The sequence below is a fragment of the Numenius arquata genome, chromosome 1 (assembly GCF_964106895.1).
Source record: "Numenius arquata chromosome 1, bNumArq3.hap1.1, whole genome shotgun sequence".
NCBI lineage: Eukaryota > Metazoa > Chordata > Aves > Charadriiformes > Scolopacidae > Numenius > Numenius arquata.
The window spans coordinates 34937338-35225695 of NC_133576.1; the positions used below are offsets into that span (position 1 = coordinate 34937338).

Here is a 288358-nt window from a genome sequence, read left to right on the forward strand (position 1 = left end):
TAACTATGTTAACCAGCAGCCCTCAGATAAATCAGAAGCCTGCTTTTGCCGGGTAATATTCAGCACCTCTAACAATTTTCAGTAGCTAAATTGTGAGGCTTTAAATGAAAGGGGAATTTACATTAACTGTAGATTGGGATGGCAGGCTCTATAATCATTCTTTGAACCTTGTGTCCTACTGTGCTTCAAAAATTTTGATAAACCTAATACAAAAGTGCCTGAAGCACTGCAATTTGCCTAGGTGTGACAAGATGACTCCTTTAGCTGCAGTCTCATATTTGTAAGTGGCCAAATGGTACTGACCTGTCAGAAGTCACCAGTCCATGAAATGTTAAAGATCCTGTGGCTGGTTCCTGAAACTACACTCAGATGTGAGTCTTTACCTTCTGTATACCTTACTCTTCAACTTGGACCTTAATTAATGCTCTGCTGCTATAAACTGTAATCTCTGCGCCAGGACTCTTGCATATCTCCTTTCTGTAAGGAATGCTAAAGCACATAAAGTAATTCTGTTAAAATCTCTGTGACACAAAATGCCAACTTTTACAACTACTTTAAGGTTGTAGTTTGGTACAGTAATGAAAGAATGAAAATATTACATAAAGTTATCTCACAAAAAAGCAGGAGGTTAATTTCAAATTTTATAAAAATGTGCATTAGAGCATTCATATACATCTTATCTCTTCCATGTAATAAATAAAAAATTATGGTTAATGCCTAAACAATCGATTTGGTCTTAAAACTGATGCTTTTTGTTTGTCTTCACATGTTATTCTTATGGTAATTGCTACAAGACCAAGATAGGCCAAATTCTGGCTACTTAAAGTGTTTCCTTATAGGCCATTATCTGAGCTGAAAACAATGTGGATTCATTCTTTTTTATAACAGCAAGAAAAAGAAAACCCTTGAAAAGGATATTGGGAAATTCTTTGGGAAGATTTCACTAATCAGTTTGTGATTAAAAAGGGGGGGGTTCAACTATAAAAAATATCTGAAAAAAATGGCCATGCTGAAGAAAATGTTTGAAATATTCCCTATATTTCAATAGCACAAGAATTATTAAAATAACTGTATTCTCTTATATATAGTACCAAACACAAATGCAAAGTGCTCTGTATTATCTTTGGAGACTGCTGACAAACAGCTGTGGCTTTTAGAGTTAATGTCTAAAGTTCGTGAATGTTACTTATCTTCATGAGTTTGAGTTTTAAAAAGGCACATTTTCAATTCAGTCAAAAATCTTAACTGCTGTTAAATTTCTAGTTACTTGAGCTTTTAACATTATGTGGTGATTTTTAGGTGAACTATAGGTGAACTATAGGAAACTATAGTTCAATATTTTGAGTTACATAATGTAAGGTAAAATGCAGATAGGGTCATTGTAAGGCTTTCTTGAAAGTGAGTGCCATTCCATTTACTAATATAATTCAGTTATTCTAACTTGTAGTGTAAGCATTGGTAGACTTTGACTTCTACAAGCTAATGTAGTGCAAGATGGCAACAACAGATCAACTGAAAACCCACCAAAGAAATATCAAGAGAAATTTCTTATAGTTTTTTAAAATTATTATTATTTGTATTTGTTCTTATTAAAAAAAAAAAAAAGGAAGGAAGAGCCTGATTTGGTCTCTTCTTGGCATACAAGTTTTTAAAGAATTAAATGCATTCATGGGAAAAAATGTCTACTAATCAAAAATATGCAAACAAGATACTACTAAATGTTACTCTAGCATTTTTAATGGTAACATGGAAAGAAAGCAAAGATCTACAGCTCGAGAAATGGAAAATTATTATAATTATTTTTATCCCTTGGGTTTTCTGCAAGAGTTTGAGAGATGAGACATTAAGCTCGAATTTTTAGACTTAATAAACTGATAAATTTTGTTGAGAAGTTATAGTATTATAGCTTTACTATTTTAATGTACTTGATAATTTTGTTATTTTCAAATTATTTCCTTCCTAAAAACTTGATAACTTGAGGCTCAATTTTTCAAAAAAACCTTGGTTTTTCTATGTAATTTAAACTCAGTGTTATTAATAGAGGGTGTACAAGTAGCCAGTTAAGTGTGGAAAACATGGTTAAATAATATTTTCATTTTGTTACTGTCACATCTTATGATATTATTACATAGTGTTGTTATATAATTATATAAAAATGCTATATATTCCCTTCTTCTTTTCCTATGATTTTTTTCTTAAGTCACTTAAATGTATGTAACAGGAGGATGGACTTCATGCCCAATGCAGTTTTGTAAATATATTCCTTTTTTTTATCGCATTGAAAATTGAAGAAAAAATAAGTTAGCAGAAACAATAGAGTAAGAATACAGAAATAGTAGAAAAATAAAAATAATAAAGAAACAATAGAATAATTTTTAAGAGTAAAATTAAACATAAGAAACCTGGACTTACTGATTTCTGATTGCATCAGACTGTCTAAAAAATGATAGCTAAAATTTGGGAGTAACATTCTGTCCAGGAGTCACTGATTCCCTTTTCCATAAGGATAGAATGTATGTGCCAAATTTTTATAGTGTTTTACTGCAGGAACACTGCTAATAAACCTCACCTACAGTATACCAAAGGAACCATCTGAAACAACAAAAACAGACTTTAAAAATTCATATTGCAGGCTCCTAATCAAACTTTAGGTATTTTTAAAATCTAAATCCGGGTACTTTTCTCATCAACTGTCAAAATCCTCATTAAAACTAAGATCGTAAGTTACACATAAAAGATGGATTTCTGCTGTTTGAGAATGAAAAGATGATGTTGGAGTCTGCATGTAAATTATGTTATATGCATTTGCCTTTATCGTAAGGACATTGAAATAATACATGTGCAAAACGTACAGAATCTTTTATTTTGTTGTGGTCTAAAACAAGTATCCTTCTAATGTCCTCCACTTTTAATTCACTCTTCCCAAATAATTTTGTACCATCGCCTGCATGTTTGTTTCTCTCCAGGTCCTTCAGAGAAGCTCTTTCCTCTAGCAGGAAAGAGAAATGGCATTGACAAATGCCTGTTGAATTAAAGTTGAATAAGTAAACGGTTATCCCTTAGGATCAGAGAAGTTCTTATTGCCCAACACGCTGCATTTCCTGCCCTTCCTTTGCCCCATTTTCACACCTTTGAGACTTGTTGTCTCAAATGACATACTGCATGTGATTAAGAAAGGGTTGTGACTCCGGTTGCTATGTATGCAAATAAATTTAAAAGTCTAAGTATGTTTAAAAACATTAAAGTATGAGTAATATATGTTTGGGGGGTGTTTGAAAGACATTTGACTTTGTTAATTAATCATGAAATAGGTACATTTGCTTGCCAGCAGTGGAGTGAATATATTTATAACATATCTGGTATAAGTTACACGACCTTCATCTTTAGAAGGAGTAAAACAAATGAAGTGACTGATCACACATGCAGTTATCTGTGCACAATGTAGGACTGATTTAGATTTGTTTCTAAACAAGTATTGAATAACTGCAAAATTATATGTATATGTTGTATCCAAGTTCTAGTCGGCATTCAGAGTGGGGAGTTTAAATGCTGTATTTAAGAGGTCAATGGTGTCAACCAAAAACTGGCAAATTTTAAACGTCATCTGTTTGAAGTTTCAGCAATAATAACTAAAAAAAATATTATAGACATCTTTGGTCATGAAAATAACACTTAAAAGCTTTATCAAACAGTTATGTTGCAGATATTGATTATGTATGTTAATTCTCTAGACCTCAAATGATTAAGCAAAAAGCTTTAGAAAAACTTTCATAGGTCATTTTAGGTATAGATATTTTAGGTAAGTATCATAGATTCAGGTTTTGAGCAATTGTTTATAAAAAATGGATGGGATTAAAATAATAATTGGTGGGTTTGTCCTTGTAGATTTTGTAGAAGGGTTTGCTTGTCAAGTTCTTAGGGAAAGCAATGTTTAGTTCATCAAAGCTTGATACCACTGACTTTATTTTTAACAGCCTAACTTGCTCTCTGAAAAACATAAAAGAAGTCTGGATATCTAGGTAAGTAGAAGTAATGTCATGACAGTTTCTGTGAGTGGTACAGCTAATTAGGGGAATTGACAAGAAACTTCTTTATGGTTTGTTGTTTCCACCTGTGGTTCCCATTTTAATTATTCATTGTTGAAATTCTTTTAATAGTTTTGGAAATAAGATGTAAAAATTACAAATATATCATTGTTGATGAATGTTCTACATGCAGTAATGAAATGTACACAGGTGTCTTGCTTAAGACTAATTTCTTCCCTGTTCTCTGGTCCTGCAGATACTTTTCTAGTGCTAGACTTTATGCCATTGATCAAACCTTGAGCCCAGCAGCTCAGTTTCCAGTTGACCTCACTGTCTGCTTATTTATCCCATGAGAATGTTACTATTCAGAATGTTCTGAATGGTTAAATGTAATGGATTTATGTGCATAAATCCATGCTGACTACCCACAGTCACTTTCTTGTCCTTCGTATGTTTGGAAATGGGTTCCAGAGTTGTTTGTCCCATCATCTTCCCAGGGATCAAGGTGAGGCTGACTGACCTGTACTTTCCCAGATGTTACTTCTGACACTTCTTTAAGATAAGGGTGACATTTGCTTTCTTCCAGTCCTCGGGCACCTCTCCTGATCACTTCAGTCTTTCCAAGATGATCAAGAATGTCCTTTCAGTGACAATGGCCAGCTCCCTTTGCACTTGTGGGAGCATCCCATCAGGCCGCATGGACCTGTGTATGTCCAGTCTATTTAAATGTTCCTGTAACTGATCTTCTCTCACCAAGGGTAAGTTTTCCTTGATCCATACTTTTCTGGTGTCATGCGCCTTAGATTCCTGAGGGTGAATTTTCTCAGTAAAAACTGGGGTGAATAAGTCACTTAGTACCTCAGACTTTTCCATATCCTTTGTCCCCAGGTCCCCTGTCCCATTCAGTATTGGGCCAACATTTTCCAGGGTGTTCATTTTGCTACTCGTGAACCTGTAAAAGCCCTTTTTGTTCCTCTTCACGTCCCTTGCTAGATTCAACTCCAGGTGGACTTGGCTTTCCTAACTCCATCCCACAAACTCAGACAGTGTCTCTGTTTTTCTGACAGATCATCTGGGGCCTTTCATGAACGCCTCTTCTCTTTAGGACTGTATCTCGTGAAATTCTTCCCCAACTTTGTTTTTCCAAGTATGGGATTATTTCTTTTCCATCCATTTTTCATTTGAAAATTTTTATGCATCTTCTGAAACTGTTACTTTTGCATAAAAAAGATTCTTCAAAACTTACACAGTTACAATACCCTTCCCCTCAATCTTTGCTTCCTCTTACAATCTGCCAATATTTTGATACTTTCAGGGGATTCCTATGCAGTGTTGGTTGGTGTTTTCTTGTGCTGTCTTCTTCTGTACACCATGAATTTTCTTGCTACTTCTTGGACAATAAATTGGAGAAGCAAAAGTACCTTTTGAGTTTATTATGTACCACTAAGATAAAGGGAAAAAGAATAGTTACAAGGACAAGTTTAATGCAATACATTCTTATGTGTACAACAGTAGGTAATCAAAGTACCTGTGTTACAGACAATTCACTTCAGCATGAATTCATGAACCTGCATTCTCTAAAAAGGTAAGGAAAACCTGCATAAACTTAGTAAACTTAGCAATGTTATTGCTTTTCCAGTGAAGCGGTACACTTTTTATCTTAATATACTGTAATTACAAAATATTGAAGGGACGATAATGGAAGATAATGGATAGAAATTAAAATGTTGCTGCTTGTATCTAGTCAGTTACAGTAACTGACCCCGTGCACTAACTTATTTATTTAACTTAGTAGTCCTTCTATGTGTTGGGGTTTTTTTGTTTGGTTTGTTTTGGTTTTTTTTCCTAAAAGTAACTGTTAAGCATTTCCATAAAGTCATTCTGCAATTTTAATTTTTTGTTTATGTGTTTTTAAGGGTTAACCAAAGACATAATTACTCTAACCAATGACAAATTATTTTACATCCGCTTTAGCACTGCTAGCTTTTTTGGGCATGTTTTCACTGATACATGCATGCTGTTTTCTCTTCTGAGTACAGAAATTTCTAATTAGGTTACCTACTGTTTATACGTATTAAATTTTTTGACTTGGTCACATGAATCAATGTACTGATGTACTGGCGATCGCTGGGCTAGCTCCAGGGTGCTGGCACATCTACAGGGTTCAGTGTGGTGCCCTGCAGAGATAGCAACTCCAGTTCCAACATAGTATGATCATGTCTTCAAGAGGCAGAGGTCAAACTAATAAGTCTCTCTGAGGAAAGCTTTTCTGATTCAAGGTCTAGAGGTAGCTCGGAGAATGCTAGGTTGAAGTCCAGAGCAAAAAGTGATGAGTTATTGACCAGACTGGCATATGGTGCTCAGTGGTGGTTTCCTTAACAATTTAGTTAATCCACTTTGTATTTCTTATAAGGAGTTGAAAGCAGCAAAACTATTAATCTTGATATTTAACTTCAATTATGAATGACTGGGCTGCAAACTTACTATGAACATGGAAATATTTGAAATTAAATATAAGACACAGCATTCTTCTGAATTGGCCACAGCTTATTCAGTAGCAAAGAGAAGAAAGTATAAACTCGCCCAGTAAAGGAGTCTGTAGTGTCTATGAAGGGAAAAGATATGATCTAAATTCCAGTAAGTATGCCACAATAGTCAAAGAAAAAAAAGATTTTATTGATACCCAAACAGAACTACATTTTTTTTTTCCAATCTAGAGAATGAAATAGGTGGAAAAAAAGTGTCTTGTTGCCCTGTGGCATTTATTATGGAAGTTAATATTTTTCTGGAGTATTTTGAAATAGAAGATGTTGCATTGTAGGTGGAAGGAGTCAATTTTTAATCATAGAAAGCAGAAGCTATTTGGTTCAGCAGAACGAGTACTAATACATATTATCCTTAAGCTAAGAGACGTTTTGTAGTATAGTATTGTGACATTGCTTAAGAAGAAATTTTGGTTCCTCTCTATTTCTTGAGTTCACAATTAGCTTGGAGGAGGAAGCAGGGAGGAGGGGAAGGATAAACAGGAAAACATAGAGGACACCAGCTGGAAACAATCAAAAGCAGAATCTTTGGGTTTTTTGACAGAAGTTACTGACTTTTTATGTAGTTTGTTATACCTTTAGAAAAAAAATTATCCAAAATATGAAAAATAACCCAAAACCTAACATGAGTATGTTATGCTAATGAAAATGTAGAGGTAAACAAAATTCTGAGGTGAAATTCTTCCAAAACTTGTGAAGGAGTTCCTCTCTTGTCTTTAACCTGAAAAGTCTTGGTTCTGTTTTTTTTGTTAGTTTGTTTTTTTTTTTTGAGGTTTTCCTTAATCATCTTATTTGCAGATGTAATTGAACTACGATATTCATTATGTAAAAGGAAACATTTATGTTCTTTCTAGATTCACATATGCAGACCTCAGTTTTGTTCCAGACTCACCTGCATATATTTCAATATTGAATGCCTTTGACAAAAGTCAAAGGTCTGTGGAAATAAATTGGAATAAAAATGCAAGAGTCATTAAATGCAGTTGTGTTATGAATGGAGAACATACTCACAAAGTAAATCTTGCATCTTTAGAATTGCTTTTGTACTCCCATCACTGTATCTTCCCTGTTTATATTTCCCATATTAATAACCTTCTCAGAACTATCAATTTCAAATATTTTAAGAAAGAGTCTGCACCATTGCATCATAATAATGTAGGAAACTAATTAAAATATTTTAGTCATTTTTCAGTATATCTCTGCAAAACCTGACCTTAAAATAACACTACCCTTAGTTATCGGAAGTCTATTTGTGTTTTTCCCACTCTGTTTATTTCTTGCTCTTTCCATTGTTGTTAGGGCTAGTAAAAGGTCTAACAACTTATTGAAACAAGTATATTTGGATGCAGCTCGTGATTGAAGTGATATCACAATATAATTTCTGTATCATCGTTTTATGAATAAAAGCAAGATGATTATTCTGTAAACTTGCTTCTATTACTTGAAACAGGAAAAGAAGGATGAGTTTTGGAAGAAGGATGAAAGTAGCTAATGTCATTATTGTCTCTGTCTCCTAAGATTTCTTGTTTCCTAAAAATTTTTATACAGCCCTTAAAACAGATTGAGACAGGATCTTCAGTGTGTCAGGCTGTTTACTTACTTTGAATACTCATAACCTATTTTGGAAATGGTATTAAATGTATTAATTTTTATTATTTTTTTTAATCTACTTGGTCTTTCTAATCATCTCTAACCTACCTCTCCACCCCCATTATATCTCTCAGCAGCCCCAAATGAAAAACTTGCTATTAAGAAGGGTTGATTGTAGCTGACTGCTGGAGAAAAACCTGGTAGAGCAATTTGCCTGACTGGAGCTAGTATTAGGAATGACAAGAGAAATATTACTGGTAGTTATCCTGACCATTACCTGGTCGTTGCCCAATGAATGAACTGTGAAAGGAACTAAAAAGTGATTTAAACTCACAGTTTCCATTCTTTTTTTCACAGTAGCAATCTCAACAGCTGGGTGGTTAGGTAGAAAGCTGCATCCCAGAATGGATTCTTAACTTCCTTCAAGATGGTCAGAATTTAACCATTTTTTTTCCAATAGTCAGTGTGTTTCTCAGTATTTTTTCTTGAGTCAGATTTTTGCAAATGTATACAATAGTTCAAGATTTCTGTTCTTTTTGATTATTCAATAGGATTGAGTCTGTTGTTTGAATCGGCCCATATGAACTCAACTTTCAAAAACATCGTAAATTTTATGTAGTGTCTATACTATAGTGAAGATAGATTTTATTCTTAGTGTTTAGCTTTTTCAAGCTTACTAAAATAATAAGACTTTTTTTAAAATAAGCTTCTGGGAGTTTAGGAAAATGTCATATAGGTTGAGACATTCTTGAATTGAAGACTAGGCTGATTTGAAAAAAAAATATCTTCATAGCTGAAAGCTTTCAGCTAGCATAGACCTTCCATGAAGACTTCACACTATTTGAAATGAATGCACCAAGTTTAAGGGTGCACCTGCATTCCAAGGTGTTCCTTGCAGAACTCTTGGAAAACTAGCAGCATTCATTCACCTGGATTTTAGGTAAGTGAAACACCAATGTAGATTCTTACTTAAAGCCAGTCCAATGGCAACTTCACAGAATCATAGAATACCAGGTTAGAAGGGACATCATCTGGTCCAACCTTTCTTGGCAAAAACACAATCTAGACAAGATGGCCCAGCACCCTGTCCAGCTGAATCTTAAAAGGGTCCAATGTTGGGTGGAATCCACCACTTCCCTGAGGATATTATTCCAATGACTGACTGTTCTCATTGTGAAAATTTTTCTCATGTGGCCAACTGGAATCTCCCCAGGAGTATCTTGTACCATCACCCCTTGTCTTTTCCATGTGACTCCTTGTAAAAAGGGAGTTTCCATCTTCTTTATAGCCACCCTTTAAATATTGGAATGTGGTGATAAGGTCTCCCCTAAGCCTTCTTAAGGCAGAGCAAACCCAGTGCTCTCAGTCTTTCCTCATATGGCAGGCTCCCCTGTCCTTTGGTCATCTTGGTGGCCCTTCTCTGGACTCTACACCTATCCACATCTTTTTAGTATAGCGGGAGCCCAAACTGAACACAGTATTCCAGGTGTGGCCTGGCAAGTGTTGAGTAGAGTGGGATAATGACTTTTTTATCTCTGTTTATGATGCCTTTGTTGATGCAGCCCAGCATCCTGTTGGCTTTCTTTGCTGCTGCAGCACAGTGTTCACTCATATTGAGCTTGTTGTTCACCAGAACCCCTAGGTCCCCTTCCACAGAGCTGCTCCCAGCCGGGTAGATGCCAGTTTGTGCTGCACTCCTGGATTATGCTTTCCGAGGTGCAAGACCTTATACTTGTCCTTGTTGAACTTCATAAGGTTATTGTTAGCGCACTATTCCAGCATATCCAGGTCTTCCTGCAGGGTGACTCTCCCTTCCAAAGTGTCTGCTTCCCCATTCACTTTGATACCATGGGCAAACTTCATCAGGGTACACTTGATCCCATCATCCGCATCACTTAAATAATGTTGGACCCAGTATCGATCCCTGGGGGACCCCACTTGTGACAGGTTGCCAGCTTGAAAAAGAGCTCTTTACCACCAGAGCGTGGCTTGCCAGCCAGTTCCTCACCACTGCGCAGACTACTTGTCTAGACCATAATGCATCAGTTGCTCTAGGAGGAGTCTGTAGGGAGCTGTGCTGAAAGCCTTGGAGAAATCCAAGTAGACAATGTCCACCACTCGCCCCACATCAACTGAGCAGGTTACTTTGTTGTAGAAGGCAATCAGGTTTGTCAAGCATGGATTGCTGTTTTTTCCCAATCACGTACATCATTTCACTTGTGATAGCCCCCAGAAGGGTTCGTTCCATAACTTTCCCAGGGACTGCAGTAAGACTGATAGGCCTATAATTTCCTGGATCCTCCTTTAAGCTCTTTTTGTATATAGGGATGACATTAGCCTTCTTCTAGTCTTCTGGGATATCCCCAGATCTCCACAACTTCTCAAAGATTATGGAGAATCTTTAAATCAAAGATTATGGAGGAGCAACCTCACAATGACATCAGCCAGCTCTCTTAACACCCTCAGTGGATAGTGTCAGGGGCTATCGATTTGTAGGGGTCAAGCTCCTGTAATAGTTCACATACCAACTCTTCCTTCACTGACAGCGGGTCTGTGTTTGCATCAACCTGGATTTTTGTTCCTAAGGCCTGGGGCCTAACAGTGCTGGTAAAGACAGAGGTGAAGAAAGTGTTGAGAATCTCTGCCTTTTCAGCATTGTTGGTGACTAACTCATCTCACGTCTTTAACAGTGAGCCAATATTTTCCTTCTGTTTCTGCTTGTTGTTTACATACCTGAAGAACCCTTTCTTGTAGTTTTTGACATCTCTGGCCAATTGCTATTTGAGCTGAGCTTTTGCTTTTCTAACTGCATCTCTGCACACCCTGGCAATGCCCTTGTAGTGCTCAACAGGTATTCATCCACTTTTCCATCTCTGGTATGCTTCTCTTTTTCTTTTGAGCAGACTCAGAAGCATGCGGTTAAGCCAAAAGGGTGTCTTGCTCTGTCTACTTCCCCTTCCTTTAAAGGGGATGAACTATTTTTGTGCTTCCAGGAGAGTGTTCTTGGAAAAACTCCCAGCACTCACTAGCTCCTTTATCCTCCATAGAAGCTTCCCATAGAAACCCTCCCAGGTGAGCTCTGAGCGAACTGAAGTTTGCTCTTCTGAAATCTAAATCCTTTGTTTTAGTACTAACCTTCAGCATGCTCAGCAGGATCCCAAACTCCACAATACTGTGACAACTGCAGCCAAGGCTATCACTAACCAAGATACTACAAAGCAGGTCATTTTGGTTTGAGACTAGGAAGTCCAACAGTGCCTCATTCCTGGTTGGCACATCTAGCATGTGTATGAGAAAGCAATTTTCTACACATTCCAGGAAAACTTGATGGATGACATGCAAGTTGCTATATTGTACCTCCAGCAAATGTCTGGGTAGTTGAAGTCACCCATAAGAACCAGGTTCTGTTGACCTGAAGCTTGCTTAAGTGACTCAAATACTGCTTCGTTGGCCTTTTCATCTTGGTTTGGAGATTGGTAGCAGACACCTACTCTAAGTTCCCCCTTGGAGACAACCCCTCTGATCTTGACCCAGAGACATTCGATAGGGCTTCCACCATCTCCATAGTTGACTTATATACATTCAAGATTCTCCTTCACATAGAGTGCAACTCCTCCTCTTCTTTCTTGCCTGCCTTTATGAAACAGCCTATAGCCATCCATTGTGATCCTCCAGTCATATGACTTGTCTCACCATGTTTCAGTTATTCCTATGGTATCATAGCTTTCTGATAAAACTTGTGTTTAATGACTTCATATAAATCTTTTGCAATGTTATATATGAAAAATGACACAATTCTTCCTGAACAATGTATTTGGATAAAATCTGTTTAGTTATAGGACTATTAGACTATATGGAAGCAAACATCAGTATAACATACTCTTTGTGGCCTACTTCCTCATCTGTAAACTGGAGATGCTAATCCTTCATTCACTCTTATTTGCCTTATTTCTTTAGACTATCTAGGATAGGAACTTGCATACTTTAAAATACAGCATTTTATTAGAAAATATGTGATTAATAAAATTTAGTATGTTTTGTGTATCTTACCTATGTTATCAAAACTACAGTTTTATTAGAGAAATTGCCACAAAAGTAAAAAGACAACTTGAAAATAAGAATGTGTTGACAGGGTAGTGGTGTTGCCATGAAAGTCTCCCAAAAATTAAAATTGCAGAATTCTCATTTAAGAGTAGCAGCCTTAAAATGCCAATTCCTGAGATACTAAAGGAAAATCCTTAACTACTTTTTCTTCAAATTTAAGTTTCTTTTTTTTTTTCCTGGACATGAATTTGAGTTTGATTTTGACTCATGGATCTGTTTGCTAGTGTGGTAAAATAATTAACTTGGAGTGTCAGAAACCACTGGATATGGGAAAATAAAATTAATTTTTTTCCTAGAAAAAAAAACAAAATAAAACAAAACAATGCTTTCAGTGGGAGTTTTGTTGAGTGTTAGTGATCAAACACTGTAACCATTTGAATTTAATTTTTTTTTTTAAATGTGCTGCTAATAATCTGTCCAGGTGGTTGATGCCTTAGTCACTTTTTATTTTCTTTGGAAATGGTGGAATTTCATTTATTGGTAGAATGGCACATTTTCTTTTTTTCCTTTTCTATCTTTTTTTTTTTTTTTCTCTTCCCCTTCTGGCCCTGACACCTTAACTCTTAAAACTAATGGTGTATATGAGCCTTTTTATATAGTTCTTTTTATAAATCTTAAATTAACTTCAGTTCTATAGTATGCTATTTTTTTCCTACTCCCATGCAGGTTCTTACAAGCATTTGTCAAAAAAGTAATTTTATTTCAACACTGTAAGAAAGATGTTAGCTAGTTTGAATGGTAATCATTTTATTGTTTTTTGTTTTACTTTTGAAGAAGGAAAATGCTTTTCCAAATTGCTGACTTCAAAGTACAGCCTGACTTGTACAATGAATTTAACTGTACTATGAAAAAAGGTATGTTTCATCTGAAAGATTAATTTTCACTCACAGAATTGTGGTTTAACCAGGCTTTCAGCCAAACAATTATTTTAGGTTTATACGTTTTATATGTCCTTAGTCTCCAAAGAGATGTCATTAAAGTATGGTAATTATTAGGCTTTTGAAAAGGATATGTAGTTATAAATGAATGCTTTAGCATTAATTTTTGAGGAACAAGCTAGGGACTTATTTGAGTGGATTTTATTAATGGGATTTGCAAAATGAAAAATCCCCGTGCTTTACATTGTAAATAGCTTTTTGTGTGTTTGCTGTTTAATTTGTGGTATTGCTCTGTACTATGAGCTAGGTAATGCAAAACTCTTGGAAGAAGATAACATCATTCCCTATTGTATGTGGTGCATACGTTGCAAATCCAGAGTCATATTGCAGTGTCATAGGTCAAGAAAACATTAATCTGAGAACTGGAGGGGACCAAGCAGAAAGCAAACCAACAAAAATTGTGTTCTTTATTGCCTGAACAGATGGTGCTTCCACAAATTTTGGCCATAATACCAAAGGTCCTACTGAAAGCATGCTCTTGGCTTGTAGCCCTTGATTGTTTTCCCTGGTGGTTGTACCAGGCATTCAAGGTTATATTCAAGAACAGCTGTTTTGCACAGATTGTAGCAAATTTGATGACTGTCTTTCAGTTCCAGGAGAAAGTGGTGTTGAGAAGTTAGGCTGCTCCGGGATTGTTATAAGCAAAACATACTGTGTGGTCCAGGACACATCACCATGAGTTCAGTGTTATTAGTTGATTGTTTAACCATCTTTCACCATTTCTGTCATACATTGGCATACATTAAATATGATTTTTATCCTTTTTTTGCAACTCCTGAATTACTAAGTAGTTTGTTTAGTGCTGGATTTTTATGCAGGATGCTTTAGAAAAGAGGTGAAGCTCTTCAGGATGAAGAATAAAGAATTTCAATGTTTATTGAAGAGGGAGATTCAAGATAATGATTATAACTGATAACTAGCACCTGCTTCCTTTTTTGTTTCTGCTGCTTCTCTGCTGTATCTCTCTGTTGCTTTAATTATCTTAAAGAGCTTGTGAAAATTTCTAGAGTTCATAATTTCTTTTGTTTCTCAGATCTTCATGTTTTGTTGAAGCAGTATGAAGGTAGTTTTTGCTTCCTTTACAATAATCAAATGAATCTACCTAAAGCCAAACTATATTTTTAAAATATTTGATTCAGTATACTGATTGAGTCACCCTCATGATCATCAGAGCAATGTGCTTTTTTTTTTTTTGAATTAAACTTGTTCAAAGGTTTGGATTTTTTCCCAATTTAAAAGAATTTATGAATCTCACAGAAAAAGTATCCATTTGCAGTCTGGTCTTCTCTTATTTCATGCAGTTGTTAGTGAAATAACAGAGCCTCAGAAGACATGGTGAAGATACACAACACTATCATAAAACATGTCAAAAAAAGATGTCCAGCCATAAAAGATGGTGAAAAGGGGACACAGCAAAACATAGACCCACCTAAATTTAAGTCAAACACTGGCTAGTGATACCCTGGCTGCACTGTGGCGGATAGAGAAGTTAGTGTGCAAAAGGACCTTATTGTCTTGTAGCTTAAATGTGTTTTACAATATTTGTTTGAGTATCTCAGTGGGTTCAAGCCTGTATCCTAAGACTCATTTTAGCCATCTTTTAACTACTTAGTGTTCATAGTCAGTAGGTCTTTTGTACTGCTATTTCATTGGAATACTCTAGAAAAATCCTAAAACAAACAAAAAAACAACCCCAAACTAGAAAAGACCTTGAACAAGTGAACCCCAAACAATATTCCTTCCTCACAAGATCACAGCTTTCCTGCTAACACATGTACACCAACACATATGTGTCTAACCTATTCAGAAAGACTTCCAATGGTGGTGGTTCTACAGGCTGCTGAAGAACAAGATGGTGAGGCGTTAGTAATTTTTTCCCAAGTGTCTAACCACATCAATGGATAATTCTCAAATTATCAAAGAAAGAAAGGATATACAGTAAGAAACGTTGCATCTGTTGTTAATTTCCAAGAATGAATGGAATGTATGCTGTAGTCTGAGCCTTAAAAAAGGCATTCCTCCTGAAAACCAGAAGTGGCTGGAAGGTATTATCACCTGCTCAATCTCCTAGTCATTGCTCACACTTTTTTGCCAAGAAGCATTTATGTTGCTTATAACCTCTTTTTTGGTGTTAGTTGCTTCTGTACTTGTGAGAGATTTTGATCATCTTCCGTGTAAAGAAAATCTTTCCATTCTATGGCTAACTTGAAAGATTTTCTGGTTCATCTCTTCCTGGTGGTTCTGTGCTAAGACAGTTTTATGAAATTTAATTAGCAGGGTCGCACTTCCTTAATGTAGTTTAATCTGGATCTGCTTTGGTGACATGGTTTGTCATATGAACTGAAGAAGTCTGTTTCCTAAGCAAAATTAGATGGGTAGGAACTGGCTTAATGGATACATTTCTTAATTTCATGCTGATCATTACTGTCATTTTAAAGACTTGGTATATATAATAGTATGCAGAAGTCTAAAGCAAATCCTAAGTGTAATAATTCGGCATGCTTTCTTCTTAGTTACTTTTTTTTTTTTTTTTGTCTACTGAACAAGTCTAAAGGAATAAACTAATACAAGAACTATTTTCTCTCAGTCTTGGAGGTAATCCATTAAAGTCATAAACAGAACAAAGTTAAGATTTTGTAGTGCAAAGTTTCCAATTTACACTTCAAAAAAAAAAAAAAAAAAGCCAGGTAAGTTTTATAAAGATTATTCCACAATATGTTAAAAATATAAAATCAAATTCGTAACTAGTTTCTGTGCAATTGGATGTATTTGCAATTTGAAAATTGTATTGCACTTCTCCTTGAATTTTCTAGTTGATTTCTTTTATATATTATACTTTATTCTCTTATCCCACCCATGAAGCAGAATTGCTCAATTCCTGTGTGCTTGATCTCTATTTTTTTTCTAGTTTTCTACAAAGTTGTAGGTTTTTTTGGTTCTGACAGGATAGACTGAGTAGCATGTGTTTAAATTTCCCTGTCATATTTTGAAAAATCTGAGGCATGAGCGAATAACATCTAGAAGCTTTGTGTTTAGAAAGACTGAAAAGAATAGGAACGGCTGAGCTTTCAGCAAAATTGGAGACCTTGGGTCCAGCCTGGGATGTGACAAGGGCTCACCTTTGCCACTGTGCAGAGCTCAGCTGGGAGCACTCCTTGACAGCAGTGTCTCCCTAAACTGGCTTCGAGCTCCCTTTAAGCACACAGGATGGGGAGTGTGCTGGGACAGACTAGTTTCCATAGCTTCAATAATCCATACAATTATAGGTATAAATTCCACTCGGATAAAAAACAATTATCACAAGTCCTTTTTTCTCAAATATTGCATTGTAAAGTGTAATTCATGTCTTTACTTTTTATTCAGTCATAAAGCAAAATTCTAATATTGTATATTTTTTGCATTCAGTATTGTATATTTCATTCATCTCAGTGGCCAGTGCAGCCCAAACCCTCTTTTCTGTTTGAGGCTGTCAGTAAAGAAGAAATAGGTACTTTAGAAAGATACTGATACTCGTTTTAAAAAATATGGTATGAGGAACAAAATAACTGAGTGTTCCTTAGGGGGTGGTGTTGCTAGAGAAATGCAGTGTAGCAATTTTTGGTAACTTAAATTCACGTGTTAAAATTCACTGTACTCTTCACTGGGTAAAAAACTGGCTGGATGGCTGTGCCCAGAGAGTTGTGATTAATGGGATGAAATCTTGTTGGCGGCCAGTCACCACTGGTGTCCCTCAGGGCTCAGTATTGGGGCCAGTATTGTTTAATATCTTTATTAATGATCTGGATAAGGGGATTGAGTGCACCCTCAGTAAGTTTTCAGACGACACCAAGCTAGGGGGGAGTGTTGACCTGCTTGAGGGTTGGAAAGCTCTACAGAGGGACCTGGACAGGTTGGATCAATGGGCCAAGGCCAATGGGATGAGGTTTAATAAGGCCAAGTGCCAGGTCCTGCATTTTGGTCACAACAACCCCAAGCAACGCTACAGGCTTGGGGAAGGGTGGCTGGAAAGCTGCCCAGCAGAAAAGGTGCCCAGGTGGCCAAGAAGGCCAACAGTAATCCTGGCTTGTATCAGGAATAGGGTGGCCAGCAGGAGTAGGGAAGTGATCGTGCCTCTGTACTTGGCACTGGTGAGACCTCACCTTGAGTACTGTGTTCATTTCTGGGCCCCTCACTACAAGAGGGACACTGAAGTGCTGGAGCGTGTCCAGAGGAGAGCCACCAAGCTGGTGAGGGGTCTAGAGAACAAGTCATATGAGGAGAGGCTGAGGGAACTGGGCATGTTTAGTTTGGAGAAGAGGACCTCATTGCCCTCTACAACTACCTGAAAGGAGGTTGTAGAGAGGTAGGTGTTGGCCTCTTCTGCCAAGTGAATAATGACAGGACCAGAGGAAATGGTGTGAAGTTGGGACAGGGGAGGTTTAGATTAGATATCAGGAAGAATTACTTTATTGAGAGAGTGGTCAGGCACTGGAACAGCCTGCCCAGGGAGGTGGTGGAGTCACCATCCCTGGAGGTATTTAAGAAGCATGTAGACATGGCACTTCAGGGCATGCTCTAGTGCCCAAGATTGTTGGGTTGGGTGTTTTGTTTTGAGTTTGGTGTTGTGTTGGTGTGTGGTTTTTGTTTGTTTGTTTGTTTTTTGGTTTTGGTGTGGGGTTTTTCTTTTGTTTGTTTGTTTTTGTGTATGGTTGGACTCAATGATCTCAAAGGTCCCTTCCAACCGTGAAGATTCTGTGATTCTGTAAATAGCTCCTCAAATGTGTCTATACTATAGAGAAGCTAATAATACTGGACAATGCCTGAGGAATTGTTTAGTATGTTCAGCAATCAGCTTAATCTGTTAGTAGAGATAATATCTACATAATTAACTCTTCAGTTAGGAAAAAAAATACTTTTTCCTAGTAATAAAATAAAAATATTTTTATTATGTTGCTCTTATGATGTTATAAGACAGAAACAGCTCTTTCTTGTTTGATTAAAAATAGCAGCAATTCTATCATATACAGAAGTCTTAAAATGAAATGCTTCTCTTAAGATTTAATTTGTTTTTGTAGCACTAAAACCACACACAGACTAAGTGATAAGACAGTTTAAAAAAAAAATCATATATAGATTAGAAAAATGTGTGAAAGTGCTTTGGCTAGTGAGGATGGGCAGACTGTCACGGAAGCTATATTCAACTAAAATCGAAAGGCTAGGGAAAAGAAAATGAGAATAGAATATAGAGGAATTTTTTAGGTGGAAAAAGGAAGATGTTTTCAACTTTGCTAAAGATTATTGTTATCTAGTTACAGAGTAACTAGCTGGCACACTTTTTCAACTGGTCACTACTGGAATCAGGAGTACTGTTGGCTGATTATAATTGCAAGCACACACACACAAACAAAAAGTTGTTGTGGCTAGATTTTTTGTTTCTGTTTTATTCTTCCTTCAGTTCATTTGAGAAGAAAAATAAATAAATCCAGGACCAATATTTAATCTGTTTATGGCTGTGATGGATTATTAGCAAAGGCAGTAAAATTCATCTTCATGCAGCAGATCATCACCTGGCTGTGAACGACTTAAGAGATAACTTAGTGCCCTAATCTGTCTGCTGAAGTTAATGCGTAACTGTACGTGCGATTTCTGATAGAGGAGGAGAATAAATCCCCTTTGCTTCTGAAAGAATGTTCATTACTGACAGGAAGGAAGGAAAAAAGGTAGAAGCAGAACAAAACCTAAACGAAGATACTGAAGATCCTTTAATAATCAAAGGATTTGTGGCTTATTTACTCAGTGACAAATTGAAAACAATGGGTTTTGTTCCTAAAAGACATTGCAGTGTTTGGTTTGAGGGAAGAAAGACAAAATAAAGATGAAATTGATTAGTTAGCCTGTCCTTAGCTGTTATGATAATATGAGCAATTACCACACGTCCTTTCCTTCTCTTTCATTTGTGGCACTGAATACTATTACCCATAATAGTTGTATGATATAATGATGGTGAACAAACAAACAAAACATCATTTTTTAATCACCACATTATGTTAAATTCACAGATGTTATAAAATTAGCATCAGTTGAAGTGTAGCTGATTGTTTCATTGACTATGCTTTTCTTTCTTGCTTTTAAGTTAATATATGTAGGCATTTGTGTAGTTTATTTCTCCCTAGGATGATGTTTTTCAAACCTTGCCGTTTACCTAAGTAATTATTCTGTTTTCATTTGCTGGTAAATTCAGCTATATGAAAACAGTCAGGAGAGAGTACTGACCCATAACCAGCTATGCTGCCATTTAAAAACCTTTTGTTTTCCAATTAGGCTATCCTAATCATCCTTGTATTTCTTCTGAAGTTGCTGTGCACAGCTGAAGTCAAGGACAGAATGGTTCAATGGCTGATTGTAGGTTTGATTATGCACTGTACTGTGTTTTTACTATGCCCAAGAAATTCATGAGCTCAGATCTATCTTGCATCCCTGATTACATTTGCAGAGGTAGCCGAGGTACTTTTTAGTGTTCGATGACATCTATTCATCATGCAGGAAAGAATGAGACAAAAGAGAGTTTTAAAAACATGTAACAAATTAATTTACTCCTGCAGTCCTTAGAAGAAAATTTCTTTGGCATGTATCATTGTTTCGCACAAATACAAACATAACAACCTTGATGAACTGAAATAAAGAAACAAATGTGTTTCATTATAGATTATGCATCACATTGTCCTCTCTCCATCTCCTCCAACAGTTGTTTCTTTAACTCACGTAAATCAAACCATGTGTATGTCATCACAAAATCTGAATTTTAAAAATTAAGTTCCCTCAGCATGATGGAAACTGACAATCACAGAATTTTGAACAGTACAGAGGTGTTCATACATAGTTATCATCTTGTCTTTGTAATAAATATGAACAGAGAAAAAAAGATTCAAAGTCTGTTATTTCTAGGTGGTTTTGGAGCAGGGGGTATTGAGAAATTGTAAACAAAGCAAAACTCTTTTAAGTCTGTAGAACTTTGTTCTCAGTAAATGTGAGAAAAATCTGGGCCTTCTTTTAAAACTAGGTAACTGTCTCAGAGAGCTAAAGTTTTAACTGTTATATTTTGAAACTTTCCCTTCTTTATCTTATTTGGAGGTTCATCTTACTCCTTGTTTGTAGACTGCTTGCTTAGATAGCAATTAGTCTACCTCAAAGGAGATGAAGCTCTTGAAAATGAGTTTGTACTTACCTGTCAAAACTACTACAACCAGTCATGCAGGTGCATGCACCTACTAGATATGTTGTAACTTTAAAATTTGCTAAATTATGTGTTTTGTGTGCATCCAGGCTAGTTCAGACTGTTTCCCATCAAAGGCACAATGGGTTCTGGAACTGTTCTTTGCTTAAGTCCCCCAGACAGGCAATCCCCTAGGGGTGCCAGGAGGCTGGGTAAGCCTGGGCACACACGCTTGGGAGTACTCGACCAACAACTAAAGTGCGACAACTTTTCTCTAGGGCACAAATGAAGGTGGAGATTTCAGTACATCACTTGTATAGAACATCTTAGTGATTGGAACTCTTTCCAAGGTGTTGAAGACAGTGGGTTCGAATCAGTCCAAGAAATGCAAATGATATCTTCACTCGCACAGCAGAGTTCAAAGCAGAATTCTGTCTTATCTGTCAGGATCTATGACTCCTTAGAAACATCAAGGATAACCATATATACATTAATGACATATTTATATGTACCTTGTGCATGTTGTAAGACTGGCAACACAGTGTGGACTTTGTTGTACCGCTGTCAGAAGATCTTGATTCGGTGTTGGTAGGTCAAACAAAAAGAATCTTTTCAGTAATAGAGTAGGAAAAAATGCATACTTAATTTCTAAATGTACAAATTCTGAAATAACAATATGCCAAATAAATGCAAAATAGATTCCTGCATAGAAAGTAGATTTTAATGAGACAATATAGCTGATAAAAAGTAATCACTGTTTATTACAATTAAGATAGCCAAAATAAACATGTAGCTTCAAAATATTTGTAGCTCAGAATGTTGTTCTGGTATACATAGATAGTTATATAGAAGTTCTAGTTGGGGTGGTTTTTTTTGTTGTTTTGGTGGGATTTTTTTGTTTATTTGTTTGGTTGGGTTTTTTTGTTTTGTTTTGTGGATTTTTTGTTTGTATTTTTTATTTGAGTTTGGTTTTGGTTTTGTTTTTAATATTAAAGATACCTTATATTCTGAAGGTAAAATATAACTGTTATTTGGCTCAAGACACTTTTTGAAGTGTACCAAGTGGCATGCTTTGTTTATGTGTAGTTCTCTCACTGCCTTTTGGTCTGCATGCATACAGGAAAGCATACCTTTAGACCAGCTTCCTGGTTTTTGCTAATACAATTAATGAGCTGAAGGGTTTTTAAAAACTAGGTTAAGTTTATGCTTAGAATAGCAGGGTATGGAAAATGTTTAGAATAACAGTGTCTAAATACAGTTTTCTGGCAACTACAATTCTGTGCAATTGCTGTGTGTTTTTATACTGGCCCAATTGTATATGATTATTGCTTCTTTTATGTATTTTAACTTTTATGTGCACGTAAAAGACACTGTACTCAGTAAAAGGCAAAGAAAAGACAACAGATTTTTTTTTAGAAGAGAAAGGTACCTTTTTTAATGTACTTTTCTTCTTGCAAAATTACCCTGGAAATTAAACTCATATATATATATACACACACACACACACACACTCTCACTACAAGTTTGTTTTGTTATGTTTGTCAATATTAAGCAAGTTTATCCCTTCCGTCCCTTTTATATGAAGTCCTACTGAAGACGACTGGCTTTTCTTGAGGCTGGAGGGGAGGGCTGGAAGTTCGTTGGTTTTTTGGGGGTTTTTTACAGCTTTAGGATGAGCAAATATTAACTTCCATAGTTTTATGCTTTTTTGGGACCACTATTGAAGAATGTATCCACAGTCACTATCAGGAAATACAGATTGCTAACACTGAGGTGGTTTTGGTTTTGTGCAAATGAAGAGTATTAGAGCTGGCACTACTTTATCAGAATTCAGAAAATAGGATTGTCAGCTTAACCAGGATGTGTGGTCAGAAAGCTGATTACCTGGAATGCATTTAATAGCATTTAAATTCTATTTTATCAAGAGCTGTGAATCCTTGTGTTGGATTAAAGGGACAGCAGTATGCTGACTTGGTGGGGTTATTCAAAATATTCCATTAATACTGTGACCAGAGTTAGACTATCCAGATAAAACTAAAGCTGGACTAGTAGCTTTTGGCACCTTTTTTGTGTGCACTCAGCACAAAGTGGAACCCTTGCAAAGTGGGACATCAAGGGATCTAGCTCACTGAAGTTCTTGCTTACTTAATAAATTGTTGTAAATATTTGATATACCGGATGTCTTTCAGAGGAATCTGTAATTAAAGTAAAACAATTTTGTTCTTAGTCTGTGTGACTTCCAATGGAGAACCTCTTTTGCTGTCTAAGGAATGAGACATCTTCTGAAATGTGAGTGTAACTGGGAGTTCCACATTTCCTACCACCCCACTCTACCTACTTCAGCTAGGATTAACCCTACCCACCATTGTATCTCTAATGCTGAGGCCCAGCAGAGCACCTCTTCTTATTGGCCTGTGATTTGGGTCAGGAAGTTGTCATCAGTTATATGCAGGAGCCCCTTGGATTGCTTAGGCCCTGCTGTGTTGTTCTTCCAGTAGACAATGGGGCGGTTGAAGTCCCCAAGGAGGACCAGGGCCTGTGAATGTGAATAGCTGCCTGTAGGTGGCCTCATCCACTTGTTCTTCCTGGTTAGGTAGTTTATAGCAGAAACCAGCTACGATGTCACCCTTGTCTGTCTTCTCTTTAATCCTCACCCATAAATTCTCAGTTGGCTGATCATCCATTTCCAGGCGGAGCTCCATATATTCTAGCTGTTTTCTCTTAGTACACTAAGCATCCTTTTTTTTTTTTTCACCCCGTGATTATCAAAGAGCTGAGTAAATATTGAGTCTATGAAATAACGTGTCAGGAAGCATTCATATATTGAGAGAAAACTCTTATTGAAAAGACCTGCTACTTCTTTTGACAAGTAAATCACACTACTTGATATATGTTTTAAAAGGTGCTGCTTAATCCAGCATACAAGGAATGAAGCTAGAGTAATTTCTGCGTTTCATAAGCATTTGCAACTGGTTAAGGGTTTGTTGGATTTTTGGGGAATGGAGGTGGGAATTGTACAGGTTTGACTATACAGCTGGCAAGCCACAGGAAATAGCAGCTTGGATTTTATGTATTTCTGAACTTTATACACGTGAGTCCAAAGAAGAACCTTTTAGCTGAATGGCTTTTTGATTTTAGAAAAAAAATGCAATTTTCAGCACCGTGCCTGAACCACTTAGGGAGTTGTTTGGTTTTGGTTGATTTTTTTTTTTTTTTTTTTTTAATCTCTGTGTGTGTGTTTTGCTGGTTTTGTGTTGGTTTGTTTTGTTTTGTTTTTAGTCTGAAGTCTGTAGAGTAGCCATACATACCTTGTGTTTCAAACTCTATTTTGGAATGCTGCAGTTCCCTGTAAATTAAACCAGTGGATTTTAGTGTAAGAAGAGTTGGAAATTGTGGGTTAGAGTCTTTATTTCACCTGGAATAGGGAAATGAAGATTGATTTTCCTGGTGTGCATGAGGCAATAGTTAGTGCTGGGAGCTACTTACACAATTAGAGAAGCAGTTAGTCGTGAAAATCAGGGCTATTTATGTTGGTTTCTAGAGGCACTTCTCTACAGAAGGAAGAGTGCTAGAGGCTTTCTTTGTATCCTTCCCTTCCCCATCTCCAGAACCTAAGGATATGTACTAGGTGAGGAGTGTTAGGCAGAAGAGAGAGGACACGTGTGAGTTTAAAAACAGTATAAAGAGGAGCTGTACTGTACAGAAAAGACAAAAGATGACATATAGTGGGAAGTTGGGATGATACACATCCGCATTCTTACTAAAAGCTATGGCTTCTGCAAACCCCTGCAAGAGCCAATACATTCCTGCAGAAAATGAATTCTGCCTAATTATCTAAGAAGAAATCTTAAATTGGCTCTGAACCAAAACCAAAGCCCGTTAGGAGGAAAGAGCGATGAAGTAAGAACTCAGGATAAATTACTTACAAACTGGTTTTGGTCACTGTGTGTTATGGATACTTAAACTCTATTCCTTGCTCTGTCAAGAAGTTCTTTTGAGCTCTTGGACAAGATACTTTTCTTCTTTTTGCCTTAGTTTACCGAGTAAAATTGGAGATTCTCCATTTTACCTTTCTTAAATCTTGTTCTATTTATAGTATTCACTGCATTCACTGTACAGCTGCCTGTGCAGCTTCTATATATAAGAAGTTCTGAGAGGAGGGGGTCACTCACTATTAAGGGGATGCAAATAATAATATAATACCATTTGAAAATGTTAATGGCTTGATGTTATAAACCTGTGATTCTCTTTTGTAAAATTTTATGATGATAGAATAATAAGAATAGAAAAAGTCAATGGGGCAGAGAGTAGTATAACATTAGGTATCTTTCAGAAAGTATTATCTACTTAAATATTGTTGGTATAGTAAAATTTAAGTTTATGACAGTTTGATGGGAATTAGAAGGTTAATTGGATTTTTTATTAGCTTTGTTAAATGAGAGGGTGTTGTAAAGAACTAGGTAGGCAGTGTTCAGTTTGTCAGAGTCTACCCAAACCCCAGTTCTCCAAAGCTAACCCTAAACTTGACCTCATCCTTGATGTCTAAGAGCAATGCATGTTTTGGAGCAAAGAATGACTAACACTTTTACCTAGTCTTTCCCATTTGTACTCAGAAGCAATCTGATTGCTTGTTCTGTTTCTTTTGTGATTTGGAGACTGAAAAGAAATGCCTAATCTCTGCCTAGCCTCTGTTGAAAGTTTAACACAGAAATGACATTAATTCATTCAGAATACATTGGATTCAATGCAAGACCCACCACTTTCATTTCAGAACTCCAAGTGATTGGGGGGTGGGGAGAAGACCTATTTCAAAATGTGTTGATAATGCGAGTACTTGTTCAACCTGAAGAAATTTCACTTTATGTTTCCTGTTTCTGGGTAACTGCCTTGAGCCCCGACAGCTGGGTACATACTGGCATCAGGATGTTTCAGACAGTTCAAACATGGCAGTGTTGAACCCAAGAGTGAAATAGGTGGCTGAATGGAGTTCAAAGAGAAGGAATCGGCCTTTTTTTCCAGTGGTGGTTGTGCGTTCCCTTTCATTCTTATTAAGTGAAAAAAAAGCTTATATGGTCCTTTGAATAAGACCCTGGACAGTTGTCTTATTTTGGTGATGATGATCTTATTTTGGTGTCTGCTTCTCTGTCTGAAGTAAAAGAAGTATTTTCATAGAATCATTTAGGTTGGAAAAGACAATTAAGATCATCGAGTCCAACCATTAACCCAACACTACCAAGTCCACCATTAAACTATGTCCCAAAGCACCACGATCGTTACACATTACATTAAAGTGTCATTCAGACTAAAAGTCTGGGAACACAGGCAAGACCTTAAAGGGGTGCATATGGAAGTGGGTGGTGTAGGACAGTTGAGTTGCTTCATCTGTTGAATTTGAATCTAATTTTATGGCAAGTTGCACGTCTGTCTACAGTCTCATATATTAATCAGATGCAGATATTAGAGAACAATATTTTAGTCCTAGGAGAATTATCAGTGTGTTGTGTACTATGGTAATAAGAACTGTATTTTTAAGACACTATTCTGTTAATGCCATTAATAAAACTGTTGCTGTCTACCAAAGAAATAAATACTTTTTCTCCTAGTTGGTCCTGATTAGGTCTTGTTTGGAGTGCCATGTTTATTCAGTATAAATTGAAGCTTAAATGACAAGAACGAAGCCTATGAAGAAGCCTACAAGTGCAGAACTGTATACAGCCATCATAAAAGAAAACAAAAGGAAGAAGAAAACTGATAGTATAGAGAAAGGGAAATATTCATAAATTGGGCAAGATCCAGCAGTTGTTTGGTAGTAGGAGCAGAGAAAGTAGGCATTTGTGGAGAGAAAGAGAGAAAATATTGTCAGAGAAATGTATTAAAATGCTTAGTCTCTAGAACGAACCAAGCATATTCTGTAGCTGCATTTGCTAGAGGAAGATGCTCTATTGAGGTAACCACACCAAAGACTGATAAATAAAGAACGGCATTTTTTTTTAATTAATCTTTCATTAATGGATTTATTATCAGTACGATTGTAATGCTGCAACATAAATCTTGACGTATATTTTGTAGTATCCTATCAAATATGTTATATCCCATTCTAAATGGTTTATTGAAGTAAAAATAAGAATTTATATATTTCTTAAGGTACTGTTCTTCTATCAACTATACCAATTGTGAATGTCACTTTAAGGATAGTTAAAAGGTTCGTGTTTACTGCTGCAGTGACATGACTTTAAGTGCCTGTCAGGGAGGACTGCAGATTTCTGGAAATGTCTTTTGCAGTCACTCATTTGTGCATTAGTGATTTTTGAAATATTGTTACATATGTGAAAATGTTGACATCATCTAGTGTCAGGGATAATTTATTGGTGAGTTAGTACCATGCTTTTCAAGTTTCCTGAAATAACGATACATTTGGGGAGTGGCATCTGTTTTCTATGCAATAAACCACCTTCAGTTTGGCAACCTGTTAATCCACTTAAGCGCACATAGAAAAGCATGTCATTCGGTACCTGTCAAGTCAAATGCATCTTTGAATGCTCTGTTTTCATTCATGTTATCATACAGAATAACTCGATTAGGGGACCTTTTTTTATTTTCTTTTAAGACATAATGGATAGGGTGATGAACATTATTTAACATAAGAAATACTTAATCCTCCCCTCTTGGTTGGTATTTTTGCAAGCTAAGGAGGAGTGATTTATGTTAGAAGACTACAGATTAAGCAAATAGAGCATCAAGAGTCACTTCTGAGAATCACGTGCGAGTTCTTTGAGAGTTCTCTAGAGTATGCTGTGCAAGGTCTAAATTGCTACAGGAGCCATGGGTTTGGGGGTTCTTTTGTAAAGTTCTTGTTCCCCCTACCACTATTAAAATGCTGTGGCCTTTTCTGGGAGGTCAGTCTTGGGTCTTTTGTTTGAATAGTTGCAATGTACTTTATATTTGAAATTACTATTGTCATGCTAGATTAATTGTTTACACTTTCCGAATTAAAATCATTTGGTCACCAGGATTAGCTGTCCCCTTAGGGCACTTTGGGGTATAAAAAGATCTGGACAAGTATATAGAGAAGCAAGTGCTTTAATGATGACAAATGTAGGGAAAAACCCCTCAAACCTGTATAAATCCAGAAATTGCAAATCTTTTGTACATTTTAACAAAGATTAAAATGAATTTCTGTATCTCACAGATATTTTTTATAGGTTTGCCTGGCCAGAATGTTGATCAAATCAAAATGCAATTTATGCATAGGTATCTGTACTTCTGCAGCAATACTCTTTCCTATAATGCTTTTCTACATGAAATTCTTTCAAGATCAAGCTGTTACAGAGAGAAGATATTTAGGGAAAGAAATGGCTATGAAAGAAATATAAAGTTTAAGTGAAATTATGCATAAAGTTGAAAAGGTGTTTCTATTAATATTTAAAAAAACTGTAGAGTGGATTCATTCATCAGAAAGTGCAAGCAAAAGTGTAAAGAAATCTTCCTAGCTGTCGTGGTGTAACCCCAGCCAACACATAGGACCATGCAGCTGCTTGCTCATCACCCCACCCTCCCCTGCAGTAGCGTAGGAAGAAGAGGGAGAAAAGAAACAAAAAACTCCTTTGTGCATTGCGATAAAGACAGTTTAATGGGACAGTAACAGAAGAGGAAAAAAAAAATGATAAAAAAAAAAAGTCTGTCTTTTTGTGGCTGCAGCACAAAATTGCTTTAAGAAACCTTGCTGGAGGGGTGTATATATGAATGTATGTATCTGTTTAATTGCTAGATAAGGTAACAAACTTTTTAAAAGTGCAAACAGCATGGTATACGCTCTTCTTGAGCATTCTTTTTTTCCTGCTTGACTGGTCTTGACTTTCTGCTCTTTTTTTCTTATGAATAGAGTGAGGATGGAGCAGTAGTAGACAAAAAGCTTCTGTGAGATAGATTCACAGATAGACTTCTGTGAGCAATTCTGCTGTATGTAGCTAGTGCACCTCTATGAACAAGTACTTTATGAAGAGCTATGTTCTTGAAGCAATACCCGTGACATCTTTATTAATGTATAATCTAGAGAAAAGAGTCATAGACTGATAGTTTGTGTTCGGATGAGCTAGAGATATATATTAAACTACTATACCTATAAAACTACTTTGAGAAAGGTAATTCTATGATGTTTTAAAGATTAGATTGTTACAATTTGAAAATAAAACTAGACATCTTGAAATTTTGTACAAGATGAAATAGATTTATGAATGTGAGACCATGAATTCAGGGTCCCAGGCTATGAAGAAGTCCTGAACTTGAAATGCACTTCTCCTTTGAATTATTAGTGATTATGTTTTTCTACCTTTGAGGTTATTTTAAAGTTGGATGATGAAATGGAAAGATTATTTTAGAAATTAATCTAATTTGACCCATCATCAGAAATATTATTAACAAATTCACAAATTCTAACAAACTGCTTTGGAATGGTTTTGAGGCCTCAGTTCTGGACTATACCATATAATTTTGTATAGACCAAGAACTAAAGACCCAGTAATTGAAAATGTGAGAGTTGGAACTAAATTCATTGAAAATAGCATAAATTCCAGTGGAAATATTATTGTGCCCTGTGATTTCTGTTGGCTTCACTGTCATTTTGCATGTAATGTGCAGTTTCTGTTTTAAAGCTTTTACAATAGTTAATGTTTATATTTTTTGTTTTTAAAAATGTAAATATTCTGAAAATGTTAGAAACATATAGAAATGTCTTAATGGCTTGGTAACTTAAGCTGGAGTTTATTTTATGGAATATTTGGTAAGGAAAAGTTATTAGTCTTGTGTAAAGAGTATGTCACTACTTGACACATTTTTGACTTCTTAATTACAAATTAGAACAAATCAAGATTTTAAAGATCAAGAGGCATTAAAGTAGAAGACATTTCCTTAAGTAAAAAAATATTGGCTATTCATACACAGAGTACAGAGATGACTGAATAATAATTTTAATTTTTATTTTCTCTTTTTTTTTTTTTTTTTTTTTTAAATTTAATTTATATGCACTGGCTTTGTTCGTCTTTCATTGAATTGGAATCTGATTGATAATGTCCTGGCTGTTACTGCAAATAGGTAAGTTAAAATTATTTTGCTCTACTATAATATAGGTATTTAATTGGATGTGAAAATTTAATAATTTTCCATTTCAATGTGATTTTTTTAGTCTGCTCTCTGAACAGTGCATATTTGTTTACTGATTAGAAGTTCAATACGGGTTCATGTATTTTCCTTGCACAGCAGACAGAACAGGATAATCACATTGTTTCTGTTCCTTAGATATGCTGGTTTGGATTGAAAAATGTTACCTTCCTTTTTATTGTCATACAAAATTGCTGCTTGGTTTTAGGTTTTATATTATTATTGTTGTTGTTGGGATCTTATACTTTGTTTTCCCTTGTAATCCATTACGTTACTATGATATTTTTTCCTCCAATTCTCCCTGCACAGCCAAAAAGAAAGAAAAAGAAAAGAAAAATACCCTAGTGGTTAAATTCTACTACAGGAATTCTTTCCTTGCAAAGAAGTTAATATGTGATACCAAAGTAATGTGCTGATTTGTCTTTAGATAATAACTTAGAATTTGTATACAAGAATTGATTTAATAATTTCCTCTACTTTAGTGGCCAAATTTATTTTCAGAGCAGCTTTCTGTTGTTCCTATTTGTAAGTAAGAGGAGCATAGACGTGGACTGCTTTTGGGTTTTGGCACCAATGCATTCACAATATAATTCACAAATATATACTCTCTAGAAACCAAATGCTCTTTTTAAAAGAAATGCAAAAGTTTATAAATGACTTGTTCATTGCTGCAACCTCAAACAAAGAGTTCATTTTTCTTTCCTTATTGTCACAGTTTATCCGTTGATCAACACACTTATGTTGAGTGACTGATTGAAAACAGGTTTCCAGTAAATGAGATGAACTCAAATACTAAACAACGCATCAGAATTCCTGTAATACTAAATAACTTCAGATAACTTAATTTCTGATTAGACATTTTTTCCGCTTTACTGCAACATGAAATGATGCCAAATGCTTATTTAACCTTAGATAATTGCTTCCTCTTTCTTTTTTTTTTTTTTTTTTCCTTAATGACTGAATTACTTCTTGGCAAAATAGATTATGATGGAGTTTATAATATAGTAGGTGTTGGTTGGACTCAATCTCAAAGGTCCCTTCTAACCAAGAGGATTCTGTGAAGATTCTGTGATTCTGTGTCTGTCAAATCACCGTGTTTATCTCTGAAGGGCTGTATTTGAGGAGTTCTGATGACAAAAAGAAGCATTAGCATGTCTCCCACATCTATGGCTTGGTATTCAAGGTCCAATTTTTCCACAGCTTGAAACAGTGCCTCTTTCTCAACTGTTTTTTCTTATGATAGGTATTTCTATCCAAAGTACTTTTTTTTTTTTTTTTTTTAATACAGGGTACAAGGTATTTAAACAAATCTAATCACATATTGTTGGATTAATTCCCTTGGTTTTAGACATCTATATCTCAACTCTTCTTATCAGCAATGAAAGGAAGTATTTTGAGAAACTCGATTTATTTTCCTAAAGTACATGCCTTCCCTAGAATAGAAGGAATTTGTACTGATGAATTTAGTCATTATAAGGACAAGGAATTAAATTCTCACTCTTGGTGCCAAATAAAGTTGCTCTTTTAGTGTTATATTTAGAAACCTCAGATAATCTACATTATGTGCCTTGAATTTTGTACCAGTAACTGATACTATCAACCTCTTCTCTGATCTAACTAGGAGTTTCTGTCTGAGATCCTAGACACCTGAGTTTCTGTAGCCCTTACCTGTATATGTTGCTTTGCCAGCAGTGCCCTATAAAATGCTATTTTCTAGGCATCTGTTTTAAAGTTAGTTCTTCAAGTTCTTCTGTTACTCAGAATGTAACAATTACAAATGTGTCTGTACGAGTTTAAAATAAGAATTCGATTTTAGTTTATTGATGTCCTACTTCTTTCCAAAAGATGCAAAATGATGGGTTGTATTCGAAACTAAATAGTGGCTATCTGTTACATTTCTAATGACCCTTCTGTGGAATGAAGAATTTTAACATTAGGAGACAGTACATGTTAACAAAGTGATTACCCTTTCAATGGTAATACTGTATGTCATAGCCTGTGGCCATTAGTTTTTAATTGTGGTGAACATGATGAAGGCAGTTGTGCTAAGATTTACCAAATTTATGTCTTATTCAAGTTGGACTGTTGGAACAGGTCCAGAGGAGGGCTGCAAAGATGATCAGACGGCTGGAGCACCTCTCCTGTGAAGACAGACTGAGAGAGTTGGGGTTGCTCAGCCTGGAAAAGAGAAGCTCTGGGGAAACCTTATAACAGCCTTCGAGTACCTGAAAGGGGGCCTGCAGGAGAGTATGGGAGAGATTCTTTATCAGGGAGTGGAGTAATAGGACGAGGGGTAATGGTTTTATACTGAAAGAGTGGAGATTGAGATTAGAAATTGAAAGGAATTAATTCTTTACTGTGAGGGTGGTGAGACACTGGAACAGGTTGCCCAGAGAAGTTGTGGATGCCCCATCGCTGGATGGGGCTTTCAGTAACCTGGTCTAGTGGGAGGTGTCCCTACCCATGGCAGGGGCATTGGAACTCAATGATCTTTAAGGTCGCTTCCAACTCTAACCATTCTATGATTCTATCAGGGAGGAATAGTTGTTCCAATTAAAATAATTTGAAATAAAAGATATAATCTATTCAAATTATAGACTCCCACCTATAATTTCCATTTGGAAAAGAATTATATCAACTGAAGTGTTTTGTTTTTTTTTTTTTGTTTGTTTGTTTTAAATATATATTTAGGTACACTTCAGTCTGAGATTTTTAGAGGACTTGCCGAAATAAATTTTTTTCTATCTCAGAAGCCCTCTCGCCTGTTCTTGCTTAATAACAAATCTATTTCTGCAGTCCTGAAATCTAAAATATTCTTAGGATCTGTGTCGCTGGATTTTGAAGTATTCTATTTTCAATCAAAAGGTTCTCTGGAGCACTTGTGAAACCCAGTGAGGCAGACAAAAGTGACATGTCACTTCTGTTTGGCCAAGAATTGCCTATGTGTAAGAAATCAGTTGCTGATACCTGTTACCGCGAGTCATACGTGTTATCTCTGTATGACTGTCCTCCCTCTAATGAGTCTGAATGTTGCAGTCTGAAAACTCCAAGCTCAACCTTCTTTCCTTTTTATGTGCTGTGATTTTTCACGTGTGCATATTTGGGATGTTTATAAGATGCAGGAGATGTAAAATATGGGCAACTTTTACTATTTCTTTATTTAATTTCTGCATGATTCATTAGCCTACAATTTAGTAGGATTTATGTTTACTTAGTTTTTCTGAACATACCGAGTGAGCTTTTATGAAACTGGTTTTAAGAATTTGGACTTGAAATCTTTGGCTTTCTTCTTAAATGCAAAGGACTGTGAAATAACCTAGCACAATGACAACTGCTTAACATTTATTCAGTCTTGCTTTTAAAAGTAACAAATATGTCTTCTAAGTGGGTTTTGTTTCTTTATGATTAAAAAAAATTATTTTTTTAAAAAGAAAAATCCAGTGGTCATTTTACATAGTTGCAATGATTTAAGTTCTTGAACTCACCATGGCATTTTCAGCAATAAGAAAGAAAAGGAAATGCTTCACATTTTAGGTCTGTAGGCCACAGAGGTAGTGAGATGATGGTTTTGCAAAATACAAACTTATTTATATACACAAAACTAAAACAGACTATTAGAGCCTATTCTGGTGTATCTATTTTTAATATGTAATAATTCCATTAGTAACCCAGTGTTTCTTATGTCCTACACTGTATAATGTAAGTGTAACAGAAATGCCTGAGGCTTTCTGCTTCCAGAAATTTAATTTCACATCTAGCCCAAAAAGTTTCATCCATCATTGTGACATTAAATCCAGATCACCTGTTTTTAAAGCTGGAGCCTTGCTGTCTCCTGTCGTAATCTCTTAGGTTGCCTGATACTTGCATACTAGTTGTGAAACTTGGATAAAGGTTGAGGGAGGGAGGGAACAAGGTTCAGCAGAGTAAATGTGAATGAGCAGCTCAGCAGCTGACAGTTTAGGAATAAATTGTTCATCTTTATCTCCTCTCTCTTCTCCTATTGGAGATACTGAGTCAATAATAGCAATACAAGGGTTTATGGTGGCATATTTATGTATGCTTACATACATATGTGCATGGAAATATATATGCATTAATATACAGTGCCTATATTCCCTATTCCCAGAATTAACTTTATTCAATATGCAGCTTTCAAAGAGGAGAAAAAACATAATGTCTGCTAGGAACAGGATATTTTTGGACCTCCCAACAAAAAAATAAATGAAGGAGGATAGCTTTTCTGTCCATGCTGGGATCTCTACCCAGAGAAAAATTATTTATCTTTGGTAGCCAGCTACAAAAAAAAAAAAATAAAAAAAAAATTAATAAAGAAACAGAGCAAAGAAAAAGAAAAAGAAACTTCACTGTAATCTGTTTGCCACTTAGTCCTACTATAAGTTCCCAAAAATTAAATGTGAATAAGTATATACTCCTTTAGTTTTTCTGTATATTTCTGTTCTCCCTCTCTTAAGATAAAGAAGCTTTTCCAAAAGCTCATGCATGTCTTTTTTTGTTGATCTTCTTTCCCAGCCATGCTTTAAGGGTGTATTTGTCAGGGCACAGCACAGGTGAGGGTGGCTGGGGCTAGCAATGGCCATGGGACCATCAGAGCATTGCAGAGCCCTCCCTCCCTGACCAGTCAGGTGAGTTGGGCCAGGCCAGAGACAGTGGCTGAGGTCAGCCACAGCTTGGCCATCCACAGGCGCTGCTGCAGGCCTGGACCCAGCAGAGTCAGGACAGGAGGTGTCCAGGGTGGTTCTTGGCTTAGCGGGGCCCAGGACAAGACCAGAGTTTGCAGCAGCCCCCAAGGAGGTCTCTTCCTACCTGTGACTGTTCCCACCTGGCCCCAGGGGCTGGCTGCCAGGCTGTACCTGTTGCCACAGGACTGACTGCCTTCCTATGGTATAAAGCGTAGCTGTAATTCTCATTTGACTGCTGTGTCAAGTCCTTTGTAACCTACCACAGAAGCTACTATCATGTGGTTAATACTGATGGCCATGTTCCTTGATGAAATCAAGTTGTTCAGACTTGAGAGCTCACCAGGTACAAGGGAAGCTGGAACCACTATGATCTGTCTTCTACCCATCTTTCGTCTGTTGTTAAAGGTTTTTTATGTTCCTTTCCTCTCCCCAAAAGGAGACAATCTCATTTATTCTTGACATTGTTGATCTTATATTTGGGACCACGGCTTGCTCTTGTTCTGCCAGGAATCTTGTTTATTATGTAGGACTATTCTGGTTCCATCAGATGTGTCTCCTGCTGATTTAATGGAATTATTCTGGTGGTACAAGACACCCTTCCCACACTTCCTGCAGCTTATTTAATTTTATAAAACATCTTTTCTACTTTCTCTACATCCTTAGTTCTTATCTTGCAAATTTTACTACTTGTACGGGTTTCGTGTTTCGTGTACCCAGTTTGGAGGAGTGTCTCAGCCTATGTAGATTAAGTCATCAATCCAAATTAAGAAGGCCACAGAGATTGCTGCTCATGCAGGATCTCTGCAGAAAAAAATTAAATAAATTAATGAGTAAACTCTATACATTTACTTTTCAAGCTGGAAAATGTGACCAATAATAATCATGCAGCTTAACTTATTCATTAGGATGTCTACTTTGCTTATACAAATCAAGTAAAGAGATGTTTATTACATAAGATAAGACCATAATTATGGATCATTTACCTATAAAGACAGCAGGCAACAAATACGGTTGTAAGATTAAACATTGCTCCAGGTATGACTTTTCCTTCTTTAGATTAGCAGGTTGGCATTATAATGTTAACATTTCACTTGAAGCCAATGGTGCTTTTTTGTCTCAGAATACTAATATTTTACTACTTCTGCTAGTTCTTTATGTGTCTGAGCTGATACATTCTAAATGGTGAATTTTAAATAAAGGCAGCTCTGATTTTCTCCCCCCTAGGAAAATTAATGTTTAGAATGTGCCTTCCCACTGCTGTACACTGTGTTCTTCTTTTGTATTCACTCCATGCATTCTTCCATATAAACTTCATTTTTTCAGCATTCCAGCTAATTCTAATAATTTTACAATAATAATAATTTGATCTAATTATTGATAATTATAAAATTAGGAAATGTAATTGTTTGATAATAATTTGATTAGATTAATTCTCAATTGAGGTGAGTCCATGTTGAAGGTCTATGCTAAGAGACAGCACTGTCTGTGATAAGAAAAAATGTTTTTCAGAAATTCATGCAGCCTGAAAAACAGTATCAGAATTGCTTGAAAAACTACCAAGTATTTCTTGTGAAATGCGTTTGTAGCCTTTAAGATGATAATGTAGCAAAGTCCCATAATAAATTCAAATGGAATGTGTTTTCTTCTTAGAATATTCAATTCTGTTAATTTTAAACCCATTTATTCTGTCTAGGCTACATTTATAATAGCCAAACCTCTTCTTGTCGTGTAGAATTAGGAATTAAATACTTATGAACGAGTCCATGAGACTCTCAAAGAGAATAAAAATCTTTGAAAGCCAATGACAGTGGGCTTTTTCTACTTATATAAAACTTCATCAAGTGCCTTATATTTAAATTGTGCTCTAGTTGGTCTTGGGTTCTTGAGTACTGTGTTAATATAATGGAAACTATGCAAAATATAATTCTACAGGTGCGTTTTAGGTTTAGTCCTTTGGTAAAACCTTTTCCTCCTAGCTAGACACATAACTCTGGTTTTCAGGCACTGCAGCTTGTGTTTGTGCATGCGTGTGCAAATCTGAACGAATCTATTTAAGTGTGGGCTAAAATAGACTAAATTATGCAGGATTATTCAACTTTTTGGTGTGATGTAATGTTTTGGGCCTTATTTCACACTGTTGTAAAGAGAGATCATATGCATCTGCTGAAAGAGATGAAACTGTAGGAAATTGAATTCAACAGAAGAATTAATGTAATGGAAATTAAATTGGCAGATGCGTAAAAGCAATCCATTGGCATATAGTATGTTTTATTTACACTATGCATATGTTTAAATTCAGAAGAATTGAACAGACGCCTTGAAATATCCTTCAAACAGCACTAAAGACGAGCAAATATTTGCACATATGATCAAATTATGCAGCTATCAAATACAATTTTCTGTAATTAGTGGGTAAGCAGAAGTTGTTGACTTTGTAATTACATGACAATTCTAAAGGAAATTCCCCTTTAATTCGTCTTAGTAAATACCTCCAATGCAGTCAGAATTGAAATGCAACACAGTTGTACTCATTGGCTGTAAGGATAGCTAAGCTACAGGAAGAAAGATATTAGGAGGCAGAATTTTCTGCCTTTGAGATGTTCATATATCACAAAACCTTCTATTTTATAATTATCTGGAATTTTGTCCTACCAGAACTGAAGCAGTGACTCATTGACTGCCTCTGAGATATTCAGCTCTAAGGGGAAAAGCTATTAAAGAAAGGAGAAAGGTATTAATTGCAATGTGGGACTCGAGAGGAATGTAGATACTTGTTGAAGTCTGGAGGGAAATGAGTGATGTGTAAAGTAGAAAAACATGTTGACCAGAAAAAAAATTGAGAATAACAGGAAATAAAAAGTACTTGCTTTACAAGATGTGGCATTTTGAAACAAAACCAACAAGAGAAAAGAAAATAAAAAAAGGATATAAATGAAGTCAGTGAAAAAAAATCCCAGTAAACTCTAAAATGTGGAACAAGCCTACAAGGAATAGACACAGTGACAGGGTAACTGAATTTTTGATAGTTTTTCTACGGGAAATAGAGGAAAGAAAAATAGAAATAATCAAAACTGCAAGCTGTATGTACAAATATCTCAATCTTAAATACCTCAGAAAAGTGAGCTAGAGGTCACAGGGACAATTAGAATGGAATAATTTATCAGCAGAAACTATGGGAAAAATCTTTTGGAGCAAGGCCATTGGAGAGCCTCGAAGATGCTCAGAGGGCTGGAGCACCTCTCCTATCAAGACAGGCTGGGGTTGTTCAGCCTGGAGAAGGAAAACCTACAGGGAAACCTTATAGCAGCCTTTGAGTACTTAAAGGGGGGCTACAGGAGAGATGGGGAGAGACTCTTTATCAGGGAGTGTAGTGATAGGACGAGGGGTAATGGATAAAGAGGGGAGATATAGATTAGATATTAGGAAGCAGTTTTTTACTGTGAGGGTGGTGAGACACTGGAACAGGTTGCCCAGAGAAGTTGTGGAGGCGCCTTCCCCGGAAGCGTTCAAGACCAGGCTGGATGGGGCTTTGAGCAACCTGCTGTAGTGGAGGTGTCCCTGCCCATGGCAGGGGGGCTTGGAACTAGATAATCTTTCAGGTCCCTTCCAATTCTAACCATTCTATGATTCATTACAAAAGAATGAGCAAAATACTAGGAAATATACCGAGACGTATGCAGTGCTGGATATCTGGATATCCTTCCATATTTTTTCCTATGAACTGGAAGACTCTTCTGTCAAGAGTCAAATAGAGGACACAACCATTTTGCCAGTTGTCCAACTGGCAAATGAATTGTCCAGCCCTGAAAAAGTTAAATTAGAAGAACTAGTGAATAATTTCTTGTGCGTAGCATAGCCAAACTGTACTGGCCTAAAGTGTTCTGTATTCATTTGATTAATTTTTGCAAAAATAAGTTGCATAATTTATGCTAGTTTTGAAAGTGCAGTTAATATTTCTTTCCATTTATCAGTGATATATCGTCTTGAGACATTCTTGCATTATACATGGCCATACCTCTGAGATATCGGTAGATATCTTACATTATGTAATTTTAGCCAGAAATAGTGTCTCCATTTGCTAGGAGAGACAAAATGAAAGTTTGAAAGAATATGTAATTTGTAGATTAAGAATATATTAAGTGTAGTTGTATGATACAATCCTACAGGTATAACTTCAAGACTTTTAAAAATTCTTTTCTGTTGAATGGGTGTCCTCCGCTGAGTATGTCACAGAGAATTGTATTATCTGACATTAACTAATCTGAAGATGTCCAAGTGTGAGGCAAGAAAGGTAAGCAAGAAGAATGTATGAATTCATACAGAGAGACATGAAAATTGATAGAATTGCGTGTGTGACCTTGTCATCTTACATACAAAGAGACTGGAAAAGAATCCATGTATGTGTGCGTAACTGAACTCTTTTTGCTTCCATTAACGTGGGAGAGTAATACAATCAAATAGAAAATTACTTTTTTCCCTATGATTTGACTAGCATCAATTTTATTTTGTGTTATTAGTTTAAATGTCCAAGTCCAATTGTCCAGAGTAATGCAGTGGAGTCATTGTATGAATATGGCCCAAGCACATTTGTCTCAGAAACTTCAATTTGTTGTTAATTTCATTAATGTGGTATTGTGTAGGAAAGGTAAGCATTAGAGCTCTTTCATGTCTTATTGTTCTCCTTAAAACTGGTAAGACAGGTGCAGTTGATAAGCAATGTTATAAGAAAGTTCTGGAAGAAATTTGGTACAAGTAAATCCCAGAAGTATGGTCAGAAATATAGACTGAAGTATATGATGAGGGAGGTCTTTAGAGGTGATTTGAATTGTTCACTTTAAGCCACATATGTATGTAAGAAAATGAAACACTGAGACAGTGAGGAGGATAGGGAAGGAAGATGGAAGGATGGAAAGAAAAAACAAAAGTTTGTGAGCTCGAGCTCATGAAGGTGAAAAAGCAGGAAAGGAACACACCCAAGCAACTATAAAAATCACTTAAACAGAGCAAAACAAAATCCCAACCAAAGGACTAGTTGGCATAGTGAAAACATTCACAGCTGGAAAGGATCCAAGCAAGAGAGAATTTTGTGGGTCTGGGCAAAAAGCAAAGTTACTTAGAAGAATGCCCGTGTCGGGAAAAAAGCAGAGACTTGTAATTACAAAAGTTGGTATGATACAGCCTTTCTCTTCCCAGTACTATGAGTGGGGGAAATGAACTAAGGATTAAGCCAGAACCATGGTAAGTTTTACTCAGAGTAGACATAGAAGTGGGAGTAACAGATATCTCTTGAGAAGATCTTAACTGTACCATTGTGCATTATTTCAATATAGGATCAAAGAATTCTCTTAAGAACACACGTGTTTTGGCATCCAAAAGTTAAATTATGAGATCAGGATATATTTTAAGCAATATTTACAACTTCAGTAATTGAAACATCTGTCTAATTTTATGTACTACTAAGATAGAGGTAGGGTCTTTTGGAAAACATTATTTTACTGTTCAGTAGCTGTCTTCCCACTGTCCACAACATCCATGTTGTTATGCCTGTATGACTACTTCTACAACTGTTAATTTAAAATCAGTCAGTAAGCCATGCTGGCATTTTTTGGCATAATTCTTGAGATACTCTCATTCTGTCTTAAAGTGTATTTATTCCGTGATCATTAAGGCTGTTAACAGTATCTTCATGTGATGGCCAGTGTCATTGTTTTCATTTTTATCCTGATGTTATGAGGGGAAATGTATTATTAATTTGTAACCTGGCTTAGCTTCAGTTGCAAAAGGTAAATAAACTGACATTTTTAATGCTGGTCAGAATTCCAGAACAATAATACATTTTGTGTATATTGGTCCCTGGTAATATAGTTGAAACTGTAATTAATCTGTATTTTATTTTAATAAGAAGACTGGTAGGGGCAGCAACTGCCCCAAGGATTTTTTAAATAGCAGGAAATTTGAGAAACAGTCAATTCTCATACCTTCTCACCTGAGTAGCCTTTCTCCCTGCTACTCTATATATAGCTTTTGGCAACAGAAGAGGCAGGCAGATTTCTTCCTGTTCTCAGCTCAGCCATACTACTAATGTGAATTTTTACAGTAGTGAATGTACTAGAGCTATTGAAGATTGCCCCCAAATATCAGAGCTGTTCTCATTGTTCCAGGTTGCTGGATATATGATGGGGTGACAGTTTGTTTGAAGTTATGAGAGCATTTTAAACCTAAACCTTGTTACTACATGTGAAGAAAAGCATTCTTTTTTTTTTTCTTTTTATGTGTTGTGTTTTATCTCTCTGATTCTCAGAGTGCCTCCTGTTACTGTCAATGGTAACAGCTGTAATAGCATCCTAAAAATAGGGCAAATTTATGAACATGTAGGTGTAGGAAATCCAAATTTCTGTCTACTGGTCATGCCAAAAATATGTGGAATACTATAAACATCACCAGCCGCAAGTGACCATGTAGCAAAATACTGCACCCTATATACCTAGACCTAGCCTCAATGATACTGCACTACTTGAGAACATCCAATAGCCTTGCTTTTCTGTCAGCATTATGCGTTTCACGCTTTTCAATTCCTACCAGCAAAATGTCAGTGTAACTGCAGTTTTCATTCCAAACCATTTCTCTGAGTTGTCACATCTGCAGTTTTCCACAAAATTTCCACTATTATTCACGTATGGTTTTTTTTCTGCTAATAAATTCATCCTCACAGTAGAAGTCTGTTTAAGTTCTTAAACTGATATCTGCCATATCTGAGTGCTTTTGTTTTCTGTAAGTCTAAATGCATTGAAACATCTCTTTTGGGATGTGCAGCTTTCTTCGCTGTTGTTTGGTTTTGTTTTTTTTTTTTTTCCCTTTGCATCAGGAAGATCAAAGCAGTGCCTCAAAATGGAGAATAATTAAAATTGGAATTATTTAATGAATTATTTTAAAAAAGAAAAAAGAAAACCTGATATTAATACATTCCTTATGCAAACACTTATCACCAGATAAGCATTCTTTCCTCACCACAAACTGATATTTGCAGTGACACAGGGTTCCTTACAGCTATTCACGACTAACTTAAGTGACAAGACCAGAAAAATATACTGGCATATACTATTTACCAAGGATAGTAAGTTAATGAATTAATTCCTTTCCTACACAGATAATCTTGATATTTTGTAATGGCTAAAGTGAAGATGAGCTGAAACTATGTGGAAAAAAATAACATATTCAGAATAAAGGGAAAAGATTTTTAACTACAGCACCTACTTTATAACCTGCGTACACTGAAGCTTTGCTACAAGTGTCAGCTTTCCAAGGATGTGCTATGACTGATTGGCAGTCATTGCAATGATGATTGATAAGTGACTCCCTTCTTTTTCTATTTTGAGGAGACTGGTTGAGAAGCTGAATTTTGAAATAAAGACTGTCCTTGAAACAAGAACTTTCCTTACTGCTGTAAGCAGGGTAGGATATGTGGCATGCAGCTCTGTGTATATTTCCAACAGTTGTTCTTTCTTTTAGGAGAGCTAATGTCAACATAGGAAAAATTTTTGTCTTTCTGATAAACAAATTTACTTAAAACATTTCTGTAAATGCCATAGGGTTTGTTCCTTTTGTCTTTACATGGCTATCATCCCCAGCAGTGAATGAAAATTTTGTTTGGGAGAAGATCTTTGGTTATGATTATATAATCCCAGAAACATAGGGATTTGGATCACAATTCTGTTTATCTGTATGTGCGGGTAGGGGTTTTTTATTTTGTCAGAGCTAGAACTGCTGACAGATGTTACATGGCAGTAATAGTATATAGTAGTAGTACTCCATATAAAAATAATAAAGTAGTAGTGAATCCATATTAAGATAATAATATGAAAGGGGTAGTAGGGCCCATGAGATTATTTTATGTTTGTGTCAACAATTCATACAACCACTTAAAAGCATTGTTGCTGTTTTTAAACTGTAAGGTTAATCCCACCCATCTTTCCCCATTTACCAAAGCCCATATTCACAAGTTGCCAGGAAATACAAAGTAACTGTTTTTCAATGAATTGAAGCCATAGGTGGAAAGGAAAAAACTTTAACATTTACTTTGTGAGCCGGTGTGTACATATATATGTAGATGAACTGTGAGTACAATTGAATTTTCTGAGCTGAGAACATACCATTCAAAGACACAAAGGCAGAATGCTATGGAAAATATTGGGGGGGGGGGGGGGGGGGCGGGGGAAGGGGGAGACATATTTTTTTGCAATTTTATAGTGGAAATAGTAATAATTAGTGACCAGATAGCATACCCAAGAATCAGATGGGTAAAGTTCTAGTTCGGTCTTATAGATAGAAAGTGGATAAAATAACGCGTACTCATTTCGGTAAAGCTTTAAGAACTCTTCTGCTGAGGAGCATAGCACAAGTGAAGTGTAGCAATTGTGTCAAGATGTTTTCAAGACAAATCAACTTGAAAATGTAGCATAATTGTCTTTCAAAGTATTAGAATATAGTCCTCCTCCCTCTCCTTCACTTCATCCCCACCTAATTTCCTCATCCATTTGCAGAATGTAATTTGAACTTTCATTCAGTTGATGCTATACCATCTTTATTTTTATTAGGAGTAGTATGCAGTAAAATAAATTACAGAAGGTGCAATAATTTTAAGATAACTCAAGCTGAAATGCAGGAATTTTATTGAAAAGATAATTATATTGATTTATGGTGTCTTACTGTGAAGACTGGTTATTGTAAAAGAGTTGCAGAAAAGTTTAAAAATTATTTACTTTATTACAGATATTAATGAAGAAAAATATAAAGCGTATGAAGCTCTCCTGTCTTTAATACCTTCAATAGTAAATCAACAGTGTAGGAAAAAACAGGTAGAATAAATTAGACTGTATTTCTATTAAGACTGTTGATTTCAATACTATTTAACACCCACTGTATAATGACGGAAGTCAAGAAGTCTGTTTTGCACAATTTTTTTGTGAAAAAGAGGAATTATTCTCAGGCTGAAAGTAGTCAGTGTGTGTATATGGAAAACAATTTGTAGAAACCAATATTGGCTAAATTGGGTTTTGATTTCAAAGATTATAACTGGTCGAAAGGAAATGGTTTGGATAGAATGTAGAAATCCATAATTCTTAGATTATAAACCAATTGCAGATCGTTATGAATTTTTTTAATCTGGTACGTCTTTCAGCCAGTAGGTGTCCCTCTAGTGTATTAATGTAAATATTTTGTAGTCTGAGGTAAACAACATACAAGATGCTGGCACCAAAGCCCTGAAAATACTCGTCTGTATATTTGTGTGGTTTAGGATTTTTTTAAAAATAAAAGCCTACTGGATAAGATGCACAGTGAGTTCATGTGCCATGACAAGCTCCAAAAGAATTTGTTTTGAAATTATTGCATGAAAAGACTACTTTCTGGAAACTTCTCTAGCTTAACTGGGGTTTTAAAGCATCATAAAATGGAGCATTTTTAGTGCTAAATTTGGTCTAAGAAATCGTGACACTAAGCAAAAAATACTTGTTACAGTAACTTCTTATTTTAATCTTGGTAAAAATACATCATTTCCAAAAATGGTATATTTCACAGGGAAGAGGAGAAGTTCTGAAGTTCTTTTGTGGTGGATAATGAATGTGTAAAACTGACTACAAAATGCATGGGGATAACACTTCTCAGATTCGTCTACCACTTATCTGAATGGGTCAGGTGAAAATTCTTGGCCTTATTATTCACAAAAAAGGACAGTGAACTGAGGCTGTGAATATGCTCAAAACCAGGCAAAACTGTGATTAGGAATGTGTCTGAATTTTTAACTGTGTAATGGTCGCCCTTAAAGAGCTTTGGGAGAATTTGAGCCTATTCAGAAGAATGGCCATGCTAAGGAAAAGCAAGGCCCATTTTCTCTCTGGCAATAAACAGGAATGAGTCTTTTGTGGAAAAATTTATAACTATAAATAAGCACTGATATTATCTGAGTTTCTGACAAAACATCCTTTATGTCTCCAAATGCCATGTGTTTCCTGTCAATGAATGACTTTCTGTCCTGCATATATGATCAATAATCTTACATTTTCTTTTTTTTTTAAATATTTTGCTAGTTCTAATTATACATTCATACTATGCAATTTGGTGACTTTGCAGTTCCACAATAAGTGTTATCATTATCATCTATCGTTTTTGTTCTCTTGTTCTCTTCCTAGAAAAGTATGATGAAATTTTTTTGTTTCTTTGTTTTCAATTATTTCTTATTTTTATGCACGCCAACACACCGTACACATGTACTCTGGCATATATATTTTTAGAAGAACTGAGGCCAGAGGCATATACCTAGAGCTGAAAACTAAGGAAATGAGGTTTCTGGAGGCTCTTGTTTTCTGGTTTTGATCCAAGATCATGAAGTCTGTTTAGTGTAGAGTCTCATAGGTAATCTTACTATCAAAGCTTTCATTGCCCAGAGGAGCAAAGCTACCAACTATAGACTTCACCCTGGAGCTTTAAGTCTATCTTTTAGTCTGTAAACACCTTGAGGACTGTTTTAAAGTGAGAGAAGTTTTACAGGCTAGTAATAACTGAAGAACATTTTTTAAATTGACAAAACTAGGGGAGTAATGTAATGACAGCTTTCCATATGTTTGGGGCTTTAATGTGTTTGGCTTTGTTTCTTTTCTAGCAAAAGCACTGTATTGAATTAATTACCTATCCTGGTGAGTGGGCCAATCACTATCTGAAACTGGATGAAAAAATGAAACCATTTGTATTCAGCATCTGTGGCAGTGGGAACTTTTGAGAATTTCTATTAGAGTTTAGAATTATGGACTATTGTATGTACTCTGTTATTACCTGTGAAGAGGTAATACTTTGGCATAAAGTTTTGTAGACCTTAACTAGAAACTAAAAAAAGTCAGAATTTTAGTGTGAGAACTGTTTTGTAGAAAGAACATTAAGCAGTAATGCAATCCATGGGTTATAATGCATGGATATGTGAGAGAGTATTTATTCCAGATTGATTATCAAACTTTATACTGTTTGTTGGTTTGTTTTTTTTTAATTTCATCTAATCTAAGTGGCAGACGACCAAATAGTTGAAGACATAATGTGGATGGAATTTCACGGTTCAAAAGAACAGGGGTCCTTTTGTCTTTAAAAAAAAAAAAAGAAAAGAAAAAAGAAAACCACAACAAACCCAAACAACCCATTTTTGTCGGTTTGTTGGCCAGAAAAGTAGTCATCAAAAATCTGAGGGAATGATACCTCATATGTTACTTCCCTGTCCTTGTCACAAGCAGTGGCCTCCTTTTTGGGAAGATGATCAGTGTGTGTGTGGGTTGTGTGTTCCATGATCAGATGGACCAGTGTGTGGGTTCCATTCCATTGAGTTCCAGTTGAAGCTATTCTAGGTTATTTCAACATATATTACTAAAAATTAGCTACAGAGAGTTTCCAGTAATGTGTTTTTTCTCCTCCTGCTCTTCTTCATATTCTTAGCACATTCTACTGATGTTTGATCTTGTTTGCTTTGGCAGTGAAACTTAAAAATCAGTTCATACTTAGCTGGTAATTTTACATGGAACAGTCTCAACAGTAATACAGTCTCAACACTTCCTCCAACCCCTCAGCATTTAAACTGAGAAAAATAAATGGGCAGCATATCTCTTTGAGGCTTTAAAATCATGCAGATTTCTTAGTCTGGACAGGATGTTTATGATTGTGCATGTCATTATCAGAGATTATACAAGCCAGTAAAAAAAAAAAGCAAACCACAAACACAACCTAGATCTCAAGGAGAATATCGTTATAAAAATTAAAAATAGATGAGTTTGATATTAGTTTCCATTTAAAATGAAAAGTGAAGGACGTGGAAGGATGCTGGCTAGGATGAAAATCAATATGGGAACAGATGTGATATCAGCTACATAAAGAAGGAACTAGAAGCTTGGAATGTATATATATTCTGATATATGTACAAATATGGTTTACAGTAAGAAGCTAAGAAATTTAAATTCTTTTTTAGAAAATATTTGCATAACAGATCTGCTGTATAACTCCAATGATCCAATTCCACACCTTCCCTTGAAAAGGAAAAAAAATAATAAAATGTTTAAAACCCATAATGTTTAGTAAGTGTTAGAAAATACATAGAAAAAGTAAAATGTTTTATAATAACAGTGTCTGTGGCTTTAAATAATTCATGAATGCCTTATAAGAGAAAATGGAATAAAACTGAGATCTGATGTGCCTAGTTATCTGTGTGGAAAATCAGAAGAAATCTTCTAATTCGCAGAGTTCAGGTAGAAGGAGCTTGTCATTTTAGGGCAAAGGATCCAAGGACTGGTTTGTGTGACTTGTGTATGAATTTGAGAGAAAATCCTATTCTATTGACTTATGCAACTGAATTTTGAATGTTCCTAACTTTGAAATATGAATAATTTCTGGACTTTTGTAGTTATTTATGCATGCCTGTTAAAAGTTTTGAAGCAGGATTGAACCAATGGCAGTAAACAGCTTTGCCACATATATATTTTAATAGCAGAAGACAGTCTGTCTTTTTTTTTTATGAAAATAAGAAGTTTCACACAGAGTTGGAACAAGTAGTAGACATGTATATCATAGCTACACAAGTCACTATTCTTTCTAACTTTTCAGGGAGTGATAAAAAATATGAGAATTTGTTCAGTTGAAGGAACTTCAACTTTGAAAAAAAAATTGTTCCTTGTTATTCCTTTGTCTGAAATCTGGTTTATCTTTTTAGAACAGCAATGGAATGTTTACTTTCTTATTTGTCAATGGTGTTAATGATGAAAAATTTATGTCATTAGAATGTCATCATGTCATTTTATTATTCTAATAACACCTGATCGTTATGTATCACCAAATCATTGTCGAATTGAGTTAAAGTACGCTGGAGCCTATTTCAAGACAATCAAATCTAGGTATAGTCCCTGTCTTGTCTAAATGCTTCCTTAGCTAACATTTCTCCTTTCTTATTTGTATAAATAATTTTTTTTTCTCTCAAACTGGCCTAGACTGGCCTGTCGTTCATTGGCATTTGTCAGGAAAAAAGGAGAAATGTTAAGGATTGCTGCTTTTGGAAACTACAGCTGAAATTCAGTATAACAGTAGGCAATTAAGGAATTGCATTAAATAGTTTTCTTAAAGTCCTCTTAACCTTCATTTTGTGGATTGCAGGGCTTTTTGTTAGCTCTCACGTTGCATGAATCTAGTAATAAAGCTTTGATTGATTGTAATGATGCAGGGGATGGTGCCTAACTTGGGAACAAGTAAATGTAACTGGAAACTCGCATGCTTTTAAATGATTTTTTTATTCCCTTCAGCTACATCTGAAGGCTTTTTTGATATTAGTACTTTCATCTTCTGTTCGTGTAAATCAAAAGATGTCACATCCCTTTGAGTATTTTATTTCCTACACATATATTACGTATTTACACTGGCATTGTGGGTTAACCCCGGTGGGCAGCTAAGACCTGCATGGCTGCTCACTCCCCTCAGCAGAATGAGGGAGAGAATCAGAAGGACAAAAGTAAGAAAACTCATGGATTAAGATAAAAACAGGGTAAGTGTAGCAAAAGCTGTGGGCACAAGCAAAACAAAGTCATTCATTCATTCAGTACTCCTCATCGACAGGCAAATGTCAAGCAACTTCCAGAAAGCAGGGCCTCAGCAAGCATTATGGTTACTTGGGAAGAAAGATGCCGTAACCACAAACATCCCTTCTTCTCTTCCTTTCCCAGAGCTTTTATTGCTGAGTACGACATCATGGGACATGGAACATCTCTCTGGTCATCTGGGGTCAAATGTCCCTGCAGTGTTCCCTCTCAACCCCTTGCCTGCGCCCAGCCAATTCGCTGGGGGAGAGAAAACCTTGAGGCTGTGCAAGCACTGCTTAGCCACAGCCAAAACATTGCTGCATTATCAATACTGCTTCAGCCACAAGTGCAAAGCACAGCACCGTACAGGCTGCTATGAAGTAAGCTAGCTCCATTCAAACCACACCCGGTTACTAATATTTATCTATAATTCTGTTAATTCTATATTTTATTGAAGTGTCTGTTAATATGGTCAATACATAAGTTAGACTTTATAATTTTATAGTTTCCCAGTGTCCCTGGAACCCATTTTTGAAGTTAGGTATAACATTTGCCACCTTTCAGTCCTTGGGTAGCAAGGTAGTTTTGAGAAAGAGGTTATGTATAGCAGTTATTAGTTGAGCTGTTTCATCCCTGAATTCCTTCTGAACTTGGTTGAGTAGTCCCCCCTTTTAGGTGATTCCTTCCTGCTCACTCTGTTGATTTGTTCCATAACTGCTTCCATCATTGCTTTGATTTGAGACCAGAACCTTTGGTGTGTCCTCTGGAGATAAGGCTTCTGATGTAAACCTTTTCCATGGTACACATAGAAGAAAAAAATCTCTGTCACTTTATCTTCTTAGAATGCTTTCTATGTCCTGTGATCACATAGTGGTCCTGTATGCTCTTTGGCAGGCTTTTGCTTCTGATATGTTTTAGGAAGGATTGATTAATAGTTTTTATTTCTTTTCCAAGCTTTTCCTCAGACCTTTTTTTTTTAATATTTTTTTTTGTTTGACTGTCTCAGTCTATCGTTACATTTGACCTTGCAGAGTTTATGATCCTTTCTATTTTGAGGTAGCTTCAGCTTTTAAAAATAATCTTTATTCTCCCAGTAGCTATGCTGATTCATTTAGTCTTTCTCAAGTCTTTCTTGCAAAGGGAAGAGAGAAGAGAGGAATACAAATTTGCTCTGTCTTTGGTAGAGTTTCACTTAATAGTCTCCATTCAAAAATATCAATCCCTTATCCATAATACTTGGTTATTTTTAATCATTCGTGTTGTATTTCAGGCAATATAGAGTGTACTAGGTATTGTGGCATTTCATGCGATTTCTATATCTTAAGGACACTAGATATGAAAGAATAAGGCATTCATTTTGTTCAAGGGGGAGGGACAAATCATCCATTTGGGAGAGGAGAGGAAGAGGGAAGTAGAGGTGGGATATTTGGAACAAAATTTGTCCAGCAAGGCTCGTTTCATTTTTGTTTAAAAAATAAGACAGCCTTTATGGGTTTCTTCTCTAATGATGCTTTTGGATAACTCATGTAGACCAAATTATTCAAGTGAATTGCTTATTTCTTCCTTGTTTTTGAAGGCAATGTGCTAACTTCTTTTACAAATTCAGCCTAAGGGAAGGGTGTCAGAAAACCTACTAAAATCTTTATGTGCTTACTGCCACTTTCTGTGAAAATGCCTTACTAAGAAAATAATACTACTTAACAATCCATGTGTTCTGTACAAAGAAGTATCTAAATCTTTTTCCTCTATTTCACATCTGGCTAAAGTTCCATATTTAAAATCAGAGTAATATTACACTTCATGAGATTTACACAATACTTTAAAGTTAATATGGAAAACAATTAGAATTCAAGCTTGTACTGTTGTGAAAAAAGTTTTTCCTATCATAACCTAAGTACTAGAAATGTTTATAAGTATTTGAAATAGTTGTGATTTGAGGACTTGCAGCTGTAAGAACTTAGTATGTCTGAACTTTTAGTGAAGACCCAGTGTTCTTACTTGATCAAAATTCCTGTTGATTCTTTTCCGGAGCTGTTTCAGAGTAGGATCTAGAACGCAAGACAACCTTCAGATTAAAACAAGGGAAAAATGAAAAATAGAGCCACTTGTGATTGTATAAATATCAAATATGATTTTACTGAGTCTATACTACACCTTAGTTTTCCACATTCTATTTAAAAAGAGCCTTGCATTAATACATACTTTTTAATGTTAAGAAAGTTGCTCCCAAAGAGAAAAACACTAGTGAATACTATATACTTTTCATGGAAATCTTCACATTTCCAATGCCCTTTTATTATACTGTATTCTGGAAAAGTTTATTTATGGTCATAAGGAGAGGGAAGATTCCAGTAAATGTAATTTACTAGCTTAATACAAAAATGTAATGTGTGACCCACTAAAATTTTCATAGTAAATCATCTGCCTAAATGCCATTTTCTGATTTTCAGCTTTAGGAGAATCCTTAAAGGATGTATTTTTCATCTGTGATGTTTAAAAATAATACTGTAATAATAGTACAATTCTTAAACATAAAAATATTGGAAAATGTCTTTAAAATGAGATAATGAAAATTATTTCAGCACATTATATAATACGACAAGATCACGTATGACATTTGATTTTTATAGAAATTGAATGGCACGTCATCCCTTTGTTTACTGTAGGTTCCAATTGTATTTAGAGAATTACATATTTAAGTAAGTTTACCATCTTGATTCCAAGAATGCTTTATGAGTATAAACCTACCCTGTCTTGTTTATTTCTATGTGCTTACGTATATATTATAAAATAGAGAGGTTTTTTCTGTGTGTACATTGCTTAATTATGAATCACTTCCAGAATGGATATAAAATGAAAATATCACAGCTTTCTGGCAGGCATAGAAATGCACCAAAAGGACAGTATGATATAAACAATCCTGTTCTTGTCCTGAAAGTATGTTTATCTTCCCCTCACACCAATAATCTGACTCTGAAAAGCTGATAAGCTTAATAGCATTTTGGAATGCTTTGTTCAAAATGATGTAAGACAGTTCCTGGTCTTTTTGTTTGTTTTTTGTTTTTTTTTTTTCATATTGGTTGATGCATGACACATTTTACCATTTTTATTTGCTGTAAGCACAGGGGCTGTAAAACTGGATGAATATGTAAAGCTAGTTCTGTTTGAACTGTTGAAGACAAAGCAGAATAAGGCACGGCAACATAATCTTTTTGCTTCCAATGTAGTCTTTCATGTGGTTAATCTGTAAGCTAATTGAGCAGTATACTGCATTGAATTTCTGAAGTTTTCTCTTCTCCATATACAAGAAATGAATTGTAATGAATAGATTAAATAATGAGCCAGGCAGCCGGGAAACCAAAGGGTGTGTTGTTAGTTTTGGTAATGAGGCTGGTTTGGTAGGTCAGTTATTGTGGTGTGTAGCCCGTTTTGTTCAGCAGGACTTTCATTTAAACAGAAGAATGAAAAGATGTAATTATTCTGGTTAGTTTGTGGTCATCATCCATCATAATTTTAGTAAAAAAGCAGCAAAAATGGAAAGAAAAAGTCATTTACAAAATAGAATTTGCTGTCTGACATTCAGAGGTCTGTTTATTTCAAAAAGATTTATAAGCAGAACATATTCTATTGAAGTTATTGTATTACTGAAAATTTACTCATGAACATAGATATATTGTGTGGTCTGAAAACTAATAAAAATGACTAAAACTTATCCTATCATGGATATATACTCAGAGCACAGAAAAGGCTATGTTTTAAAATTATCTATCTTGTGCTTAATCTACTTTGATTTGTACTTCATCGAAAGAGTGCATCTGTAACTAGCAAATACTCAATCTGCGTGCAAGATTAAAAAAAGAAAAGGGGAATTCAATAAGCCATCTTTATTGCAAGGGATAAATAATATAATCAACTGAATATACCATGTCCATTTTAGAGCAATATTAAAATCTGAGACTTGTTGAAGATTAATGTCTGGAAAACCTTATATATGTAAATCGTATATCATCGATTCCCAGCTGCTTCTCCCAAACAGCTTTCCCATCCGGGGTGGGGACTTGTAGACATTGTCTATTCTATGTGTTATATGCCCTTTCTTTCACTTGAGAGAAAATCACTAGAACAATGATTTCCAAAACTTGAAACATTGCTTTGAATTCTTAAACATCACAGGACACCTGCACACACCTTCCACTCCAATTCTCCCTTCTATTTCTGAGTTTGTTTTATAACTTGCTTGTTTCCTGCATGAAGGATTTGGTGAGGACATTCTTGTGGGTAGAGTCGGGGCCACAGTTCTTGACCTACACTGGGGAATCTGTGAAGTAGTGGTTAGAGAGCCTGAAGCTAGTGAAAACTCAGGTTGAGACAGCTCAAGTTTCTGGTGATTGTCTGTGATAAGTCTCTCTGCCTCTTCGACAGGCAGAATGCCTGTTTCAGTTCAGTTCCATGTTTCAGGGGGAAAAAAATAGGTTAGCTGTAGTGGTTGTCCACTACTGTTGAGTAACCAGTGTTGTGTATGTGCGTGAAATGATACATCTTCATTTTCTGAGGGAGCATTTCTCATGTTTTATGTATGATGTCTTATGAGAACTCATTTATCAATTTATGTGAATCACAGTTACATATGTTGTGAAAACATATCTGAAATAGCCCTGAAAGAAGCCATCTTAGTCACAGGAGCAGTGCTGTATCAGTACAGTGTAGCTAACAGCTTGGACCACAGCAGTAGCAATGATCTTTTATTCCGATCACCTTTTCTTCCAGTTTTGTATGTTAAAGACACACAGGTGAGAGTGAAAAGTTGCTTCAAAGTGAAAAGGTGAGCACCGAAACATTGTAATGCAGCGTTCAAAATGGGGGTGAGAGTGACAGAGTGAATTAATGGTAAGCAAATAGCTGTAGAAGGAAATGCACTCAAAAAGATAACAGCCAGGCAGGAGAGATTGCCAGAACACTCAGAATAATACTCAGAATTATATTCAAGTATAATCAAGAAAATAAAGCCAAATTTTCAAGAGATCATTCCAGAACAATGAAGAAGAGAGAGTTTAAGTGCTAAAGAGTAATGCTGATTAATACAACTAATTGTTCTTAAGTCTCTGTTGCCATATTCTAAATCAGACTTTCATATACTGTTTTCAGGTTGAAATTCATAAAGGGACCAAACTTGAGAAAATATTCCTGTTTTAGCAGTGCTCTGAAACCCTGAATGGTGTAGTTTTGACTTCTTTTCTGCAATATTGCTAAGGAATAGCTTCTTCAGTGTAGCAAGCGTTTTGTATATGTTGTTGGCACAGGAAGGTTTTCCATTTGCACCTTTGTAGCTCACAGAATATCTGTCTAATTATAGGTCAAAGAATCTCAGTAGGTACTGTTTGTACAAAATCCTCTACGATAAATAGCTGTGTAAATGTGGTTATTATTACTGTGTCTGGTACACTGTTCCCTGTATGTTCCCTGAGTCACACAAATGGAAAAAAAACAATTGTTGAACAGAGCAAATTTTGTTCCAACCAGAGTACAAAAATTCAGGAAAAAAGGCTGTGGCTTCACTAATGAAACTTAATAAACATAAATGCTTATCAGATTAGTTAATGGTTTTATTTTTTTGTTCTTGCAAAATATTAACATATTTTGTTCTTGGGAAGCTAGGATGTCATCAGTAACAATCTGTTATTCAGGAATGAGTGATCAAAATTTGAAGTTGCATAATATTGTAACTCATTCCTGTGACAAACTATTATTCATCAGCATGGTCATTCCTCTGAGCCTGTTCATAAAGAGCATACCTCACCCAAATTTCAGAGTAATGGCTCTGGCTGCTTTCAAAATAGAAGTAATGAATAGGATTGCAGTGAATCCCAAATTTACCTACGAATGGATTGGCTAAGTTTTCTTAATTGCTGTTAACTTGAGGGAAAAAACCAAATTCCTAAGGGTATCTGAGATCATTATTCTGAAAATAAGATTTTATTTTTTCAGAAGGCAAAATGCTTTTACCAACATGGGAAGTAGTTCTGGGTGTTGCTAAATGCTGAGTGGACTAATGTAGTTTTCCAGTAGAAAACAAATATTCTGCATATCTCTGTGTATGTAAGCACATATTAATATACATGTACACACACATATAAGCATCTGTGCATACACTTAAGCTCTAGATAGAGTTCAGCCAATAAACTGAAACAGCTTTTTTTGAGCTCCTGCTCTCAATAAAGATATCATGTTTTAAAACTTATCTTCATTTAGTTTAGATTCATTGGAGGCTCTGCACAGATTCTGTGCTGTAGAATATCAGTTAGACTGAAAAGCAGAAGCTGTCACCATATCTAGCTTTATGATAAGATTAGTTCTTTGGAAATGCGACTTATTCTTGTCCTGGTATGTGTTACGTGTATTGATTGATAGGTTTATAGATCTGGAGCTGCTCTAATGCTGAACTATTATGTATTGGCACATGCAGCATTTGACTACATGAGAAAATACTGACTGTGAGAGAAGTGATCATGTGCAAGTCTTAAATTTTACTTTATTTTTAAAATCTAAATTTAGCTTTTGTATTTTTGTAATTAATTCCAGGTTAATTTCTGTACAGCGATGCTGAATTCTTTTTTGTTGTAACAGGAAAAGATGGAGGAAGCTAGCTGCTTTTTTAACATGTTACTTGCATGAAGAAAAATTAGAATGGCATTGTAGGAGTCAACCAGTTCTCTTGGAGTTGTTGCTCCTTATATGCTTCACATATCAAAGACCTGATACTGCTGTCCTGAAAACACTTCTAAAACCAGTGGTAGTCCTGTAAAGTAAAGATTGATAAGTTCATGGAGTGAGCAATAAACAAGATTTTCCAATTTCTCAACTTTTGTTGCCCAGTTATGTCTCTGGGAGGTTACAACAAGCTTACGTATCTTGAAGTACTGGGCAAAAAGTAGACAAGTACTTGTCCATGAAGTTGATTTGTTTCTCAGTGGGTGATGTGAGGGTAATGTATACAGTGTCAGGCTGATGAAATAATCTTCTGTACTTAATTAATCTAAAATCTTGAATACTCCTTCAGACATTTGCAGTCTGTCAGGAAGGCACTTGTTCTTAATGAATTCTAGTTGATTAGAATTCTAGTATCAGCTTTTAAAGCTATAAAATTAAACAAAGATATTGTGCTTTAGGAAGGGGAGAACATGCTGCAGTTCTGTATGTGCGGTACAGACCTTCATAAAAAATTCCTAAATGTAAAAGGAGGAAAGTGATTGTGGAAGTCTCCTTACCAGACCTGAATGAGTAATTTACAACATAAAACTTAATTTCACCTGTAACAGGTGGGATGGGGATTACAATTACAAATAGTGAACATCATCCTAACAGTTATTTGCTGCTTCAGTCACTTGTCTTAGAGACAGAACTCTTAAGCTGTTTTAGTGATTTGAGTTTATCATAAGTAAAATGTAAATATTGCTTTATTTTCCAGTTGCTTGCTATTAACTGAACCACTTCATAGGTCTGTAGAATCACAGAATCATAGAATGGTTAGAATTGGAAGGGACCTGAAAGATCATCTAGTTTCAATCCCCCTGCCATGGGCAGGGACACCTCCCACTAGAGCAGGTTGCTCAAAGCCCCATCCAGCCTGGTCTTGAACACTTCCAGGGATGGGGCATCCACAACTTCCCTGGGCAACCTGTTCCAGTGCCTCACCACCCTCACAGTAAAGAATTTCTTCCTAATACCTAATCTAAATCTACCGTCTTTCAGTATAAAACAGTTAGCCCTCGTCCTATCACTACACTCAGTGAAAAAGAATCCCTTTCCATCTTTCCTGTATCTCCTCTTTAAGTACTCTAAGGCTGCTATAGGGTCTTTCTGGAGCTTTCTATGTATTACTGAATTCACTAAGACAAGTTAAATTGCTATGGAGAGGTCTTAAAAATGTCCTTCTTAATGTTCAGTGCTACTGTATGTGTAGTAAAAGAAAGCATTGTACTGCTCAGTAGAGGATCAGGGTTTATGAAGTAGCAAAATGTGCTGCAGAGCAAATTAATAGTACAGTCTCGCTAGGCAAATAGAGATGAATGTTGTATTTGGGTGTCATGCCTAGAAGGTGAATTTTGTTACTCCAAATATTAATACAAAAATACTACTATACAGAATTAACAAATTAGCTTAGTGGTTGGGCTAGTCAAATAAAAAGTCTCTGGATGCAAGTCAGAACTACTACCAAGGGCAGTAAAAACCTCACTATAAACAAATTGTCTTTTGTGCAGTGTCTAAGAAATTTTGAGAGATGCTGTGAATTTCCCTTTTTTATGAGCAGAAGATAACATAAGATAGAGGAAAATTGATATTGCTTACCGTGTCCTAGGCATATACTGAATATGCTGGAACAGAGAAATCATTTTCTTGGTGATTGTGCCAAAAACCATTTCGGGATAGATAAGTACTTAGTCTGGAAACATATAGCATACAGGGTTCAATTAAGTATGTATGTATGTTTATGTTTTTAGTGAGTCTTCATTTCTTACTTAGAAACTTAAGAGCTCTGCTGCATGCTATTTAGAGGAAAACAACATATGGAGAATTATTTTAAGTGACTTTCAAGATTGCCCTGGAATACATAGAATAAATGAGGAAAGTCCTAGGGGAGTTCTTGACATGGATATTTTTTGTACCCTGTCAGAGTATTTTGTAAGCTGTTGCAATTCAGATATTGAAGGAGAAACTGGGGGACTGACAGGATAAATTGCTGTTAAAGTCATTTGTTACTTGTATTGTTCCAAGAGTATTGGTCATGAAAAGGAAGCATATAACAGCTGAAAATTGAACAGGCTACAAAAGAGGAATAAAAATGTTGCCTAAATTTTCAGTGATGCTAATAGGAAAGCCAAAGCTCAATTTTGATTGAGAGTGACAAGTGACATCAATGGCAGCAGGAGCTTCTGCCATTACATTAAAAGGATAAAGATGAGCAAGAACATGCAGTTCTGCTGATGAATAAGCCATTTAACAACAAACATACAACTAACGCTGAGGTAATCATGAGGTAATCAATGCCTTCTTTGCCTTGATTTTCACTGAGGTCTCCTAGCCTTTGTATTTAGTGGCAGGGTTCAAGAAGGAGAACATCTACAAGTAATGGAGGATGATCAAATAAGAAATCTTTTGAGAAATCTTGACCAATACAAATCCACAGGACCAGACAGGATGCACCTGGGGGTGATGACAGAGCTCTCCTACATCATTGCAAGAGTACTCTCTATCAACTTTGAAAAGTCCTGTACACTGGGGGAGAATCCCGGTGACTGGAGAAAGGCAAATGCTACAGCTGTCCTAAGAATGATCTTAGGAATTACAGCCTATTCAGCTCCACTTTAGTCCCAGGAAAATTCTTGGAATGACCTCCTTCAGAAGCCATTTCTGGGTGCATTAAGGGGAATAAGATGATTTGGAATAGCCAGTAGTTATTTAACAAGAATGGATTGTACTTGACCAGTCCAGTTACATTCTGTGATAAAATGATGAAGTCTGTGTATGTTGGGATACCCGTGGATGTTCTCCACTTTGACTTCAGCGAGGTCTTTGACATGGTCCCCCATAGAGTCCTTATATCCAGGTTAGGATGTTACGTCTGAAAGAGTTCATTCAATAAGATGAATGAAAAACTAGCAGGATCATTGGGCTCAAAAGAAAGTGGTTAATGATTTGGATTGTACTCGGAGTCCAGTTCCAAGTAGAGTTCCTTTGGGTTCTGGCCCATCTTGTTTGACATCATCGTCAGTGACCTGGAGGAGGAGATAGTGCACTTTCCAGTTTGATGTTGTAGCTGGAGGGCGGTGTTTTCATTCAGAGAAGCCTGAACAGGCTGAAAACAGAAACCAGCACTCTGCACACACCTGCATGGTATTTTGACAGATAAATCAAACAGCTGATGATAACTTCTTATTTTGTTTCTCCCACTGCTCATATTTCTAAGCAAGAAAGAATCCTGTCTAGTATTAGAAACTGGTATCTTCAGATTAAAGAAAAAAAAAAAAAAACCAGCACAGTGTGATATTAAAGCAAGGATAGCGACTAGTTCACAGTAGTCTTGAAAGACTTAACCAATGATGTTTGTGAAGTTTCTTATCTCTTATTTATTAGTAGCATTTTTCATGTAACAGTAATTTTTGGAAATTATTTGCACAAATTTGTGTCTTCAGATTTCAAGTGCTTTTAATACTGCTACTTTATTTACTGAGATATTAAGGACAAAGGCAGGTTTAATGTTCGTTTTTTTTGTTTTTTGTTTTTTTTTTGCAATGATCTGGCAGATGAATCATTGTTAATAATATAGAGTCTGTTTATTGATTTTCATTAAAAAAAAAAAAAAAGTAAAGTGGAATAAATGCCAGAGGCAGCCTTTGTCTCCTTTCTGTAGGGAGATAGACTTGATTCACTAGCTCAAAGTGTAATAAATTTAACAAAGCTGCTTGTATATAGTGAACATATTGCAAAGCAGTCAATATAACTTGCCTATTAAATCAGAGGAACTTAATAAACAATCCTTAGATGTATTCCTCAATATAATTTTAACTTCTACAGACAAAATTTATAGGCACATTCATCAATCATTTTAACCTTTGTTATTGCACAATATAAGTGTGTTTTCATTTTATTCTAAGAAATGAAATTAAAAATATTTAAATAAGAAGGAAAATCTAATATTTTTGCACTTTGTTATCATCATGAATTCAATAATATGATCTAAATTAAATCTATAAAAATTATAAATGGTGTTGCACTGAGCAGCAGTAATATGAAATTGGAAAGATTAACTTGTTTAATGTGTTTGCTTATCTTTAGCATTTAGATTTAGCTGTTCTTTGTTTCAGAGTTGTTTATTTGCACTTTCAGATTTGTAAGTAAATGTCACATAAGGCTGTAGTCTGCTGAAGATAACCTGTAATATGCACAGATGTGGCTAATCTGTTTGTTATACTGCCCTTTCTTTTCATAAATCTTCTGGAACCTTGCCTTGTTGTGATTATGAAGCAGGTATTGCAGAGCACAATTTAGGATTTAAAGCATGTTAAGACTGTACTTCTGCTTCCAAAGTTAAATCAATGTCGTATAGGAAGATTCCCTTTAGGGTTTTTGTGTTTGCACTGCAAAGTGCAGTAGCAATAAGAGAGTCAGTGGGAAAGAAATAAAGGCAATGCAGATAACAATCATCTGATTCAACCTAGTTTTCTGGAAGCATCCGTGCTTCATCAGAAAGGTCAATGAAGACTTTAGCATTGTCATTCCCAAGGTAATAGAATGTGTCATCAGCAAATCTCAACCTCCTCGTAGCACAGTCTCTTGCTTTCTCTCTCCTGTGCAAAGGCCAATCTTTTAAGGAAGAGCTCTCTAAAAACAAGCTCTAAAACTTTGTCAGCTCATACAATATTTCATTCTTTGCCTGTATTCAGATGTATAATTCTGTATACTTCTGAAATGTGAACTTCTGAATATGTATTCATACATACTTCAGAAATTAGACTTCAAAACCACCCACCAAATTAAAGTCATGTGTATGCTTATGCTGTGAATATACATACCTCTTGTCACTTGAAGCCCACGTTTATTTTTGTTCCTTGTCCCTCCCATTTGGATCATGAGCCTATTAGAATCATGTATCTGTCATCATTTCAGTTTCCTGAGAGAAATGAACTATTTCTGTTATGTTTAATATCTAGCAACGGGACCTGCAATTAAAATAAATGACCTCTTCAGAGTTCTTAGCAGCCGGTTTTCTGGAAGTGGACTTCTGAAGCTGAAGTGATTAACTCCTTTGCAGCTCTTTGCCCTGAGAGTTCAGCACTGAGACAGGCTTCTGTACCTTTCCCTCAAGGTTGATGCTCATAGGCTCTGTGAGAGGTTTCAAAAACAAGCACTCATATCAAAACAGTAGGAGACAGGAGCACCCATATCAAAACTGACAGGAAACCAACAGGGAAAATAACAGATGTCTCAGCGATCTATCCACATCATAGGAACACAAGAAGTTTCATCAGTTGGCTTCCTCCATCTGTCCTCTTCCACTAACACCAAAAAAGATTTTCTGAGATAGATTTCTAAACTAGTTTTCCTCAGTGCTCTAGCTCATGGCCTGAGTGCTGGATTGCTTTCATCACTTTATCTCTTCCCTGCAAGACAGGCCCTGAATAAAAATTTTATGAAACACGCTCACCCAACAAAATGGAATTTATGGAATTTTCTCTTGTCTTAAAAGGGTCTGCTCTTCCTCTAAATCTGCCTCATGATGCGAGACAACATTTTCTGCCTTTCTAGTTCACTTAATGAAGCAAAAGAAGTCTAATTTATCTCTTGGTTCAGTTAAAGAGATATCACTTGCTCTGGTGGGGTATCTCAGTTTTTCTAACCAAAGATTGCCTTCTGTCCTGGTTTGAGATAGAACAAAACCAATTTTCTTTTCAGTAATTTTATTTTTCAGTTAAGTCTCTTCCAACTGAGTACACTCTTTGAAATTAACTGCATGTTTTTCAGACAGCATCTGCTTCTAGAAGCAATAATATCTGATGTCTATAGTTAATACCAAGGAATGGTATGCAGAGAGGCTCCTGCTTATACTAATTGCTGTAACAGCCAAGGTCCTCTTAACTTTGTTATTGGCCCCATTGGAGGGTTGGAAGCTGAAAAGTGGAGAGGGATCACACCTGTGGGGAGGAGCGGACAGGACAGGTGACCCAAAAACTGACCAACAGGGTGTTCTATTCCATCTGCATCATGTTCAGTCTAAAGCCGAAGGATCAAAGGATCAAGTGCTTCTTTTTCAATGGCTGGTGTCCAAGGAGGAAATTTTTCTGCCTTTGATCCCAATCTGTGTGTTCCTGGATCCAGTTCGCTAATCCAGTTCTTATCTGCCACTGAGTTTAGTCCCAGTGATTGCCAATGATGTGATTGTCATCCTGGGAGCTCGGTAATGGTTTTGTATATATTTCTATATATTTCATTACTTTCTTATTAATATTATTATATTTTCTTTTTATTGTTAATATTTCATTAAAGCTGTTTTAGGGGTGGTTTTATTTTTTTTCAACCTATAAGTTTCTCTCCCTTATTCTGTCTCCCTTCTCCTTCTGGGCAGGGAGAGGAGTTAATAAAAAACATCTGTCATTCATTTAGTGGCCACCCCAGCTTAAACCTTGACATCTTCAAATTCTTGAAAGGTCAATCACAGAGCTTCTACCTGTGAAAGAGATACAATCCTGTGGAAGACAGAGTCTGAACTTGATATCCCTGGCAGTCTGACCTCTGCTGATTTACTTACAGTTACAGCCAAGTTACAGTTACTCATGTCAGTTCAAAATGGTCAGCAGAAGGTTGAAAAAAAGTCAAACTTTCTGTTTAATTTCCTATATACCATGTTCTTTCTGGAAAAGGTGTCCTGTAGAAGCTATTTACAGCTCTCTTAAGGTGATTTGAGAATTTTAGCTGAGCTGGGAGATTAATTTACCTGTCTGCTTTTTCTAAACTTGATGCATACAGAGTTTATCCTTCTTACTCTCAGTGTCATTTAGGGGATTGGGTGTGGAGGTGTTTCTCTCATGCCTTCTTGAAATGTTTAAAAATACTTCCAAGGCTGCTTCTTTGAAGGCTAAGAAGTTGCTGTAATCTCTATGCCAAGACTCTAATTGGATAACGCTTGTTGTGAGATTTCCAAAGTCACAGTGGAAGTGAGTGCACTTCTCTAGAGTTCAAACTAAATGGGAGGTACCACTGAGAAATACATGTGACAACTGTCAAGGTGCCACCAGGTGTTCCACAACCAACATATCAAATCCCTTTTTGTTCTCAATCAATTCAGGAATGAAACTGGAGTGTATTCCTTCTCTTTTCATTTTCTTTCAGTGAAAGTTTCTAAGTGTTAGTGTATATCTGGTCTATCACTGGAATGCTGAAGACATTTTTCTGCTAGTAACTTGAATTCTTTGAGATGTGCAGTCATTTCAATTTGTACTCCATCTTTCTCAAAGTCTTTCCAAGACCATCTGCCTCTGGAATTCTGCTGATGAGATGGACACAGGGATTTTTTTAGTTCATGCTGTCATATTTTCATGAGCTGACTGTAAGTAGTTAAAACAACAGAACAACTCTGGTGTTTAGTGATGCACGCAGTGAAGGCACATGTAAACTTAACATGTCATGAGGTTAATAAATGCAGGTACATAGGTTGCTCTTTAGTATGGAAACTTTTTATCTTCTTTCCGTATATCTTCTGGCAGGAAAGACCCAGCACAAGCCATTTGACTACTTCTCCTTACAGTTTTTGTATTTCTGATCTAGATTATCTATAGGTAATCAAGATCCAGAAATACAAGACAATTTATGAGATATCACTGAAGGTATCAGTGGGAAGTCAAAGTATAAGGGGTTGCCAGTTTGAAGGAGGGAGGGATGAAAAAACCCAACCTTTAAATGAGAAATTGTCTGATGTTTCATTTGAAGCTTTCTGTCAAGAAAATTCCTCTAAAAAGTAGAAACTATAAAGACTATCTTGAGCCTCCTTTGGCAACATACTAGATTTCTAGTGTTACTAAAGCATTCTGCAATAAATGATAGTAATATGGACACAGAATTTTATCTTTCAGATTCTAAATAATCTGCTGTATAGTGCTTGCTTTTATGAAAAAAAAAGGCACATTTGGCTTGTTTAATATTATATTTCTCTGGGTTTTTTTCAGGGGGAAAAAATACTTAGAGCAGATTACATTGCATGTATTGCTACAGAAGTCCAAAATGATAATCAGTTTTCAGAATATGATTAGGTTTTTTTCGTTTTCTAGTATTAGTGTTGGCTTGGAAATCTAAACAGCATTAGCAGTTTCAATTCTTTGAACCTCCAATCTCTAAACCGATTTGAGTCTGCATAAATACAGATTAAATATCTTGTTTTATGTTGTAAAAAATGAATTGGCTTAATGTGATGAGTATTCTGGCTTATGCTGCTTTTTTGTAAAGAATTGGTGTTCTAGTAAAATGTCATAATCAATGAAGTACATGTACATAGTGTATTTTCTCCAAGCATGTAGCTTATGGGGAAAGGAAAGCTTTTATTTCTTCATATGGTAAATATATAATGGAAATGGAATAGAAAATGAATAATTCTTCATTCACAACCTTTTCATACGAATAACTGAGAAAGGTCAAACATCTGTTTTTCAGTGGATTCACAGTTAAGATAATATTGCTGCTTAGTCCTTATTTAGGTTTTACTAGTTGATGCTTACCATGTGACTAAGGCAAGTCTGCATAATTAAAGGTGTACACCTGCCATGAGTTCAAGTGGTGATATTTTGTGAAGAAAGACAATTAAGTGTTTGATTTTATTATGCTATTTTTTTTCAGAAGAATAAATGTGAAAGAAAAAAGTACAGTCTTTTTAGTCAAGTATTTTAATATAAATTTAGACTTCAAGGCAATTCATTCACTGTTTGCTATGTTTTATCACAGTAATCTGGACCATATTAACTTGTTTGTTTGATACTGAAGACTGCATATTTTCCTCATGTGATACTTCTAACTAAACTAGCTTAGACTATCTTATGTTTATAGATTTCTGTTTTCATTATGCTTAGTAAAAATAAATATTTTCAAGATGGATTTATAATTGAATACCAAAGGAATGAAAATTAGTTTTATGCATATACTGTAACAATTATATTCTGTTTTCATGGGGTTATTTGTGTGGGCTAGGTTCTTCAAGTTGATTTGATATACTGAAGTGATTTTCCAGTTGTATGACATCTGTAGGATGAGGAAGACTAGAGAAGATACCTTTCATACTTTCATACTACACTTGACATACATTAAGGCACCTACAAGCTGTGTTAATACTGACTAGTTAGTATGGAACTCAAACTCTTTGGAAGGGTTGGTAACGAGTCCCTTAGGAGGAACGGCTTCCATTCAAGGTGTTAAAATGGTATCTCTGTGTCTTCTGAGCTCCAACCCTAAACAACCTCTTTTTCACAAGCAGTATTGTTTTTTGATAAATCTTTTTAGATTACGCAGTTTTACTTATAACCCCCATTTCTATATTTGACATGGAAACATCTTCAGGGTTTTGTTAGTCCCTGTAGCCCCTTCTCTCATAGTTTTTTTTAAATTTGGATTCTTTCTCGTTTAGGACCTGCAACCAAGAATAAGCCATTTCTGAAGCTATTTCCGACATTATTGCAAACTTGAATCAGTTTTCTGTATCAGTCAGCAGTGGAGCTGAAACAAGTCCCAGCCATTGCTATTAGTCAAATTATCCCTTGAAAATAATTTTTTAAAAACAAGTATATATTATTATATATGTGGACAAGTACTTAATTAATTAATGTCAGCAATTACTACACAACATATCCAAACTGTGGAAAGGAACACTTAGTCATTTAGCTCTCCCCGGATTTCTTCAGGCAATGAGCTGGAAAAAATGTTGTGGTTAATCATAATGGATTAGGTCAGTTAAGTAAAACTAGAGATTATTTATTAATCTGTTAGTTCAGTAGGCAACATAAATACTCATAAAAATTGAAAGTATGTTGAAAGATCTATGGCAATTTCTGGGGGAATTCTTTATAATTAGGAAAGTATTTTTATTTTATTTTATTTTATTTTATTTTATTTTATTTTATTTTATTTTATGGTATCTCTAATTTTAACATTTATGTATCATACTGAAAAAGAAGTCCAGTGTTTCTGGCTTTATGCATTTTTCCTTAGAGTGGTTTGAATGGGAGTTTTTAATATTATAACATTGGCCTCTGATGCTAAAGACCTTACCCTTTTCTATAAACCATATGGCTGAGGAGATGTGAGAAACTCAGTACTGAGTCATATATAAGGCTATGATTTAGTATGTAGCAGAATTGTACCAAGTGAATATTGCTTGTCTCTACTCATGAACATGTACAAAAAGCTAATGATTAAGCTTAAGTAATATTTAGTAAAGATGACTGTGTTAATGAAACGGTAAGGAATCTAGCCAGGCAATGCGTAATGCGTGAGAAAGTAAAAAGCCAAAATCAGACATCATGAATATAGATTTGTGTATGGATATAAGAACTATTATTTCATTACTAATATATTCAGTCATGGATAGAGCTTCATTTTCTAATGCAACCAAGGATTTTGCATGTTTCATCAAAACATACAGAAGTACAGTCTCATTTTCAAACATTGGATGTTCAGTACTACTGTAAACTGGAACCTTTTAAGTTATTGCACAAATATATATAAAATATATATCAATTATCAATATGTATTGAGTCAAATACGTATGAAGTGTATATTTCAAGATAGATATGATAAATATATATTAAGTATCTTGATATATTGGTTCTTGGGAGGTGATCGCCTATGCATGTTGGATTTCTAATTCACAGCTAATTACAAAAAAAAAAAAAAAAAGAAAAAAGAAAAAAGAAAAGGCTCTTGGAGGCTGTGTGTCAACTGATACATTTCAGATACCTGTTCTGGGATACGATGAAATGGCTCTAAAAGTGTTTATTTCCTTCTGCTGACTATATGTCCTTTGGGACTTTACCTAAATAGGTAACTTAAATTAGGACAGGTGAATGACACCCCCACAGTGTTTCCAGTGCACTACAGTAATGTAGACAGTAGACCATTGTGGTCTGCAGATTGTGTTTTGGATAACTAATAGTGATCCAAATAGTTTATAAAGTTCAAATTAAGTTTTAATAATTTGTCTATTTTATTATCTAAGCTGATGCACAGAGATTACCTGAAAAGAAGCCGATAAGTCAGGTTTTGTCTCCAAAGACTTATAGTATTTCATTCTATGTCAGAGAATGTCTCTAATTCTGTTTCAATTTTGGGAAACTCTCCTGAGTCATATCGTGCACAGTTCCTACAGCTGGTTTCACTGATTTTGCTAGTAGCAGGTAACAGTGTTCTCCGCCTACTATCTGAGGGATGTGCTTAGGAAAGAGTTGTCCTACAGAAATACACAGCATGGATCTGGGGGCTAATCAGAGAGCAATAAAATGTCTGGCCACTGACCTCATAAAATAAGGGCTCATGAAACAAGTAAGTCAAAATATCAATTATTATAGTGAAATACTTTCCATTTCCTGCAGCATGGAAAGGTTGAACACTTACAGAAGCATATGAGAAATGTATTGCTATCTCCATTTCATAAAGGAATAATTCATTACTCTACAGAGCTTTCTGCCTCACCAGTGTTTTCTTCTGAAAACAAGAGTTATATAAGAGGTATGCTAGATTTGACTGATATAAATGAAGAATTTTGTAAAATCCCTTTGTTATTTTTTTTCCCTTTTATGAACCAAAACACTCAAAGTGAAAAAAATAAAGTGGTGCATTTTTCCTGAAGTTGTAAAAGGCTGTCACATCACATCTGACCCAAATAGCCATATATCTAGAGATAATTGCTATGAATGCTGCTTGCAAATTTCAGCCCTAAAAGTGAGGATGGCTCTGTAGTATGTTAAGATACTCATGTAAAAGAGAGAACACCTGGGTTCCAATTCCTGTTCAGTGTATGTTTAATTATTTATGCAAAGCAAACATCCTCAGGAGAGAGACTGAGAGTACTCCACTGCAAATTACCCTGTAGCTTTGAGGCAGAGATTCTGTCTTTAAAAATGAGCGGTCCAAATTCAAATCCTCTCTTGTGTTGACACTCAAAATCTTGTTATGGGCAAAAGGGAGCATATCATATAAATAACACTAAGAATTTATTATTAGTCCCATTACATTTTTACTGCTTGGTAGTCTCAACTAATAAAAAGTTACCTCAAAATTATTTTATGAAAAATCTTCCTGGTGTTTATCACTTTTTGGTAGTTTACTCTCAGGGTCCTGACAACTTCAGTACTCCAGAAGGGAAGGTGGGGGTGTTTATGACAAGTTATCAGCATCCTGAGGTCTTTTCCAGGAGGAGTTCAATGCCTGTAGAGTGTGAGTTCATCCTCCTATTTCAAAAGGAGCATGAAGTTGATGTTTTCTTTCTACTCAGTCTTGAGTACATCTGGATTTATTTTTGTTTTCCTATCCCTACCTACTGTGCCAGTGGGAGGAAGGGGTGAAAGCTGTCCCACAGCCCTATGGTCCCAGGAGCTGTTTGTCCAGCAGGGACTGCCTGGGGCTGTCAGCCCCTTCCCTGACGGCACTCACAGATCTAGAGCTCAGACAGGCTGGGCTACAGGCACGGGGTCGTGGCCACGGGACGCCTGGTAAACCCAGCTCAGCCCCACTCAGGACAAGGGCAACTCAGCCACCCCTGATACCTGACACAACCTGATGCCTGCCCCCAGCAGTGGCAAATATATTTACCGGGCCACACCAGTGGTTAGAGACTGACTTTAAAAATTATACATTCTGTGAAAGTGCATTCACTGAGCTTAAATACATCTTGAAAATATAGGGAGCTTGCAGAGCAAGACTCAAAACAATCACACATATCACTTAACACATACTAATAGAGACTTTTGATATTTCATAGGAAGTTTGGCAGTATAGTAATTTAACAATAAATACTTATGATTGAATGGATTGGCACAGTAGTTATTTTTGGCCACCATTATATATTTACATTTTATGTGGCTGAGCAAACTGATTAAATACAATTGAACTGCATAAAATTGCACACCTAGAAAATGAGGCTCATGCAATTATTTTTTCTGTTATTTCCCTTAATAAGTATAAAATTCAGTGGCCAATTTCATCCAGATCTGACACAATCATAGAGGCCTTAAAGATACAATTATGCTTCTGAGTTTCTTGGAAATCTGCCGCAGGATATTTGCTTTTCTAAGGAAGGGCTTTTAGTTAAGGGACATGACAAAGCTTTGAGATAATATGTTAGAGGTTTAGGTGCTGGAAGTGAAAATTATTTTTATGTGAGAGATCATATAGAACAAAATGGAGGAAGATGGAAGGGATGTTTGAAATATGTCTTCTGCATACTACTGGTGTGCTATTGATGGATCAATTTAGTTTAATGAATTATAACACTTTTTGTCATTAATTTCTACTGTCTGTAAAAACATTTTTTGTGTTTATATTAATTTTTTTTCTTCAAGAGGTAAATGTATATTCACATGCAAGTATACTGTACAGCATTAGGAGGTGATGGGTTAACCGATTTGCTTTCTGTGAAAAAAAAGAACTAAAGCCTATGATTTGTCACAAACACGACCTTTTAGTTCCTTTACCTTTCCCATCAATGAGCCATTCACATCCATAATTTTTGATACTATAGAAAGTCCTCTGAAATTCTCATGTATTGATTCAGCCTAGTTTTTCTTAGGGAACTATTTATCGTAGAGAAAAATAATTCAGCAGTATCATTGGAAGAAGAAGAGGAACTGACTGTGAAAGAATATGTCATTTAGATGAAGTTCTATTAAGGTTTGAATCAAAGACATCAATTTCTTTTCCTATGGAGGCAACTTGTAATGTGTAACCTGAAACAAGTTGCATAATTAGTTTAATTCAGTATCAGCTATCACAGCCATTGGCAGTGGTCATCAATGATGACCTCTGTCATCATTGGTCATCAATGGTCCTGCTTTGTGGTGCACCTTTTCTTTTACCTAAAGAAGGTAGCATAGACTTCTTTGGGAAAGAGAAGGGACAATGCTACTGAGAGGTGCATTTTGAAATGTTTATATGAGTGGTTGCAGATAGAGGAAACAGTTTAGAAATCAGTGCTGGAAAAAAAAAAAAAAAGATGTGTATATATATAAATATATGTAGCCTACAGTATGTTATCCACATATGCAAATATTACAGTCTATATATCTGTGATCATCATCATGTGATTTTTTTGATCTAATTTGTTTATTTGGTTTTTAATAAGTTGTTTCTCTTAGGAAAACAAAAAACAAAAATGAGTCACGGGTTGTTTTGCATTTTAAAGAACAGAATTTCAGAAGTAACACATTTCCAAGTGGATTTTCTATTTAGAATATTGTAACTGAATATTTTTGCTAGTAACATGGAGAACATTCTAAGAAACTAGCATTGTAGGGGGTGGGAGTAGGAAGACAGGAGATTTCTTCTTGGAGAACTGTAAATCAAAAAAGTCTAGAACTGGAGATTTTTTAAAAATATGTTACATCACAGTATGTGAGAGTGGATATTAGTATTGGCACACAAAACAATTCAGTGATCAACACAGCATTATTTGATACAGATTGTGTTTGGGGATTTGGTAGTGGAAGTAGAAATACAATCTTAATTTATATACGTTTCAGTCTGTAATTAATTATAATGAAATGTGTTTCTTGGTTGTTGTAGCAAATACAAATTCTCTTTATTCCTTGTGTATTCCTAAGTAACATAACATAGGAAAAAAATTTCCAAGTTATTTATAAAGTACCATCTTTAAAAAGTATAGTTGTCAAGCATACCTCAGAATTTCAGTTCAACTTTCTTCTGAAATCCTGTCTGATGGTATGTTATCTGGGAGCCCTGATGAACACAACAACCCCAGGCGATGCTACAGACTTGGAGGAGAGTGGCTGGAAAGCTGCCCAGCAGAAAAGGACCTGGGGGTGTTGGTGGACAGCCGGCTTAACATGAACCAGCAGTGTGCCCAGGTGGCCAAGAAGGCCAACAGCATCCTGGCCTGTATCAGGAATAGGGTGGCCAGCAGGAGTAGGGAAGTGATGGTGCCTCTGTACTCGGCACTGGTGAGGCCTCATCTCGAGTACTGTGTTCAGTTCTGGGCCCCTCACTACAGGAAGGACATTGAAGTGCTGGAGCATGTCCAGAGGAGAGCCACCAAGCTGGTGAGGGGTCTAGAGAACAAGTCCTATGAGGAGAGGCTGAGGGAACTGGGCATGTTTAGTTTGGACCAGAGGAGGCTGAGGGGAGACCTCATTGCCCTCTACAACTACCTGAAAGGAGGTTGTAGAGAGGTGGGTGTTGGCCTCTTCTCCCAAGTGAATAATGACAGGACCAGAGGAAATGGTGTGAAGTTGGGGCAGGGGAGGTTTAGATTAGGAATTAGGAAGAATTCCTTTACTGAGAGAGTGGTCAGGCACTGGAACAGCCTGCCCAGGGAGGTGGTGGAGTCGCCATCCCTGGAGGTATTTAAGAAGCATGTAGACATGGTACTTCAGGGCATGCTCTAGTGCCCGAGATTGTTGGATTGTGTCTATTTGTGGGTGGGCGTGGTGTGTGGTTGTGGGTGTTTGTTTGTGTGTTTGTTTTGTGTGTGTGTTTGTTTGGGTTTTTTTTGTGGTTTTTTTTGTTGGTGGTGGTGGTGGTTTTGTTGTTGTTGTTGGTTGGACTCGATAATCTCAAAGGTCCCTTCCAACCAAGAAGATTCTGTGATTCTGTGAATTGTAATGTTCTGACTGAGCACTGTGCTTCAGTTAGGGAAAAGACTGATTGTAGAATTCTCTAAAATCAGGACACAATGGAGAAAGGGAACAAGAAGTTATTATATGAAGTGTTAAATAGTAGAAGGAAGAGATGCTCAGTGAGAGAATCTGGCACTAACTGAAGTACAGGAATTCCTTTTTTGGAAAAGTATAATTAAATAATTTAATTAATTGTCAGCAGTTGTTGAGGAAGCCAGAAGTTTTAAGTGTTTAGATGGTACTGAAGATGCTGTAACTGGATGGATCTTGCAGGAAATATTAAAATTGAATGTTTTAAATAGATCTTTGGACACCAAATTGCCACTTTGGAGTGGAAAAAAAAAAAAAGACAAAGGTACAAACTTATGCTGATTCCTTGGATTCTCATTTTTGACTGCTCAAAGAACTGCAATATTGGCTAGTTAAACCTCTCACCTGACCTTTTTTATGGGGTTTGGTCTGAAATTCACAGTTTACTTGTGCTTACATACCTAAAATTCTTACAAGCTTTGAATTAGCTATAACTTGACCAGTAAAAGATTTAATCAGAGGAGTTATGACAGCCTTAATAAATATGAATTCAATGTCATGAAAAAAAATTGATTTTTAAAACTTATGATTGTCTGGTACATTAGATTGTTTGCTTATTAATATGTCTGGCTAATTTCTTATTAATTGCAACCCTGTTGATTCTCAATTTGAAAGCTTTCAAAACAATCTTTTAGAGAAAATTAGTTTCCTAAATCAAGATAATTAAAGACGGGAACTTGCTAGTACCCATACAATAGCATTCAAAGATCAAAGAGCTTAAGGGTTAAAAGAAAGAGCTTGAAAAGCAAGTTTGATTTCTTATGATCTCTGGCAGTGTCACTTATTTATAAGCATTTCCTTGAACTTTTAATTTTTTGGAACAGAAAGAATATTTATGCCAGAGACTGCTTTTATAATCTAGACATGGCTCATGATTTTGACATTTCTGCACAAGTCAAAGAGAATATTTTAACTGTATTAACAGCAATAATTTAAGTTTTTTATAATGTCTTAATAGGCAGTCATTCCTTTGAGGTAGATTAACTAAATTTCTAAGTGTTTTTTCTTGGTCAATAATGCTTCCAGTACCTGGTGATAACAATGTCTGTTTTTTACTATTTTTAGTCAAATTTTATTTTTAAGTTTTGAAGTTTCAGGTGATTTTTCACAAAAATATCGTAAAACTTTGCAAACATTTATGTCTTTTAAAGTAAATTGGTTCAGTGAAGGTATTTGAAACAAAAACTATTTAAGATTATGAAAATTATTTTTAAAATCCTAATTTATAATTCTAGATCTATGTAGTTCTCATTATTGTAATTCTGATTCTTAAATTATAGGGTGCTTCTACATTAGCATTGTAGTTTGGATCACCAATGTGCTTCAGAAGCACATTTCCCAGATATCCATTCCTACCATGTTTTGACATGTTACAGAATGATCCCAAAGCAGACAGACTGGTTTATTTTCTGTTGAAACTGAATGGAAACATGTATTCCTGAAATACAACCACGGAACTCTTACCCACTGAAGGCCTTTCAGTTCACAGGACCAACCAAGTGCTAGTCCAAAATAAAATTTCTGAAACTCATACAGCACAGACTTGGGCAGGTCAGCCCCAATGGTTTTCTATTGTGTTGAGCTGCTAGCTAATGCAGACAAAGGCAAGTGACCTGCCCCGCCAACATTTTCCAGTTCATAGGTCAAGGCTGCACATTTGGTTTTATAGATAACCCTCTTATCAAGGGGACTAAGCACTCTGCTCAAGGAGAGCCAGTAAAAACTGTGCATTTGAGTATACAAATGATATATTTCTGGCAACATCTCATAAATACTATCATTTTTATCCAAAACTGAACAGAAAATGTAATTGTTGAGAAACTTGAAATTTACTTCATTCTGCATATTCATCAAAGCTTCTTGTGTCTGTAGTTTGGGTAATTTCTAATACAACTTTTGGATCCTTTTAATGAAAGGTATTGGAAACACAAAAACTATTTTTATTTTAATAATTATAAGTAACATTCTCCCTAACCTTTTTCTACAGGAATGTCACCCATGCAGTATATGTGGGGCCAAGTCAGTCATTTCTTAAAACACACAGATGATTAGCTTTTCTCTTATAGGCATTCTGTTATCTGTGAGCAATTCAATATTTAAAGAAGTATTAGTATTCCTGCCAAAGACAACTGATGCTGTTAAAATCCAAGAGGACTGACTTAATTATGGGACCAGTATCAGAATAATAGTTTCAGAACATATTATAAAGGCTCTTTAACCATATCATAGTTCCCTGTTGTCCTAGTGGTGACTTAGCTGCATGTATCAAAGTAGAAATTTCGCCTAATATATAGGGAGGAAGTCTGCCAAATTTTACTTGGTATTAACAAACAAATTTTCTGTTGAGTACTTTCAGTGATATCTGTTGAATATTCAGTTAAACAGCAAGAAAACTGTTTGCAACCAATAGTTATTCCTCACAACATCTGTTTCCCAGATAACTGTTCTGTTTTCTTAAGTGATGTATTATAGTTGCTGATTTTGAAGGTATTGGTAATATTTGAAGAGTTAAAAGAATTAAATTTATGAAGCCTTTTATTAGACATCTACATTGCTTCCTAAAGTCAATTAAGACCTATCTTCTAGTACATCTAATGAATCTGTAAAACTTCTCTCTATCTTGATTTTTAAACGTACTGAATCTCTGAATATATATTCAAATATGGAGTGTAAAAACATGCATGTATTTCATACCCCAATATAAGTAGTTATCGTGAATATAATTTTTAGATATCTAGAATTTGTTTTCCAGAAGATTGTGAGGAATAATGAATAATAGCTTCTGTAGTGAGATTAAAGTCATTATAAATTAGCTCCCAAACAATTTAATTTTTAGACTTTGAAATACAGGAATGGACGCTTAACAGTAGAAGTTGTATTTTCCCACATGAAGATTCAGTGTCAGATCATACACTTAAATCTGGTATTTCCTTTTTAATTCCATGGGTCTTGAAAGACCATAGCATTTATAGAAGAAAAACTTTGTTATTTCATATGTAAAATAAAACCTTTATTTGCTTTAATGGAGTACTTTATATGTAAAAAATGTTTTTGATCTTTATCCAAAGATCAAAAGGTTTATCATGTGGTTTGCACTTGAGCTGCCTAGTTTTATGACAACAGGAAAACAATATAATGAGTAATCCAGTCTTCATGTCTGCATTTTAAATGTTTATTATGTAATTGTCAACAAGAGTTTTCATTGACATTAAAATACTTATTTGCATCAGCTGAAGATGTGGCCTTTTTTTTTTACAAGTGTTACAGGAAAAGTATCCTTCAATTGGTTCTCCTTATTCTTCTTAGATAGGACTGTGCTGCCTTAAGCAAATTGGTAAGGGTGCTCTCATACGTAGGCTTCCATCCATTATAGTTTTGATAACATGATATTAGGATTGCACATTATGAAAAATGCCTGATACTTGGTTCCTTTTGGTTTTGTTTGCTATACAAAAACTACCTCTATTTATGGTGCTTTACAGATAGGGGTGATAACATTCTGTTACAGGAAGAGGAAAAAGACTAACATCAACATTACATAAAAAAACTTTTAAGATTTTTTCTTTAGGTATAAAATCCATGTATACAACAGTTTCAGCTTAGCATAAGCAGTTTTTTATATTAGCATGTGATAGACTCTTCATATTCTGTCAGAGATAATTAATTCAGATTTGATTAGCTTGTTAAATCAGTTTGTTTCTTGAGAGGTTTTCTCTGAGCTATCATCTGTTCAGATTATCAACTGTATTATCTGTGCCTATTTCTTACTTTGACAGGCAAAATCATTTTAGTTTATATTCCTGTCTCCTAACTTTTATGATACTTCTCTTAGAATCATAAGATTATAGAAATGTTGGTTGGAAGGTATCTTTGGAGGTCATCTTTTCCAATCTCCTCTTTACAGCAGGACTATCACAAGCAGTCAATCAGATCGTGACTTTGTCTAGTCAACTCTGCAAGCATATACACCACAACTTCTCTGGACAACCTTTTCCTATATTACAGTCTTCTTCTAATGATTTTTTTTTTTTTTTCATGAGGTCCAGAGTTTGTGATCTTGCCATCTATGATGTTGTCCAACAACATACATCTGAGAAGAGCTTGGCTCTGACATCCTTGTAAGTCTTTTTCAATAAATTGTAGGCAGTTACTAGCTCAATACGTACCCTTCTATTTGCCAGAACAAACAAGCCAGTTTCCCTCATAATTTCTTTATGAGACATTTGCTCTAGGCCCCTGACCGTAGCCTTTTGCTGGACTCTTCCAGATTCCACATACTCCTCTTGAAGTAGGGGCCCAAAACTGGACACAGTACTCCAGGTGTGACCTCATCACCATTGAGTAGAGGGCTGGAGAAAAATTCACTCAAATTAGCTGCCCAGATGTCATTCAGAAATAATTATTTTGCTTTTTCAGATTATTAAATTATTAAAATAAATCAGAAAGTTATCTTTTTATGTCATTTAATATTTTTTCTAAGATACTTCCTTTTTATGGCATAAATTTACAATAAATTGAATCTTAGTCCAGCACATGAACAAATACTTTCAGCAAGTCCTAACTGAATTGGTTCTAAACTAACCTAGGCATGAAAGAGAGATTTTCTTATTTGATCACGATAACTAATCTAAGTTTGGAAGCAAGCCTTGCTGTGAGCAGGAGGTTGAATAAAATAACCTGTAGAGGTCACTTCCAACCTAAATAATTCTATGATTTTATCTCAGTTTTTCAGAGATAGAAAGAAAAAATCTAATTTCACAACTCAATTAAACCATCCCGGATTTAGCCTGGGAATTCATGTAGATGACCAGTTTTATGCTGAATAGAAATAGTTACCTGTAAGGTAATGAAATTATTTCTGAGCACAGATTATGCTTTCTTTTATTTAATATTTAATACAAATTTCATTTTAATGTATTGATCTGTATACTGAGGCTGAAAGACAAGTTCTTAAATTCAATATACTTTGTGCACTGATAAGCTGTTTGTTAAGTGTATTGGGAGCATTCAGCATTATGGAGGTTTTATGCATAAAAGTGTATTGTCTTTGCAAAGGACTGTGTGTTAACAGCTATAGAGACAAATCTGGTCTGCAGAGAACAGGTTTGATATCTCCAACAGTCATACTTCTGTAACAATGATTTCTAAGAAATTTTTAGATAGCCATTTATTAGATCCAATTTCATGTTTCTTCGGGATTTAACCATTCAAGGAAAGACTTTCTGCTGAAGGAATATTTTTCTAAAATACATTTTTTTGAATGTTGAATATCTTGTGTTGATTACTAAGTAGAGGAATCACCTTAAACACTGTCACCTGGCATCGTTTAACATTGTTCAGGTAATTTATGATTTTTCAGTATCAATGTTTTCAATAGTGAGTATAATAGCATCAAATTCATCACTTATTTATAATTTACAAATAGCATAAGATTAAATTATAGATAAAAATACATGCAACAATGATTCTAGGTTTTGTGTGCCATTGAAATACGGTAGTATTTTAAAAAGGTTTCAATGAAAGATAAAATATATTTATACAAATAATTATATATCAAGATATTTCCGAATAATATTGTCTAAGTACTCTGTAAGTTATGTACTGTAACATTTTTTTAATTACTTTTCTTTTAAATTCCAGAAGCAGAAAGTAAAGGAATATATAGAGAAAACATGTATCAAAATCGCTAATTCTCCATGGTATGCTTCCAGTACCTTTCCTTCTAAGCAGAATTTTCTTAGGGTAAGGCAGCTTAGTGGCTGATGCAGATACTATTTTTGCACGTTCTGATCAATCCCAGTTGATAATATTTTCAAGTCTTGGATACATTAGTAATAATGGAAAACTCGACTGCTGCATTGTGGACTCTTACATTTCAAAATGTGGGTGCAAGTTTTTCAAGGACTTGATGGAAGGAAGAGAAAATAAAAAAGCATTGCTCAAAGTAACCTCTACCGAGTGAAATGATGATTCCATAAATCCAAATTCCAGCTAATTTGGAGTGTCTCAGGAAACACATACCTTTTATAAGGAGCATAAAGGCAAAGTGACTAGTGCCAAGAGAAAGGCTGCAATTCCTTAAATCTGAATTTAGACACTGCCTAGATCTATGTGTCCTGCAGCAGGAAGTCCCTGTAGCCATTTCTCCACGCCCTGATGTCATTTGTCCTTAACAGGACAGCAGATTTCAGATATAGAGTGAATGGAGCAATTCATATTTCTTTGAGCTATTAATTCATTTTCTTGAGATGTCAAGCAGACATCCTTGGGTCACTTTTCCACAATCTCTTTGTCAACACTTACAATTAAAAATGTGGGGGTTTGTGTAGTTGAAGTTGATACACTGATTTCATTATGCAGGTCCAATAAACAGGAATGAACTGCTTAAGCTTGTATTAAAGAATCATCCTGACTTTATCCAATTTTTGAGGCACTAAAAGTTTTTACTTGATCAGTCCTTTTCTCTGAAATGGGTCATTTAGTAATGTGTTGCCTTTCACAGGAAAAAAAAAAAATCCATGGGAAAAGCCAATGCAGTTGGTTGTTTAGAGGTTCTTGGAATTAAGGTTAAAATACTCTCTGTTCAGCTCCAGAGACATTGATTAGTCAGTGTATTTTATGCAAGATGTAATTAACTAAATACTGTTCTTACTGTTGCTGACTTCAGTTTACATATTTTCCTGTTTTGACTTATTTGCTGCCTTCTGGTACATTTTATAGAGAGTACTACTATATTTTTAGCAACAGTTGCCAAAAGAGAAATTGTATGCAATTGCAATGGTTGCTGTATCTGTCCATCTACTTGCTTGTTCATCTCACCTAGTAGCATTTGAACTCAAAGGCTAATTTCAGCATTTTTCTGATGAGAGTTGAGGGGAAGGGATTGATTCTGCCTCTTGTTGCAAAGATTTCTTGTTTTTAAATCAGTCAAGATACATTGGTTCCATAATTATGCGATCTGATTTTTTGTCCTATCTTTATTAGAATACTGTCTTTTAGCACCTATATTTTCTTTTTAGAGAAATCTCTTAATATATACTTCACATTAGAAACAAACATTATATGAGTCTTCTGTAGAATGTGCTTGAAGTAGACATTTTTGTGAGGATGGGTTGTGTATTGCTTAAGAACAAGCAAACTCCTGGCTCCTACTGTGAGACATGGAGGGAACCATTCTTCACAATCTTTTTTACCAGTCATTAGAATCATAAGGAACATTGATTTAAGTGTCCAGGCCATAGGATATAATTTTGAAAGGATCCTGCAGGGTCTGCTGGGCTCAGAAGAACCTTTCTGATGCTGTGCCTGTTGATACAGAAAAATCATTCCAGTGTTTTTTCTTTTTGTTCTTTTTGTTGTACCAGTGATATTGAATTGGTTGTTTGATCATTTGAAGAGTTAACGTATTTGGCATTCAGCAAAAACATTGCATAAAACTTTTGGCCTCAAGTTTGAGAAACATGTTTGGATTTACTGACTGCCAAGCAACAATGGAGAAATGCAGTTTTCAAAAGTTTCTACCTCAGCAAAACCAAAATTAAATATAATGAGGGAATATGAGGCACTCCTAGTGTGAGTGCTTCTTTTCAGCAATGTTCCTCTGGTTTGTGGCTTTAAGGTAAATTTTACGGTTTTGGATTAATGTCACCCTTATGTTTTGGCTTTTTTTCTCTTTATTGTATCTGATTTACTGTTCTATAATGAAAGACGGCCCAGTGGAGCAGGAGGACAGTGAGGTAGATTTTTATGTGAAAAAGATCACACAGACTCACACAGAGCAGGTGAGGCAGGAAGGCACCTCTGGAGATCATCTGGTCCAACCCCCTGCTCAGAGCAGGGTCAGCTAGAACAGGTTTCTTAGGGCCATGTCCAGTCAAGTTTTTAATATCTCCAGGGATTGAGAATCAGTGACTGCTCTGGGCAACTGGTTCCAGTGTTTAACCATGCTTGCAGTATAAAAAAAAGCTTTCTTATGTTTAAACAGAATTTCCTGTATTTGAGTTTGTGCCCATTGCCGTTTGTCCTGTCACTGGAGAAGAGCCACTGAGAAAAGCCTGGCTCCCTCTTCTTTACTCCCCCCATCAGGTGTTTATACACACAGATGAGATACCCCATGAGCCTTCTCTGCTCCAGGCTGAAGAGTCCCAGCTGTCCCAGCCTCTCCCCATAGGTGAGGGGTGTCTTCAAGTTGCAGCACATCTGTGATACCGATACTGTATCCCTGTGATACAGTTTATGTACTGCTTCTTGTGAAGCCCTATACCAACCTTGCATAACAGTAGGTGAGAGGAGGTTATCATAGAATCATAGAATGGTTAGAGTCAGAAGGGACCTTAAAGATCATCGAGTTCCAACCCCCCTGCCATGGGCAGGGACACCTCCACTAGACCAGGTTGCTCAAAGTCCCATCCAGCCTGGCCTTGAACACTTCCAGGGATGGGGCATCCACAACTTCCCTGGGCAACCTGAGTTCCAGTGCCTCACCACCCTCACAGTAAAGAATTTCTTCCTAACATCTAATCTAAATCTCCCCTCTTCCAATTTAAAACCATTACCTCTTGTCCTGTCACTACACCTCCTGACAAAGGGTCCCTCTCCAGCTCTCCTTTAGGCTCCCCTCAGATATTGGAAGGCTGCTATAAGGTCTCCCTGGAGCATTCCCTTCTCCAGGCTGAACAACCCCAGCTCTCTCAGCCTGTCTTCATAGGAGAGGTGCTTCATCCCTCTGATCATCTTCGTGGCCCTCCGCTGGACCCGTTCCAACAGGTCCATGTCTTTCCCGTGTTGAGGACTCCAAAGCTGGACACAGTATTCCAGGTGGGCTCACGAGCGCAGAGTAGTTATATATTAAAACACACTTAAATTAAGTGTGTATTAAGATTCAAAATAGTTCTGTTCAACTAAATACTACCAGCTGTACCATCAATGATTTCTGTTTATTAAGGGTAATGAATTTTTTTCAGGTTTGTAGTCAGCTTGTATAACTCTCTTTTTGTGATTTTTGTTTTCTTTTTTAATTTGGATATCTTTTAATCTTGATTTTCTTTGATAAGTTTCTACTCCATGATTAGAAAATGTGCATATAGATTAAATATTGATTAAAACTTCTTTAAAATATCTAAATAAGGTTGGGATTGTAAATCTACATTTAAATATTTAAGTCATTATCCCATCTCTTAAATTTTGAGAGAGCTGAGCTCCCAATATCAGCCTACCTGGAAATCTCTGTAAAACTCACAATGTTTATACCTTATACCTATATAGTATATAAACTAAAGTTTATTTCTAAACTATAGTTTGCTTCAGTTGGAGGGGAGGGGGGCAGCAGAAGTGAGTAACTTCTGTTTGAGGTAAGTCTTGCGAATAAAGTTGTAACAAGCAGACTTTGTTTAAGCAATGTCCTGTTCTATAGTTGTATACTGTCTCTCCTCAGATATTAATAACTAATCTATTTTACTGTTTCTTCTGCAAGTGTCATAGAAAAGACTATTTAACAGAGGATTTTCTGTCTGTGCTTCTGTATTTGTGCCATTGTTGCACAAAACTGGATTGTATTGATTCTCTTGCATCGTGCATTTCACCCCTGTAACATCTGTTATGCCTCAGAAGGCAGTTTGAACTTCATGCGACTTCTAGCTCTTGTCATCAGGGAAAATGACACTTCAACAGATGTAGGAAATGAATTCATGATGACACAAAGACTGTTTTGTCTACCTATAAATAAACCACTCTGTATTCTATAAGACAGAAATTCAACAAGGAATCCATAATGATTCAAATGAAACCTTGGAACTTTCTATCAGGACTGTGTTTCCTACTGACAAATCCAAATTAATGCTAATGTGACAAAATGAAAAGTTCAGTTATACTAAACTACTTAATTAATCGTGAAACTTGATGTCAAGCAATTAAAAATGTAACTAACATCTCTCAGTACTGTCACATGTTGGAGAAGTGATGCTTTATGATTTAGTAGTAACCTGCCCACTACAAAGTGGAAAAATAAGAGGCCTCCATAGAGTTTAAATTTTTGTTTATTGGCTTTGCAGATGCAGTTTGTCTTTCAGATATTTCTACAAAACAAATTGCAGGCAAGTATTCAAGGCCATTTAATGGAAGAAAGGCTATCATTTGGTCAGTTAATACATGCTTTTTCATAAGAAAAAGGAAGAATATGATGTTATATTGCTTACTGAATAGAATTCAGACCTGAATAGGTCTGAATAGAAAACGATGTAATTTATTAAACTGCTAAAACAAGTTGAGAAAAAAATCTAGAAGTACATTAAAATGATAAAGTGTTGAGTGAGTTATGTTTGAATAGGCTATTTGAATGCAATTATCACTACAGGTTCACACACACAGAGGAAAACAATATATTCTTTGGCATTATTTTTCATCCCAAAGGATTACAAATGTATAAGGTGTTTTTAAACACTTCAAGTCTCACAGACTTCACAAGCTTAACAAAAACATTATCTTCTTTTCTGTGGGTATGCAGAGATAGGATTTCTTCTCAGTAGATAGTTCACTTAGATATAAAAGAGATGTGACAGTATGTGGTAAAATCCTATTTTTTCTAGCATTTTGTTGTGGCTTTGCTATTTAATGATTATGATTTTAGTAATGAAGTTATTACCTTCAGTGGTCATCTTATGTGTAACGGCTGACTGCATGCCATTTGTTTTTCAAAGTTCTACGGTGTTGGAGTCTTCTTCATTGTCTATAGGGGAAAAAATAGTACCTTAGGTGCCTTAAGATATCTCTGAACATTATTTCTGTTTGGTAATTCCATTTCTCGAGTTGCAAACAGCTTAACAGACTTTAATTCAGCTCTGTTTTGTACTGTTACTTTAATCGAATTCTTTAGGGCAGAGGTGTGTGGTTCCTGATTGTTTGATTACTCATGGAAACAAGTCAAATCAGACTTTCTCTTATCAAACTGTAACTTTATGGATTGTGTAATATTTTTGTATTTCTGACTTTGCTGAATTAATTGTTGAGAAAAGTTAACTGATTGAGATTGAGATAATAAACTAATGCATCTCTGTAGTTCTTAAAAAAATTTGGAAGTAATGTAAAACTGTGGATGTGTTGTCTCTTTGCCATATTTTACTTTCAGTAAGTGATGAGTGAGCCTTCTCCTAGTTTAGTACTGGACTATTTGCCTGACTACCTAATAAGCACAGATTGCTAGATTAATCACTTGGGCAGTTATTTTTCATTCTAGTTTGCATAAAGCAATATTTTTTTATTTACATGAGGCAGAGCTAGGAAAATTATGAGGCTGGAAATTGGACAGATGGTCTTATATTTTTCTATTTTGTAAATATTAAAATACCATATGTAGAAAATATGATTTCCTTTTGGTTTCAGAGATGTATCTAGCATGTCTCCACAGAGTTTATAATTGCACTTCTGCTAAGAATTTCAAATGGAGTTTGTCCCTTTGCCAAAACTGTGTTACAGTCTCAAATATCTATTTTATTGATAAAGGAAAAATATTCTCTAACTTTGCTTTTCTCCTCTCATCATGCAGTTCCTTACAGTCTACCTGACATTTATTACTTAATCTACTGCATTTACATAGTTCAACATCACTTATTACAGATATTGGAACTGAGCAATGAAATTGTCCTTGAACAATAATGCTGAAATGCTAATGTATATGTTCCTGAAGCAACGCTACAAGGTTACAAACTCTATAAAAATATAGTACCAGACAAGTAGTGGCATAGGACCTTAAAAGTGAGTCTGTGATTTGAAATAAATGCCCAGATTCTAATCTCTTGAAATTCCTCAACCTCTGAATTTATTAATACCTTGGTTTCCAACCAGCAGTTTTATCTCCCGAGGTAAAAGTGAAGCTTACTGTGACAGGTAAGTAAAGAAATGAGGCTTTGAGTAGCCTCCTGGATGATTTATTACTCCTTGATGCATATTACAACAAAGATAAAACTTTGTCTGAAACTCATTTCCTTTCCTACACTTAAGCTTGTCCTTTGCTTCTGGTACCATGGACATAAAAGCTGTTGATGAGAATGAGGACATTAGTCTCTTTCTCTGTCAGTGCTATGTCTGTGTCCTGAAGGAACTTTCCCTGTCTTCCTTGCTATTGCAATAAGAGTGGTCCTAGTACCTGCTCTGGTACTAGATTTGACATTTTTACAGTCCATTTCAGTTTCTTCCTGACCTCTAGGCAGTCATGTTCTCTTCCTGATGGACCTTATGGACTGACAAGTTTTGATGTTAGCAAACAAAGTACATGCAGATATTTATTTTTGCCTGAAGTAGGATGCGTTCTTGGGGGGCTTTTTGTGGTTTCTTATGGGAGCAGGGTATAAAATATTAATAATAGTTAAAAAAAAAAAAAAGTAAGTCCAATTATGATGATCTCCTCAGGTAAAATATCCACAAGTCAGGACATCTCATAAAAATGTTATTTACTGTACAGGTACTTGATTCTTTTTTTTTTTTTTTTGTAAAAACACACAGTTCCATTAAATTTAGTTTGGTGATCTGATACTGAAGTAATCTTAAGTTTTCTTTGCCTTTTTTTTGATTGACTATTGAACAAAAAATTCAAATCTAGTCTAATTCTTGCTTATCCGGGCTGATTACATGAAGGAACATCAGTTAATAGCAAATCTATTTCATTACACTCTTCCCTTAATTGTAGTAAATGACACATTAATATGTATGTAATGTTCCTTAGACAATGATTTTTTTCTGTGCTCATCTTTTATTTAATTTTTACTGTCAACAGAACCAAATAATTGTGGTTTTTACCAGGTTTTGAAGTTAGTTGGTTAGTTAGTTTGGAGTGTAACACTCCCCACCTCTAGAGATGTTTGTCCTGTTGGACTTTCATGCCAATTAGGAATCTAGTGAGATTGGGATATTCAGTATACACTTAATGTAGTTTGTGTTGTAGTTTTCAAAAAGGTGAAATATTTCTTCATACACAGTGTAGACACCATAGTTATATTTCAAGACTGAAAACTCCATATTCTTGAAACAATAATTTTTAGAAACTTCAGATACACCCCTGTTGTCTATTATGTATAATACTGAATGAAAATTTAGATTATTTTCTTCTCTAAAAAATGAGTCCCTTTTTTGTCTGATTTTTGATATCTTGATTAGAGCTTGAAAATAACGTTACTCTCTTTATCCTTGTTATTGGTTCATGAACACTTATTGTCCAATTTTCTAAGATAATGGATCTTAAAGAGGTACAGCTACTTACGGTGATGATAATGCTGGAGTTGTGATTATTGAAGGATAAATAGTTATTTTGCATAAATAAGCCCTTCACCGATAATACTGGCTGTGTTGGGTAGGTTATTCATAGGGTCACAGGACCATAAGATAGTTCAAAGTGGAAGGGACTTAAGAACGTCTCTGGTCCAACCTCCTGAAATCGGAAAGAACAGAGATTGCTTTATCTTTCTGGGAAATATGCTTTAGTTTCTGACTTTCCACATCATGAAGAAGTTATTCCTTATGCTCAGCCTGAACTTCAACTTGTCTTTCATCTGTCTGCCTGACACCACTGTGAAGAGCCTGCCTCCGTTTTCTTGATGAATTCACTATAGGTATGGGCAGGTGACTGTTAGGTTCCCCTGCAGCACTCTCTTCTGCAGATTGAACAAGGCTGGTTTCTAAGCCTCTCCTCTCCAGTTGTATGACTCCCAACAGGTTATTCCCTGCCAGGTGCAGAACTCAACATTTATCCTTATTGAATATTATGGTGTTCCTGTTGATACATTCTTGCAGTCTCTGTAAGTCAATGACCTTCTTCACGTAATTGATAAAGGTCTTAAATAAGACAGATCCAAGGACAGAACCCCACAGTACCCTACAGTACCCAACTTATTTCTGGTCTTCAGTTAGAGCTGGGAGTGAGGAAACTCATGGGTCAAAGTGAAGACAGGAAAATCACTGGCAAATTACTGGTTTGGGCAAAACAGACTCTAGATGGGGAATTTAACTTTATTTATCAGCCGTTAACATAAGCATTTAATTACTGATTTGAGTATTGGGAAACAAAGAAGACACATACTTAAAAACTGAGGGAAAACACCTTCTCCTTTTCCAGGCTCCAGATACCTTTCCTTCCCCATTCCTAGTCTCCACTGCAGCTGGAGACTGTTGTCACCATCAATGTTATCACCATCAGTGCAGGTTACGCTCAGTCCCTTCAGATGGGTAATGTGGGAGGTTGGGTTGAGGACTTAGTGGTTTCTTTCTGCCATTCCTTCTTTCTCACTCCTTTTTTCCATTGCTGCTGCTTCTGCCTAAATCATTTCCTCTGTTCCTTTGTGGGTTATCCACAGGCCACAGTCTTTTTTCGGGGTGTACTAGCTCTGGCAAGGCCTTATGCATGGGGAACAATCCCTTCAGGGGTGTTACCAATTGTTCCATGGAGCACCTCCTATTGCTCTGGCATTCTTGTCCATTGGTGTTCTAAGAGGTGCCACAAACTCCTTCAGCTGGCTCAGTGGGTCCATTATGGAGTCAGCTAGAGCTGGCTGTGTCTATCACAGCACAAACCCTGATTACCCTCCCACAGAAGTCACCCCTACAACCATCTCCTGCTAGTTGCTATTTATACCCAATACTCTTGAATACAAGAATATTGTGGGAGGCAGCGTCAAAAGTCTTGGTAAAGCCAGTGTAGTTACCACCCACTGTTCTTCCCTCATCCACAAAACAAATCATTTCATCTTAGAAGGCAGTGGGGTTGGTCAGGCATGTTTTACCCTTGGTCAGTCTACGCTGATTGTTCCCAGTCATTTTATTCTCATTGAGTTTTTAGTTTTATGTTCATGTGTATTTCTGTATTTTTTTTTTTCTTTAATTTTGTCCTCAATTTTGGGATTTGAGGCTGTTATCCTTCATGTAACATCTTTTCGTTATTTTTATTGTTTTCTCCACCTCTATATATACTCAAAAGGCAAAATGTTTAGCTGAAACTTTTCAGATTTGTTGAACAGGTTCTATAGTATAGAATGAGAAAACACAAAATCTGAAAGTATAAAATTTAAACCGATAAATGCCAAAATGTATTCACAACCTACTTTATATTTTTCAGCTCTACTTCAAGTTACAATTTCACTTAGCAAAGTTGAGCTCAGTGTGGGTGAATCCAAATTCTTCACATGCACAGGTATGTATTCAAATTACTTGGAGGTATGTATTTTTTGTTAGATTTTCAACGATCTACATAATTTGAAACTGAATTAATTGATTCACACTATTAAGTTAAATTAGCATATTTTTGGATAGTCACATTGATTTTCGAGAATTGTGATAAATAGTAGATCATCACTGGCTTCACATTTCCATTCTATAAACCATTCATTTCACACTCTGAATCGCTCAGTTTGAATTGTCTATATCAGAGTGCAGGTAATTTGATCTGTTAGGATGCTTCTTTAGTTAAAACATTTTCACTTGTCTAAACTAAGGAGTTAAATAAGCTACTAGGCTAAGCTAAAGTATCCTCTCCAATCTAATGAGACACCCAAACAGTCTTTTTTAATGAGGCAGATACGATTCAGGAGGCGAAGGGTTTTCATTAGCAGCTGCCTAATGTGGATGCTTGATGTTGCTGAGTTGCCATCTTCCATTGACGAAGACGCATGGCCCGACTACATTGACAACTCAATTGACTGATGAATTGACCTGTTGATCCAGTGACTGCTCAACAGCCTTCTTCCCTTTAAGACTTAATACCTTTCTGTGTTTCATTTTTTTCCCTCTTGAATCCTTGAGCTACTAGTTATCCTGTCTCAACAATCATATATCTGCCTGCAGTTTTGCCTTGCTTGTATTTCTACAGACTTTCTCACAACTCTTATAATTTAAAAATTCTCTGACATTGCATAGACATTGTCCATTGGGTAGACGTATGTGTTACGTAGTGTTTAGCCGAAGTTCTAATGTTGGATTGTTTTTTGATTTTGTTTGTAGCCATTGGTGAACCTGACAGCATAGATTGGTACAATCCACAAGGAGAGAAGATTGTTTCTAGTCAAAGAGTGGTTGTTCAGAAAGAAGGTGTTCGATCACGTCTAACCATTTATAATGCAAATATAGAAGATGCCGGTATATATCGGTGTCAAGCAACAGATGCTAAAGGACACACTCAAGAAGCTACTGTTGTTTTGGAAATTTATCGTAAGTAAAGTATTGTCAATTAACAAATGAAAGACTATTTTTTTTAAAAGACACTGCTATTGAGAAAGTAAAGCCTATCAAAATGCCTTCTCAGGCTCTGAACCTTATCTTCCAAATAATTGCATCTCCTGCAGTTTAGTTAATAGATATTATAATGAAGACTTAAATGAAATGCATGGTCTCTTTGTAATATTGTAGATCATTTTTCCTTTGTATCTTAGAACACCATCCTACGAGGGTTCACCGTATGTCCCTCATGGAAAAGAGGAAATAAGAGAAGAAAAGTTATGTGAACCTAATTCTTATTGCAAATACATCTACAACCTATTACAAAAATGTGCATAAATAAAAGTGCAGGAAGTACAATATATGTCATTAAAAAAGTGGAGTTTAGACTGAATTAGTTATTTTTATGTCAATCTTTTCCTATTCTTGGACTTATAATGGAATTTTGCCATAAAGCCTTGAAGCTTAATGTGATAAGCAACCAGAATGCATTTAAATTACAAACAGCTAATTAAGGAGTATATTTGAAAAGTAAATACATTCTATTGTGGCAAGAGTTTCTCTGAGAGGTTTTTTGGCCTTTCTTTGTGTTTTTTTTTTCAATTTACTTAAATAACTTTACATTGTACCATATTCTTTAGATCCATCAAAAATGCCTAAAAGCAATATATTGAACAAGTAGACTGTGAAGATATAAGGCAAGGTCTTTATTGGTGAAAGGGTGGAACATGTGCCAGCAACCTTTCAGCTGAGTTATTCTCTAATTTCATTGGAGAATAGTTTTTTTAATATCCATAAAATAATTGTTTGTGAGTGGACTGAGCTCTGAGGAACTACAATGAGGCAGAATATAGAGTAGAATCACAAAGCACTGCTTCTGAAAGGTACAGATAAGTCAGATAACAAAAGACATACAATTAAAAAACAATCTATTGACAAAACAACCATTAAAATGATGATGGCAGTTAGAAGAGATTACATGATGGCTTGAAAGCTGGCAGTTCAAAAGATTTCAAATTTTGTGCAATTGATTTGTATGCTTAAAACTGCCAGGCACTCCTTTAGCAGACTGCTGAGCAAGGTTGAAATCTTTTGAAGTGTTTGTATGTGGTAATTTTAATAATTCTGAGGTTAGATAAACCAAAAGACCTACACAAGAAATGTGAAGGTTTGTTGGAACTGACATATGAAAGTTTCCTTATTTGTATTTGTGAAGTATTATAAGGAAAAAGCAGGATACACTATACTCCTAGCGTCTGGTTCAGTGCTCACTGACGTCTGTGAGAATTTTCCTTTTTGACTTACATATGGTCAAATACTTCAAACATTTCATACAAATACTTTGTAAAATTAGACAAGAGATGTGTATAACAAAAGCATGTTCCCTCTGCTATGGGTACTCCGTGGATTATTTGAGCCTGCACTCATATCGATGCAAAAAGGTGGAGGTGGAGTTGCATCTCTAACTTATGTTCTTCAAAGTGTCCTCTGAAATGTAGTTGACAGTCCTTGATCCTAAGAGAAAATAGGTCAGTTTATTTCTTCTGTGTGTAAGAAAATCTTCCAGAATTTTTAGTCAGGTTTCTGCCATTAGATCTTGTATGAGATGATGCATTAATGCCATCTTGGACTTTTAACACTAAATTCTAATAATACTAACCTTATTCAACCCACAAATAAATTTAATATCAAGTTTGGTTATTTGGGGTTAGAATAATTAAAAGCCTCATCAGGCCTAAAAAAATCTTATTATTTCCTCAAAAAAATGCTACAAATTTTTTATGACTTATGAGTAATATTAAGTTTTTCCATATATTTTCCCACTGGCTTTTAAGTTTTTATGTTTTATTCAGCTGACGGTTTTCACAGTGAGTGAGGCTAAAGTTCGACCTTTTTAATAAGAATTTTCCAAATAATTTTGGTGATTTTAGTGGAAGTTTTGATGGAATAAAAACGTGAGGTTTTAATTCAATAATAAGATCATGAGGAATAAAATACACGATGGAGTGAATAGACTACTAACCTGAATTTGTAGACCTCTAAAAAAACCTAGAGCTTCAAAACTAGACTCTGGAACATTGAAAACCATGAAAAATATATTTATAAAACATGCTTAGTTTATATAAATAGAACAAAGATTTTCATCATGCAATATGATTGTAAAATCCTTTCTACAGACAAAGTGGAAGTTATGTGTCCAGGACTGTTTTAGTCTTATCTGGAAAAAATATATTATGGAAATAATTCTGTATTATCACAATGAGAAGTCTTAATAATCACCTTTATCTGATTTGGTGTAATGGATAATTTTAATGCTAAATGAACTGGAAAATGCTTACTACATTCTGCTTTTTTCCTTTTCAGAAAAGCTCACTTTCCGAGACATAATATCTCCACAAGAGTTCAGGCAGGGAGAAGATGCAGAAGTTGTTTGCCGTGTTACTAGTTCACCTGCTCCCATTGTCAGCTGGTTGTATCGGAATGAGGAAGTCACAACTATTGCTGACAGTTAGTATTTTGGTAACTCTTTAAGTTATATATTCTAATAAATATTAAAATATTATTATAAAAGACATTAATCACATTATAGAGGAGGATGGATTTTGATTAGCCCATCAGCTTAAGTAGAATTTAACCAGGTTCTGTGGTCTACAGAGAATCCATATGCAATGGTTTCCTTCTTGTATCATTTTTTTCCAATTGAGAATTTTGTCTAGATATAACATGAGGGTCCAAATGCCCAAACGATGGCTGAGAGCTCCTTCACAGGAACTCTTCCTGGGTTGCCGTGTATGTAGGAGTTGAACGCGTTTTTTAAACACACACAGATAAAATTCACTGTGTACACACAGCTATGACACTGAGCAAACACTGCATTGACTTTGATATACTTGCACGTTAGCTCAGAGCCTTTCAGGTGGATAGGCTTTTTGCGCTATTGTGAGATTTTACTTGTTATGAGTACAGGCTACCCTTTCAGTTGCAAACAACTGGGGACATTGGTGATCTATTTAGGCTAGATTCCCTAACAGCTAGACTGATAAATTTAGGTGAAGATAAATCTTTTCTTCCCCACATGCAAGTTCTAAGGCTGTAGAGGGAGACAATTAATGAGGGATATAGAATTTGTGTGATTTACCCCCTCAAAAAATGTGAACTGTTTTTTCAGTGCTGTCTCAATGCTCTCCTTTGCTTTATCCATTTTCTTATCAGTCTTTATCTCTACATGTACTAAAACTCAAGGTTGCACTGTATGCACTTAAAATTATTTTTCCTTAGATATTAAATAATATTATTTCAAAATGAAAGTGAAAAGTTGTATTTACTCTCTTATGAAATCACATAAATAAATGTGGAGCAGTTGCTGGGGGAAGAAAAAAAGCTCGTTTGATGTCTCTGGACTCAGTCTTAGACTCCTCTCCGTTATGAAAGAAAGTTTTGATCAAACTTTCTTATTTACTATATCCTATCCCTTCTGGGATCTAAACACAGAAACTAAGAAGAAATTGCAAACTTATACCCTTCGAAAAAAGAGTTTTAATTTTTATATATATAATTAAACAGTGAATGTAGAATGTAGGTGAGACATAGAAGATTTTGAAAAATAAAAACTGTGAAAACAAAAAAAGATTTGGCAATTTAGCAAAAAGTCTTTTTCAAGGATGCAGCTCAGAGCTTGAAAAAGTAAAAGTGCTTCAAAGATCTCTCTCAATTTTTTTTTATTATTGCCATTTTATTTGTTTTTCCAATCAATCTGGCTGCTGTAGGATTAGAAAATGAAATAAAACAACATTTCCTTTCTTTTTCAAAATTATACATTCTGAAGATTCTAAATTTTTAAATTTCAAGGTATAAATTTGACTTTTTAACCCATTTTCTTTCACAATGCTTACAATGTGAAAAGGTAGAACGATAGAAATCAGTTTTAATTTAAATAGCAGAATACTTTCCTTATGTTCTGATCTAGACTAGTGTCCAAATAAGATCCCAGTCATGCTTGGGAGGAAGTGAGGTTTTAAATAATGTAAAAATAGGACAACGTTTCCTTTGTGAGTTTTGCAATGACTATATCAGTTTATAATGCAGGCAGAAAAAGACACAAATCTTACCATTAAGAAATTTTTTTCATGCTTTGTGAAATAAAAAGACCCAGTTTCATATTAAATTTTCAGCTTCAAAATCTTCAGTGAAGGATCCCTACCTGTAACTTATTATTATAATTTTAAATGAAATAATATCAAATTCGTCTGTCATATTCTAAATGATGTCTATTAAAAAAAAAAAAAAAAAGAATTAATTGTTCTTGTTGGGTTTTAGTTCACAGTAAGCTAAAATAGTGAATAATTTCATATCCAAACTGAATTGTATATTGTAGTTTATTTGTGGGGCATGAGAAAACAGTTTTAATGTTAAGCATTCTAGCACTGGCGTAATAGGAAGACATGAGTTCATGTCATTGCTTTAATTTCAGGGCTTTTCTGTTACATTCTTGACCATTCTCCTGTTGTATATGTTACAACTAATAGGATTTTTGGAGCACAGGCTTTTGACTATTTCAGTTTTGCAAATTCTTCTCAATTACTAGTCTCTATATTTGTATATTCCATTTGAACAGAAGACTGATTTCTTCTCCCAGAAGACCCATGCACAAAATCAGAAGTGAAAACAATGACTTCCAAAAGCATTTCTGGTCCTACATTGCATGTTTAAGGTTTAATAGAGCAGTATATAAAGCATAATTTTCTGAGGATGTTCTAAGAATTTCTCTATTGTTATCAAAAGCTGAATTGTCATGACTCATAATTCCATTGTATGGGAGTCAGGGACATTTTATTAGCTATAAAAGTGAATGGGTCTGTTTTCATTGGTCAGCTCTTATCTGGAGTTGTTAGTGACTTGCTCTGTTTTGCACATTTCTGAGGCTTCAAAGGACATTAAATACCACTCATTCTACAGTACTTAAAGCCAATGTAGAAGTTTCATGTACAGATATTTGTATGTTATTTTATGGTTGGAGTTAACCTTAGAAGATGGTTAATGCCACTGTTAATACAAATATGCTACATATAAATTACCCACTATCTGTATAAATAATGCATGTTTTATTCTGTCACTGCTGAAATCATTAAGGTTTTCTATAAACATAGCATAGGTATGGTATGAAGCTATAATGCATGTGGAAAATTGTATCTTGTATAGAACTGGATAGAAAATGTTGGGGACTGGTGCATCCTTCATATTTTCTGTATGCTTTGATATACTTTACTGTTTTACAGTCTCAATTATGTAATTCTATTAGGTTGGGTTTTTTTCCCCCACATAGATATTTTTAGTATGTAAGATGATTCTCAAGACCACAATTTATATATGATAAAAAATTCTGAAAATCTTTTAGAATTTACTTTTTGAAAATGCATCTAGTTATAGTTCTAGGGAACTGCATATTATCTTAGGATTGGTCCATAGAAAAAGGACTCTCTCTCATTCTGAAGGACTAGATAAGACAGACTTCAAATGAGCCAGACTAAAACTCTAGATCATATTGGGAAGTCTGTGGCAAGCTAGTTCTGTTCCTTTCTCCATGTAGCATAGTCTCCAAGAAGTAGGTTTCCCACTTCAAGTCAGTAGTTTGTGCAGCTCTAATTATAGTGGTGGAAAAAAGTGGTGCCATTGCTCTGCAGAGCCAATGTAGACCTGTTAAATACACTTGTGTAAACTGTTGTGCAAAGGTGAGTGATAATGTTAGATGTTTAATGTGCTGTGTTTACATTTGGTCTAGAAGAAGAGATTACTTGGTTGGAAAACTGTCCCTCCTGTAGAGAATGAATGGTTTGGTTGTATGATGGACGTATTTAATAGGAGTCTTGGTCTTCAATTTTTGCTGAAAGTTTTGATTTTTCTTCAACAGGTCATTAGTCTAGGACATGACTTAGAATGAACAGCTGTGCCTAACATTTCGTTAGATGTTGTGAGTCATAGCCTGGTACATACCCTAGAACACAGTAAAATTTGCAAAACTTAAGCCAAAATTTCCTCAAGCTCTGCTTATGAGGTACTGAAAAGGCATGGGCAATCCTTCTTGCTGTCCATACCATTTAACATCTGATTTAACTGAAGGGGAAGGTGGTGTGACAGTTCTTCTAAATTAGGCATTTGAAGTTGAGTGAGTTGAGTCCAGAAAAGAGAGTGGTGAGCTGGGGGAGTGTAGTGCCCAGTCACTGTCCACATCCTGGATAGTGTAATTCATTTAGTACAGGACACATTTTTTATTATGATATCTATGACAGTGAACTCTTATTTGTGTGCACACTATCTCCATGTTTCATATTGTATTACTAGTTTATTCTACTGCTCTGAACCTACTGGGTGTTCCATGGTACATGTGAGTCCATGAAGATCTAATCACTGTCTGCCAAATTTTCAGTACATTTGTTGACCCAGCTGGTCTATGCACAATTGATTCCTGCTGAATCAGAATCGTATCATTGTATACTTGGTGGCATTTTTACTGTAACATGAACTGTTCTTTCACAAGCCTACCAAGGGATAGCATGGAGAGAAACAATTTCTAAAGAAAGTCACACATTCAACTCACATTCCATTTTTTAAGTTTCCTTATAATACGATGTATTAATTTTGTCTGTATGTAGACATTATTACTGGTGGAAAAAGGACCCAAGATATTTTTCTTCTGTTATACCTGGTTTACTCATGAGAATATCTCCTGCTGTATCCATAATATTATTCTTCAATGAAAGTTGAAGATATCCAGCCAACACCAATAGTTTTTGTTTCCAGTTATTAAACTGTTATTATACTACTATTAAATCCTGTTATTAACTCTCATTTTTCATCATTTAAAAAAAATAAAGGGGATCTACAGCCCTCTCATTCATCTCACACATTAAATATTTATGTAAAAAAACCAAAAAAACCCAAAAAAACCCCCCCAAAAAAAAACAAAAACAGAAAAAAGGGTTACCAATTCTTAAAGAGGGGCTAGATCTCACTTTTTCAAAACATTTTGAAGCACGGCTCTCTGGGACAGGAAAAAAAAAGATGATATAATTTGTATGTGGTAGTGTGTGAAATGGCATTAATGTTCAAGCATGACTTTAATAAACCAGACATAATTAGCATAAATTTGTTGAGGCCATTGATGTCCTGTAATCCTCTGTCAGGTGAAGCATAATTAAATTATCTTTTTTACATTTTTCTGATAGAGATCTTGGTAATGAAACAAAACCGACATGGCATAAAAAGCTGGTTTATTTGTAAATATGTATTTATGTATGTTCTCTGAATAGATTCTTAGCTGTATAGCTGCATAAAAGCTTTTCTACCAAGTATTGTTTAACACTGGTTTTGAATATCAGTGTTCTGTTGTGGGAAATCTTTAAAAATCTAGCAGAATCAAAAAGGAAAGCAAAGTGAAAAGTGACACTCAGTTGCTAGTTAGAGACTGAAAGTTAGTAAATTTCATCATCCTCCAATACTGAAAGGATGACACTGGCTCAACTAGAACAAGACAGACAGCTGAATAACAAGTATGCAGGTTCCTCAAAAACCACATACAGTGAACTGCAGGAAGTAATTCTTCTCAACAGAGTCCATTAATATTGACTAGTTGTGGTGGGTTGACCTTGGCCAGCTTCCAGGCACCCACCTCTCACCCTCCTCAAGAGCACAGGGGGAGAACATGAGATGAAAAAGCTCGTGGGTGGAGATAAAGGCAGGGACATCACTCACCAAGTACCAGCACAGGCGAAACAGATTTGAATTAGGTAAAATAGTGTAATATATTGTCAGTTAAATAGAGTTGAATGGTGAAACACAAAGACAAAATTAAAGCAACGCCTCCCATCTCCTTTTTCCCAGGCTCAACTTCACTGTTTCATTGCCAGCTCCTCTACCTGCCACACCCAAAGCAGTGCAAGGGGATGGGGAATTGGGATTGTGGTCAGTCCATAACAGTTCCAGCGTGGGTCCTTCCCGTGGGCTGCTTGTGCAGGGTAAACTTGCTCCAACATGGGGATTTCTACAGACTACAACGTGGATATCTGCTCTCTCCTGGGGCTGCAGGGGGATCTCTGCTTTGGTGCCTAGAACACCTCCTCCCCTTTCTCCTTCTGTCATCTTGTGCTTGCAGGGCTGTTTCTCTTATTTTTCTCATTCCTCTCTCTCACAGTTACTGCACAACATTTTGCTCTTTCTTACACAAGCCTTCACAGAGGTGTCACCACCTTGGCTGTGGGGCTCAGCTGTGCCTTGCGGTAGGTCTGCTGGAGCTCGCTGGAACCAGCTGTGTCTGGCACAGGGCAGCCCTCCTGCTGCCAACATCTTGCCACATAAACCCAATACACTAGCTCAGACAGAAAGGAGAAAAAAATTAAATTCAGATTCAGTTTACTCTTGCAGATTATAATTTTGCTGCTGCATGTGCAGGAAAGCATATGTACACTTGTTCAGAATCTGATTTTTTCAGTGAACTTAAGATACTCATAAGGTCTATTGATCTTCATTATATGCTAGACTATGCAGAAGGTGGAGTGGTTTGTTGGATTATGTCTTCATAGAAGTGTTAGACTGGTGAGATACATCATTGACTGAGTAATAGTGAATGAACAAAGGAACAGGAGGAGGGAAGGAGAGCAAGCAAGCTGAGAAATGATTAAGCATAGTGCTGTAAAATGGGCACAAAGGCAGTTGGTTATTCTAGATAGAGAGGGAAGAAGCATTTGTAACTTATTTTATTATAAATCACTCAATTTATCTTTTTTTTCAATCTCTAATCTTTTTGATAGTCTGTGTAGGTGTTCATGAACGTTCCACTAATTTTGCAATAATTTATATATTTAACTTACATTTGATGACTCCTCAGAGTAAGTAGGAAGTTATGTATAGAAAATCCAGATTGAATTTTAGGAAATGGCAATGGATTTTGTAGTGGGGAAAAACAACAAATTTATTGGCTGACATTTTACTTTTAAATTGACAAATGTTTTGTCAATGAGCATTCTGATTGTACAGAGAAAGTACATAAATATTACTCATTTAAATTAGCATTCCTCATATTGTCTTGATTTACTAACCCCACTTATTTTCTTACTTGCCTTTCTAGATCGATTTGCAGTATTAGCAAATAATAATCTCCAAATTCTTAACATCAATAAAAGTGATGAAGGAGTATACAGATGTGAAGGAAGAGTGGAAGCCAGAGGAGAAATTGACTTTCGGGACATAATTGTTATCGTGAATGGTAAGAAGTAAAAGTTTTTTCATTGACTTCTTGCTTTACTTGATTTTCATAGCCTATTTTAAAATATATCAGTTTGTAAAAAATCCTGATTAAACTGGTTAATATAGTTGTGATGTCTTTAGTTTTGTTTTCCTATAAATGTAATTGCTTAATATTTAAAAAAAATCTACTACACTCTGTAAGTAGAATTCATTGCATTTCATCATATCAGAGTACATAAATATGTAAAAGCTAAATGATTGTTTTTAATCATTCACGGAACATTGACAATTACTGCAAGACTTGAGTCTCATTATAATATATAGTAGTTCAGTTCAGCCTGTATTTTTCAGTGTTTTGTCATTTACTGTTAAAATGCCACACTTGATTTTTTCAGTTATTCGCCTTCAATGCATTGAACATATTTTATTAACTGTTAGAAAAGTCACAGATACAGTTTATTAAGATTAGCAGTGTTCCTTATAGATTTTTAACGTTTTATTTTTATGAGGAGTAAAATATATAACGAGTTATCTGAGAAGTGGTCTTATACATTTTATCAGTTTATAATAAACCTCTAAGAAGGAATATGGATGGATTAAGATGAGATCGAGCATTTAGTTCAAGCTCTCTCTTAAATTCAGGGTTGACCTGTTGAAAAATAAATATCTCTTCATATATTGTCCGGAAAGGACATAGTTCCTAAAGGGCGTTTTTTTATCTATGCATTCTGCTTAATGTCAGTTTTTCAATGAAACTACTTCCATCGTCCCTATTAGATTCTGAGTTTTAAATGCTTTGTCCTTGACTGGTTCTCCTTGGCAAATGCCGGTTTACGGAAATCATTATGTAAGTTGAATTCTCAGTTAATTTCAAGAGAAAAAGCAGCTTCTGGCACAGGTATTGTTTAATCCACGTAGTCAATCTTTGAAGCAAAATTCATTAGATTGTGGTAGATACTACACAGACAATGTCAAGCAAATGGGTGATTATCCTACATATTGTGATAGAATATAACAGTACAGATATTTGTATGCTGTTGAGCTGAGAATGAGCCTGTATTAGACCTAAAATTTCAGGTTGCAAACTATGGTCTGACTTCATGTCTTTTATTGGTGGATTACATCCACAAATTTAGACCTTCATATATTTATTATGACTCTAGATAAGAAAGCTAACACTCAGCTCTGGGCTTCGGTTGATGGTTTTGTGAGGAGAAGGGGTTGTCAACTGAGCGATTTTGACATGGTTGCTCATGTAGAGTGGTATCCATTAAGAGCTATTTTCTGCTTCATTTATATATAAAACTGAGTGTATCAAACTTGGCCTAAAATTTCTTTTAGAATAATATTAAAAGTTAGAAAGAAAAAAAAATTGTAGTGCTCTTCAGTGCTCTTAGATCTATAGATCTAAGATCTATACAAATGCATAGTAAGAATCGTACAAGGTCTCCAAAAGCTGAATAAAGTGCAGCTAAACAACAAAGAAACAGGAATACTTCAGGAGAGCTGGCATACCACGTAACCCATAATTTTATATTTAAAAATATATTTGTGAGAGTCTGTAGGGAGAGGTGAATATAGACAATGATAAGATTAATAATGAAATCAATAATATTAGTCTTTGCTTTCACATATGTATTTAGGGTTTACAGAGAAAATAGATTTTCAGGAGGAACATAGGGGCTGATACTGTAGCTTTGCTGATTTATTTGGAGAGTAGCAGAATTCTCCATGTATGTTTCTCTAGTGCAAACATTGTATGAATGTTACTTTCTAAACATCGTCTTCATTATATAGCAAGAGTTTATATTGTTTCTATTTCTACAAATATGATTTGTTCCAATGCTTGTACACTACTCAAAAATGTAAGCTGTGGTATAACAGTGTGAAATCTCAGATTCCCATTTGCAAGAATAGTGACAAAGATTTAATTAAACCAGAAACCATTAGCTATCCTTTTACTCACTGTCTTCTAGTTAAAGTATTATCTATGGTGCAGGTGACCCATACATCCTCTGATTCAGGGCAAAGATTTGAACTAAGATCACCTCTTCTGTGAACAAGTACTTTAGTAGTGTTTCTCTATCTCTCTGTTCAACTAAAAAAAGAGGACAGAGAGAGTGGAAAAACATTGTAAGAGGCTGAGAACACCCGAGCTTTAAAGCAAGCTGATGAAGACCAGTCTCTCAGGGGTAGATGACGTGATCAAATCCTCTCAAGAAGAGGAGAAAATTAAACCTAGGATGAAACCTATGAATCTCCTATTTAAGAAAAAGAGGTAAGTTCCCTCTTGGGCCATTTGGTCATAACTGAGTCATCTCTGCCCATGTGGACGGTACTTGCCTGTGGAATGGTTTCTTGTGCTACATAGAAGCAAGAAAAATTAGTCACCACTAGAACTATTACTATAAAATGAAGGCTTAGACCTTGCAACCACCAAAATAAAATGGTGAAAAGCCACTTCCTGAATGATTTAAGAACATGTTGCAGATTCATTCTTTCTTTGCCTGAAGTTAGGTGACTGTACCCATATTTAGATACCTAAGTAGAAGAAATTTTCACAGTTGATGAAGCAGCATGTGCAGGTGATGTTGACTAAGCGGAAAGGAATTGAACTTTTTAACTTAAATACCCAAACAGAATGTTATTATTTTCCTTACTAACAATGACTTCCTAAGAAACTGAAATTAGGTGACTTTGAGCATTGATTTTATTTTATTTTTATTTTAGTGAAGTAGTAAGTAGAATTAATTTCTTACAAATTTCTTACATTAAAAAGCAAAGTTCTCATTTTGTAATTGTGATATAACTTTAAAACAGTCTAAGTCTTGGCATTAAATAGTAGGCACTTATAACTACACATAAAGATAACATTATAGAGATGCATCGCGTTTTGAAGAGAAGGAATTAACAAAGACAATTGGGTGTATCTTGAAAATATTTCTTCTGTTCTCCACTCCATCTGGATGCTAAGCTGGTTGACATACCATTGGCTGATTCAGATCTGGGAGAGATGTGAACAACAGGAAGAAGAGATGAAATGGATAGCATTTCCATCAGACAGTAGTAGAGTATGTTCTCCTCTATACCAGCATGCAAACTAGCTGATCATAGCAGCAGTCTCAGGTGACTGAGGTCACATACAATAGTTTTAAAATCTAAAAGCTGTAAAAAAAAATATTTTTAAAGTGATATTCTGAGTTCTGGTTAGTGTTGAAAAACCATGATGAATAGTTTGATGGTGAAGGCTGTGAAATGCAAAACAAATCCTCTCTTTACTAACTTACGTAAAAGAAGAAAACTGAGTAAATTTGCAGAGGAAGTTTTAAAATCTGTTTGCCTAGATTATTGGCCCACAAATGTGGGCCAGGGTTCATTGCCCCAGGGACATGGTATTTCCATATCCAATCTGTAGCCCAGGAAATTTCAGATAGAAAAGAAGTGATCTGTGAAACAGACTTAACATAAAAAAATGAGAAAATAACTAACAGTAAGTAAATATATGTTAGAAAACCTTTATAGTTTTAGCTGACTGTTCATTATATTGGTTATTTTTTTGAATAATGCTTTAAAGATTACATACAAACAGAATGAAACTTTACTCAAAAATAGAGAAAAGTAAATCTTGGAACAAATTTTGATATATAAAATGTAGTTTCTAATGTATGGAAATGTTTGGGGGGTAATAAATTGAAATACCTTTGAGCTAGATTATCTTTTTAAAATCTGTTGTTTAGGTATCTTTTTCTACTTGCAACACTGAAATTTTTATAGCATTTCTTGCTACCCATATTTAGAATGATGTCTAGATGGCAGTTTTTTGTTTAAAAAAAAAAAAAGTTACTATAAAATAGAACAAAAGAATTCAAGATCTCCTGAAAACAAAAACCTATTTTTTGTTCTCTCTCTCAGTAAATGGGCTTATTAGATTTATTTTTTTTAAGTTTTCTTTGCTGTCTGGGAAGTTCCATAAATTTGATAGACTTCCTGACCTCCCTGATATAAATTAAAAAGAATTGTTTTCACTTAAAAGTGACTGGATTTTACCATTTTGCTTTAAGTTTGAAATGTGAGGGACTTGCCAGTATAGCTTCATTTGGCTTTTCCTCTTTTAGGTTCAAATTTTAGTTTGATCCTACGTACATTCAAGAACAGAACCAAAGATGAGCAGATCTCTTCCCAAAAGGAATGATGAGAAAAATAAAATTTGACGTTTGAAAAGAAAAATAATATTTTATTTCATTGTCACTGCAGTATCTCTTGGAAGATTGAAGCGCTTAAGTAATGTGCTTAACCAAGTCTCAGCCCTGTAGTTCCTAGTTGTGAGCAGTGAAGAACTTGCTACTGCTGGCAAAGAATTATTTCATCCCCGCATGTTACTGAGTATATTTTCAGGTCTAGACATTAGAATGCACTGTAAAATGGCTAAAATGTATATAATGTTTTCTAAGTGACGTTTTTTCATGGAAGACTTTGCTCAACAGAAGGGGTTTGTATACTCAGTAATGGCCCATGCAATTTTAGATAGGAAAGAAGTGATCCGTGAAACACTTAGATTTCAGCACATCATTAAAAAGTGTGAAAAGTACAGCATTTACTTACTGATCATTCATAATTCTGGAACAGTATTTTTTAATAATTTGATATATTTAAGGTTCAGAAGCTGGGAAGGCTTCTGAAGGAGAATACTAGAGCTAAAATATTTGGTGCAAAGCAATAGAAGTTGATTCTTAACAGTTTGTGAGAAAAATTTGTGGAAGCACAAGGGGAAGCTACAAGCAAATTCATTGGGGTTGCTTGTTTCTCCTTTTTTTTTGTAGTGAAAGTTAAAGCTAAAAAGGATAACTCAGGGTCACTCTGATGACGGTGTTCTTGCTAGCAGAGACCTGTATTTTGTGAAACTCTAATCTTTTCCTGTTCTTCTCGCTTTCCCTGACCTTCCTTCTTTTCCACGTATCCTCTTCCTTCCAGTCTGCTGGGATAGTTTTTATTTGTTTATTTGCTTCATAGCTAATGGAAACAGGTTTAGGACAGCTGTCTGAAAATTACTCTATGAACAGAGGTATTAAATATGAGCCTGTGAGTTGTTCTGTCTTGAATATTATTTCTATTTTTTCTGTCGGGTAGACATTCTTTTTGAACCGCTACAATTTTAATAATAACTTAATCCCATCAAGAACAGACAAAATTTGTTGCTCTCTGAACACAATTAAAATTTTTGATAATACAGTTTTCGAGAATAAATTGTATCCTTTGTGTTCTATCACCTTTCACCTTTTAAAGCTGGTGATACTCCTGCCCAGAATTAGCAGGAGTTCAGTAAAAAGAATTAAATATGCATAATCAAGACTACTACATACTTTTTTAAAAGCACTGTCTGACATCAATACATGGTTGTATGTCAGCTTTATGATTGAATGAAAGATAAAAAAAGAGTAGAGATACGTTTTCATTTGAGATACTTAAATGCCATATGATACCAGTTATAAATCTGTTGTGTCATATGCATGCTAGGTATAACTTCAGTAACTTTAAAATTTTCTGTAACAAAATTGATGAACTGCTAAAAAAGACCTTTAAAAATTAATTCTAGTGCAAAAAGAAATATTATAAATGTCCTGTTAATACTAAAATTCTTGTGCAAAAATGAAAATAAATGGTAATGAAAGTGTTTAATATTGTAACTTGATCCCTAAGCATAACCATAAATCCCCAAATTAGTAAAGGATCCTATTCTGTGCTTTAAATTTCTCTGAAAACACATAAAATCATTTATTTTTCCACTAACAGGACATGATGTTTTATTTTTCAGTTCCCCCTGCAATTGCTCTGCTACAGAAATCCTTTAATGCCACTGCAGATCGAGGAGAGGCAATAACTTTGTTCTGCAGAGCCACTGGATCGCCTCCACCTGAAATCAGTTGGTATAGGTAAGTTCAGTTGAGGTCTGCACATTCTTTTAATGTGTCACAATTTTCTATCTCAATTCATTAATCTGTGCAACCATGATTTCTGTACTGAATTTTAAGAGCATTTGCTGTCCATTTCTGTTCTAACTATTAAAGCTAGATTCAGTATCAATAAGTGTATGAACTCACATAAATTCAATTGCACTCAGGTTACTAGTAAGTGAGATATATGTAAGAAGCAGCTCAAATACCTGTTTGACGTGGTTCCTTCATATTTGATGGGAAACAAATAAAGCTGAAGCAATGAGTCCATATCTCAAAAACAATAGAAGCAAAAATCTCACAACTTTTGCACATGGATGCATCAGGTAAAAACATATGCAGTTGTGCAATAAATAAATGTCCAATATAGATCAGCAATAGTAATAACAAAGATAATGTTTTCCCCATCTGTAAGAATAGATTGTAACCCTTGCTCTCCATTTCAGTGAGAATTTCAATGAGATTTAGGAGGTATGGCTTTAGACGACCTTAGAATAGGGGAATGTTTAATTGAATACGTTTTTAGTGCATTTTATGTTATTTTTAAAATGTAATGTTTTCAAAGTGGTACTGCTTTTAAAGTTCATGTGTGTTTTTTGATGATATCAATGACATGAAGATTGGGAACACTTACCATATAACATTTGTAAAAATTTATATATCTATACACTGTATATTCTTTCAATTTTAACAAAGATATGTATCAGTCTTGGGATATAAAGTATCTCAGACTCACCATACCAGTGCACATATTTATTTTAGACCTGAATAATTTGCATCTACATATACTATTTCAGGTGAATTAAAAGGTCACTGCATTTTCAAAAAGGACATAGAAGGAATTTCCATAAATTCTTAATCTCCTTTGGAATCTTTGAACAATGTTAGATTAATTTTAAATGTTATCTTCCTTTGACTGACAACCTTACCTTAACATGCCATAAGTCAAATGTGGATTTAAATTTTTCTCTTGTGCAATTTAAAGCTCAGGATATGTAAATAAATAGAATGCAAAGTTAATTCCTTAATGTGGCTTAGAATTAAAAATTTAGTGAAGAAGAGGAAAAAGAAAAACAAAATATGCAGAGCCCAACTTAAAGAACTAATACATATTTCCAACTAAGGTTGAACATTCTCATTATTTAATGTCTTTGAATTAAATTTTTACAATGTATGTCTTATCTGGCTGGAATTCTTAAGAGTTGTCTAAAATCTCGTATTCTAAATGACCTTGTTGTAAGAAAACCAACATGAAGTTTTATATTGTTAAGAAAGAATGTATGAATTTCCACATTTTGTGGATATCTCTCTTTACAGTTGTGGGGTTTTTTCAATATTTTATAAATATTATGATAAGTACATAGGCTAAGTGTATCTCTGCCTGCTGATCGGAGCTTACTGAAAGATTTTCCTTTGGTTTGTCAGCCCCTGAGATGACTGACTTTTTTAAACCATTCATTAAATATATTTTTAAAGATTTTACAAAAGCTTCACAGACTTATGTAATGGATACTGGATCTTAAATGAGGAAGCTTCTGTTCTGTTCCTATTTCAGGAATTATCTCATAGTGAGGAAAATTGGCATATGTGCCTCCCTTCCCTGTTTGTTTCTTTGGGCTTTTTTTTCCTTTCATTGTCTTTCTATTTTGTCTTATTAGGCTATAAATTCTTGGCAGTAAAAAATATTCTTGCTTATTTGCTGACAGTGAGAGGTTGTAAAGTGGTAAGTGGAAAAGGCCCCTGGTCTCTGTGATGAAATATTATTGTTGATATGCAAGCAGGGAAAAAAAGATGAGAGGAGCTAAATTATTTTTCCTGGAGGAAGCAAACTTGATTCTAATTGTATTCCAATACAATTTCTGCAGCAAATTTCTGAAATTTCTATCCTGAACTGTTCAGGTCCCTTTTCACTTATATATTGGTAGCCTGTTAAAAGGATTCAGAATCTGCTGACAGCTTGTACTTGTCATTGGACTTATCTCACAGATATGTCAAGATAAAGAACTATTTCAGATTCTTTTTCTTTAGCGAATTGACTGAGCATAGGAAAACTGGATCAACATAATCCTTCTTAATTTTGAGAAAAATCTAGAAAACATGGTCAGTGATAAGAAAGTCTATCAAAACTGGTGTATCTAGTATTAATATGCATATCATCCTTTGAGAACCTGTTTATCAGAATTAATGGCCAAGGCGTCATATTTCCAGTTTCATCCTATTTAGTGTATTTTTTGATGTTGAATGTAAGTTGATATTACCCTCAGTTTTAGGTATGTATTTCTTTTTTGATAAACAAGTGGAATTACATCTTGAATTTTATGGTAATGCTGATTTTAGAAGGATTATAACCTTTGGTTACAGCAAGTTATGGGAATCATGTGTTCACCTTTATTCCCGGCTGTACCATTTATTTATGTGAGTTCAGTCATTTTATTTAATTTGCGTCAGATTAACCATTTGTAATTCGGGCATGTGTAATGAAGTGACTTAATGGAAATCTGTTTTCTGAATATATAACTATGCTAAGGAAAAGTCCAGAGAGATGCAGACTATTATAACAGAGAATAACGTTTACTTGTAAAACATTCAAAAGTATACTGAGCATTCTGGAGAGCTGAGGAAAAGTTCTGATAAAAAGGGTGGGAATTATTTCTACTCCATTCACAGAATCACAGAATCTTCATGGTTGGAAGGGACCTCTGAGATCATCGAGTCCAACCACGAAAAACAAAACAAAACAACAACAAAAAAACCAAACCAAACAAATCCCACCCACAAACACAAACCAACAATCTTGGGCACTAGAGCATGCCCTGAAGTGCCATGTCTACACATTTCTTAAAAACCTCCAGGGATGGCGGGATACTCCACCACCTCCCTGGGCAGGCTGTTCCAGTGCCTGACCACTCTCTCAGTAAAGGAATTCTTCCTGATATCTAATCTAAACCTCCCCTGCCCCAACTTCACACCATTTTCTCTGGTCCTGTCATTATTCACTTGGGAGAAGAGGCCAACACCCACCTCTCTACAACCTCCTTTCAGGTAGTTGTAGAGGGCAATGAGGTCTCCCCTCAGCCTCCTCTGGTCCAAATTAAACATGCCTAGTTCCCTCAGCCTCTCCTCATATGACTTGTTCTCTAGACCCCTCACCAGCTTGGTAGCTCTCCTGTGGACACATTCTCTGGACATTCTGCTCTCTCCTCCAGACATTCTGTTTGAGGATTTTTGTTGTGTTGTATAGAAAGTACGTCCATACCTGTTGAGATGGTTCATCAACATTAAGGACTTGTTTTATACACAGTTTAGTGTTCTCCTGTCTTTGTTGCCTTCTAAAATGTGCTCTCACACCAGTTATTCTCTCATTATTCACTCTATTAAAGTTTCTTTAGCAAGACCTGCATAATTTGGATCTACTATTGTGTGGTCTTACCTTCCTCACAATCCGCTGATATTTTAGTCAGTTAAAAAAGAAATTTGCTTGATTCTCTTTTCTCTTATTTTATTTTTGGTTTCCAATGGACTGATTTAACAGGTGAACCTCAACTAGGGCATGAAAAATGGCTGTATTTTTAAAATCAATTGACAGTACTATTGAGGTGGCTTATATATCCTTCTATGTCAACTGTAAGAAGCTGGATGAGACAGTAGTTTCAAGTTTTAAACTCTTTAAAATAGTATCCAATGTGGTAAAGCTTTAACTATATATGTCGACCTTTTTCATTTCCTGGTGCTGACAGCATTTAAGATTTTGTCAATTTAAAATGGAGGCATCTGAACTAATGCATCAGTATTTCTCAAAAACGTGTTTGAATTCACATACAAATTTGTCATTTTGAAATACTTAGTTTTAGTTGCTGCTTAATTTAATATACATATATATTTTGTTGATATTTCATGGACCAAGAAAATCTAATTCTTTCACCACTTAACTGATACCTCTATTGAAGCTCATATTACATTAGTGTAAAGTATAACCTTCAGAGAAGCAATACACTAATAGAATTAAATTAGCCAGGACTGGAAGATGAAGATCCAAATGTACAGGTCATGAACTGGTAATCTTTAGTCATGTGAATAGTACTGCTAAAAACACAATAATTGTTTGCATCTGTGGAGATATTGAACACTTGTAAAGTTTAGCTGGATCAATCCCCTTATCTTTACTGACAAGTCTTAGAATTATCTGACGAAAGAAATAATCCTCTTTTAATGTCTTATTCATGTTTTCCTGTTCTCCAATATCAGCATCAACCTGAATCTCTCCTGTTCACCAGAAGGTGCAGGGAAATGTTCATAATCTCATTTCTGTCATAGATATAGGTGATGTTTCAGATAGAGACTTGGAAACTACTTCTGACCTTCAATATTGATCCTAACAGATATCACTAGATTTTTCTGTGGAAAATTAGACCTTCTCCGTTCTGCCAAACAATTTCTATGGTTTGCTTTGGAAAGGAAATGAACGACTATCACAATAATGTCTTGAAATGGACAGCTAAGTGGACTAGAGTTATTTACAAAAATGTTACTAAAATGCAAGCTGTATAGGTGCCAGGGGAATCCTGTTAACAGGTATTAATGTTACCAAGAAAGAAACAGTATTCTCTCTTGTAGGGAAAATATTATTTTAGAAAATTTGAAATAGATGTAGTTATCAGCATTACATGAGCAGAAAGAAAGTGAAAAGCATCATTGCTCAAATCTTGAAATAAAACTAGATGTTCTAAACTAGGCATATTGAATAGAATATTTCAGTTATTCATTTTACAAGTGGCTTGTTTTCAAGAGTTGACATTGTCAGCAGGATTATCAATGCTTATGAAAGTCAGGCAATTTTTATGTAGGTGCTTATGAGAAGGTACCATTGATGATTCAACAGAAACAAGATCAAAAGAAGCCTACAGCAAACAAGGCAGAATGAGAGGAAATAAAAAAAAAATAGTATTGCACTTTTGAAAAAGAAGCTGTTTTGATAACTCTGTGTATGCCAAGTTACTCAAATGGACTGGTCAAGCCTTGATCAGCCCTCAGGATTGTTCACAGATTTTATTATTTCTGTACCATCTGGTCAGAACTCATTCTAACACCTGGAGACATGTCTGCTTACTAAATCGGAGCTGGCCAACAGCAACTGAGAGGAAATAATAGCAGTTCTTTATGGGCCAATAGGCTCTAAAGTAATTTAAAATATTATGTTGGTACTTTGTTACTAATGTGAACTGCAACAGTTACACTTTGAAAACACTTTTAAATGTTTCTCGCATACAGGTATGTACTTGTATAACTGATTTCATTCTATAATGAAATGTTAAATTTATGTTAAATGTAAGCCATATGTTAGAGTGCTATTCACAAGCATTTTTCTAACATTTAGACAATATTGAGCATTTTAGAATAAAGATATAACATTTTAAATACATATATATTTTAGAACCTGACAATAAAATTTTGAAGCTGGGGTCTTGAACATCAAAGTGCAATCGAGAATGCTTTGCTTGTGTCCAGAATGTGTGGATTCTTATGAAGAAAAACACTGTGATGCTGCATAACAGTTTTAGTTGTGCTAAAATCAGCTCTCTTCTATACATACTGCCAATTTATACCATGTGAGTTAATGCATTTTCAAGGCTAGCATAATAACAGTCTCTTCTCTTAAAGATTATTTTCAACATATTAGTGCTTCCATAGCACACTGTTACAGACTTTGGAACCTATTTGTTGATTTATACATCGTTTTAATTTTCTTAGGAATGGCAAACTTATTGAAGAAAATGAAAAATATGTGCTGAGAGGAAGCAATACAGAACTAACAATAAGAGATATTAAAAATATTGATGCAGGTCCTTATATCTGTAATGCTAAAAACAAAGCAGGAAATGATAAAAGACAGACATTCCTTCAAGTTTTTGGTAAGTAATGCATTGTATGTTCCATCTTTCCTTTTTCTATGTAAATAGTAGGGAACTGAGGTTATCATTCACAATTTTCAGTGGAACAGTATATCTGCAAGGTGTCTAGTGAAGCAGCAAACCACTCTCTGCATAATTTTACAGATTTTTTTTCCTCCCTGTTCGCTACTTTAACCTTTACACCTGATTTCAATTTTGAAAAGGCTATCTTTGGCATTTGCTTTTCTACTATTCAGATACGATACAATGGAGTGTTAAATTGTTAATTCACTCCGGTTTTCCTTTAAAAGTTGGCTGCTTGCAAGAAAACCAACAGAAGAAAGGGAAAAATTTTGAAAGGGGAAAACCCAGGTTATTTTGACTTCTAAGCTGAGTGCCTTTTTTTAATAAGAAGACACCATGCAGAGGTGTTCTTGATTTTTTTAATTTATTTTTCTTTCTTGGTTTTAAATGCGTGATTGCAAATGTAGTCACAAAAACATTGTCTGATCTGAGTTTCAAAGGATAAAATTAATAACATGCAAACTTATTTCTCTTTTTATGCCCTAACACCCAATTTGTGTTCACATTTCTCCTTTACACAGAGCTGATAATTCTTTTGAAGTTTTGTATAGCTAAAACCTTGGCAGAGTAGGCATCTGTGAGAACGTAGAAAACCTCTCTCAGAATCATTGTGCAGGATCGAGGCTGTAGCTTATTTATGAAAAACATACAAAAAAGTAATCTGTTGGGTTTTTTTGGCTTGTAGTAGAGAGAAAAAACATTTATATTTGAACAGCTAAAACTGGGATGCTTAGGATGATGGGAAATTTAATTTTAAGTCCCAGTTAAAACTAATAATACAAAGTGAAACAGTTCTAACAGGAGAGGCTAATCTGGTAACTTGCACTGAAAAAGCTAAACTGTTGGGCTGGATAAAGCTGTCATTTGGGATCTGGAAGTCTGAAGCCATGGTGTCAGATGAACAGGTTCCCTGTGTCTATGTGCCTTCCACTCTCTTTCCTATTTGGGAAACTCTTCATAGCCCTTCATGCTGAGATCTCTCCAGTGCTCCATACTGCAGATGGGTTGCCTAACCACTGGGCTACTTTGTTGTTCTGAGGTGCTTGAAAGTTATTCTCAGTTACTTTTTGAAGGAAAGAAGATGAAATACAATTTTAAGTTTCATCCCAGCCTCAAGATGAAGATCATCTTGCGGATTTTTATGGAGAAACCAAAACGTTTTATTCAATTGTATTTCCAGAGTTAAAAATAATACAACAACAAACAACAAAACAAAACAAATTTGAAGGAATAGAAAAGACTTGCTAATTTTGGTATGAGTTTAGGGAAGTTTCAGACAGAAATAATTTTGTATGTTATTCAAGTAATTTTAAGTATGGATGAAATTTGCATAGTTTTTGCCTGAGGCAAGTTAACTTTTTACTGCAAGGAAATGGGAAAAGCAGACACCAGACTAAGAGTGAGTATTTCCTGTATACATTCTTCCATCTTTTAGCAACAACTATTCTGGAGCCTCCCCGGACAGCTAAATCCAAATAATTTAATAGATACCATAAGTTTATTTAATCTGTTTTGAACCTACACATCCTTTTTATTTCCACAACATCCTAAAGTCTAAATCCTTAAATTATTTCTTTCTTGGATGAAAATTATTTCTTATGTTTAAGTTTAGAGCCCATTCATTTCTTTGGCTCATAATTCTCATTTTAAGATAAAAAGTGAAGAATAATTCTATATGTTCTTTATGTCAAATGAGTGAGTTTCCAGTCTATTTGGTTTCTCCTACTGTTGAAACAATTATTAATCTCTGAACCATGCATTCCTGTACCTCTCTGGTTGTGATCCCCTGCTTGTGAAATGGCAAGGCAAGAATGGCACATAGGATTGATGTCATGGGGGGAACCTGGCTGTTCAGCAGCACAGTGCTGCTTCTGCTTTGATCTCTGTGCCTTCTCTCACATTCTGTTTGCCTCTCTGGGTCTCCATAAGTACTGAACTGGTGTTTCCACACAACTGTCTGCAGTGTCTTCCAGGTTTTTTTTCTGAATGGTTATAGCTAATGTAGAACACATCACTGAGTATGTATATTTAGAGTTCTTTTTCCCTGTATGCTTTACTATTGGACATATTTAAATTAGATTATAATAATCTGTATACTGTTAGTTTGACTTTAGGGAATACTATCATAAATTAAGCCTCCTACCTTATTTGTAATCTCTAAACCTACTGTGATTTTAGTCTAATATTGCCTTTACAAAGTTCACCTCTACTTTCCGTCTGAAAATGTCTACCACAGTAGTATTTTCTCCTACGAAGAACTTTACTTTTTCTTTTGTCTCTCTCATGAAGGCTAAACTCCCAGTCATATATACAGCCAATGTCTTATTATACATTTCTTCCCCTTAAATGTATTCAAAAAACTGCAGTCTGAAAATGGCAAGGCAGATGGCTGATTATTATAGCTAAATAGTACACGAACAGCCAGTTTGTGTTAAAATGACCTATTAAATTACATTATTCTTTCCCACTCCATTAGCTTGCTTGTCTCACCTACCAACTATCTTTAATTTTAATTTACAGTGCAAACTCCTTGGGGCAATGACTATTGTTTCTACTGCAACAGGGCTCTGGTAGGGTTGAAACTGGTAATAACAGTAATGTAACCATAATGCAATAAAAATAACAGTAACATTATAGCATTCAGCATTTAAAATTTCTAGTACTCTGCACTTTTGAATGGACATGCCCATCTTAGTTCCATCTAACACCTGCATACTTTTAGTTTCCATGCATGGTTTTTTCATTCAACATTTTTTGTTTCCAGTGTCAGTGTTAAAAATGCTATTTTGTCCTCATATCAAATTCTTACTCTGACATTTTTTTCTGGAACACTAGCATATATATAGAAACGTTTATGCACACACATTGCTCTCCTCAGTTCCTTATCTTTGTTAGTGCTTTTTACCTGTTCTACTGAGTAAGACTTAGAAGAGTAAAGAAGGCCCTGTTTCACTCAAAGGTTTTCTTACTGATCATGATTTAGTAATCTCTGTCTGTCATCCTACTCTCTGCTATAGTTCTCTCTGTGTCGTTATCTATTACTGCCTGAAAGATCTCATCCATATTAATGCTTAGGACTTGTGCTAAGATTTTTGATCCAAATTCATTTATGTTTAGTGATTCTGTATGGCTTGAAACCATAGGTGTTCCTCCTTGAATTTTTTAAAAATATTTTTAATATTTGTCTCTGTTTTGTAGCTAACTTTTTGTATGTCTTTTACCCATACTATTCAGTTTCATTGTTCTCTTTGATTTGCTTTGTGATGTAATTAGGCATATATGTGTGTGTTTATACACATGTAAATAAGCATTTTGAATTATGAAATACCACATTTTTACAGCTATGGGCACCCCAACAAAAATTTCCAAAATAACATAGTAATAAGCAGTCGATTTAAGAGCAGTCAAGAACTTAATTTAATCCCTTAAAACCTTTCTACATCATCTCACTTTCTAAGACCTAAATATGTATTTCTTCATCATTACTTCTCCAGAGCGATGTCAGTACATTCATGTACCTTATAATAAAAAATCTAATCAGGCTAAATGAAACAAAATTAGCTTTAATTAAAGACATATTCATGCCTTATAAGAACAATGCTTGTATTCTGAGGACAGGAAGACAGTTTTGATATCTTCATTTTGTTTGTTCTTTAGTTGATCATTTAGTTGATGTCCTTAATCACTCAAATGCTTGATTCTACCATACCATGATGAGTAAACAATTGAGGTTTTCAACAAGTTTTCCCTCTTTTGTACATATGCCATAGAAAGACATTTCTATGTCTAGAAATTTCTATGTCTAGGAAGGGAAAAATATATTTTCTTTAATCAGAATTTGTAAAAATTGGGAAGGAGTTCTATCGTATGTTAATTTGAAGTTCTCTAGGATACAGGTGTTTTACCTACAAAATCAATGAGAGGGTAGTCTCAGCTTATCCAAAATATTTAATTGGCATTTCAGTAGTTTGTTGCAATTGATTTCATGAAAGTCAAATGAGAGAAAAGTACCTCAAGAAGCATTACCCTTTATAATTATTGTATAGTTTAAGCGCATACTATTTTTATTTTCTAGATGTCTTTTTAAATATACTCTGAATCTTATATAGCAGGAAGGTTTTTGCAGCTGTGTTCAATTTAACTTTTAGTGGTTATTGAGTAAAATACATGCTATTATCTTTTTTTATCTGTCATCAGGCGGATGAGAGGAAATGTAATGGACCTCTCCTGTCTTATCCCTCTCAGATGTGTTCCAAATGTTAAAATTCAAAACATTTAGGTTAATCTGGACCCCTAAAAGCCATGCATCTCGGAACCAAAGAGGCTGCAGTGAGTCTATAATGAGACTGGGGTGAGAGGTTGCCTAATTTTTTTTCCATTATTTTCAGGCTTAATGACTGCATTCCTTTTACATTTATAGTGCCTGGAGCACACCTAGTTAACTTTCCTTTGAATTTAATAATTAGATTAATATGTGGTTTGATTTGGGTTTTCTTTTTTGTCGATTTTGGGTTTTTTTTGTTGGGTGCTTTTTTTTCCCCTAATATACTATTCAATATATATGGAAGCTCTTTATTTAAATTCACTGATATAGATATGTCGTGGTTTCGGCTGAATTTACCAAAACCAGACAGGCAGATGGCCCTTCCCCCTCCTTCTCCCCCCCCCAAAAGAGGAGAGAGGAGGAGAAAGAGATAAGGAGATTCAGAAGTTTAGAATGAACTAAACTACTTTAATGAAAAATTAATATTAAAATAAAAATAAAGAAGAAAATAATGAAATAGATACAATATATACAAAACCGTATCAAGCTCCCAGGATGACAGTCACATCACCGGCAGGCACTGGGGAAGTCCCAGACTGGACTCAGTGACGAATGGGAACTGGATTCCAGCTCTGGAGTCAGGAACACACGGATCGGGATCAAAGGCAGATGAACAGACAGAGTCCTCTCTGGACGTCGGCCATCGCAGGAAGGGGGCTGACCCTTTGATCCCTCAGCCTTTATACTGAGCATGGGGCAGATGGGATGGAATACCCCAGTTGGTCAGGTTTGGGTCACCTGTCCTGTCCACTCCTCCCCACCGATGTGACCCCTCTACGTTTTTTCCGTTTCCGACCCTCTAAGGGGGCAAACAACGAAATTGGCTGACCTTGGTTGTTATAGCAATAAGTATAAGCAAGGGCCTCCTTGCATATCGTTCCTTGGCATGGAGCACAAACATTGGGCTTATCATTCTGAGAACGAGCAGTCTTTTCCACAATATGCCGTTAATTTCAGAGAGTTAGAGGAGGCTTAGCTAGGATGTAAAGTTACAGAACAGAAAATTGGTTCGGTATTACTTCAAACCGGGACAAGATAGCAAAGGAATCCCATGGATCTGCGTATAGAACTATCTGTGCTTGCTCATCCCAGATATTATGAAGTATATCAACTACAGCTTCACAAAATGCAATTCATCAATTAAAGATGTAGTGTCAAAAATACATTTTCTATATTCCTTCTTCCCCCCTCTTACCTCCTTACCTGTTTGGAATACCTCTACTTTCTAAAATTAAAATGGGACAATCTATAAAGGCAGTGATGTCAGAACTCCCAGAAGACAAGCCTTACATCCCTTTGAGTGTGAAGTAGTAATACCATTTTAATATGTACAAAGACTCAGGTTTATCATGCATTAAATCAAGTCAACACTTCATATTGGTTTGTGTGCAAACCCTTATTTTGTCAGGAACCAAGTTTCAGGAATATTTCTTAGATATTTCCTTGTTGGACTTTAGCTTGTTTACTAAATGCAAATTGAACCAGCAGTTTCCAGGAGTTTTGCTACCTGATACACATGTGGCAGTGCAGGAAGATAGCATGAGTATGATTCCTCATGGCTCATATTAATCAAGAGATCCTATCAGGCAGTGATACAGACATATACTAAACCTCTTGCCAGTAAACCCATGTTTCTGTTAATAACAAGCTGTTTGAAGTAGTTCTGTTCATGAGATATAATCAGGACTATCTGAAACTTTATATATGTGCTGCTTCCCAAGTTTGATGAATGTCTGTTGTCAAAGATTTGGGTAGAATGCTGCGAATTCAATAAATTGTGTGCTTTTCCCAAGAAATCCGTTGTACAACCAATAACAAATCTGGAACCTCAGATTGCTATCCATGTTCTTAAGTTTTTTGGGGAGGCTGTAAGGTAAACATCACTGAGCTTAAACTTTCTATTAAAAAGGTACTGCGCTTGTCTGAGACAAATCCAGAAGAGGCCAAGGAAGGAATCTGAAAGGAACATTTTTATTGAGGAAGTATTAGAGAATTTAACACCAACATTCTCTGCTCAGAGAGCAAACTTTACAACCAGTAAATGGGATTTCTTTATTTGGCAGCATCAATCTGTTAATATTTTAAAAATGCATGTCCAGTAATGAATAGTTCCTTTTCCTTCCAAATAAAATAATTTTAATGTCTCTTAAGCATAATTCCTTTTGATAATCAAGCCTTTTTTTCATTTCAGTCAGGTAATTCAGTTTACAATTTTAAAGTGGATTACAATACAGATATTTCAATATTTTTGACTGAAGAAACCAGCAAAGCCCTGTAGGCTTCCTGGATTGACATTCCAAGACCCTGTATTTTCATTTGTTTCATAATTGCTAGGATTGGCAAGCAAATGCCAATTCAGTTCGAAAATGAACTTTTCAATTTGGAAAGAACAGTTAAATAATTGAGGGGGAAAACTCCTCATCTGATTCAGTATTTCTGTGAATACTAGTGTGGTGGGTTGACCTTGGCTAGCGTCCAGGTGCCCACCAAATCTGCTCTATCACTCCTCTCCTCAGCTGGACAGGGGAGAGAAAATATAACCAAAGTCTTATGAGTTGAGATAAGGACAGAGAAATAAAGCAGCAACTACCATCACAGGCAAACCAGATTCAACTCATGGAAATTAATTTAATTTATTACTAATCAAAGCAGAGTAGGGTAATGAGAGATAAAGTCAAGTCTTAAAACACTTCCCCCTGCCCCTCCCTTCTTCCTGGGCTCAACTTCACTCCCAAATTCTCTATCTCCTCCCCTCAAGTGGTGCAGGTGGATGGGGAATGGAGATTGCAGTCAGTTCATTACACATTGTCTCTGCTGCTCCTACCTGCTCAGGGGGAGGACCCCTCACACTCTCTCCCTGCTCCAGTGTGAGGTCCCTCTCATGGGAGAGAATTCTTTACAAACTTCTCCAACGTGAATCCTTCCCACAGGCTTTAGTTCTTCACAAACTGCTCCAGCATGGATCCCTTCCACAGGGTGCAGTCCTTCAGGAACAGACTGTTCCAGCCTGAGTCCCCCACAGGGTCACAAGTCATAGATTCATAGATTGGTCCAGGCTGGAAGGGACCTCCAAAGGTCATCTAGTCCAACCTTCCCGCAGTCAGCAGGGACACCCCCAACTAGACGAGGTTGCCCAGGGCCTCATCGAGCTTCACCTTGAATATCTCAAGGGAAGGGGCCTCAACCACCTCCCTGGGCAACCTGTTCCAGTGTTCCACCACCCTCATAGTAAAGAACTTTTTCCTAATATCCAATCTAAATCTCCCCTTCTCCAGCTTAAAACCATTGCCTTTCGTCCTGTCACTGCAGGCCTTTGTAAACAGACCCTCCCCAGCCTTTCTGCAGGCCCCCTCAGGTACTGGAAAGCCGCTATTAGGTCTCCCTGGAGCCTCCTCTTCTCCAGGCTGAACAGCTCCCTCAGCCTGTCCTCATAGCAGAGGTGCTCCACCCCTTGATCATTTTAGTGGCCCTCCTCTGGACCTGCTCCATCAGGTCCATGTCCTTCCTATATTGAGGGCTCCAGACCTGCACATAGTACTCCAGGTGAGGTCTCACCAGAGCAGAGTAAAGTGGCAGAATCACCTCTCTGGATCTGCTGGCAATACTTCTTTTGATGCAGCCCAGGATGTCCATGCTTCCGTGGACATGTCCACGTCCAGCTTCTCGTCCATCAGCACCCCCCAAGTCCTGACAGTATACCTCCTCCAGCATGGGCTCGTCTCTCCATGGGTCCACAGGTCCTGCCAGGAGCCTGCTCCAGCATGGGCTGTCCACAGGGTCACAGCCTCCTTCGGGTGCATCCATCTGCTCTGGTGTGGGGTCCTCTATAGGCTGCAGGTGGATATCTGCTCCACCATTAACCTCCATAGGCTGCAGGGCGACAGCCTGCCTTACCATGGTCTTCAGCACAGGCTGCAGGGGAATCTCTGCTCTGGCGCCTGGAGCACCTCCTCCCCCTCCTTCTTCACTGACCTTGGTGTCTGCAGAGTTGTTGCTCTCACGTATTTTCACTCCTCTCTTCTGGCTGCTGTTTAGCAGCAGTTTTTTCTCCTTCTTAAATATATTATGCCAGGGATGCTACCACTGTTGCTTATGGGCTCAGCCTTGGCCACCGGCAAGTCTATGTTGGAGCTAGCTGGCTTTGGCTCTATCAGACACGGTGGAAGCTTCTAGCAGCTTCTCACAGAAGCCACTCCTGTGGCCCCCCTGCTACCACAACCTTGCCACACAAACCCAATACAACTAGTCTTGGCATTTTCAAATAAATACTGTTATTTACATGTACACAAAATTACTTTAATATTTTCTAATGTCCAAAATGTCATTAAAAAGAAGTCAAACAATATAAAAACTTCTGGTCAATAGCAAGTTATGACTTGTGACCTACAAAAATGAAGCAATTAAATAATATCCCCCATTTGAGCTCTCTTCTTCTTCCTAGTAATAACTGTCAGTATATTTCATGATTAATCAGTGCTTATTCCTTTAAATGTCAGCTGCTCATGTCTAAAATGTCAAGCTAAAACTTTTTGTCTTGTGATCTATTTGAAGAACTTAAAGAAATTTAAAATATGTTCTAAGATTAAAAATTAAAGACTACTAGCTACATGTTTTAGAACATGCATTGACTTGAGAAGACCATATTGTTTGTCATGTCCAGATGGGGAAATCCTCTTGTTCTGATGGAAATAATGTAATTCTAAATTTTGCAAATGTCTTACCTAATATATATGATGCTTTTTTTTTTTTTAATAAATTATATATTGCCATAGCTCTTTTCTTTTTTTGAGGGATGATGATATCTCAAAGGAAAGAAAAGAAAGAACAGATTATATTGTAGCCAGGAGACATGGCTATAGAAATAGAGCATCTGAATTACCCAAGGTAGAATATTTCATAGGCATTTAAATGAACCTGAAAGCAAGAGTAATAACTGAATTTATTTTGAAGTTTAACATGGTTATCTTTTATCTCAAATTCTTTCTTGTAGTACTTTCAAATGACAGCTCTTGCTATACTATACTGAGGAGAGTTTCAGCTTTTCTCAGCCAAATTGATGTCCTGCCATAGTGCTTTTGCTTTACTACCTACTAGTGTATCCAATAAAGCTGAACCCAGCTGACATTTCAAGAGCCCCTGATCTCTATTTTCTTTCTGCACGCAATGTCATTTGCCATTGATTATATCTTAATGAAGCAGGATATTAGTGAAGTGCTTTGTTAGGTAAAATATTACCTGTTTTTCATCTCTATGCAGTAAATACACAATAGATTATTTGTAATAGCCAAAGGTGAATAGACAGTAGACAAGCAACAGAAGGAGTGTGGAGATAAGGAGTGAGAAATGAGACCAATAATGGTGTGGTAGAAATGGATAAAAGAGAGGTAGATGTTGTGTTTGGCTATAGGAAGTTTGAACCTGGTTTTATGGTTTTTCTTGGTACTGCTGAATGCAGCATCTGTGAGGCAATGCTTGTAAATGAAATAGTGGTCATAAAATGAAAAAGGAGACTAGACATAAGGAAAACATTCTTCACTATGGCAACAGGCTGGTGAGAAAGGCCACATAGTCTCTCTTCTTGGTGTTTTTCAAGATAGTGCTCAACAAATCCCTGACCAATCTGATCTGAACAGGGTCTGTTGACCCTCTGTTGATGAGGAGTTTGGTCAAGATGACCTTCTGCAGTCCTTTCCAACCTGTATTATTATCTTTCCCTTTTGAGCCACTAACGCAAGACAATATTACTTTTCTGTGTGGCATATACTTTTGTAACCTCATTAGAAAGTAGGTTATCCCTCTGCTTATTTTCTGCTTCATAGAATATACTATAGTGGGGTTTCCTCAACAGAAAACTTGGGAAACTACATAGAAAATGCATGATTTTCAACAAATGTCCTTAATGTTTACAAAGTCAATGTTAAGCGCTGCCAAAATTAAATTTACTCATGTAAACTTAATTCACAGGTTTTGTGTGTAAACATATTGAATCATATTCTTATTACATGATTATGTGCTAGGTTTTCCAGTGGGATGAGTGTCTTAATATGTAAAGTGGATAGGTTCAGAGAAACTTATTAATGGTTATATATGAGTGAATATATTGCACCAAAATATTTTTTATGAAAAAACTTGAATGCCATGGAAGAGAATAATATTATATACATGGTTTTACAAAAGAGTTCTTGTATAATATTGTACAGATAAGTCCTCTAATAAAAGTATTCATATGTGACCAGAAATTGTATTGCATATGTAAATAACCTGACAAGGTACAGTATAGATTGAGAGCTGTACTTGCTGTGTACTTGTGGCTATAAAGTGGAATGATCTGAAGAATGCAAACAATATCTGGAATTTTTTTTAGACATATCTTACCACCAATTCATTCTGTAAGTAAGGATGAATAGCCTTATATCAGAGGACTCTTCAGTTCTTAATAGTGTTAATTCCAGTGCAATATGTTTGTTATCAGGGGATTTTGTTAAGTTCAGTAATTTGTGTAAGGCAGTTAGGTATCCCTAAAGATCAAAGCCCAAGAATATTAATAATTTTTTCTTTTTTTTTTTCTGAATAATTTGTATTTGAAGGCAAACACAGATTGTCATAGAATCAAAGAATGTCTGAGACAGGAAGGTATCTCTGGAGACTATCTAGTCCAACCCCCTGGTCAGAGCAGGGTCAGGCACAGCCGGTGTCTCGGGACCATGTCTAGTTAGGGTTTGAATATCTTCAAGGATGGAGACTCCGCAGTCTCCTGGGCTACTTGTTCTGCTGTTTAGTCACCCTCTCAGTAAAAAAGGCTTTTCCTCTTCCTATATTTCCATTTGTGCCCATTGCCTCTTGCCCTGTCATTGGGCACCACTGAGAAGATTCTGGCTCTACCTGTACTCACCTCTATCGGGTATTTATACACACGGCTAGGATTCCCTGCCCATGGCAGGGGGGTTGGAACTAGATGATCTTTAAGGTCCTTTCCAACTCTAGCCATTCTATGATTCTATGATTCTATGATTCCCGGAGCCTTCTCTACTCAAGGGTGAACTGCTGTCTCATTGTCAACTTCTTGTTCACCAAGACCCCTGGGCCCTGTCTGCAGAGCTGCTTTACAGCCAGCCAGCACCCATCCTGCACTGGTGCATGGAGTTATTCCTGCCCACGTCCTGGATCATCATGGAATCATTGAATCTTTGCTTCATTCCTGAAGTGCCAGACAGTAGTGAGAGCTGGATGGTCCCTAAGAGACAGCAAGCCAGGAGCAAAGTACATGAAGACAGCCACCAGGGCAGGGGCTTCGTCAGCCAGGACCCATCCCACACTACCCCACAGAGGGAGCAGGCAGCCCTGGGGGTGTCAGCCATGCTGAGCCAGGGGTCCAGATCATCAGACATACAGAAATGGCTGTTGTGCAACTTGAAGTCAGAAAAGTTAATTGTTTTTATAGATGGTAACATTGATTAACCTTTTCTTAATCCTAAGTTAAAATAAAACCAAACATGAATGTACTTTAACGAAAGAAAAAAAAAAAAAAAAGTGGTTTCAAAGAGACATTTTGACATGACATTATTTATGCAGGATGAGTAATGTAATTTGTATTTTTAACAGTACAGCCTCAAATAATACAACTTAAAAATGAAACCACATTTGAGAATGGGAAAGCCACCCTCATCTGTGAAGCAGAAGGAGAACCTGTTCCAGAGATCACTTGGAAAAGGGCCACTGATGGAGTAACTTTCTCTGAAGGTGACAAGGTAAACCAGCCTTTAATGTCTAAAATATCTAAATATGTATTGTCTGGCTAATCTTTTTGTAAGCAAAAAATTAATTTAGATATAGATTAATTCTAGATTCCTCTGAAGTTGGAAGGAATTGCTATTTTCCAAGGTAATGAGAGAGATGTGGAGATCCAATTTTTAAATTAAAACAAAGAAAGAAACAAATAAAAAAACAATTGAAGGGCTGAAGGGTAAGATGAAAGGTAGTTAATCTCATCAGGCCTAAATTTTTACACATAATCCGTATGGGTTGGAATTTCATCTTGATCACAATAACTATGCATATCCCTTCTTGACTATATTTGGACTCTGTTCAGTATTTCTCAAAATGCAGTGAAGCTTATAGAAATCTGAAATAAAAAATTCTGGATAATTTGGAGTTCTTTATTTCCCATTTCTGGAGTGGTTTTTTTCTATTTTTATCTTTTTTTATATATTTTTCCTCACACAGAGCAAGTAACTACAAACTGAGCCTATTTCCCCATTTTGTTTTCCCATTTTAATGTTTTATTTCAAAAGTAAGTTGAGTAGAGAAAGATTACAGTTTGACAATGAAGAAAGTCAGTTACTATGGGAACAAGAGCTGTAAAGAGATGAAATGGTGAAAGCAAAAGAGAACAGTGTAATGTTATTCCTAACCATGCAGATAACAAGTTGTTTCTACAGACCTCTTTTTCTTTTTCCTTTTTAAAAATAATTTTCTTTCAGTATTTGAATAAGTATTTTCTTCTTGATTTCCTTACATAAACTACAGAATTCCTCTGTGCTGGTTAAAGTATCAGCTACCATCTTTCTGGCTAGCTGATTCAGAATTTTTACTCCAGATAATCAAATAGCAAAATAAAGTCTTCTTGCAGATGTTTGCATTAAGCTGTTGCTTAATAAAGCAATTGACAAACCTATATAGCAGTCATGCCACTGAGAGAATTTGATAGATACTAAGTCACTCAGTTTATAGGGAATTACTATATATTAAGGAATTATGTACTTCCATTATTTGTGTTCTGAAGGAGAATGTCTAGTCTCGTCTAGTCTCTGACTTGATCTTTCTTGGAATTCAGGCAGGTTATGTGAGGCTCTCTCTACCGTTTTCCTGCTCTGTGATTTCCATTTGGGAGCAATATAACAATATCAATTTTTTTTTTTTTTTTCCTAATAGTTTTGCATTAAAACAAAGCAGTTCTCTTCTCCTTTAATATTTCAAGTCATAGGTCATCTTTCTGACCCACAAAGACTATACTTGGTTCAAATGTTACAAATGTAGCCTTTTGCTTATGTTTTGAATGTTCCTGAAATAACTTTGTTGGTGCAACTGAAACCTGAAATTTATCCAGTCATGTTACTGTAGCATTCTATGAACTGTGGTTTAACTGAATAATACTGACAACCAACCTAAAACCTATATTCACTTTCTACCAGTGTGCTGACATGCCATATGTGGAAGATAAAAAGAATGAGAATAAATGCAGTTATATGTTTTCCTTTTGTTGAAAGAAATCTATGTGTTTTGCTCACGGGAGAGTTTTTGCTGAATATTTAATAAATGCTCTGAAATACTGTATATGTTCTTGAGCTATAAAATATGCTGCTGTGTTTGCCCTATAGTCCTTCAGCTCTAGGGTGCCAATGCCTTGGCTTGTGCTTTTCTACCAAATGAGGTGAATAGGGAATAAAACTGGCAGTGATAAAATTACTGAATAATTGTTGAATAATACAGCAATGTTTTGCACACAGAAAGAGAAGGAGAAGGTGAATTGAAGAAAATGGTGGAGGGGGAGGGGGGCTGCAACATAGTCTTAAATTGAAAATATTACTTATATGTGATAACTTTTGAAGTAATATCCAATCACCAGACATGTTTGCATAAACATAAAAAATATCATTTACATTCAGTGAATTCATCTTTTGAATTTTTTACCAGTTTTAAAACTTTATTTGGTATAGACTGCACTTTATTCAACATTTTTGTTGAATTAAGAATATCTTTTGAGGATTAATTTTTTCTGTAGAAGATGGAAGAACTGCTCTAACTATAATATTAACATGATGATGATGATTAAAAAACACAGTGTTGTTCTTATTTTTAATTCTAATTTTACTACTTTTAGCATGTAGATTCTCAATCACGTTATTCTTGTTTTGCTAAAATGCAAGCATACCTCATGTGGATAAGGAAGAAGGCTGAATGTGAGATTGTTCTTAGCCTGCATGGATTCAAAATGTTTTCTTTCAAGTGATAGATAGATCTTATAACCAGGACATAGGCTGTTCTGAGTTTTGAAATCATTATGTCCAAAAGAATGGAAAATATGCACCAAAGTCATAGATCAAAGAAATAACCCTGCTGGGCTTAAGGAGGATAATATTAATGAGTAAGAGGTCTATAATTATCTCTTAGAAAAATATAGCTTTGATAGAGGATTTTCAGTACATCAGAAGTGTGTATTTGAAAGTTGAAGCCAAGTGAGTTCAAACCAGAAGCAAAGAAGCCTTTTCCTCTCTCCTTTTATCACTTAGCCTTTGGAATAGTCTACCACACAGAGTGTGGTCCCTCTTTCATTAAGAGTTTGAAATAAAGGGGTCTTTCCCCTTCTTCTGACCTTTCTTGAAAGTTTAAATTGAAAGTTTTCCAGGAGATCGTATTAAAAGACCTTTGTAATCCTTTTATGGCTTTATAACCCATAAATACATGAGAGTGGGTAAGCCTGAGTAAATGAATAATTACGCATGACAGAAGGTGTTTGGCTCACCCTTAAAGAGTTTAAAATGGAAATGGAGGTTTATTCAAAGACCAGAGCTTCATCTGCTGTTGCAGTGTCAAGCCAAAACTCTCTGCTTGGTGCATGTCCTCTGCCTCTGTGCTTCTACTCCCCAGCATTGCACGTCCTTTCACTAACATGCCAACCTGGCCATGCTCCTTTCAGCTGTGATTCAAAATGGCATATTCCTACAGGCCTCTGTTCATCCAGCAGGCCTGGCCTTTTTCCCAGTAAAAAGAGGAGGAGGGGGAAGAGTTGCTTTTTGTAGAACAGAAGGAAGGATACTGATTTGATTTGATTTGTTGTAACACTTATAAAATGGATTGTGGGCATGCACATACATCTCTACACACATCCTTGAAGGAGAGTATATCCTGATTCTCTGATACAAAAATGTCATAGATTCCTGTGCAGATTGCAGAAGCGTGAAGGCAGATTTTCATGCTCTACTGTCCTAGTATCTAATTCTAGCAGAAATATGAAAGCTGACCAATGTAGTTTATAATTATCATTTCAAGCCCTGTTTTGGAATACAAATGACAATAACAGATGGGGCTTGATATGAGATAGTGGCTTCACTGTATGCAGCATGTGTCCAAAGGGACAATCTTTACCCTGAAGAATTTATGATCTAAACATGTAAAATGAATGAAAGAAGTCAGTGCAGAGACATCACAGTCCAGTATCTGATATTCAGTTTTCCTCCATGTGTGGAGTAACTAGTTACAAAAAACCAAACCAAAACACAAAACCCCAACTTAATAAAAAGAAAGAGAATTTGCTACTTGGGTGTTGGATTTAAGATATATGAAATGATACTGTATTTTGTATATATTTGATACAGATTAACCAAATGTCTTTGAAATACCTTACACTATTCTTCTTGTATCCACAAGTAAAAAAATCTCTGATTTTTGACTTTATAATGAAGACTACAGAGATAGCTTGAGTTCTGCTTCCTTCCATCTACCTACCATTGCAATAATAATCTGGGTGTCCCTGTGAAATTTCCTATGACATTGTTTATAAATATTGCAGAACTCAGACCAATAATTAAATTGTTTTCCAAATTTGAATTCACTTTATATTGGCATGCAAATCCTAACAATTTGTAGAGTTTTTCATAGTTTTCATGATCAGGCAATAGCCAAAGGTAAAGGATTTGGAGTTTGTTTTGTCTTTTTCTTTAGAAGGTCAACTCTGCTTTTCCCCCAAACCTCTTAACTCCACTTCAGCTATTAAAAATGTTAATAAAAAGAATCTGAAAATTTTTTTACTCCACTTATATGCTATTGTCACTGCACAAAAAGAAGCAGTGTTAGTGTCAGCGAATTGTATTGCCTTTGGAGATAGTAATGAGAGCTCTGTTACATTCTTGCTTATCAAGGGTCAGCTCTTTATTTGAAATTAATCACCCCAAAAGAGGAAACATAGATATATCTAGGGTATTTTAATTGATTCCAGGGGATTTCTTTCTTTTTCTGAGCTGTTCAAATCCCAGTCTTTGTAAATTAATCTCAGGAACTTTTTTCCTTTGAATAGTTGGGAAAATATAAGGGACAAGTCTCCTTACCTTATTGAAGAAAATTGTTATAACCTGTTTCACCTACAAATTGTGTGAACAGCTTCTGCGTACAATATCATAGAATATTTTTGCTGTTGAGCACAGGTCTGCAGACCAGAAGAGTTTATGCAGCCAGCTGCAATGGTGTTTGATTATGCAATTGAGACACTCTGCAAACAATTCAATCAGGCATCAAAGATTTTTTTTTTTATTTTGTTTTTAACCCTAAAATGAATCATGATGGACTTCACATGTTAAGACTATGAACTAGAAGAGTAAAAATATTGTGACTGGAAGGAGGAGGTAAATAAATGGACTTGAGAGTAAGCAGAAAGCAGGAGGGTGGCCTTAAATGTTAGGTAATTAGTGGTGTTGAAAATATACAGATTTATACCCTGTGACATATGCAAAACATGGAACAAATATGGGCACTGAATAGTGTAGTATAATCTCATCGGTCATTTGATCCATAGAAATCTGCATATTTTGGGGGGCTCCTTCATCTTCTCTATGTCATGTTCAGCTACACTAATACAGAGTTGGAACAAAATCTCCAGGTAATTAGAAGGAGCAAATAGTAGAGCGTACTGTTTTGGGAGGTGACAATATGTTAGTAGGAAGATTGATTTTGGAGGGGTAAGATCATATGCAGTTAGAAATAAATAGCAGCTTTCCTGGGTGAGCTGAGGAAGCATTATAGTAGGAAAGCTGCAAGCCAATGTAGGTATTTCAAAGTCCTTAACTAGCCCAATCACTCATCTGAGTTGCATACACTCCTTTAGTAACAGTATCTGCAGTGATATGTAAATAAAGCCAAAACTTTAGCCAGAAATTATTTTGAAGTACCATAGCCTCTTCCCCAATTCAGGCTTGGTTGGTGGTTATATTGACCACTAAATCTCAGGCACATGGCCAGAAGGCCCTTAAGATTTGTTCCTCTTTTAAGAGAGAAATTAATGCTTTGTTACCCAGAGTAGACCCAAATGGCTTTCCATATACACATCCATATACGTATTCATGTTGTTTGGATGAGTGTATTAGTATTACCTTAGCTCAGAATTCTTCCATTTCTTCAATTTTTTCCTTTCAGTAAAACTTTAAGGTCAGTTTCCACTGGGACAGAATTATGTAAGCAGAGACAAAGTTGTTGGTTCTCTAAAGATGACAAAAAGCCAAAAAAATGTAAAATCAATACCTCTTCTGTATTAAAAGCTTAAGCAACCTAGGGAAAGAAGGATGTTTATTTAGGAACATGACTAATTTAATCAGTTGTTTAACATAATACCTAAACTTAAATTAAGTACAAAGTTTTTATCCATTCTGTAAATGCATAATCCTATTTCTACCTAATTTATATTTCATACTTAAATATTGCCTTCTTTAATCCATTTGCATGTGCACTACCTATGCACCAAGTAGATATTTTTGAATGCTTTCTGTGGCTCGTGGTGCTGCATTTACTGGCTGAAATAAAGCCATACAAGCTTGGAAATGGAATTTGTTTCCCTTCCAACATTAGCTTTTTCCATTTAGTCATCAGTGATGATATTCCGTCTGTTACACTAATGAAGACTGAAATTATCAGGGAACTTTTTATGGACCTACATTTCCTACAATACCAGTGCTGCTTGGGCTAGAATATTTATTCATTCCTTTCACTACACAAAAGATCATTTCACAAGCTCTGACTAAGTATCAGTTGTATTATCTGCTGACGGTTTAATAACTTTCAAATAGCTGTTACTTCTCTGATGAAATAGAGATCCTGCATTTGATGATACATTAAGCAATACAGCTACACTTTGTAGACTGTAGTCATTTGGTAGTTTTCGCTGAAGTACTATAGGACATTCTCCAGAGACTTCGGAAATGTTACGTTCTCTAGATACCATGGAAATTCATAGGAAATAAGTACAATCAATGGCACAACCAGCAGTGGAATGCTGGAAAAATTTACACTAATTTACACTATTGAAACCTGTCAGTAGTTTTTCTGACCTGAAAGGTAGATTTAATTCCCTTATATATTAGGAGAAAATAAGTATCTAGACTTTCAGGAAAATCGGGATGAAGGTAAGGGGCCTGGACTCTATTTTTCTTTTTTTTGTTTGTTTGGGTTTTTGTTGTTGTTGTTTTTTAACAAATTATCTACAATCTGTATAATAATTAATTCTTAATAATTTATTAATGTCCTTAGCATGCTGTTAAAAACCCACATTTTCCCATCACATTTTCACTGAACCATTTCCCTGTGTGCATCTGCTCATACACTATCTTCCTATTAATACCAGTTCTCAGATTTCAAATACAGTCAAGCTATGGCAGTTTAACATGACAATGCTGATGGACCAGTGTATGTCCATCATTCATGATAATTAGGAGGCTGTGCAACTAAACCTAAAGCATAATACAAGAGTCTTGTTTCTTTGCATTGGGAAAAGTGAAGACTGTTTGCAACATCCCTTACTGACAGCTTCTGAAATTCAGCAAACAATATTTCTTAGGTTTGCTTAACCGGACCATAGATCTGAGCTCTGATTCATAGTCAAAAGAACTCCCATCTATGCATGGAGTCAACCTGCATTATTAAAATTTCTAAATGTTGCAATAGCATAAATAATGGAAATTTCTAGAAATTTCTGCTTGTAGAAATCAAGTAGTAATCTTTACCTTACTGTAAGGTGATCATCTAACATCCTTTGATATATCTTATAGGTAGCTGATAATAATGTTACAGCCCTCAGGGCTATATTACTTAGTAAAAAATTCTTAAATTAACATAGTACTCTATAAACATTCTTCTTCTTAAAAAAGTATACAAAAGTGGATATTTTATATAGAAATTTGTATTAAGAATACAGTTTTGTGAATATTTAGAATTCCAAACTGAATAAATACCATTTTACCAGCACATTTCAGAAGTCCCTTTGTAGTTATGGTCTGTTGATCAATATATATTTTCTGGTTTAATTTAGAAGACACGACAATAAGCACAGAATCTCATCAGAAACTACAGTGGCTTCCTTTAGAGCTTTTAAATGTGTGTGTGTGTGGCTGGGGGGTGGAATAAGCATGTATACCGATTGGAAAAACATAATATTTACAGTATGGAACATGCAATGTTATATAGACCACAGTTATCAGTGCTTCCTTATCACAGATTCAAAGTGATTTCATTAATAGCAAAACTATAATAATCACTTTTGAGATAAAAATATCACTATTGTACCCAAAAACAATATCATAGGCATTTAAAATTAAGACCTCTGAGAACTTAGGATTCATGTATATTCTTTAAGGAATCCTGAATTCACAGGTCATTGTGTTTAGCAAATATGTCCTAATTATGTTAAAAAAATCTTTACAAATTCTGTATGAAAATGTTCAGATTTATATAAACAGATTAGGCCTTTTGTCTTTATTACCTTTATCATATTTGTTAAAATGAAATTTTGCAGTCATAAAAAATTATACATACATCATCCACCTTGTAGCAAATGTCAAAATATTAAATAACATGTTTGGGTTTTTTCCTCATGAAATATTCTCAGCAAGATGTATTTTTTGGCAATTTTATTGGTAACTTTGTTGGATAAGATGTTGGAAGACAGTAGCTGTACAAAAGAGAAAGAAAACTCTCACCCCTACCAGCAGCCTACCAAGAGGCCATTTGCTACCCACAGGCTCCTCTACTCCAACATGGGTCCTTCCCACAGGCTGCAGTTCTTTCAGAACTGCTCCAGCATGCATCTTTTCCATAAGGAAAAGACTGCTCCAGCGTGCGTCCCCTGTGGCCCATGGGTCCTGCCAGGAGCTTGCTTCGGAGTGCGCTCTCCACGGGCTGCAGCTTTCTTCAAGGCATGTCCACCTGCTGTGGCATGGGGTCTTATGTGGGCTGCAGTGTTGATACCCACTCCACCGTGGACCTCCATGGGCTGCAGGGGGGACAACCTGCTTCACCTTGATCTTCTCCATGGCCTGAAGGATAATCTCCACTCGGGTGCCTGGAGCACCTCCTGCCTCTCCTCCTTCTCCCACCTTGGTATTTGCAGGGCTGTTTCTCACACTTTTTTCGTCACTCCTCTTTTTCCTCTCCCTCCTTCCTCACCCAGCAACTGATTATCTTCCTCCAGGTGTCACTCTCCCCTCCCTATTTTCCTGCATACCTGAGAATCCTAGAGCTGGGACTAATTTGTTAGCTGTGATTAATTTATTGACATGGTCTTTTCAGTTTATGTGTTGTTACAAATCTGTTGCTTCAGCAATGTGCTACGCATAGCTTCTGGTAATTTAATAATATATATACTCCTTGAGTTTCTGACTTGTGCAGTTGAGTAGGAAATGCTGTAAGCCAACTGAAAATAAGCCATAGAATGATTCTAGGGTTTTCTTTTTTGGTGATGCTTTCCCTAGCAGAATGACGTATGTTTTTTAGTGCCTGCCATGTTGCGATGTCTGCTTTCCAACTTGTTTCAAACTCTAGGAGCAGCACATTTTTCCGTAATAGTTTCCACCCAATTTGACTGATATGTTCAGCATAATCTTTTATTTATATCCATGCATATAAATAAATTCAGAAATGTAAACAGAGAAACTCTATTGGATTATATTGTTTAAAGAAAATAACTTGAAAACAAATATTTCTATGCCCCCTTTCAGATATGTTCACTTTAGCGCATTTTCTCAATTTTCCTTGCTACTGCAATAATTTCGTGTTGTTTATTCAGTTGCAAGAAGCCCTACAGAATTATCTGCTTTTGTGAGCAAAGACTTTTTGATCTGTGAGATCTGAATCTGTGTCCTCCTGCAGACAATTCCCCTGTTCCTCATGACTCAAGTTATGCATTTCTGGCTTTCTGTCCCTTTCCTTCTCCTAAGGAAGACTTGTTGCTTATATATCCCCCTGTAGGGCTCCACCTCCTGCCAGTTTCCAGTCAGACTTCCTATCTGCTGTCTAGCCATAGTCATTTTAATAAAATACATATCATTTTTTACAGAAAACTGGAAAGAATCCCAAGCTGCATACAACTACTGAACAAACCAGTAAGAGAAACTTACTGGTGAACCTTACATGATCCTTTTTTTTTGTTTTATTTTTTTTCCTTCCCCAAAGAAAGCACATGTGCTGCTCTGTATGGCCTGTTCTGTGGTATATAACTGCCTACCTTCACCATATCAGTTATTCCTGCAACTAAATAAAGCTAAATTGTGTCATGGTTTGAACCTAAATTCTATGAAAATGAAATTAATGTATATACAAATGCATTAAGCTTAGTTTAAGATTTTGGGAGTAGTTGTCATTTTAAAGGTTATATTATATTCTTACAGAAGAGTTTTGTGAACAAGAGGTATATAAACTGCATTTATGTAAGAATTTGTTATTGGTCCAAGTAATTTTTCATCAGTTTAAGCAAAATAAAACAAACAATGATTCTTAGTCCAGTTACAATGATGCAAACCCTTTAATCCAAGTTAACTAATTTATACAGGGAAAAAAATAATATTGCAGTTAAAATTGTTATATAAAAGCTTCCTAGTTTTCTTTTCATTGTTATAGCCACCCTTCCAGTAGTCCCATGAGTCCTGAGGATGGCAGTGCTTATTTTTCTTGAAAATAGTTTTCCTCTGTCCATTTTGTACTGCAGTCTGCTTACATGCTTTGTCTTCTTGGCTTTCCAGCTACAGGTTGTTTTGGTTTGGGTTTTTTTTTACTGTTTTCACCTGTTAGTTATTAAAGTTACAGAACTGCCTCCTCCAGTCCCAATTAAGATAAAGAGCTAATGTTTGTTTGTTAGATTTTTGCCATACACTGTCCTTAGCACAGAGCTAAGCAGAACCAAATTTGGGTAGTTACCTGATGACAAGGTACTTGCCATCTTAAAGCAAACTGAAATCACCTCAGACCAAGGCAACCCCTTGCAAATTCCAACCCCTGCTGGAACAGTGCAGAGCCTTTAGTAGCAATAGGAGAAGCATAATTACTGGGCTACAACTCCTGCCTGAAGGAAAGCTGAGATCCTAGTGCTTGATGTTTCCTTGTTCTTTCACAGTTTCCTAAATCATTCTGTATGGGCAGTTTGGTTTGATGTAGTGCAGTGCTATAATTTCACTGTACTAAATAGTTATTTCTACAGCTGAAGTAGTATTGACTTCAGATTTGAATTGAGCCAAACAGAAACAGGACCAGGTTGAAGTTCCTAGCCAGAATAACCATATTTGTTGCTAGTGATGCTGTATATATTTAACAGTGATTATTCTTGTTCAGATACACAGAGATTGAGTAGTCACTGAGGAATAAAGTATGGCAAATCACTGTTAGTGTGAGCAATCCTAGATCCCATATGGTACGTGTTTGGAGACCTCTTTTGCCTTACTCACGCTTTGCAGGAAGACCTTGAGACTCAAATTCAAACTGGTTACAAATGCTTTGCAAGCATTTTAAAGATTTACAAAGCTGGGGTATAATCACCTGTGTCTCATTCTCATTTTTCCAAAGAATCAAGTTACAATAAGATTTGATTGTCTAAAGTAGGATGTAACTGTATAGTAAAATCATTATTTTTAATGGTTGTTTTACATGAGGTCTGTACTGAATAAGAATGTTGTACTCAGTCTTATTCCTGAGAATTTTCCTGGTCTGAATCCATCTGAGTCACCCATGTTAATGACATCAGAGCAGTGTTGGAGTAGATTCAGATCAGCAAAATTCTTAGGATTAGAACCATTAAATACAGTATTTGTGAGTGAATCAGAATTTCTGCAATGTAATGTAATTATTACAGCTGTAATATTTCTGTTATAAACACCCGTTTGTGGTTACTATTGTTATTTTTTATGGCCAATGCTAATGCTTGTCTTCCTCTACAGGCTTTTTTCATATGATGCTAATACTTTTGCCATTAATAACCATCAACCATTTCTTTCTTGTGATTTGCATCTTTAGCAGAAGTAATCTTGAATGGCTGATCATCATATTTTCTCTCTTTATTATTTTTCTTTCATTCTCTTTTGTGAGTAAAAACCAATCAAGGAAAGAAGTTCAGGTTTCTGTTTCATGTCTTAGTAAGTGGTTTCGGTGTATTGGATATCCCATATCATCTCATTACATTACAAGTTTGAAAGAAATGCCAGCATGAATGAATCAAATATCAGATCTTAATTTCTAAAAGTTATATGAAGCTTTCAAGAATACATTTTTCCTGAGACTGTACATGCTGTTTACAACCTGCATAGAACCCACTACTGTTTCCAATCTGAATTCTTTAAAAGTAACTGCTATGTCTGCAGATGAACAGAAAATCAAAACAACAATATTTTTTTCTTCAAGATAGTTTTTTGTGACTTCCCTGGTGTTACATTATAGATCTACAAACAATAGGTTCTTCAATAATTTCTTCCTTGTGGAAAAAAAAATCCTAACAAATTCAGGAATTTGCAGCATGCTGACATATATATTTAATGAGCTGCAGTTCTAAAAGGATCACAAGGTCTGCTATAAAAGTCACTGAAGTTCAAGACACTGCTATAGCATTATTCTGATTCACTGGACATTAAGGCATATGCACGTAGCAATACTCTGGAATTTTCTGCTGTCTCCAACAGGTGCATGGATAGAATACATTTACCTGAAGAGAATGGGAAATATTGTGAATATACCATCCATAATCCAGAAGGGAGCTTCCATCAGCTTCTACACGATGATGGCTGTTGTGACTAACAGCCCTTTCTCATCATCAAAGGTAGACTTTCAGACTAGGAATTGCTGGTCACTTACATTTAATAGACTTCCGGAATTTTCTCATCATTTAGTATCAGTATGTCAGGTTGCAGAAGTTCTTATCTTTTATGCTGCTTCAAGGAACAGTTTCATGAGCAATTATGATCTGCTTAAATCTCACATATAAGAAACACCAGCCTGAAGTATGTGATCTGAAGTTTTCCTCTCGTGTGGGTATCAACACAACCCAAAATCAGAAAGCTTCCTAAAAAGGTTGTTATTCATGAAATTCCAAAGATGATTCTGTTAATCATTATTTGTTTTTTCCTTGAAAATTCAGTGATGCGTACTCACAACATGACCAAGACAACATAATGAGTTGGCTGTTTTTGACAATTTGATCTGAAGAAGGAAAAGCTAGTAAAATTGAAGCAGGTTCTTTTTTGGTATTTTTTTTTTTTTTCCCCTCCTTCCTCCCCCATTCCCCTAATGTGAGGATCTTCTACCGTGTACCTCTGCAGCAGCTCCGTTGGAGGAACTTGTAAAAGTCCTGCAGATTTTACTCAAGTCATATATTCTCAAAAGGATTGTTCTTGAGTACATTGCACCGTGTTTTACGGTGCACAAAACAATGCTCTTAATTCTAAGACACTGTTTCTTCATCTTTTCTGTTGTCAACGCATTCAATGCACATCCAAAAGAGCACTAAAGTACACAAGGTGTCAGAAGACGTATTTGTTAAATATCTGACAGGCAAAACTGACCTGCAGTGTTGTACCTGTGGACAGTAATGGCACTTTGATCACAAATAAGTGTTATATGTTAGAATAAAAACAAATAAAGGTATTTCAACCTCACTAGATTTTAAATATAGGGATTTTTTGCTTGCAGTCTTGCACTTGGACTTCAAGGGATGAAGGAGTACTTTTTCAGCTAAACGGTAAACTCTGTAGGAGGGAAGATAATCAACACAAAGTCACAGCTGCTCTAACCACTCAAGAAATATTATCAAAATCCAGCTACAAAGAAGTTACCAATTTCTGCATCTGTTCTCACCTTCCACTCTTGCTTTCAGCCAACTCAAAATGCATATTTTGGCAGCCATACAGCTTCGTCTCATTTGGTGCTACAGTTCCTCAGAGGGAGTCTGATAAATGGTTGATAAATCAAACTCAACCACTGATCACACTATCCACCTCTCCTCAAGTACAGCTTTCTACAATTGAAAAAGGATGACAATTTCTAAGCATCATAATCAGCTAATTCTCCCCTTCTGAGAAATTACACTTTTTGAACGACAATGGCAATGGAATTGTGCAGATTGAACATGGTGCCTGAATAAGTTATTCTGTCCCAGAAGCTGTTCTTTCTCTTTGTGGATTTTGTACTCTTATCACATCCCTGTTCTCCCTAGCAATCATACCCTGAAAACTGCATACCTCCTCTGCATGTGAAACCCTTGAAATGCAGTTATCATTATTATGGTACTGCATTGGGACATCTGGAATATGGTTTTGGAGCTGTGCATCAATCAGTCAGGTCAACATCAGCCAGGCAGGACCTCGGGAATATTCATGCGTAGAACTACAAATCATGTGAGAAGTTTGGGAAACAAAAGCATGACAGGAAAAGTCAGGTAGTAGAACAGTATATATAGAACAACAAGAATTTTACCAAAATAAAAAAAAATATATATTTAATTTTATGGAATCTGTAGAATTAATCTCAAATGATGAGATACCTCCTGGTGTATGATTACTGTAGAATTCATTTGGGTTAAACTAAATATTCTGAATAAGAATATTGCAATTGCAGAAAGTTCTCACTCTGTGGTGTTTGGGGTGTAAGCACTTGTTAACATGCTTGCTCACTAATATTTCTAAAGAAATATCTGTATAGAACTGTGTTGACCATTATTTTTGCAGACCTCACCGATTATTCATGTTCCACAGTGATACAGAGTAATTCTGTGAATGAATAGAATTCATAAGCATTGAACCACAGAGACTCTCCCGGTTGTTGAAGTTTTCGTTTTATCTATCTTTTATACTCTTTATTAATACTAAGAAATAAAAATGTGTGCACTTATTCAATCTAGCAGAAAACACCATAGTACGTATTTTCCATCTTTCCCACTATAACATTTGAAAGGGAAAAAAAGAATATTCCAATTAAGTAGGTGTCCATTGTTATTTCAGACAGACTTGAGAGTTACTGACATTATAAATTCATACAGATTATATCTATGTTTTGATTTGTCACCAGCAGCAGCTCCAATGCTTTTTTTTCCTGCTGGGGATTTCTACTCAGGACCGCTGGGCAGGTGCAGTGTACTTCATGTTCCCATGTGTGGTGCCTCTTCCTCTTCCTCTTCCTGTTTTGGTGTGTTACAGTGCCAGACATGGTGCTAACATGTGCTCTCCATACTTAGTGCAGGAAGGAAATAAGACTCTGAAAGTTTTTACCAAGGATTATAAAGTTCTGGTGGTTGCGGACTCCAAGGTTAGGGCTGTCCCTGTTTGACACTGTGTTTACTGTTCAAAGTTAAATAAGACTGACCTCACGCATCAGTATGAATGCAGATTTCTGCTTTGTTGATATATTCTGATTTTGATAATGCCTTTTACAAGAATGGGAAAATATAACTAGCATGGTTTCAGTTTTTGCTTCAGGCTAACACAGCATATTAAATTTTTGTCCCAGCTTCTTCATTGCTCTTTGCCATAGTCAACTTCTGTGTCTCTGCTGTGATCCTAATGTTAGTTCGTAGCTGTGCTTCAGCATGACTGCACCATTATTGTAATTTTTGTGTCATAGTATATTCTTGACTTAGTTACCCAGATCTCTATTAACAGATTTATACCATAGAACAATATATTGCAGACACACTAGCATTTTTTAAGTCCTTGTGAAAATTCGTCATACTATCTAGCATTTTTCATTTCACATGTTAATCTCCAGCATATTCTGGGAATCCTTTCTAGATATAGGCAACTGCTTCAAAATGTTTTCTTTTATTTAGTTAGTTAGCTAGTTAGTTAGTGTTTTTTGGTATTCTTTCTCTTGTATTCTTTCACATATTTCTGTGTTCAGAAATGTCAGCCAAACAGAAAATTTTTAATCAGCAGAAAAATTAATGACATTGTACACTAATCCATCTGCAGAATAGGACCAGGGAACAGGACTTCTTAAACTTTTCATGAAGAACCCACAGGACAAAAGTCATTCTAAGCAATGTGGCAGAAAGGATCTTATTATATATTTTACATTACTTTATAAGCAATTTCAAAGAGACTATTGTAATAATTTTAAGACAATTTTGAAAAAGTAGAAATTACCTTTAGTAAATATGTATTTTTATGATTATTTGGGACAAATTTTCTTGCCCACAATTGTTAGTGTTTCATTTAGTTTTGTGGACGTTGCTTAGTCTAGTAGATCCCTCTCTTCTTACTATATATATTTGATTATGAGAATAGGCACTGGGGTCATGCAAAAATCTCATATCATTCAGAGCATTTATTAGGTTGCTTTTTGCTCTAACTATAAATCCAAGATATATTACGTCATCCACATTTGAATAAAATACTTTCTCTCATACATGAGAACATAGGAAAGTTATTTTGAGTACAGACCAAATGTCTACATATCAAAGTCATTTTTCCCAACAGGATCAGAATGTAATTAGATAAACTAAAAAAGAAGATTGAGAAGTTACTGTAAAAGCTATTTCATTTTAAGGATCTTTGTGCTTATTTTCCTTACTTTTTTTTTTTTTTTTTTTTTAAACATCAAATAGCACTGTGCTTTGGAATGGAATTAATTATAGTGAAATATATAGTGAGTTATACAGTGAATTATAATATGTGGGATGCGTATTGAACTGATAAAAATTTCCTTTTTTATAAAATTCAGAATAGCACTGCAAACTTTATACTTCTTTAAAAATATCTTTAGTGATTTCAGTGAGGATTATAAATAATTTAACTTTTTTACAGGAATCCTGTTGACTATACTGCCCAGAAAGTACAACTAGTACATGCTTGTTTTTCAGAGAGTGAAGAATTACCATTTGGAATATATATTTTTAACTCAATTTTTTTTTTCTCTTTTTCAAATATGCTTCTAATAACCTATTACTGGAAACAGAAAATCGAGCTATCTGAATAATCTCAGATCTAATTCAGAAAATCAAGGTGAAGAACTTCAGTGAACATGTTGTTACAGCTACAGGTCAATATAATTTCACAGAAAGACACTCTCCATTGTGCAAGTAGAAGGTACCAAGAAAAAAAATTTGGCGGCTCATTATAGGTTGCAATACGGAAGGACAAAGCGAATATTTTTCTCAAAATACCTGTTCTCTACTACTACTCTCTATTATATAAAGCTACCTTAGTGCTTTAGGAGGGCATCTCTCAATGAATCACTAATACAGGATTTATACTCTATCTGTGATTGATAGTCACAGGTTGTTTCAGCATGTCTTCTCATAATTTCAAATGTGACTTTTTTGGGAAATATTTGTAGTCAAGGTAAAGTCAGAAATAAAATTGTTGAAGTGTATGTCCATTTTAGGTAGGAATAATGAAGATTTACCATTGCATTACATACTTGATGTTTTAAAAAAGAAGTAAATAACCTATAGGTAAATAATACTATTAATAACTATGTCATACAAAGTACTTGTAATATTTATACATCAGAAATTAAAACACTATTTTATGTTTTGTTTAAAAGAAATTGCATTTTAATTATCCCAAGAAATTCCTCCAAAAAACATGACATTCAGTACTGTACCGTGTTTACTAGTAACTTCATAACTTTTCTCTTTCTTTTATTAAATGTATAATGAAAATAGAATTTTTAGTGTTAGAAATGATATAAAAGATAACTAAGTGGTCCTGGCTACTAATTTTTACCAATCCAGAGGGGTTTAGGTTCAGTTTTGCATTAGAATTCCATAACTTTAATTTATGTACCTATGCTGTGAGGTTTTCACAGCAAAAAATATTTAGTGTTCTTGGATTCTCATATGGGATCAGAATATGTTTTTTTGAATAGTAATTATGATATACAGAATGCTTTATATGACTGTTTTATGTCAAATATTTTAAGATCTAAATTGTGTGTATTTTTCATGTATTTAGTGAAGAAACAGTTGTACACAGCTAAAAGCTCAATGACTTAAATATCAGCTGCCAATTGGTGAGTATTTAATGTAAAAAGCAGTAAACTTGAGCGTATGTATTTATAGGATTGGACATTAAAGTAAGTTTCAAGTTTAAATGTGACAGAGTGAAGTAGTTACTGGTTTTCCCTCCCTTTTCCACCTTCCTCAATAATGAAAGTAGTGAAATCAGTATTTTTAATCAGCTTCTTTTTTTTTTTTTTTTCCCTCAAATGAAAAAAGTGAAACAATGAGTAAGGCAAGTTTCCCAAAGCTACAATACACATGAAGAGCAGAACCATATTTAAAATAACTTCTTTTTCCTCAGGTGTACTACTCCATGAAGGCTGAAGTGTCAAGCAGTGGAATTTTTGTTAATTGTTTTATTTATTTTTCCCTAATATTTTATATACTTGAAATTCAAATAGTTTTTGGGGAGTGGGAAGGGAGGTGTTATGGATAAAGGTTTTTATGAAGTTGCTAAAAATAAAATTTATGTTCTAGAAAATCAGAAGCCAGCATTGATTTTTCTGCCTTGCCTTTTCCATGCAATGATGTGGAAATTAAATCCTGAAATTGCAGTTGTAGTTATGGATCATGTTTTTTAACAATTATGAGGTTCTGAAAGAAAATGTGAATAGTGAAAATAAAGCTATGACTGGATTTGTGTTTTTGTTATTGTTTGGGGGGATATTTCTGTTCAGTTTCACAATTACGTTTTTAAGGACAAGAAAGATAATGCTAACTATAATCTATGATACCATGATTTTACATATAAGTGTCTTCATTAACTGCAGCATGAAAGGAGTGGGATCATAAACAGGTTTTGAATACGCAGTTCATTATTCCAGTCATAAGTGGATACATTTTGTGGTTTACCTTGACAATGTTCCTTTAAGCATGTACTTATTCCCTTGATTATAGTGATTATAGTAAAAATATCTTTTTCTATATTATTTTTAATTTATTAGACAAATTTAGAAATTGCTTAGCTTAGTTATTACTTGTCAGTAATAACTTCACCATAGGTGAAGAGATGCTTTCAGTCATACTTATCAACGGTGTTTAATATATACAACATAGATAAATATACATACATACATATATATATATAAAACCTTTCTTTTTCCTGAATCAATGTAAACAGAGCCCAGATGGCCGTATAGAAGTCAAAGGGCAGCATGGAAAATCGTCACTGCATATTAAAGATGTGAAGTTGTCAGATTCAGGGAGATATGACTGTGAAGCTGCAAGTAGAATTGGTGGGCACCAAAAGAGCATGTACCTTGATATTGAATGTAAGTTCTAATATTTTGTTTTCTCTTTTAAATTTGTTTTAAAGGAAAAAAAAAAAAAAAGTACATTCTTAATGGAAGGTCATTTTTTCCTGGTAATTCATGTTTAAACTTTAATAATTTATAAGTATGTCCTTCTGTAGTTAGTGATACTGAATTCTGTGGAGGAATCCTGTTGTTTCTGAAATTGACAAGACCCTTGTCAGTGATTTAAGCAGGGCAGGATTTCATCTGAGATCATATTCCAGTGGTATTCCAGTGGCCACTTACTTAAGGCTAAGCTTAATAACTTCAAATCTTCAGGGTACTGGAGACTGCTGTGGGTGGAAAGTATTCAGTGCAATAAGGTAAGGATTGATTTGAGCAAAAGCTCAGTCTTGAGCTTAAGCTTCCAAGATTCAGCAGTCTTCTGTTTTTCTCCTAGTTCTCTGTTTTACTAATCCCTAGCAAGTCTCTAGTCTTTATAACCCCTCCTGGAGTTCACAAGTTTGTCGCAATCTCTTTTAGATAGGCTGCTTTATGGACAGGCTGCTTATTCAAAGCTCTGGAATTTTATCCAGGAGAAAAGGAGATTATTTTTGCTTAGAGAAGTGTCTGATGCTATAGAAGTCAGTCAGAAGAATAGAAATTTGAAATATATAAAAATTCATTGGAAAATTCTCTCTTCAAACTGTTCTTCAAATTCATGAAGCAAAGGTCTTCAAAAAATGAAAACAAACAAAAAAATCCTGCTTTAATATTTCATCATTGTTCTATTTTGCTAGAGATTTTCTAGATAAATTTTTCTACATTTGCAATATAGCTTGAGTGAGCCTGTTTGAGATTAAGACTCTGAACAGGAAAAGTCTTTCCAGTGCGAAAATAGATGTTGGAATAGGATCTGTGGCACAGAAAGATAAGTAGCAGTTACAAACTATCAGCTGAGTGATTTCCTGAGGAGTTCTGAAGTGTCTTCAGTGTACAGGTGGGTGTTCCATCTTTTTTGGCAGGCAAGCGATGCATTATGATGTAGGAAATAAATCTGAAAGGAAAATGAGAAATGGTCAAAGTTATAATTGGATGTTAGGAATGGAGAGATTTGCCAGCCCAGAAGACCTAAGAAATAAATACAGTATTTATTAATAGCTTTAACATAGCTATTCTCCAACAAATGGACATACAAGGGGACATATTTTAATTTTCACTTCATTTGTTTTGGTTTTCTTCTCTTCAAAATTGGTTTTGAGAAGAATTTTTTCAGGCTGGCTCTTTCAATAATCATTAGTGAGCCATTTTAGAAGAATTTTTATTATTTTTAATAATATTACAGTATAGTATAAACCTCAATAACTATTTTTAAATTAAAATATAAATAAATAAGTTTATATATAAATAAGTTTAATTGTTTATATTGTTCCACAGTTCCTTGATAGGACTGATCAATGCACCTATGCCATTCTGTCAGTTAATAACAAAACCACAGCACTTTTCTTTATATGTTTTAATATATTTGACAGTTTGTGTAGTCAGGAGAGGAGCATGCTCCCGTCACATCCTTAAATGTCAGTGCAGTTAAACAGGCATAATGGAGACACAGAGTGTCCTGGTGTCACTGTCTCATCCTTTTACTTACTGACCCCTATCAGAGACTTAAACTGACAGTAGGATTGCACAGAGTTTCTGTACTTTATCCTTATTCTCTGTTGGGGTTGCTTTTGATGATAAGAGCAGTTCTCGGGACAGGAAGAGATTATCAGGTTTGATACCAAATGGGCATAGTTAACCCTGCCTTTTTTCTGAAGTAAATGCTAGACAGACATGAATTGTAGGGAGCCCAGAGACAATTATTAGGATTTCTTCCTACAAAGTCATCTTTGAATTTACTTACGTTTAGTTTTCCTTATATTAAGTATGAAAAATAAATCAAAATTACATGAAAAAGAAAGATACCATTATAAATATTATTTACTAACAGATTTCATTACTTTGCAAAATTTGATTGCACATATGAAGCCTAGTGTGTATTGGATGATAATTAGAATGATGATAATGATAATAATAACAAAGTAACTGATTGAAAGTTCCTGTGTGATGGCATAAATGATGTGTACTAGGTATTGGGTATTAAGATGTGTCTATAGTGATTATATATTTATCATAAAGAAATAGCTATTTCTTTTTAAATAAAAACCTTGATAGAAATAGACAAAAAATAGATGAAACAGGAGATACTCTAAGATGAAGTTTTCAGAAATGCCTGAGGAAGTTAAATGTACAAATGCCAGTGAATGACAACTTGATTTTCATATATCAGGTGCCTTTCAATGTTAATTTTCCTATGCAGATGTTTACACTACTGTATGGTATATTTTGTCTTTTTAGCTGAGATATAATTATTCTGAAAAATACATGCTAGGGATATAAAGGAATCTTAAAAAGCACAATGCAGGCCTGGCTAAAAGAAGAAAAATTGTGATGAGAGAATACATTATTTCTTGGGTTCCACAAATCATTCATAGAATCATAGAATAGAATCATAGAATTGCCTAGGTTGGAAGGGACCTTTAAGATCATCTAGTCCAACCATCGACCTAACGCTGACAAAAACCATCACTAAACCATGTCTCAAAGCACTACATCTACCCGTATTTTACGTACCTCCAGGGATGTTGACTCAACCACTTCCTTGGGCAGCCTGTTCCAATGCTTAATAACCCTTTTGGTGTAAAAATTTTTCCTAATATCCAATCTAAACCTCCCCGGTGCAACTTGAGCCGATTTCGTTTTATCCTATTGCCTGTTACTTGGGAGAAGAGACTGACCTCTGCCTCTCTACAACCTCCTTTCAGGTAGTTGTAGAGAGCCATAAGGTCTCCCCTCAGCCTCCTTTTCTCCAGGATAAACAATCCCAGCTCCCTCAGCCTCTCCTCATAAGACTTATTCTCCAGATCCCTCACCGGCTTCATTGTCCTTCTCTGGACATGCTCCAGCACCTCAATGTCTTTTTTGTAGACCAAACCTGGACACAGTGCTGAGTACAGGGGGACAATCACTTCCCTAGTCCTACTTATCACACTGTTCCTGACAGGGCACCTTGCTGTTGGCCTTCTTGGCCACCTGGGCACACTACTGGCTCATATTCAGGTGGCTGTTGACCAACTGCTGGGCTGCTGGGCAGCTTTCCAGCCACTCATCCCCAAGTCTGTAGCATTGCATGAGGTTGTTGTGACCCAAGTGCAGGATCCGCACTTGGACTTGTTGAACCTCATACCATTGGCCTCAGCCCATTGATCCAGCCTGTCCAGATCTTTCTGCAAAGCCTTTCTACCACCCTCAAGCAGGTTGACACTCCCACCTAACTTGATGTCATCTGCAAACTTACTGAGGGTGCACTCAATCCCCGCATCCTGATCATTGATAAATATATTAAAGAGCAGTGGCCCCATTACCAAGCACTGGGGAACACCATTTGTGACCAGCCGCCAAGTAGATTTAACTCCATTCATCACCACTCTCTGGGCCCAGCTCTCCAGCCAGTTTTTTACCCAGCAAAGAATACTCCTGTCCAAGCCATGGCCATCCAGTTTCTCCAGTATAATACTGTGGGAAACTGTATCAAAGGCCTTACTAAAGTCCAGGTAAACTACAATGATTAGCATTAGAGAATGAAAAATCATAATTTTGACATGTTCGATATGCTGGACTGGATCATCTTTCTTCATAGTATTATTCTTATTTAGGATGCACTGATGGCATTACTTAAGTTAGGATTCAAACAAGCCAGTAATAATCAAGAATCTATGATTCTTAAAACTGGCCTCTACTTGCCCTTAAAGTTTTCCTTGCGTTGTGTTCAAACTGTCATTATCAGAGTCAGAAGTATTCACAACACATAATTGAGTACTTCTAGGTGCACACACTATGTAAGAGGCTGGTCCCTGATTGCTCTGTATCACCAAGTGCGAATTCCTCGGAGAATACTCCTGTTACTGGAAAGAAATGTATTAAGTCATGTTCTTTGGAAGTCTCTGTTTTTCCATATACTGCCTGGGAAACATCCTAACTTACAGTCTTTTGTAACTGCAATTACCAGTTTTCACTCTATTTCAGTTAAAACTCCCGAGTTTCAATATTGATATAGCAGTTATTAGATATGTTGGGTGCCTACTTTCTCACTGTACACAAAGACTAGTGTTTTGGGATATAATCAGCTATCGCAATCATATTGCATTCAGTAATGTATGAGATCAGCTACGAGTGGCTGACATTTTCAAAAAAAAATAAAAAAATGCACATTTAAATAATTTAAAATGTCTTCCAAAAGGAGAAGTTTTTCTTACTACTGGTTTTCATCTGAACCTGAATTTTGCGGTTATATTCCTTACTAGTTAAGTACCAACATTTAGTGGTATCAAAAGAAAATTTGGTAACGTGCTATTTAATTTTATATCTTTGAAAACATATACAGCATTACTTAAAAGCAGGTTGAACAAGTTGAGCTACAAATTCTATTTATCTTCAAGGAAGCAAGGCTTTGAATCAGTGAAAATAATTCTACTGTGTGCAGGATATCAGAGGTGTTGTGACTAATGTCACAAATGTTTCATCTACCCACTGCTGTCATAAATTATAATAAATACAGACAGTTCGTACTTTGGATTTGGTTTCTGTTAATCAGTGTACCAGCATCCCACCACTACTCACAGAATTGCAGAATGGTTGAGGTTAGAAGGGATTGCCTTTTGTCCTATTATGGGACACCACTGAAAAGACCCTGGCTCCATCTTATTTATAACCTCCCTTTAATTAAGATATTAATAATGGGGACCCAGCCCTATCTTGTTATCACAGCCAGGAATCAAAACTAATACACACAATGTCAGGTCATATGACCTAAGAAAGAGACAGGAAAAACAATCAAGAGAAACAAAGTGTTGAAATATAATTTTGCATCTTTTCTATTAAAGTACTATTGGTTTTAGTTACATTTCTTCCTGCCAAATTTATAGCTTAAAATGAGAAAGTAAAGATGGAAAAGGTCAATCTTTAGTATCATGAAATACATGTATAATTTTGACATGACTTTGGAGCTCATGAGTGTCAATTGTAAAATTTAGAATTTTCCTTCTTTGACTTGTGCACTTGCATAGAAGCAAATTTGGATGCCATTGCAGTGACTTAAAGGGGATAAGAACGTTGAATTCTGAGCAAAAGATGAGGTTTATTGCATAGAGTCACTTTGCAATAACCATTTCACCAAAACTACTCCCAGTAATGAAGCAGAGATGAATGCGTCTTTGTTGTATTTTCTTGATATTGCAACAATAAATGTGGCAAAGTAGCTAAAATTATACTTTATTCATCTGTATAGTAAATCTACCTATTGTTTAGACCAAAATGCTGTCATCATACTTCAGAACAGAAATTCCATCTTAAAAGCTTTTGGCCTATATATGTTAATGACTTGTTAAAATGTGATATTCATGTTGGGAATTTCTATAAATATTTACCAAGCAGAGCTCTTTACTGCATGCTTTTTTTTTGACCTTGCAATGAGCTTGATGGAATTTTAAGTAGATTTTTATTGACATGTTGGCTTTTTTTTTAATCAAAAAATACAATTTTGAATTAATATTTGAATAAAACATTAATAAAATATTTTAGGTTTAATTCTGTTTCTCTTCTAATAATTTGTTTTATTAATAGGTATATATATGCCTCCACATCTTTTCTTACTGACATAATTTTTTCACATATGAAATTGTGAAAAGTAAAGGTTAAAAAAAAGCAAGAAAGAGCTTTCTAATGTTTCCTTGAAGATGGTTCTACTTCATGAGTTGGTCTTACAGGCTAAAAATATTAATGTTTACATTGATAATGAATGCATAATTTTTAAACTGGTTTTCATACTTGCAAATTTCAATAGAGTTTGCAAGTCATTTCATACTACGTAAGTGTAATTTATATTATACAGTGATGACCTGTGAATGAAAAAAAATGCAACATGGCCATCGTCATGCTCTATACCTCCAAGATAGGTCCAGTAGAGCAGAAGCAATGCATCTGTGAATTATGAAGAAAATAATTAGGTGGTATGATAAGTGTGATGTTAAAACTTTGTGTTGCCATACACACTGGGAGCAGCATAGGGCAAAAGAGGGAAACACTATGTGAGTTTGAGCACACTGTACTTGAGGTATGAGGGATATAAGGTATGGGCTTAGGGGGACCACTGTTGGAAATGGAGTTGGATATACAGGGTAATTTCAGCGATGCTGTTTGGATTTTTAGTGTGTTCCTTAAAATCTCTTAAGAGATTTTGTTGTTGTTGTTGTTGTTTTTTGGACAGCACTGTGTGCAAACATTAAGCAAAGAGATCATGAGGCTGAGTATTCTGTCCTGGAATACATGTAATAAATGAAATTTTGATACAAACTGGTGCCATCCTGGCACCTGCCAGTAACTGGCAACACCTGATCATTTTATTACTAAAATAAAAATTACTGCTAGTGTGAGAGATGTATAGGGGAAGTCTTCTTGTTCCAGTTCTGATGGCCAGTGTTCTTAGTGATTTACTACACATAAAAAATGACTGATGGATACATGCTGACAGTTTCTTTTAAACATCCCTTTTGACATTTTTTAGCTTATTTTACCTAGCTGTAATTTCTTTATAATTTCTTCTCCTATTTTAGACAGCTTTTGATAATTTTAGACAGGTTGATCCATTCACAACAGATATTTCTATGAAACTAATATTTCTTGGGGTTTTTGTTTGGTTTTCTGGGCTCGGATTTTTTTTTTTCTTTTGTTTGGGGTTGGGTTTTGGTTTTGTTTTTTTTCTTTTGAAAGTGATCAACCAAATACAATTCCTTAATGTCAAGTAGAATTCAAAGAAAAGTAGATGCAGTGAATTTCTATGACTCTGGAAGCACCAAGCACCAAAATTATGCATGCATTCTTGCCCAGCATAAGGTTGAAGGCGCCATTATCAACAACATACTTTGCATCTAGCAGAAAGATACCTTATCTTCATGATAGCTAATCTTTTGTCAATGTTTATGGAAATGGAGAAATTAGTGTGGTGTCTGGATATTAAAAATAATATCATAGTCAAGATTATGAGGGACTAGTAATCCTTGCCAGTAAGAAGCAACTCTCACTCTAAGATGAATTGTATAATTAGTAGATACTCTGTCATACTACTGAATATCAGTGGTTTATTGTAGTGCATTTTGAAAGGGAGCAAGAGAATGGGGTGGGGGAAAGGAAACATTAGTGAGAGTGGTATTTCCTGTCACTTGCTGTGAAACAAACACGTACCTCTGCAAAACTGCTGATCTCAAACTTTCGAAATGATGAGCTGGATTCTGAAACACCCCCTCTGGTTTTAGCTAATAATCATGGCAACTTAAAACCTAGATTATGTTTCATTTGCTTTTCTATTTGGAAACTTCACATGCATATCTTGCACCCTTTTTCCTTGCAGCCCCATGATCGTGATAGTAGTAGTAAAACTGTGTAAGTTAGTAAACCTGAAGCTCCGTAGTTCCTGTCTTCCTTTTAAGGATGGTTATATAATAAAATACAATCACCTGGCCTCATTTGTTAAGTCTTCCTAATATTATTTTTTGTTACAAGGAATATGTGACAGTTATTGTACCTGTCTGGGGAGGTTCTTCTACTTTATCTCCAAGGAAAAGCTGTTAATTCCAAAATATTAACTATTGCAAAACAGTTATGCAGGAGAAAATACAAGAGAAAGATAGAAGGCTGTTAACCAAATTGTTGCAGAGTTACAAATATTTAAGGTACTTTTACACGATGGATGGCAAGGAAGTACTAGATTTGCTAGAGAATGCAGTTTACTGAAGTCCTTGGTGATGGGAAATTTATGCCAGTACTAACCATTTAAGAGAGAGACTTCCAATGATATACTACACAAAATCTCCCAGCATCTTAGACCTGACAGTCTGTCCCGTATTTTCATTGTATCTTCCAGGAAAAACAAATTATTTGAGGAAAAAATAGCCAAAAGTTTGAAAACCTATGTTCTTAAATTAAGAAGTGCAAATCTGATTCTGTACACTATTTTGCTATTATAGCTGTCTGGACACATGTGCTGAACCAGATAATTTGCCATATCCAATTTTGTGTATAATGCCAAACATAAACCAGAGCTCAACCTTTGAAGTCGTTAATTGAATTGCCTTCTGGATGAGCCAGATGATGTATTAATCTCTTCTTGAATCACTGTTCTTGGACATTATACCTAATAGGGATATCTAGAGAAAACTAGATATCGGAAAACTGCTAGAGACAGTTTTCAGGTCAGTTTACTTCTCTTACATAGGCTTCCTATACAGGTTATCCAGAACCACTTCTCCTAATTGGACTGCTGACCTATTAGTTTCTTTCTTGTTTGGGAAAATGAACAGCTTGAGTTTACCTGGTGCTGGTGCCATAATATTCAATATTCTAAAATGCCATTTTAAAGTTATAGTTGCTTGTAGAATCCTATGTGTTATAGTCTTTGTTCCTTCTAGTTATCTTTTTCATTTGGATTGCCTCATTTCTCAAAAATAATAATCCATCTTTCAACATTCACGCTTATAACTACTTATGAACCTCATCATATCCCGGGCTGCATCAAAAGAAATACAGCCAGCAGGTCAAGGGAGGTGATTCTGCCCCTCTATTCTGCTCTTGTGAGACTCTACCTGGAGTACTGTGTCCAGCTCTGGGGTCCCCAGCACAAGATAGACATGGACCTGTTAGAGCGGGTCTGGAGGAAGGCCAAAAAAATGATCAGAGGGATGGAACACCTCTCCAATGAAAACAGGCTGAGAGAGTTGGGGTTGTTCAGCCTGGAGAAGAGAAGGCTCCAGGTAAACCTTATTGCAGACTTTCAGTACTTAAAGGGGCATTACAAGAAAGATGAGGACAAACTTTTTAGCAGTGCTTGCTGTGATAGGACAAGGGGCAATGGTTTTAAACTAAAAGAGGATTGTTTCAGATTAGATATAAGGAAGAATTTTTTTGCAATGAGGGAGGTGAGACACTGGAACAGGTTGCCCAGAGAAGTTGTGGCTGCCCCATCCCTGGAAGCGTTCAAGGTTGGTTTGGATGGGACTTTTAGCAACCTGATGTAGTGATATAGTAGAAGATGCCCTGCCTATTGCAGGAGGGCTGGACTAGATGATCTTTAAAGGTTCCTTCCAACCCAAACCATTTTATGATTCTACGATTTATTGTGTGCTTATACTAATATGAACAGTAGCTTTTGTACTTTTCTGCAGGTTTTGGGGTTTTCTCAGTCAAAGAGCCATAATGTTCAGACGTTTCATCAGAGTTGCTTTTTTAAAAAATTGAGTACATTCAAGCTCCTAGTTATGTATTCAGCTGTTTAGAAGTCCAGTATGTTGTCTTAACTGGTAGTACTTTATGTACAAAAGCTTAAAAAGAACAGTTCATTTACACCCTGAATTGTTTTTTTGTCAGGTGTAAATTAATCCTGAGTTACACAGAAATTAATCAGAGCATATTTTTATTTTTCAGTAGTTTTAAATTTCTCACTGATCTGCATGGAAGCTTTTATCTTTTTATACAGTACATATATTGCATTTAAGTATCCTTAACATATGCTAACATATGAGAATGTCCACCTTCTCATTTCTACTTGGTTATATTTCATTTTCAATTGTTAGAATTTCTTGATAAATGTTCTGTTTATTAACTTAATTTGTTCCTTAGTTATTCTAGAAAACAGGTTTTGTAGACATAAAATAGTCAACCGTACGTTTTCAAAGCCTTAGCTTTAATGTTTGTTATCTTTTCGTGCTCTGTTTTATATTAAATATATTGTGTGTTTCTGTTTGATCAATACTGATTCTGTAACCATCTAAGTATAATATACCACAGTTAGTGATGAAGAGCGTATTAGAATAACCCAAAATCTCTTTATAAACCAGTTATTCCCTTCCAACTCAGTTTTTAATTTTACAAGAAATGTAAAATAACTTTTATTTGTACTGTAAATATTTTTTTTCCAGATTTATTTTCTTTGTGTGAAACATCACTCCAGGTATCTTAATCTGTTCCTGATGAGGAAATAAAAAATCATCTAACTTAAGATGATCTCTCTGAATCAAGCCATTAGCACAGTCATCATGTGTCCTCTTTTTTTTTTTGCTATATTGGAGCAATATTGGACTGCTGGGAAAATGGCTGCAAAGCCTTTTTACCCAGACCTTTTCAGAGGGAAAATGTGAAGCTCTTTTTGTTTAGGAAAGTTTTACATTTGGGAGTTGTTACATATCTTTATTTGATGGATATTTAGTCCTATTTGTGTTTTATGATGTTAAAACTGTTAGTATCTGTGTTCATGTGTAGATGGAAATCCATAACTCAACTATTCTTATATAAATAAACAAATACTATAGGCATCCAAAATGTACCTTTAGAAGAGAGAGCAGTCTGAACTGAAAGTCCGTATTCTTCTAAATGCTTGTACCTGCGGTGTAGAAGTGTACGCTACTTTTTCACTTGTAAGACTTTTAAAATAGGATATGGGCTTGGCGCATGTGTATCTAAATCAACAGAGAGCATCAAACCACATGGTGTCACCTGGGAAGGAAAGTTAGGTTCAGACAGAATGTCTTTTTATCTTCCATGTTCATGCCACTGTTCATTAACGGAATTAACTTATTCTGAGAAATTTTGCATTGGAAGACAGTGCTTATCTAAAATTTGTGAAATAACCGCATTTTGTGCCTCATGAACAGTCTGATGAGATTTCTGATCCATATGTTGAAAACATTAGGTGCCAAAAACTGTCAGCCAGGCAAAAGGCAGTTTGTACAGTTTTCCTTCAAGTGATTCCCACCATTAACTTCATTTCCAGTGTAAAAGCCAAAGCTCTGACTTGATATTCTGAGATTCCTGACCATACTTAACCATAAAACAGGCATATGCAGTTTGTTTTTTTCTTCATAGAGCTCCACTAGTGTGAGGTGTCACATCCTGAAGACTCTTTGATAGTCCATTTTTGCAGTAGGAAGTTTAGATGATGAAATATGTCTTTTTTAAAGGTCTACAAACATCAAGGAGCACTAGAATTACTTACCAAAACATTTCCAAAAGAAAAATGAGCTCCTGTATCAGGTAATAAATTCATAGGAAGACATACTTTACTTATTTGTATGAAACAACTTGCTTTCCTACAAAAATAAGGGCTGAATTTCAGCTGAAACAGTTTCAGGAAAGGAGAAAGCTACCAAAATAAAGGCTCAAGAAACTCAAGGTTGAATGCTGATATTTTCATGGTCCATAATAAAGTGATGCAGCAATCAATTGAAATTTCTATGTGAACATGAATGCTTGGATAGGGGTATACAGCTTGTTTTACTAAAACACTTATTATATTTGTGTATTACTTCCTTTTTCCAGACGCTCCAACATTTGTGTCAAATCAGACTATATATTACTCTTGGGAAGGCAATCCCATCAATATAAGTTGTGAAGTGCTAGCAAATCCATCTGCCTCAGTTCAGTGGAGAAGAGGAAAATTAGTTTTACCAGTAAAAAATACAACGCATCTGAAGACCTACAGCACAGGAAGAAAGCTGATTTTAGAGGTAAGGCTTAAAATTGAAATCAATGTGGTGACATTAATTCATTTCTTCCTCAGTTTAGCACCGTTCAAGTACTGTAGAGATCATTTAAGGAAAAGACATATTTTAATAAGTAAAGCTCTTTTTTTTTAAAAAAAAAATCAACTATTTATGAACTTATCTCCACATTTCTTGTGAGCAGTTAGAAAATAAACATCATTTGCACAACTTGTGCTCAGTGAAAAACTGTAAATGCTGCAAAGAATGCATCTTAATTATCTGTTTACCGTATTAACTTGACTAAACAGTTAACTACTCGGCAATAGCATATAGCAAATCATGGTCCTTAATTAATCATTTCACAAAAAAAAGCGTAACCAGTGTTTTCAGCCCTGGTTTCACCTGCTACAAGGACAACATACTTTATTCCTCCACAGGAATACAGAGGAAGTAGTTAGTTTTTTTCATTTCTGTCTTGTATCAGGCTGATGTCTGACCATAAGCTTCTCAGTTGTCATAGGAACAAGGGTTGAGAAGCTCTAGGACTAATCAGTGCGGGGAACATACTTCAGATCCCAAGAAAGAGGTGTACAGTACACTGAAAAAAAAAAATATTTTTTTTCCTAAAGTCCAAAGGAGTAACCTCGTTTCTTGTAGTAGAGGATATATATTCAAAGAGTCACAGTCTTACTGTTGTTTGAAGGTCATCTTTAGGGTTTTTTTTTATTTTAAGTAAAGCTTAACAACACAAAATATGCTTTATAGTGTGTGGTTCTTTGAGTGCTCTTCCATTCTGTCACCTGAAAAGTTGGTCAGGCAAGATGGATTCCAGTAACGCGTCAGTTCCCTGCAGTATCTAGTATCTGTTTTGTCTTACATCCTTGTTCAACTGAGTTTACAGTTGAGCCACATCCCTTACATCTTCTTTCCCCCCAGAATGTCTGATGTATTGTGAATCCTGCAGACAATGAAAAGTAAAATATTATTCTTGTAACATCTGTAGGAATCAGTGACTTTCTGACCTTTCATTGCTTATTTCAGTCAAACTATCAGTTTGTGCAAATAGTGTCCGTGAAAAAAATGTAAAATTTCTTAGATTTTTTTCCTTGTTTGAAAGTGGAATTGTAAAGATGAACAATGTCACCATTTTCCATTATTTGATTTCCTCATTTGAATTTGAGAAGGTGTTTAACATGAAAAAGAGTGTATTTAGATCTGTATTTGGAGAATATATGATATAGGCAGAAGTAGGAATGCATCTGCATATTGGTTAAGGATAACATATTTACATTTTAAATTTCATTAAACAACTTTAGTATTTCATTAGAAATTAATATTTTAAAACTCTATTTATTTTAAAGATTGCTCCCACATCTGACAGTGATTTTGGAAGGTATAATTGTACAGCCACAAACAGGATAGGAACAAGATATCAGGAGTATACACTTGGTCAAGCTGGTAAGTTAAAAAGTAGTTTCCTTTTCTTCAAATTTTTTTCTGTTTTAATCAAAATTAAGTTCAGACACACTTTTCTCTGTTTATTTCATTCCAATGGAATGTTTGCAGTTAATTTTAATTATTTAAATTAAGTTGCAATATAAAGTAAAATAAACCAGTTCCTTTAGAATATGAATCTTATTTGGTTTTAAATTTAAGGCCTTCTGAAATTTGAAAAAATTGAGTTAGTTTAACTTTTTTCTTTGTCCTTATTGCATCCTACATTTATAACTGTATTTTCATTACTTCAGTGGAGAGACACATGGTTTGCAGGCAGGAAAAATAAGAAGGAATTAGGAAATTCTTTTTTCCTTTTTTCCCCTGGTATTTTCCTGATAAACCAAGGATGACAAAAGATTGAAATACTTCAGCAAAGAATTTCTATCTTCATTTGCAGTTTTAGTTATTTCAAAGCAGAATTTGGCCCAGAGTGCTAGATTGAATTAATTTAAGCTCTAAGATGACAACCAATTGTTACAGAATTTCTGAATATCTTTAGGTCCATCTATTGTTGTTTAGGGAAATACAAATATATATGACTGCATGTTTGTTCTTTGGCAGTAATAATTATTAACTGAGAGTAAATGAGAGTTTCTTAGCATTTCTTTCAATTACATTTTCTTGTGGAATGGAGTAATGCTTGTTCAGCAAGTTTTGAGGTCTCCCAACATTTGGATCTTCATACTTAGATGATGCAAATTGTCTCAGCTTTACTGACATCTATGGATTTATAATGCAGTTCACAGTAACAAAGGTACAGCCCTACTGAAAGCTATACACCCCTTGTGATGCATTTTTCTGGACCATTTTCATGATGTAACTTTCAGGTCATATCATACTGCCAGACTGGCTGACATGTTTTAGGGGACAAGTAGAAATAAGTTCTTGTATAATTTTTTTTTTAAACGTAGGACTTGTATGTTTTTTATGATCTTGAATGTTTCAGCTGTAACTTTTCGTTACACTTTTTTTTTAAATAAGAAAATTAATTCTTTGGAGCTCTACTAGGAGGACCTTTGGAGATGCATTGCTGAAATGTACACATCCAGTCATAGGGAGGATCTCTTACCTGTCCTGGTGTTTTAATTTTTATAGTTTTGCTTAATAAGGTAATTATTTTCTTTTGGTGTATCAGGAGTTATAAAAAAATTTTGTTCATTAAGAAATTTCTTAGAAGTTGTACACAGCATTGAAAATTTTTCCTGTTAGCTCTAAATGATGGATTACCAGCACATACTTATACCATGAATACTATACTATTTTTTTGTCTTTAAACAGTGGTCAAAAGAGCTGATCTTCCTAAAATAGAAATATGTGGGGTTTATTGAGAAAACAGCAGATTTCTGTGTGGCACAATTTTACATCATCCAGAAGGTCCATTCCCCTTCATTTTACAACTTTTTTGGGGTATTGGCTGTGTTGCAAATCTAATCTTCCTTTAATACCTACATGTGATCAATGAGAAATATATTACTCTTCCTTTTGCATGTAACCATCCTTAGTCCCAGCTAAATCCTAATTTCATACAATACGTTTTTTTACTTTCCACCTTACAAAATTGTCTCCAATATAAGGATTCACATAATCTAATTCATACCTATAATAATTTTATTCTTTTTAAAAAAGAAATTCCAGAAGAGAATAGTTTGTAGAATCTTCAGGCATGTTCGTGGTCATCTACCTGGTTGATCCCATTTATTTCAATGGAATTACTTGAACAATTGAGTTTCTGTAATAGGGCTAAAATTATGACTGTAGCAGCTCATCAGTACTACATGTGGCATTAAATATGAAAAATGAATACTCCCTGTGACGTTCAAAATTGAGGTAGTAATAGAAAATCTCTAAGCTTTGAGGAAAAACACAATCAATATCTATACCAACTACTCTGGCCCTTATCTCAAGACTTGTAGGAAGTTAGCATTGATTTGAGTAGGTAAACTATATCTATTATGCGTATATTACTTTTCCATCATTTAATTTAGGAAGTAGATTTAGCCCTCTAAACATCTCAGGACTTGATTTTCTAAATATCTCTAAATAGGATTTGCAGAGTTACATTAAATTCATCAAACAAAAGGACTGCAGTATTTCTCTTCAGTAGAATGCTTTATCTTTGGGGTAACGCGTGCGTCTGTTGATTTGACAGCAGCACGGGTTCTGCCTGTCATGCAGAGTTAGGTGCTACACTTGTCTCTGGAGTATCATCTCTAAGATTTGTTACATGTGAGGCTTCACTGGAAGGGAAAAGCAGGAGAAGTACAATATGAAAGGTACTAGAATAATTTCTGAATTCCTCTCAAATCAGAAGACTTGGCACTAGAAGTCTGTCTTAAATCCATGGACATGAATGACAGCAAAAAGGAAGGAAAGATCCCACTTTGGTCCCTCTGGTGTCATACCTCTGACTCTTACCTCAGAACAGAAAGAGATGAGATAGTAGAACAATTATGCCAATGAAAACAGAGGAACTCGGGTTGTGGTTATTGCTGTGCAGTGTTTTTTCATAAAGATGTACATACATATGAGAGCATCTCAGAAGATACCCTATATCTGCTGATTTTTCTCTTAGATTTGCAAAACAGTATCCTATCACAATGCATGATGCTGCATAGTGATTATTTTTTCCTATGTATTTATCTCCCCCTTATATAGATAATTAATCTTTATGCAAAGTAATTCTCATTATTAATGGAAAAAGAATATCTTATTTTGATTATGCATTGTATTTCAGCAAATTCTCGCATGAGAGCCCCTGGAAATGCAAGTGAGAGCAAATAACTCCATACAAGATATAATCCTGTTTTGGCTTTTTAATATAACTGGATCAGAGATGCAACTGATGCCAGTTTTTCAAACAGCTTAGTATTCTCTACTTTTACATCAGTTAGCTTAACGTTTTTCAGTCAATTCATCAGAAAAGTTGATGAACATTAAAAAAAAAATATAAAAAATATTGGTGTTATAAACATTAAAAGATAAATGAGGGTATATTTAGTGAATATGTAATGAATAAAGAATTATGGGAAGTTATTATGTAAATCATGAGCTACATATGGACATTCTATATAATAATATGGAATGCAGAAAATAGAACAAACTCAAATTTTGTAGTAATAATAATGAACAGGTATCCTTAACATAAGCCATTGGTAGTGTAGTATATATGTGGGGCTGGAAACACTGGGTTTTGGGGATGTCAGAGTTCCATTGTGCTAGGCACAGTTTACAGTAGTGTAATGCATAATATACAGTATCCTGAAAGTTTGACATTTTTATCATTTTCTTCTAAATAGACTTTTTTTGGGGGAAAAAAACCAGCAAATAACAAATGTAGTTCACTGTTAAAAGTTTTGTACTTAACCTAGCATCAGCTGGAAATAAAAAATAACCAGGGAGATGGAGGATAAAACCATCATAATAATTACAGGTATAAAATGTCAAATGCAGCTTTCTTCCTAGTTTTACTACCTCTGTTGCTTTATGTTGGTAGATTAGAAAGCCCTAATGATTGATATTTTGCATATTAAAGCCTATAAATTTTTTCATGCGTTTCAATACAACCTGGATTTCCTTCTGGCTTTGATTGTAAATACTAATGCTGGGGCGTAACATACTTTCACAATGGCTCTGTCAGGGAAAAATAAATACTGTTTCTAGTTGGGAGATGATATTAAGCAAAGTATGCTGCTAGGGTAAATTTTATAAATATTGATCATTTTACTTAGTAGTTTTCTCTTAAAATTTTGCAGAAATGACTTGTTGCTTCGTATTTTGTTCCATTTTTCTGCTTTCTTGGTTTTCAACAGAATCAAACTAGACTTTTCTTTTTTTTTTTTTTAAATTTATTTCTAGTTAAAAAGTGATCAGGAAATCAGGCTGAATATTGAAAGCTTAATCCGATGTGCTCACTACCTGGCTTGTGGTGATCAACTCTTAGAAATACCACATGGTGGTATTCTCCTTTGTCATTACTTAACCATTTAAATTGCCGTGTGAGTAACATGTAGAATGGGAAAAGAACCACAGTCTTTTTCATTTCTTGCCACTGCAAATTACTTACTTCACATCACAACCACAACTTTTATTTTAAAAGCCTACTATACTCTGTTTTTTCTCTATGACAGGCTTAGGCTTTGGCAAGCTGAGGAAGCCTGGCAGATTGTCCCAATGGCTTTCAGAGCATGAAGTGAGCACATATATTCCTAGGTTTTCCCAGATCTAGTTTAGTCATAGTTTATGTGAAATATCAGTATGCAGGGAGATGGTATTAACTAGCAAAACATTAATCCTTCTGTTTGAGATCTCAGTATCATTATTTCAAATATTTTTGTATAGCTAAATATAAAATCGTATGGCCATCAGTAGACTAGGACTATGGTGATGCAATAGATAGTTTATTGTCTTAAAAAGGTAAATGTTAAGGTTGTGACACAGAGAGCTAAACTGGATTTTTTCATGTAATTTTTTTCTTTAAATATTAATGTGTATTTTGCACATAACAGTGTACAGCTGGACTGAATCCAGAGCCCCTAAAAAGTAAAATATGATTTACCTCTAAGACTCTCATGGTCTTACTCATCCTAGACTTCCCTTTCTCCTTTCTTCCATTCTGGAATGGTAAAGGTGTTAAAAGTTCAGATAAATAGCCCGATTCATCTTTTTGTTTTAGTCTTTCTTTTGCACTTTCTTTGCAGTCTTTGCACCTAGAAGGATACTTTCTTTTTTGATGAAAGTTGAGATTCTGATCTCACCACACCATGCCTGGAACTGCAGCTCAGCAAAGAGACTTACAGTAACTGTTAACAAGATCGGCTGCTGGCAGAAACCATACTATAGGCAGTGAACATAGTTTACAAATTAGCTACGTCATACAGCTCTGATGATGAATTTCAAAGTTATCTTGCCAAATCATACCTGTTACATGTTTTGCCCAGTATGCTATAGAACATCAAGACTTTTACAGCATTTAGAGGTGGTGACATACAAGAATACTTAAAGGAATGAGACATGCTATATCTTTTTCCTTTTGACAGCAATATTACAGGGAATTAAAAAGCAAAATTAAAATGTATTCTATGATGTCATTAGATATTGAGAATTCCTATGCCACTTTATTTAATTAAGTGTATTTTAAGCATCCTGTATACACAGAAAGTCAGTGAAGATGGGGAATAATGACATCAAGAGCAAATGAAGACATGGGAAAGACTATAATTGAGCTTTACAGAAGTTACATCCTGTAACATATTTCACAGAATCAAGTCATGCTGAGAATATGTTAAGGTTGATCGATAACTGGCAAGGATTACAACATCAAATTTAACAGTTTACTAATCTGATTTTTGGGGGCTGGCACTTTGGCACTGCTTAAGGGATATTGTTCCTTTTTTTTCTAAACATTTGTGTTTGCACACAGAATAAAATCAAAAAAGTAGGACTTAATTTTCCCCAAAGAATAATGAAGTAAAAAAGATAATCATGTTCTGTTCCAAGACAGTGTTATGGAGTTTTATTGATTTGTTTTTTGTTTTTTTTTTTTCCAGAATTTTTGTGTTGCTGTTTCTGTATAACTTTTCCCTTGCTGCTGCCAAAATCCCATTTACCCCCACAAAAATATGGGCAGATCTAAAATCTAGGTCTCTGTCATAAATCTTGCAATTCACATCTTTAGCAGCATTGGCTAAAGTGTTTTTACTAAAAACCCCAAACATTAACATATTTTCAATAAGCATGTGTGAAAATATCAACATAACAGTGTTTTGCTTTGTGTGCATGTATCTTGTTTTCATTTATTATTTACATATTTCTTTGCTAGCTGTGGTCCTGTTTCCTGATTCACTCTTTATTTTTCCAGAACTCCCAGTGATTTGGTAAAAGAAATCTATTGCAGTTTTCCCCAAGCAATGACAGCAAGGCAAGACTGAGCCTAAACTCAGTTTTAACATTGAAATTTTTCCACATTCTAAGGATCTACAAGCATGAAGTATTTCATGGCGGTCTATGACTCCAAAGGTCTACTCCTCAGACCCATCTCTTTCCCTGCTGTGGTCCTGATACTGCTTATGTTCATGAACATAGTTAGTTTCAATAAATATTTATGCCAGATATATAGAGAGGAAAAGCTGCAGAACTGCCCTAGGAACATATTGACAAGAGATAGAAGACAAGAGCTAACTGGAAGATAAATCTCTGACCTCACTACCTGCTCTCACATCATCACTTTGTTTTTGCCATTTATACCAGGACTGCCAAACTCTCAGAAGGAAATTTCCTTCCATAAAACTATCCAAAAAAGATCTTGAAAAGAAAATCCTCAGTGATAAATGGTGGTCATTTATTGAACATGTTGGGTAAAACATAATAGACTTGAAAGAGTATTTACATATCAGTGAAGATAAATATATACTCATAATTCTATGTGTACTTCTCTATCAGCTGCAATAATGTTTTTGGAACTAAACCAATTCTGCTTAATTTAGACGAAGGTATCACAAATCAAGATTTAGACCAAGATATCATTTATGGTAACCAGCTTGATGTGCTGAGTACAAAATACATCAAGGGCAATTTTACACTTAATATTTGGGATTTATTTTTCTTTTATTTTTAAGGAATTCTTTAACATTGTGAATGCAGTCACATACTGAACAGAGGAATAGACCCTGTGGAAAGAAGATGAAGTTGACTAAATGTCTGACGCTTGTTGAGGTTTTTTAATTACTTATTTTAATTCAAAGGCTGAAATTTTGGTAAATTATCCCTTATTTTGACTGCAGTTTATCAAAAAAAAAAGATATCAGTAGTAGTCTGAGAAAGAGGTAGACTAGTGGAATCACTCTCTGTCCTCCCTGAGACAGAAACAGGAACAGCCACCAGAAAAATACATAAGATCAAGGGGAACATGTAACCTCCCTGCACCAGGTGGAAGCCAGTAGCTTAAAGGAAAGGAGTGAATACAGGCAAGTCCACGCTTGGGTGGCAGGCGTACCCCCTCCTTGCCTACCTCACCTTCCCAGGTGTCTCTGCCCAATGGGTATGAGTCTCTGGATGTGAAAGGTCAGTCAATGGATGATGTGGATGATGGTCCACATTGGGACCAGTAGTGTTCAATATCTTCATCAATGACACAGACAGTGGAATCGACCGCACCCTCGGCAAGTTTGCAGAAGACACCAAATTGAGTGCTGTGGTTGACATACCTGGGGGATTGGCTGCCATCCAGAGAGACGTGGACAATCTCAAGAAGTGGGCCCATGTGAACCTCATGAGGTTCAACAAGGCCAAGTGCAAGGTCCTGGACCTGGATTGGGGCAACCTGCGATACCAATACAGGCAGGAAGATGAAAGGATTGAGAGTAGCCCTTCCAAGAAGGATTTGGGGGTACTGGTGAATGGAAAGCTGGACATGAGCCAGCAATGTGTGCTCACAGCCCAGAAACACAACTGTGTCCTGGGCTGTATCTAAAGAAGCATGGGCAGCAGGGAGGTTGAGGGAGGTGATTCTGCCCCTCTACTCTACTCTACTCTACTCTACTCTACTCTACTCTACTCTGCTCTACTCTGGTGAGACCCCACCTAGAGTACATCCAGCTCTGTAGCCCTCAGTTCAGGAAAGACATGGACTTGTTGGAGCGTGTCCAGAGGAGGCCCATGAAAATGATCAGAGGGCTCGAACACCTCTCCTGTGAAGAAGGGCTGAGAGAGTTGGAGTTGTTCAGCCTGGAGAAGAGAAGGCTGTGGGGAGACCTTATTGCAGCCTTCCAGTACTTAAAGGGGGCTTGTAAGAAAGATGGGACAGACTTTTAGTAGGGCCTGTAATGATAGGAAAAGGGGCAATGGTTTTTAAACTAAAAGAGGGTAGATTCAGTCTAGATACAAGGAAGAAATTTTTTTTATGATGAGTGTGGTGAAACACTGGAAGAGGTTGCCCTGAGAGGTGGTAGATGCCTCATCCCTGGAAACATTCAACATCAGGTTGGACAGGGCTCTGAGCAACCTGATCTAGTTGAAGATGTCCCTGCTTATTGCAGGAAGGCTGGACTAAATGACCTTTAAAGGTCCCTTCCAACTGAAACTATTGTATGATAACTTCTAAGAAAGTAGACCAAAATCTATGCTATCACTAAGTGATCTTTAGATCATAGAAAAAAAAATCCCATACTTTTTCTACTATATGGTCCTTCAACTTGTATCTTTAACAGTATATGAAAGAGAAATCACTGTCCATAGCTAACTCCTCTAAGATTCATTTGGTTGCCTGGTTTTAGATGTAAAAAGAACAAGAAGGATCCAGAATTTTATCCTTCTGGATGCAGACTTCAGTGTACACAACTGAAAATTATCCTTCACTCTTGCTAAACTCTTAAGCCAAAATTCTGATGTGCATCCACATCACTCATACAGTGCCATGCTGCTTTACTTTAAATATCCTGGATTGCTTTGGTGGCATTCTTATGTTGTACTTTTCCCACCCCTCTCAGAACAGTCATTTGAGCAAGGTAAAGAAAGAATCTGTACACAGAATGGTGCTTTAGGTACTGTCGCTAGTGGGGAAAAAAATATGCCCTCAGTTGTAATGAGAACCTGGAGGAGAGGGGTCACAAGCTGGTTCTAGTCCTTATCCTGCTCTGATTTCGGTATCAATGCTTCATAAGCAAGTAAGTCATATAATTAATTCTTCTTCCGTGTGATCACAAAAAAAAAGATCTGTCTGGTTTTTTTAACATAGTTTCTTTTTTCTAAAGAAAACCAACTTTTTGATCAATTTAAAAAAACATTCAAAATGCAAGTTTGTGTCCTGCTGGATGCATAGCGTACTGTTTGCATTTGGTCGTGGTCTGTCTAACCATGAAACTTGAATTTCTTTCTGCAGAGTAATACAGCTTCAGTAAGTAGGGTGAAAATTTCTTGCAACATCCCATAGGAATGAATGTTTCCTGGAATAAGAAAAGAGTTGAGGGTTTGAATCCCTCAAACTGAGATTTGCATTCTACTGAAATCTTTAGCTTCATGGATTCATTTAGTTGTGTCTTCAAGGAAACTATACGAAAATTGTAATAAATGTAAATAAATCTGTGTTCCTTTTAACCAAATGAGAACCAAACATTGAAGGTTTCAGGGGACCTAAATTCAGATATATTAACTGTAAGAATTCACAGAAGTATGATATTAGCACTAAGACAACTGATAGGAATTTTTTCTGGGACAATTTAGGTGCCTGATTATTTAAAGGTTATACAAATCAGCCCCTTCAGAGCAGCTTTGGCAGGTGTCCTTTTCCTGAGAATTTGTGACTTAATGTGTCCTTAAACCCATTCTTTATTATTTTATAGCAATTTTTGACTCATTTTCATTCAAGTATCATACTGGGTGAAGCTCAGATTGATTCTCTTTTTCTTCCCAACTGTCTGACAGCTCTTGAATAATGACTACATTTTAGGTACATGGTTCAGTACCCACTAAGCAAATGACAGGCTTTGGCTCCAATTTTTATGTGTCCTTATAAGAATATCTTCCATACCATGAAGACAAAAACAATCTGCATATCTGTAAGCAGATATGCAAATAATTGTCACGTATCGGAAGAGAAATTTTTAATGGTATTTCAAATCCTTGGTCTTCTATCCACAGAACTAAAATTCTTCTCAGTATTTTCGATACAATTTTTGTAATTATAACACTTTTAGTCTTCTGTGTGTTAGTTTGGTCATATATTGTAAAAGTAACATAATATTTCTATTTTTAAAAAGGTACTGACCCCAACGTTAATTTTTTGCTTTTGTTTCACATCTCCATACCTCAATACTGACAGGCACCTGCTTTATTTTCATGGTTCTTTTCTACTTTGAAAGATATGCATTTGCTTTTGATTTCAGAGAAAATGTTTCTTTCAACCTATTCTGCAAATTGGTTTATAAACTGAAAATAGAAACCTTCCATTAATATTCCTTGCTAGTAGCTTGGAATTCAGTCTTTCAAAAAAAAAAAAGAAATGATTCATGTTTTCAGCTGTATTTCAGTTTCATAAAAACAGCTAAATTATTTCTGCAGTTTTTTTCATAATCTCATTTAGAAGAATTCAGACTCTGAATGGTCTATTTAGCCATAACTGTTCCTCTTGTTAAATTTGATTTAAAGTTTTTTATTCTCCTTTACATAATTATATAGTAAACAAACTAATCTCTTACATTTGCCTATGATGAAATTAGCTATTAAAAAATATCATATTATAAAAAAAACGCAGAAATGGAAAATGCTTTTGCATAACTTTACCATACAAGAAAAAGAATGTGGTTTTCTTATAGCTCTATAGTAGAAAGCTTAAGTTGTTTATCTAACGCAAACATTATCACATCACATTAAATGTTTATTTTTTCTCCCTTCAAGATACTAAGGAGACTTTTTGGGATGGATTATCAACTGTTAGTTGCTACTGATTATTAAATTGGTGTTTGTATTTTTCTAGATGTGCCATCAAGTCCTTATGGAGTACGAGTTTTAGAGTTGTCACAAACCAGTGCTAAAGTTTCATTCAATAAGCCAGATTCACATGGAGGTGTGCCCATTCATCATTACCAAGTGGATGTAAAAGAGGTAGCCTCAGAAACCTGGAAAATAGTTCGCTCCCATGGAGTTCAAAGTAAGTATGTGAAAAATAAAAGGAAGTATTTTAACTGAAAAGAATGTCAAAGGAAAAGAATGCAATGTTAACTCATTCTTTGTTTCTCCATTAGTCTTAGTCCAGTAGCTCTTTCTTCAGTTAATATTAATGAAGTCAGACAACTTTACACCAATTAGAAATCTTACTCTAATCTTATAAAAGCCAGTTGTGACTTTTTAGTTTTAAAAAAGTTTGGTGAACAAATTTACAATCATTTGCATTTTTCACTGTCCAGTCAAATAGATATGAAGAATATTTTTGAAGCTAAAAATTTCAAAGAAAGCAGAAGTCATAGAGGGGTTACTTTGAGAATGTGCATTACATATACAGTTAAAAATTTTAAGTAAGGTATTATGTGATATTTGATCCTGGGCATTAATTACTGATTTTGAGCTAGTTAATAAACTTTCTACATTATGTTAATATTCATGATGTCTGTTTTAACAGCATATCTGTAAATTACTGTTCAACAAACTTTAAATGCATTTGCTAGATATTATATCTATTATCTATCTACTATATTATGAGGATGCTATAAATGGGGCTAGTTCCTTGACAGATCTGTGCCTTCTTTGCACTTCTCTAAAGGCAAAAAAAAAGTGTAAGCCTCCAAAGACAGACAGGAGGTCTTTAAGTACATGCTGAGGTGAGCTGTTTCTACAGAGTAATATTAATATCATATGTTACAGATCAGTAATCCCTTGCATCCATGTTTACCCCGTGGTATTTTTTAACATAGTGCAAGTTAAAGCAGCCCAGTCTTTTGATTTATACAGTGGGAGCTGAATTGTTTTGCAGTGATGGGAGAAAAAAAATGTAGCAAATGATCTAATGTGTGCTATCTCTTTCACCTCCCATAATACACACAAAAAAATTCTGCACTAAGCAGAGTAGGTTCCAAATTACAGAATTATTTCAAAGAAACTTACAACAAACATATAATTAACATATATTCAATGAAACATATAATGACTTTTTATCTTTTGTTTTTCTTAACCATACACAGTAGCTGTGTGTATAAATGTAATACTGTAAGTCATAGTAGTATTTATTTTGGCACAGCATAGCTTGTATTTCTTTCAGTACAAGATCTTAAGAAGACAATGTATTTCCTCTAGTTGTAGAACATACACATTAATGGACATTAGTGTACCTCTTCCCTTCTTTTCATGTTATGTTTAACACCAACTTTGAGAATTTTTTTCACATAGCTACTTTCTTCCCTGAATTGGCAATAAATTTCTCTGATGAGAACGACAGTATAACAAATACTGAAACCTGAGGTGACCAGTCTGTGTAGTAGGGTGCAATGTACTCAAATGAGAACAAACCCAGTGACTATAGAGTGCAGTCACAGAGATGCTTAATTGAAATGTAATGCCAGAATAAGAAAATGTCCTTAGTAGAGCCTATTTGCCTTAGTCTCCATAAAACCTTTTTTCGTATTATTTCTGTTAACGTGAAGTTTATGAAAAGATTCATTGATTACATCAGGAAAGATGTGTAACTTGACAGACTCTTGTTATTAGAGTTGACTGGAGTTGCCTTCTTCAAAAGTTCACACTGATTTTGAAACTTTTCTTCAGTATTACATGTTTTTAAGTTGTTGTATATAGTTCATTTTGGTGATAACTTGAATTGGTCTTCTTGGAATTATTTTAGTCCAGTACCTGTTTGAATTGAATGGTAATTTATTCTAAAAACAGAGAGTAGAGTGACAGGTACAAATACCTGCAGTCCATATGGAGACCATACTGCTGTGGAGTAGGTCATGAGTATTTGGGATCTCTGCTGCCATCCCTACTAAAATTGAATCTACAGCTTCTTTGAGGAAGGGGTCTTATTAGTTCCTACATGCTGTCATGTTGTCTCCCCATGCCTTCCTGTTGTGCAATTTGCCTTAACTTTTTTCAGTTTATACTCCTTTCTCACTTGGAAGTTTTCAGGGGATTTACCTTCTTTCAAGCATGTATTTTCCTCTTCATTTCATTGTCCCCCAGCTGTAACACTGAGAAGTTTTGTTGAAAAAACAAAGGTACCTCTTAATAGCATGTATTATCAGAGACTACTCCGAGTAGTGGCAGCAAACTAGTAAATATGAAAATAACCTGAAAAGTCATCTTGGTCTACAAATAGATATACTTAGTAAATAGATAAACATTGGGAAGGTAAACTTTACTGAGAGGACAGTGGACAATATTAAAAATTAATTCTAGATCCATAATTAATTAATGCTGGTTTCTGAAATCTGTATTTGTATACCCCTGCACAGAAAGATTGAGACTGTATGTCCTATATTTCTCTGAATTTCTCTCTGAACTACTTTAGAAATCAAAAACTACTTCAGAATTTCAAATATTCACTAAGAAGGAGGCATCTTGTTTTTGTAAATCTTGTTGGTGCTGCACTATGTAATTTGAGAGGGAAAAGGGACCTGGTTGCATTTATTGTAAGTTCTTGCAGATATTCTTTAATGAGTTAAAAACTACTTCTTTTTTGTGTGGTACTGTAGGCCCAAACCAGAAAAATAAGATGTGTTACCAAAACACAGGCTGGGCAGCCCAGAGAAGAAAAAGTCTTCCCACATGGTGATGTCAAAAAAACATATTAGTGTCCTTTTTTAATGAAAATATTGCTAAATGTAACTGGAATCTTTTTGAAAAATTCAGCCTTTGCTTGTGTCTTGAGCATTCAGAGGGCTTCAGCAAGTGTTCTAAAACATCTGTTTAAACCTCTCTCCATTTATGTTTTAGACTACTTACAGTGTTGTAGTAGGATAATATTGAGACATTCTCTTTCACTTTGTCGTGGTTTCGGCTGAATTTACCAAAACCGGACTGACAGATGGCCCTTCCCCCCCCTAAAAGAGGAGAGAGGAGGAGAAAGAGATAAGGAGATTCAGAAGTTTAGAATGAACTAAACTACTTTAATGAAGAATTAATATTAAAATAAAAATAAAGAAGAAAATAATGAAATAGATACAATATATACAAAACCGTATCAAGCTCCCAGGATGACAGTCACATCACCGGCAGGCACTGGGGAAGTCCCAGACTGGACTCGGTGACGAATGGGAACTGGATTCCAGCTCTGGAGTCAGGAACACACGGATCGGGATCAAAGGCAGATGGACAGACAGAGTCCTCTCTGGACGTCGGCCATCGCAGGAAGGAGACTGACCCTTTGATCCCTCAGCCTTTATACTGAGCATGGGGCAGATGGGATGGAATACCCCAGTTGGTCAGGTTTGGGTCACCTGTCCTGTCCACTCCTCCCCACTGATGTGACCCCTCTACGTTTTTTCCGTTTCCGACCCTCTAAGGGGGCAAATAACGAAATGGGCTGACCTTGGTTGTTATAGCAATAAGTATAAGCAAGGGCCTCTCTGCATATCATTCCTTGGCATGGAGCACAAACATTGGTCTTATCATTCTGAGAACGAGCAGTCTTCTCCACAATATGCCGTTAATTTCAGAGAGTTAGAGGAGGCCTAGCTAGGATGTAAAGTTACAGAACAGAAAATTGGTTCTGTTTTACTTCAAACCGGGACACACTTCCTGAAATAAATTTTATAGAAGCTTTTCTTAGTGTGAAGGCTTTTCTTTTTTTTTTTTTTTTTTAATACATTTTGAGACTTTTAGTTTAATTTTAAGTCTTTTTGAGTGATTAAAAATACTGCATGTTTTTGAGACAGTTTCTCATTTTACTGAAGTAACTAAGGACCACTTTCCTACCATGCCTCAACATCTTCTCAGCTGACTAAAGACAATATTTAGACTGCATGCAGTCAGTATTCTGTATTAGGATTTATAGTCGGGTCATCACAATTTCCAAACTTGGTCAATATTCTTTAATGGAAACAAAATCACTTTTTTTATCTCTTCCCATTTTGGGGACAGGTTTATGACTAAGGCTCAGATATAAATGCTTTTTACACAGGAACAGTTAACTGCTTGCACATCTCAAGTAATGATGCATACATAATGCATGAGTCATGATTTTTTCCCAGCAGCCAGTGATAAACTATGCTGAAATTTTACAGGATGTTTTTTTTATCAGACTGATTTAGCTCAGGAGTGATAAAACAGTACTGCAGACCTTTTGTGCTGCAGTGTAGGTAATGTGTAAATTCCAAGACTATCTTTACAAGGAAAGAGGCAGAAAAACCTACACGAAGGAAATAGTTGCGCCTGGAAGACTGGTAGCCTTCCAATACAGAGACTGTCAATGCTAAACCGGATCTTCTGGTCCCTCTCTACTATGACCAGAAGGAATAGCGTGGTTGCCTTCATCCAGTTACAAAGAATAGCCATAAAGTCATAAAATGAATGAAAACTGTATCTTTAAATGAAACAAACATCATGGAAATGTGCCACAGAACTTAGTTTATAAATAAAGTGTGGAACATCTATTAATAAATGATTAATAGGTGTTCCAAAAGTTGTTGAAAGAATTGCTGCTAACACTAGCAAGTAATTAATTTTCTTATAATTATGACCCAATAACTATGTATAAAACCTAGAAGTAGGAATATAATTCTGTTTCTATTTATATGAAAAATACAATAGATGCTTGCCAAAGTTGTCAGGCATTCTTATGTAGTCAATCATCCAGAAAATACAAATCAGTTTAGTCAGAAAAATTAAGCAGTGTGGAGTGGATTCTATGCAAATCTGTTCAAACAGCCTGCAATTCTCTTCATCTAGGAAGAACATTGCCAGTTTCTTCAAAGACTCCCTCAGAAGGTGGCTTTTGTCTCAAACTGTACTAGTTTGAGCTGTTTTCAGATCAAATTAAGGAGAAAATTCAAGAGTCTTGGAGCTGGAGTCAAGAATATCTGTTTCTCTATTCCCTCTCCTTTGTCTTTTATAATGAAGAAGATTTCATTTGAAAGCCTGTCCTGATTGCAGCTATTGAAAGAGCGGGGAAAGCGAAGCAATCATTCTGGTACACCAACTTCAGGCTATTTAGGGATTTAAAAGTCATAATCAACACTACCGTAGTTCACCAAGAGATCAGTGAGCAAACGGCAGCCAGATTTTTCTGCACTTGTTAGATGCTCTTGTGAGTATGAAAACTGTTTTGTTACAAGTTAGCTGCAAACTTCTGTATTGATTCACTTTAGAGTCATGGGATGGGCAGGGGCTCTCTGTGGGCTGGAAGCCTGGCACAGGTGGGTGGGGAGGGACAGTTAGGGCTAAGAGTGCCCTCAGGGCCCAGATATTTATGACCGTGTCAGTAATGCAGAGAAGCAACTCAACATGAAACCCCTGCATTCTTCTTAACTTTGGATCTTCAAAAACAGTGTCTTGTGTTGTATATTTTTTCTGAAAAAAAAAAAAGGAAAACAAGAAAACAAAACATCTGGGCTTTACTGTTGTCTCTAAGTCATGTTTTTTTCAGTAGATATTCTATTGAGTTTCAAGTCTTTTAACCAAATTATGCCTGGACTTACAATTCAGCTTTTGTGAGATATTAACATAAAATATTTTCTACAATGGCTTTCTACAAATTATTTAAGCTAAAGTTATATATATACATTTCCAAAAATGTGGGGTAGAAGAAAAAAATATTGCTTTTTTGAATCTATTTATGTGTTTTGAATTTTAGTGATCAAGGATGTTTTGTCTTTTGACATTTGAGATTCTTCTTTAGATGACAGAAATCAGAAGCTTTATAAAATAATGCACCAAATATAATATGATTCAATAATGAATGAATTGGTTGTAACTCTATGTCATGCTGCAGTAATGTCAAAACACACCAGAGATGCTTTACTAACCTATTGTTTTACTTTTTTATTGAATATTTTATTGAAGGAGACAATAATTTTCAAAATCTTGTGGTAGCATAATTAAGCTATGTACAAAAAGCAGTTAAATATTAAATGTGTTTTTACAACTTTCAATTATAATGCAAAATGAAAGGATGAAAAATATTACAACGTAAGAAATGCTGAAATCTTTATTCTTTGTACGAGAGAAGGAAATCTGTTGACAGGTGGACTACATGTGCTATTACGTTACATATCTACAAAATAAGCATAGCTTATAGAAATCTGAGTCAAAGGCATTTTTTGAAAAAAATACTAAGAAAATTTGTACAGTGTCTTAATCTTATACAATAAATCGAAGATTTCAGTTAATTTAATATTTTTGGTTTAGTGATTGAAGAACTCGAACTTCAAGCACTACTGCTACTATTTGCTCTCAACAAAATTGTTTTCTGTCTGGTTCTTGACAAATTGGAGATCAAATCTGAAAGAAGTAATTCTTTGTAATTTCACATTCAAATCTCAGCAGGTTCAGTTCATTTTTTTTTCACCTAAGTTCATTACATTTCATGTACTTCATGAAATCATACAATAATTTAGAAAGGTAGGGACCTTGGGATCGTTAGCTCCAAACTCCCCAGGTTGCAGCAGGGACAGCTTCAAAGTTTTGTTAGGGTACCCAGGGCTTTGTCCTGAGTTTTGCATCTCACTGTCAATGGAAATTCCCTATTTAGTGCTTTGTTTGTGAAATTAGGAGGTTTTTAAACAAGGTCCTGTCTGTACTATTTTTACACGTGCATTTAACTTCTTTTTTTTAGGCACATTATAGTAGAGAAAGGATTTTCTGTTACCCAAGATATGTCTTTAAACTGCTGTGCTGTGTGATATGCCTGGCACGTATGGCCATTTTACTGCATGTGTCCTTAACGTTAGAGGAACTTACATACATGCCAGTGTTGACGGGGTAATTAAAACTTGAAGTGTTATATCTCTGTGTTACGCTTTTTACTTTTGAATTGGGTATACCAGTGAGATAGCATGCAGGCAAATCTTATTATAATCCTTCTAGTAAAAAAAGTATTTGGTGCCTTTAAAATAAGGTCATTCCATTTTCTCCTTTACTTTTTATAATATAGATTATATTCCAAGCAATGAAATGGTGATTTTTTGGGTCTGTGCAGTTCAGGTTTTTGCGTAAAACTACTGAACTCCATTTTCTGTCTTAAAACAAGACTTTTTGATAGACATTACGTGAACAGATATTCTTTCAGAAGACTTTAGAAGTTTATAGTGCATGGTTTTCCACTGAGATTTCAGAAACACCATTATGCAAAAAGGTATTCTTTCTTATGCTAAAATGTAGCAATTACTGTATCTTGTTATTGTCATGGGGAGGAAATCTAATAGATAGATCAGTTAGAATTCTCATGTACTACATCTTAGGTTGTCAGTTTTGTACTTCCTGCTTCTTTTGTACTGAAGCATGAAAGTATGCACCCCATTGATTACTAAAACACTTTCCCAGTGTAACCATACTTCACCATTGAACTGGGAAGATGTTGGATTCTGGAGAGATATGAGCTCCATATAATTCAATAATTTATTTAATGAGTTTAATGATTAAGTAGAGTGTATCTTTATTATTTGTAGATCAAACAGAAATAAATTGCAAATATTTTGGTAGGCTAAGTCAGCATTCAAATTTATTTTAATAGTTGAAAATCTTCTAGACAGAATTCATTAATGCCTGGTGCAAACTGCTAAAACAGAAAGAAAAACATGTTCATTAGCCTGTTCCAGTGGGAAAATACATTTTTAGTAAGTATTTGAGACATTGAATTTGTTGGCATATCTGTCGGATTTGGCTCCCTATGACATGAGTTGTGATCACATTCAGTTCTAAAATGACACTTGCTATTTCTGAGGAGTGTTTCTGCATATATGGAATATCATGTATGTACTTCTTGAATTTAGAAGTACCTGAAGTCCCAGTGAGTCCCAGAAGATTTCTGTATATGTTAAATGATGCCATAAATAATTTGTAAAACATTTCTGGGTTGTGAATTCAGCTTTAGAATCTGGTTCTCCATTTAGCAGACTGTTAGGTGGGCAGTTTAAGACCAGTGAAAACATAGATGAAAAAAAAAAAAAAACCTCACCCAAAATTTGTTGTTACTTTATGGTAACATGTGGTAGACGATGCACAATATAAAGAATCTTAAAATGTCACATTGATTGTCACATTGTCAAATTGACTTAAATTAATGGTTTAATTTAAGAAATTGTCTGTTGTCAATGATTGTCTGTTGTCTGTGGGCAATAATTGGTAATATTGTTTAAAAACCTGCATAGGTCATTCCTGATATCAGTTAGTATATTTATGATACTATTGCTAAGCCTAAACTCATGGGATTTCTTTTTCAAATGAAACTGGGTATTTAGCTGGATTCAAAAATTGTTTTCTCAACTGAAACCATCTTTGAAATCATAAGAATGCAGGAGTTGCACATATATATGTTATTAAGCTGTAATGATGTTAGATGTAACAATACCAATAAAACTAAGAAAAAGTCCTTAATTTTAATAAATTAAATTCTTGGGATAAATTGGCATGACACAATTTGGAACATGTCATACAATTAAAAAAAAAGTAATGAAAGAATGGATGCAATTTAAAACCAATACAGATTACTGTTAAATGGTAGGAAAAAGACCACTTCTTATCCAAATTATTTTGTGTGTGTACCTGCATGTAAGTTATTCAGCCCTCTCATTCTGTCTCTCTACTATTCTTGGCCTCCATCCAGCTTAATCTTTGCTGTAAACGTCTCATGTGAATGGAAAGGATGGATTGTAAATAAATGTCTTAAACTAAATTACATGGATGGATTAGAGAGACTGGAAAGTGAGGAGACGTGTAAAGGGAAAGCTAGGTTTAAATATTTCAGGTTTTTATACAGACCGGAATTATCAGGAGAATGAAATGAACTTTTCACATTCAAAGGTGAATAAAATGTCATGATAAGTGAAAAAAAAAACAATTTACTTCACAGCATGAGTTCATAACTAAAAGCAACTGAGTGTTATGCAGATACAACCACTGCCAATATCTGAGGTTACTCTTCTCTTCAGTAGCTTGTAATTCTGTTTGCAATTGCATTTAGTCAAACAGTCAAAGCTCATTGCAAAATGCAATTTATGTTTCTGTGTTGTTTTGGATTTTTTTTTAAAGACACAGACCTGAAAATCTTTAAAAACAAATGCAAGCTACTTTGATTGCAAGTAGTATGTAGCATATATTTTAATAAGCAGTTAAATGGAGAATCAATGATTCCAAATATATTTCACATGGTGTTCTTCTGTTGTGATAACTCTTGGCTACTTCCTATTTAGACATTTTCAGGCTTTTTATGATGGCACACTGTCAAGTAAATTTGCAGCGAGCATGCTGATCTGACGTAAAGGTCTTTCTGATCTGGCTCTTAAGTGTAAATCTCCTTAAGTAGAGTGATGCAATGCAATATTGGATATGAATAAGTGATAAATGAGATTCATGGTGCAGCTACAGATTTTGCCTTTCAAATCTGTGTTGTATTCATCTGTATTTATTTTACATTGTCAATCTGCTTTACAAAGATGTAAAGTACACTTATGGAATATTTATGCATATATAAAATTCTGTGGCATTTCCTAATACAAAACAGAAAAGTGTTCCTGAAAGATAGAGTGTTCTTTAAGTATTTTCAAGGTCATTGAACAACAGAGTAGTTATGAATGGAGTTTTCCTTCTGCCACATAGAACAATAAGCAACAGAGAGCTAGCATTGCCCTATCTGTATTACATTTCATGGTATCATTAAATGCACCTTCTTTTTATCACTTTTTTTTCTCTCAAGTCTCCTTTCTCCATTGGCAAGAAATAAAGTATAGTATGCAGGAGTAAAATGGGGATGAGGAAGAAAAAGTTATGAATGAAAATTATCTTTGCATTTAAGAAGCAAAAGAACCATTGTTGAAATCATCATTCATGTCAGCATTGAGGTCTTTACTTTTTCACAGTAGTGAATGTCATAAAACACACATTTGAGATCACGTTTTAGTCCCTTTGCTTGTCACTGTGAGGATGGCCTCTGATGATAGCAGTCACCAGGAGCTGGTTTATTCTTACCTTAAATGGTGGTTTTTACCAACTTCTGCATTTGATAATAGAGTAAGTAGTCTCTTTTTCTCGTACTTTGCATGCTCCAGAGTTGAAAATTGCATGGTTTAAAGGAATGAAAGGCAGACCTGCTTACTAGGTAGCTCCTAAAACTACAGCAACATACCTTGGTCATGGCACAATTAGTATTAATGAGAGCTTCCAGTTTAAAAAATCTGGTCAGTGATAATTAATACAGCATTCAAGAGAAGCACATAGGGTACCACTTTTGTTGGCAGACTAAGTGACTTGTTTGGAATATAAAATTGAACAATTAAAATAACTAGCTTAAAAAAGAGAAATAATGCATTCAATTTCTAATCGTGAATTCAGTGGTATGTTAGAATATTGTTATTGATAATTGATAATTATTTTATCATTATTTTATAATATTCATAATTATGATTATAATTAATAATATTATATTATTATTATTATATTGTTATAATGTTCTCTGCACGTAGGTAAAACTGAAAAAAGATGTGTAGATTTTATATACGCTGTTCTGCTAATTACTATTACTGTGCACCTGGGCAGAGTTCTGCCCTCAGATTGGCATGCCTCATCTGCCAGTGACTATGGTGACGCAGAAGTGTGGAGTCAGCCTTGACTCAAATGCGATGGTTCACAGACCCAACAAATGTCAATGTATTTGCAAGAATGTATACCACAGTCTCCCATACCTGCCTTCCTCAAACAGTAATATGGTCCCCAAAACTATGTGACTTGCTACACCATTAGCCAGAATATACACATTCAACCTAGCATATTCCAGGTGCACCATGGAAACTACTGTGGATTTCATGCTTGGAAGGTACCAGGTTTGTCTGCTATGAACTTGTGAGGACTAGCTCACATTTTTTTCTAAAGATCTCTCAGTAATGAAGAACTCACAGATGGAGTTTTCCATGTGGGAGACCCTTTTCAACCCCAGCTTTGTGTTACAAATTTCAAATAGGATAGTAGCTCACATCAGGATCTCTATTATAGGAAGAGCAGAAAAATGGACAGGAAAAACCGAAATAAATGTAATTCTTTCTGCCCTTCAAGGGAGTGTAAGAGATTCTAGATTCTGGCATATATGAGATAGACTGGAATAGGATACAGTTTGATTTATACAACTGAAGAATGAGAGGAAGTGATGTAACTGTAGCAGGCATAGAAGAAAGGAAGGCGTGCACTTGTAGCTAACCTCCAGCCTCCCCTCTCAAAATACACTCCCTCCTTCAATATTCCAGGGTGGGTTCCAGACCTTGATATAGGACAGGGAATACATAGTGGCATTAGCTAAAATGTAACAACCAGCATGTTCTTTGTAGTCTCCTAATAAATGGAATCGCTGCTACCCTTAGAAGACCTGTTCTAGTGTCTGGGTCATCTCCCAGTAGCCTTTCTTTTTTGCATTGATGGGTGATCAAAAAAAAAAAAAAAAAAAAAAGGGATAAGTGAAACAGCATAAATAAGGGCCTTAATTGCCCTTCTGCAATGAGCTTAACACAGTTATTCCTTTACTACATACTGTAGTATTGTATATTCACTCAATAAAGTATTATGTACTTAGAAGATTTAATTCTATTTTCTTTATGTGTTCATATTGCCAAGGGAAGTTCAGGTGTATTCAGTAGCCTAGAAATTTTTGTTATAGGAGAATTTTAAAATTCAGGTCTACTAATCTAAATTTGATTTAGGAAAGGTTTAACTTCATGAGATTTTATATTTAGTGGTGTGATTTGTACCATTAAAATCGCAACAATTATAGTCACATAAATATTTAACAATGAACCCTCATGCTGCTATGCTAAGAACATTAGTATATGTTAGCATTTTGAACAATACCTTCTTTTTCCGTGATTAGGGGAGTATCTGGTAGCAATCCAAATCCCCATTGATTTTAATGTATTGTTTTATTGTTTCATAAAAAGTTTTAAGTGTAGCCCTTTTCAAGTGGCTGGCTGTTTCTTCAAGCAGTAGACTTTAAAATTCTTGCATTAAGAAATGTACAGTTGTTTTACAGCAGGGCAGAAAATGCATTCCAAGAACGAAGGTAATATTCCCCTTTAATTTATAGAATCATAGAAAGATTGGTTGGAAGGAACATCTGGAGTTTATCTCATTCAGCCTCCTGCTTGAAGCAGGACGTGCCAGTCCTATACCAGGTCAGGAGTGGCTTTGCCTAACTCAGTCTCAACCCCTAAGAAAGGAGATTCCTCAGCCTCTTATTTTTGTGTAACCTGTTTCAGTGCTTCATTTAACTCCCAGTGAATAAGTTTTTGTAATATATGGTTTGAACATGCCTAGTTGCAGCTTGTTACTGTTGCCCTTGTTATTCTGTTTGTCCCTGTTGAGAAGCCTCACACCATTGTTTCTATTTCCCCTACAAAGGGATGGTAGGTGTCTGTTCAATCACCCCTTGGCATCCTCTTCATCAGACTAAGCCTCAGCATCTACTTATTGTTCATGTGCCCTAGGCTTCTCTTGGTAGCTCTCTGCTGGACCCTATCTGGTCTGTTTGTGTTTCTGGACACACAATCCCAGGTTTGGCCCTACAAGCACTAACTAGAGGGGTACAATAAACTTCCCTCAATCTGCCAGCTCCAAATGTAGCCCAAGCAAGCAGTCTGCCACGCTGGTGAGAATAAGTTATGCAGCTTGGTTTGGATGTGTTGGCCTGCTGCATGCATCTGCTCCTTCATGAGCCTTTCAGCCTGACGTGAAGGACCCTTTCAGCCTTTCCCCAAAGGTGTACAGTTATCTTTGAACTAGGCAAGGTTTCTATTTTGCATCTTCTTGAAGCCTGCATGGGTGAACATCAATGAGTAGGATTAACCAGATGGAACTCCGAAGTCTCTGCTTCTGGAACTATTTTCCCTTCGGTTGAATTAGAGAACTGGGATTTCAGCTTGTGTATTTTGAACTACAAGAGTGTCATCAGTTCTTCTAAGGACCAAGCCAAATTTCATCAGTCTCCAGGAGATTAATTTCCATAATTTTGATTGACTTGAGTTAATGCTTCTAAATTTTAAGATAACAAAAGGTTAGCCATCAATGAAAGTTCTTTAATTTATCATCAAATAAATTTCAACACTTCAGAACACCCGCAATACTATACACACACACAAAAAAAAAAAAAAAAAAAATTGGAAAAGGTATCTTTAGAAGCTGTTTCTAAAAAAATTATATATTTAATGATAGAATAAAGGGCTAATGAGGACTTGGAGACCTGACATTTAAAAGGTTACGTTATTCAAAGAGCATTTGTTTTTGAAATACATTTGAATTGTTTAGTTTTAAAACTCAATATGTTTTTCCATTTTAACCTATTGAATTGTGTAAAGAAATGGTTTATTAAATATGCATTTGTTTTGCTTAACAAGATCTTATTACAGGGAATAGCAACCGTTTCAAGCGCTCTCTCTCCCAAACTTTAAATGTAGTGATACCTAGTAAGTTTTTAATTGTTCATTCTTTCTTTCTCCTCTTCTTTTCCCCTTCCCTTCTCTTCTCTCTCTTCCCTTTGTTATTGCTTTCCCTCCATTTCCCTTCCCTTTAAGTACCATTTATGGAAGTTAACTCCATTTTTAAAGATTTGGTATTAAGCGATGGGTTTTGGTTATCATAAAAGTAGTATAGACAATTTTAAAACTAAAAATTCAGAGAAAGATATAAGAAAGGGAGGGTTTCTTTCCAAAATAGATATCATCTCAATACTCAATAAAGCTTTGAGTATCTGTATATTTTAATGTTTGTTGTTACAGTTGAGGAATAGAAGGAAATCTTGTTAGCATGATAAAAAACATATGTTGGCTTTGTTCTTTCCTACAATAAATATAATTTTGTAAGTAACATACTTCTTACTGAAAACTAAACTAAAATCGAATGTATTTGTTTACAGAAATAGAACGTAATCAAAATAGCAAAGTAGGTTATAAAAGAACATTACAGAAGCAATTGAATACACGCAGTGCTTTGTCAAACAATAAGAAAGGGAAGCAGTGGTGAACCAAAGTGCTGGGTTATATATATATGAATATAACAAAATTAAAGGAATTAAAGAGGAAGGAAAAGTACCTATATGAGTTTTAATCAGGAGAGTTAGAACAAAAAAAAATATGATTTTATGAGTAGTCAGTATATCCATTACATGATCTTATATATTCTCATTATGTATTAATATATTGTCATTTTATTTTTTAGAAGGTTTCTGTACGGAGAACAAGAAGAGCAAGTTGGAATTAATAGTGATAGCTCAGGTGTTCTAGAAATTTTGGCAGTTTATAATTATGGAGTTTTTTCTTTTGCTAGAGTGCACTAAAAGCATTAGCATAAAAAAAAATACAATTTTTAATAAGAATCTCTTCTCTTGATCTGTCCCACCTTGCACACACATCAGACTAAGGATGTGGAAATATCTTCAAACCTCTCCCAAGGGAAAAACGGCCAGATATAAGAAGAATAGGACTTGATTACGGTAGTCAGATTTAACTAAATAACTAAATAACAGAAGCAGCTTTACTATAAAGGAAGCTGAAAATGCAAGGGATATATAGCAAGAGGAAAACTGTACTGGAGTACTGTAGGCCCGGTGAATTGGCTGTATACCTTCCTGTCCTTTGGGTTAGTGTATGACACAGTATTAATGAAGTCATCTGAGTCTTCAGTGAACTAGAGAAAACAGCAGCTAAGCAAACTTTAGTTAACAAACAACTTAACTACAAATACTTGAAGGAACTGCTTCAAATTTGCAAGAAATGTTCTGTTAGTTATCAGAAAAGATTTTACCATTCACTGAAAGCAATGGAGAAGTAAAAAGCGGTTTAGACAGTGACAGGATATAGGATAACAGTAAAATGAGCATGGTTTTGTTTCATTTTAAGTAAGATTGTGTGTTTGAAAAATAAATTCCATTTTATTGATGGTAAGAACTAAAATCATCTAAAGCTAGATCCTAGTTGCACACAGTTGTTGATAGGGTAAGAGACTAATCAGTACACGTGGCAGTTCATAAAATATTCTATATAATTGCCAATTAGGTATAGCACAAAAAATTAAAGAAGATATCATGATAATATGGGCTCTTTTATCAGTGGGGGTATAAATATATTTTCTAAGCTTATAGCCTAAAAATACTACATACAATTAATATTTTTTCATTTTTCTTAACACTAGTTTGTGTAGATAAATTATTTGGTTTGCAGTTCTTGCAAGTATGTTTCTGTTCTGAATAAGGTTGTGGAGGCAGTTTACTGATCCAATGAACTATCTCAGTAAATTGCTTGTGCTCCAGGAATGTTTCACATAGGATTTTTTTCTTTTTCTAAACAGTGTGCTATGCTGTGGTTTAGAATAAATACAGGTTGAATGAAGGTTGATTTTTAAATAAATAAACTAGAATATGAACTTCTAAAAAAAAACCTACTCGTTGTTACATCCAAAGTATGTTAAATTGCAAAACCGATCTTCTGGATTCATGCTGATTCAATATCTTGTAAACTATGTTATCAGTCCATAAATTTGCTCTTTTCTAGGGGCTTTGGGTTACACACTTGCTTGATTGATTTTCATTAATTTATAGCACTACATATTTTATAACTATAATTGCCCCATAGATTACTTAATCTTTTTTTATTAGTTTTATTTCAACAAAAATAGGTATCAAAGATAATCCTCTGAATGACTGTAGGGTACTGATGTTAATTCTGGTTTAATTTGTACACCTGACATCTCACAATCCTGCCCAATAAAAATAAAATTCAAATATATGGAGAAAAGGAACTTAACAGGGTAATTGTGTTTTGGGGGCTGTACACAAAATATTACATCATTTTTGACAAGTGCATTTTTTTATATGAGCTACTGAAAAGTATTTTATAAGGAAGTTAGTGAACACTGTATTGTCTTAATTATACCTGATTTACCACACTATATATCTGTATTCACAGCTAATTGTTTATATTCACAGTTAATTGTCGCTACAACTTTTATTCCAAAATAATGCAATAATTATACATTATAATGCAAAGAATTATGGAAATTCCTGACAGAGCCTTTCTCTCTTGTTTTTAAAAATGGTTACATTTGTTTCTGAGTGTATATTTTTGGGAATGACTTAAGGCTTTATCCTGTCTCTGTATATATTAACGGAAGTCATGCTTATGATTTCACTGGCAGTAGGATTTGCTACCGTTATTTTTTTTCATATAATGTGCAACTTGAAATATTTTCATGATTAAGTTCATTTATTTGTGTTAGTTGAATTCTGACATTATAGCCAGATGCTGGAATGAGTATTTATGAAATTCATTGTTACTTGGACAAGGCAGACAGATGGAACTGAGACAATGTGACTGGTTTTGCATATGAATAAACATTTTGCATATTGTGTAGCAAAATTATTTTTCCTTTTTTGTTTTTTTTTTTTTTTTTCCTCTATTTCTCCCCTGTGGCAATTTCTAACTTCATTTTGTCAACCCTTCTGTGAGCTCAGCTAGAGAAAGAGTTTTTATAGTCTTCCTCCTGTCGTGGACAAAACTGCGTTGCTCCTCCCAGGCAGACAGAGGTGGGGAGAAGTTCCTCAGATTGTGTAGCATCTACAAAAGTCTGAGACATTCATACAAGAACTTAATGCTATACTACCATAGGTTCCTCACCACTCTCCTTGCATGTCCTACTGCCATATAGGTTCCTCACTGCTCTCTTGCTGTGTCTTCTTCTGTACTTAAAAGAACATGAGTCATCATCATAAAGAGAAACCTGTTTAAGCTTCATAAAAATTCTGTTAATTTTTTCCTCTGTGATTCAAGTATTTCCTGGGGACTCAGTTTTTCTTTGAGGGCAGTAAAAAAATGAGTTAGAGGTGCAGCAAAGTTCTAGTAAATCAAAACACTCCACTTATTAACCTGCACTGTATTCGATCTGCATTCAGTCTGCAAAATAGTAGAGATTCAGACTAGAGGGAAAGAAATAAAAGCCCATCCTAAAATTTGTAATACTTCTTTGACAGAAGTTTCACAGTGCTACCACTATCTGAAATATATAGGAGTGAATATGATATTTCAGCAATTACATCTCAGCTACTTTGTTTCAAAATAAATTTATATCTTACTGTAGTTAGATCTGACATCCTCAAGGGATTAAATTTGGAACTCTAAGAACTTGCTCTACACAACAGGTAGCTCTCCAATAAGAACAATGTATAGATATAATATTTCTCTAAATTAACCTCACATAAGTTTTACTTTGGGACTAATGTGGTGTAACTGTACTATTAATTCCCCTAACCTTCCTTGCTTTGGTGATGGTGTATGTAATATATCACAGTCCTTAGAAATTTCTGAGGCAGATATCCTTTGGTGAAAAGACAATTTAATATGCCAGACATTTCCCCTCTTATTCTACTGTAATAAGGTAATATAAACAACCTGCCCCTGGACCAGAAAATCAGCTGGGGATTTTTGGTTTGTTTTTACTGACTCAGATTTATGGTATAATTTATTTCACAGCAAATCTTGTGTCAGATGTTGTTTTACTGTGTTTCATCTTAAAAGCAGTTAAAATTCTGCAATGATAAATTAAACTTTTCTAGCTGAAATGCTTACACTCCGTATTTTAAATAGTATGGAATTCTGCATTGTTGTCTATCTATCTATAATTTTTTTGTGGCTTTTTTTTCTGCACTGTGTTTGTCCTTTAATGTTTTGGATTTGCTTGCAAATTAGAAGAATCTAATATGGATGGATGGATGAATGGATGGATAGATAGATAGATAGATAATCTTTCTGTATAATGAAAAATAAGGACTTTATTTTATTTATTTATCTTGCCACAGAATAGGTTAACCTGAATTTTGCTATTTGGTAAGGCTTAATTCTTCCTGGTTGTTCTGTTTCTTTTAAAATTCTGGTCTACAAAGTTTAAAAAAAAGTGTTTCTTGCATACCCTGGCAAAAAGTTTTGGTTTTGGTTTGTTTTTTTTTTTTTAACTCTCTATACAGTATACTAAACCTAAACCAAAATAACCAGTAGTCTCTTACGTCATGATCTCCTTTAACGGTTCCATGTGATTTGCATCCTCCCTGTCTATCTTCTTATAAGTGGAAAACACTAAGGTCTGAGCTGTTGTGCACCATGTTGACTGAGCCCAGCAACACCTGCAAAGTTCACAAGAGAATCTTCTGTTTCTTCCTCTTTGGAGTAGTTCTTCAAAGTCTGCTCCTCAATGTAAACAATCACTATGTGAATAATGCCAGCAAAATCAATCTGCAGAATTGGGTTCTTCAGATAAAGCATGCAGGTACTGTGATTAGGAAGAAAACATAAAACCAGAAGCAGATAGATAGGACAGGTAGAAAAAGACTGAAAAATTTCAAATCATATTCTGAAAGAAATAAAGGAATTTCACTTTCATTATATTTGGGACTTGATATATGCAAATGAATATGTTAATGGTGTAATTCAGACATACACTATGCAGTGGACTGATTTTTTCACATCCATATACTGAAAGTCCTATATTTCTATCAGAATATTATTTGAAATTGTACAGCTAATTTCTTCAGTGATCACTGAAAATTGTAATCAAAATATCTGTTGTGGCCAGGGCTGTGAGCTATGGACTCCTGTAAGAGTTTCATTCGTATATGGAAAGATAAATAAGCTGATTTTATAGTTAAATGACAGATATGTACCTTAAATACAAACAAACAAAAACCCAGGCCTAGTTTATTAAGTATTTTCTTCCATTCTCAACTTATTTCAAAAATGTACAACACTTAGCAAGCAGGGAAACTTTTCACTAGTCTTAGATTACTTTTAAGCCTTGCATTTTTGATACATACTGTGGAACAGTTTCTTAATCTTAATTATTCTAAATATTCTTTTACAACTGGAGTATTTAAAGTATTCTGATAAAAAATGTTTCTTTTCTTCGTTTCCCATAATTTCTTTCCTATGTGTAAAACATACCCACATCATGTCATCACTGATACCAGCTGGTTTCAGTTTTTGAGGACTTATTATGGTATCAGATTTACTTGGGTTAATTCCATAAATGTATTTGTAAGAGTCATTTTATCTAGACATATAGTGCTGTGCAGGGTATTCTAAAGTAGACACTGATTCTTTAAATACTGCATATATAAGTAATTTTATTCATTTAGATAGGCCCCAGGAGTCACTCAAGTGCTTATAGAATCAGATCCTTAGGTTTACATAGTTAACACATTTGTGTTTTATTAAGTGTATACTCATAATGATGCCTTTATGTTGTTTAAATTTTAAAAACATTTACAGTAACACTAATTTTTAGTATACCCTAAGGTTTATTTTCAGTGAAATTATTCAGCCTTGGAAAGTAATCATGGCTGAAAAGCAACTCAAATACTGCTACTGCTTGGTTTAGGCTTTAAATTTCATCTTACCATAACGGAATGTTATATATCATAATCCTTCTCTTCTCCAAATTCTATTCTTATTCTCATCATGGTACTTTATTTTTTCATGACATGGTTATATTTTATAGTTCTATATTTTTAAATCTCATGAAAATGATAAAGCTAAAATGTGCTGGAAGACACACAGTTCTACTGTTTGTTTACAAGAAAGCAGTTATCATGTTTCAATGGCAAATTTATGCAAAGTGCTTATAATAGTGTGTGAAATGTAAAAGTTACTGTTTTTCCAAATTTCGTTAAATCACTTTAGCTCCACGTGTAATGGGACCTCTATCTGTCTGCTGCAGAAACTAAAGAAATAGAAATTCTAATAAATCTGGACTCAAAAGAATAACAAAGAGTACTGACAGAAATAATTATACTTTCATTAAATATACAACTTGAGAAGCAAGCCTAAAGGAACTATTAAAATACTCCTCCATAATGAAAAAAGCTAAGAACTCTGGAGACTGAGAAAGAGACTACTGGCTCTTTCTCAAGACACTACAATTCTGTATCCTTTTGTAAGATAATACAGGCCCTGCTTTTCTGGGCAAGACAAATACTGTTGTGCTTCAAGTAAAGTCCATCCAATTAATGTCCATTCCCCAGTATGAATCTGACATCTGCAGAGCTCATCACAGAGCTAGCAAACAGCAAAAGGCAATTGCTGTAGAGACAGCAAGGATGCTTTCTTGTAAAGGCAGGGTAACGATCCAAGAATTCCATGTGGATTGACGTTTCCAAGTGCATATTCAATATTAGTATTATTAATACACAGAACTATGCTAATATATAATACTGCATTCCCATAAAGGATCCTGGAATCCAACATCCTTTTCTTGGATTTTGTCTCTAGATTTGCTTCTGTATATAACACCAACAATATTCTTAGTGCTGTACAATCTTCTTTTTGGCAAGATTTTCCCCCTGTTTTCTGCTTCTGATGGCGTCTCCAGGTAGAATCACAGAGATAGATTCAAGCTGTGTGAAATATTGCTGCCAGGGATTCAGTCTTGATTTCTGAAAGCATGTTCTAAGTTCAAACTCGTTTGCTTCCCAAATCACTTTTTTGGTTATAGTTTAATATGCATTTCCATATACCTCTTCTTAAATATGTACAAACATGCCTAAATCAATTTCAGGTCCTTAGTAGGACTCTTCCTTTGATCATCATAACTACCTGTCATTTTAGGTCTTGAATACATTGTTGAACTGGCAGACCATAGCACCAGTAATTCACCACTAGCTGCACCCAGATTGATACCCCTCTTCATAAGGGAAAAATGGCAAGTTATGAACTGTATGAAGGTCGCTTAAACATGCATCAGATGCCCATTGCCAGCTAGGAGAAAGGAAACTTCCATAATTTTTTGCCAGATTCTTGTTTCCTGTGCTCACATTCTGAACATGAAATATCAGTTGCCATCAAAGCCCTTAATTATCGCCTATGGCTTCTGTTACACTGACATTAAATTCCTTCATAAGCATAACTTGCTCAGTCACAACGTTTTTAGGCAGATGAAAAAAAAGGGACTACTAGCACTCAAGAAGAAACCAAAGTTTGGAGCCATTAGACTATTAGAAAATGGGACTCTAAGTTGCAAGTGAAGCAAACAAATTATGAAATTGCCTGACTTCTTTTTTAAAATTTATTGCATCATCAAATTTTGTTCCTATATTTTTTCTTTCCTTTCTTTTAGCAATGGTTGTTCTCAGCAATTTGGAACCAAATACAACCTATGAAATCAAAGTAGCTGCTGTAAATGGAAAAGGCCAAGGAGAGTATAGCAAAATCGAGATTTTTCAGACTTTACCTGTCCGTGAGTAATACTTGTGCTATTAAATGAAAATATAAATGCTTATTAGAGTATTTTTATCTGCAGATCAGCTAATAATTTCAATAATATGTTTTATATTTATACACTACTTCCCAGTGTATAACATCAGTCTTTGCATTGTTTCTCAGAAGTCATGTTTTGTTCCTTGTTTCCCTTCTACCAAGTAGCATGAATGAGCTTCATTTGGAGAATGTATCCCATTACCTATATTTCTGAGACTTAGACAAACTTTTGTTTTATATTCAAGAGCACAATCCATGAAAGGTATTAGATTAAGGACATTTTGTCATTTACACTTAGGGTATTATAGGTATCTATGAGAAATGAATTGGCCCTTTTGGGAGACATTTCTTCAGCAAACTATGCTGCCACAAATTTTGCAATTATCAAGCCTCAAACAGAAATCTTAAACTATGGAAAAATTATGAGAATAAAGTGTTTTAACTATGAGTACATGCAAATGATAAATGCTACGAAGCTGTTCTATATTTGTAATAACCTTTATAGACAAGAAATTCAGATTTAAATATTAAGGGCTAATGAAAAATATTTTTCTCAAGTTACTTTTAAATAGAAACAATAAGTGTATTAAACACAGAGAAGAAAAATAAAGGAACTATCAGATGGCACTGTATAGTACTTAAACATATGTACCAAAATATATCAGCAAGTATTACTAGACTAGTGTCTCATAAATCTGTTGCAGCTGAACTGTTTTTTCAGTATCACAGAATCACAGATATTTTTGGTTGGATGGGACCTTTGAGATCATCGAGTCCAACCAAAAAAAAACCAGAAAAACCCACCCAAAAAATCCCAGAACACCAACACCAAAACCAAACCAAAACAAACGCCCACAACCACACCCCACCCCCAACACAAACCAACAATCTCGGGCACTAGAGCATGCCCTGAAGTACCATGTCTACACATTTCTTAAATACCTTCAGGGATGGCGACGACACCACCGCCCTGGGCAGGCTGTTCCAGTGCCTGACCACTCTCTCAGTAAAGTAATTCTTCCGAATATCTAATCTAAACCTCCCCTGCCCCAACTTCAGACCATTTCCTCTGGTCCTGTCATTATTCACTTGGGAGAAGAGGCCAACACCCACCTCTCTACAACCTCCTTTCAGGTAGTTGTAGAGGGCAATGAGGTCCTCTTCTCCAAACTGAACATGCCCAGTTCCCTCAGCCTCTCCTCATATGACTTGTTCTCTAGACCCCTCACCAGCTTGGTGGCTCTCCTCTGGACATGCTCCAGCAGCTCAATGTCCTTCCTGTAGTGAGGGGCCCAGAACTGAACACAGTACTCGAGGTGAGGCCTCACCAGTGCCGAGTACAGAGGCACCATCACTTCCCTACTCCTGCTGGCCACGCTATTCCTGATACAGGCCAGGATGCCGTTGGCCTTCTTGGCCACCTGGGCAAACTGCTGGCTCATGTTAAGCCGGCTGTCCACCAACACCCCCAGGTCCTTTTCTGCTGGGCAGCTTTCCAGCCACTCTTCCCCAAGCCTGTAGCGTTGCTTGGGGTTGTTGTGACTGAAATGCAGGACCCAGCACTTGGCCTTAGCACTAGGGCGTTACTCAGTATAGTTAAGATTATTGGCCCTAATAGAATGAACCATAAAAGTCACGCAACTACAAAGAACACAAAATATTTCCATGTTATTATATAATGTTTTTATTGATATATTTCTTCTGTCCAAAACCAGTAATTTGGCAGCTTTCAAATTCCTTTTTATTAAAGTATATGCATATTCTAAATATATTGAAGGACAAATAAAATAATGTGTTATTATTCATATGAAACATCATAGCTCATAAAAAGTGATAGAAACTGATAGAAAATATATATATTTTTTATCTGATAGAAAGCTATGCAAATTCTATGTTGAGATGCAAGTCAATTTATCTTTACCATGATAAGGGATAAACATAAAAATATTTCTAAAGGAACTGGATCTCTCTGAGTGAACGCAAATTTACAGATATTTTGAAGATAAGACACTTCAGTATGACAACACATGTTCATTTAGGATCTGACTTAAAAAAATTATAATTATTCTGTGAATTTCCATTAGCAAAGTGGCTTAAGCTGTTTATTAACCCTTGAATTGTACATTTAAGATTATTTTTATCCTTTCATTACAGAGAAAATTGGTTTTGCTTTTGGAAATCTTATTCTTCATATTTATTATTAATATAGACTTCTCTAGAAGTATCTAATTTTGCCTTAGCCCATTTATTGAGGAGTTAATTTACCTAATATCTGTATTACAATTTAGATCTCACACAGGGGACTAAAGCTCATGCTTAATGTTAAGGTTACTCTTAAACACCAGTGCGACAAGCAGTTCACCAGTCTTGCTGAACTGATGGCTAAATAATTCTGAAGTAAATTACATTTTAAAGTGTCGAAAGTCAGAAAGTCTCAAAGAAACAAATACTTTCATACTTGACAATTTTGTTTCCTTGTGTGGGATAATTAATCTACATTAAAACATACATTAAGTGAAATATTTAACACACTTACTAAGGATGTTCTGCAGTGCTTGGAAGAATCATTCATTTTAAAGATTTTGATCAATAATCTTGTGGACAAGCTCCCATCTGTAATTTAAGATTTATGTTATTGCTGAATTATTATTAACTACTGTTTTTCCCTTGTTTAGGGGAGCCAAGCCCCCCTTCGATTCACGGGCAACCAGGAAGTGGCAAGAGTTTTAAACTTAGCATAACTAAACAAGATGATGGAGGTGCCCCCATTTTGGAATATATTGTCAAATACAGAAGTGTAAGTATTTCAGTTAATCAAAATAGGCGGGTTTTGCTTAGTAATATCTGCTTTTTATGTGAAGAAGAATGTTGATATGATTTGAAAGGTAACAAAATGGTGTGCATTTTTTGCAAGAAAAAATATATATATAACTGAAAGTTCATTCTAAAAAGAAAGCTAGGTTCTCTGGTTTGTTAGAGGGTAAATGAGGAACATTCATGTTCAGCTCTCAAAAGTGCAGTAAATTAGCAGACATTAAAGTTACGTGATTAAGGGTTGTTTGAACAGCAAATTATTAACCTGTTACAAATGTGTCTGTATTGATATATAGCATTCTAGAGCTAGAAAGCTATATTCCAGTGCTCCATATTAATTTTAAATGAGATTAATTGTCTGATCATGTTTCATTTTTTCTATCTTTCTACATTCCAAGGGTCAGCTTAAGAAAGCCAAATAATCAGCAAATTGTTAGGACTTTCATGAGTTTTAGTGTACATATCAGTTTTTTAACAGCCATCATGGAGAGTTTATTTGTCTTCTGTCACCTAGAGTCTGATTAGGTGTTCTCACTGGCAGGTTTAGAAAACAGGCTTTTTTGCAATGTGTACTTTCTTTTTCTATGAAAAAAAAAAAAGTGTGTTTTTTTAAAATTATTATTATTAAAGTAGCTAAAATATCCTTCCTTTCCTGATATGCTATGTTTAGAAATGACTGGGTTGAAAAAGTAACTATACAGCTAGCAAAAGCAATGAATTTACTTAAAAAGTGTGCATTTTCTAATAACTTTGTGTTCTTTGAGGAAGATTATAGTACTTTTATCTGACTTTACCAAGTAAAAAGGCATTTTACCAGAGTTCAATAGCATATTTACATGGCTGTTTTGAGAGTCTAAAAGAGATTGGGAATGTAACACAAGATGTTTGGACATGTTGAACAGAAGGTAGTGAGGACTGTATTTAACAGAAATAAGAGATCTTTGATAAATTAAATACAGAACCTGTTTATTGTTCCCAAAAAGGAAAAGCCGGTTCCTTATTTTGTAATAGTTTTTGTCCCATTTTCTGGTGTTTCCGATAATGTAACTGTAGGGTAATATTTCTGGGATTATCCAAGTGCTAAACCTGGCATGTAAAGTTATTTTTCTAAGCTAAGTATAACCAAAGAAAATTGGTAGCTCCAAAGCAATTGAGAAAAATTTGTTGGAGCTTTTAAGAGTAGCCTAAGGGAATAACCAGCAGTTATTCCGATATCACTGTTCCTTAAATCTTAATTGACCTTCTTAAATGACTTTCAGTCCAGTGAGTACAGTTGGCATAAAAGAAAAGTAATGGCAAAGAACAGAGAAGGTAGTAAAATATGCAATACAAGATACAATGCAGTTTTGTGGGATTGAGCTTTCTAGTTAGATTACAATGCCTCTAAGTATTTACAATTCAGAAGATAAGAAAATAAACTGTTTGGATATCATGTATGCATGCAGTATAAGGAATTTAATCTGTTTCTGTGATTTAAACAAGCTAAATGATTTGGATCTATCCTGTATATTTTTGGAAACCTGATTTTGATCTCGTGTTTTGACTGTTACAATATTGTAGTATAAAAGATCACTTTTCATGTGTATAGTTGAAAGATAAATGTACAGTTTAAGCAGTAAGTGGAAACTTAATAGGTTACTGAAGAAGATAGCTTTTACTTGGACCTCAAATCCATATCTCCTTAAGCTTCCAATTGAAAAAGCAATTTGACTAAATTAAAGGCCTTCCTACAACAAAAAGCACAATAATTTTTGGTGTTTTAATCAGAATGAATGGATGCTATTTAAAGTTCTTAATTATCTGTTGACTGCTTCTCCTCTATCTTCCACATTGGTCGTATGTAATTAGCTTTCCTATAACTCTTGCCAGCCTCATTATTAGCACCTGGACCAATGTATTTGCTTGCATGTTTAAAGAGCATATAGGATAACAAGCTAGTTATCAGTGGCTTTTTCTTTGTGTTTCATAACAGCTTATGTCTTATTAAGAGTCAGTTCCCTCATATTTAAGTTTTCTACAGATTTATTTATTTCTTTCTTTATTTATTTTAAACTGGGAGAAGGTCAGCCTTTAAGATTATAGTGATATTATAGGCTGGTTTAGGGAAATTGTAACTTTTCTTTTTCTGGAAATCATGTGTTTCATTCTGTCAAATATAGCTTTCCTAACATCAGTTAATTCATATTATGGACAGAACTTACTAACTATAATCAGATAATAAGAACCTTCACATTTTATTGTGTATTCCAAAGATGTAGGTACTATGAAATTTTTATGAGTATCAGCCTCAAATTGATTCATGCTGTTGCACAATGGAAGTCAAGAGAGTGTTAGAAAGCTTCACTGATGGAGCCTGAAGCTAATGTCATACATTGACTTCAAAGTTACCTTAGGAAAGAATAGGAGGAGAGAGAGAGAAAGAGAAAGCAAAACTGCTCCCCAGTAGCCAGCCAGGAAGATTCCCTAGACAAGCATCCTGTCCAATGCAGGAGGTGACCTCCTAACAACGTTTCTCATAGTAACTGTGTAATTTTAATGGGGACTGACTCAAGCTCCCCTCTGGTTGTTCCTGCTTATGGCATTATGAACATTGGTTGGGGTACATGTGATTACTTGCTGGCGTTGCACAATGGATGTTAAGCTTCATGCATGCAAAGTTCTGGGGAAATGTGTACTGAATTTGTAAATGGCTATTATGTGATGTGTTATTTACTAAGTACTATAGTGATAAACTAAAAGCTAGAGAAGGTTGAAGAACTTATACAAACTAAGGGGAAGGTGAGCAGGTAAGGAAAACCAGGAGGAAGGGGCACTTGATGGAGAGGAGAGACTGCCACAGCAGTTCAGGGCGTGTGGGTGACCAGGCACAGGCCTGGAAGAGAATGGCAGGCTACAAATCATCCTTTGGAAGGTGTTACATAGGTTAAGATTTGCACCAGTAAGAACATAGAAACCAAGCGTGATCACGACACAGGTATAATCACTTACACATGACTCGCGTAGTCACAAGCAAAAGTTTGTGCTTACTGCTTAAGTGCATTTTGACCGTGGTTGATATTCTGTAGCTGCACAATTGTGAATTTGTGGTTGGTGCACAGTGTTGCCCACTGGTCCCTAAAAATATGTGTCCATGTATTATCTTGAAGAGATTTGTTCCCAGCCTTCAGTTATGGTTTTGTTACCTGTGTGGTTCAAACCCAGCCGGCAGCTAGGGCCACGCAGCTGCTTGCATAGTTCTACCCTCTCCCCCAAAAAGTGCAGGGGCAACAGGGAGAAAAGGAGAGGAAAGGGAAATAAAAAAAGTCACAGGTTGAGATAGTTAGTTTAACAGAACAATAACAGGAAAATAAATAAACAATAATAATAATGACACAAGTCACTCTCACCACCTGGTGAACTGGTATCTTTCAGAGCAGTGATTATGGATTCCCACCCCCCAGCCAACCCCCATTTATATACTGAGCTTGGTGTCTATGGTAGGGAATGTTCCATTAGCCGTTCCATTGTTCTGTTTATGCTCCTTCGGCTTTTATGGGAAGCTGAAAAGAGCCCTTGAAAAGTATAAACATCATTTAGCAACAACTAAAACAATATACGTTGTTGACATTCCTTTCACAGTAAGCACTAGAAAGAAAATGAACTCTTTCCCAGCTGAAACGAGGAGAGTACCATATTCTGAATTACTTCATAATGCTTAAGAAACATTATTGCAATCAGCTTCTTGGTGATTGGAAAAGGGAATTCTGTTTCTGTACTTACAGGTCATAGAATGGAACAGTAAGCTAAAAAAAAAAAAAGGGGGGGGGGGGGGGGGGGTAGGGGATTGTCTTTGTTTTTCCCTGGCATGTCATGTTAAGTTTCAGTAAAAATTTGGAATTAGAATGAAATAATAAAAATATCCATCTTTTATAAACTTTTCAGTAGAAGCAAGAAAAATTGATCAAAATCCTATTTTGAGAAACAATAGCAGCATTTAATTTATTTTTTGCTTTTATGTCCATAATGATGTTTGGAGGAAACAGTAGAGAAGCAAATAGTTTTTGCAGGCCTAAAAGTTGTTCACCGTGTTGACCTGTAACAGTGTTACTAATAATGCTCTGAATTTTGGTAGTGACAAGTGTTTGATTGGTAGGTTATGTGCGTCACTTCTGTTTGACTATGTTGATGGAGGACTGTGTTCATTTTGTTGCTTTATGGTAGATTCTAGAACAAAATTTTGTAAATACAAATAATCTAAAAACAGATTAATTTCTCAGTCACTCCCCCTCTCAGATACCTACCAGAAATGGTTAAATGTTTTTGCATCAAATCATAGAATGGTTTGGGTTGGAAGGGACCTTAAAGATCATCGAGTTTCAACCCACCTGCCGTGGGCAGGGGCACCTCCCACTACACCAGGTTACTCAAAGCCCCATCCAACCCGGGCTTGAACACCTTCAGGGATGAGGCATCCACAACTTCTCTAGGCAGCCTGTTCTCACCACCCTCAGAGTAAAGAATTTCTTCCCGATATCTAATCTTAATCTCCCCTCTTTCAGTTTAAAACCATTACCCTTCATCCTGTCACTCCACTTCCTGGCAAAGAGTCCCTCCCCATCTCTCCTGTAGGCCCTCTTTGGGTACTGGAAGCCTGCTGTGAGGTCTCCCCAGAGCCTTCTCTTCTCTAGGCAGAACAACCTCAAGTCTCTGAGGCTGTCCTCCCAGGAGAGGTGCTTCAGCCCTCTGATCATCTTTGTGGCCTTCCACTGGACCCATTCCAACAGGTCCATGTCCTTCCTGTGCTGAGGACTCCAGAGCTGGAACCAGTACTCCAGGTGGGGTCTCACCAGAGTGGAGCAGAGGGGCATAATCACCACACTTCTTTTGATGCAGCCCAGGATGCGGTTGGATTTCGGGGCTGCCAGTGCACATTGTCAGCTCATGTTGAGCTTCTCGTCCACCAACACCCCTAGGTCCTTCTCCTCAGGGCTGCTCTCAATCCATTCTCTGCCCAACCTGTATTTGTGCCTGGGATTGCCCTGTCCCAGGTGCAGGACCTTGCACTTGGCTTGGTTGAACTTCATAAGGTTGCATGAACTTCACGGTCAGTGCAGCTAAGGCTGCTCTTGAGCTTCCCATTCCCCACCAGCCCCTCCTTGACAGTGAGAACAAGGTCCAGCATAGCACCTCTCCTCGTTGGCGTCTCTAAGTTCCACTTTACCTGCCAGATCCTTGGACTTCCTGTGCATTTTAACACTATACATGTTATCAGCTACTGTGCTTTGTTCAGTATTTGTCCTGTATTACCCAGACCTACAAAGCACAACTAATACAATGAATTATTGGGAAGTCAGTGATTTAAACTATCACATTGTCTTCTTTGAGGATTTCTTGATATTTTTTCCTGTCAGCTTTCAAGACAGTGTGGCACGTCCTCAAACAAGTCTGTTTGAGCTGAACTTTCAGTGAAACAATTTAGGGAGGATGGAGAATAAGGGAAAGGGTTGAAGGAGGTTAATCACTTTTCCTCGCTTTTTATGAGTTCCCAGATAATGTGATCTTGGGTAAAATGTAAAATGACCATTAAAGAAATGTTATTTTCTAGACTAGTAAAAAGTTAGGTGCCTAAACAGTGGATTGGCTTTACTCCCACTGTTGTCAGATGTGCCCTCGGTTTTGAGAAGTCGCGAAGTCATGGTAAATTGGAGTTTTGCACTGCTTTATTTACTCTTTTTTGTCAGAGTATTTAGGTGCTTAGGTTACTTAGACCTGTCTTAGAAATCTAGCTCTTAGGCACTCGTGAGGTAAATTTGGCTGATTCTTATATGTAAAGCCAATATACATGCAATTAAGAATAACAATTATTTTTTTTTTATTTTTTCTTTTTTTAGTATCATTAGTCTGTGGCATTGTGGCAGGTTTGTTTCACCCAAAGACTTATACTGGGAAGAGGACAGTGTGAATCTAAGGCTTAAGACTAATGGAAATGGGCAGTAAGATCCCCAGAAATCGCCAATTGGTTAGTCTCACAGCATCAGTGACCTTCTGTAAAGGAGTATTTCCACACTATATGAAAAAGAAATGCACTGCAAATAAAGGAACAGTTTAATCTCTGAGGCTGTAGATCTGATTGAAGTCCCTAAAAATGTGCATTTGTTGGTGGATATTAATGATAGAACTGCTAATAATAAATGATTATTGAAGACATTTATATGAGCTCACCTCTCAAATTAGACTGCAGTTTTTAATTTAGATGTTTCTTTCATTTGTTGTAGAACACTGTGCATATGTAGGGCTTTCTATAAATGTTAAGCAATACTAAAAATAGAACAGCCCAATAAGGTATGAAGTTTTCTTTCGTAGTTCTGTTTTCTGCTCCTTAAGCTACTAGTTAGAGGATGCTAGCATAAACGGGGAGGTTTGTAGGAAGATTTAACTGACACACTCTTGTTTTTTGTTCTTGTCCGTCTCTTTCCATTTCTACACTAATAGTAAAATAAATCTGGACACAATACTGAGGTCTATTTAGTAAAAAGTGCTTGAAAATACCTGTGAAATAACAGCTATAATGAAGGACATTGCAGTTCTTTTATTCTTTAAGATGCCAAAAGCAGACTGTGTTCTGGAAGACATCTGTTTATCTTTAGAAGAAGACAACAAGTTTTCTAGGTTCTTTCTTTCTTCTTCTTCCTCCTAACTTGTGTTTGTCACTCTTCATAAAACATTTTGTTGTCTTTGAGCTCAGGGGTTGGACTTTGTTTCAGTTATCTCAATCCACCTGGTTGGCTTCACTTTCAACTAAATTTAGGGTGTCACTTCTCTGGCATAGCATGCAGGTATCCTGTTACATTTCAGCTCTTACATCATTCTTCACCTGACCAAACTGTGGAACAACACCTTTTCACTTAATTTTATGTCTGCATAAGAGCAGTCTCATACAGAAATCTGTATAGTTTTCCTTCCAAATCTTAAGATTATTCTATTCATCATGTATAATTCTACAGTTTGGTTTTAAAATATGGTCATATATCTGTTCGCAGTGCTGTCTTTTCCACCCACAGGAACCATATTAGCCTGAATTTTTATTTTCAAATATTTTTTCTCCTTCGGTGATTCTGAACCTCTTTGGTACTCCCCAGTATATTCATACAGTTGTATGTACACACCCCAAGATCATGTATGGATCTTCTGATTTCTCTCATGTTGTTATTCTTTGGAATCTAGTTATTTTTTTTTCCCTAACTCATCCCAAAGTTCACCAATTTAAACAGCCATTAAAATATGGTGCTACGTAATGTTGCTATTCCTAATATTACTAAGGAGTATTTGTATATGCATATTGCAATTGTTATTAATATCTATTATTTTAGCAGTGCTATACGAAAAGATATTTTTAAGAGTAGTTTCATATAGTGATAAGTGGATTCACTCAATGGAATGTAAATGTAGGTGTATTCATTCAGTGGCATGCTAGATGATTGCAAGATAAATTATCCACGAGGATATGGGAAAATATCCTTGACAGAAAATACCAGTTTCACTGTACGATGACTAAGCTATTGTTACTCCAGTGTATTTAGGTTTTTTCGTGATTTGTAATGTGACTACCATTCTGATGTTTTTCATTGGTCTACTGCTGCACCAAGTGGGCACTTTCACCTTGCAGCAAATGTTCCTGAAAAGATGTTTCACTGTATTTTAACCGTTCCCAGGACTATCATGTCAGTAAATGCCAGTGCAGAAGAAGGAAGAAAGAGTTTAAGAAAAGGTGAAGTCAGTATGGGAAACCCATCAGACTCAGCACTGATAGCAAATAAGTTATTGCAGCAGTGCACATAAGGGAGTTTAGTGTGTCACTATTTTCTGAAGACTGGGGACAAAATACCCCACAGGCATAAGTACCATGGTTGGGTCCTAAACTGTCTAATTTAGATGCTATTTTCTTTCACACTTGTATCACTTTGACACTTTTCTTGACTTGTATCAGTCAAGAGCAGGATGCTTCAGTGAAGAGTGTAAATATAAGCTGCTGAGAAGCATAGTAGTCTGCAGCAAAAAGTTATAGTTCCCAGTATTTTTTTTACCCAGAGAATTTATATCCACTGACTGGGTCTGTGTTGCTGTATGGGTTGGATGGCCAGGATTTGGCTCTGCCACTGTATTGTACCTCAGTGTTCAGTAACAATAGGACTGCATGGATTCCTACTGACTGTTATTGATACTCCTTTGAACAAAATTGCTTTTGTGTTTGACATCATATGTTGTTTTATCCTTTATACCTATTAGTTATTTGGTAATTCTCATTTGTATAAAGATTAATTAAATATATTTTGCAATAAAACGAGCAATTGCAAATGTAAGCACTCCAAATTTATGAAATGCCAGAACTAAGATTGCAAATGAAGTCCTCATTTGTTCTCTTCATATAGGCGTCTCAGATAATTATCTGAATTATGAGAACCTTTTTTTCTCTAGGACACCATCTTAATGGTTTGCACGTCCTCTACAGTGTAGGATTGCATACTTTCTCAATGTTTTTATATTGTTGCATACAAAGTGGTTAGCAAAATGTTAGTGTATGTTTTCATTATATAACTAATGTATGATATAAGCACAGCTTGCATTCATGAACAACTCAAGTTTGGGTTTAATGGCAAGTTTCTTTTAAAGAACATTGATCAAAATATAATTGAAACATCTACATTAAATAAACCTTTTACAGAATTTATTCTTAGCAGCATTTGTAAATAATTATCTTGCTATTCCCCAAGATAAACTTCAGTATTTGAGCAAAGTATAAATTGAAGCCAAGAGGTTAAAAGTGATTGCCTACAAAATCCCTAAAGCCACATTGTGGAAACATGATTAGGAGTGCTTAAAATTACAAAAAGTTTGAGTACTCAGAACTCTAAAATTAGATTATTTGAATATTCATAACCTCTGTAAATGAAACTCCTTATTTTTTATGCATCATGTAGACACATAGTTTAGAAAAATAATGCAAGAGGTTTTGAGAATTTAAACTAACATATTTGCATCTTTACAGAAAGATAAGGAAGACCAGTGGCTAGAGAAAAAAGTGCAGGGTAGTAGAGACCACATCATCTTAGAGCATCTTCAATGGACCATGGGTTATGAAGTACAAATCACAGCTGCCAACAGACTGGGTTACTCTGAACCAACATTGTATGAATTCAGCATGCCACCAAAGCCCAACATTATTACAGGTAAGTTAATTTTGGAGTGTTTTCTCTCTATGAATTATTTGCTACGCATATTACACTAAGGCATGCAGTTGAACATAAGGTAACTGAAGACTTACTTTAACTGACAAAGCCCAAGACCTGATCCTGTATTATCAGCAAAGGGTCTATTCAAAATCCATAAATGGAGCCTAATTTCCTACTTTTCTCTTAGTAATAAAGCAATTTGGAAGTACAGAAGAAACATTGAGCCTTCAACCCAGGTGATGACAGTTAACTAGAAATATAGTATTTAAGATAGACCTGCTATACATTTTTAAGTCGCCTTGTACTGCCTATTTGTCTGTTGGAAGCAACTTAATTGTTAGAATTCTTGATTTCAGTCCAACTCAAAATATCTCTACATGTGCTTCAAGATACACATGTAATAAAGGTATTTATTTTTGTGTCTGATGAAGTTAAAAGTTCAAATATTCTTATTTAAACACCATCTTACTGATTCACCCTAACATGGTGAACATACAGCCTTCTATTAGGCCTATTTACAAGCTTTAAAATCTGTTGAAATGTTCATATTTTTAAGTGTGTAAATAGAAAGGTTTGGAATTTTTTTAAAGAAAACTGCATAGTATTTAAGAGTGAGTATGTTTCAGTAACTGATTTATCAAATGTTAATGCTTCACAACATAAAAGTTAAATTTTGGTGCAGCAATGCAAAATTATTTCATTCAGAATAGACCTAAAATATGATGGTAATTTCTGATATATTATGCGTAATTTTAATTTTTTATAAAGCAAATATTATTAGGAAGAGACTTCAAACTTTTAATCTAAATTATGAGCTGATAGCTTTAATAATAAATTCTAGGTTACATCAGTGTCATCATTACCTTTTTAAAATCAGGTGTTAAATCCTCTAACAGAATATTTCCTGTATGCCATATATTAAACTATTAGAGTATTAGAATCAAATTAAAATCTTGCCAAATAAATATAATGGACAATATATTAAAAGGTAAACCATATTGATACCTGAGCATCTGACTAGCACTGATCTTAGTAAAATGGCAATGAGTTTGAATGAGTCATAGACTAGTGTGTCATTAGAAAAGTTTGAAATAACTAACAAATTTTGTTTTCTGTCTGTTGCAATTTTTCTTCAAATATATTTTCAGAGAAGTTATCTCAAGATCTCTGCATATTTTTTTTTTAATATTCCATAGCAATTTGTTGATATTGGAAGCACTGTTACTTGTATTTATAGAAAGGAATAGGCATTTGTAATTCATTAATAGGTTCAGATCAGTTCTAGTACAAATATTTGGTTGATGCACTTGAATTGCAGTAGTGAGAGTTGATTTGCATCTTGATTGAAATTTGTGTTCTTAAACTGATACTGCCTTGTGATTGCCGACATTCAGAAATAAAATTTCATTACATGATTGAAAAATAAAAGGGGAAAAATGTAGGAAAGCTTATTGTCCCAATGAAATAAAAGTATCTATCAAGTAGAAAAAGAAATAAAACCTTATGTAGGTAAATGGAAGGGATGAGCCATTCTGAAATTTTGTATATTTGAAACACATATGTCCTGGTTTTGCAAATGTTACTTGTTTTCCAATGCAATCTAACTTTAACCTGCTATAATTACTTAAAGTATAACATATTATTGCCACAGCTGTTGTAACTGAGAGAAACATGACATGCCGGCGTAAATGATAACCTAGATGGTCTCTAGACATTCAAGTAAAAAGCAGTTTAGTTAATTTTGTTTCAGAAGACAGATAGAACGTTTTTCTCTGAACACAGTTTTATAGCTATTTAGAGACTTTCTCCTTTCAGTGCTCTCCCATACCCTCGAAGTAGTTTTAAGAAGTCTGTTACACTATTTAACATCAGGTCTTCTTTATATGAATCATTATTGCAATTATGACTGTGGAACTAATTAGTTTCCTTGACAACTGTTTTTGCAAGCCTGAAAAGAGTATGAAATTCCCATCATAAAAATATTCTGTAGGTGATTTTTAAAAGTGTGTCAAAAGACACTTAGAATCAATGGAACATTAATGTTCATATCCATGAGTCAATATGAGTATCTTGTTTTGAAATGGCATAATATTATTATTGCAATATAATATATATAAAAACATTGTTGCAAAAGTGCCAACTGACTCTTAAAACTTAATAGATAATGTATATAAAATACTTAACTTTGAGCAGAATATTTCTTTCTGGTATCAGTTAGTCAACTCAGATGATGCACTATTTGTCTGCTTTGAGGCTTAGGTATTTGCAGCTAGGCATCTACAGCTAGTTCTAAAGGATATAGGCAACAAGAATGAAATTAGGTAGACTTTTGAATGAAATCTGCATCACCTATCCTGTGCTCACTTAGCTGCTTCTGATGACTGAGAATCCCTTCCTGACTATTCATGTAATTATTAGAAAAGTTTCTAAGACTCCTGAAGGTTTTCATCTCTATGTGCCCAGACCTATGGCACTTCAGCTGAAGCGAGTATTTCTGACTTGTTCTAAATTAAATTAAAAAACAAGATATCTCTAGGTCCTATGTATGCAATCACATGGATATAACTTATTCCAATTATGGGATTCCCTAAGTATCATGATAGTTAACTATACCTAACATATTATTATGGTGAAAATGTGTGTGAACTAATGCAATTAATCAGAGAACTGGAGAGAGGTGGAGGCAAGGATACATTTGTTGTCCTTGGATGGATGCTTACCAGGAAAATGGGAGTTGTCACAAGAAATAAAACTTCCATTCTGATTCCTGCAGAAGGAGCTTGCTTATGTTTTCAAGAGCAATTGGATATAAGGCAGAAGTGCTAATCCCTGAGGGCTGGGACTGGAAGCCAGAACCCTACTTACGTGCATACACAACTCCTGTGGGCACTGAGTCCACAACATCTGCAACTGTGAGCAAGTACGAGCTCCTGGCTGGCAGTCAGATTCTATAATAACACAATATGATGATCTTCCATTACCAGTCTTAGGTCTAGGAAGGAACCTGAGGCTGCAAATTGCTGTCTGGCATCAGTGAGGTGTATGTGACAGACATTCCTTTAAATTTTCACATGGTTGGCCTCAGCAATAGATCTACTATATATAGCCTCAACTATAGATCTACTTGATTTTGTAATGTCTGTTCCTAAGCCTATAGCACAGTCCCCATTCACTGAATGACTCACATTTGTGATTAGTTCATCAGAAATTGTAATCCTTTTAATAAAAGTTTCCTGGTTTTCTGAAGGGTTGCACTGACTGAGAAATACTCAGCAAACCAACTTCTTAAAACACTTCCCCTTAAACAAATGTATGTACAAACACATTCATGTATGTGCATATGTTTATTCATATGTATATTATACATGTATATTATATCTATGTATATATCATTTTACTCCCTACTTTTTTGAATTATTTTTTGTAGTCAGCAATTCCATCTTTGTATGTCACTTTTTACTTAGGCTTATGAGCATGTATTTAAGAATCATGCTTTGAAGAAAAAGTGGCATAGTCTTAAAGGTAGTATTTTATGTATTTCAATATCTCATTAGGGATGTTAGTTGGCAGTACTTGCAGGCAGGTGCAACTCTTAACATCGCTGTGCTTGCCTCTAAGTGCTGATTTGTGATATTTTAGAAAATTTTGTTCTGGCGTCTCTATAGTGTTAAGTTTCTTCTAGTCCTGTGAGAAAAAAGGAAATTCTCAAAGGAGCTGTGTGCCTTAGCTCTTAGCTCTTTATCAGTATTAGGACAGGATAGACTAGCCTCTGCAGCCATAACAAACACTCTGACTAGGTGTCACTGGGAACAGCTGAACTCCATCAGCTCCCAGAGCCAGCGAAACAGCACACTTGTATGCATCCATTTACTCTTTCTCAGCAAGGCAGAGACAGAGATCCTGTCTTTGTACCATGCAGCTGGTACAAAAGTGTTTAAATCGGCTGTCATTCTGAACCATTACTATTGCAACCTAAAAAGACATCTACAATTCTATATTAAATCAATCTGAAAAGAAAATTAAATGCAAGGTGTTAAAAGAGGATACTTTCTGCAAGTGTTTGGTATATTTTCAGAAATTAGTGGCAGAAGATTTATGCAGGTGCTATCTTCCAAATGCTTTTATCCAGTCAGTGCTGTTTCTCTGGAAGGCCACTAGTTATATTAAAAATGGCTGCAAGTTGTGTTTTATCATAAGTTTTTTCTTCTTCATTATAAATTAATAACTTGGCACAACAGTGGGAAAATGAGAAAAGCATTTGGGGATAATAAGAAGCTCTTAGATCTATTTTTCTCACTTTGTGATACTGGTTGTTTTGGGGTTTTTTAACTGCCAATACTGCATGAACTGTTGGAATATTTTTTTTTATCAACATCCCTGGATAATTTTTAATCCATTGTGCATCTCATTTGCTTTTTTTCAATGCAGTCTGTCACCATTGCTTAAAATAGTCTAGTGATAGGCAAAGAGGGACAATCTAATATGTGATATTTTCTCTCATCATCGCTAGTAGCAACGATGATACTGTTCATGCAAACATGATTTTTATCAGTAGTTTTTACAAAAATGGAGGATCTCCAGTGGTGTCAAAGTGAATGAAAAATAAAAATAGCTCCTATCAATGCTAAAGGTATCTGTGTTTATATATGTATATTTGAATTTGTGTATGTACATTTTATGATGTATTACATAGACAAAATAGGGCTTTTGAATTGTACAGACAGTGTTTTATTAGAATAGAAGCTAGGATAATAAACTTTTTAATCTAGAGACTGAAAATTATTAAGTACAGAAAAATAGAAATATCTCCCTGATGCCCACAATTTTCTCTCAGGGCAAGTAATGTTCTTTAATTTTTTTCTCAGTCAAGCAATCCATTTAGGTTTTTTGCGTGGATATAATTTCTATACGATCCTGTCTTTATCTCTGGGATAGGTTTTTGCTTCTGTCACATCTTGCTGCCAAACAGCAAATTCTCTTGCTGCAGGTGCTCTCTTTGCCTCTCACATGCCTTCAACCCTGACCCATGGGCTGCAAGAGACTCCCTGGGGAACAGTCTCCCTTGCTCTGAAGGGAAGCATAGCCTCCTTTTTCTTCAGAAGGGTTGGCTTGACCCTGACCATGCATCAGCTAAGAGAAGCCAAAAAGCAGCCTTCATTCTTGTTCTGGACCCCACCACAAAAGTACATAACATTTGTTGACTTACCATAACTATGAATAAACTTCCAATCTGAATAGTTCTTGTGTCCTTTGAAGCATTTTCCTTAGATTTCAAATAATTTCAGACCTGTCTGAAATTAGGTTTTACCTGATTGCTACCAAGCCTCAAGGTCAGGATATCACGTAAAAGTGTGCTTGCACCACCAAGGCCTCTGCTCTCATTACCATTTACCCTTCCTTGCTACAAGAGCACATTGCTGACTCACATTCAACTTGGTGTCCACCAGGATCCCCAGTGCATTTTCAGCAAAGCTTGGTGGCCCCCAGCCATATACTGGTGACTAGGATTGTTCCTCCCCAGGGGCAGGACATTTCTCCTTGTTGAACTTCATGGAGTTCCTGTCTGCCCATTTCTCCAGCCTGTCACGGTCCCTCTGGATGGAAGCACAATCATCTAGTGTATCAGCCTCTCCTCTGAGATTTGTGTCATCAGGAAAGTTGCTGAAGGTATGGTCTGCACCATCATCCAAATCATTGATAATGTTGAACAGGTTTGGACACAGGGTACACTGCTAGTCTATGGCCTTCAACTAGACTTCATGCACCCTCTGGGCCCAGGTATTCAGCCAGTTTTCAATTCGACCTCACTGTCTGCTTATCCAGCCTATATATCAACAACTTCTCTATGAGGATCTTATGGGAAGCAGTGTTAAAAGCCTTATTGAAGTCAATGTAGACAATATCCACAATTCTCCCCTCATCTATCAAGCCAGTCATTTCATCATAGTAAGTCACAAGGTTGGTCAAGCGTTGCTTTGCCTTTGTGAAACCATGCTGACTGCTTCTGATGGAATAGTTCTTTATGTGCCTGGAAACAGTTTTCAGGATTAGTTGCTCCATTATCGTCCCAGGGATTGAGGTGAAGCTGACTGCCCTGTAGATCCCCGAGCCCTTCTTCTTGCCCTTTCTAATGATAGAAGTGACATTTGCTTCCCCTCTTCCTCAGACACCTCTCCCTATCTCCATAATAATTCAAAGATTATTGAGAACGGCCTTGCAATGACAGCTCCCTCAGTGCTTGTGGACGCATCCCATCAGCGCCAATAGATTTATGTATGTCCAGTTTTCTTAAGTATTCCCTGACCTGATCCTTACTTCAGAATTTCCTCACGTCTCTGGGTCCTTAGATTTCCAAAAGATATCTCTGTTATGTTTATTTTCTAGGTTTTTATTTACAGCTCTTCTGTAAAAGAGCCAATAAAACCAATCCAATTTTCTTCCTTCTTCACTTTCATTTCAGTAGCAACAACAGCATTCTTCAGGCAGGCTGGCTTTCAGTTATATTTGTGGTATTTTTTCTCTCAGTACACAATCAGTAATCCATGTGCTTTTGCAGATATAAACTGCTGGTTTTTTAGCTTTAGTCAGCAATTCTGTAGGTAATGAACAAGGGATAGACTGTCGATATTCCCTCTTGAGCGTTTTTGCAGAACTTCTGGTAACTAAAATTAGTCATTAGTGATCATATGTAGCTCATTTGAAGAGAAGCCTTTTCCAAGTACAATGTGTTATTTCGGAACAGGGCCACATTCTGAGGCAGAGTTAGCTTTGGGGTAATGTCAGCAGTTGGCTTCTGGTACTTATTCTTAGTTCTAGGAAAAATTACGTTGCATCATTAAAAGTTAAATTAGGAGAATTTTAGGTACTTGTAGTCGTCATCATCTTTTGTAGTCTCTTTCCATAGAAAAAACTAGAAAGGCTGCCAGTATCTACTTGAACCACAGCTAAAAGTCATTACCTGTGGCTTTAAAACTGCCTGTTTAAATCTCTAGAAACAGACTGTAGAATTATACTATGTACTGATTCTTCAGGAATAACATTTTGGCCTCATTTCCAACCTATGGCTTGTGACCACTGCCTGTCCATGTATGTCTGTATGTATACCTGCACAAACATCCATCAATTTGTGTCTTGTGATAACTTTTGAATGCAGTTGACAATTTCACTAAATTTGGCAGCAAACAGTTGTTCAAAAATAATACATTCCTATAACCTTTTTTTAAAAGAGGCATGTGAGGACAGAAGTAAAATTCTTTGTAGCTCAGTAAGGAAAATACTATATTACAAATTTACACACTTTTAACAATCAGAATTATTTGGGAAAGGATAGTTGTAACTTTCTGACCCTTGATCCTTACACCAGCTTAGATAGCAATAAGAAGTTTAAACCAATAAAGAAAAGGAAAAGCACAGAAGGAGTTTGAAGGTATTTCCACAGGTAAAATCCATTCTAAGGATCAGAAATTTTAAGACCATAATGGGTACCTCTTTTGTATAACTGTGCATTACAGGATTCCTCAGTCTATCTCTACAGCTTTGACTAGTTAGGTTTTTAGTTAAATCTAAAATGAAGAACAAAATGTAGTGCTCAAAAAGGAAGGCTTGGGGATGTTAGTCTCCTTGTAGCTCTGATCATATTCCCAAGGCAAGGAAGAGCTGCAGTGTTACCCTTTTGAAGTTCCCTGCATCATTTTCTCATAGGCTGAAGGATACTATTATTCCAAAATCAGAACCTGAAAATGAAGACTTTTGTCTGACTTATGTTCAGATCATAATTCTGAGCTAAAAGAAAAGCAAAGTCTTCAGTATGTATTGTTGTCTTGGAAGAAGAAAATTTTTTTTAAAAATTATTTTTCTGAAATTCTGAAGAGGATAGAGAGAAGAGATTAAATGTGTCTTTAAAATCTCATGTTTTGAGAATAGAGGTTGGTAGGAATCACACCAATCAGAAAAATTAATATCCAAAGTTCAGAAAGTCTATAGCCCCCACAAAACTTGTTTCCTTTTGTTTTGCAAGCTAGTACTAGAATTTGCTGAGTAAAAGCCATTTCTTATCAAATTCTGGAGCTGAACATTGTTGTTAGTTATAGGGCATATTCCTACGGTAGGCTAGAAACAGCTGTGTTTGCTCCATTCCCTGCAAAGACTAATAGTTTTTTTACGAGAAAAGGGATAGAAATCACTTTTTTAAATGGATAGAACTTATTTGATATGAATCAAAGAAACAAAAAGCCTCACACTAGCAGTACCATCAGAGATGTTTATAGGAAAAGACTATTTTTTTTATAAAATGTAATTCTTACAGAACAGCTATCACAGAAATTAACTACTGTATACTAGAAAAGCAGCAGAATGCTAGAAAAAATAAATAATAGTGAAGTACTCTGTATTGAAAGAACTTCTGCTGCAAAATGAATTGATTTTTTTTTTTTTTTTTACTTCATGAATTTAAGTTTGGTTATCTTTTTGAGTGCTATGAGAACAAAAAAGAAAATCATCACAGATGTTGAATGTTGAAATGCTAGGCCACACTTTTCAAGCATGATACTTTTATTCGCCTAGAATATTTATTATAAGAAATTGCTAGCATTATGTTTCTTTATAATTAGAAAACCCTAAGTGCCAATTAAAAGATTAAATTGTTAGATCTAGTCTCTAAAAATATTTAAAAGCTGTGTTATTAAAATAACTGTGAAAGGTTAATGTGTCAAAGATTATTTTTTTGCTATGAATGTAAGGGTCAAACTATTTAAGTCTTAATAAAATGAACTGGTTGAGAATTTTGAACAGCAGTTATAATTTCTTTAAAATTGTGTATCATTGAAAACACCACCAAAGTTAGACTAAAGAGTTTACCACTTTGGCTGCTATGGAGAACCACATGTTGCTGCTATATACCTTTTCTATGGTTTAAGTGCTTTATTATCTAGATTTCTCCAGAGCACCTCAATGGTTACAATTTTATCTACACTTTAATCATAATTTGTTGTTTCTTTTAGAGTAATGTCTTTCAAGCGATTCTTTGGCACAATATAAATATTAAATTAATTTTTTTTTCTCTTTTCCCTTTCCCACTGTCACTTTTTTCCTTTTGATACTTTATTTTTCATCTTTTATCAACTTTTTAACTTTTTTCTCAAATTTACTTCTTTTTCACAGTCTTGATTTTCTGTAATGATTCTTATCCACACAGATAGATGCTGTGAAGCTACTAGACGTGACAATGGAGGCCAGTCCCTGCAGCTGAATGCTGCTGGTTTCTCTTTCATTGTAGTCATAAGTTTCTGGTGCATGTTTTGATGCTATTGATAAGGCAAGCAACATGTTTTCTTCCTTTCCCTCTTAGTTTTACATTTACAGGAAAATAAACACAGACCTGTATAAAAAAAAATTGTACTTTTCTATAGCTCTTCTAAAGTTTCCTTTCCTAGTTAAGATCCTAAATAGTGTAATTAAATCAGTCTGTGCATGCAAAATTCTTCATCTGGCATTTTGGAAAGCTTGTAAGTTCTGTGACAAATTCAACAGATGATGCTTGCCTCTTTTGTCTGCCAGAAATTGGAGAATGTGACTTACTGAATTTGATCAATGTGATTTGATTCTGTTTTCTCAACTATATTTTGATTATAAGAAATCTATGCATAGACCTTACCATTGTGAGTCACATGGCTTTCCAAGTGCACCATAAATTGGTCTTTCATGAGAGCATTTTGATTCTGTATTAATCCTTTTCACAGAGTTGTGCTTATACTAGCTCCTTCCATGATGTACTTAATACTTTATGGTTAATATAAACATGTTTTGTACTTTCTAGTGGATTTTAACAAATATTTCTTTCCTAATTTATAAGCTGTGAATTGCTTTAGTTCATAGTACTTAGTTTCATATATTTTTTCTATGCGTCTCTGCAGCCACGCCTCAGCACATAGAATAGGTTCCTGCCCACCAAACTCACTTCTTGTGCCTGTAATGGTGCCACATTCCATTTCAAGGCATTTGTTGGACTTGAAGAGCTAGGGGGCTCAATTTTGACCTTTGATAAAGACTGGGAAAAGTAGTTTTCCCTATTTTACAAGTTAAAAGAATGGCTTACAAACTGTGCAACTAGACCAGTGTATAAAAAGTGACAGAAAAAAAGTTGATTTAGTAAGAGGCCGCATGGACATTTTACTGCATATATTTGATTTTAGAATTTATGTAGTTGACAAAGTTTATAGTTCATTCCTCTCTTGCATACAGAATAACCGAAGAAAGCAATGCACTTTTACATTGGGTTCCCAGTCAGAATCAGTTGGGTGAAAGTCTGTTTTTCTATGCACAAACAACATGAATATATGCACTTTGTTATTTAGTTTTATAAGTGTTATTCTTATAAAAAAACCATGATATTTATTTGTTTAATGCTTAAGTGCTTATTGAACCTCCAGATAATAGTTAATGCATGATAGGCATCTTAACATTAAGCTATCTTTTTTTAATGAAACTTTTCACTTTAATTGTGATATAGAGGATTTGGAACTGCTAGCTACACGTAACAGCTATCAAAAACTTTCAAGTGTGAGAACACATTTTCAATTGAGTATAACCCTGACAAGTGCTATTGCTTATGCTAATTTTTTTTAGGGGAGGAATCATCCTGGGCAGGAACTTTTACAGGAGGCTTTTTTTTTTTTTTTTTAATGTTTCTAAAATTTACATAGTGAAAATGTTTGTCTTTACTGTTTTTACGGTAAAAAGTGTCTTTACTGTCACTTTTTGCCAGTGGTAACATAACAGAAAACCTGCAAGTACATTTCTAGTTACGATCAGAGAACTGACATTTTGCAAATATGTAGTAAATAGATGCTGCTTGTATTCCCAAGCAGAAAAAAAAAAAAAAATAACCTGTCCAAGTCTGGCCTCATTAGAAGCCTCTGAAAATCTCAATTCACAACTGGTCAACAGTAAATTTTTTGATCTCCAGAGTGTGCTTCAGTACAAGCACACCATGATCTGCTCCCAGGAGATCTTTCTCAGGTTGCAGGAGCACAGTTGTGCACAAACACTGGGTCTCCTTCTTGGACCAGGTGAGTAGGAAATTCTTTCAAGAGGCTGTTGTCTGCAGTCAAGTCCATTTTGCATTCTGATTCCATTGTAAGATATGGACTGGATGCATATAAGGAAACAAAGTTTTCTCTTGTAAACATAATGGAGATAGAGTGCTGTTTTGAATAATAAAGAAACCCAAATTTCAGATACAATCACAACTAGTGAGCACCTGACACTGGGCTTAAAGGTCTTCAGTAAAACTTAGATCATCTTATAGAATGAAACATAAAATAGGGTCTTATTTAGGTTGCACAGACAGTCTGATTCTGGTATTTCCTTATTTTGCAGCGTTTTCCTAATTTCCTAAAATTTGAAACCTTGAAGCCGTTCTACTAAATATTTTATTACATATTTTACCTGTCATATACTTCTCTCTATTCTTACTTTTTTAATAAAGCAAGACAGGATACTACTACAGGTGTGTATAAATGTAGAAAAAACGAAAATTTCTAAATAATTTTCCTACTCTGGTTAAATATTTGAAGTACTCTTTACCAGTTATAAATTTATTATCTTAGCAAGTCATTCTAACATCACAGATAGGTATATAAGAAGACAAGATAGGAATTAGGGCACAGAGTGACTGTGAACTCTCCAAACATATTGTGAAAGAGCTAATGAAAAGCCTTGAGAAATTTTAGAAGCTAAGTATACATTATAAATGACAAGTTGGCTTTTATCCTCAGTGTCACAATGCCAGTGGGATAAAGAGACAGATTTGGATCACTTATATTTTTTCCAACAGATAGTAGCTTTGGCTGGAAAAATAAATTTCCCTTGTTAAATGAGAGAAATTTTAGGTCTTCTCCAATTTGTATTGTTTTGTGTTATACATTTTGAGGTTATCAGGTACTTTGAATATGATTGTTTTCTTTTGGCCATACCCTTCCCATCAAAGTCCAAAGAGGATGAGTTAAGACAATGTTACAGGGATTCTGTGACAGCAGAGCCAAGCAGTTCTGGACAGTGTCCCAAAACCTCTGTAATGAGGAAGAAAAAGAGGAAGAAAATAATGTCATTGGGTGGTTGTGTATCTCCTGAGATGAAAAACTAATACAGTTTTGTTTGGTTTTCTCTTTAAGAATGTTTCATAAATCTGTCTTTAAAAACAATGAGAATAAGATTATTTTACAATATTTTGTACAATATGTAGGAAGATACAGAAGATTTTAAAATCTTGTCTTCCTACAGATGAGAATGAGGAAAACCTGAAAAGAGACATTTGCAAATTAAATTACACTTGACTATAGACTATAGTCTGAGTGTCTAGACTATAGACTCTAGTCTGTTCAGTCTGCTATAGACTGAACAGCATTAAAATTGTCATTTAAACTGTAGTAAAATGATAAATGTCTTCACAAATTGAATTTAATATTCTGCTGTCATTAGTACTTAAATGTTAGATAAGTAAATTTGTTCCTTTAAATGTAGTAATTGTGTAAGGCATTTTAGGTCTTATGATTCACAGTGTAAAATGTTACCATTTTTTCAACATTGTCACATATTTTGAAATCCTAATATTCAACTGTCTGTAAGACTGAAGTCCTAAAATATTCTACGTTGAACTTATGCCTTAAATCCAAATTGATGGCACAGAAACTTAAAAAGGGTAATGATTATTCTGTGATATAGCAGTATATCTCTAAGGAACAGTGCTTTTAAAATGTTTTGATTTACAACCTTTTGAGTCTAAAGCTGGTTTCTTTTCTAATCAGATTTTACTTGTCTTTCTTTTTTCCAGAGTTTTGACAAGTTCCTAACATTTACAAATTATTCTTGAATCAGAGTATTTACATAATACAACTTCAAATGTGATTCTTCATTTATTACAGTCAGGTTATTAGAATATAAATTGCTGTCTAGCTAACTAGGAAAAATGTTGCTTAGAAAAAGTCACATATGCTACATACACTGGAAATAAAATATATCTGTCTGTGTGATTTTATGAGGTGTGCAAAACATTACCAAGCAACAAAATAACTTTCCATTTAATTTTGTGGTGGAAAGATAAGGCCAAGCACTGATGTAAAAAAATATAATGTGCTTATGAAAAATAGATATTTAAAAGATAAACAGTGTTTTAATTAAGTAAGTAACCATACGACCAATACTTACTTAGATTCCTGGTCCTTACCACTTTCCAGCATGCAAACCTCATGCACTAAACTTAATAGCTCCACTCACATATGTACTAAATGTAAAGTTAACTAATTAAGCCAAACAAAACAATTTTATTTTTTTTAAAAAAGGTAATGGAGAGTTGTATACAATTTGTGGTTGTGCTGTTAGTCTCCAATTTTCTACCCATTGTCCAGTATGTTGATGATTTCTAATTGCTCATTTTTTCAGGATTTTTAGGAGAAAAGGAAAAAAAATCCTCTTACTTTTAGGAAGTAGTTTGAACAGTGTCAAGAAAAACGTAGCTTCTGAGGTCTATAAGGACATCACTGAAATCTTTGCTACATCCAGAACTCATTTGAGCTTATCACATTGTACTTCATCCATGCCATTTCTCCAGGCATATAAGAAATCTTCAGTTTTCCTCCAGTATACATTTATCAGGCGTAATGTATAAGTGAGGGAAGCTCACAGGGAAAATACTATTCCTTGTAACGACAATGACAACATACTAATATAGCGAATGGTGACAAATATCAAGTGCAGAGAATCTACCAACTTTGCCTATTTAGAAACAGTAGCCGTATGGAAGCTGTCCGCTTGAGAGCTATGTTAAGTTTAGATGTTTTAAAAGAACTAGATTAAGCAAATGAGGTAGGAATATCCATTTTTATTCATTTTAATATGGTCCAAATTCCTGAGAAACTGTAGTAGTAATTCTTGCACCATAGTCCCATTACATTGTATGATATTCTTATTAATAGTTCTGAATATTTATTTTACATTTAACATTTTTGTAGAGTCAATTTCTAGTGAATATGTTAATTTCATATCTTTTTAACTATAATACATGTATAAGTCAACTGTACTTGAACTGTACACTGTTCTGTACAGTAATACTGTAATATTACTGAACTGTAATACAAGCAAAGTGCAAAGTTAATCTTACTAAGTGCATATAACCAACAGAATTACATTTGAAAATATATACAATGTACTAAAAGATACTTCTATGAAAAATATTGCAAGCACTGCAATTTCTGTAAGTTTCTGTTTCCAAAAACAGTACGAAAAGCAAGAAAAGAAATCTGGATTTAAAGTAGTTTATTTTAATTTGTGAAATAATGGCTTTTTTTTCATCCTGTGCATCTTTCACTACCATTTTTCTCCACTGATTTCTTTCATGCATGCAGTACTTGCTGTCATCTCTCTGCTTTCTCCCTGAAGAATGTGTGCATAGTGTAAATGTAATGTCCCTCAGCATCTTTCCACACTGTCAAGAAATGTATGTAACTTTGTGCCTTTCATCTGTTGTTCAAAGTTCATTTTTGTTTTTGCAACTTCTGTCTTCATTTTTGTAATAAAGAAAACTAACTTAAAGCATTTCTATCTGTATTTTCTTTATTACTGATAAATGCTCTTTTCCTTGTACTATCTCCATTATGTATTTTGTAACTGAAGAGGGTTTTTAATGTTGTATAAACATTTTTTGTTTCAACAGTAAACCTCAGTGTTTTATCCAATAGTGAATATTTTAAAAGAGAAACAAACAAAAATTATTACAATTAGAATTCCCCAGCTTTTAGTTTGGTTCATATCAAGTGGTTGCCACGCTACTCCACTAATGGAGAAAGTATGTGAAATGTCTGTAAATATGCAGCCTGAGCACTTCATCCATACCGACTTAATCTGCCTACTTGAAATAGTTGTATCCCAAAAGGCAGGTGTTTTATCCTGGGAGAAACTGTTTTGGTACACTACACTTTCACACCTAGTACAACCCTGCTGATACTTGCAATTGTACCAGTGTTAACTATTTCAAGTAAAAATATGCACCATATACTGGCAGCACTGATAATAAAACTTCTCTTCTTGCAGCTAATGCTATAAAATAAGTCTACACTTAAAATATTATTCCAAGTAATACTTCTCAAAACTATTGTGTTTACGTTTATCTATGTTTTAAAGAGCTAAAAGAAAGTGCTGTCAAGCTTGAAATATTTTATCAATTCAAATACAGTCCCAACATAGTTGGACTTTTTTTCAGGTCTCCTGACTACAGTCCTCTGGTTACAGCTGTCATCCGGTATAAAGATGCAAAAATCTCTCGGGTCTCTGTGGTACATCCACAGTGTGATTTTGAATTCTCACAAATAAAACAATTAAAATAATTTGATCTTTTATGTGATAGCAATACTGAAACTACACATAAGTGTATGTTTTCAATACCCATGTCAATCTTAATTAATCTGCACAGGTTCTTAGAAATTCCTCCGAGAGACATGTTCAGTAAATCTGCTGTCAGTTTGAATGGAGGATCCTGGGACACAGAAACTTACTCATTTTCCCATGGCCGTCTAAAACCTGGGTGCTGAGCTGATGCCACAAAGTCCACAAAGCTGTCATCATTGCACAGCCTCGATGCTGGACTCTCTCTGCCCTCCCCATTAGCTGGTCCTTGTTGAAGGACCAGGCCTTACCTGGACTTTGGTAAGGCCTTTGACACCGTCCCTCACGGCATTCTCCTGGAGAAACTGGAGAATCATGGCATAGACAAGTGTACCCTCCGCTGGATAAAAAACTGGCTGGATGGCCGTGCTCAGCGAGTTGTGATTAATGGAGCAAAATCTGGTTGGCGGCCGGTCATCAGTGGTGTCCCTCAGGGCTCAGTTTTGGGGCCAGTCTTGTTCAATATCTTCATTGATGATCTAGATAAGGGGATTGAGTGCACCCTCAGTAAGTTTGCGGATGACACCAAACTAGGTGGGAGTGTTGATCTGCTTGAGGGTCGGCAGGCTCTACAGAGGGACCTGGACAGGTTGGACCAATGGGCCAAGGCCAATGGGATGAGGTTTAATAAGGCCAAGTGCCGGGTTCTGCATTTCGGCCACAACAACCCCAGGCAATGCTACAGGCTTGGGGAAGAGTGGCTGGAAAGCTGCCTGGCAGAAAAGGACCTGGGAGTGTTAGTGGACAGCCGGCTTAACATGAGCCAGCAGTGTGCCCAGGCAGCCAAGAAGGCCAACGGCATCCTGGCCTGTATCAGGAATAGCGTGGCCAGCAGGAGCAGGGAAGTCATCGTGCCTCTGTACTCGGCACTGGTGAGGCCTCACCTCGAGTACTGTGTTCAGTTTTGGGCCCCTCGCTACAGGAAAGACATTGAAGTGCTGGAGCGTGTCCAGAGGAGAGCCACCAAGCTGGTGAGGGGTCTGGAGAACAAGTCCTATGAGGAGAGGCTGAGGGAACTGGGCATGTTTAGTTTGGAGAAGAGGAGGCTGAGGGGAGACCTCATTGCCCTCTACAACTACCTGAAAGGAGGTTGTAGAGAGGTGGGTGTTGGCCTCTTCTCCCAAGGGAATAACGACAGGACCAGAGGAAATGGTCTGAAGTTGCGGCAGGGGAGGTTTAGATTAGATATTAGGAAGAATTACTTTACTGAGAGAGTGGTCAAGCACTGGAACAGCCTGCCCAGGGAGGTGGTGGAGTCACCATCCCTGGAGGTATTTAAGAAACGTGTAGACGTGGCTCTTCAGGGCATGCTCTAGTGCCCGGGATTGTTGGTTTGTGGTGGGGTGTTGTGTGTGGGGTTTAGTTGATGGATGCTGCTTGCTTTTTTTTTTTTTTTTTTTTTTTTTTTTTTTTTTAATGTGGTTGGACTCGATGATCTCAAAGGTCCCTTCCAACCACTAAGATTCTGTGATTCTGTGATTCTGTGAAAGCAAAAAGCATTGCTTTCCAGTATATGGAAAGTGGGGTGTGTGTGTGTGTGTGTGTCCCACTTTCTGCATTGCAAATACAGGGAAAAGGGTGTTGATCAGCTGCCTGAAGTGTGAAGCAGCTTTTCCTGGAAGTGTATGTCCTCTTTTGGCCTTGTGTGGCTGCAGCTCCCACAGAAAGAATGAGGACTTGTGCCCAGCTTTCTCGGGTATTCCCACAGAAGTAGGCAATGGTAAAAAATTACTATGGTGACTGAGTAACTACATGAAAGAAGAGGCTTTAGCTACCTGATAACTCTTTAGGCACAGGCACATTAGATATGCTTCTGAGGCTGCTTGGGATAGTTTGATGATGCCAGGAATAATTTTTAAAACTTTGCTTAAAAAATGATACACCACAACATCAAAGAATATTTTCACAACGCAGGACGCTTTTTCTACTTAACATAGCCTTTTTTCTTTTCTTTCTTGTCCCTTAGCAGACACAGGCAAGACATCATTGACTCCTGACTTGCTATTTACATTACAACATTTGTTTTATTTAACTATTTAATTTATGCCTTCTTTAAGACACCTTCATATGAAAAATGGTGTAAGGAACCATTAGAGTAAATGAGAACTCAAGTCCTACTTACTCAGTACCCAGAAAGACTCATAATAAAAGAAGTTTTCCTGTAAAATTTAGAGGAAAAAATTTCAGAAAATTTGTTGGCAAGAGGATCTCTGCCATAATAAAGAAAAGCTCCCTCACTCGGATAAATATCAGAAAAGCATAAAATTTCTGATAGATACCATTTTAGAGATGCTCATTTCAGTATCTCACATCTCTTAAAATTAATAATCCTGGTGGCACCATGGACTGTGAATGCCCATCCTTGCTGAGCGTTGCTGTCTATGGTTTACAGCCTCCTCTTTGTGACCATTGAAACTTCACTGTAATCAGGCTCAGAATTTAGAGATGGTAGACATTATTTATAAGTAGAAGAAAGTTAGAGGAAGCCTTTTCTTTAGTTAGTTACATCAGGATCAATAATACTGTCAGCTTATTTTTCAAAGCTGTGTGTCAAGCGTATCTGTCAGAACATATTACTTAGTTGTGCAGTGCAGAGCACATATCCTTGTGTGATTGTACACTGCCCTTCAGCAGTATCTGTCCTAGCAGAAAGTTATAGGAAAAATCACTGAGGAAGAAAAAGCATTTGAATTTATGTAGATTATATCCTTGTTAGCATCTTTTGTATTAAGAACAGGATAGAAAAGAATATTACCTACTGTCATGGTCTCTTTTGCATCATACATTTCCCCAGTAAATGTTTGCATGGAATCTTAATATTTTTTAAAATGTTGATGCCCACAACTGTATTGATTTTTTTATTTCATTTGAGGGTAGACGTGTAGCTGCTGGGCACTTACCTGGCTCAAAAGCCAAGTTTTATTGTTTTAAATTGCTAAAAGCAGCTAATGCAGCTCTGGCTGTGGCAGCCAAATTATTGGAGCTTGTTTGGGTAAGATGGAGGGATCATTGGTTGTTTGCTCTTTTTTGCCTCTCATGATTTTTATCTCAGTAAGGCACAGGAGTGCATAGTAATGGGAAGCTCTTGTACAAAGCTAAGAAATGGTTCCTTTTCTAATTAATATAGCCTTCCAGCATCATACCATCCTCACTATAAAAGCTGAGTACATGCTACCCTCATGTGCTACCCAGGATGGAGTTCATTCTGGGTACCTGTAACTTGTGAGGTTTGCTGGGTGCCACACAGTCCTTGCATCCTGATCACCCACATCAAAGCAGTTGAAACACACAACAGCTCTGTTTAAACCCATCTTGGACATTTCATGTTGGAAAAAAAGGAGGAATATGTTTTGACAGGCAATGAGCAAAGTTATGCAAGTCCCAAAGATGAGATATATCCATTTTCAATACAAGAAAATGCAAAGCATTAAAAGACAGTGAAATATATATATCACACATAATTAATTTGAAAGAGGAATGACTCTTTTTTAGCTGCTATCAATTGAGAAATTATTTCTGCTTATTATGTACAAGTTTGAATGTACTTATATCCCCAAAGAGGAAAAAAAAGTTAACATTTCAAAACATCTGGAAACAAATGAGTAATTGCAACGATTGAAATGAAGAACCATCCTTCAGGTATCTGCAATATGCTGCCTCCAGTACACATCTCATAATATTTGTATACATTTTTATATCTGGGATGGACCTGTATTATAGATGCATGTTACCTGTCCAGAATTCTGTAACTTTTCTAGTAAATCCTTTTCTTGTTGCTGCTGTTTTTTTTTCTCATGATATGCTTGTTGTTTGGATGTATATCCTTCTTCTTTTCCCTTTTCCAGATCTTTAGCTTCACAGTGCTTGTTCTGGCAATGGTCTTGGCCTTCCACCCTTATAAAAACCTTGTAAAGCTGTTTAATTTTTTGATACTACATTGTGATTGCTAGGATGGTCTTCGATGGATACTAATTTTTAAGATCTATGTTTTGTATCTTTTTAGAGGTTTTGAATAAGTATATAAATCTTGGAAGCCTTTGTTTCTAAGAAAAGTTCCAGATCAGATATGAAATCAAAGACAACGTTCATAGGCAGTGCAGAAATATCTGTCATGACTGGACAGCCTTTGTAAGAGTCAATACAACAGGACAGTTTAAAAAGGTCACAAACAAAAGCATGCCTTTTTTCTGCCACTATGTAGTGCAATATTTTCAAATTCATCCTTTAGCTCATAATTTTCAACTACTTTGGCTCAAGAGCAGTTCCCACTCTGGCTTTAGACTGACCTGAAAGAAAGAACAAACATGCATTATGTCCCTGCTCACTCATTCACACCCATTCAAAGGTAGCTGCCAGGTGCTGCCCCAATAGCTTAGGGAAGTGTTTAATAACATTGCCTTTTTTCTTTAAAAATGTAAATGACTGTAAAAGGCTAAAGGCAATGTAGAATCATCTATCTTTCCTTTAACTGCTAAGGAGGAGGGAAGAAAGGCACAAAAAGCTGCTAACTTGTTGGGTTTTTTTTTCAACAAAACTTAGAATCACTGAAAGGTTGAGGTTGGAAGGGACTTCTGGAGGTCCAACCTCCCCTGCTCAAGTGGAGTAGTTATTATAACACTTGCAATTATAATTCTATTGTACCAGCAACTGGATATATACAGATTCTGTAAGAGTACAAAGAAATTCTGTCACATCAAAGAATATACCTTCATTTAAGATGAGTCTGAATATATGAATGTTGCATATTAAGGTCCTGTGTCCTTGTACAGAAGCCGTATCTGTAATTTTCTGTGTACACAGTGTACCTGTACACTCTGTGTACATATGTAGATGGTGGCTCTCTCTTTAAACCTGTTTCCCTTTAGAGTATCTGATACAGACTCCTTCAGGGAATTTACTCTAAATTTGCATTTGAGGGTACATAAAATTTATCTTCCCACTTATTTCTCTTTACTGGGAAATTGTGTTTTACTTGCCAAACTTCTTCATTGCATGATTTGTACAAAAATGTTCAATTATTTTACTAGAAGTTGGAAATACAAATTATTGAATGAGCAAGAACTTGAAAATTGTCAATACTTTCCATGACATTTATAGAAATTTGCTTCTTTTTTTTTTATTTTTATTGCATTTTGAAAGTTCTGTAATCTTATTTCCATAAGTATTCATTGTTAAGCACTTATTTGAAGTGGATAAATGAAGTGACTTTGTTTAAAGTTGGCAGTTTCCTTCGTTATCATGACAAGGTGCATTATATTATTTATGCCACATTCTATATAACAAAAAGCATATTATTTTAAATTTAGCATATTTCTGACAAATTATAATTAAAACTCATTCAGAACTGTGGAACTTACGTATTTTTTTCCCAAGCAGTGTTTTAAAAGGCTCCACTATGGTTAGATTACTAAGACAGGCAGACAATAAACCTTTTCTCAAAATTGTTAAGAACCAATTCTCTCACGTTAACACTGAACTTTTATGATTTAAAATAAGTGTGTTTTCATCTAGAAAAAGAAGGTATATAATGTAGAAATACTTTATTGTTGTAGAGCACAAAGTGGAACTAGTATTTTGAGTCCATTTAGTTCATACTGAACACTAGAAAAAAATTTTGAAATCATTGCTGCTTATAATGTTTTTTTGGTATTGTTTAAGAATTGTCGCAGTAAAGCAAATCCAAATTTAATTGAGGGCAAAACTTTTTGATAACAAAGGTGGTTTTTGAAGTTTGAAAGGCTACCTGTAGAATGACGTTAACATTTCATCCAGTCACAGAATTAGTACTTCTGTTGATGTCATAAGATATTAAGACAAAATTTCATATTATTGTGATACCAAAGATATATTAAGATATGATTTTTTTAAGCAGTCAGGACAAGCCAAAGTCTTCTTTTGTAGTAATTGCCAGTAGTTTTACAACGGACTTCTGCAGCAGCAGATAGATCAGTACGAAGTCCCAATAATCTAAGCAAGAGCAGAATTAAGCCAAAGATGAACTTTTAGAAAATTAATTTTATATATTTTCATTAATATAAAAATTATACCACAACACTTTCAAAAAACAAAACAGTCCAATTTCTGCCTATCTTCAGAAGAAAAAAGGACATAAAAAGCCTAAGAGCAGCAAGAAGGCTGATGAAAGCCATGCACAGGCCCCACCACAGGATGCAGGCATGTTCCTGTCACTCTTTGGGGTGTGAGAGGCAAAGGAGAGAAATGTAGATGTAACGTTTGAAACGTATTGACAGTCATAAGAAATCAGACTTTCAAATGTTGTGAAACAGAAACCTGACATTTGCAAGTAGGGTTGCAAGTAGGAAAACCAGGACTTGGGACAAGTAGGGCAATAATAAAGATGGGGAATGCTGAATAAAAAGGATATTATCAATCATAAAGAGACACAATAATATGTAACAGTCAAAAATGTAGGTCTCAGATGTCTCACCAATATCAAGAAGATTAAAAATGAAAAACAAAGTCTTACGCACAATTACAGTAAATGGATATCATTGTACAAAGGAGCAATATTGTTGCTATAATAATTTCCTTCACTTGCCTGTGAAAATACTGTGTAGACTTTTCTGTCTGGGAAGCTTGCCACATCACAATGCTCCAGTGACACTGGAAATGCTGTTTACATCAGTGAAAAATGTATCTCCCTATGGTAAAGTCTTCTTAACACTGCATTAAAGAAAAAAAAAAGAAAAAAAAATCCTAAAAATACAACTGCAACAAAACAACCTTGAATCCCTTTAAAAATGTGGATTAAAAAACTATAATTATTCTCCACAGTTCTATTTAGTGGTGAAGAATGTATAGAAAGGAAAGCTTTGCTGTATAAGGTCTCTAGAACTGGACTTCATAGAATTTACTAGTATTATATCTGTTGAAATGTATGAGCTTTTCAATAAACTGGAATTAAATATCAATTTATATCTTCCTGACAATTGAGATTAGTAAACACAAATGACTGAAATTTAGAAAGGAAGTCATCAAATAGATGGGTGGATGTATGGATAAAGCAAGTTTTGGAAGATGTATCAAAATTATAATAAATAAAGAAAATTAATTCATGTGAAATATCAACTTCCAACATTGCTGACAGGGCAATGCATAAATGATACATCATTTCATTGCTGTGCCATCTTTGTTATTTATATAGAGTTTTTTAAGTCTTTCTGAAGAAAGGAAAATAATGTTGAAGTAATATCTGTCTATTTATCTGCCTATCCAACCATGTAAATATATACATTGAATTCTGGCTTATTGCATAATAACATTCTAAAGAACAGTTCTGTAATAAAACAACCCATACAATAGGCAATGAAATCAATGGCATAAGAAGCAAAATGTTCCCCTTCTTTTTAAAAAAGTTTTTACTTTTCCATCTAAGATAGATAGACTAACAAAGCATATATTTCTGTTAGCATGTATTGATTTAGAAATCCTCAAGAAAATTATTTTCAAATTATATTTTAAAGGGTAAATAGATATTTTCTTAAAAATTAATTAAGCAGGAATATGAAAGCTCAAATGATATTCTTAATCTGAAAATGGTCCACAATGTATCAAGGAGGTGGAAGAGAAAGAAGAGAAAGATGATAGTTGTAGCCCCATTAAAACATTTATATTATATTACATTATATTATGTTTTGGTGTCTGTTACAACAGCATTCAAGTAATGACAGAAAAATCTTGCTCTTATTTTGACAACAAGCATAGATACACCTGCAAATGGAAATGCACCACTGCACTGCTGACTCATGTGCCACTCTAAGGCATGGTAACACTAAGTAAGCAATGCTGAAGTGCAACACCAAGGTGCACAAAACCATAGCATCACACTGGGCAATTGTCACTAGCCAATTACTGAGCTAGACTGACACTTTTTTGAAGTAGCATGAACCATTACTAAGGTGGCGCAGTTTTTCCCCCTTGTTTATTGATCTGATACAAGTCCTCTCTTTTATAAGGGTCATCTGAGTTAACAAACACAATAGTTGTTGTTCTCCTGAGAATCACACTATTCAAAACAATCCATAGTATTATTGTCAGTATGGAAATGTCGAGTCAAAACATTAAAATATATTTTCTGAGATTTGTAATGAAGTAAAATCAGTTAAGCACCAGCTTTCATAATATGAATACAGAAAGCAAGATCAGGTGTGAAATATGTTTATTTTGAAGTGTATTAATGTATTTTCAAGGTACATTGAGGTCCTAACCCTATAATCATTTAATGATTTCCTTAGTTTTCCTCATACTAATTTATTTAAGACTAATGCATGTAACTGCAGAATAAATAGCTTGAATTAACTTCTTTGAAGACTTTTTCATTTTACTTTAATTCAGAAAATGACCTTTACAAGAATACATACTGTTTTAGCACTCTCTTAAACCTTTCAGTAATTCTGCTTAGCACCACTGCTAATCATTATATTTGAAATGTGGAAAATCTTATATCTGCTATTATTATCCTGAATATTTAAAATGTTTTTCTTAGACTGCATACTGATAGTCTCAGTTTTGGAATGTTAAGATGTGATGTTATTTGTTATTAAATGATGTCATTTATGCTCTGTGACCATATTGGAATTTTGGCAATAGGAAAATATTATGTATGATAGATAATTTTTGTGATTTCTTAATTCAGGTTGTATATGTTCTTAATCTTCTAAACATCCTTTAGCCTCCTGGCCTACAGATTAAAAGCTTTAGAAAACGCTATTTTATGCTATTATTCTTTAATAAAATAAATTTTATTAATAAATTTGAATTTTCTTTCCTTCAAGACACTATTTTTAATGGTCTTGGACTTGGTGCTGTCATTGGCCTGGGAGTGGCAGCCCTTTTGTTAATCCTGGTTGTGACTGATGTTAGCTGCTTCTTTGTACGACAATGTGGACTGCTAATGTGCATCACCAGGAGGATCTGTGGGAAAAAGAGTGGTTCAAGTGGAAAAAGTAAAGAACTGGAAGAAGGAAAGGCAGCTTACTTGTGAGTATTAATCATGTATTTTGAAAACTTCATTAAAAGAAAAAGTTGGCTATCCAACTTGCATTAACTTTAAGGCCATTTGGTGCTATGGCAAAGGGAATTCATAAAATGTTTCTATTACTTGTAAAAGTGTTCCTTTGAACTGTACAGAATTGTTTGTGGTCAAATATTGCCTTAAAAGAAAAATGGACTAAAAAAAAAAGGCATTTACCATACCTCACTTTAAGATGGCTTCTTTGTGCAGCTTGACACAAAGGAAATTGATCATAATTCAGTAATAATTATAGACACATCTTTGGTCCATGAGGAACAGGTAACTCAGATATAGCGCTTGATGGAAATTTGGTTTCTTACACATAGACCTTAGGAATAAAAAGTATTGTTTTTTAAAAATAGAAGTGCTGAGTTGGGTAAAAATGTGGGTGAAATGATGGTGAGCATGATTGTTCTTCATAGCAACAATTAATGATTGCTGAACCTAAATGGGGAAAAAACAGTCCTGGTTGTCACAAATACCCTTGTATAGTGGCTACTTCCTCAAACAAATATGAATGAACTAATAATTTATGTGCAAATATGTTTCCTTAAATTATGAGAGTGGACAGTGAGATCTCTGGCAAAACAGTTCAAATACTGATTGCATAAAAGAATAGTGCTTTAAAGACCCAACATTTACAGGGTTTTCAAGAGGTAAACTGCAGAGAGAATTACTTATGGCCCTTCATTTTAGGCAGTTCCTTTTTTTTTTAACTAAAAAATGCGTCACTTCCTCATTATGTTAGACTTATGCATACACTGTAATATCTGTGAGAACGCTGTCTTTGTGTGGTTTAAATAATTGACTGATGCTATTCCTGTGTGCTCTAGCTCTCCCAGTAGTCAGACCTTGCAGTTCATTCTCCTACAGCTTCCCATATCCCAGCAGATCAGATTTCACAGCTCTCATTATTCATAGCTGTACTCGGCTCCTTCGTTGCTGGTAGTGGAGGCGTAAGTGTCATTTTTGGTTTTAGTTCTGGCTGTTGGGATTCAGAGACTGTGTCTTCCTTAGGTAACCTGATTACATTTCTCAGCTGGGTTCTCAACCCTTTTGGAAACAGCTCTGTAGAACAAAATCAATCATAAGCAGGCACACAATATTTATATCAAATAATTATTCTGAAAAAAGTTATGCCATAAAATATCTATTTTTTAATTCTCCGCAGCTTACAGTAAGAGAAGGAATAACACTATTTTTGCTATTGTGTGAAGCCAGCATGTCTGGGTCAATAGAATCAAGATGTGAAGCTTCTGGCTCTGTCTCAGCTGTCCTTTCTTATTGAGCACAGCACTTCAGCTTATGATTCAATTTCACATTCAAGAAGTGACCAAATATGAATTGGTGTACAGACCCTTTCTGAATGGGAAGACCTTAGGGAGCTAAAGTTGCAAATGTCACTTGACAGCAGTTTATACCTTGCTATCAACATCTTATACCCAAATGCCAATCCACGCTGTCCCAGAAAAGCATAAAGCTGGTCACTTAATATTAATTCCTCAATGACACATATTTTGCAAGAACAACTATCTTATTTAATTATATTTCTTTCCTTGTTGGGGTGATCTTCAGTCAGTCAGACCTTAAAATATTTGGGACCGTGCTCGGCATAAATAAACTCTGTGGCTGAAATTTCAAGACTGGCTTGAAGACTCAAAATTTGAATTTATTTCATGCCAACTGCCATTCCCTAAAAGACACTGACATTTTCCTCTTTTAAATATGTCACTTTGCATTCTGGATTTTTGAGTATGTTTTTGGTACGGTTCTTTGTTACATCTTGATTGTAGGTTATATCTAGCCATTAATTATGCTCCATTTGTAATAAATGTAGATGATATAATTCATGTAACATAAAAGCAGCCACCTGGAACAGAAATGACATAATGTGTTTCCTACAAATCACTTTCCTGTCTGTGGAATTTTTAGTTGTTACACAGTTTGTACAGATCAATTTCTTCATCCTGTGTGAATGCTGTTCACTGATAACACCTTTTTTAGGCTTTTGGTTTTGCAATAATGTATGTTTGTCCGTAAGACTGTAGATGTACAGACAAACCAAGTAGAATTTACCATTCCCTCCACCAGTTCTACTATGATCCATAATCTTTTCTTAGATTTGAGGTAGCCATGACAGATAAGTGCATCATCTACAGAAATGAGCATTGTATCCATTTGTGTATCTTAAAGTAGAATTTCACTTGCAGAGGTGAATAAGCACAAATCATGCCATTTTAAGAAAAAAATAACAAGAATCTTTTAGACTTCTATCCATTAATCCTTCCCTAGTCAACTTTTTGGCTACAAACTTATCTGTGCTACATTCTTAATACCCCACAAAGATTTTCCTTGAGGATACCTACCAAACAATGGTAGAGTTTTCCAAGTACTTCCTGAATAGATGGATTATTGTAGTTGCAATAGCCTCTTTAGCTATTATCTTCTCAGGAAAGATAAAAAAATGTGAGATATGAATTAGAAAAGGGTTTAACTGGATCTTTGCTATGGAGCATAGCGTTCTAACTGCTTTCTAGAACATGACAGGTCCAGAAAACAGTCAGTTAAATATAAAAGTGATTGTTCATCTATAACTCAGCCTGTGTTTCCAGACTGCAGTAGATAAAGTTCCAGGATTCCTGATGGCAGGAATAGGGATGAAATATTTATGTAGAAAGAGCTTTTATTTTTGAAATATTAGATATATCTTGGGTATCCTTTGATCTTTCTTTCAAGAGTAAAATTATATGCATTTAATTGGTAGAAATATTGTTAATACTTCTGTAGCAGCGAACAGTGCTCTCCATATCATGGCCAAATCATCAACAAAAGCGTAGTGATAGTACTCACTGCTCCAGTGAGTAAGAAGTACTCACTACTTACAATCATTGTCCAATTGGCACAAAGGTTGTTCATTTACTTACATGTGAGAAACTAACATTTGTTCCTAAAATGGGGGGAACTGACATAGAAACAGAGAGTTTCTTCTAGCAGTGCAAACAGAAGGGGCTAGGTTCTTATCACACAAGGGCTTTTTACCATGTTCCAGCAGCTGGTATTGTCACAATCTCAGGAGATTAAAGTACAATTCTATGGTATGTATACTAACATGAAGGCTCTTTACACTGCCAGAAAAGTTCAAGCACAGCTGGGCATCAAGATCTATATTTATTATACTAGGTGAGGAAAGTTTTCATTTATTCCCATGAAGAGGCCATCATTTTATTATTTACTCATAAACAAAATGCTCTTTTGAGATGATAATCCATGATGTTTGCAGAGTTAGGTAAGTAACCATGGATACAGGATGCTTTGAAGACTTCAAGGAATTGGGAACACGCTGTTAAAATGTGTCTTGGTGTTGTTAGTCACTGATAATTAGTTCTGCCTTTTCTTTGCCAGCTGAGAGAAAGGTTCTTGGTAATTAGTTATGTGCAGTTTATGTGGTTCATATGATGATATGAGACTAAGACTCTTCATAATTTTTAGGAAAGATGGATCAAAAGAGCCAATAGTGGAAATGAGAACAGAGGATGAAAGAATTACCAATCATGAAGACGGGAGCCCAGTAAATGAGCCAAATGAGACAACTCCCCTCACAGAACCAGAGTAAGTAGCCTGACATTTGCAATGTTTCACACAAGTTCCTCCTGGCTGCAAGGACAAACTGGGCTTCCCACACTTTGGGAGGGAGATTGGTGTGAATGGTGTGCTGTGGCAACACAGTTTACCAGTGTGATTTTTTAAAATAATTGATCTAAATCATGGTACCCCACTGTTGTGTTTCACCCTCAGCAGGCAGCTAGGACCACACAGCAACTCATGCCGTTCTCCCCTCTCACCCAGAAGGGCAGGCAGAAGAGGGAGAAAAGGAGGAGAAAGGGAGAGGAAAAAAACTCATGGGTTAAGATAAAGGCAGTTTAATAGAAACAATAACAGAAAAGGAAAATAACAATAATAGTAAAAATAATAATAATAATGACGACACAAGTCACTCTCACCAGCCAGTGAATTGCCACCATCCAGCGCAGTGATTGCAGAGTGCCTGCTGCCCTGGCCAACCCCCTATTTATATACAGAGCATGACATCTAGGGTACAGAATATTCCATTGGCCATTATGTTGTTCTGTCTAGGCTCCTTCTCAGCTTCTATGGGAAGCTGAAAAGAGTCCTTGATAAACATCACTTAGCAACAACTAAAACAATATACATTATTGACATTCCTTTCACAGCACTCACTAGAAAGGAAATTAACTCTTCCCCAGCTGAAACCAAGACACTCACATACAACGGCTGAGGTTATCACTAGATATTTTTCTTTCTGTGACCCAGAGTACAACCACATCTGGGTGTTATCCAGACCTTGGATGGCAACATACAGTGGTGGTAATCATGAGATGTATCTTTACACTACCACCTGTTTGGAGCTTAGCAAGTATCCAGGGAAATTTTCTGGCCCTCCCTGCTGCCCTGACTGCTGAGTAGCTCCTCTTATGCTCTTGGTGAAAACAGACCTCGTGTCAGGGCTGGGGGGGCACAGGCAGCCCTGCCCTGCACTCCCCAGCCCACCCGTCCCCTCTGACCAGGGTCCAGGAGCCCACATCAGCTCCAGCCTTATCAGCAGCCCATACCTAGCCCTGGGCCCAGAGAGACATGGGCCCACATCCTGCTGTCACCCCAGCTCTGCCTGCTGCATTCAGGGGCTGGAACATGAGGTCACTCTGTGTGCACTTTGGCTCTCAGGCAGCTCCGAAGCTTGCCCCAGTGCTCCCCCGCCGCTCCCAGTTAACCTCCAAACCTTGTGGGCGACCATGGCCAGCAGAGGCAGGTCACAGCCCTGCCCACTTCTCTCTCAGCCCTGGCACCCGCAGTCGCTTCACCTCCCCAGCCCTCCTGACCCTGCAGTAGTGGCTGAGCAGGACAAGGAATTTTTTAGTCATGTGCAACTGATATTTACCACATACCCAGGCCCCCCCAGGAGTTATTAACCACTCTTCGTGAATAATCTGACTCACAGGAGTGGCCTTAGATTGGGTCACACACATATCCTCACACATAACCTATGAGTAGGGCACAATGATCCTGTGCTCCAGAAACCCAGCTCCCAGGTCCCTTCCTGCTTTCACTCATGTAACTGAGAGCGTAGCTCGGTATTTAACTCTATGTGGTAATTGGATTAACAGCGCTGAAGAACAGCCACTTTGCTCAGTTCCTACATTCCTCCTTCCCATCCCTGCAAGCTGTTCTCAGCACAAAAACTGCAGCGGTTTTCCCCTTAGGCTTGCAGGCTCTGGCTGTCTCCTGAATCAGAGGGACCAGCCTTGGGCTCGGGGATCCCAGGTGTTGGCAGTCAGATCCTCTCCTTTGTTTTGCCACTGCAGCCCTTGGGAAAGAGTAAACTGGGTGGATTGGCAACAAAATTGCCTTCCTTACTATTACCTAGAACTGCCAATGCCAGAACCTTTAATAAGAAAATAGCCTGTTATTGGCTCTAATTGGCATCTGTAGTAAATGGGGGAAGGCATTAAGTATCTGCATATTAAGCTGCATAATTCTTTAAAGAACCTGTATGTGAAGACTTCAACCTTATGTTTATGAAATAATTATAGAATTTGTTGAATGACTAGCGATATGCTTGCTCTTCATAATAGGATTTATACTGAGGAGCACTGTAGAGAACCCACAGTTATCTAAGGAGTCAGGGTAGTTGTACAAGTAGTTGTAAACATTGTACAAGTCCAGTGGGCCTTGGATATGTTAGTGGTAAGGCACCGGGCCACATGTTTTCATGCTTCAAGGCTATTTATAGCACCAGATCTTGCAAATACAAATGAGATGCATCTAGCAAGGGAAACGATACAAGGAAAGATTAAGTTCAGTTCTTCCTGCTTGTCTCAGTCATTAGAACGGCTGACAGGAGTGAAGTATGAGAAAGTTAAGAACAAAAATGTTTTATTATCTTTGGGGAGGGGGAACGAATCAGTCACTGGTGGCATGAAAACATAACTAAATCATAGGAACAACTGATAAGGAGTTTGATGGGTATTATGTCCTTGGGAGAATAGGACTGCTAAGAGTTATTAATAACGATGACAGTTTCCTTTTTGGTAATTTTTTCTCCCACAAGGAATGGCAAAATGCAGCAGTCCAAGATATAGCTGGATGGAGATCAGCTAAAGATTCTGGACAGTGTCACTTAGGAAACTATGCAATCAGGACATCTGAAGACACACTGGTACTAGGGGAACATGGAAAGACCTGCTGCTCAGGCAGAAGTCATAACAGATGAAACAGAAGCAATATAAAGTATGGGTGAGAAGCCACTAAAGGAAAGGAGAATGCAATAGGGTAGAAGTCTCTCAGTAGGAATAACACAAAAACACATTGTCAACAGCAGGTGTTATCAGCCAGAAAGGCACACGCTGGGCAGGGCAAGGATGACCAGTGGGGATCTTGGAGGGAAGAACTCAGCTTGCAGGAAGGAAGAGTTTCAAGGGCATTGCAGGTATACAAGCACAGTGGGATACATTCTAACATACAAGGTGGGATTCATTCTAACTAATTATGGCTGACTTGAAGGTATGCAAGATAAGCCTTCAATTTAAATGATAGTAAATATTTTGAATAATTAGTTGAATTATTTTGAATATTACCAAATTATACTCAGAACTTTAAATGCAATTTAAGCATTAGTGGAAAATAATTAATAAAGATATTATTTCCTCTTACAATAATGGAGTCTTTTCATTCTATTGCTCAGCATATTATTCAGTAATCTACATTTTACCTTAACTCAGATGATTCTTGTCAAAGCCAGGTTTGTGATTCATGTGTGCTAGATGAACACAAAGCACTCTTACCTAGAAGTCAAAAAGTTTTAATAATACTGGCAGGAAATCTATTTAAGATGTGTATTTCAAATTATATTTCTGTAATATGATTAAAATATCATATGCAGTGTGGTACTATAATTACATTCCTAGTCTGACATTACTGTGTTTCCAGTATTGGTTGAGTTTTTCTTAGTATTAATGAAGCTGGGTGAATTCATGTATCAAAATGGCTGGGAGCCATTTTCCTATAAAATAAAAAAGTAAATATTCTAGTTAAATTTTTGCATGGGTAATATCAGCAGACTATTGCAGTTAGGCGACATGCAGTGCTGGAGGAAGTCAATATTATTAATGATTGATAACAGCCAGTATCTGATTAAAGCAAAAGAGCCTTTTAAAGTTCTCCAGTCCTTTTTTTTTATTTTTCCAAAAAGCTTTTATTATAAAATGCTTCAAGGTTTGAAAAGATTTTTCTGAACAGCTCAAAAATTTAAAATTATTTCAAATAGGTGTAGCTAAAGAAAAAAGAGGTGTAGAAAAATTGGTGTAATTATAATATTTAAACTTGATCTAGTTAACTAAAAGAGCAAAAGTATTGAATGCTAATAGAGATTGAATATGAATTAATATTTGAAACAAATGGAGAGGAAAATTCCAAAATAACAAAAATGTCATAGTCAAAAGGACAATGTCTAATGATAACTGAACTGATAACTTCACATCATATCCAAAAAAAACCCAAAAGATTTTAAAGACAGTAAGGTCAAAGAATGGTGGATGAACTTTTTGATGAGCAAAATTTGTAAAACGTTTCATTTGTGTTTTTTTTTTTCTTTTTTCCTTGCTTGCATTGTAAACAAGGCTAATTTTATCACACTGTTTGCATGAAGATGGATTTCAATGATATCTAGTATCCTTCAACAGGTTTCTAGCAAATCTTCCTATTTCAAGTAATTTGAAATTATTTGTAACATGCTCTTAATCCACTTCTCCAAAAACAAATTATTTCAATTTCCACACAGTATATTCTGTCAATTGCACGGTTATTATTTTGACTAAATATTTCCTCCCTTTCAACCCCATATTTTGAGAAATTACTCTGCCTTTATATAAAACTAGATTAAATAAGGTCTTTTTTTAATACTAGTTTAAATGCTTTGCATGATCAGGCCTTTAGCACAGGTGCCTGCTTACCTAAAATGAATTTCATGAGTTGTGCTTCCTCTGCCCCAGTGCTTTATCCTCTTTTAAAAATAGATTTGCGTTGATTCTGCTGTTTCCATTCTTTCAGGTGTCGTGTTGTGGGCTGAAATGTTTCCTTTGGGTGTTTCATGTGAAACAGACAATTACTAGAGACCTCCCTCTGTGCTCAAAGCCAGACAGCTGATATATATCCCATATATTTTACTGAAATAGAGCAAGTTAGTCTACTCTTCTGATTTCTCTTAGATTGTGCTGGTTGTTTAACCTCCAGATAAACAGCATCTTTCTTAGTTTGTTTCAGACAGCCTAAATATCATAAGACTGGGAATTTGGGTATTGCTTTGGTTTATTTGTCGTTATTAAACACTGTTATTACAAGACATTCCTAAGGGATTCCTCAGACAGGTTTTGAACAGTATATTGTTCTTTGGGACATCAAAGCAATCACAGCGGAAATTTACTGAAACATTTAACAGTTGTTATGAATAAAAAAGGCATATGCATACTATTCCCTAGTTAAAAAACAAAAAACAAACCCAAACTGGAATCATGATTACCATCTATTATGCCCATGAGACATTATTACAGGAACATCTGAGTAAACTATACATATTTTTGACAGCTATATTTATTGACAGCTAACTACTGGCAGTAGGGAATCAATGATTTTCAAGACCTTTTTGAATCAAATCAGTGTTTTGTTTTTCCTGTAAAGTAAGGGTGGGGACTCTTTTGCCATTGGAATTGAGGATTAAAAAACCCAAAGAAATCTTTAGACTGTGTCTGAAATTAAAATACCCTTTGAAGTTTTTCTTGCATTCAAATAAGAGCAGCTTCTATCACAGGGTTGAATGTAAGTAGCCAACTTCTTATTGTGCCATTTATTCAGAGTTTTCATTAAGTTTATCCTAAAAGAGCTGTAAGTTATTAACACAGCTAGACTGTGTGCTCTAGCGACAAGAAATTGTAGACGTTTCTAAATAATAACATAACTTCCATTACCTCCTTGTGCTATAAGAAGTTATTTCCTTTATCTACATCTTGGCATAACCTCCAATGATAGATGTCTTCTTTCTTATGCAAATGAATTTACATTTAGAAATAGACATTAAAAAAAAAAAAAAAGGAGTATAATCTAGATTCAGCAAATGGCTTTACTGTAATGTTTCATGGTATCCTCAGGAACACATACCTCTGCACTGTCTTGAGTCAGGTTATTTAGCATTCTGTTGCTTCTTTTGTCTTATTGAAGAAACTGTGTATTGGACAGCAGCATGTTCTTATTGTGTGCCATTTAGCTTTTTCTGGCTTTGTAGAAATGGAGTTAATACGACTTTCTTTAAAAGCAAAGAACCTCAGTAATTATGCTTTATTTTCAATAAATTATGTTTTTAGAAACTCTGTGGACTGTGTAAACAATACATACCTTGTAGGGTTAAATTCCAGAATATGTGTTATTTATGTGCTACCATGATTCCTCTTTTCTTCTGATAGGAAGCTGCCACTAAAGGAGGAAAATGGGAAAGAAGCTTTGAATCCAGAAACCATAGAAATCAAAGTTGCTAATGACATCATCCAGTCAAAAGAAGATGATAGCAAAGCATAATAAGAGAAACTACAGCTGTCTGGATAATGCATTTGGATTGAAGTAACCCCGTGACCAAAACTTTACAGCTGACCTTAATTTGGGAAACTTAAGCTTGGAATAGTCAGTACATGTGTACATATGATGAAACAGTTTCTGTCTACAGTTCCTTTGTATTTTTTTGTTAATGGTTTTAGTATGTAGTTTTGCTGACACCAAGTCCCATGGTATAAATTTGAAAAATCTGCAGAATAAGAACTGTAATTTATTATATGACAAGTATGTCTATTTAGAAGAATACTTTACAAAGCACCCCTAACCACAAGCAACACATCAGGTCTCTCTCCTACAGTGCAAGCTACATACATAGTGCCATACAATACTCTATTTTTTTCCATTTATAATAAAGCAAAAGTTTAGGTTGCCTTTAAAACAAAAAGAAAACCAATCTCAGTATAACATTTAAGACCTTAGCACTAGCAGATATTCAGTAGTCATTTCAGCTGTGCTTATCACTTGGGACAAACAAACAAAAAAGACACTCTTCAACACTTGAGCCAGTTCCACCTGCAGTTCCACCTGGGTTCTCCGGTATAATAAAAAGTTGATAAACACTATGTCCAGATTTAAATAAAATTAGCTAAATATTTTATAGCAGTACATTTGCCTCATCCTAACTACATGACTGTGATTCTGAAAGGCCCCAGGATTTTCAGTGCTTCAGGTTTTCTGTATTAATGTTTGGGAGGTTGCATGTAAACTAAAATGCAGAAAGGTGTGAAAAGAAAACTTTTTTGATCATAATCTTGGCTTTAAGTGAAACCTTACAATAAACACAAGCTCAAAATATTTGTCCCAACATTTATATAAATATACAGTATTTGTTCTTTTAGTTCTAAACTTTTTGTCAGGGGATAAAACTGCATTTTAGTGTAATGGATATATTTTCTCCCCAAATTAGTACATGAAATTTTAAAAGTTGGCCTTATTAAAGTAGCACTTGTTCCTTTATGATTTCATACCCTTTGTCTTAACAAAAAAAAACCCGTAAGAACAGATGGAAATGAGGACTTTGATTAAACAGTCAGGAACAGTTTTAAATTATTAGTTAATAGCATCTTTTATTAGCTTAAATACATTTTTTCCTGTTGAGCATTCCTTAAGATACTACTTTTTATTATTCTGGCTAACATGCAGCACTGTGAAATTTGACTGATTTATTTGATTAAAAATTAATTCTTATTTATTATTATTGATTTAATGGTGCCACTAATTGGAGCAATATATTTTGTTTCCATTCCATCATAGTGTATCCACTTGTCAGCAGTAAATTGTAGAGTACCTTGTGGATTTTCTACAACTAAGTTATACCTGAGGTTTAAGTGTAGCTTCACTCAGCAAATTGTATTCTCTCCATCCTATATTTGCATTTTGCTCATATTTGAAGTCCTTACACTTCCTGATTTCCCACAGAATGTCATCAACACTTAGCCGATATTTTGTAGTCATGGCAAAGTGGTGCAGAAAAGCTGAAAGTGAAACGTGAAAGAGTGTTCTTAAATTTGGGGAAAATGGCAGGTTAACCTTCTTGTTGTCCCAAGCTTTAGTGCATTTGAAAGAGCTGAGGAGGATATATTTAGTTCATAGATCTTTCTTACTTTTCAAAACCAAGTCATTTTATGAGGTTTTTTACAACTTCTACAACTTTTCCCGGAAATACCCACAATGAACCAAGTAGTTGAGGATAGAGACATACCACTGGTGTGGCTAGGATAAGAGGCCAAATTCCCACAAAACAAGAACCAAAGTGAAAGCAATGAATAAGAGGAGATAGCAATGTACGATGAAAGTCATGAAAGAGAATAATTTAAAACTGCTACAAATATGTCTCTTTAAATGCTAAGGCACTACATCTGGGCGAAGCAAAAATGAAGACATTCCTGTATGACTTCTCACTGTTGTCCCCACGTACTGAGCAGGCAGTACTACCAAATAGCTGCTTGTCTATTAAATTTCTGTCCTGTTTCTTTCCGAGTAAGTACACAGTGAGCAGGACTGCCCCCTAACCTATGATTAAGAGAACCAGCTGCCTCATTTATATATATGAATATATTTTCTTTCTACAAGGTATGTAGTTGCAGCTGGGCTTTCTCTCTCTATCAAAATGCAAGGAAGGGACCTGGTAAATTCAAGCAGTTGAGAATAATGCAGTTGGTGTGGCTTGAACATCTGCACCCCACATCATCTCATGCAGTATTTTTACCCAGATGAGGATGAAGGTAGGAAACGTCCTCTCCTCTTCTACCTACTATCACAAAGTTATGTGGTGCCATACATATTGGCATAAGTCAAGCTTTGCTAGGGAAATGGTGCTTTTTCTGGTGCCAGCATGATCATTTGCACAACAAGGTTCCTATACAATGTGGGCAGAGCTAACAGTGTCTAGGGCTCACCTGTACACACATTTCAAATTTTAGTACTTCTTATTGAGACTTACACAAAAAAATCTTCATGGCCTAACAGCTATATATTGAGGTTTTGGTTTGGTTTAGTTTTTTTTTCCTAATATGGCCTCTAATTACAATGTGAAGGGATTAGAGGATTTAAGAGGTTTTGTCAGCGCATGTATTATTGATATGCCTGCGATACTCTTTACAAGTAAAATATACTGCAAAATTATTTCGATACTGGAAGCAAAAGCATTTCCCACTATATTGGATTACAAATCAAAAGCTATTTCCAGAAGTATTTCTTTTCTTCCTGCTGTTAAGTCTCTTGCCGGTTGGGCTATGTGAGAGCTGAGAATTAAACAGTTCTAAATTACTGATGGACTGTTCCAAGCATACTCTTTGGTCTGTGGATTAATAGGTTATCTCATGTGCTTTGACTTTATGCTGTGCAGGAGAAAGCCAAACAATAACTATGAAAGATTGCAAATATCAGTGGTTTTGAGCAAATATTTCCAAATGAGGGACAGCACGTAGTAATTTGTAAGATATGTGTAGAACTGGGATAACATAATTTCTTTATTTTCTTTTCCTATTCTAGACTAAAAAGAAGAGAACAGGTATCTGTATAAATGTCACTTTTACTGTCTAAAAGTAATTTTAAGTGTTAGTATGAAATGTCAGAAGAGTTGACAGAATATAACTATTTGTAAAAGTAATCTGAATTGTTACACTAACATACTCCAGGGACAAGGGTGGGAGGGAGCCATTGAAATTATTGACAATATGGAATGTGGCAGTGACAATCTCTCTTCAACAAAAAATAAGGAGTAGAAGTACGTAAAATGACTTAGACCTTCTTGTTATTATTTTTTTAGTAGACATGCATTCTGATTTACCACAATAACAACAAAAGTTTTAAATAATGTTTGTTTTACAATTTAGTATACAAATGTACTCTGGAGAGTTTTTTACGGTTTTGTTCATTTATTTGTTTTTTCAACTTCTGAGATTTTTTTTGTGGTTGCAGAAATATTTACTATCCTGGTGATGCTAATGCCTAATGTGAAAAAGATTAATTTATTTAGGCCTCGATCTTGCAAGAAATTTTGTGTGGCTGAACCCACTCCTCATATGGTACCCTACTGACGTCAGTGGGGTCAATGTGAGCAGGAGGATGGATTTAATTTCGTAGGAGAGCTTGCAGGACTGGGCCTACTTTCTATCTCTTCATAGATATATACAATGTAGTTACACAGTGACAGTCATCTACAAAGGCTGTTTGACAGCAGTCCATGGTATAGTAAATTCCATCTGCTGTCTTCAGTCTCTGCATTGATATTCATCCAAAAAAGTGGCTTTCTTTTTATGATGGTAATTACTTTGATTATTTATTTAAGTGCCAATCATCAAACTGTAGTATAATAATCATGCCATTTTTCTGTTTCCTAGACTGGATAATGGAAATGTATTTGTGCCTTTTGATAGCATGCCACTCTGCTTTATTAAAGAAAAATCTTCAATAATTTGTCTACAAAGCCTGTTAAAAATCTTTGAAAGCTTTATCATGACATACTTTTCTGCTCAAAAATGCTCAAATATGCTCAAATACTCATCTAAAGTAAGCTGGAGATTCTGGTATTCTCAAGTCACATTTTAAACACAAAATTTGCAAAAATCTATTGAGATCACAATTCTAGTGAGGGTCATAGTAGGTGTACTACTGCTGAAAAGATTCAAGTAGATGGAGCACATGGTGAGTGTGTAGGGGTGTTTTGACCAATTTATCAAGTTGAAGAGTCAGATAGAAAGTCTCTTTAGTTCTAATGAGGTATTTAGACCTAAAACATTAAAATCTTCTCATAAATGTGAAAGATGATGTGGAGCATCTTCCCACCATTTTACCTCTGGAGTAAAACTGCAGTGAATATTAACAGTCATTCGTGGTCTCACCATCTCTGTGTAAGCTATCATAGGAAGTAATATCTTTGTAGAGTAAGTGTTGTGTCTGTTGGGTGACATTCACTCCTGATTAAAAGGCCTCCAAAAAGACCATTTACTTAAAAAGCTCAAGACTCCTATTACGAGTTGATCAAGAGGGGTGCTGAGATGCTGAGAGTGCTGCAAGAAGGGCCACAGTGGAATCCAGGACTCACTGGGGTTTAAGACATAAACTGGCTTCAGTGGGGCCTGAATTTCACCCATCCACCTCAGGGAGGCTCTGCGTGTCCTTGGCTGATTGAGTCACTTTTGTGAATTGGACTTCTGAGTTAAGTGAAATTTAAATGTCCTGCCAGGCTCCTGCCTACAATTTGCGCAGGGGAGATTCTCTTGTCAGGAGCTTGTACTGATCAGGAAATGTTGATGAACATATCTGATCACTGTTTTATCCCATACATTCCTATACGCCCAGAAATAAAAGAAATGAAACATCCCTCTAAATAATGTATTCTGATTGCAATACTTCTTTAGGCAAAGATGAAAACATTCTAAGTAATATTTTTTATTAAATCCCTTTGTTTAACTTCAGATACTTGTGCTGATCAAGGGAAAGCTGCCATGGTTAAATAAATCTTTTTTTAAAAAAAGAATCTACCCCCTTTTTCAGATTTTTTTCATATCATTTCCTGGAGTACCCAATCAACTTGACAGCAGTTCTGTAGTGGTAGGGGAAAACCACTCACTAAGTTTTAAGTGATCTTCAGTATTTCCACTGCACATGTAAATGTGTTCTTATATCATTTTATTTGAACCTGAGCCAAAAAGAAACCTTTCTATAACAAATTTGGCTTTGGAACAGGTTCTGAGAAATCACAGTTTACCAGTCTATCTTTCCTCTTAACAGGCATTGTGAGCCTCATGATGTTTGACTTTCAAACTTGAATATTGGCCATTTTTAGCCCAGAGAAATGAAATAAATATTTATTGCCAAATTTGTATTGGCAGCTTTTACATCACAGGTGAGATTGGGAGAGGGCAAAATGACCAGATGCTGTGCTGAAAGAATTCAGGAAAGCCACTACCGAGAGAACGGATGCCAAAGAATGAGCCGAGAGAGAGGGCTCAGAAAGTGGGAGCTTCTCTCGTTAGGAGTAACAAGGGAAACGGGGAGCTAATGAAACGAGAGGCTGCTGGAGGGCATTGCCAAAAGGCAGGGTACTACCAGCTCTGAAAACTGGAGGAGGGGGAACTTCAGCCCTGCTGTATCCTTTAACATTGCAGTGTAAGTAGGCTACATTTTTAAACCTGAAATGCAGGGTTGGGAGAAGGGAAAACAAACCCTCAGTGTCTCTATAGATCAGTGACAAATATATAAAGCAGTCAGACCCCGCAAGAAGATAATTTTATTGCTCATGGTGTAGAGTTCTCATTAAGAATTTTGAACTACTTAGACATAGTTGGTTTGTTTGTTTTCTTTACAAAAAAAAAAAAAAAGCTTTCCTGCTACAATGAGCACTTGGTATGTATTTGTATGCTGTGTACAGTATAAGCTAAAGCATACCATATATTGTTTTTGTTATTCCACATGTTGTCAACAGCCCACTTGCGATATATACCACCTGAATTATATATTGATAAGTTAGCTACCACTGGAGCTAGTTTGTTTATTGTTTCAAAATCTTATGTCCCTATGAATTGCTGTGTATATATATCTCTCTCTATACTGTAAAAAGAAGTAATATTGCAGATGCTGGTTTTGTATTTATGAAAGACATTGAAAGTATGGCTTAAAGTATATCAATTATTTGTCACTCTTCACCATTTGTATATTAATAGTAAAGATACTTTTACTTTAAGGAAGTGTTGTAGTTACATTTATTTTTATTAAGTGTTTTTCTGTCAAGAATGTCTGATCATTATGAGTCAAAAAGAAACATATCAATTATTTTTCCCCCCATTATAGAAGTGCTGAATAATGCTCAAGCAGCACAGCAATTTATTATTCTCTTTTCTGTAAAAATACATCACTGCTGTTAAAAACTACTATTGTAGCATCCTAGGCCTCCAGCTGAGCTTGAGTCCCATCATGATCAGCCCCCTAAATGCTAGTGTTGAAAGATAATCTTTTTTTCCAGAGAATATGAGTGCAACATTTTAAAAATATTTAGCGTATGCCAGCCAGTGATGAAATGGTCTTTTGATTCAATGCTGGATTGTATTCCACTAAGGTGGAGGATGGGCGGAGCACATCCCAGACAAAAGACCTCAGCCACATCCCTGAAATGGCAGAGGAACATCTATGACCTCTGTTTTACCACCAATAAAATGAAGTCTCCTAAGAAGCTGAATTCCCATGGAAACTTGCTGGATTGTGAATTCGTGCCTTCAGAAAGCATCAGCTTTCTGAGTGCCACCTAAACTCTAACAAACCACACCAGCCAAAGAATGGAGGGGGCATACATAGGAAAATAATGTTTTGCCCAACAAAGTCTTCTTAGCTGTACCTTCTTCTTTCCACAGACTTTTAATCTCCGACCCTGCAGGTGTCTTAGGCATGTGCTTCTTTTAGGCATGTGCAGCACCAACAATTATCAAAAAGGTTTCCTTGTACTGAAAAACTGAGCCTGAGGGAACTGGTTCAGTGTCCTGTTTATATCAGCACGCCACTGAAAGTTTTTCATATAGTCATGTGTCTTGCTCAGAAAAAGCCAAACTTCATCAAACGATGCATAAATTTAGTTCAGATATTTTGAGATTCAATCAGTTCAGTTCACTGATCACAAGATAGATGCCCCTTTAATTTACAGGTGAGTAGTAAGTACAACTATTGCGAGTTGCTGATAATGCAAAGATGATTTGTGACATTTTTAGAAAAAGACTTAACTTTTAAAATTCAGCCTTGCCACTATATTTCATACTCTGATGTATTTCAGACATGTTACTCAAAACACAAGATAAATTATTTAAAAGTATATACAGATACCTTCATAGGGACAATTTATTTACCCATGTCATTGCTAAATTAGACACAGATAGCACTGCACCAAAAAAATAAACAAAATGGAAAAAATGTGTCACACTGCATTCTCGGCAAAAGATAACCAACTTTCTCATTTGGACTGAACAGATCCTGATAAACAAACTATATTAGTAAGCTCATTCCTGTTTGAAAAATGTTTATGCTTGGGGTTGTGGTTTAAACTTCACTGGTGATTTATTAAAAATTTACCAAAAAATTCCAAAATGACCTTAGCATCGTACTTAAATTTCTGTAAAAATCTTTTATGTAGCAAAAAGATGAAACTATCTTTCAGTCAGATTTAAAAAAGCAGTGCAATAGTCCAGAGCTGTTATCGATATAAAGCATTGTCCAGCATTTCTGCTGGAAAAGCAGAATGAATGACACCTGGCAGCAGGTTCATCAGGTCAGGCAACAAATTTCTAGAATTCATTCTGGCACTCTGATGATAAGATGAGTAAAAAAGCTTTGAATTAAAAAAAAAAAAAAAAAAGAAGTTTTTTTTCTGCTAAGCAAATACCAGCATTTAGGGCTAAACTGGTGAGGGACAAATTATATCTCACTATTTTCAAATATTAAAAGGAGTTTTATTGCCTTAGTCCATGACATGATGAATGAATTTTACTTCAGAACTTTTTTTTTTTTTTTTTTTTTTAATCACAGAGCAGGGAAAAAAGTAATCATTTGCTTTTATCTGAATGACTAAATCATCTTTAATGACAAAAAATAGCAAGGTGCTGTGTACTACTATGACACTTTCCAAAACAATTAAAAAAAACCCCATGATTTTTTAAAGAATTGCTTTTGAATGGATTTGGGACGATATCTTTAAAAATAAAAGAATTTGGAGAATGTAATGAGTCCTTGCACATAGTGTACTGCAAGTTTAATTGAAAGGGCACTTGCGATGAAATTAAAACTACTGCGTGATAAGTAGGGCAGAATGAAAGTGGTGAAGTATATTAGAGGTTTCCTATGCAAAGCTTTTCGTTATAGACAAGGCCATTCCCTAATGGCATGCAAGTGTTAATTGTTGCACTGGAGTAAAGATTCTACCCTTCTTGGTATTCAGGACATGCCTGGCTGCAGCATTTTGTTCTACCTTTCTGTGTATAAAGTATATATTCAGTAGAATATAGTATCTTTTGAAAAATTAAAGACATTTAGTCTGTAGAATATGATTTTTGCTTCTGTGAGTGAAAAAAAAAACAAAAAAACACCACTTGCACAATCTGGTGATATAATAGACAGCTATGGTATCACTTCCCTGTACACGGTCACTTACATTCTTCACCAAGGCAACACAAACTCCTTAAGCTGAAACATCCTATGGCAATCTGAAGGATCTATGTTCTTATGCTGAAGGATGTGGACTGGAACATGCTGCATGTGTGACCAAGAAAAGTGTTTGATTATTTTCTGTGAGTTTGATTCCAACATCAGTCCAGGATTTCTGAAGATACCATTCTATATCTGCTGAATAAGGGCAGGGGAGGCAAGCAGTAATGAAGAAGCGTAAGAGTAACTGAAGCCACTCTATCAATTACTGATGAATTTACTGCTAACACCACTAAGTAAAAAAAAAAAAGTCCAAACCCAAACAACAAAAAAAAAACAAACACAAAAAAAACCCAAAGCAACTAAAAGCTAATATTGGGTTTCTCTGATGCTATTGAAAGACAGCCAGTGTCAATGTGCCATGAGCACTGGCACCTACCTCCCTGGGGCCAGGGTGCTGGCGGACCCATGTGCAGTCTGGCAGGGCTTGGCAGCCAGGGTCCATCCCATCAACCCCAGCCCAGGAGCAGGGCAGCCAGGAGGGCATCGGGGGCAGTCCCAGCCCCAGTGAGCCCATGATGGTAATACAGGGACAAAGTCAAGCTGGGAAGTCAGGATCAGCCTGGTTTGTGGGGGCAGCTGAGACGGAAACAGGCCCACCCAAGGTTCTGCTGGGGCAGGGGCTGACATGGGGTCTTGGCTCTGGACGGAGGTGGGGAGCTCCAGGGCGTGGGCAAGGATAGTCAGGGTTGCCAGTGTCCGGACAGTCAGAGTGAAAATTCACAGAGAAAAAAGAAGTTTATATATTCTTAGACTTGGGTTAAAGGTTTAGAAGGGAAAAAAAAAAGAAAAAAAAAAAAAGGTTTTGGAAATGGGAATTGGATAAGTGCCGATTGACAACATATTAAAGCAGTAAGATGTTGATCACTCAGGCAATTCAGGTTAAGCATGTATCACAGCTGAGAAAAGTATAATGCTACAAGTAGAGTAATCATACTCTTTGCAGACTGATTTTGTTGTATTTTGTATGAGATCCTTGGGAGATAAGCTCCTTGTAGTCCATAATCTGTTTTAAGTGGGAGAGCAGAGACTAATGGAGAGAAAGGCTGAAGCACTGGATTAGGGATCAGAGGATCCAATTTCAGTTTTGGGTGCTGCTTTCTGGGATTGAGCAAATCAATTGCCAGGAGAGAGTAATGCTTCTTTTCCTCTGCTTGTCTATTTTGTGCTAAAGATTTATGGACCCATTTATCTAACTGATTTCATGGAGACCACTCGCAATAAATATAAGAACAAGCATAAACTGTTCGCAAAATTTAAACCTTAGATTAAAAGGGGGGGTTGTTTGGTCTTGTGACAGAGAGATCTTTTTTGCTGCCATTAGTATGCTTGTGTTTTAATGTATTAGAAGATTTGGTTCTTGCAATACAAATATTACTGATCACTCATTGTTACCACTATTGTTACTCGAGTAGTTACCACTATTTGAGCATGAAGGCAATAGCCTGGGTAGAGGATGTATTGTCCATATGATGTTCTTCTGGCAAGCTAGACAAAGCAGCCCAATTATCAATAATTGTGATATTATTAACTTTACCCCAAAGAATTCTGAAATCTTTATCAAATTATGAAAAACTGAATATCTGTGCTTAACTTCAAAATAATATGATGTCTTGACAGATTATGTCTTGATATAATCTTGACAGATTATGCAGTCTGTGAGACATATTGCTCTGAGATGCAGCCAGTTACTTCTATGTGAAAGGGCAAGCATGAATTAACATATTGTTCAGAAAATAGAGACAATTTCTTCCTTATATCAGACCACCCAAATTTTCCTAGAAATACTTAAGTAATGTAACAGACAACAAAGGAAACACTAACTTAGTAGCAGTATTTCCCAAAACATCTTTCTTGAGAACATCCCTAACTATCAGCAACTGCAGAATTAATCTTTTCTAGGATATTTTGTTCCTTAGCAGGCCTTTTGGAGGGCAGCACTGTAACTTCAAAGGGGTTAAACAAATGCAGGTGAGGTGTGGTCATTTTGCAAATGGCTGGTGCTTGCAACTTCTCTCTTTCCTGGAGGTAAGTATGCTTATATGTTATAGCCTTCTCTTGTTTCTAAGAAAACGAGTTATTGGTAAAGGGACTGTAACAGGCAAGCTTCTTTCTTGTTAAACAACAGGCTTTGTTTTTTCGATACTGCAGCTTGCCATTGCTGCACTATCTAAAAGCTTGGAGCAGACAGAGGTGGTGTGGAAACAGAATTACAGTCACAAAAAAGTCAAGAGTCAAAAGAGTGGGAAAGCTTACAGAATAAATCATTAGGAAATCTGTACTGGGGGCAAGAAATATGGGTTTAATAATTTTTTTATTGCATTTTATACTGAAGAGGAGTGGAAAGAGTGAGGTGATTAGCAGGAAGACTTTAGTAAAATACTATAGTGTTAGGCAAAAGGTGTATTGGATAGGGAGAGAAATAAGAATAAAAGAGAGTTGGAGAAGTTTAAGCGAAACCAAAAAAAGTAATTTGCTGGCAGAAAACAGGTTGGTTTTTTTTAATCAATGAAAAACAAGTGATAGAGAGAGATATCTATCATGCTGGTCTGGAGAAAAATGAAATGTCAGATGGACACCATAGGAAACCTTAACTTGTGCTACTGTGTTGGGGGGGTGGTGAGATGTCTCTGTAAATGATTGATTTTGAAGGATGTGTAGACTTCCTGATCTGATACTTTTCACTGATAATGATAGTTAGTGATTAGAATCATAGAATAGTTTGGATTGGAAGGGACCTTTAACGGTCATTTAGTCCAGCTCCCCTGCAATGAGTAGGGATGTCTTCAACTAGATCAGGTTGCTCAGAGCCCCATCCAACCTGACCTTGAACATTTCCAGGGATGCGGCATCTACCACCTCTCTGGGAAACCTCTTCCAGTGTTTCACCACCCTCAGTGTAAAAAATTTCTTCCTTGTATCTAGTCTGCATCCGCCCTCTTTTACTTTAAAGACACTACCCTTTGTCCTATTGCAACAGGCCCTGCTAAAAAGTTTGTCCCCATCTTTCTTATAAGCCCCCTTTAAGTATTGAAAGGCCACAATAAGGTCTCCCCAGAGCCTTCCCTTCTGCGGGCTGAATAACCCCAACTCTCTAAGCCTTTCTGAATAGGAGAGGTGTTCCGTCCCTCTGATCATTTTTGTGGCCCTCGTCTGGACATGCTCCAACAAGTCCATGTCTTTCCTGTGCTGAGGGCTCCAGAGCTGGACACAGTACTCCAGGTGGGATCTTACCAGAGTAGAGTAGAGTAGAGTAGAGTAGAGTAGAGTAGAGTAGAGTAGAGTAGAGGGGCAGAATCACCTCCCTCAACCTGCTGGCCATGCTTCTTTAGATACAGCCCAGGATACAGTTGTGTTTCTGGGCTGTGAGCACACATTGCTGGCTCATGTCCAGCTTTTAATTCACCAGTACCCCCAAATCCTTCTTGGCAGGACTGCTCTCAATCCCTTCATCTTCCTGCCTGTATTGGTATTGCAGGTTGCCCCAACCCAGGTCTAGGACCTTGCATTTGGCCTTGTTGAACCTCATGAGGTTCACGAGCCCACTTCTTGAAATTGTTCAGATCCATCTGAATGGCATCTCATTCCTCAGGCATGTCAACCACACCACTCAGCTTGATGTCATCTGTGATTAGGAAAGGTTTATGCTAATTCTTCATAACTCTGAATATGTTTTGTCACTCTATTCCTAATCTTGAGTGAGAGCAGGAGGCTTTCAGACAGCCACCGTATTTCTTGCTTAGCTTTTATGGTCTTCCTAAGTGTGCACAGTGATAGTAGCTGTCTCAAATTATCAGTAAAATCGTGGTTCTGCCTTACCTTGGTGTGCTGGTGACTGACAGGCCTGCAGTGTGATTTATTAAAAAATTTCAGAAAATAAGAAGATGAGGTAAACCCTGTGTTCTCACCTTTTCCATTCTTCAGCCTTTATTAACCTGAAGCCACTGAAAGGTATAATTGACAAACTGTACTAAACCAAGCTGTTCTTTGTGCAGTTCTTTGGTTTTGGTGTTTTTTTGTTGGTTTGGGGTTTCATTTGTTTTGAGTTTTTCCAAATATTCCTTCAGGATTCTGACCTGCACAAGATGAGCCTATGCCTAGATTACTAAACATGGAACTATCGCTGACACTTTTTTTTTTTTCTGCAAGGAATTTGTTTCCTTCCTCTCAGGATCTATTTCTCTAATTGTACTGACAACCACGTAGCATTGAGGTGTGCTGCAAAGCCCTGCCTCAGGTGGAATTTTTGCAGAGTTCAGATAAATTATATTCCCTGCATCTTGCCTTTTTATGAAGGTTTTTAAAGTAGCCTTAGAGATGGATTAAACTCAATTTTTGTAGTTGGATATTTATACCACTGTGTAAGCTATTCTCTGTCAAAATTGACTTGTAAAAAAGACAAACATGAGAAGCATACTGCTGCTTCTTTCTTCCTCTCTCTGTGCACAAGCGTTTTTTTGGGGCCCTGGACCATCCATAGACCTATTAATTCATGACCCTATTGCATGACTTCCAGTTCTTACCGTCCTATCAGCTCCATGGTTTCAACTTTGAATTTGTATATTTTACTTGAGTAATTTAACTGAGCAGTTAGGCAGATCATAGAAGTTTGCTGAACAACAGAGTGTATGCATCATTAGAAGATTTGTGTGGTACTTATTTTTTTCTGAGAAATTGCTGCATGAGCCAAATGTGCCCTCTTATTCAGGTGGAGTGGGAGAGGACATGATGGTTGGCTGCTAGGCTTTGTAAATGTTTACTGAGTTTTAATTTTTATGGAAGCTGTTTAAGACTACAATAAGTATATATACAGGTTGTCTAAGGGTACAGACACAGAGCCTCACTGTGATAAGGTAGGTGAAGAGTCTCATACTCCCTCTATAGGCAATTCATTTTGGCTGGGTGAAACTGTGCTGTATTGCAGTTAGTCAGCACTGACCATGCAAGCTACCTGAGTGCATTTTGAGTTTCTCTAATAATATGGATTAGGCCTCTAGTAAACAGTGGGCTATTACTGTAATTGAAGGAAGCCATAATAAAGGGGTTAAATGATTTAATTTGACGTACCATTTCTATTGGAGCAAACTTATCTGTTCAAATAGCATTGGTTTATTTTTAAATTTATTTCCGTTTACTTGGCTCTTGCTAGACCTGCTTACAGAATGAGATGTAATATGCATGTCTTAAAAAGCTCTTTCCTACAGTAAAATAACAGCTCTCTATTTTAAAAATGGCTAATGTGTGGACCTTTGATTATTCACACATTTTTTTTTTTTTAACTTTCATTCGTATCACTTCAAGTGAGTTCAAATCAGGCTGTGATTTTCTAGAAGCAAAATGGACTGTGAATGTCTCCCAATACCCTGAAAACATTGCAGTGGGTAATACTGTTAAGATAGTAATGGAAGTTGCTGTTTCCTTGTAGTCAAGAGTGTTTATAAAAAAATCCAGTGTATTTAGTAATACAAAATACTCTCTAAAAATTAGTTCCAACTCACATTAAAATTAATTTCTGTTCTGTGTCTTCTTTATAGACAAATTGATCACTGTTTATTTGCCTCTTACTGGGAGTCTATTAACAAGAGGTTGTCAGTCTCATAGGTGAGCGTTACCGTGTGCTAATCAGGAATACATTAGAATACAGCAGAAACTTGCAGTAACAGTTATGTCTCTTCTTCTTACTACCTTTGTGCCACTGCACTAGTACACAAGCTGCCATCACATCATGCTGCCTTTAAAACTGCAAGGAATGGTAATTGCCTTTAAAAGAAATTTCAGCTTATAAATGAAGATATACCATATACCTGGATCTCATAGGTTATTTTGGTTAAGCTTAAAATATAATAGCATTATAATTTAAATTTTTATTAGATCTGAGTTGGGATGGATGCAGAGTACTTACACATAGTCTCTAGGTGCAGCTTCTCTTTTGTATTTTTATGTTCCACTACATGTTACTGTGTCATGAAGAGACAGCACTATGCCAAAGCAAAGGTTTTCAGCTGGTTAGATTCAGACAGATAGATATTTATTGTTTTGTGTTTTTTTTCTTAACAGTTTAATTTCTTCAGTGAGAAAAATCTGTACTTGCACATGAATTAAGATAGATTCATCGCTTCCTACAAAATATTTCAGAAATAAACATCATAATTGCTTCCTTTTCATCACAATATTGTACCAGCTTGACTCTTTTTGTCAGCCAACCTCCTCAGACCATCCAGAACTGCCAAAACATCTCAGATAATACACATTCAATCACAGTATTATAAGGATGAACCATCTGTGCTGAGGTTTCTGGTGTTGCATGAGAACAAATATAGTAATATGCAAAATCCCAGATAGGTTGACATAAGTCCCAACATGACATAAGTGAATTAGTTAAGTCAGTCCCTAGCATTGTTAAATATCCTCCATAGATTTTACCACCTACAATTAAAACCAAATAGAAAGACTATGTTGGATATGGTGTGGAATCCACAGACAGTGAAGGGAAGTAAATTTCTTCAGTGAATTCAACAACTGCTAGTAATTATATCAAAGCTTCACTTTTCTAATGTAACCAAATTCAATCCACATTCAAGGAGGCTGGAAGTAGGCTTTCTTTCTTTCCTTACTCTACAGGCATGGAAGGGATAATGGACACTGTTCACTATTAATACTTATTCACCATACTTGTTTCCTCTCATGTCTTGAGCTTAACCTCAGTAGATCTGTCTTTATGCAGGTATAACCTGTTCCTTATGCTACAGTCTCCCTGACGTTCCTCTCACATTGATAGGAAAAAAGCTGTGTGCAGGAGATGAAGTACTGTATGTCCCACAGCTGGTACTTTATACTCGTTGATGGCTTATAAATAGGTCTGCCTCTCAGTGCAGCTCTTGCCTAAGATTTTTATGTACATATATTTTGAACTAAGTATGCTATATTTATTAAGCTAAAATAAATTTACTAGTATGCAAGACTTAACATAGAAAGTATGCCGATTTAAACCCATTTAGTTTTTTTAATATTCACTAGAAGGTTTTTGTATCCTTTGTTAAAGATAATTAGCATCCTCCAGTTGTGCAGCGGTGCAGGGGGCTGAATAGAGGCAGAAGAAAAATTTTCACTGCCTAATTAGTTATCATCCTAATGACATTCCCAATGACTTAAATAGAAATGCAGTTTATACAAAATGTTAGCTAAAAAAATAATTTCTGTCACGTGAATACTGTGTTATGTAAAAAATGGAACAGGAAAAAAATGAAGCAGGAAGGCAGAAGGAAAAGCTGGACAGTGGGCCAGTGGAAAGAGAGTGGTTCCACAAGAAGCAATTTTTAGGTTGTTTTTTTTTATTATTATTATTTTTTCCAGTCAGAAAATAACCTCTTCTTCTGTGATCCAACATTAGATCAGGATCTGTTCACTTCGTGTGTGATTTGATATGTTAGTAAAGAGAGGATGATGATGTGCCACAGTTGTTAGACCCATCCTTCTTTGTATGGATAAAAGGACTCAGAGATACAGAGTGAGGGTGCCCCAGCCGCTCTCAATGAGCCTTGGCTTTAGTTGGGAACACAACTTACCACCTCCAGCTCTGTCTGAACCCCTTGGCTACAAGGTAATCAACAGGAACTCCCTCTCTTCTCACCCATTTCTTCAGGGCAGCAGTGAACTCTGTCCAACGTGTTTGTTCTCAGTCTGCCTTAAGGAACAAGACCTTCCTCCATCCTTGCTAGTGATTTTAACCCCTGGAAAGACAGAGAGATGTCTGGTTTGTGCCCTAATCAGATGATCAAGTTGTTGGTGTGTGTTGGTACAGTCCCACCCAAATCAACCTATATCCCGCTGACTCCCTTGAACGGGTCACATCTTTGCAAGTCTTAATAGAGGCCTTCTGCTCCTCTATCACAAAATTTCATAGTTAACTTTGTCTCTTCTGTTTCCCTATTGGGGAGAACATAATTTCATTTTTTTCAGAGCTGACAAGCTGTCATTCATGAAAAGCTAATTATGATGATGAAGCATAAACTTAAACTAGTCTTATATTTGAAAATGCCAGTTAATACTATCTTACATTCAATAAGAATTGAAAGATAAGAGATAGAGAAAGATAAGAGAAAGTGTCAAACTAGTTTCTCAGTAAGTCATATGTTAGAGCACAAGGATTCTGAATCATTTTATAATTCCTCACTGCTGTGAGACTGGAGGTCTCAACACAGGCATAGCTCTGGATGAGGATTTAGAACCTTTAGTTCTACTTTATTACATACCATTTTTTTTTGTTTTGCTATAAGGTAGTTTATTTTTTTTTCTCAGTTCACTAAATACAACACAGTTGTTTGTTTTCTTAATGTCTTATCTTGTCCCTTGCCTATCATATCAAAGAAGATTGCAACTTCGGACTTCCATCTCTTCTACATCTACGCGCAGAACCTAACACATCAGGACATGCAGTTCATTTGAGCTATTGCACTATAGTTCAATATAATAAACCAAGATGTACATAATTACAAGTTATTGTTATGGACAAGAAAGAATACACCATATGGAAGAGAGGAAGAACGACAAATTTATTGTTAACTTAACAAAAAATCAGACCTAATCACAATATGACAGTTGTTACTAGTCCAGCAATACAAACACAGTCCAAATTAGTCTGAAGCCAAATCCAAATCTTATCCAAAAAGCCTAATTTATAATAATGTCATTAAAATTTTTAGATAAGGTAATTTTTTTGGTGTTATGCTTGCCCATCCAATACCTCTCTGGGTCTGATGGTCAAGTGTTTGAGCCTTTCCCAAGCAAAGAGGTGGGGGCTGTCACAGACACTCATCAGTGTCTTCATCAGGATGAACATAATCTTTGTGGTCTCTTCCTCCTCAGCACTGGGGTACACTTGGATTTCTTTTTATGTGTCTTCACATCCCCAGCTGCTCCCTTCCCCCTGCTCTCAGGGAATGGGTGAAAGGTGCCCCACAGCCCCTCAATATCCCAGGGGTCGTTTGTCTGGCAGGGACTGCCTGGGGCTGTCAGCCCGTTCCCTGGCAGCACTCAGAGCTGGAGCTCATACAGGCTGGGCAATGGGCACTTGGCCATGAGGTGCCAGGTAAACTCAGCTCAGCACCGCTCAGGAAAAGGGTGGTCCATCCACCCCCTGAGATGCTGTCTATGACCAAGTGAACACAAAGCCTGTGGAATTTCACAACTAATGAGAAAATTATAATTATTGGGCTTAGATGTGAAGAAGAATGCTCCTGCCAGTTTATGAGGAGGGTATAACCACTATTACTGCTATTTTTAAATTGAATTGACTGACCCTTCTCTCCCACTAACTAAAATATATTTGTAACAGGCACACCCACACACTACTGCTGATTTAGGAAGCTTTTAGAATGAGGCAGTGAACCTGAATATAAAGATTTTTTTAAAAGGTGATTGAATCAGCAGTATGACCCTGAGATTTTCAGAGGCATACATTAACATGCAATGGTTAATACTAGTCTCTGAATCTCCATGCAAATCAAACATTGACTGATAATCATCTATATTTATTACATTTAGATGCATATTCTTTGCAGAAACGAGCTGAACCAAAGCTTCAGCATTGTAAAATTCACACATATTATGGTGTTATGGTAAATGCTGAGCTGAGCTGGTTAGAAAGTTTACCATTATTTTAATTGAGAGTTTAGGGAGGTAGAAGATGATACCTTTGTTTTAACTACTGGATTTCTTATTAGGTTGCTGAATTGCTACAAATACTTATTATATGGGGTTTTTTTCTTAATTTCCAAAATGCTTGTTTTGATGAAACAGCTGCTGCTAACTATACCAAATCCCTCAATAGGCATTAACATATAACAGTTCTCCTGTAAACTAATTCCTGAATCCAGTTACAGATTTTCACACGTATGTCACAGAGATACGGTACTTCTCCAAATGTGGATGCTGTTGTTCTTCAATAAAATAGTGATAATCCGAATTTATTTGCAAACCTTTAACATGTAAAATTCAAACCTCATCTTTTATTCCCAGGTACTTGCAGTTTTTTTCAGTGCTCCAAGCTGATAGTAGATGCAGTAGACTTTATCAATAACCTCGTACCTATTATGCAAGGGCACCTGGTAAGGTGGGGTAGTCACAGAGCAGAGGTGCCTGCTGTGCTGGGCAGGAACTTGTTGCCATTGCCCCCTATCCCTTAAGCCGCTGTGTTCAGCAAGGAGGAGAGAGGATAGGGAATCCTTTGTGTCATGTGTCCTGTCTGCCTGTTGGGCCTGTCCCAGGGATGGTAGGGTATGATTCCCGTAGTCTATCTCTCTCTCGACTCCCTGATACTCCTCAACCTACTCACCTCCTCCTGGAGCTCTGTCACTAAGCGGAGGGGTTCCTCTACCTGGGCGCACCTCCCACAGGAGTGCTCATTGCTGCCATCTGGTACTGGCGTAAGAGCAGGGCCCACCCTGCAGCCTGGCACCTGGGTGACAGCCTGTTCCCCTTGGACCTCTGTCTGGGGAGCTGCCTCAGGTGTCAGTTTAGTCTGATGACTGGAAAAAAACCCAGTGTCCCTACTGTTGGCAGTTGCCAAGTGCCATGCCATGCCATTGCTGATGTGCCACGTGCTCCCTAAGGGCTTCTTTTATACACGTGGAGGGGTCTTGGCCTCTGTTGCTCCTGGCCCTGCCCAGGTCTCACCAGCCACTGTCCCACGAGCTGTGGGTTTCTAGTGGCTCTCTCAGCTCCCTCTGAGGTTCCCACAGTTTGGGACTCCCCTCTGTGCACCATGCCAGAGCGCTCTGTTTCGTGTTTGTACTGGCACGAAAGCTGCTCACCTCGGTGACTTATTCCAAGTCTGCCATGCAAACAACCGTTGACAAATTCCAGCTGGAGCCTCTGCTGTTATTGTGTAATTAAAAGCACTATAGTACTGAAATTTCTACTGTTTACTAGTATCATTCTCATGTCTTCAGACTAAAACGTGGGAACAGTGTTATTTTGCCCTTGGCACTCAGTATCCCTTTTCTATATTTTTAATTCGTGTCTTTCATTTATTTTTAATAGCACTGGAGTAGGTATACATTTTGAGGTCATGCCTATGTGGCATAACATATAATCATGTTAGCTTTGAATGAAGCATGATATTTCTTAATCTTTGAATTTACTCTGTCCACAGGTAGAAATGATATAGGTGATGGAAATGTGATACTTTGGTGTTTAGTTTTCAAAACACCCAGTTTGAAAGCTGTCTGGAATCTATCTTTAAAAGCAGTCAAGGAAGGGGCTCTGAAAAACTGTCTTCTCCATGTCAATTTGCAGTTCTACACTAGCTGAAGTGTGTTGACACAGTAACCTTGAGTCATTTATAAGATTTTATTGACAACTCCAGCCCTTTACCAAATCTCTTTTTATTTTTACACAACTTCTGGCTGTCCTTGTTAAGATACATTAGTGTCAAACTGAGGAATGCTGATTAGGGAAGACAAGTCATGTACTATACACAGGCATGCTACCACAGTCCCATTTAAATGAGGGTATAATGTCTTCCGGCTCTGTGGAGCAGATACAATTTTAGATTCCTTCTCCCTTCCTTCCCTCCCTGCCCCCATCCTCCTCTTTGTAAGCAATAGTTTGTTCAACAAAAGGTAATGGTGAAAATTAAGTACCTGCCAAGGTTAAAAATAAGTGAGTTGGTACAACCAGGCTTGGACTAAAAGCAGGACAGCAGAGAGGAACAGACATCTTTTGGAAATGTGCAGTGACTGAGACTCAAACCTCTGTAAATCATTCTTAAAGGAGATGAACTAAAAGCTCATACCTGAGCAAACGCCTAAGTCTGTAGGTCAGGAGAGTTGTACCTGAAACACTTTCTCCATGGAACAGTCTGCTAGTTTTCTGACTTCAGATTTTTCTCAGGACTTGGTAATTACTCTCTAGTTTAGCACATTACTAAGACTGTTCTACAAAGCAAGTCTGTTGGAGTGTGCGTGTTTGAGTGTTCATATATGTATATGTACATTCATATACATATATACATTTGATTGCACCGTGCCTCTAATTCTAGGATAGCAATGCGTTAGGGCTGAAAAAAAATATTGATGAACAAGCCCTAGAATAACAGAACAATTACATTCTTAAGGTGTCTGTCACACAGTTTTATTATATTTTGCTCCTAGATAACACAAATTATAATGTAGTTAAAGATGAATGTTCATATTCTTGTTTCTGTAATGTATAACATCTCAAGGTGAAGGACCAATAGTGAAAACATTTAGAAATTTGTGTAGCTGAAGCTTGCTTTATGGGTATCTTGTACTCTGAAAGTTGTAGGAAAGCATAGCTTGTCATGCAAACTATCTTAGATGAAACCTATATAAGGACAATTTCCTAAGTGAAAGGGGAACTAAAAGAAAAAAAATAATTGCAATATATGGAAACAATAATTTCCACCACATTTATTAAGGAGGAGGTGTAGAGCTAGTGATACTAAGCTAAATAGGTGGAATAGGCAGAAAAGGTGAGAGGCATCACATTAATCATAATTTTGTTATAATCATGGACTATAAGAAGGAATTGTAGGAATGTTAATTCCTTCCCTTTTGCTCCATGGAGACTTACATTGAGGGTGTCCTGGTTTGAGATAGAAAAACATCAATTTTGTTTTCAGTAATTTTCCTTCTCGGTTAAGTCTTTTCCAAGTAACTGCACTCTCTGAAATTAACTCCATCTTTTTCAGACAGTGTTTGCTTCTAGCAGTGATAATGTCTGATGTTTCAGTTAGTCCCAAAGAATGGTATGCTGCAAGGCTCCTACTTACACTAATTGCTGTAAGAACCAAGGTCAGCTAACTTTCTTATTTACCAAGTTGGAGGGTCAGAAGCAGAAAAGTGTGAAGGGGTTACACCTGCAGGGAGGAGCAGACAGGACAGGCGACCCAAAACTGACCAATAGGGTATTCCGTCCCACCAGCATTATACTTAGCATAAAAGCTGAGGGATCAAAGGAGTCAGCTTCTTTCCTCAATGGCTGGTCTGAGGTGGACTCTGTCTGCCTTTGATCCTAGTCTGTGTGTTTCTGAACCTAGTTCCTGTCTGCCACTGAGCTCGCTAGTGACATGATTGTTATTCTAGGAGGTCAATATCGGTTTTGTATGTATTTGTATATGTTTCATTATTTTCTTGTTAATACTATTTTATTTTCTTTTTATTGTTAATATTTTATGAAAGCTGCTTTAGGATTTGGGTTTTTTTTCAACCCAGAAGTCTCTTCCTTATTCTCTCTTTCTTCCCTTCTGGGAAAGGAGAGGGGTTAAAAGAAAACATATTTGGTTCATTTAGTGGCCAGCCCAGCCTAAACTTTGACAGAGGGCTGTATGAATGCTGGCAGAAGTGAGCATGCATAACCATAGTATTGGATGTGGACTTGTCACTGCAGTGCTGCTGAAAAGTCAGTAAGTGATTCTCCAGAACTCAATGGTAGTTTGAGGATAGGTTGTAAAAGGATGTTGCCAGAAGATTATCAGGAAAAAAAGTGAAAGTATTAATGCAAAAAGTATGAAGAAAAACTTGTAGTGACAAAGATCCAGAATTCTAGTATAATAATATTCTAAAGTTTAAAAAGTTTTGTAGGCTAACAGCAATTCAAATTTGTGGATGTCATCAAAGTAATACTAGTATATGCAACTTCTTCTTCCTGTCCTGCAAAAGCTTATGATGGTAAATTTTCTTGGGCTGAAAATTTCAAAAAGTGGATTTTGCAGTTCATTGTATTTTGTGAAGGGTTTCCACTTAGTTCCTTTCACAATCACATTTTCTTTTTCTTTTTATAAATGCACCCATTGGAGCGATCTCTCCTGTGTGTTTGGTTGATATTAGTAATAAGTTAAGCACTACACATCAAGTCATCAGCTCCTTCTAACATTCATGGAATTCTGAATTTCGGAGGCAGCAGTTTATAGTTTTGTGTTGTTTTGCTGTATAAAATAGCTTAGCACAGAAACCATGCTTTTGAACAACCTATCTGCAGGTATTGATGTAGATTTTTAACTTTTCATCTTTTTAAAAAAAAAAATGTCTAAGAGGATACAGGATGCCATTGAAAAATCATACACCTGTAAATGATTGAGCATTAACTATAAAATAGTAAAGAGCCCATTTACAGAATCACAGAATAGTTGGTGTTGAAAAGCACCTCTAGAGGTCATGTGGTCCAATCCCACTGCTCAAGCAGGGCCACCTAGACCCCCAAGCCCAGGACCACATCTAAACAGCTTTGGAATACCTTCAAGGAGGGAGATTCTAAAATCTCTCCAGGCAACCTGTGTTAGAGCTCGGTCACCCTCACAATATAAAAAGTGTTTCCCTATGTTTAGACAGAGCCCCCCGTGAATCAGTTTGTGCCTACTGCCTCTTATCCTGTCACTGGGCACCACTAAGAAGGGCCTGGCTCCATCCTCTTTGCACCGTCCCTTCAGGTATTTATGTACACTGATAAGATTCGCCCCTTGAGCCCTCTAGGCTGAACAGACCCAGATCTCTCAGCCTTTCTTCTTAGGAGAGATGGCTCTAGTTCTTTAGTCATTTTTGTGGCCCTTTATTGGACTCTTTCAAGTATGTCGATGTGGGGAGTGGACACAGTACTCCAGTTGTGGCCTCACCAGTGCTAAGTAGAGGGAAAGGCCCACCTCCCTTGGCTTGCTGGCAACACTCCTCTTAATGAAGCCCAGGATATCATTAGCCTTCTTTGCTGCAAAGGCACATTTATGGATCATGTAAATGCCTTCCATGCCTTCTTGGTAGCTGTATTTCCCACTTATTTCATTTTTCTGTCTACACAATTGGAAAAAATCTGCTGATTTTCTTACTTCTGAAGAATCAAGAGATATCTGAAAATTATGAAGCTTAAACCCTTATCCAGACAAGACAGAAATCAAAGATAAAATTTTGAGGAGATTTGTTTCATTGTCTTTTCCATGAATAGAATGTTTATTATTACAAATGCAATTATAAGAAGCCAATGCAAAATGTTCAAATTACATGAAATTTTTATGTGTTTTTAGAACAGAAGTAGAGATGACATAACCAGACCTCAAAAATATTCTGATAAATTGTTTCAGAAAAGCATCTGGTTTTGTAGCTCTGCTCTTGAAAATTCAGAAATTTAATGTTAATGGAGCTATTGTAAGATTTGCCAGAAAAGTAAAAGGGCGAACAGGAAAATAAGAGAAAATTGCACTAGCTTAATGGCAAAGTGAACAGTAATCACTGCCCGAATCAGTCTGTGCTGATGACATCATGGTGCTGAACTTACCAGAAGGATTCAGACATAGCTTTTCAGGAGCATCTAAGTTGTAGATGAGATGATTTATTGCAACAATGCTTCTGCAGATGATATAGGAAAACTGCGGAGACAGTACTTCAGTGATTGCGGCTTTGATCCTGCTACTGTCTACTTTGGTTTTGAGAGAGTCCAGGTAAGTTGCAAATGTGTTTGTTACTCAAGCAATTTATTAGTTAAGTGTCAAAACATAAAAGCATATGCATATACTTGAAAACATATAGAAGACTTCCTTCTTTGCCAACTTAATATTTAGAATTCTAAACTGGCATCTGTCTACAGGTTGAGGCATAAATTACAAACTAAGTAAGAATCATATCTGACAGTATTTGTTGGCATAAATAAGCCATGGGCTTTTCCTGGCAGGATTCAGCTTTTCTTTTCAACAAAAACCAGTATGTATCTCAGTTTAGAAAGTTCTTGTCTTCCTTCTTGTGCTTATGGTGCTTGTTTCAAACTCATTGCTGCTTCTTGAATTCAGTATTTAGAACCTGTCTTTAAAGGTGAAAGATTTTGATACCACAGTTAAAAATGAATAACTTTTACTATTGTCATAGGTTGGTGCTCTGTTAGTATGTGGAGGCTAGAGAAGCTATATTACAGGGCCTCATTGTATTAGATACTTTTTACGCATGCCTCAAAAAAAAAGTTCACTTGTTGAGAGCTTGGTCCAGTTTTGACAAGGTGTAGTTGAGCATTTTATTGCTATGTCTTCATCCACGCATTAGTCTACATTGGGATTCAAATTCAAAAATATGTACACTGGCTCAATTTCAAATTGTAAACTGTACATGGTTTTACATGAAAAGGAATTCATGTCCTTTTTTGTCCCTGAGGATATTCTTGATACAAATCCTTATACTAGTGAGGTATGGCATCCCAGCAGGAATTTTATTAGAAATTATGTTAATTCCACAGTGCAATGTAACAAGTATTATTGCTGTCATGTTGTATCCTGATAAATAGACATAGTTGTGTTGCTACAGTAAATACACTTTATCAGACCTGGCATGGAGAGAGATTATCTTTTGTTGTTTCTCTTCTGATAGTTTGCATCTTAAAAATCTCATTTGTGTAAATTTCTGTTTAAGTAACTTTAAAAATAGTTCTCATTTTCAAATTGCATCTTCGGTCATTTTTTTTTGTTAAGGCACAAATGAAAAAAGAAATCTTTGCTCCTGCAGATCATATGCTGCTCAGTAGTAGGTAAGTAGGTATAAAAGGAGACTTTGCAGAACAAAGAAGTACTCCCGAATTCATGTGTCCCAGAGACGCTTCTAGCCTTGTGTCTTGTTTACTTTGAAACCGGCTAGTTTGTATTCCTTGATCTCAAATGTGTCCGTATCTCTGAAAAAGGTAAAAGAACACTCAGGTTATTGGATTCCAAATCTTTAGATTATTACTTCCAGTGACTGCTAGCTTATATTTACTGAAGCAAGTCCTTTGTGCCTTGTGTCCAATTTGAGAGATTGTCTCCACTTAAGAAGGTGTTCAAGCCACTAATCAGAAAGGTACCTAAAATATGACTAGGAATACTATTGTACCCTTTCCTATGTTGGAATGTTTCTATGTTACCTAATAAACAGATAATTAATAGAATATCATATATAAACCTATTGGAAACTTAAGCTTACAAGTAATGACATCAGGGATGTGTCTTGATCTATGTCCAGTAGGAGTTGAGCATTCATATTAGCAAACAAAGCAGGAGGATGTATGGATGCCCAGAAGCCTATTGATCTGTCCTTGTCCCCGTATAGTGACTCTAGAATGAAGGCATTTCAAATGAGCAAGCATTTTAAAAATTTGATCATCAGGGACATGATAAATACTGAGTGAATTGCATTTTTCTCCCCCTTTTTCACCACTTTTAATGAAATATAGATATTTGTGTAGTGCTGCAGTTCTTCAAATTTTTGATAACTTTGAGCTGACTTTCATTTCTGTTCAAGTAAGTTCATCTTGGTAATAACATTTTATAGTCTTTCCAAGTTTTCACTTTCACCTATTTTATGAACACTTTAATAACAATGTAAAGGGCTCTTCTTCTATGCCAAAATGCTAATCAAATCACTCTAATAAAAAATGTAGGATTTTTTCCTCCTTAACTGAAGCTTCTGTGTATATGTATGTATATATAACACATTTCCTGATGAGACTATCATGAAAAGGGATAAAAGAGTTCACAAATCCTTCTACTAGCTTGTTAATTTAATATTTCAAAGAATATGAAATCCATGCAGCAAAGCGCGTATCATGTAAGTTTAAGCATGCGCCTATGTTCCTTTCTATTCAGCACAGTAATAAAATAATGAATTTAAAATTAAATATATATTTAAGAGTTTAAATAAGTGCTTAATCACTGTTCTCATTAGGGATACTATTTTGACAGGCAGGCACTAATAATTAAACACCTTGCTGAATTAGTGTCTTAAGCATCTGCCTAATTTAAGCAGTAAATCCTATTGAAACCAATGGGACTTATCCTGATTAAATCTCTTACTGAACTAGAGTGAAAGTGAGAGAGATAATCCTGAGCAACATTAAAGTCTGGCAAGCTGGCCTTGAAACTAGTTCAGACATTGAAATATGAATTACAGCTCCCCAGCTAGTCATGTCTAAAAGCACAAATTTCAAATGGTGCCAATGTCTTTATTTAGCAAATGAATCAGACTACAGAACAGGTTTAGAATAAATCTGTTAAAGCAGGTAGCTACGTGTAATCTAGAAGAACAAAAACATGCTAAATTTATTTCATTCAGTACCTCTGCTCCATGCTTTCTTCTCCTGTGCTCTGGAGTTTGTCATGATTCTTAAGGTTAAGGTACTTGAATATGTCCAGGGCGGGGTAACAAAGCTGGTGAAGAGGCTGGAAGGCACATACTATGAGGAGTGGCTAAGGACTTTGGGCTTGTCTAGTTTAGAGAAAAAGAGGCTGAGGGGCAACCTAATTGCTCTCTGCAGCTTCCTGAGGAGGGGAAGGGGAAAGGCAGGTGTTGAGCTCTTCTCCCTGATAGCTGGTGATAGGACACATGAGAATGGTTTAAAGCTGCACCAGGGGAGGTTCAGACTTGATATTAGGAAGCATTTCTTTACTGAGAGGGTGATCAGACACTGGAACAGGCTTCCTGGAGAGGTGGTCAATGCCATTTGGACAATGCCCTTAATAACATGCTTTAACTTTTGGTCAGCTCTGAATTGGTCAGGCAGTTGGACTAGATGATTGTTGCAGGTCCCTTCCAACTGAATAAGAACAGAAGGTTAGTGGCCTTATATGGAAAGGTAAAGGCCATATGACCAAAATGACTCTATCCTAACACAGCTGGAGCTTCAGGAGGCTCATGTTTTACAATTCATTAATATGATATTGATGCTCCTTGGGACAAACAGGTTGTGGCAGGTCCTGGGGGTTTCTGGGCTGCCCTTGTCCTGAATGGTGGGTTTACCAGGCGCCCTGTGGCCAAGTGGCTATTGCCCAGCTTGTCTGAGCTTTGGCTCTGTGAGTGCTGCTGGGGAAGAAGCTGACAGTCCCGGGCAGTTCCTCCAGCACAAACAGTCCCTGGGATACTGGGGGAGCGCAGGGCAGCTTTCACCCCTTCCCTGAGAGCAGGGGGAAGGGAGCAAGCCATAGTATGCAAATGTATGCAAATAAATCCAAGTGGACCCTGACACTGAAAAGGAAGGGACCCCATCACCAGCATCACAATCCTCCCAGTGAGAACTAAGGGCACTGATGAGTGTCTGTGACACTCCACCTCTCTGCTTGGGGAACACTGAAACTGTTGACTGTTGGACCCAGACAGTTTTCAGAAGCATGGGTATAACATAGAAAGGAAGGACTAGGGAGGCCTTTTTAATATAGGCATGCCTAAATATATGTATAACAATTTTAATTATTGCAACTTTTCTGTATTAGATAATTTGGACAAATAGAATGCCAAAACATTAACAAGACTGATAATAAATTCTCAGCTCCACATAAAAGTGTGCTCACTTTTACCCATAATGGTATTTTGAATGTAACATTCTCTCCCAGCTGGTGTTGGAAATGTACGTTTAATTTTTTGCTATCATGTATGAAAAGCAAATTATTCCCAATTCACAGGAAAAGTGGGGAGAAACCTTGTAAATTCAGTCTAGAGAAGTTAAAACTGAGAAGGTTGTCCCATTGCCTGATTTTGGATTTTTTTGGCATTTACGCTTCTTTGTTATTTGGTAAAGAGGAGTACATTTCAGCTGAAAGTTGTCAGGAGTCTAACTACCATCTGGAATAACACTTTCTATAGATGTTTTGTTGTCTATTTCCAGTTCCTAGGGAACTTAAGATGTAATTACAAGATACGTGTTTTTGGCAGCTATTGCTTTTGTTCTTCTGTTCTGTTCTTAGAGTGACGTTGATTACTGTGGTGGGGGTTTTTTATTTGTTTTGTTGGGTGGGGGTGGGTTGTTTTGTTGTTTTTTTCTAAAAAAAACCAAACTGTTTTTGAGGGTGGATATGGTGGTGCTTGTATTTGTAAAGTATCTGTGGGTGCTGTTCAGAGACCACTCTCACTTAAATGATTTGTTTTGAGTGTTTTCAACACTTTTATACCTCCCCTTGCCTCCCCCCAAGACAGGAAGTAGTGTCTGTTCGTCATGGAACCTAGTTTAACCTAGAACTTTTTAATGATCTACTTGATATTTCAGCCCCAGAAAGAGATGGGGTTTTAGGAGCTTTCTATATAACAATAAAGAAAGAGCTGTGGTCTTTTTTGGACTGCGCATTTTTTTTTGCTGCTGTACTCTACAGTATATGGAAATTCCTAAAAACTTTTAAAACTGTCTGTTAGGATTTCTTTTGTTCCATCAAGAGAAGCAAAGTTCCCTCATCATCTGGACTCAGTTGCTTTGAGAAAGATCACCCTCTGTCCCATTTTCCTACCTTGATGTCTGTTGCTTAATTGAACACCTGGAGGGACAGAATTTCTGTTCTTTCAGGTTGAGAACTCTTAGCTTGTGCCCAACAAAAAACTTGAGTTTCAAGTGTGTATGTATGTGCATGACTTCTTCCACTTCCCCTGATGATTGTTCCTGTGGTTTAGTTTTAATTAATTCCATGTTTCCTATCTGGCAAATTTAAAAGGGTAAACCTGTTTCTATTTAAAGTTCTGTATGGATATTAAGAGATGGGAGAAAAACATACAAACAAACAAAAAGCACAGAAAAAAATCATTACATCTTTTGAGAAACAGTGAGGGAAGAATATCCTGGTAAAAGCTTATTTGTGCGTGCTCCCAACAGTACTGTTGGAGTAACAGAAATATCATCCAAACCATTCATGCCTGCAAAAGTTTCTTATATAATCTTGGTTTTGGATTTTATCAGGGCCTAATACTTTACCTTTTCATTTTATATATTGGATAAAACTGTGGAGATGGCTTAGTATCTGTTTCATTTTTTGCATGACAGAGTACAGCTGGAAGGTGGGATGAAAACATTGGTTCCAAATTACAGAATTTGGTTTTTTTTCTGTCATAATTGCATATTGCAAGAGGCTTGAGGCTAACTGAATTTAGGAAAAATAAGACCAAAAATACCACCAACTTCTTAGTTCAATGTAAACATATCAATTCCATAGTTAGCTGTTGATTTGCCTTTCTTCACAAGCTGAAATTCAGACATGTTGATATGCTTGCTTCCCACCTTGTAACCTGTTATTTGGGGGAAAACGAAAACAAAACTTCCTGAACTCAGCTCTTATTGGAGGCTTGCATTTTGATGTCTCACACTGCCCTTGTTTCCTTCGTGTCCTATGAAGTCAAATACTATTTCCCAATTATGACAGAAAAAGAACAGCTGAGCTACTGCAGGCATTTCCTCTTGTTGAATTTAGTAAACAAGGTATTCAATGATTGTAGCAGATGTCTCTGATTTGAGCCTTTTACCTCTTTCCATGGAGCAAATGCTAGTGATGATCAAAACCTGGAGATAATCCCACAGATACCAGGAACAATGCATTAGCATGGTCAGCAGCCCTAGGAATTTAACCATTATTCCCAGAAGCTTAATTTTCTGATCAACCATGACGATTGCATGGGGTTTTTTTTTGTTTTTAATAGTGTATTCTGCCATTCTCCATCCTGTCTCAGTGCTCTCTTCTCCACAGAAATGTATTTATTTATATTTTAATGCATCTTTCCCTAGTCCCCGGGGGACTTGCAGTACCCTCATGATCTTTGTCAGGGACATGGACAGTGAGATTGAGTGCACCCTCAGCAAGTTTGCACATGACATCAAGCTGAGTGCTGTGGTTGATGCTCTAGAGGGAAGGGATGCCATCCAGAGAGACCTTGACAGGCTAGAGAGACGGGCCTGTGTGAACCTCATGAAGTTCAACAATATCCTGCACCTGGGTCATGGCAATCCCAAGCACAAATACAGGCTGGCGATGAGTGGATTGAGAGCAGCCTTGAAGAGAAGAACTTGGGAGTACTGGTTGATGAAAAGCAGAATGTGAGTCAACAATGTGTGCTCATAGCCCAGAAAGCGAAATGTGTCCTGTGCTGCATCAAAAGAAGCATGGTCAAGGGAGGTGATTCTGCCCCTCTATGTGGTGCTTGTGAGACCCTGCCTGGAGTACTGCATCCAGCTCTGGTGCCCCCAACATAAGAGGGTCATGGACCTGTTGGAATGAGTCCAGATGAGGGCCATGAAGATGATCAGAGGGCTGGAGCATCTCTCCTATGAGGACAGACTCAGAGAATTGAGGTTGTTCAGCCTGGAGAAGAGAAGGCTCCGGGAGACCTTAGAGCAGCCTTCCAGTACCTAAAGAGGTCCTAAAACGGGAGAAGAGGAGGAACTCTTCATCAGGGAGTGTAGTGATAGTATGAGGGATAATGGTTTTAAGCTGAAAGAGGGGAGATTGTGATTAGGGAGAAATTTTTTACTGGAGCGTGGTGAGATACTGGAACAGGTTGCCCAGAGATCTTGTGGATGCCCCATCCCTGGAAGTGTTCAAGGCCAGGTTGGATGACGCTTTAGCAACCTGATCTGCTAGAAGGTGTCCCTGCCCATGGCAGGGGAGTTGGAACTATATGATTTTTAAGGTCCCTTCTAATGTAAACCATTCTGTGATTCTGCAACCCTGGTGCCTCTCTCACTAACTCCACACCACAGATGCCCACTCCTTGCATGACAAACTGTGACAGAATGCCCTGTTGCGGCCGCTTGAATAAGTTGCCCCTTATCATGCCTCAGGATCAGTTTTGGGGACGAGGGGAGGTGAGGCTTTGGGCCACCCAGCGCTGTTCTAGCCATGGGTGTGTTCGTGGTGTTCATGGGTGCCTGTCTCTTCCGCCACTGGCATGGTGAAAGGAAATGTGTCTTGGACATGATGCCTCCTTGCCCTGGGAGGGAGGTGGCAGTGGGGGAAGTGAGCACCAGGATGCTTGACTGTGGATTGTATGTTTGTTCTTGGTTCTGTGTCTTGTGCAAAAAGAAAAAAAAAAAAAAAAAAAAAAGAGGTGAAAGGTTACACTTGCTACTAGTGAGATTTGCTGCAACCTTGTTTATGCCCCACCCTCCTTCCCCCTCTGTCCCAAAATCCACTGATTTAGCAGCTCTTTCTGGAACCAGGTGTCTCTGTTCTGAGTGACAGCTGTGAGATGGTAGGGCTTAAGTAGTGTGGTGTTTGTGATGTGGGGATGGTGTGGTTTGGAATTTTTTTTTTTTTTTCTTTTTGTAATGTAGGGCTTGGCCTAAGCTTGGGCCTATTGCTGTGCTGATGGGGTGGTGAGCTGAGTATGGGGAATCCCCAGATGTTGTAGCTGCTCCGTATTTGCTTGTGAGGCATGGACTTTTGTTTAGGTAAAGATATTGGTGGAGGGGAGGGAACATGGGCCTGGGTAGGTAGGGAAGAGGACAAGAAAGTGCAAGTGTGTGTGTGTGAGACTATATGAAAGGGAGAGGAAAAAAGCATGATATGCAGTCAGCAAGTAGTCATGACAGGAACCGAGGTGGAAGAAGGGCCAGACTTGCTGACTGAATTCAGTTTGTACAGAATTTTCATTTTATGATGAAAACTGGAAAGCATAAGTGAAAATACAGAATTTATATAAAGTGGCTAGGGGTGAAAGAAGCTGGTCGTCAGAGGAGAGACACCAGTTTACATTCTCTGAACCTTTCTTGCTGAGCCATGGAAATCTAACTAATCTATATCTGCTGTCTTTTATTGATGTTTCAGTAGTAACTGTTCCAGGAGGATGAAAGCAGAGCATATCAACTCTTAATAAATTTGTTACTGCTTTGAAAATATTTTCCCCCACGTTATGGTTCAAGCATGGAATCGTGAGCACTTATGTACTCAGCCTTACCTAAAGCTCCTAGCAATTTTGCCCATTGAGCTAAATGAAAACGGCTTTTGATTTGTTAACATCCACCTGGTGAATTTTAGTCTTCCTTTCAAAGGAGGAAAACAAACTTCTGTTTTTATGGCTTATAATCGAGGTTGGCATAAAGTTGACTCTGGCTTCTGGTTAGGCTGCTGGCTTTTGTAAATGAAATACTGCCTTCCCTGCAAAAGAAAGCTGAAGAGGTATAGCAGAGGGTTTAGCAACTAAGTTAGCTAACATAACCCCAGAAGTGTGTGGTGCTGGCAGGGGTGGGGATGACCAACGGACTGGAATGATTAAGGCTGCCATTGTGTAGTTGTACAGAGTCATCTTCAGCAGAGACACTAAAGGCTTTTTTTCTTTCACACCCTGAAAGCAGAGCCTTCAGGAAATGTGACGATGTCTATGTCTTAGTATCCACTGTTTACAAATTAATATACCATGTAAACATACTAAGTTCTGGCAAGGCAACTTTTGCATGTCAAGTAGCGCAATGAGTTAGCGGCAGGGTTTTGGCTTTGTTGTGAGCTTTGCTGGCTGCAGGCAGTTCACTGCTGATCTTCTGCTGGACTTGGCAAGCTGGGATAGATGGAATATGAGACTCAGCTATGTAAAGTGCTAATTACTGTTTTGCAGTAAACATTTTTTACAGATCTCCATTTGTTTATTAATGACATTTGACTGGATGAAATTAAAAATCTTGTTCTGGGTTATTTTTCTTAAGAGTATAACAGCCGTTCCCCAAATTGGTGTGCCTCTAGAGGAATTATAGATGTACCACAGAAAGCTCATGAGGGGCATACTTTTATATTTACAATAATATATAATGGCACGTATGCTCATTTAAAGATTTCTTTCAATTTGGAACTTTCTGGCTTCTCTGTATGATCTAAGCAATGTATTCTTGATCATCAGACTTTTGAAGCATCAGATTTCCCCGTTTGTAGTTATTAGTTGCCTTGAAGGATTTTGAAAGGCATAATTTCTGTCATGTTCATAAACTTCTGTGGCTCCTTGGAGGATATGTATTGGGCAAAAATAATCTAAGTGTACTAATCCTTCAAGGAGCAAAGGTAATGAAAACATACCATTCTCTTTTCTTCATGAAAAAAAACTTCATTTGGTTTTCTGCTCTTCCAGTTTATGTGGTCCTTTTTGACCTGTTAGTATTACTGTAGATCGCTTTCCGACGGATAAGTGGGGGATAAAACAGACAAAGAGGAACTAATACTAGTTATAAAAATAAAGCAGAGAATTGAATTGTAGCTCCTTTAAAGGGAATATTCTTTTTAAAGTTGTTAGAAATAGGATCATGTGTGCCACTAAGTATGACTAAAATAGGGCAATGAAATATCCCAGTGTTTACTACCCAAACTCTTTTCCTATTTTTTTCTTTTTCCTATTTTTCCTTTTTTTTTTTTCTGTTTTAGGATTCATGTTTACTGAGAAAATCACACATGCTTGATGAAGTCCATAATGTAATCCTAGAGCCTTGTATCTTTTCCATTTCCTAAGTTTTGCATTGTGTTTGTTCTTATATGTATACTGGGAAACAGTGGTGTTTGTACTGAATATCTTAGTTCAGTGAACATTCTGAAGTTTACTCTTAGTAGCACACGTATTCATAAGAAAGCTTTTGCTTTCTTAGCTTGCTTTTATGGTTTATGTTGTGCAAGAACTAACAGCATATTGGAATGGAAATTGCAAATGATATTGATCTTTAGCTGGAGAGAACGTTCTACTGAACACAGCTAGAAGGTTTCAGGGATTAGATTAAATAGCTGCCTGGTCTAGCATGCAATTATGGCACATTTTTAAGTCATGTGGCCCCTATACTATTGCTACTTATTTCCCCTCCAACCAGCAGTTAATCTGGAGATGCATTAGCTACTTTGCATAGAGGGTTTTTTTAGGTAAAAAGGGAGGTGTTCCTAACAAGCTGAGGTTTGATGTGGAAATATTTTTTTTTTCCACTGGTATTATTAGAGTGTTGAGGATAATTGCTCAGCTATTTAGTGCTGTGAGGTTTCCCAGGTCTTTCTTTACAGAAAGGGTCAGGTAGTGCCAACCTGTTAGGCATTGAGTGGATGGAATGTGGCACATTGTCTGGAATGCTTTCCTCTTTCCTCTTGAATCAGTTTGAGTCTGCCCACAGACAGGATAGGCTGAATTAATTCAGTAATTACTGCAGTCTGGAAAATAATGAGGAATATGGTTGGAAAGCATCATATCATTGACAGTAAAGAATGTACTGTCATTACTTCCCGCATTGGTCTCTGTGATGCTGAAGGTAAAGGGGAAGTAAAATATGTATTTGAGTGACTCTTTGAAACGTTAATCTGGAGAAAAATGGGAGGTTATAAATAGCAACTCACAGGGCTGCTTAGGTGAAGGAACACTGCAGTTGTTTGCTTTTCTTTTCCATGCTCATGAGCTATGCATTTGTGCAAATGCTATCTTGTCTCACCTGGGTGATGTTTGAAAATTGTGTCCATAGATGCAGCTTCCAGGAACAAAAAATTGTCATCTTTAGTGCTCTTTCAACTATCTCCTCTGTGCTTTTTGAGGTTTTATGTAGTTATCACCAACTTGTAAAGGTATCTTTCAGAAAACAAAAACATTAATATTTTATTCCCTTTTTTTGTGAATGGATAGTTACCATGTTCTTGGATATTTTGCCTATGTGAAGCATTGCATGGAGACAGTTAGAGACACTTACATCTGAATGGATGTGTGGTTTTTGATTATGCGACTTAAGGATAATATTATCCAGAGATAGTGGCAAGTTCATTTGTCCAAACCTGGTTTTAATGGATCCTCTTTGGTGAATTTTTTGTCCTACTTCCATACGCTGAGAGAGGAGACATATATACACATAGGACTGTGTGTTCTGCTCATCAACTGTTCTTGAAATGAGAGTTCAGTTTGAACCCAATTTAATGGAAGGCTTGAGGACACTAAGTTAAGAAACTCTTGGAGGGAAACCAAAACTGAGGATTTAACTGGTGGAAGGTCAATTACTGGTTGGGTCCTATCCAGGAGTGAAAGCTGGCTAATGACAGCACGTCTTGATCATCCAGTCAGCATACGCAGAGCTTGGTATTGTGCTTGTCTGCAATTATTCAAACTTGTCCCAGCATCCCAGCTGAGTTGACAATACTGTGAAGGATTGAGGCAAGCACTAGTTGATATGAGTCCATAAGAACAGTCTTGATTAATTTCACATCATACAAATGCCTTGCTGTGTTGTTGTTTGTTAGTGTAGAGATAGCTGGATCTATTGCGTAGATAATGACTTGAATATTTCTTATGGTTTCTGAGCTTCTGTGATCGTTTTGCCTAAAGAGGTGATGAGAGGAGGTCTAGAAACATTATTTTTTAAATCTTGAACATTTCTGCTGGACCTCTTAAAAAAAGCTTAATTTTGCCATTCCAACATCATGACTTCCATTGGTTATGGGTGCAATGATGAGTAAGTTGAAATATGAATTAATTTCATAAATCCATGGCATGTAATGAAAGAAACTTCTTTTGCTGTAAGAGTAACAAAAATTGATGTTGGAAATATAATTCTATGGAAATGAATCATTCAGGGTATGTTGAGAAGGATGAAGATATTTCTACAACTTTCAGACGTAATGTTGAAGCCCCCAAAGAGTTGATAGATGGTGAAAAATTACCATTTTTAAGAGAAAATGAAGTAGGCTTTCTCTAACTCTGGCATGTTTGAAAAGGACAACGTAGAAACTACAGATAAAATACTAATGGTTGACATAAAAATGACTGATAGTAAAACTTTACTTGATAGTAAAACTTTTTCCTTCTGAAATGACAAGTTAACATCATTTGTAATAAAATGCATGTCTGCTCAGAAATGTTAGAGATTTTTTGCTTCAAAGCCAAAATAGAGAATAGAATTTTTTCCCTCTGTGAGGAAAAATTGTATTCTTGAAGATGTCTTTGCAACTGTGTGGTGCAATATGAGATGTTGGGCTACCATATATTAATACAGTGAAAATTTAACACAATTGTGATGCTTCTCTTGTTTCCTCAGACTTTGATTGGAAAACAGAACTATATTATGGAGAAAAAAAGTATTTGTTGACAAGGAGCTTTGTGAGGAAGACGAACAGATTATAAGCAATGAAAATCAAAGAATAGAACTCTCTGTAATACTTTGAGGGGAAATTGTGTGTGTTTGTGTATGTATTCATATCTCTGTGTGAAAGAATGAAAGGTACAGTGATAAAAGCAGGGGAGGGGCGAAGAAGTTGACAAGTGAAAAGGAAAGCAAGCATTAAGTTTCATGACTCCCTCACTTATTGTCTGTTAGAAATACTTCAAGCAGAGTGTGAAAATCCCTTTGAAGGGATTTTTAGCTCTCGTTGGCAGTGAATTTTTGTAAAGAGGCTTCTTATTTTCCCTGTGGAAACATATCTGATTTTAATCACTGTAGTAAGCAATTGATTTCTTTTATGGGCTTTAATTCAGTATGTTTTATGAGTCCAAACCTTTCTTCCTCATGTGAGTTTTGGCTGGGTGAGGTGAGAGGAATTAGGCCCTAAAATACCATGATACTTAGTCTAAGGGGGTTCTAAATCATACAATAAAAGCATTTAGAGGTTCATGCTCTCCATGGCATGCATATGTAATTCCTGTAGACATTAATGGGAAGTCTTATTATTACTTTCAAGGTCGGGGTTGTATTAAATGCTGAATTGGGGAACTTAGAGTGTTTTTGCTCTTCAGTGGTATCTCTGTGACCTAAGTCAAAGGCAGTTACTGGTAGCTTTGTACCTGTGAAGGACAGAAAGTGTAAATTACAAGGGTCAGTTTGAGTGCTGTTGAATTGGATTGTGTGTAGATTTTCCTCTTATGCAGAGATCCTTCTGTTTCTACTGTCTATAGGAAAGTGAGTAGAGCTTTTGACCATTTCCACAGATATTCCTTTATTTGTGGGGTTGTTGGAACTTCTAGGGAGCCTGTCTTAATGTAGGATAAACTGCTCTTGTAGACCTTCCTGTTACCAGGTGAATCTGCCTCTTAAATTCTGGGAATCAATTCAGTCCTCAGCTAGATTAAGGGTGAAAATTTGAAAATTTCTCTTCACAAGTATTATGCTTGTGAAGAGAAAAAAAAATCTAGGAGCTGATGCAGTGAAAGCATGTATTTGGGAGTTCCGTCTTGTGTGTTTTAGAAGAGAAACATGCAGTACTGTCAAGACCGGTGCTCTTCACCAGAACCAGAAAACATCTATCCCAGATTTCTGGGATAACAAAGTAGTGTGGAATATCTGCAGTTTTTGATGTTCAGGCTAAATTTATTTATGTTACCTAAATACATTTTCAAAATGTATTGCTTACAGTTGACTGGTATTACTGATTATACCCATACTGCTGAAGATGGCTGTTATTATGTAACAAAAAATATTGTATATTGTGTTGTTTCCTTTAGGCTCCTGAGACTAATACCACAATTCATAGTGTAATGCAGAGAATGTACATACGCAGTCAAAGCACTCTGGTTAGAGGCACAGAATGAAAAACAGTGCCATTTTTCTGACTGCTTCAATTTAACACTGGTGTTTCTGGAAAAACGCGTGTGTGTCCCCATCCCCCCCAACCTTGCAGCAAAAATAAATCCGAAGAAAATCAAAATTGCTTTTCCATGTTTTTATTGCACTCCAGAAGTTTGAGTAAAGGAGAAATAAGCTTATTTCGGCAATAAACTGAGTACCTCCCAGTAGTTAGTTAGGAAACGTAGGCACAGCACTATGATTAGTTGTATGTATAATTCATCATAACAAAATGTCAGGCGGAAAGGTAAACATGTAGAACTAAAAATAATTTTTCATTATCTAATATACTTAAGAAGGAATTAAGACAGTTCATATCCCATTGACAAAAATGAGCACAATTTATAACTATTAAAAAATACTGTTTAAAAAAAATGAAATACATAAACCCCATCTCTTTGTCTCCTTGCATTATAGCATCTTCACAGAAATTGGCAAAAGGATTCTAAAGAAAAGTTCAGGCATGAGGTGGGATGAAGGAATAAATGTTTGAGTTTTCAGGAAGTATCTGTATATATATGCTCGTGGTGAAGAGCTTGATGCTGAAGACTGTACAGACAGTATCACCACTGAAGTTATCAGGAGTTTTGTCTGTGTAAGAACAGAAAATCTATATCTTGATTTTTAAATCCTGTCTGTTGGAGTTAAGCCACTGCCATCAATGACAGCGTGAAAGTTGCACTATATGTTTAGGAAGATGCAATGTTCTTAATTCAATCTAGTCACTGGAAGTTGATGATATTTCACACTTCAGCTCAGATCTATAATCAAGTACAGGAGTATGAAATATGGCTTGTAGTACTATGTTACCCACCGGAGAGACTAAATGTTTTTCAGATTTTGTGCAGGGCAGGGGGGATTATTTCTGGTAACAGTTTCAAATGGCAGTAAGCAAGCCTAACCTTTTCTCTTAGAGAATAGTTAGGCATGTTTTGACATATCCCATCTTAGTGATTCACGTTCGGTATAGATGATATAGACAAGATTAGTTAGTACTGGATAACGTCCTGAAACGTGACATATTCTGTGTGAATGTGTGCAATGTGCTTTTACATTTTTAAACGTTTACTCTGTATGCCAGATTCAGCTGCTTGTATTGCTTTTGTACTGGGCATGTGTTTTAAAGGCTTGATTATATACAAGAAACCCAGCAAATAAAATGTTCTGTGGTTAAGCTATAGCAGAAGCAGCAGTACACTGCCTCTGTACCAGGGCTGTTGACTCCTGGCAACGCTTTTAAGAGCCAAGGCACCAAAATGTTCTTCTGAGCAGGGTAAGTGCAGATCGGGCAGTGCTTTACAGTGCTTTAAATGTCAGTTGAAGAAAGCATTGCATATACGTTTTGGTTTTTGATGTTATTGTGACAATCCGGGAGAAGCTTTTATTTAGAGTATATGAATTTTTCTTGGCATTAGGGATTCTGTCTATTGGTGTCAGACTGAAAACTCTACTCTGAGTATGCATTTTGTTTTCTGCCACATCAGTCTTCTGTTTTCACATTGAGCTAAACTCACAAGAGGTGCCAGAACAAAATCTTGTAGCTGGCATGGAGCTAACAGTAGGGGATAGTCTAATTTTAACTGTCTATTCAAATGAAATATGCTTTGGAGAAAAAGATGGATATTGCCCTTCCTACTTCCTGCATAGGGTAAAATTTCAGGTCTGAACTTAAAAATCAAGGTAAGCAAACAGTGTATCACCTGGCAGGAAGCTGTGGTCTCTCTTGTCTAGAGAATTTCTAATCAACTTTGACAGATCAGGTGGAAAGTTTTCACAGCCATGTTTTTACAGGAAGATTAAGATGTGGTTAGATATATATGCATTTTATCTTTAGCTTGGTTTGATTAGTGTAGGTAACAGTTACACTGGACACTACTGACAAACTCCAGTTTATGCCTAGTGGTCAGAATTCATTGTATAATCACCAGAGAGCTGCTGCTGTGTACTGGTGAATGACAAGAGATGTTGTAACACTTCCCGTTTGATATTGGCAATGCTGTTGTGCGCTAGTCTATTCTTTGGGTAGTTTTTTATTTCTTCGTTGTTGTGGCTACAGAGAATACCTGAATTTGCCATATAGGAGACAGATCCAGTGCTTTGTATAGTGAACTTTGCACAGGGTCAAGGGCTCTGACTTGAAGGACTAGCACTCAGAGGATGATCAGAAGTAGTATCTTAATTGAGGCAAGGAAATGCATTTGTATTTTTGCAAAACTTCTGCCCTGAAGTTGTTTTGGAATTTGTTGCAGACTTCTGTGCTTATTTGCTTTCATTGATGCATGCCTCCAAAATGTTTGTAAGTGACAACTTTGGACAGTTAAGTGCCTAAGCAGTGAAGGCAGTTGGATCTTGGCGTTCTTGTGGATCATTGACAGGTGGAAAGCCTATGTCTAGGAAGGCAGCGGGGAATCAAAGACAGCAGTGAGGTTGCAGCCTGTTGAGATTGATGGAAACTAATCACACACAAGGCTCGATGGAATTGCAGTAACACTGGTAATGCTCACCACAAATACATTTGCAAGCATCCTGGCGTGGTCTTGGGAGGAGAAAAATCATTGTGCTCTGACAGATTTTTGCTCGTCTTATTCAAATAAAGGTCAAACAGTCTGAAAATGCTTGCTTCCTCAATATTGAGATAAGTGCAATAGCATGTTAGACTGAAACTGTAGGAAAGAATTTTAAAAAGAAAGCACTGAATGCCCTGAGTTTTCTGGTTACAGAAATCCCTGGGGGCCTGGAGGGTGGATGGGAGTGGCGGGGGGAAGAGAACATCAAATGGACTAAATTATCCAGTCCTTTGATATACATGGAATAAAACTAAAATATTGTGGTTGGTTTAGATTCCTGTCATTGTTCCTTTTTAAGGTATTGATTAGATGAAAACATCTGTGGTTGTTATGTAAGAGACCCGGGGAAGCTGTCTGTCAGGGGACATGCTGATAAACATAAGTAGTCTGACTAATGAATAATTTAAATGCATAATCCTGACTGTTGTAGAATGACCTTTGATTGGATGTCTGACAAAAAATCTAAATGACAAAACTAGATACGTTCTTAGAAAATAGTATAGTTCTTATGTCATCTGGCTTGCCTGGGACTGTTGTTGCGATGTTTATTTTAAGATGTGCTCATAGTGATGTGACTGGGCTCTCGGTTTTCCTTTTCAATTTTATCCCCTTCGGTTTTTATGCTGACCACTGATACATAAGCAGCCTCTGTTTGAGCTTCCTGGCTCTTCTAATGAGGAAAGTCAGGCAGACTGGCATCACTGAGATCACTAATAAGAATTGGAAGGATCCAGAGAGACTGTTTTTTCTCACTCCTGGTCCCATACCACCACACTTGCCACCCAAAGAGGGATGTCTCCTCCTTTTTGTTTTCTATTTGAAAAAGCTATTTGTTTATTTAGGTAAGCAGTCATCTGATTTTTTGTGCAACTAATTCATCTTAAGGTGTTCAGAGAGGAGATATGCGTAGCAGGGAGAATAATGCTTCTATCATCTGATTAGGGCATGTGCAACTGTACTGCTGACTGGTTTTAACATAATAGGCAAATGGTGTAAATTTTGAAATGGGGGAAAAAACCCACAGAAAAGTGTTTACACCTCAGGTTGTGGCTGGACTTTTAGGGCAACATCCCAAACCTACCTTTGTGTAAGAACCTTCAGATCTATTCTAAATTTGTCCAAGACCTGAGTGTTGTATGCTGCTGGGGTTGTATCGCAGGGTTCCTTCTAAGTCCAGTGAGCCTTGGGAATGAGAGTAATCTTTTGCATGGTGGGATTCCAGAGCCTATCCTCAACATCTGCAGGGATTAGGGAAAGCTTAAACACGAAATGCACAACCTTCCTAAAAGCATTAGACACATCATCTGTTGGATCAGAAACATTGTCCAGTGAGTTATCCATATGAGTAACTCATATTAGTTGGGGAAGAGGGGAAGCTGAGGAGACTGTTTCAAACATCCTGCTGATTTCTGGTACTCGAAAGGTCATAGGAGGACTGTTTTCCAGAATAACATCTTTCAATGAACAGAACCTTATATTCATGGAGTCTTCCGGTCCCCCACCTTCTTCCAGGCTGGGACATCCTGGGAAAAGTGGGCTCCCTTGCAGTCAATAGGAGTGTTCTGTGCTCTGACTAGATGGCAGAAATAGTCAGATACAATGGCAGGAATTTCTGCTTGGCAATTAGGATTACTAAACAACTAAACTAAACATGTTATTAAACAACATTCATCAGCACAATCGAGCAGTAATTTTCTAAGATAATGTGATAACATTTGGTATCCTTTACATTTTTTTTTCGTATTAGGTCCATCTGTTGCCTCATTCTTCTTCTACTTAACTATTTCTTGATCATGAGTAATTCTTTAAAGACACACCAGCCTACCTACATTTTCATAGCGGAATTTGTCTTTTAATGTATTCTGAATCTTTTGTCTGAGCAACAATGGTATTCAGTGGTCATGTAAGAAGTATGCATTTACCTTGAGTGGATAAAATCCAACAACCTTTCTTTAGTAAAACAGTGCATTTCAAGTATCGGCTACTGTGTTCAATGTGATCAGTGCTGTGATCAGTGTGTCTTGAGGACATACATAAAATTAAGTAGTCTCATGCATCAGAGTGAAACAAGCTCTACATGTTCCAGGATTTTCAAAAAGCATATTGTTTCTGTGGCAAGAAAGTGTTTTTTTAATAGCACAAGTATATTTACTGAGGGAAGTGGGGACAAGAACTGTCTAGAGGGAGAACATGATTTTTTTTTTTTTTATTTGAGGTAAACTGTTTTCACTTCCTTTGTATTTCCTATAGCAGCCGAAGAATGACAGCATATATTTTATGTATACAAAATGTAGGCACATCCCTGTGCACTTATCCATGTATTTTGAAAGACCGACTAAAAATTAGGAAGAATAAGCACATGAAAAAGTGGGGGTAGCAAGGTTTGTTTGTTTTTTTTTTTTCATTTATGTTGCAGTAAAATTGTCACTGTCCTCTGTAAGTTGTGAGTGTTCAAAGTATGTATTTCAGAGCTGCTGTCCGGAAAGAGAAATGCATATGATGCATTTCAGTTACCTGACATATTTCCAAATGTATGTTTCCAGATAAGCTAATCATATAGGCTCTGCATGATCAGTGGAGAGTAAGAGAAATGTCTGATTGAAGGTGATTCGTTCTTGGTTTTGATAGTTAAAGATAGGTAAGTTAGGTGAGATGAATTCTGCCCAAATAGTAGAACAAGATATATGGGTGGTAATACTTGTTTAGTCCTTTTAAAGACTGTTTTTCACTCTTACACCTGTAGTGTGTCACTGGAGTTAGAAGCTTGCAGGAAAATAGAAATGGTGCCTTTGTATTTGAAATAAAATAATGCTATATGTTAGCCATGAGCTGGTATTTTAAGTAAACCAGGATGCTGAGTAAATTTCAGATCTATTGTGTTATGCTGTTTAAGACTTGCAGTAAAAATATTTAAGTATTGCACTGGCACAGACACTGAGATAATTAGAGACCTTTTTCTGTAGAAATGTGCCTATTTTTAAATGTCAAAATGGTTACCCCATTTTCTTTTAAGACTTGATCTTTACCTGTCTTTTTGCATGTATTTGGGAAATGTTTTAATGGTGTGATTTAGTAAAATACTTGAGATCATCCTGTGTGATATATATGCGGTCACGCAGATAATACTGGCTATAAATTTTACACTTCCCTTTTAAGTAGAAATGACTACCTCTGTAAGTCTACAAATGTCTGTAATACTACAAAATGGAGCAATTACTCTGCATTCAAGCACTTCTTGCATTGAGGTAGAGATACTATTCAGACTTTCCTATCAGAAAGGGACAGATGAAAATTCTCTTACCATCTTTGGTAGGCTCGCTCCAAGAGCACTCTGCATTGCCATTTTCGTCTATTTGTCTGCAATGTTGGAGGATAATGGAGGTTGAAGGAAACAAGTCCAGTGCATACTATCCTCCAGTTTTCTTGGGCTGTCCCACTGGCTCCTGGGGGAAATAAGTTGGTTTTTCTTACAGCAAAAGAAGGGCTACTTTGAATTGCATTAGCATCACAGTTTTTCTGATGGTGCAAACTTGCATTATAGACACTGTTTAGGTAAGCTGGAGTTCTGGGAGATGTAGTCCTATCTTTAAATACTTGGAATAAAAAGATAACTGTTTTGTCACCAGTAAGATTGACATAGTCATGGCTGACCTAACAAAGACTGATGGAGGGCTGTAGGAGCGACTTTATTTTCTGTGTTCTCAAAGGGTGTTTGTTCTCACTCCATAGTTAAAGGTGAGGGTCTTTTTATATGAATATAGGACAGGGAGGCTTAGATGCAGGGCATTTACAGCATGTTTAGAAGTGAATTGTCAAATATCAAACAGTTTCAAATGTTATTTTCTGGTAGAGTTGTTTTTACTGGTGAGTAGTTTCCGGACTATATTTAAATTCTTAAATCAGTTGTTTACATTACACCTTTAGCTATTTTAACTTACTAAAAGTCTTACCTGGTAAGGTAAGAGGCTCTGTTTCTTTCAGATAACCTGGCCTCACTACCATTTGGGAGAGCTAGACATTAGGGACAACTCTTCCATGAAATTCATCTTACTGATGTAGTGACCTTCATTTCACTGCTAAACTATTAATTGATGAACTCTTTGGAAGCTTGGACTTCTTGAACCTTTTCATAAGTAGCACAGATATGCATTGTGCTTTCACATACATATTGTTGCGCAAACAATGACACCCCCTCCTCTCCTCTTACAAGCCCTGAATGCATCTCAATTCACTGAAGATAGGATGGAAAGTAGTGGAGTATGTATAGTCTTGTATTATGCTCTTGAGAGTTTAGAAGAAATTAATGAAGCAACGTGTGATAAAATGCAGGAGACCACAGCAAATCAGGCAGTATTTGTTCCTGGGGGGGAGATGGGAGGGAAAAAATGGACTGTATGCATCAAATTTGCAAGGTCCTGAAAATGAGGAGCAACTTCAAACCAGTTTGACAAGCTAGCATTCTTGAAGTACTTCAGAATAGTATAAAACAGCCGAAGTGTTGATATAACCTTAAAGAAAAGGTCAAATGAATAAAGAATAATATGTTTTACTATCTTTGCTTTCATCACTGGCTGTAATAGTTGCCTGCTGCAGCTCCTCAAGAGTTGATGCCAGTGTGGCTGCATTCAACTTGCCGCAGCACAGCTAAAACAGAGGATTGTTTTGTACATAAGAACGAACAAGCAAGCATGGTCCTGAGCACTCACAGAAGTCCCCCATGTGAAATACAGTGTGGCCTCAAGGGCCACACACTGCTGGGGCACCCAAGCAGATTGCTTGCATGCCACCTGTTGGATGAGGGAGCATGCTGTGTTTGTAACTACTCCGGAGGCTGCTCTGAGGAGATAAGAAAGGATCCTTTTTTAAGTGTTTCTCCCCCTCTCCTTTTCTATTGTAGTCATGGTATACAGTTCACATGGCAGGCTAATGTATGTGTTTTGGTAGGGTAGCATACATATTTTGACATATCTGACACAATGCTTAACTTACATATTAGTTATCAGTATTTATTTCTAGCTTCTTTCTTGTTAAATTTATTACAATGGTACATATTAAAAGCAATAACGAAGCTGCCAGTGAATAGCGCTGCATAAAAAAAATGACTCAAAGCTGAGGTAAAACTTAATGATCCTTTGTTGGCTCTTTATGTTTGGATTGCAGTTTCTTATACCTGCAAAGACCTGTTCTAATAGTGTAAAGGCTGCCAACATGAATTTTGTCAATTATTTGATATTAAACGTTATTTCAAGGTCCTCCAGAGAACAAATTCTGACAGGATTTTAGCAAACTTTGTTTTTCTATCAGTACTTTTTATGATTAATGAAAAAGAAGTTTAAATTTTTCTTGTTAGCCACAAATGACCATCAGTGTGAAGGGTTGGTTTCTGAGATGCATCTTAAGTGATAGACAAATCGTTGATTATCTTCTGTTATATGATGACATATGTTCAAATATCTTATATCAACTACATAAGTTAATGAAACCTAGCAGTATACTTAGTAGGGATGCTTTTCTCACAGTAGTCAGTGTTTGAGCCTTTGATCAATAAAAGAACTGCCCTTCTGCCCATTTCTGGAAAATGGAGTGAGAAGAGAGCAAAAAATTAAGATCAAAATCAGAAATGTTATGTGGAAAACAGAAGCTTTAAGAAAATATTCATTCAAAACCAAAGCCAACAACCAATTTGACCAGTGATCTGTGCAATTGTGGTGGGTTGACACTGGCTGGACATGAAGTGCCCACCAAAGCCGTTCTATCACTCCCCTCCTCAGTTGAACAGGAGAGAGAAAATATGACCAAAAGCTCATGGGTCAAGATAAGGACAGGGAGAGATCACTGAGCAATTACTATCCCAGGCAAAACAGACTAAACTCGAGGAAATTTTTAAAATTTTATTAACAATCAAAATCAGAGTAGGATAATGAGAAATAAAACCTAAATCTTAAAAGGCCTTACCCCCATGCCTCCCTTCTTCCCCGGCCCAATTTCACTCCCAAATTCTCTATCTCCTCCCCCTTCCACTGACACAGGGGGATGGGAGTTGTAGTCAGTTCATCACATGTTGTTTCTGCTGTTCCTTCCTCCTCGGGGGGAGGACTCCTTACACTCTTCCCCTGCTCCAGCATGGGGTCCCTCCCACAGGAGACAGTCCTCCACAAACTTCTTCAGCATGAGTCTTCCCACAGGCTGCAGTTTTTTATGAACTGTTCCAGAGTGGGGTCCTCCACGGGCTGCACGTGGATATCTGCTCCACCATTAACCTCCATGGGCGTCAGCCTGCTTCGCCAAGGTCTTCACCATGGGCTGCAGGGGAATCTCTGCTCCAGTGCCTGGAACACCTCCTCCCCCTCCTTCTTCACTGACCTTGGTGTCTGCAGAGTTGTTTCTTTCCCATATTCTCACCCATCTCTTTAGCTGCAGTTTCACCGTTGGTTTTTTGTCCTCCTTAAATATGTTATCAGAGAGGTGCTACCACTGTTGCTGATGGGCTCAGCCTTGGCCAGCAGTGGTCCATCTTGGAGCTGGCTGGCATTGCCTCTGTTGGACATGGGGGAAGCTTCTAGCAACTTCTCACACAAGTTTCTTACCCCTGGACCCACCCTGCTACCAAAACTTTGCCACACACACCCAATACAGCAATACAGTTATCTAGCAATCAAAACATGTGCATACTTTTAACTACTTGCAAAAGTCAGGATTACATGAAAGAGGCCTTATTTTGGTGCTCTGTTTAACATCATGGTGGATCAATGTAAGTGCAAACAAAAGCGTTCACTGGTGTGAAATTGGGCATGAGGTTTTCATGAAGATTTGCGGCCCAGTGAAACTCACTGAGGGAGCCCAAATAGCATTTGGGTGGGATTGTAACAGCTGTAAAGATTTTATCATAATAATTAAAGCAAGGTATAGGCACAGTAGAACTCTGTTCAAGCGTGTACAGAAACTGTTGTTCCTGTTGCTGAGATAAAATGTGCAATTTGACTTGGGTAATTGTTTACATGACTCAGAATGAAGAAAGCAGAAGGCTGCAGTAATACCTGCATTGATTATTTTTTCGTGAATCTTAATCTGGATAAGCTCGTACTTCTTTTGTGCCCCATGTGTGAGACTTCCTTAAGATGAAGTGGCTATAAAAATAACACATACTGTGCTGTTTATCAGTTGTATTAAAAAAAAAAAAAAGGCAGGAGGACCTGTTTCATCTGGGTGATGAAGTACCTATATATGAATAAAAATAAAGTAAGCACTCATCACTCTTGCAGAAGTTGTTCTATACCTTTGTGCTGCAGTACCATGTATCAGGTTTTATATGTTTTGCTTTTCACATGCTATTTTTCCTCTGCTACATGCAGTATCTTAGCTTTGCTGTTGTGAGTGGTTGTAAAAGGGTGTGCTGAGATCTTCCTTCTTGCCTTTATGTTTTCCTGGTTATTGAGTTTTTGCTTGTTACCTTTGTTCAATAAAACATTTTTCATCAGTCAGATCAAGAGGTGAATCCATAAAGGGTACATCTGACAGTTGGTAGCTGCATAACAGAACCTGAAACCCAGACAACAATCTCACATTTATTCAAGAGCAGCTTTTTTACTAAAAAAAAAGACAACTTGCAATGGTTTAGTCAGATCGGGGTGGTTTTCCTGGTAACACTTAAGTTTTTGGGAAGAAGTCTTGTAGAAAATTGTCTTCTTTCTGTGTCAGAGTAGTGTTTGTATTGTTTACATACTACTGCTTGTGCAGTAATGTTGTAATTATGTGGTAATGTCAGATATTGGAAAACTGTGCTGTGTGCTACTGTCTGCAGTGAACTGTACTTCTTTCTAATTCTTCACTTCTGAAGATAATTTCTCATTTGTATGTGCAGCCTTGATGTTCTTGAATATTTTCATTAGATTCCAGTGGCATTCTTGTACTGTGGAATATCTTTTCAAACTGTCAATAAATATTAATAGATATAAACAAAGCTTGACACTTATTATATCTATTTCAAGGCTTTATGAAAAATACCTGTTTCGTTCTACTGTGTCCTGGATGTTATTTTGGACAGCTCACTTCCTTCTACTTGGAAACATTTACACCTGAATGCCAGAAGCACCTGTATCTGAATCCCAAATCTTTGCATGAGCTGTTCTTTCTATCCTATGTGGTATAAAATTGTAGTCAAGAAGGATTTTTCTTTGTTTATTCATTTCTAACTTTATTACACTGTGCATTGCATGAAGCCTTATGTGACAAGTAACTTCCCTAGGCGTGTGTTTGGATATTCATTGAGACGCAGCCTGCAAAGCAGGAACGTGGCCGAGTCCTGTCATTTAGAGTTCACAGAATGGTTGAGGTTGGAAGAGACCTCTGGAGGTTGTCTGATCGGCTCAAGCAGGGCCACCTAGAGCCACCGTGCTCAGGACCACATCTAGATGGCTTTTGAGTATCTCCAAGGTGGGAGAATCCACAACCTCTCTGGGCAACCTGTGCCAGTGCTCAGTCATCCTCAGTGAAAAAGTGTTTCCTGGTGTTCAGATGGAACCTCCTGTGTTTCAGCTTGTGCTCATTGCTTCTTGACCTGTGACTGGGGACAACTGAGAAGAGCCTTCATCTTTATTACCCTCCCTACAGGTATTTTTATCCATTGAGATCCCCCTTAAGCCTTTACTTCTCCAGGCTGAACAGTCCCAGCTCTCAGCCTTTCCTCATAGGAGAGATGCTCCAGTCCTTTAATCTTCTTAATTGCCCTTCACTGGACTCTCTCCAGTACGTCCATATCTCTCTTGCAATGGGGAGCCCAGAACTGGACCCAGCACTCCAGACATGGCCTTGCCACCAGTGCCAAGTTGAGGGGAAGGACTATGTCCCTTAACCTGCTCGCATCACTCCTCCTGATGCAGCCCAGGATATCATTGACTTCCTTTGCCGCAAGGGCACGTTCCTGGCTCTTGTTTAACTTGGTGTCCACTAGGACAGGGCAAAGTTGCTTTCCGGCTTGGTGACAGCCAGCCATATGCTGATGCTTGAGGTTGCTTGTTTCCAGGGGCAGGACTTTGCACTTGCCCTTGTTGAACTTCACAAGGTTCCTGTCAGCCCATTTTTCCAGCCTGTTGAGGTCCCTCTGGACGGCAGCACAACCGTCTGGTGTACCAGTCACTCAAAGTGGAAACTGAGGAGACTCAAATCATTTTAGAAGCTGAAGTGAAAACACGAAATGCCTTGCCCGGAAATCTGTTAACTATCACAGCAGCTTGTCAGAGTGTATTGAGTAGACGGCTCAGAAAGAAATGGGTCCACTCTTTCCAGTATAGGTGTCCAAATTCTTGGCTCCCAAATTAATCACTTATTTTCAAACATTGAGGAATGCAGCCCCAATAATTGCTGACATTTGCTGGTTTAAAGCCACAGGAAAATAAGTCCTTTGATGTATGTATTTGGGAGCAGTTTTAGTTGTGTCAGGAAGCTAGGAAGTTTTGAAGTCCTGTCTACAGAATGGAAGCAAAAAAAATACCTGTCTGCTCATACTCAGTGTCATAATTCTGTTTGTGGGCAATTGTTACAGATTATCAATGCAGTTTTTGCTCTAATTTTATTTTTTGGATTATGCTGATCATTATTTACATAGCATTGTAATATGTATGACTTTAAAATAATTAGAGTAGGAGACAGAAACAAAAGAAGCAGGAAGTGCTTCAAGCAACTAACAGGTAACACCAAAGCTCAAAAGAGTAAGTTCAATAAGGAACGGATGCACAATGACTGTTAACGCCATATTCTTTGTTATAACAGATGGATTTTGAAGAGAACAGGGAGCGTGAAGCTGCTGGCACATTTTCTTTGGCAGGAGGTTTGGAATTAAGGCTTAGATGATGTCTGGCCAGTATGAGATTGTCAAGGGACATTCACATGAATAAAAACCTTGTTTTCTTTTTTGGTTTATCCTGGTTGGTCAAGGGAGAAAAATGATCATAATCCCTATGATTTGAAGTGTGGGAACATAAATTACTTATAGAAGAGACAAGAAAAGAAAGCAAAATAGCCTGGCCATGATTTTTTACTCTTCAAGAAAACAATTGCAGCATCATAGATTCATAGATTCATAGATTGGTCCAGGCCGGAAGGGACCTCCAAAGGTCACCTAGTCTGACCTCCCCGCAGTCAGCAGGGACACCCCCAACTAGACCAGGTTGCCCAGGGCCTCGTCGAGCTTCACCTTGAATATCTCAAGGGAAGGGGCCTCAACCACCTCCCTGGGCAACCTGTTCCAGTGTTCCACCACCCTCACGGTAAAGAACTTTTTCCTAATATCCAATCTAAATCTCCCCTTCTCCAACTTAAAACCATTGCCCCTCGTCCTGTCACTGCAGGCCTTTGTAAACAGACCCTCCCCAGCCTTCCTGTAGGCCCCCCTCAGGTACTAGAAGGCCGCTATGAGGTCTCCCCGGAGCCTCCTTTTCTCCAAGCTAAACAACCCCAGCTCCCTCAGTCTGTCCTCATAGGAGAGGTGCTTCAGCCCCCTGATCATTTTGGTGGCCCTCCTCTGGACCCGCTCCATCAGGTCCATGTCCTTTCTATATTGAGGGCTCCAGACCTGCACACAGTACTCCAGGTGAGGTCTCACCAGAGCAGAGCAAAGTGGCAGAATCACCTCTGTGATCAGTGAGGGACCTCTTGCTGATTATAAGAAACACTGGATTGAGGCAAGTAACTGATGTGATGCACTGTCTACCTGAATGTAAAATATTCCAGCAGGGATTTGTGCCCTGGCCTGTTCAGATGCAAAATTCAAGATAGAAAGAATAGGTAGAAACATCTGCATACTGAAATTTAAAACTAAAGTTCTTTAAGTTCCATGTAAAGATAACATGGGTTACAGATTTGATTCTAACAATAAAGGGTTTAATTCACTTAAATCTACAAATAGGCAACAGTAAAAAAGATCCATTTTTTGTCTTGGATCCGTTAGTCTACTGGAAATTTAATTAACAAGACACTACTGAGAGCAAGGTTTGATATACTTTGGAAAAAATGTTGACAGTGGAGTTTCATAAAATCAGATGTTAATTCTGTTATTAAAGATATTAACTCCTGTCTAAAGCTTTTAAAAAATTAATGGAGACCAATTTAGATATTTAATTTAATGACATGAACCCAACCATTATAAAAGTACACAAGGCTATTTAGTTCTTGCATATAAGGAACTTTTTCACAGGTAAGACTCTGAAGCTCACTGTCTCTCAGGAAAGAGAGATTGAATATGATGTAAGGGTTTGAATGAAGTAAATAAAATTGAAATTACTGAACTTGTTGATCTAAATGCAGTAAGCACTAAGTCTCTTAATGAATCATATTTTGTTATAGTTTTGCCTCACTTTAGACAACCTTAACTTTGTCGTTAGAGACATGTCATGCACACTTTATTTTTTTTAGCATGACTATGACTCTCTTAATCACACTATCTGGCAATCTACTACTGGGGTTGCTTCCTGCCACTTGCAAAAATGGGCTTTGTGTCTATAACAGTGACCCAAACTGATTCTCCTCCTTTTTTTGAGAGAGTGAACATGTAGTTAGAAATGGGAAAGATAGTACCTCTGGCAGTAGTACCCTTTGAAATTTGTCTTTTTCAGGGAAAAGTGCTTTCTTCCTCAGGCCCTTCTTGGAGGTGTTTTCAGTTGTTCTGAAGCTTTCCGCTAATTGTATGCCTGGTCAGAATGGAGAGAAAGAGCTTGGTTCTCGTTGCTCTTATTACTGATGCCTAATCAGCTTCCTGTGAGGATTTTTTTTCGTTATCTGTTAGGGCTGCTGCTGTTTGCTATAGGCAGTTCCAGGCTCCATGTGGGAATCTAGTGGCAGGTTTTCTATTAGCTCTTTGTGGCTACAGAATATTGTCAAAAAGAGCTGTAGCTAGCAAGACATCTATGTTATGTACTCTCCTTAATGCACAGAGGGACAGTGATGCATTTGAGTTGAGTCCTTGCAGCTGGACTTCACCTTGTTTCTTTCTCCTGCCTAATGTGAGGAATCCTAGAGAGTGATGATTTCTGTTTTCACTCAGTTGAACCTCAGAAATCTTTCTCTCCTGAGACTGCAGGTATCCAGCCAGGGTGGCATTCAGTTGTTACCATGTCCTAGGCAAGACAAAACATGACTAATTTTCTTTTTCATTGGCTACCTGCAGATGAACAGGTGTTTTCTTGGATTACCTGTGCTTTGGGAGCTCAGAATCAATATATTCTGGGGGAAAAAAAAAAAACCAAACAAACGTATATTGATTTTTCTCATCAAGAAAGCTGAATGCAGGGCCAGAAAATCTGTATTATGTCTAAAATTCTGCACACTTTAAATTGCAATATTGATGTAAATGGTTTATGGCAATAGATTTTCTGGGCAGATATGGCAGTGGTCATGGGCAAGCCCTGTAGATGACATTACATGTGTAAAAGCATTACATAATGAACATAAATTACTGTATTCACTGAAGAAATCCAATTAAAAACCATTGTGTAATAACAATCAGGTGTAATAGCTCAAATTATGTATTGCCTTGAGAAAAACTTGCAATTTTGGTACCATGTTACACATAAGTCTTACCTCTGTGTATTAACAGAAACTTTCTGTCATCTGAAAGGAAGATACATGATACTTGCATTAGTTGTGGGTGTGGTGATATCAGAGTCTCTGAGTAAGTGTTCATTTTTTCTATTGGAAGATCAGCTTCCCAAGAGACGTACAGTTTATTGGGAAAAAATATTTCCAACTGAAACTTCATATGTAACCTATTAGCCTAGGAGCATGTGCAATAAACTATGCTTCCGTAAAAAAAAAAAAAAAAAAAAAGAAAAAAGTAGACTATTTCTACTTTATGTTAATCTTTGCCTTCAAGTAAATCCCATACAACATCAATTTACAAATAGCTTTTTCTAATAGCTTTTGACAGTTTTGTTGCATTGGGATGAGTTTTTTGAAATGCAGTAGATAATATTTAACTGAGAAAATGCATAGTGGCTTTTTTGGTGATAGTTCTCTGCAATTTGTAAGTGCATGGTTTCCTGAGAGAGTGTGTAATTACATTCTAATAGGTAATCAAGTAGCTCTTGTTAATCATGTATACACACAAATATATGTTTTATATCTATTATATATGCTTTTATATCGTTTATATACATACTATAGAGAGTTGAACTGCTAAACTAGCTGAAAGATTTCTGCATGTATATATAAAAGTATGTGTACATAACATGCAACATAAATATGTGCACGCTTAAGGCAAAGTATGGAAAAAATACCAGCAAAATTATGTGTTTTTAAAATGGATTTTGGTGTAAATTGTCTTAAAACAGTTGCATAGAAATTACTCAGACACACAGTGCTCATCTGAGGATGTAAATATTCAAGCACCCATTTTTTAAATGCTTGAACTTTGTGTTTCCGTATCGTTATTATTCTCATAGGAAGAGTATTCTAAGTTGCTATTCATAAACCATATTGACAGTCTTGACTCATCCAGTGTGCTGTATTTTTTGCTAGGCAGTAGGTTGAATATAGTTTATTTAACCCTGAATCGATTCTCTTTGGCTACTACATTAAAAACGTTTTTTCCCAGCATTTTTCATCATTTATTGCTTTCTCCTTTTATATAGTTTTGTACATTGAGTGAAAAAATCCTCAAACACTCATACGTATTTGTCCTAACTACATGAATTAATGACCAAAGTTATGGTGTGGGTTGGTTTGGGGTTTTTTTGGTAATATTTAACGGTCTATGTAATTACTAGGCTACAATGTGGTAAGGAACTGAACTACTAACTCTGAAAGGGCTGATGGTCTTTGTTTTGTTTTCTGTTGGCAAAGGTGTGACACGGTGAGGGTGACAGAGCCCTGGAACAGGCTGCCCAGGGAGGTTGTGGAGTCCCCTTCTTTGGAGATTTTCAAGACCCGCCTGGATGCAGTCCTGAGTAGCATTCTCTAAGCAATCCTGCTTCAGCAGGGAAGTTGGACTAGATGATCTATATGGTCCCTTCCAACTCTAAAAAAATTCAGTGAAATTCAGTGTGTTTTGAACCACCCTGATACCTGTTGGAGGGGGCAGCAGAGTGGGGCACAAGCTATGAAAGGGCTTTCTGAAATGCATTGATGATAACTTCCTGACACAGGTGATGGAGAAGCCAACGGGGGAAGATGCACTGCTAGAGCTGGTGCTAGATGCACTTAAAAACAAGGAAGGACTCACTGGGGATGTGGAGGTTGAGAGCAGTCTTGCTGCAGTGACCATGCGATGGTGGAGTTCAGGATCTTGAAGAACAGTAGCAAGGGAAATCATGCCTGATTAATTTGATGATGGGTTTATATGATGAGGTGACTGACTTGGTGGATGAGGGTAGAGCTGTGGATGTTGCTGGTTTCAATAATGGTTTCGGTACTGTCTGCCATCACATCATAATTGACAAACTGATGGACTGTGGACTTAAGTAAAAGGGCAGTGAAGTGGAACTGAAAGATGACTAAACTGCAGGACTGAGAGGATTGTGATCAGTGGCAAAGTCTAGTCCCTAGCAGTGTCCTCCAGGGATTTATACTGGGTGTAACACTGCTTAATATCTTCATTACTGAGCTGGATGATGGGACAGAATGCATCCTCAGCAAGCTTTGTAGATAATCCCAAACCGGGATGATAGACCAACCAGATGGTTGTGCAGCCTTCTAGAGGAGCCTTGATGAGCTGGAGAAATGGGCTGAGGGAAATGTTACGAGTTTTAACAACAGGAGACCTGGGGTCCTGTGCATAGGGAGGAATAACCTGGTGCCAGAACAGGCTGTAGGTGAATAGGTTGGAAAGCAGTTTGGACAAGAAGCTATGTAAGGGGCACAGGGTGATGGTGGTGATATCCTGGTGGACTCCAAGTTGCCATGAGCAACGAACGCACCCATGTGGCAAAGAAGGGTATTATCATCCTTGGAGATGCTCACTATCTAATTGGTCATTGTCCTGTGCACCCTGCCTTGTGTGCTAGCCCTTTGAGGCAGAAATTGGACTGGGCAACCTTCAGAGATGCCTCCTAACTTCAACTGTTCTGTGAAGATCCTTAAGTCTGCAGGCTACCAGCTCTATTTTGGTGATAAGCAGGTTCCTAAATGCTTTCTGATAACTAGAGCTTTTGTTGCTGTGCTTTCTGTGTCAAACATTGGAATAATAATTTTTCTTTTTTGGAAGTTTCTTCTAAGGACAGATACATTCACATCTTTAAGTATTCAGATGCAGTATTAATGGTATCCATGGAAGTACTTTAAAAACAATGGTGCTTTGTGCTCTATTTGATTACAAGTTCTGTCTTACTGCATCAAATGTCAACATAGATTTCAAGTACTTGAAGAAAGAATATGTTACGAATTATTAGCATATGTAAAAATTTGAATATGTCCATGTAATTACATAATTGCCATACTATATTATTCTTTTTGTCTTTGAATATTTCAAGATAATGCAATGAATAACATAAATTATAAAAGCTATTTTTGCTGTTGTGCAATTGTGCTTAATATCAGTGTTATGTATTACATCACTTTGTTTCCATGATTATTTTAGTGTAACCAGGGGTAAACCATATATTGCGTCTTTGTCTGAGTTATTTTTTTTTTCCATTGCATTTACTGGAAGGGAGAGAGAGCACTGATTTTTTTTGTTTTGTGTATCAGATGGAGAGATTAGTGATTCTGTGTTTGTTAGTTTAGCTCTGTAACATAGCAAAACTCCATGCGTAGATCATTGAGGATCAATGTACAAAATCACTGGGAGATGAAGTATCAAACATGAATTTAGAGACTAAATGGCTAATACATCTGTGTAAGTACAGAGTAGTGACATTTCAACTGTTGAAGCTACTAAGCTGCTCAGTATATGGCTAAATGTTTTTGAAGGGATAAGTCATCCTGTACACAGAACTGAGCTCATGCATAGTGTGATAGCATTCTGTATTTCTATCCATTGTCTGTCACAAAGAAGTAAGGGACAATAGTCACAAAATGCAGGGGCAGTCTCTGAAAGGGGTAGTAAGAGCTGTATGTTTTTTGAGGCTTTGTGGAAGGAGGAGAGATTTGAAGAGAAAATTCTCAGCTGTTCTTTCCAGCTTTACATTATTTTTAATGTTTTAACATGTAGACATTAGATGGAGGAGGAATGGAAAGATTCTCAGTGCCAAAACAGACAGCTGTAAGGCCTGTATCCTCTAAAAAGCCATGGTTTATAATTAGTACTCATCATTGTGAGAAACAGTAATTAGTTACTGTGTATAGAAGCACAAAGGAAAAGTATGTGATATTTTTGATATTTTAAAGTGAGAAAAGCTTCTAGCATAATCTAAACTGTCCTTTGTTTGATGATAAAAATCATAGCCTGGAAGATATTTATACTTTTATTTTAGGGATCAGTGAGGCAAAAAGTCTAATAGCAAATATTTCCTAGGTGTTTCACTAACATCATAACTTTGTTGAGTTTGTTTTCACTAAATTCCAGATAGCATCAGCAGAATTTATTACTTTAACTCTAGTAAATTTTCAAACAGGGTTTTGTTTTTCTAATTGAGAATAATAGGTAGGTATATCTATCTTCTCTGATATGTTCTGTTTGTCAAGTGTGGAGGTCTTTATCCATGTATATAAATATTGCATGCATAAGTGAACATTTTCAGTAGGTGTTCAGTAATAAGCATTTTGACTGTAAATTGAAATAAAATACAGTTCTTCCCAAATTAATTTTAAATGGCCTTTTAAAAAATAAACTGAGTGATGATCTTGCTAATTAGTTGCCAATAAAAACAAATGAGCGACTGTCTGCCTGTCACTATTCCCCACAGTAATTAGTCTCCTTTGATATATTGCATCTGAAACAAATACACATTTCCAGGGACTATAAAATACCTTTTTTAGAAATATTTTATGTTGTAATCTCCTGTTTGTAAGTAATGCCCGAGTCATACATTTTGAAGATGGATTGTTTGAGTTGTGTATGGACACATGAGAATTTTGGAATCTTACATGCAGTATTGTATATGATAATGTAAAACTTCTGTTCCCCGTGGGTGCTGTGTTCAGGTTAGGTTTGAGATGGAGCAGCTATAGTGACTGTAATCAAAGGTCTAGTAAATCTGTTATCTTTGGAGTTGATCAGAAATGGCAGTCTTGAGGAGAATTGATAGAGCATTGCCACAAGAGAATCCAGAGGTGAGTCAGCAGGACACAACCGTGGCACTCAGTGACGGAGAATCCAAGATCTTCTTACCAAGTGGGATGAGCAAACCAGATGGATAGCAATTTTTATTCTAGCACATTTCTCTCTTCCACAGTAAAGGCTTCTGTTTCAGTCATAACCAGCACCATGGACTCAGGAAGAAGATACCTACTTGATCTCAGTAAGGTGTCCAAATCCTGTCTGGTAGCCTGACTTGATGTTGCCCCCAGACATTCCCCCTGCCCCGCTGAAATCAGCTCTTTTCATGCTTTGTGGCTTCTAACTCAAATGGTTGACAAAAGCTGCCAATGGCCTTGTTGTCATTGAATTCAACTTTGCACTCACTTGACTTTGTTAATTTGGTTTACCATCACCTTCAGGCTTCTGCCCAGAGTATGTCATGAGGTTGTAAGTTATAAAGAGTTCATCTTTGCTGCTTTATTTCCTTTCAATACCTACCCAATACCTAAAGCAGAGCACCTAACGTCCCAATTCTACTGGAATTCCCTCCTTACTTTAATGTATACATAGGACCACCTGAAAACATTGATAAGCAAACTTGAAATATTATTGTACTTTATCATGTTTGCTGACATAGCAACACATAATATTGCTAGCTCTATATTAAGTATACTTAACTCTGACTTCTGCAGCTACTGTAGGATGAAAACCCCTTAAAGAACAATGAAACCTCCCCATAAGAGTCATCTGTGCTCTGTGTATTTTCCTATAGTGTACCAGAATCATCTACTGTGACAAAGCTATGATGGTGTATTGTCAAGTCCTCACTTAACTAACAATATTTATGGGTAGCTATATAATAGTACTTTCCTTAGAATATTCCTTCTGACTTCCAGAATGCTGTTGAAGGACTTTGAACTGTATTTTGAACTTGACAAAGTTTCAACACTGAAGTGAGGATGTAATTCATGTTCATATTTGCTTGTTCCTGAAATCTCAGGAATTGTTGTCATTTCTAAAAAAGATGAGGGATTTGGGTTTTGCATTTGATGTGGAACCCTAATTTAGGGATATGCTGTGCATTTACAGATTTACAGTACTACTAGAAATAAATACAGGTATGGTGTTTATTTTATCTTAGATGTTTGTCAGGGACCCTGTTGGGTTTTTTTATCATGTCAAAATTATGTAATTAATACACAATAGGCAAGGATTTATTAACTTGAAGGCTGCCTTTAAAACAATTCAATTTAA

General features: G+C 36.1%; 1 protein-coding gene across 1 annotated transcript; it reads left to right on the plus strand.

Moving 5' to 3' along the window:
* The first annotated feature begins 85375 nt into the window (after positions 1 to 85375).
* On the plus strand, positions 85376 to 231293 carry NCAM2 (neural cell adhesion molecule 2). Its single transcript, XM_074167448.1, has 17 exons — positions 85376 to 85481; positions 86288 to 86494; positions 88865 to 89008; positions 95622 to 95759; positions 101553 to 101670; positions 107440 to 107600; positions 119590 to 119735; positions 138117 to 138267; positions 149692 to 149879; positions 151217 to 151313; positions 161821 to 161994; positions 183117 to 183236; positions 185932 to 186053; positions 195096 to 195276; positions 219510 to 219714; positions 223238 to 223357; positions 229279 to 231293. The coding sequence occupies exons 1-17, from the start codon at positions 85376 to 85378 to the stop codon at positions 229388 to 229390; spliced, it is 2490 nt and encodes an 829-aa protein (XP_074023549.1). The 3' UTR covers positions 229391 to 231293.
* The last annotated feature ends 57065 nt before the right edge of the window (positions 231294 to 288358 follow it).

What these genes read in the sequence shown, in the direction of transcription:
- NCAM2 (XM_074167448.1), top strand. Translation starts at nt 85,376, where the DNA reads ATGTATTCACAACCTACTTTATATTTTTCAGCTCTACTTCAAGTTACA. An exon ending in AGTCACAACTATTGCTGACA is followed by an intron (nt 89,009 to 95,621) that starts GTTAGTATTTTG and finishes TTGCCTTTCTAG; the next exon opens with ATCGATTTGCAGTATTAGCA. An exon ending in GTATACACTTGGTCAAGCTG is followed by an intron (nt 151,314 to 161,820) that starts GTAAGTTAAAAA and finishes GTATTTTTCTAG; the next exon opens with ATGTGCCATCAAGTCCTTAT.